The following is a 288,358-nucleotide window of genomic DNA, read 5'->3' on the forward strand; positions in this document are numbered from 1 at the left end:
TTTTTGGAAATGACTGAATTATTCTTTTTTTTTTTTTTTAACTCTAAAATAAAATCAGCCCCAGGCAGGCACCTGGTATGGAAAATTTCAGCGTGCGTAGTCACAGCCTGGCCAGGGAGAAAGGGGTGCTGTGCGAGGCGAGCGGCAAGCTGCCGTCCTCACCGGCAGCGCTACCGCTCCCCGCCTGGCAGCTCACTGCTGTCCCGCACGGAGGCCGCCGGGCCTGGAGCCGCTCCGTGAGGGCAGCTGGCAGAGCCCGGCCGGCGCGGCCCGTCAGACGGCTGAGGCGAGGCCGGGCAGCCCGCCACGCGCCTCCGCGTGGGACCGCGCGCCCCCCCCCACCAAGCACCGCTCCAGCTATTCCCCCACCCCCGCACCAGGGGTGGGCCGCGCCGGGCGCTGTCTCTGCCCTCTATTGGCTGGCGGCGCTGCCCATCGCGCACGGGGGGCGGGGGGGAGGGAGCCGGCGCGCCGAGTCTGGGCTCAGCCCCCCCTCCCGCCCCCCGGCGCGGAGGTAGAAGTCGTGGCCGCCCCGGCCTGACGGAACCGGCGTCTCCCGCCTCCGCCAGCTGAGTACGGTTCCCGGCGCGCCGTCCGCCTCCCGTTCCGCGCCTCTCTCCCGGCCGTTCTCGGCGGGGCAGCGATGGAAGAGGAACGGGCGGGCGAGCAGATGAGACCGTTGCTCACCACGGTAACGCCGCGGGTGGGGAGCGCTGTGGTGTGTGGTAGTGGGGCGCACAAAGAGCCGCCGTAGGGCAGCGCCGCTGGCGCCGTGCTTGGGGGCCACTCCGTTTCCCCTTTGTCGGGGTGCGGCGAGACCCTCCTCGGACTCCCCACCCGGCGGCGGCGGCAGGACGCGGAAGCGCCGCTTGTACCTGAGCGCCGGGGGCTCCGTCGCCCCTCGCGCAGGTGTGCCCGCGTACCGGCCTTGTGAGCGCGGCCGTGTACCCCCTGTACCCTCGTGGGGTGGTGGCGCGGCTGGAGCCGGAGCCTTTGTTCCGCTGCTGCCTTCGGGCGCCGCGGGCTCAGCGACTGCGCCTACCCCGGCCCCCCCTTCCTTTGTGATCTCCCCGCTGGGCTTGTGCTGGCGGCGGTGGGCGGTGAGGCCGCCCCTGGCCTCGCCTTTCTCCCTGCCCGCGGCCCCGCTCGCTGACGAGTTCCTGGGCGAGGGAGAGCTGCGCACACATGGCAAGCGGCGAGCTTCCCCTCGGCCTCGTGGTCCGCCACCGCGCAGCCCGGCCCGGTGGCGGATGCGGTTCCCCGGCGGGTTTCTAGCCTTGGTGGGGGGACATGGGCAAAAGTATGGAGTTTGGGTTCATTTCCTTCTCTGGCCGGTGGCTCAGTAAAGCAGACATGTGTTGCCTTACTTCCTGTGCTACTGAAAAATACATGTGGCTCCACAGTTGTAATTTCCCCTCCCTTCAGATGACTCAAGGTCTGGATTTTGTTAATGAGCCTCTGAGCCCTTGCTCTGTTATTCGCCCTCAGGGCCTTTTCCAGAAAGGTGTCACACAGCGACTTGTTTTCAGTGCCTGAAGAGGAGGGATGTGTGGTTTTTGACACAAAGAGTACTGTGATAGACAAATAACGCTGAAAACATGTGAGTTTTCATCATCTTTCTGCTGCTTTTCAAGGAGAGACTTGAGTCACAGTTGATAAAATTGGCAGTGTAATGAAGTGTTAGCTTCCTGTGACATCAGTATGTTTAATGTGACTTTAGTGTGACTTTCCTTTGTTATAACAGGAGTGTTGGTAATCATAGGGGTTCATGAATTTTGCAGATTCCTTGGATTAGTACAATCCTTGTATGTTTGCTTTGAAAATTAACATATATGCTCACCTCTAAAAGTTTTGCAGGTCTGTTCTGGGCCTGTTCTTCACCTTCTTGTCCCTTTCCAAAAAAGGCACATTCCCAACTCGTGTTGGCTTGTTCAAGATTAATTACTGATAAGGGCAGACTGATAGGTTTAAGTCATGTTAAATCTATCCTGCCTCTCTGTAGGAGGTATCTCTTAGCAGGCAGGACAATACTTCCATCTAGTAAAGAGATGCTAGGCTGTATGGGGCAAGTTTCAAAAGCTTTGGGCTTCAAGTGTGGGGGGTTGAAGTGAAAGATGCTAATGGTTACCCTGAGTTTAATCCAAATGAAAAGAGGACTGCAGACTTCATGAAGGTTAATGCGCCCTGAGCACATTAGCCAGGCCTGGCAGGAGTCATTTAGGTTCTTTTGTAACAGAAATTAACTAGTGGCTTTTGGGACAGATGCATGAGCTGTTGTACTACTAAACAGTCATTTCTAGCATAGGTGTTTTGAACAGAGGTGCTCAGTGGAGTGGTCTAAGTTGGTTTCCTTGCAACAGCAACACCTAGTCACCTTGGTGGCAGAGTGTTTTCAGGAGGTTACTGCAGCCAAAACAAAGCTGAAAAGTGAGAGAGTAGAAGGATTGGTAGGAACGAGAAAAAAGGAATTTCTAGGGAAAACGCATGAAGTAAGTAGCTTGAAGAAAGGACAGAACATGCTGATTACATAGTATATAAAGGCTTAAAGGAAGGACAGGCAATTACATAGTATAGCAGTATGGGATTTGTTGTGGTTTTTGTGTGCGAGAGGTATAATTTTATGTACATGAGAGATACTTAATCCAAAATATGAGTATTTTTGGCAATTCAGTTTAACTTAATTTTTCTAATCCTGTGCTTCTTGTAGTACAGACCATCTTCCTGCTAGCAGAGCTTGCTGGAACTGCTTACTTGTGCATAGTTTTTTCATAAATAAAAATCTCAGTAAGATGGAAGAACTTCATAGGAAGTGTATATTAAATCTGAAAAGTGCCATGGTTTAAAAATATAGAAGTGTGATCAAACAAAGAACCTCATAACATTTCCTTTTCTTCCTTCCTCCAATATTGGTAATATCAGGTGATTCCATGTTTATGTATTACTATATGTAGTATATTAGATATATGCAATAAGCAACCTCTGGTGCTTCTTGTGTGGAAGAGCACCCCAGTCAGTTTCTCCCCCTCCTCCCCTGGTTTATTTAATCAAAAGCATAAACTTGCTTATTTTGTATTTTAGGTCCGGTCTTAAAGAAGAGAATCCTCATGTGTTTAGGACATTGGTATTTTGAGGAGATTATTTGGTGGCAATGTATACATCAAAGTCGGAAGGGGGATGTGAAACAAATGGCTGATAAAGTTATTACAACCAGAGAGCAACCAATGATCAGAACACTTGGGATGAGTAGAAAACATAATAGGAAAAAAGAGATAACTGCATAAATCCATGTTTCTTTGATACCTTATATACTGTGAGCTGTTCTACACCTCAGCTTAGAAAAGATACCTTATTATTATTATTGGAAAAGTTTCACTGAAGGATAACAAGATATGAATTAGTTCTTAGATGAGAAATAACTGAACAGGCTAGGACTTGTCAGTCGTGTAGAGATGATGGGACAGTGATATGGTAAGGCTTTATAAAGCTCCTGTGGAGAGAGCAAGTGAAGATGGATGAGGAGGCACATGGTCAAATCAGTTGGGCTCTAGGTTTGAAATGAAAGGGGTTGGTTCTTCACTTGGTGTATAGAATTCATACATATACTTGCTGTACAATGTGTACACAAGTTTTTTGTTGATTGAAGGGGAGGATGAACAAGCATTGGAGGATGGATACACTGAGGTTAGTAAATTATGAGCAACAGCCTCAGGATGTCTGAGTTGAAAATAGCTGGAGGTTGTGAATGAAGGAGGAGCTGTTTGCTTGTCTGTTTTTCCTTTTTCCTCAACAGCTACTTTCAGTCTTTTTTTTTGGTTTAATATGAGTGGAACATACTAGTATGTTGCTTTCTATACAGTGGTGAGTTTCACAGGTACAGTGAAGGTAGTTAAAATGCTTGATACTGTGATACCAGTGATATTGGTTCTAGCTTCTTGTTTTTGTTATTATGGTATTCACTACTGGGTAGTTTTGTGGGTTTCTTTGCAACCCCTGTAAGTAGCATTTAGAGGAACATATATTGCAGTCCTGTCTCCAGATGTTTTACAGGTAATATTTTCAAAATACTTTGTAATCCTAAAAAAAAAAAAAAAGTAGATGAAAACTTTTAGTATTTGATATTACTTCATTTATATCATAAAATGTTCACAAGGCTGTAGACCATGGAGTATGGCTGACTAATAGGTTTATGTTTCTTTGTGTATTCTTTTTCTTTCAATGAAATAAATCTGGTTTTATCACTATTCTATTGCAGATGGTGACAGAACTGAAAGTGGCTTTTGTTTGTGAAGGGCTTATTTCCAGGCTTCTCCTTCTGGCTTTCCTAATCAAAGCACTAAAGTGATGTAGTCTGCCATATCTCACTGAAGAGGGCATTAGTGTCCCTGTGCTTTTTCTGAAGTGGATACATGGTTGGCTACCACTTCTGTTTTTTTAACAGCTGTTCAAGCACTTTATCAGATGGATTTTATACTACCCTGTTCAACAGTGGTTGTGTTTCAATGACAACTTTGGGCTTCGTTTGAAGACTCAGGTTCAGCCCATTTTACCAACGCATTATTGCCTCAGTGTCATCTGCCCATTCCTTTATACTGATGCATCTTTTTATGCAACAGTGCAGTGTCTAGTACTCCAGCTTTTCAAATACATAACAAGACCCATGAAGGCTTGTAGGAGTATAAGGTAACAGAAGTCAGAGACACTTGAATTACAAAAATATACAAAAATTGATGGGAAATATCCAAATTAGCAGAAGCTGCTGGTATTTACAACTTCAGTGGTTTAATATGCCAAACTACAAAGTGCTTTTTTTTTTTTTTTTAAGAAAATCTGTTTTTCATTAATGGATTTCAGGGGAGAGACAGGTGTTTGGTGGCAGCTAGACTGTTTTGGTCTAGTTACTGCATTTCAAATAGCTTAGTAACTTTGTCTAGCTAACTTAGGTGGTTATTGAAACAATTCCATTTAGAATAGGTTGTAAGTCTTGGTTTACCTTGGTGACACTTCATATATAAGAATGTAAGTAGCATCAGTACAGAGTTTTACAGAACTGACTGTTAATATCTTTCCACATATCTTGGATGACTTACTGTTTTAGAAAGTAAATAATGGGAAGTGTTCTTTTGTGTGGTTACTGGCCGCCTTATTTGACATGTAGCTTTTGTGATGGTAAGTCAGATGACAGGTCCCCGAGGAATATTATGCTGGTTACATGTAAATTTTTCATATTAACATAGTAAGCTCCAACAGGTGTTTTCCCTTTATGCCTGGACAAGGGTAACTGAGGATATGTTTGTACTGCAAATTGAGGACTCTGCAGGAAACTGTCCTCCCCCACAAGAGTGTGGCATCTGGCTGAACACATGGCTCTCCACAATTTAAAGCAATATAGTCACACTGATGTGGCACTGCCCTAGCTAAATAGCCCTGAAGAGAGAGAATTTTACTAGCTTGGCAGCCTTGCAGACTTGAATCTATGACTTTTGAGAGACAAGCTGCTTTTCTGTATGGTGCTGTTTGGGTAGGGTGCACACCTACAACTTGCACCATGCAGTGGGCCGTGAGCAGTGTCTGATCACCTCTTGGTTGAAGTACTATAAGCTGCTATTGAGTGTATGTGCTGTCAGTCTTCCTGATTTCTTAAAAAGTTACCATGGCTGTCAAAAAACTTGTGTTACCTGAGAACTTTTATTAGGCTTCATTGCAGTAGTTTTATTTGCTGTCCAAAATAAACAATAGGGTGTACTAAGTTGAATAGTCGTTGCCTTATATCCATGTGACTGATCTGCTTCTGTAGGTGAAGCATGGTGAAATATCACTGTGATTGTTGTTGGCTTTTGAATATTGATAACCTTTACACAAGGATATCTGTTATGCAACATTTTTAGTGTACTAAGTAAATAGAACTGCTTTGTAAATAGTGATTGATAAAATAGAGTATAACTGGAATATACTTGAACTTAGGTAGAGAAGTTCTCCAAAGAATACTGCTGTGCTTTTCGGTTGGCATATTCTGGAATAATAAAGTTTAGGGACATGTCAAGTTTTTGGCTGAAATTCAGATAGCTGTCTAGCTAATGTTTTGAAATAGTGATACAAATAGTGAGATTCAGATGAGGTGTTTGTTTGTAAGTAAGCAGGTGGAGAAGAGCTCCACAAACTGCTTAACCCTGTATATCTCTGAATGTCCAAATGCAAAAGTGAGACTGATTCTTCTACTGATGATCTTGCAGTGCTCTTAAATACGTGTTTCTAAACTTACTTTTTCACAGTTGGCAGTAAGTGAAAATATTACATTATTTTTAATTTGCCTTTAGAAAGTCCTGGCATCTTGGAAATTCCTTTTTGTGTTGCTGAGAATAAACATCAGTTACGCAAGTATCTCAAATCTACCTTGCCAGCATACTCAGTGGTTGTTAGAAGGGATTTTCTGTAAGAGTCTTAGTTTGTGCTTTGCACCCTGAGAGTTCCTTGTTTCCCTGGGAGTTAACTTTGCTGCAGCAGAGACAGTGTCATAGCAAAGTGTATTTTAACCAGTAGATGGGGCCGTTTTAGTTCCATAGCAGCACGCCTATTTACATAAGTTTTGAAAACTTTGTTCCTTGAATTTTTTCAGTCATTTTGTCTTTAGAGTATGACTAAGAGTTATAGTTTCTTTATCTGCAGGGAAGACTAAATGTTTTATTCTTCCAATAACGGTGCCAGGATTGCACAGTAGGAAGGCTATTCCATTTTCACAAATGTGCAAAAAAGAGTGAATCCTTGTGCTTTATGGGAATTGCAGTTATTCCTGTAAATTGTCCAATGTCAGGTGAGTCTGTACACCATGTGTTGCCTGACGTAATGTTTTGGAATCTGTAGTGTTGTATATGACAGTCTGGATGCTCCTGTGACTTCTGCCCAGGAAAGACTCTAACTCAGATACTGGTTTTCCTGCTCCAGGGCCTTAAACTAAATTGTCTCAAAGCTATGTAATGGAATAGTTGTCCTATTTGGGTATACTTGCACAAGTTGTCTCACTTCAATGCTAGAATGTTTCATAACCTTGAAACACCTCTGGCTTGTTAATTCTGGCAAGTCCTATTTTAGCAGAAGTATTTGCAATGCTGTACTTGTATCATCTTGTATCCTCCTTCAGCATCCACTTTTCTAAAAGGTAGATGTATGTTTTTCTTAGAGTTTGACTGTTTCCCCCCTGCATTTGTAGTAAGTAACATTCCTGATAGATCTTGCCTTTCCCCCACACTCTTTCAGGTCTTCATCACTGAAAATTATTCTTGGCGAACACAATGTCAACTTGAAGACTAGGACCTTATTCAGATTTTTATTTTGAACTCTTTCAGTAGATGGCACTTTTTGAGGTATAGGTGTATGCTGCCTTCTTTCCCATATTCCTGCTGTGAGAGATACTGAAATTTCTTGTGACTCATTTTTTGCTGAGATATATCTATATATATGTGTATATATATTTTGTTCTATTTTTATTTTGTGTTTACTGAGTCTCTTTGGGAGCTTAAATTTCTACAAATTATATAGAATGAGTTCTAATACTTTTCATAGACATAGTTTTGCTGGAAGGCATTTAGATTGTTTTGTTGGCAGTAAGGTTAAGTCAGTGTCCTGAAATACTAAAATATTTTTAAACTTAAAAACAGACTTGAAGTTGTTTTTTTTTTAACTAAAAGAGAGTCTTCAGTAAAAGTTTCCAGATCAGTCACCTGTTGTCAAACTGTTGCCTCTGTTTTAACAGTTTCTGGAGTCTGTCTCCAAACAAAGTGGAGCTTCCTGTGAATGAGGGATGTGGGCGGAGGCTGCAGGGAGGAATTATAGGGCAGTGTCCTCCATTGTCCCACCACCTTATGTATGTTGGAATTCTGCCATTTGACCACCTACTCTGCCTTCTGCTACTGTTTTCTGTTTTTTCTACAGTACAGCTATGCAACTGAGGATCTGTTAGCTGAGGGCTGCTTTTAGCTGGGGAGAAATGAGGATTCACATGAAAATTTAAGTCCCGTTCTTCCCCCCCCCGCAGTTATTTTCCCCTATGGGGGTATGTGTGTATTAAGAGTGTATATGTGGACAGCACGTCTTGGAAAAGTTATGCTTTTATAAAGTTAAGAATTAAGATATTTTAATTTTTACCCCCTGCTCATAGTTGCTCTAGGCTGATTCCTCTGCTTTTTCCATGACTAGTGTCTGATAAATATATGCTGGTTGTGTCTTGCCTGGGATCTATTATAGGATGAAGAAAAAGACAGCAAAGTGATTGTAAATACATAGGTTATGGCAAGGGTGGTGGTATCTCTTATTCTTTGCTAGGAAAAGCGAAGAATTTACTTCAACAAAAAGTGCGACTTCTGAATCCCATGACTGTTTGTTTCTGTATCAAAGTATAATCAGAACACTAGATAGTCTCTAATCAGGCTGTCCTGTTTGTATGTATTTGTTACCAAAGAGCAGAAAGAGGTTAAAGCATACCTGTGTTCATAGAGATGTTGTAACAGAATCTCATTTAGTGTCCATTTCTGGAAGTGATTGCTTCTAAGGGGAAAAATTCTGTTGTCATGTCAAGAGATTCAGGCTGCTGTGTTCTGGATCTTGGAAGTCATACCAAGCAGAAGCATGTGTGCTTTCTTTTAGACAGGGTTATGAGTAAGCTAGTACAACTGGTAAGGTAAAATCATGTTTCTTGCTAACCGATCAGACTTCAAGTTCACATGTAGAAGCTCCGATTCTTAAGATTTTGCTTTTATGTTTGTAAGAAAAGTGTGTGTACCAGATGCTATGTACATAATGCCCTTTTATACAAAGATCTGTTTTCTGTTTCTGTTGTATAACTTCAGTTTTGGAGGAAAAAAAATAATGTTTTCTTCTTTTTATACTGCCCTCCACATCCATTGTTTGTTTCAAGTACAGTGGAACTTTGGCTTATCTAAGTCCGCCCCTGCATGATTAGATAATGTCTGTATATTCCTCCCACTCCTGCTTCCACATTCCATGTACTCTATTTTGCATTTGAGCTCAGTTGCAGGTTCCCTTTTTCATGCTGGTCCATTACCAGGCCTGCTTGAATTCCTGCATGTAGGAATAGTCCCTCTTGTGCTTTGAGGAGGCTGTCCTTGAAGATCAGGCAGCGCTCGCAAGCTTTTTCCTTCACCTCCATGGTCTTCCAGGAGATTCTACCAAGAAGATTTCTGAAAAACCTGAAACCTGCTCTCCTGAAGTGCCATGTCTTAGCTGTATGTACTTTGTCTTGCACTGTACACTGTACTATTTGTCTCACTTCTCTCTGGACTCTATACTCCATAATGTCATGGTTGCTGTGGTCGAGGCTGGTCTTGACTTCCACATCTCTGTCTGGCTCTTCCTTGTTTGTGAGCAATAGGTTCAGCAGAGCATATGTTCCAAGCAGAGCAGTATTGTAACCAGCCCTTTGCTCAGATTGGAACCCACACTCCTTAACTTTCCAGTCTGGCTTTTCTCAGGAGCCTGTACCCATCTTTTGCAGCACTCCAACCATGGGAGTTGTCCTGCTGTTACTCTGCAACTCCTGTGAGGCTGTAGCTCTGCAGCAGTGCATGGACTACGTCCTCCTGTTGTGCTTGTGTGCAAGATCTTGAGATGCCCCCAGCCATGCCTCTTTCACAAGGGAAGTGTAGGAGCCTTCTGTCACATGTTCCCCATGTCTTCACTTCTCTTAAGTGTGACAACCCTTCTCCACCATGCCTAGTTTAAAGTGTTTTAACAAGCTTAATGTGCTCAGTGACAAAAGATACTCTTGCCATGCTTTGTTAGGTGGATCCTTGTTCATGAAAGAGGTTCCCATGGTCGTAGCATTAAAGTCTCTGCTAATAACCTCATATTGACCCTCTGGATGCATCTACCCTGAGCCTTTTGGTTCTAACTGGAGAGGTGGAAATGCCACCTGGGCCTCTTCACCCTTGCTTATAGTGCTCGGTAGTCACTCTTGATTTGCTCAGTCATTGCTTTTTAGAAGTGTCACTGGTGTCCACGTGATTAAGCAGGAAAGTGCAACAGTTTGAGGACTGGATGAGCCTCAGTCTTCCCAAAACATTATTCAGAAAGCAGCGGACTTCCCAGGACCTCCTGTTTATCTTTCCTGTTGTGCAGTGTGTTCATCCCCTCCTCACTTGGACATTTAGCCCTTCAGAGAAGGCCACTGCTGTCAGCAGCACCAGGAAGGAGCTGCTGGTGCTTCTTGCAGTCCAGCACCTGGATAGTGACATCCTCCCTGTGCAGTTCTTGGACTTGAGATCCTCGATGTGTGAGGGACTGTTTTGGCTGGTGTTGGAGACTTCACACTGTAACATATCGCATAAGTTAGAACTGTGTTTTGGGGCCATTTGTAGCTTTGTTGTGTGAACAGCTGTGAGATCTGTTAGCTGCCTCTGTTGGCTGAGCCCTGGGAGATGTGCAGTGCCCATTTATTTTTATGTTGTTAAACCTTGCCATCTAGTTCTGTTTGCAGCACAGATTTAAAGTACACCGGTTGATGTGAACTTTGTTCTACTCACGGTTGTTTCTGATAGGCGCATCTTGTCAATATTATTTTAACAACTCCAGTATTGTAAACTTGCTTGTAAAGACTGCTGTTTTTGCAAGGCAGCTATTAATTACTAATAATTATTAATGTTTTTAGTTGGCTAATGCTGCTGTGTTGGCTGATGATGTTCCATGATTTCCTGTCTCCTCAGCTAGGAGGGACCAAATGCAACAAATAGTGATGTTCACATTTTACCGGGTCACGTACATCTCTTTCCCTTAGCTTGAAGTACTTAATGAGGTATTAAATGTTGTTATGTAGAGGGGAGACAGTTCTGCCATATTGGAGATGCTTCAGTTGAAAAGCCTGAATTTTCATCTCTTTTTCTCTCTGATATCTCTAAACATAATTTTTTTGCAGGTGGAAACACTGCAGCTGTAGTCTGTGTTGTAGGAATTACTTTCTTCACTTCTGTATCCTTTATAAAGGGGTTTTAACTGAAAAATGACGCTAGTGCTTACTAGTGCTAGATAAAACTCAATATCTTCTTTTCTAGTTGCTTCCCAGAAGGAACACTTAACAGAAGGAATCTTTCTGTGGGTTCTCTGACTAGCTTGTGAAGTCAAAGGACTGACTGCAAATTCTTTAATTAGCATTCTAGTCAATAAGGTGAGATTGTTTAGGCTACTGCTACATTTATTGCTTCTTTGTTTCTATTAAAAAAAAAACCCAAAACAAACAAGCTATTGGAAAGATTGTATTTAAACTGCAACTTGTTTTGGGCTAGTGATTATTTTTTTTTTTTTCCCCTTTGGGTGGTACAGCACTATTGTGAGGATATACTATTAAGTAAGCACATGCATTTCTTTAACACGTCAAACATATTTCCAGACAGATGCCGTGTACAAAAAAGGAAATAAGAAATCCTTATTGAACAGCCACAGTTGGTGTTACTGTTGGAGTTAAATTCTTCATTTTGTATGGCTACACCCTACCAGCCATGCCTTTTAAAACTGTTTATATAAAAACAAAGAGCATCTGATAATTATTATAGCTTATTTGAGGAAGTGATAAAACCCAAGAGCAGCAGAGATCCTTTCCTTTTTCAGCTTGGTTTTTATTAACGTTGTGCTTGCCTGCCATTGAGAGATCTCAAAAAGGAAATTAAGGAGGCATACACTTGTGTAAGATTTGGTTGAATTTCACATAGATAATGATAGGATGGAGAGACATGTTCAGCTTACAAATTAACTGTACAAACCCAGTTACTGTACAGTTAAAATTTTAGACTTTGAATACCAGGACATTTATTAAAGCTTTTCTGACTGTTTTTTTTGTGGAAATTTTTGGGTTTTAAAAACTACTGATGTATGCCAATCAAAAAAGGAATAACATCAACCAGGTGTTTTTTGTTGTATGCATCAGTGTTGCCATCCATTACCTGCCTTAACTAATGATGCTGTATAAAATGCTTGCAGTTACTTCAGATTTTTTTAGAAGCATAACCAGAGCTTATTTTCAATATGTTTTGAAATGTACTTAGCTACATTGACTTTGCTTGCTTTTCCTGGAATGTGTAATTGTATGTGATTCTGTGTATGGTAAGGATATATAATCTTGGGTCTTGTTTTATACCCAGATGGTCTAGGTAGAGCTTCAGCTGAGAAAGTTTAGTTTATTGAGAAGTTGAGAGTATTTTTCTTTAAAGTCAATAGAATGAACATTTCTTTTTAAACTAAGTAAAATCATATCTTCAAGCCTTAAGAACAGTGGACACAAAAAATGATTAAATATCTGATTCCCCCAAAAAGAGAACAAATTAAATAGGGGTAGGATGCTAGGTGGTTGTTTTTTTTTTTGGTTTGTTTGTTTGTTTGTTTTTAATGACACAGCTGTTCACAAACGATTTTGTTCGACATGATTAAATGTACTTAAATTATGGTCTGTTTATAGACAAATTCCACTTGTTTATAACTTGTATAGTGCAGATGTACTTGGTACATAGCTAGCTCATGTATAGTTAAGGAAGAAGATGGCTGTATTCTACTGAGTGAAGACATAGTGTTAATCTGAGGCTTTTAATTCTTGAGCATGATTAAGTTGCCTTTGCTGTAAAGACACAAATGAAGGGCAAAATATAAATAGGGAACTGGAGAAATTTGATATGCTAAAGGCCAAAGAATATACCTGCTACTTGCATTCTGTGCTTTGAGTGGACAGAACCTTTTGAAAAGACAGGCAAACAAGAGCACTTAGTGCACTTTTCTCATTGGTGATGGGGCTGACTTGGTGTAACTGATTGGGTATGTGGGATTTTAGCCAATCCTAATACAGCAAATAACTTGGGAAATGCTGCTTTTTTAAGTAAGGTGACTAATTTCTCTGTGACATTCAGTGGTTTCTTGTATGACTGTATATTTACTCTGTTTGCATATATGGTAGCCAAGGCTGTCTGTGTGATGATTATTAACTTCTGGATTCTGGAGGCAATGTAAAAGTGAGAATTTGCATGTTAAAACAGCAGTTCACAAACCATATATATTTTTCCAGATCAGATTCCATATGCTTCAGTGTGTACAAGGGATGTGTGCTTAACTGCTGGAGCACATAGAATCATAGAATCGTTAGGGTTGGAAAGGACCTTAAGATCATCTAGTTCCAACCCCCCTGCCGTGGGCAGGGACACCTTGCGCTAAATCATATCACCCAAGGCCTCGTCCAACCTGGCCTTGAACACTGCCAGGGTTGGAGCATTCACAACCTCCCTGGGCCACCCATTCCAGTGCCTTACCACCCTAACAGGAAAGAATTTCCTTCTTATATCCAAGCTAAACTTCCCCTGTTTAAGTTTTAACCTGTTACCCCTTGTCCTGTCACTACAGTCTCTAATGAAGAGTCCCTCTCCAGCATCCCTATAGCCCCCCTTCAGATACTGGAAGGCTGCTATGAGGTCTCCATGCTCTCAGGGCTGCTCTGAATCTTTTCTCTGCCCAACCTGTAGCTGTGCCTGGGATTGCTCCGACCCAGGTGTAGGACCTTGCACTTGGCATGGTTAAACTTCATGTGAGGTGGGCTGATGCTAACCTCAAGTGTGTCAAAGTCTCTCTGGATGGCATTCCTTCCCTCCAGCATATCAACCGAACCACACAGCTTGGTGTCATCGGCAAACTTGCTGAGGGCGCACTCAATCCCACTGTCCATGTCAGCGACAAAGATGTTGAACAAGACTGGTCCTAACACCGATCCCTGAAGGACACCACTTGTTACTGGTCTCCAGCCGGACATTGAGCCATTGACCACAACTCTTTGTGTGCGGCCATCCATCCAGATCTTTATCCACCGAGTGGTCCATCCATCAAATTGATGTCTCTCTAATTTAGAGACAAGGATGTCGTGTGGGACAGTGTCGAACGCTTTGCACAAGTCCAGGTAGATGACATCAGCTGCTCTACCCCGTCCATCAGCTCTGTAGCCCCATCATAGAAGGCCACCAAATTGGTCAGGCAGGATTTCCCCTTAGTGAAGCCATGCTGGCTGTCACCAGGCACCTTGTTGTTTTTCATGTGCCTTAGCATGCCTTCCAGGAGAATCTGCTCCAAGATTTTGCCAGGCACAGAGGTGAGACTGACTGGTCTGTAATTCCCGGGGTCATCCATTTTCCCCTTCTTGAAAATGGGGGTTATATCTCCCTTTTTCTAGTCATCGGGAACTTCACCTGACTGCTGTGATTAATCAACATACATCAACACTGTTGCCATGTTCCTTTAGGGAAGGGATAGGGGAGTAGGTCTATGCTTTAAAAACTGTATTGTGGATTAATGCATTCACAAATAATTAACTTCAGTTTCTTGACAAAAGGTTTGTTTTCCTTTGGCTGTCTTTAGGAGAAATCTGTAGGGCTTGATGACCACTGGTTAGGTAATTGAGCTTCAAGCAGCCGTGGCTGTAGTCTTCTCTGTTGCTCTAAGTGGTTGCTGCAGAATACTTTTGAGTTGAAATTACCACAGGTGCATACTTCGAGTAAAGTCACAAGTGTCCCCCTCCAGGTACTGGGGGAGGTTGTAGCCAAAAGGTGATCTTGTTGGCATTGAAGGAAACAAGATAAATACGTGTTTATTTTCAGAAATTGCTTCTGGGGAATGGTAGCAGTGTCTCCAAACAGAGGGTTCAGTTTCTTTTAGAGTTTGCAGAGGTGGCAAAAGCTGGGGAGAGCCCTGGAGAATGGCAGTGTGTAGGTGCCAGGGCTGGGAATAATTCTGCGGAAGCTGTTAAGAGCCCAAGGGGATTGCAGCTGGGCAAGGCAATGGAGCTGAGTACTTGTGGAAGTGACAGGGTATCTGTATGCAAGCTTGTTTCTGGAAATGGAAGTGTACAACATGCTTGAGTTTCTACTTAAGGGTAAAGAATACATACCTCAAAGATGGCATGTTGGCTTCTGTGTTGTGACTCACATTACTGCTATTTCTTGCCAAGCTCACAGGATCAGTTCTAAGTTTGTGGTGATACATGACACGACTGTAAACAGTTTAATGTATTATGGCAACATTATGATATGAAAAACCTGTTTCTTGCTTCAGTTGTCTGATAGTATAAAACAGGCTTCTGGGCAAAGAAAGAAAATTTCCCTTCCTGTCTCTGAGAATTACTGAAAAATAAATCCACATGCCGTGAATGGGTACAATATGCTGTACAATTTAATGATACCTTAATGGCTCTTTATTGGTGCATGGATTGTTCATTTGTATGTGTGTATTTATCTTTAAGATGTACTAAATTTGAATGGAAGAAGGTGTGGTTACTGAAAAGTAAAGAATAGGCATGATCTCAATTTTGAGAACTGGTCTCCTGTAAAGCTCTGTATCAAAATAATTTTGTGTTGTGCAAGTCAAATATTTCACTAACAGGTAATTGATAAACATATTTTAATTCTTCCAGTTTTCCTGAAATGAAGAATAGTATGGGAAAGAGGAGAATAATCTGGGAACTACTTTCAACTTCCTAATGCTCATATGAGAATCATTGATAAGCCAATCAAGAAATTGGCTTGTTGTGAGGAGTATTGCAAAGCAAAGGTGGTGTCCTTCTGTAAGCTATGTTGCCAAGGTAATTTTTGAGAATACAACGGGAAATTCATGTGTTATAGCAAGCAACAGAAGTAAGTTTTATGTATGCCTTGGCAAGGCTGCTGTTCTTCCCCTTCCCCACTTTTTTTGTCTGTTTCCAACTTTGTCATAAAAGTATCCAGTGCTTTTCTTTTATCCTTAACAGGATAGCAGATGGCCTTGAAGGCATTGGGTTGTCATTGGATACCCTGTCCTGTGTGGGCAGTGAGTTTGTATTCCTGTGATGGGGAAGGGTTCTCGTGGGAAGTCTCCTATAAAAAAAGCATGGTTTGTGACTCTGAGAAATCGGCATGCTTTCTCCACATATCTGCAGAGATTGATAGTGGCTTGTACTGTTGCATTGGAGAGAAGTTTCTCTTGGTGGCTGTAGACAAGTGCCCTTCTGTTAAAGTGAGAAAGAGAGCATTTGCAACTCTACAATACTGCTGTGTTTCATATACTGCTTCATATATAACTAAGCACCAAGTTCCTTCCAAGTAGGATAATGTCACCTTTCCTTATGTTACTGTGCTAGTATAGTATCTCTTTGGCATGAATAGCTAAGGTCCAGGTAAAGCACATTCCTTGTTCCTTCTGATGAATGCAGTTTCAAATCGTGGCTTCTCTTTAACAGCTAGTCTTAAAACCCACAACAGCTTTTCCAGTGTATTAATTCTAGGCAGATAGTAATGAAAACTGAACTGTAAATGATGACCTGGATGTGACTGGTGTTTTTGAAGTATGATTCTCCCTGCATTGTGCTATGTGTGCTATAGAAAGGGCTGTTAAACCCCTGAGGTCCCAAGAAACCAGCTTTATTAAAGTACCAGAAATCAAAGAATTTACAAAAATAATCCTATTTTCTCTTTGATATACCTAGTGATTGTGTTTTGAGCCAGTGATGTCCTAATTTTTCATCACCTGTGGACAAAAGTGTCAGAAGAAGTTATATGCTTTGTATTCTATCTGATAATAAGGTCACTAATCCTATATCAATCCAAGTCATAGAAAATCCAAACGAGAAAACTAACTCTATGTTGGAAGTGAAACAAAAAGTGTAAATAAGTTCACACAGTGTTAAAGGAGCAAACATCTTGCAGCTAATGATGAAAGTCTTTGTAGATGAGATAGCTGGTCTTTAAATGTCCTCAGCTGGTTGTGTGTGTTAACGTGTTAAACTTACAAGCAAGCAGTTTGCCAGAAGTCTTATTAATGGGAATAATGGTTTACATCAAAGTTGTTCAGAATCTAAATGTAATGAAACAGCCAGAATTGCTTGCTTTAAACTGAATAATTGATGTGGTCCTGTCGTGGCATTCTAAGATTCCACTTGAGCACAAGCAAGTCTTTTTGTCATAGAAAGTGCCACTCAGCCTACAGCTACAGCACAACGGACAAGTCTAGGATTGAGCCCAGGGCAATTTGTCTTCCCTTGGATCTGAGGGCTCAGTGAGGTTTCTGGTTTTAAATACTTTCTGGTGCTTCTTTTTTTTTTTTCTTTTTTTTTTGAGTGTCTGGTTGTTACTACAGTAGGAAGCATCTGTAATACAAGGCCTGCTCATGATGTGTTTGTAAAGATGTGGTTCCTTACTGTCAGAGAGTTTGTTTGTTTGTTTGGGAGAGTTATGTTCATAGCTTCTTAGATCATATATTGTCCTGTTATGAACAGCAACTCCTTCAGTGGCTTCTTAATTTAGAATAGGTAGAGTTTTCCTCTGTAATTTCATGAATTTCTAATAAAAGCAACTTCAGCAGAAGTTTTTTTGTGGTTTTATTGCTTTTTGTTCATAAAATCATTGTGAAGAGGATAGTGTTTGCAAAATTTTTGAGTCAATACTTCAGGATTAATGTTAAATGTTAAGGATATTCCAGCTCAGCAATGTTGGCACTGATGTCTACATGAGAATCACAGTCATAGAATCATTCAGTTTGGAAAAGACCTTGAAGATTGAGTCTAACGATAAATTATTTTGCTTTCTATTAATATGCATTATTTGATTTTGATATTGGTAAGATTAGTAAAAAAGACTTGACTCAAGTTAGTTTGCCACACCTGGAAGATACATGATTATCTATCTGAAAGTTTTTTTTTTTGGGGGGGGGGAGGAGAGTGAGGGAGGGGAGAGGATAAAGTTTAGCTGTGGAATGTAATGCTGCTTTAAAGTGTCAATAGGTACACAGAGCTGTTAAGAAAATTATTATTTAAAGAAAAGGGGTGAGTTTCAGGAAACCGCGGATGAACTCTGTCTTCCACCACCCTCTTCCTTCATCTGTCTTCTCACAAAGAGATGGGCTGTCAATGCTACTAATGACATCTTTCAAACCTGCATGCCTGTCTTTGTCTCTTCAGTTCTTCTAAAGTTTTTACAAATGTGGGATTACCTTGCAAATTCAAAGCAAGACCCAGAGCAGAAGTGAATCCTGATGACACAGTGGTTCCAGAAGTTTGAACTGTGGTATAATTGTGCAATGTGTTCATGATGATACTGTGAATGTAAGTTATGATGCATGTTTGTGAATGTAAGTTGCTAATAATATTACATTGTTACAAAAAACCACAGTTACGTTATGGAATTAGTCAAAAGTGGAAATAAGCTTCAAATACACAGAATAAACTTCAGGCTGCTTTCATTGTTGCATTTCCTAAACATTAAGTGTATATGCATTGCAGTCTTTTCAGCAACTTTTTGTTTAACATCCTTCTACAGGGGATTGCTACTCGAGTCTGCAGCTTTATAATTTTCTTCAGTAGAAAAGGCTGAAAGAACCATAAGAATATAGGGAATGATGGTAGTGCTCTGTACTATTGTACAATAGCTTCCTTTCTGAGGTCATCAAAATTTCATGTTTTTTCCCGTTGTGGTGCGTGTAAGACTAAATTTAATGTGTTTAAGCATCATGAGCTCAGTGGTCTGAAGAAAGTTATCTTCCCCTCATACATCTGATTAAGTTGTCCGTGAGTGCAAACTTGGGGTTAATAACAGCATCAGCAAATACAAGTGGTTTCTGAAGTGAACGGTTTTCAGGTTCCCCCTAGTGTCCTGGTATGAATGCTGTAATTTTAAACTAAGTGGTTCAGTCTCCCTTTAAAGGGAGAGCTTCCTTTTGGCACAGTTTCTCTGTCCCAGTGACAAAAGGATGTGTTACCCTTTCTTTGAGTCCCTGTCAATGCACAGGGGCCTCAGACAACAAAAATAGTTTTCAGTAGACAGTTGGCCTGGTTATAAATATTTTAAAATGGCCATTTATTTGTTTCTTTATGCTTGAATGATTTTGCTTTATGTTTTTTCCTACTTCTGCTAGTGTTGATTTAATAACAATGGAAACTGATTCAAATTTTGAAGACAGATCTTTTGGAAACCTCGTTTTTTGGGGAAGTCTGTAAAAGGTTGTTAAAATCAGATATGTAATTATTATTTCTAGTTAATTACATTTCAATCAAAAGCTCTGAAATTGATGTTAAGATAGCCAAAAGCTATGATGTCATCTTCCCCTAAATAGAAGACTTTAGTAAAATTTCAACAAAAAAGTATGATTTTCTACTGAAGTTGAGAGCCTTATTGTTTTTCAGATACAATCTTGTTGGATGACGTTAGCATGTAGTATAAGCCAGTTTGACTCCGTTCTGTATTTAGGATGTTTTAACAGGGTGCTGTTTGGTGACACTTTTCCAGACTGGTTTACAGGTTAATTTTTTTTTTTTTTTCTTTTCTTCCTTCTTCCTGTAGAGTCAGAAATGTGAGAATAATAGCAAATAATTTGGTGGACAGGTTAATTTCTTTGTGTGTGCCCTGACTTAATTGAAGTAACATTTGGAAAAAGGGATGGATATGCTTATAATATACATATGATCTAGGCAAATGAAAGTTTTAACATTAGAAACATGGGGAGTTTCCTAGAGGGACAAGTGCATTCAAGTTTTTCCTATTTAAATATTTCTTTACATTTTGCTTTTATCTGTAGACGGAAAAGCTTCAATATTACAGTTCTTGACTGTTGTTTCTGACGTATCTTGTATTTCATTTTTCAAATTCTTTCTTGTATCAGCTTGAGGTAGAAAACAGTCTTTTGGGATCATGGACTGAGGAAAGCTTGGTTTGCTTGCCAAAGCCTTCTAGTGAAAGTGTTCTTCACCTCAGAAATAAAACGGTCAAGATTTTTAAATTTCCATTAATACATATGTAATTAAGATATCCCATTGCAGATATAATAACATGTCCCCAGGGCTGTAAGCTGTAGTTGTTCCTATTTTATATGTCACAGTAAAAGCAAATGTTGAATTCTGTGTAAATGGCTGTGTAACGTTTGTTAGCATTAGAAAGACCTACTTACTCTGGAGGCTCTGTTTCTAAATCACTGGAAATGTCATGCAGTTTTATTCCCCTTATTGTCTATTTTCCCTTGTCTGATGTTTGTAGAAAACTCAATTGGCTGCCAGATTCAGTTGCCATTGATTAGATCAACTCCTGCATTTTTTTCCCCAGTATTTAAAGGTTCCCTACTAGTTAGAAAATCCTGAATTACAAATGATAACATGAAATTCTTGCAGGCGTCGGATGTAGTGTATTGAATTCATATTGCTGGAAGGTCTTCTGCTTAGGTCTCCAGTCTAGATGATGTATTTTATATGTTTGTCTTAATGTTTGGTTTAGTGTGTATTTGACTTAGTATTTTAGTTTTCCATCTGTTAATGGGATCAGTTGTGTTTGTGAGGGCATCTTAAAGCTTTTGAATCTTCTTTTCAAGTTAAGGCAGAGAATGCAGGAGGAGAGTTTGTATCTAGGGGCATGACTTGATGCTTCGAAGCCAGCTGGTGAAAATTGCTATACTTGCATCTCAAGGAGCATAGATCTGGTGTAATCTTACTCTGCAAGTTCAAATTTGCCTTACAAGAAAGTCGTGGCAGCAGAATTTTTATGCAAGGCTAGATAATTTTCTGTCTTCCATAAGTTAATATGAAAGGCAAAAGCCCATCTAAATTCCTAGTTGTGCATACTCTAATTTCACTTAAAATCAGTCTTTCCTTGAGCTTGTACTTGTGCTGTTGGAAGGCATTGTACAGCTTAAGCTGAATGGAACTGTGGTCTGACTGTGACTGTGTCCCTTCAGTGAGCCATCTGAAGGATCTTGCGCTGGCTTCTGGAAGTTTGAAGTTGACAGGTTTTTGTCTAGCAACGTCTTCCCTTATAAAGGCTATTTCAGCCTTTAAAGATACTCTGTTTTGCTTCAGAATGGAAGAATTTCGGCAAGTAAGTGCATGTCTTAAGATATGGCTTCACGCTGAGGCTGAGCTGGATTGAGTAGTTCCTGGTCTCTGAAGGGGATGTGTCATTCTTCCTTTGTCTTGTTTCCTTTCCCGTAAACTGATTCAACTTGTGAAGCTGGCAAAAAAAAAACAACCAACAACAACAAAGAAACCCCAAACAAACCTCACAAAAACACCTGGTGAACCAAAACAAAACAGTCATTTGGAAAACCAACCCTGACATCTGAATTAAATATTTACTCTATGACCGGGGAAACATCAGATCTAATGTAAGGCAGGAATGTTATAATGTCTAGTCGAACTATTGTGAGAAGAAGAGAAAGTGGTATGTGCATGGTATCTCTCCATTCTCCAAGCAGTTATCCTAAAGCTGAGATTCCAATTGCAGTGGTCATGAGCAGACTCGGAGTTTTACTTCCTTTTCTCTTTGCTTCCTGAGGATCTGCTGTCAGGGAAAGCAAGCCTTTCCTCCACTTATACTTCAAATAATGTCATTACATACCAGATAAAATTATCTGCCCCGTATTATGCTGCTTCATATCTGGACTCACCAGCTGTTCACTTCTGTGCCATGTATTATTCTAGGAGATGAATGTTTAATATTTCTACAAGTGATTGTAGAGCATTTAAGTATGCCCTTGGTTAGGTGGCCATAATAGTCTTGAAACAGCCCTGGTTTATAGTTCTTCTGAACATGCAAGGTGATCCAAGACTTTTGTAGGATAAAAAATTAGAATATCTCTCAAAAATGGTGCCAAAATGCCTAGAGATGAATTTAGGTAAAGGCAAGCAATAGAGATCTGTTGTAGAGCAGCTTTGAATTTAGAGAGCATCCTCATTCTTTTGCCAAAAAACCTACCTCAAAACCCAACAGCAAAACCCCCCCCCGATCCCCTAGCCTAACTCAATGCCATTTGCATGGTGACCTCATGTTTATGACTGTTACAGTAAAATTCTTGGTAGTCTTCCTTTTGAATGCAGTGAATTTCTTAAATCTGTCTCTACTGAGGAATGTTTTAGAGTCCAGAAATAAGTACTCTAAAAATTTCACATTTTTCAGTATGTCCAGATCAGAACTGCAGGGTAATTAATGAAGTAGCCTGTACAATAGAGTACATAGTAATCTTGCTGTTGATGACAATTCAGATTATAAATATCACTGGTATCCTCTCTAGAGAGTAAGTATGCAGCTCAGAATGATGTATAATTGTGTAACATCAGGAGGGCTCGAAGTAGAGATCTGCCTCATGCTTGCTGACGGTGTCTCTGTGGCTTGTGACAGCTGTCCTGCAATGTGCTGAGAAACTTTGCTTACTACTGGAGCAACACACCAGAGAATATTTGCACAGAACACATCTATCTTTTGTTTTTTTTTTTTCTTCTTCCTCTTCCCCCTCCCTCTTTTCTTCTTTCTTTATTTTTTTTTTTGTCTGGAAACACTCAGCTGCAATTGTATGTCCCAATACAAAGTGAGGCAAGCTGAAGTAGCCCATGCAGATGTACCTCTTGGGAGCTAGCTGTTATGCGGAGATTGTATCTGTAAAATACTTGTAGGCAGTCAAACTCTTGATTTTTATGGATGTGTTTAATTCATTAAATGATGAACCACTGCCTGTGAAGGTTTCTGTGTTCCTTTGCTAAGGAAATAACATCTGGCCACATCTGGAGTACTGTGTCCAGTTCTAGGCTCTTCAGTACAAGAAAGACAAGTTGCTACTGGGGAGGGTCCAGCAGACAAGGATGATCAGGGGTCTGAAGCATCTCTCTTACGAGGAGAGGCTGCAGGAGCTGGGCCTGTTTGGTCTGGAGAAGAGCAGACCGAGAGGCGATCTCATTAATGTATGTAAATATCTCAAAGGTGGGTGCCAGACTCTTCAGTGGTGCCCAGTGACAGGATGAGGAGCAGTGGCCGTAAACTAAAACAGAAGTTTTGCCTCAACATGAGGAAGAAATTCTCTGCGCTGAGGGTGACAGAGCCCTGGAACAGGCTGCCCAGGGGGGTTGTGGAGTCTCCCTCTCTAGAGACATTCAACACCCACCTGGACACATTCCTGTGTAACCTGCTCTGGGTGGCCCTGCCTTGGCAGAGGGGTAGGACTAAATGATCTCCAGACTTCAATTCTAACCTTAATGATTCTGTGATGTCCTTAGAGGACTGGCTCAGATTTGTGTGTAATAGAACACCTGTAGGAAGTGGCTCTTCTTAATATGAGTCAGTAGGTTCCCATTTAAAAAGCTGAACAAGACCATCTGTAGTGGTGTCTGTCATACTAACAGACAGCTTGTCATACAACTTGCTCCGACATGCTGCCCTATAATATTGCTTCCCCTCCTGACTTTCCCGTGACCTGGCTCCCTCCTCCCCTCTCCAAAATAAAGTCTCTTTTAGCAGTGTTGTCTTACTGTCTCATGGGTATTTCTTGGGTTTTATGCTCTTTTTTAAAGTGAGGTGCTTCGAGTTTGATGCTCTCCTTTCAGATACATGATGAAACATGGTAGTGAGCTGGATTGGATTTTTTGAGCTACAGCATTAGAAAAGATCATCATGTTCATTTTGTATAATTTGTTCATTCAAGGAAGGGTTAAGTTTAGATTATGGATGTAGCTCGAACACCCTCCTAACCCATCTCCCAGGATTTTAATTACCAGTACAAATCTCATGCCAGATCTACCAATTTACAGGGCTAGATGTGAGGGAATGTCAGTTGTCCTGCGTTTAGCAGCAGCAGTCTAGCTACTGCTACTAGCAGTTTAGCTGCTGCTAAACCCAGGACATCAGTATGGCCTCTTTGCAAGCAAACGAGTGCTCAGTTTCCTTCTGCTGTCTGTCTAGGTTTGATAGCTCTGGTCTTAAGCTCATGGTAAATCCTGTTGAGAGCATGGTTCTGCTCACTGTAGCCACTTAAGGAGAAATGTACTTGTGTTCTGCCATCTCAGAATAGCAGATTAAACACAGCTCTGCCTGCTGGAGACTCTGCAGACCCTGCAGGAAGGCAGTTTTCTGCCATACTTCATGATAGACTTGGATTGTAATAGCACTCTCATTTGTGGCTCAAAAAATATATGCAGCTTGTTGGTGTCTTAAGGCTGGTGTTGCTGTAAGATGTGATGGGGGATATTTTTACAGATTGATCTCGAAACTAGTCATAACAAGTGCTGTGAAAACTACTCTTCTAATCCATTGTTAACATTTCTGCATTCTTCCCCATGGTTAACAGAGGTTTCGGAATTAGTTCAATTTAGTTGTTTTTGAGGGAATTTTTAATGGAAGCCTGTATTGCATACAAGGAAATCATGGACTTTATATTGCTTCTGTGAAAAGATTAAAAGTTCTGCAAAGAGCAAACAGCTCAGATGAAATCCTTCTTTTCTGTCTGGAGAATATATACATATTTTTTGGACCTGTCTTTCAAAGAAAGTACTTTTATAACCAGAGGTAAGCTCAGAAAAGTGGAACTGGAAGAGGTATAAAGGTGAAAATTAAGAAGGCATGATTGATGGAAAAAGTTTATGTTTCATAGTAGCTACTTATATTTCTGTTTCTTCTTAAAACCCCTGAAAATCCTTTATAAACTTCATAAGGATGCTTTTGCAGCATGAAGCATATGGTTGAAATACTGCTGCAGTACAAATAGTTTTGCTCCAAGTTCTCAGTGTTGTCACTGAACATGTTCAAGAATGTGATAATTTTGAATATATTTGCCTACAGTTTGTTTTAGAATATTTGCGTAGCTAAGCATGTTGAGGCAGTTACAGTTTGAAGTTGTTGTGGTGTTCTTCATCTAATGTGAAGCATTTGCCTGATATTTATTCTTTAATTCTTGGGTAAGAGCAGACACTTATCCACAAAGTATTTTGGTGTGGGACTTAAAAGACAAAAGCTTCCATCTGTTTGAAAAACAACTTGTTTAGATTTTAAATATTGGGTTTTATAGCTTGGCTTTACATGGGCGTGTTCTTTGCTTTCTATTTTTTTTTCTTTAAATGAATAAAGCTTCCATGCTTACAATGAAAAACCTGTGGGTTTTTTATTTGGTTGACTACAGACTAGAAAGAGGTTTCAGTAAATCGCTTCAGAGCGGTTTATTAAGTTTCTAAACCAAGTAAATATTCTTTCCAAAATGTACCAAAATAAAATAAGCAAAGGTGTGATTCTCAGCCTCCCCCTCACACCCTGCATCCCCTCCAATACCAAAGGAATAGGCAGCCCTGCTTCCCTTTTCACCACCCTGCCTGCCTCAAGCTAAACAAACCAAATTCTAGATGCTGAAGTACTTCTAGTGCAGATTTAGACGAAGGACAACTGCATTCAAGTGTGGGAGAGCCAGCACAACACAATTCAGCATAGGTGTTTGGGTATTCATCTGAGTAGCTGAAGAACTGTATGAGGAAAAGAATAGGTTTGGTTTAGCATGCTCAGTTGAGAAGAGGGCACTGAGATAGGATTTCTGATACAGTTTAACTGTTCTTCCTGTGTGAGTCAGTTTACTGTCATTTATGGAAAGCAACAGAGAGGCCTTCAATAGTTTGGAAGTGAAAAGATTCACAGGCGTGTAAGAGTGAAAGTCTGTTTTCAGAATGGGAACAAACTACTTTTAAATTCTTATCGGCACCGGCTGAGAATACTTGTATTACACTTGGAGAATTTTCTAAACTGAGAGAGGCAGTGATGGGAGCTCAGTGTAGTCTTCCGATTTCTGAACTGCTAGGTGGTAAATACCATCTTTACAGTGCATTTCTTTGGCTGGTGGTGCTTATCTTGAGTTTGTGACCAGGATGTTACTTGCCTTGTTGGCTGGGGTGGCACCAGTCCAGCTTTGTTACTTCTTGGATGATGAGAACTCTAGTATGACTGAAAGAATGAAAAAGATCAAGGAAGGAAGGCAGTGTCATGTCATGAAGGTTAAGTTACGCATAATGCCTTAAAGAACCATGTTTTCTATGTGTTATTTGATGGGAGAAGGAGGTTAGGGTAAGTCAGTGATGAAGAAAAGCTCTGAATCTGATCTGCTAGAGTGGAGGTTGCGTTGCATTTTTGTAAGGCTGGCTTAAGGAAAGAAATATAGCTACTCGTATTGTGCCTGAAACAGGGAGTAATCATACTCTGGAAGGAGACATGTAATGAATTTTAGCTAACAGCGTGCCATTTTTTATCTCAACAGCAGGGGGGAAGAGGATTTTTAGGAAGCTCTGATTTATTTTGATAAACAAGAAGGTACGGCTTTTGTAGGGAGAAAAAGAAAAAAACCAACACCAAAACCAAAATTGCTTTGGAATGAGTGTTCAGTGAAAGGTCAATAATACAGCTGTAAACCAACTTAGCAGATATTTGACATCTGGGTTGTTCTGTTCTGGGACCCAAAGTGCAAATGTGCTTTCATTTTGTAGTGCTAATGAAGTCTTGGATCAGAGCAAAAATTATGACCTTGGAGCTCTTCTTAGCTGCTGTTGATGCAGAAAGTGTTGTGTGGAGCTCTGTTTCACTCCTTTTTTGGAATTGTCAGAGCTGCAATTGAAAGCTTGCTGTCTTGCCCATTCTGCTTTTGAACGACCCTGAGGTAGCTGCAGTCTGTGCCCTGGGAGATGAGACTCACAAGGGAGCGATTGGCTGTGGGGCTGGGGAGCAATTTCCTGGAGTGCATCTGTGTCAAGCAGAGTGAGCTAAGGCAGTCATGTATGCGCAGTCTCTGATCTCATGGGAGGTTCATTACGGGGCCTTGTACAAGGACATACTCCGCTTCTGCACATCAGCATGGAAGAAGCTCATCCAGGGAAGAAAATGCAACCTGTACGTAGACAGCAGCTATATAACTTGATAATGGTTTGAATGTGCTTTTCTGCAAGTGGTATGTAGCAGCTGTATCTCAGAATGGTGTGCTACCTTAGACTCAGTGGTTGTGGGAAGAAATCTTTGAAAGATTTGGGGATAGAAATAATACTTGAAGTAGAGATTTCTGTATTAGGGAAGATATTTTCTGCATCGCAAGAATTGCTTAATCATAGTAACTGGCTTAATTCAGAAAGGAAGTGTGCTTTTACAGTTGTGAGAGTATAATAGTAGATTTGCAGCATGTTTCAGTGTTTGCTGCTGTTGTGCTGCTGTTGTTCTTTTCCTCTGATGTGTGTGTGGTTTTTTGTTGTCTGCTCTGCTTTCCCCTATTTTGAGTCATCTTTTCTTAATTTAAAGGTTATTAAATGTGGCTTTCAGTAATTTTGTGCAGGTACAGCAGAGAATTTTCTGGTAAAGATTCTTGAAATAGCATATTCATTGTTCCTTCTGACAAAAATGAACTTGATGAGCTATGTAACTGAGATAAAATGATCACAGAGGCAGTGTTTTCTTCAAACGTCAGTAGCATAGCTGCAAAACTATGGGGATTTGTATAGTGAAGGAGTGAACTTTGGTGTCAGCGTTACAAGCTGTTTAGCTCTTGTACAGGCTAGTCTTTATCGCTGCTGTTTAACTGCAGTGCAGTGTGTAAGAGGGATTACTACTTTAGAGTTCCTTGGAAACTAAAATCTATTGGATGGAATTTTCCTATGCTATAGAGTTTTGAAGACCTCTAGATTGGATTATATGAATTTTTTAAGATGACCACTTAATTTTTCTATTATCTTGTGTGAATGTAAGAAGTAAGAGTTTCATTTAGACATGTTAAAATACATGTGAATGCAGTGGTCTTGTTTGTTAGGGTCTCTGTAATGCAGTGATCAGTTTTTGATTTTCATTGTGCTCTGGACACAGAACCCATTGGTCACGCCTAGAAGACTAGGCAAAAGTCCGAGGTGACTAGTTATAAAGATTCCTCTACTGCTTTTCTATCTGTAATTCTAGAAATCAAAGTGAATGGAGCTATGAATTTGTTGAATGAAATTTAGTCTGTGAGGCAGTGATAAAATGCAACTTCGTAAAATGACTACTATAATGTTAGATATGGAACCTGATCTCATGTGTCAGATTGATGAGATTATTTGCTAAATTTATGCAGGTGGTAGATTTTCTGGCTTGCCAAACACTCAGATTGAATTCAGACAGGCTTCTAATTTTAAACAAATATTCTCTTGCATTTTAGTAATGCCTTAATATAAATCAAGGTATTCCTTTTTCTCGTGTCTGTTCTAATTCATTGTTTTTGGACAGATTTCTACGGTGTGCTGTAGTTGGCAGCCAGTCACTAGTGTGACCACTCTATTGTTAGTGTTTATGCTTCCTCCTCTTCCTGACTTTTTTTCCCAATTTTATTTTGTGTTCTGATTAACACAAGCACTTTGTGTGTACTGACCAAGGACTAGTGTCCGAGTTGTATGGAACATGGGTTAACTTGCAGGTTTTGGTGCTCACTGAGACAGTGGCCTGCTAGAACCACTGAAATAAAGTTTTTTATAAATATTAGATATTCAACTGTGCAATAAACAAAATGTGAACGTGTTTAGAACTACTTTTTTCCCCAAATTCTGGTATGGTGTTTTTTGTGTGTGTGGGCATTTTTTCTTTCTTTTTTTTTTTTTTTTTAAAGTAACACACATACGTGTCTGTCTTCACTGTCCTCCACATACAGTTTTGGAAAAGTAAAAGTAAAATACAACTTCCGGACAGTCCTATGGAAGTCTGTGTTGTCTATTGGACATACTTGTCCAAGCAAGGTTTGTATAGCTCTTCTGGCTTTTTGGTTTGGTGTGTTTTTTTTTTTTGTTGTTGTTTTTGTTTGGTAAGTCTTCTAGAAGCAGATTGGTCAGATGTATTTAGTAGGGTAAGTTGAGCAGTTAATTAGAGGATTAGTAGGCTAGAAAAACTTCTCTAAGTATTCCAAGCCTCTTTGATTACAACTATGGTGTTGCTGAAATCTAAGCATCAAACCTTCCTGTGAGGATCTGAGTATTGCTTTGATTAGGAGGAGTCTTCATTTACATGTGAGGATAGTTGTATAAATTAGTAATTGTATAACCACAGATGAGATTCACATGAAGGGGGGTGGTGACACCAAAACCTGTGAGCTGTACTACAGTCTGCTGCAGTGTGTGACCAGTACCCACTACTATGATAGCAGGGGGAAAAAGCTGCTGTTCCTGCGCAAATGAAACCATAGCAAACACAAAGGGGAACCCATCAATATAGTATGCTTCCTAGTTTAAACCTGGCGAGTGTTCTGGTTGTGAATTATTAATAATTTTCATCCATATATATTTAGAGGCAAAGCTATCTAAAATTTGTATGCTGACGAAATGAGATGGTGCCCATTTATATTTGGTACATTTTTCCTTGGCTGTTAGGTTGATTGCTTGATTTAGAACTGGTAGTGTTTCATAACTTTGGCAACTTACGAAGATACAGTATTGCTGTGTAGACCAGTACTGTGCTCAAAGAATTTACTTCAAATGCATTTGTAGGATTGCTTGTGCAGTTCAGCTGAAGACTGTTCAATACCCTGAACAATCATAGAATGGTTTGGATTGAGAGGGACCTTGAAGATCATGTAGTTCCAATACCCTCGCTTACTACTGTTTAGAAAGAACTGTTGTGTTTTGTTGTTTTTTTTTTTTCTTGTATCCTGGCTGTCCTTCCAGGAGGCAGCAACTGGAGATGCCTGCCCTCTTGCCCACCATAGGCTCATCTTACCTCCGGTTTAAAAGCAGAATCAGTCTGACAGAGAAGTAAAACAATATATTTAGAACTCACCAAGCGCTGCTATTGGCCATTCCTGCAGGTGAACCACGTGAAAAAGCACTTCCCAGTTTACTCACTCTTAGCTAAGTGTACTGAGTGCTCTGTATGGATATCAGTGGGTGTCATAGAGTGTAGACTTAGTGCTAATAATTGCCAGAGGTAGAATGATAACCGTTGAATTCTGCATAGAGTGTGACAGATGGCATTAATAAATACATTCATTTTCTGGTGTCTTTTCTTATGACTTCCAGGGCTGCTGTGTCACTGGTGGACTTGCAGTCCTACAAAATTAGGAGATTAACACTGGTCTTGCCTGAGATTTTTTTTTTAATTTTTATTTTTTTCATTAGATTATTGATGCCTATTAGCTTGCAGTTCTGAGAGACTGAATGGAAAAGAGGCTGTGTCTGCATTCTGTAAATCAGGGATATATTGTTTCCTGACTACATGGAGTATTGTGTGCTTGGAATAGTAATGCAGGTTTCTGAAACAAGCCTCGTGGGAAATGCTGTTGTGAAAATGAAACATGAATGACCCTACTGGTTCTTAATTAATCTGAACAATGTATTTCAGTAGCTGTGTGAGAATATAAATGGGTTTGTATCTATCTATAAAAAAAGATTAGTTTTAAAATATTTGTACATAAATACAAAACACTACCCCCCACCCCCTTGTTTAGGTTTGGTTGGTTGTGGGTTTCTTTCTCCTTTCGTTCCCGTCCCCCCCCCCGCCCCCCATCTACTTGAATAAGTGCTGCAGTGAAGGTTCTTTGTAGCATGAAAGTAGTAATGTAATGTTTTTTAGGGGGGATGGTGGTTTTTTTTTTTTTTGTTTGTGTCTTCTTTGTGCTCTGCTTGTTTACTCCCATGAACACTAGGGCTATCTCTTCTGGTGCTGCAGGTAGTGCCCAACTCTGTTGGGGAAGAACTTGGATCTGAGGGGATGTAAATGTGGCATACAAACATTGACTTAGCTAAATAATGGCTTTAAATGTTGAGTTAAAATTATTCTCAACATAATTACTGTATTCTACTTAGATTTCAGAGGTTTCTGGTTAACTATATCAGCCGTTTGTATGATCACTATCATTAGAATGAATTGATTGAGTTGCATTTCAAGTACCTTAAACATTTGTTGCTTGCAAGTTGTATCTCTTGAAAGTGTTTTTTCAGTAATGCTTTTTGGCAGTGTGCCCATCTGAAGTCTGGCATATGTATGTGACTGCGTAAGATTAGTTGAGTTGCGTGGTGAGAAGAGCTTGTACAGATGACAGTGGAAAGTTCCCTTTAAATTTAGTATTCTCTGCGTCATATTTGTGCCAGTCCACTAGGAGGTAACTAAGACGTGGTGCTGGAGGTGTTCTTGCAAACTTGAGTGCTTTCCTTAATGATGCATGCAGTTTAGGACTGACCTTTTTCCTAAATACTACTTATAAAAACATACAACTGTAATAGTGTGAGGTGTCCCTGCCCATGGCAGGGGGGTTGGAACTAGATGATCTTGAGGTCCTTTCCAACCCTAACTGTTCTATGATTCTATGAGTCTAATATTTTAGGTACAGAAACTGTATTATGCTAAGTGAAGACAAATACTTGAGAAGGTAAATAAAGCATAAACAATTTTTGAATACTTGTTTGTCTGCAATAAAAAGGGCATTACTCTTTTTCTCCTGGACTAAGACATTTGAAAATGGGAGGTAGCAAGAGGAGCTCTGATGGGATTCTGCTAGAGCAAAGAGTATTTGAAAGTCTTGTCTGGTCTGCAACAGTTGAAAAGGTGTTTTCATTTTCATGCAGGGCAAAGTCAGAAGGCTGATAAGACATGCTGTAGTATATGTAGGTACCTCTGGCTGAACAGGAGGGTTTTACTGGAAGGTTGTTTCTACACTATGTTTGTGAGTATCCACAAATCTGGTGTTAAGAAAAAGTATACTTGGTGTATTTTAATACAGTGTTCTAGGATGACGTTATTTATTTATTTATTTTTAATTTCCTTGAAGTACTCTGGATTTATTTTTATAAATTACCATCTCATTGTGGGAAAGCAAACCAAAGGCGAAGGTTTAATCTCTCCCTGGGGCACCTTGGTAGCTGCTTGTGTTGTTTTTTTCCCTACTTCATTGTTCTGTCTCTTGACTGAAAGGTTACATTACGTTCCAAGTTAGTAATTTTATTTTGCCTCGTCTTCATCTGCTGCTTTTTGGGCATCTGTGGGATTATTGTACATCTAATTTCACATGAAATGGATGGTAATCAGCAGAGGAGTGTTTGCTCTAGGATGAATTCATTCTCTCTGCCTACAAAATGGAAGTTGATGAGTTTTAAACAATCCCATCTCTTTTTGTTTGTGTATGTAAAGATTCAGAAAGAAGAGATAACTAGAGTGGGAATGTGTTTTGATTCAGCAGCTGTGAATTCGACAGTTTTTTTTCTCTCACTTCTGTTCCTTAAAGTGGCATGGTAGTTCTATAATTACTGGGAACCAATGCCCTACAGACTTTATTTTTAGCAAGGAAAAAGTTGTAGCTTGGAATTAGTTTTATAGAGCATTTGAAAATTTTAGGGTTGTTTTTTTTTTTTTTAATGTCTAACTGGTGCCAGAAGTATCTTATAGTGGCATTAGCTATTGGCCTCACAAACAGCTGTGTTAAAATGATGCTTTGTGCTTTTCTAAACAAAGGCTGAAAGACTTTTTCTTCATGTATGATATTCGTGGTTGCTAATGGTTTATTCTTGGAGAAGTCTTTGCATACGTTGAGTACTTTGAGATAGTGATAGAACAGTTTGCAAGGGCATGCATACCTTTCTGTAATCTAATCTCAAAAGACATGTTACTTTCACATGATGTGGGTTTGAAGGCTGCTTCTATATGTGTAAGGTTGGCAAAGTACCGCTGTTACTGAAGCAAAGGGCGACAAATATTAATAACATGGTATAAGGCATACAGCAAGTAACAGTTTCAAGATGTAATTGAGAGATAAAAGTATTTTCTTGCATGTGTGTATGTCATTTTCTACCAGTATGTGGTAGTTTGTATAATCTGGGGAGAAACTTTGTTACTGCTTGAAGCCTGTATTTGGAAAGCTTCCAGGTGTCCTAGAAGGAGATTGGGGAAGTTAGGTGCAGGATATTTCATCAATCTGGCTGTAACTATGGAACTAATTGTGGAAGAGGTTTTAATAGCAGTTTTTGTAATATTAGAGGGTTTTATCCCTCATAAGACATTTAAAATGAAAATTTGTAGTACTTCACCTATTTTCATTTGGGTTTTTTTTTTTATTTTTCTGGGAACATGCAGGATCTGTGTGTATATCTCTTTCTGTGAACTGGAGTGTAGCATGGTCACATAACTTTCCCCCTCATCTCAGTGACACAGAAATAGAAAGTAGGTGAGTGTGTGGTGGTGTTATGGCCTCACCAACGCAGTTAAATGTTTTGCTGAACTTATTTCAAACAAAAGATTGTTATCTGAGGCTTTTTAATAGTGCTCCTTGGAGATCTCTTTTTGCTATTGGGTTTATGCATGTGAAAAATATGTTTCCCAAGCTGTGCTGGAAAATCCATCTTCAGTAAAGATAAGAGCTAAGACTTACTTTGTAACTGTTTTTGATAACCATGCCAAAGATAGGGAAAGAGAGAGAGCAGATAGAGGCTAGATACATTATGAAGGCATCTTCTAGAGGGCTTTTTGGGGTGTAGGAGCCAAGAATGTACCCCCTGCCCCCACCTTCCACCTTATTACTGTGACGCTTTGAGAATTTCTGCCACTTCTTCATTAATAGATCCATCATTTGTATTCATTGTATTCACTAATTTGTTATTCTTCAAATAGATTCATTAATTGTAAGGTTTTGGCGGATTTGCCCTTCAGGTGCAGCTTTGGTTTAATCACCTGAATTATTTGATTGAAGCTGTCTGGAGTGTGCAGGAGTTCTAATTTTTCTAACATTCATGCAAGACTCCCCTTTCTGCTGTGTAACACCTTTCTTGAAAACACCATTCTTAGGGACACAGCTCAGAATCACCTTTTATTTAGAGGTTTATTTGGCTGTCTGCCACTGTTGTATCTTGCCTATTTACATAGGACTGCTGTTTTTATTTTTTTATGTGGTCTAACTGCTTTTATCTTTTTATTAACTGATATAGTTTTTTTATGTGCCATTTTTCATCTTCATATTCTTTAACATACTTTCCTCAGTATTCAAACAAAGATAAGAATTTTCTTTGTGTATGTGCACACAATACAGTATAATAAATACCTATTTTATTAAGACCATTTTTTTAACTTGTAGCTGTTATACACATATGTTGTTTCTCATCCTTGTCACTTCCCTGTGAGATGACCAACTTGTTCTATATATAAAGTATTGCATTATTGAATGATTCAAAGATCAAAGTTTAGGTGAATGTCAACACTATTGGGGGTCCCAGTCCCTATAAGATTCCTGATTTAGGCTTTTCTTTTTAACTTACAAAAACCACTGGCACAGATCCTGTGTTGATCAATGTAAATGTACCAGTGGACTGCTGCCAGAAGTGGTGATCAAACAGATTTATTTGTGGTGCATCCTAACTGTCATGTGGCCTCAAGAAAAGTCATTTTGGTGGACTGAGCTAATGGAAAACTGATTCCTGCAGAAAGCAGGGACAATATTCTTCAGCAGTGACACAGTTAGAGTAAAGCATTACCTGTAGTGTAACTACAGTATAGTCCTTTTGGAGAGCCTCCAGCCTTCTGCCAGGAGGCTGTAATTTGTGAGCTGTTACAAGTGGACTGTATTCTAAAGAATGCAGACATTTGAAGAAAGGCAACTTCAGTGTAGTTCCGATGTCAGTTCTGAGATGGATTTATGAGATTACTATTGCTCAGTTATTTTAAGGCATATTTTTTTCAAGAGTGAGCAAAAGACAGTGTTTAAAGGTCTGCTTTAGCAGTGTGCTAAGTGTGATTAGAGGACTGTGCTTTTGTGTTATGAGTGGCATGGTTTCAGTAGTAATGGAATCTGAACAAATCATCTTGCAATTGATGTTTTCTAACTTTGTGCATTAAAAATATGGTTTAATAGGTGTGTGGTTAACAAGGTGTCTGTTGAAACCTGAGTGAAACAAATTTTTTGGTCTTAAAACTGTTGGTGTAGGGGAGGCCCCCAAGTGAAGTTACACAACTCTTTTGCCACCCCTTTGTATAACCTTTGGTTCACCAAAGCTGCTTATTTGTGCTGGAAAATCTCACACCCTAATTGTCCCCATGTTAACTTATGGAACTTTTGATTTGCTGGGTATTTTATTGAAGTAGATTCACTGATGTTGAACATAAACCTAAAAGAATCACATTCTTGAAATGTATGTTGTGATCCAAGATATGATATCATTATCACTGCAAAAGACAATTGCATGGAATCTATTGATTATTCTATTTTTCCTTCAATTCAGGGTAATGTTTTCTTCAGGAATTGGATTGATAGATTTGCAGTAGCATTTTCTTTCTCAATTGCTAAGAGATGAAAGCGTGTTGTTTTAGAAAACTTTTTGACAAATAGCTTCAGGACTGCAGAATATATTTAGGTATTAAGAAAAAATTAGTTCTGTTTAGTTTTAACTTAAACTTGCATTTGTTTCTTCAGGGTCACGATGAAGAAGCTGTTGTGGATATGGGCAAAATCAGCTCTACTATCAATACAAACTTTGAGAAAGAAGAACTAGAGAGTAAGTTTGACAGTTTTCTGTTTGTTTTCCTTACTGCTAAAAGGAATTGGAATTTTACAGCCAAGATGAAATTCTAGGAATAAATCACTGGTGGGCCCTTTTTATGGTGTGCCCTGTTTCCCTGTTTTTGTCTCTGTGCATGTTAATAAATACTCACTGCTATTCAAATATCACAAAAAAAAACCAAACCAAACACCAAAACAACCCCCAAAAAACCTTAAACAATTAAAAATGCATGAAACTTCTCAAGGAAAGCTTGCTTCTGAGATTGTAGGTTTGAAAAAATGATTGCTGTCAGTGAGTGATCTCCCAGCATGAATGATGTCAAGTTCTGCAGAATCAAAACTTGGGAAACGGGGGTCATAAGGGAGATGTTTATTTTGTTTTCTGCAAATTAAGTGTCATTCTGAGTGTGGTTACGCACTTTAAATACCAAGTGTCTGAACTGCTAGCAGTGCTTCTAGTCCCATAGTAAACTATGCAGTCTGCAGTCAGCTAAAGCATTATGGAACCCTGTTAGTCTTTGTTATCTTGACTCAGGATCCTGCATTTAGCAACAAAAATAGCATTAAGCTAGTTTCATGTCACAAAATCCAAAATTAGATACTTCATGTAGGATACTGAGTTGAAAAGGAAATAGATTGGGGTGAAGATTCATGGATGCCAGAGGAAAAAGCTACGGAGATCCAGTATTAAAAATCTTGTTTATTCACCTTTCACATAGCATGTTCTGGAGCCTAATTAACATTTGCAAAATGCTAGACGATTATCAGTAGATTCAGTATTTCCTGACACCCTACTGCTTCCGAACACTGGAGGGCCATTATAGCACCAATTTCTAGCTGAGAAAAGTTGATTTAGGTTGCTGTCACATCTTCTTATTACACTTTGTTGTGATTGAAGTTGTTTGTTGCTGTTGTAGTCATATTCTTGAATTGTTCCCTTCAGCCTGTTACTGTTTGCTGTGTTTTACTGATACTTTTGTTTGTCTTGACTATATGTACCCTAAGCCTGGTTAAGTATCTTAAGCCAGCAGATAGCGTAACGGTCCTAACACAGGAGAATAGTAAGAAAGATCTCAGCAGCTGAGCACCCCAAATCTATTTGCCACACAGATGGATGTGTACCAGTGCTGAGCAGAGGAAGGAAATGTGAATGTGAGCCTGAGAGGTACAGTGGTGGAGCCTGCAGCAATGCCAGTTTAGATAGGGTTGAGCTGTGGTGAAACCACTGCTGTGTCTGTTTCTAGAGTTAAATCTTCAGTGCATATTTAAGCTGTCTTCCTCCTTCATTCCTTCTCTTGCTTTTGTCTGGGAGAACCCAGAAAAAGAATGTGTGTGGTATGCAGGAAGGCAGGGGTTAAGGGGAAGCAGGCATTCAGCTTGAGTAGTGTGCCATGCAGCAGCATGAACAGCTGTAATACCTCAGATACCAAGAATGACATGGGAACTTCCAGCCCGAGCACTTCCCCAGGCTCTTCTGTAGCATGTTTGCAGGAGTGCTTCAGCTAATACAACACTGTACTTGCATAAGATTCTGGATGGGAAGGCAGGGGGTTCAGGCTGCTAGGGGCAGTTTAAACATTTGTATTGCTGACTATGGCAAATACCTATCTTAAGGTGAAACTGAGACTAATGTTTCATGAACAACTGAATCAACAGCTGTTGCAAGGAGGAGATGAGATTTTGCTGTCTTTACCTTGTTCTTAGCCATGCGGCCTTATGTTTCCTCTGGCCACCTCTCTTTGATGTGACCCAGACAGGGGTTATAGAGAGGTTAAATAATAAGTTATCTAACAAGAAAAATGTATTTCAGTAGGTTTATTGCATATTGGCTTCAGATAGGCTCATATTTTTACCCGTAAGTGCAAATTATTTTTGGTGATGACTTTTTAGTATCTTACATATTTGTAAGAAAATAGTTCCTTTTTTTTTTTTTTCCTTAATGGTAGAGAGGGGAAGGGAGGGATGGCATGTATTTTGACTTTGTCAGTGGAAACTGTTCCAACGTAAGAACAAGAGGTCTTTCCTGTGCAGAAGAGAAAGGTATGTAAGTAGTTCTTTATGACTCTTGGTTATCTTCACTGGGTTTCACCAGAAGAGATTCTTTAGATTCAGGTTGTTCTAAAGGATAAATTCATGTGAATTTACAGCTGTTTGTTGATGAGATCATTATTTATAAAGTAGATAAGTGGGAATTTGGGGTATTGTTTTTAATTAAAGTCTTACAAAGGGAGAATTGGAATTGTTGTCTTCAAGCAGTAAGAAACCTCTGGATAGTGTTAGTTTTCATTACTAACTTGTGCATGTTGTCTTGTAGGCTTAGGAGGACCTGTAGTCAAGCATTGGGTATTGTAAGTATGTTAAGAACCGAAGCTGTTTCAGTCCAGTCTTCCAACTAGTTTTTCTCATGACTTAAAAAGGAGTTCAAGGAGTTTGGAACCTTTCCAGAAGTGTGTGTTGCTTTATTTTCAAGGAGAGGCAGCTCTGTTATGATGAGAGGCATCCTTCCACATGGCAGGGGGGTTGGAACTAGATGGTTTTAAGGTCCTGTCCAGCCCTAACCATTCTGCGATTCTATGGGAAGCACCAAATCTTTAAGAACCAGAATGGACAGATGATACTTAACTCTTTAAAGCCTGTACAAACTAATGTTAATTGGTTTGATGCTGTAGAAGGCATAATTTTGCTACTAATACTATAGCAATTTTTTCTTGGTGGTGTTAGTATCTGGCTGCTTTCTGGAATTTTTATGATGAAATATTAATGGAAAGAAGGCCAGATGCTAAAGGGGAAAATAGGTTTTGGAGCCAGGGGTCTCAAGTTCTGCATTCTATTTATAGTGGCTGGGAAAGTGTGATGCAGATTGGGAGCAACAGTGTTTTGGTTTGAAAGGTTAGGCACAGGCTACTTATTTCATAACTCTCTTCCTCTAAGAGAGATGGATGGAGATGGTAATCTGCAGTTGTGGGCAGACTGCTTGTATACTAAAGAAAGGTACTGCTCTTTACTGAAGCTCCAAGACCTTACTTTGAAATAGCAAATGTCAGTTTACAGAAGGGCTAGAGAAGGGAATAACATCTTAAAATAACAGTTTTAAGAGTACCTAATGTTCTTAACTTGATGCCAGACTCTGAGATGCAATGAATGAGATTAATAACAAAGGTAGGAGTTGGAAGTAAGGCAAGAATATTAATGGCAGAAGTGTTTCATGCCATCTTATAAAAGGCATTTAGTGTTAAGAACCATGTTTACGAAAAGCTCTCTTAAATCAGAGTTGATGTTTGGCTTTATATTACCATATTCCCAAGATCTGTTGTTTTAAATATGTAGCTAATTTTCCACCTTGTTTTAAGGATGTGTTTACTAGATGCAGTTAAAAGTAAAAAGGTTATATTTTGTTACTCTTAGCAGACCAGTTACACACTTAGCAGAGATAAGGATTTTACACTTAACAGAAGTCTTGTTCCAGAAACAATCTGAGGTCAGTTTTCTATGGCATAAATCCAAGAACCAGTTTTCAAGAATTAAGATGATTTATTAGTAGCTACTTGACTCTCACACTATCGTGTTGCAGGTGTATGTAGTGTTTACATTTCAAGTGACCCTACGATACCTTGATGGTTAGAGCCTTATATTTCCTTTAAGAAAACAGTAGTGCACTTCAATTGATCTTAGTTGATAAGGACAGGTAATTAATTTGTTTTGTTTTTTTTTTTAACCTCTAGAAGTGGAAATTGTATGTCTAAGTGGAAAACCTACTTTGCAAGTGTTCTGCAATTTAATGTGTCATGAGTAGTATGAAATTGTTTCAGTATTATGAAAGCTTCGGAGAACTAAGAAAACTTACATGTTGACTTGTGGTAGAATGTACTGCTAAGACTTTCAGTTTTGAGGTGCCAGATTTAGTATTCTACCCTTTAAATGCATCTAAATTGTAACTGTTCAAAACTCCATGAATAGTTCCTATAAATCTTGTAAGAAAATGTTGTACAGGAGCAGGTGAACACAAGTAATGCAACAGGACATTACAGCTGCTGGCACTTGAAGACTGTGCTTAGTATTTATGTTCTGTCATAGACTGTACTAATTTAGACAGTGCAGAACAGGTTTCTTATCGTTATCAAACTACAGAATGAATATTTGAACCTTTAAGAGACCCCCTTAATGGTCTAGAAAAGAGCCATGTTTAGCAGAGAAAAGAATATTGAAATGCTATTTCTTGTTAAGTTGTATTTTTTATGTGGTCAAAAAAGTTGAAAAATATGTGCAGCTGCTTCTGAAAGCAAAGATAATTTGGGATGGTCATTAATGATTCTTGCAGACCACCTTTAATCCAGTGAATTGGAAAGATCATCTTGCCTGCTTCTCAGTTTGAGTTGAATTGAGAGCCAGCAAACCCGTATCTGTTAAGATACAGTAGAGTTAGGTATATGAGGCATGCTCCAAGTCATGTGCAACTTGAACAAAATGTTCACTTGCACTAGTTGTGGTGGTAGCTGGTGTAGGATAAATTGTTTTGCCCTTATCATTCAGAAATAAATGTTACCTCTGGTCAGTCCTTCTCTAGAAGTCACAAAAACAGAGGATGTGTTCCTTGTATGATTTGTAATGCAGTCTCGATTAAGTGTTTGGAATTAGGCTTGCACTGCTGCACCTTCATCACGTGTTGAAAATTTAGTCATTGTTTTTTGCTATGGGAGTCCTGCATTATACAGTTCACAGGTAAAATTCCTTAGGACTTTGTATCCTATTAATTTAACACAGTTTTCACCTAATCATTAGGGTTGGAAGGGTCTTTTGGAGATCATCTAGTCCAACCCCCCAAACTCAATAGGGCACCCCAGTGTCTAGACACAATTTTCAGTGTTGATGTGTTGTATGTTTTGGAGGCAGGGGGTTATTTCTGATTTCTAGAACATTCTTTTTGGAAGTTGCTTCTGATTTTGCCCAACACAGTACTTCAAAAGTACTATAATTTTTTTAACTTTTATTTGCATGTTAAATTACTTGCATATCACTGGAAGGACATACTATAAGCTCCTGACAAGTGAAGCTTAATAGAAGTTACTTGAAATAAGAGACTTTTAAACATTTTTACGTTATGAGATGGTAACCTAACAGTAGCCGAGTATAAAAAACATAGACTAGTGCACCCCAAAATTCGTATTCTTTAGCTAGATAATAATTGTATAAGCTTTAAAAAAATAGCAGTTTTGATAATAGTGTTCCCCTCATCTTTGAGGGGAATTACTTCTTCTTATTGAAACAGATCTTAGCAAGTGTCCTTGAGACACTTGATTATTTCTTATTTGGGGAACAGTCCCAACAGCTAAAAAGCCCTTCTGCACCCCAGTTGATGAATGGCTGTTGACAGGATGTTTTAGCATGCTAAAGAAGATAATAGCCAACTTCACAATCTTTGACTGAGTTGGGACTGAGTAGTATTCTTCATACTGAAACTAAGTCAACAGTTTTGTATCTATTGTAACTAATTATTTAGAATAACAATAGTATCACTATTTTTATTTTTGCTTTAAAGACAGTGTATGTATGTTATATAAATCATTGTGGTGTGATTTTTCTGTTCTGCTCTAAGGAAAATATTCTCGGAGAAGAAAGCTTTTGTCCTAGCTTTCCCCCCCCCTTTATTATTTTGAAATGTAACGTTTCTGTTCTGACATCATCAGGAATTTTATAAAAAGGTAACTAACTGCAGTTTTATAACCTGAAACATACATAAAACTGTTAGGTAGTATGATCATAAAACTGAAGGCTTAATTGGAAGACCAAGATCATATTAAAACAGCTTATATTCACTTTTACGGCATTCATTTCTTAGAAAATAATTTTACTGTTTCTTAGATGTTTTGTGTGAGAGAAGTTCGTAAAATAAGCTGTTTATTTTGAAATACTTGGTTTGTCTCGCACAAAGAGCTTTTGTATGAGTATTAAATTGTACATTTGATTGCAGTTGAATTGGGCTAATAAATTGCATAGAGCTTACTTTTATGTGTGCAAGTATTTTCTGTAATGTAATGGAACCTAATCCCAAGGCATGACATGATGAGAGATTTCAAATGCTTCCTACTAGGGTAACGTATCTGGGGATGTGAGTTAGAAGCTATTTGAATAGCTGCTTCCCCCCCCCCCGCCATTTTGTGGTCTTCAGGAACAGATTAGGATCTCCACGGATACTCAGTTGTTTTTTTTTTTCCTACTGGAAAGCTCCATGCTGGATGAGATAGATGATGACATTAAATGAATAAAAAACTTTATAATAAAATAAGTGATTTATCTTCAAATTATTATTTGAAGATTTTTGAAAAAGTGGTAGTTATTGCCACTATGTTTTTTGTCTTCAGCAGTCTATTTGTAACTTATGGAGATGATGGAATTGGACTCTTTCTGGAGGTGCACAGTGAAAAGGCAAAAGGGCACCACATAGAAAATAGAATATTAGAATTGCTGCTTGGATATTAAGATATTTGTTTCATGTACTGTGGTGTTATATGTTGAAATAGGTTGCCCAGAGAGGCTAAAGAGTATCTGTCCTTACAGATACTCAGAGCTTGGTTGGTTGTCATCCTGACCAACCTGATCAAAAAGATGGCTTCAGCTTTGAAGTTTGCTATACTTTGAGCAAGATCAGGCCAGAAAGCCCACCTTCAGATGTCCCTTACAACTGTAGTTAATATATGATCTCTGCCTTTCAAATTTCTAACAGGATTTGAGAATTCATGTACATATTGGTTTTCTTTGCGCTCTTTTGTTAACATGGGAAGAATGGTCTTCTGTGAAGCTTTAAAGGTGTCCAGCTAATAAAATGATGATTGGAAAAATGAAAGTTCTGTGTGGAATTGTATTTAGAGGGTTGCCACATCACAGCAGTTTTCAGATACATGGTTTTGATCTCTCTCAGACTTTAGAAGTCTTCTATTACTGTTTTCTTAGGGGCCTTGGGGATAAATCAGGGATCTTAGAACATTTTCTATTCTGCCTTTTTTATAGGACTTGATATGAACTGACTTTTGGAGTAAGACCAACCATGTGATAGAGCATGCTCCTAGCATTAAAATTTGTTTCATACTGGTAAGGCCCTTAAGTAGTAAATACTCTTGGTGGATTTGAACAGCTAAGCTTGGATAAAGTCATGTTAGATTAAAATGAACAACTATCTCTTGAGATTTGTATTACTAAATTTAGTATCAGGCTGTTTACGAATTCTGTTAGTTATTGGTTTAAAGTAATTCTGTAACAAGCTTTGCTAGAGAGTGGTATTGTGGCACAGATTTTCGTGTGAATAAAGCTTTGAAGGTCATATAATTTCAAGCTTTTAGAAACTTTATTCAAGTGAAAGGTTCTGTTCTTTTTCAGAACACTAATGCTAGTAATATGAATTCCAGGCTTTTTAGAGTTAACTTGTTCTCTGTTGCTCTTGTATTACTTGCCTTTCTGGCTTTCTGTGGCCAGGGTGAAGGGCTGTAAGGTGTCAGTTTTCTTGCCAAGTTCATTGGGAATCAGAGGGTGGGAAAAAAATTCCTTGGTTTTTGTTTTGTTTTGATTTTCCTTGTAAATTGTGTTTGTAAGTAAACATTATCTGCATCTGCGAGCATTAATAAATGCCTTGTCTGAAAAATGAAACTTACGGGAACACACGCCTACTCAATACAGCTGTCTTTATTCTTAGAGGGCTTTTCAGTACTTTGCTTTGTGTAATTAGAATGAAGATTAAGCTTGTCCCAACTTTTATTATGCGGTTTTGCCCTGCCTTTCCTAGTTGCATATATCTGAGATGTTTGTGGGTAATCATGGTAGTATACTGAACAGCAGTAGGTTTGGATTTTGTATGTAGTAGTGGAGATATCTGTTTATGCATGTCCATGGTGCCAAAAAAGAGGTCTTTTTCTTAGGGAACAGCTGATGCCCTCATAAGTTGTTTGCAATAGCCAAACTTTTCTGGGTTACTCTTGTGTACTGACACGCCCTATGCTTGCTCTGACAAAGAAAACAAAAATAATAATTCCGCAGCTCTTTTTCATCATCAAGTTGTTTTTTTGAAGTTATTCTGGTATTATTACATTGGATTGTGATCATTTTACTTAATAACAGCTGAAAATCATCGTGTTTGTCAGCACTTTACATTAGACCCAAAATACAGTTGCAGATATAGCAGTCTGGTCACTTTGCATATACAGAAGTGATTGGGGGAAGGTATTCTTGGTTCACATTTGCTTGCAAGACAGTGTCTACCTGAGGAAATAGCTATTCACAGGTTCACTTCTGGGCAGCATGGGCACAGAAGGGTAGGATAACCTGTCTTTGTCCTGGGGTAGTGAGAAGGCACTTACTTTCAAGTTTCCTTCTAGAGCTGAAAGTAATACCGAATGTTATGGACTGGCTGCCCAGGCTGAGGGCTAAGTTGGAAGAACCTACTAAGTTAAGTGTGCCTTGGAGTAGCTGGGAGACATCTGGACATAGTAACAGCTGAGAGGCCAGAGCATTTTGGGTAGGAAAGCAATTTGCTATGGTCACAGGTTGTCTGAAAACATATTTGTTCTGTTGCTAATTTCAGCTCTGTTTTCCTTAGCTTTTTTCCTTCTGTTTGCAACATACCTGTTCCTCCCCAAAATTTTCTACTTAAAATAATGTTCAGTCAGACTGCTGTTTTGCTAAAGGACATAAACTTCTTGTTTCCTTGTTCCACCTCTCCTCCATGCGGCAACATGGTCCTTGAATATGAAGATGATTACACAATTACAAGGGCTAATTTTTACAATAACAGGATGAATTGCTTAAGGTGGAGGCCCTTGAGAAAAAGATTGTATGGGATTTTTATTTGTTCTGCAGTACAGAAAGCAATGTGGGATTTTCGTCTTAATTTATGGGAACAGCCAAGAGACTGAAATACGGAAGTCCGTCTGATTTTTCAGGATGTAAAACATTGAACAATTTCAGAAACTCCTGAAATTTTCTAGAAGGTAATTGTCTGCAAGTTTTTCGTGTGATGATCAAAACATACACTTAAAACAGTCTTAATAAGACTATTTTAAGGAGTCTGATAATATAAAATTCTAGAAATACATTTGAGTTTCTCTTGGGAAGAAAAGAGTTCCTGCAAAAAATAAAACACTTTGACAAATAAAACTGTGTATGTATAACTATATATACAAGTTTAATACTTGGTAATTCAGTATGTAAAACAAAAATCCTAACAGGGATGATAACATTTGCAGTGAGTGGTGGGTCACTCGGTTGCACCCGGCAGCTTTGAGTGGGCTGTGGTGAGTAATGCATTGAATATTTTAACCTAGTGCTTTTGCTTTCCCTATACATAAGATTATTTTATCATGATGACATCAGTAATGTGACCATTGTTAATGGTGCCAGCTAGTCATATTATGTATCAAGTGCACTGATTTATGTTTAGGTGTCACTTTTGTGCTGCTTTTCCAGGAATTGCATTGTGCATAGTAACTGCAGAGGGTGAAGGTCAGGCTGCCTTGGCAGGGGGTGCATTGTGTTGTCAGAAGAATCTCACAGAAGAAAAGTCTCTGCCTATGAAAAGCACTGATGAATGCTTCAGCAAATTGATATCTTTTCCACTCTTACATGCAAAGTGATAGCTTTTAAATGACCTAATTTTTCATATTTGGTCATAGTGCCAATCATCTCTAATTAAAAACTAGTGTTGGAAGTCTGTCAAGAATCAGCTGTTTGTAATTTGAAAAAGAATCTTGACCAAATTAATGAAATGTTGAACTTACTCATGCATTATGATGATCCAGAGGAGGGCCACAAAATTGATCAGAGGGGTGGAGAGCTGTTCTCTCCATCTCTCTACAGTGAGAGAGCTGTTCTCCAGGTTGTTCAGCCTGGAGAAGACTCCAGGGACACCTTATTGCTGCCTTCCAGTATTTAAGGGGCCTATAAGAATGATGGGGAAAGACTTTTTTGCAGGGTCTGTTGTGACAGGACAAGGGGCGATGGCATTAGGCTAAAAGAGGGGAGATGCAGACTGGATGTGGGGAAAAAATTCTTTGCAGTGAGGATGATAAAATACTGGAACAGGTTGCCCAAAGAGGTGGTGGATGCATCGTCCCTGGAGACATTCAAGGCTAGGCTGGATGTGGTTCTGGGCCACCTGGTCTAGTTGGAGATGCCCATGCTCATTGCAGAGGGGTTGGACTAGGTGACCTTTCATGTTCTCTTCCAGCCCAAACAATTCTGCAATTCTGTGATTATTACTGAAATTTGCTTTTTGTGTATCTTGGGGTTTAGAGATTGTTTTACTGGAAAAAAGTTTCTCCGACAGACTTTTACGGTAACGGACATATTACCACCTCTTTTTTTCTTTAAGGCTCTGTAATCACCTGGTTTTTTTTTTTTCAGTATCATTAATCTAATGTATGTGGTGTGCAGTCACAAGTTCTGGAGCCCCAGGACTTGTCTTCTGTAAATCTGCTGAATTTGCATCTCTCTAAGAGCTGGAAACCCACTTCCTTTTCCTCTTTTTTTTTAATGTCAGTTTTCTGTGATAACTCTTCTACAGTATGAAACAAAGTATTTAGTGTTAACTCCAGGCTTATAGTTAATATGTCTCTTCCTGAGATTGTTTGTTTAAAAGGGAGTTGAAAAGGTTATTGTATGTCCTAACTCCGTTACAGGAAACATGGTAGTAATATGTCCATAACAGTCTGCTGATGGATTTCTTTTACTAAGTTGTTGATGCATTGCCTTAATGTAAAAGGTCAAAGAAAACCCAAGATGTTCAAAGTATACATTTCAAATAGTAGTATGTATTAATTTGAGAATGTGCTCCCTAAATTTATTAAAAAATTCTAGAATAGAATAGAAACCCCCTGCCCCCCCCCCCCCCCGACCTTCTCTATAAGTTATTTGATATTTTGGCATACGTTTCCAAGTACAAGTTCCTTTTAAGCTCCCAAACTAATACTAAACAGTTTAGTTGAACATCAGGTTCACCTAGGTGTGCCCTATGCTGCTTCAAGAAATACTGGCACTTCATTCAAGCAGAGAGAATTCCTTGCAGACTCTAAATAGTGGGTAATTTCTTAATGAAGTTCATAAACTGAACGAGGAGGTTACATCTTGCCATTATAAGGGCTATCCTGGTATGAATCCATTCAAACAAGGGGGGTATTATGTGATTTCTCTACAGTGCTCTGGTGTTTATCAGGTAGTTTCTTTCGGTGTTACAGGTCAAGCTTGTGTTTCTATATTACTAGTTTCACAACTAAATTCTTAAATTGAGCCATGTTTTTATTCAGTTTATTGGGGATGAGTATAGCACCAGTTCCTTGGCACTGGGGTAAAACAGAAAGGAAATGATAATATTGGTTCACTAAAGGTAATTTTGCCAAGTGCTTTTGGGTTTCGTTTTTGGCAAACTCTTTCTTTTTTACTGAATTTTGGCAGGAGGTGTTTTTTTGTTTAATTGCTTCCTTTTAAACTTTCTTGAAAAGGCCACAGAGCTGTGTATATTGGAGTTCACGTCCCATTTGGAAAGCAGGGCCGTCGACGGCACAGACATCGTGGGCACAGGCATCACAAAAGAAAAAAAGAAAAAGAAACTGATAGAGAGGATGGCAGAGAATCTCCATCGTATGGTAAAAAATCTGTTGTGTCAGTTCTTCATGTCTTCTGAAAATGATGCTGTAGTAGCTACTCTGTGCTTAAATGGTGTCTGTTTTTGCTGTTTCTTATTCTCACTAAAGTTAATGTCCTTGTGTGTACAATCAGGCAAGGATTTTATGGTTGTGTTTTATCTAATTCATAAGTTGTTGGACTTGTTCCAGCTGTCTGCATAAATGTTCATCAGCCTGTACTGATTAGGTTAGACTAGAGCTTCATAATACTCATCTGTAGCATAAAAATGTGTTTAAATTAGACATCTTTATTCAGATTATGTAGTCTTGTATTATTCTTCCTCTGTCACTCAAGATTTTTGAAAGTATGAATATAGCTGCAAAGCAGCATTTGCCATAGTAATTTGATTAGTGAGCTATTAAAATATTTATTTCAGTCTTCTTATTGTTCTGTCTGCTAAGTTTTAGTTTTCGACACCACCCCCCAGCCCACCCCTAATCCTCAAGATATGACAATTTTATCATATTCTCTGAAATCAAATTATTTGGCAGTACTCTTAGTAGTTTTTCTTCAGGACCTCAAATCGTCTTTGAATCCTAGAGTGGAGAATGGGAGAGTTATAGTACAATGTTCCATCAAATGTGGAGCTTCAAATGCAGACACCATGCTGTTCACTGTCACTTTTCTATGACTAGAGCCATGTTCTTCATAGAATAGTTAGGGTTGGAAAGGACTGTAAGATCATCTAGTTCCAATTCCCCTGCCATGGGTAGGGGCGCCTCACACTAAACCATGCCACCGTTCAGATACTGGAAGGCTGCTATGAGGTCTCCATGCAGCCTTCTCTTCTCCAGGCTGAACAGCCCCAACTTTCTCAGCCCGTCTTTGTATGGGAGGTGCTCCAGTCCCCTGATCATCCTCATGGCCCTCCTCTGGACTTGTTCCAACAGTTCCATGTCCTTTTTATGTTGAGGACACCAGAACTGCACACAATACTCCAGGTGAGGTCTCACGAGAGCAGAGTAGAGGGGCAGGATCACCTCCTTTGACCTGCTGGTCACGCTCCTTTTGATGCAGCCCAGGATACGGTTGGCTTTCTGGACTGTGAGCGCACACTACCGGCTCATGTTAATTTTCTCATCGACCAACATCCCCAAGTCCTTCTCCGCAGGTCATGGGATCAGTTTGCCTGAAACTAAGGAGTTTTCAAATCTGAATGCTTTGACAAGTCTGCTTTCACCATTCGTCTACAGTTCTTATTTTTTTGTCCATCTTCAAAACTTCCCCTCCCAAATACAAATTGTTATCATTTGATCTTATGTTTGTAGGAACAATCAGCTGTAGAACTTAATTGATAATGAATGTTGTTTGTATTGAAGAACTCATTTCAGAACTGAATCTCCTCCCTTTAGTTAGCGTCTACAGCACAGTGGTTTCATTTATTCTGTTCTCAAAGTGAAAACAAGATTTCTAGCACTTCAGTATATTAAAGTTTTCACTTTTAACGAATTTTGCTGTTGATGTTTATTTTCATATTGTTAATCTATAGGAGGTGTAAAAGTACTTATGTTACATAAACACAATTTTCCAGATGTTTTCAGAAACAATGAAAAATTTTAAAAGGGCCTCCTTTTAAAGAGTTATCCACATTTCTTTTGTTCCTATTCCATCTTGAAGACAATATCACACTACATATTTCTAACTGAGAGCAGGAGATTTAACTGTTAAATGGTGTTTCTTGCATAATAGAAGTATGACTTCATTTAATTGTTCAGTTTCTCCTTTTCTTCAAGACACGCCATCCCAACGAGTGCAGTTTATCTTGGGTACTGAAGATGATGATGAACACATTCCCCATGATCTCTTCACTGAAATGGATGAACTTTGCTTCAGGGATGGAGAAGAATATGAATGGAAAGAAACTGCTAGGTATGCTAGATGTAGATTGTTTCAAAGTATATCTATCTTTTCCTGGTTTTTATTTAAAGAGCTGCAAACTAGGTCTAGGTTTGAACTCTAAGAGCTGTCTCAATTTATGCTTAGCAAAACAAAACTATCATTCTTGTTCTCCAACTCTGGAAGGAGTATGGTTTCAGTATGGTTTCCCAAGAGATCCTCAGTCTTATGGGTGCTGTGTTGACTTTCCTGAAACTGATCATGCCAGGCACTGTGAAAGGTACAATTGTGTTCAGGTATAAATACAGGTATTCAGCCATGGAGCACAGTATCTGCAATCTCAGAAAGCTATTTGCTCTATTATTGCTGATATATTAGAACTGGGTATTTCCGTACGTTCTTGGGTAGTATTTGATTAATTTTTTGTATGAACATTACAGCCACAATTATTTTTTGCTTCTATTGGTCAAGTAGCTTCCTTCTACATACATGTATTAGTAAGTTTTTCTGCATTCAGTACTTCTCATTACTGTATTGCATGGTGACTTTTGCAGAAGTTCAATTTATATAGTACCTGTGAGTCAGGATCAGTATCAATTTACAGTTACACATATTAGTATTACCTAGCTCTTTGGTGCCTAACATAGCACCCTCGGAGGCTTAAGCATGGTATTGTGTTGTTTCAGACAGCTTTCCTAAAATACCAAAGAAATTGAGGTATGGAAATTAAGTAATAAAGGCACAAGCCCACACTGTTCACAGGAACTTGTGAATAAAAGGTATTGTTCAAACCAAAAGAAACAAAATGGGCAAAATCTGAAACAGTGCGGTTAAAAAGCCTGATAAGATATTGTGGCTGTCAGTCATTTGGGACGTCTTAAAATATGAAAGCTGGTAGGAGCTGATGGGATTTTCTGTTCCTTGTCATATGGAGCCACAGGGAAGAGTGGGATTGATTGCCAAATTGTGGGTCTTCCAGGAGAAATACAAATATGTGTATGTGTTTCAGGTGGCTGAAATTTGAAGAGGATGTTGAAGATGGTGGTGATAGATGGAGCAAACCTTATGTAGCAACTCTGTCTCTGCACAGTCTCTTTGAACTGCGAAGCTGTATTCTGAATGGGACGGTCATGTTGGACATGAGAGCAAGCACATTAGATGAGATAGCAGGTTGAAGCAACACTTTTTACAACTTTATTCCTAAATTTTAATCTATAACTTGATATGTTTTTACAGTGTCTTTATATGTTCTTGAAAATCCTGTATTGAAGAAACAGGTATGTGCATGCTTACTGCAGTTTTCTTCATCTGGTCCTACAAATTTTACTCACAAGGAACTACACTGCATGAGTAGGACCTCCTTTGTTACATAGTTTGGGATGAGGCCCAGAATTTCTCTGTATGTTCTACTTCCTGAATGTGTTTTTTCATCTGTGTTTCTACAGATGAAATGTAAATATCTGCTAGAGTATTTTAGGACTTATTTGAGCACTTTAGTACCGAAATTATTGATCATAATTTGGGTGATGTTAACTTGATGCCTTTAGTGCAGTTGACTGTTGCACATCTGGGTTTTGTTTGGTTTTCCATCTTTTTAAGGTGAGCAGAAATAAATTTTGTATGTGTTGTTTGATCTACTATGTTGGGTGTCCTCACTAGTCAATACATGGTCATTTTGGATATTATAAAATCAGATTTGAAGACTTTTTAATATAAATAAAAATTGGCACAGACACAAATACAATCTGCTTAGCCTGTGGGTGTTTAAACTAGTTTCTCATAATTTTCATGGTATCTTTTGCTGCAGGTACCACACAGTGGAATGCCTTCTTGGGAATCACACTAGGCTTAGGGCTGACCAACATGTATGTGAAGGACAGGGTGTTTTGGCATTAAAAACTCTGGCAGTGCTTGAAATGTTTTCTTGTTTTATCTTGAAGTCTTTGAAATTCACTCAGGATATTTATATTCCCTTCCTATTTTCCTGACTTTAGTGAGCAAGAGTGTTCAATACATGCTTTTAAAAAGTAATGTTTTGGTTTAATTAATTTCTTAAATTAATAAAAATGACAACAAAAAAGGCAGCTATAAAATCATCCAAACATGCAAGCTTTCTTTTCTACTGTGAGCATATTGCTTTCCCTTCTGAAACCTGATGTTTGACAGCTGAGTAGTTAGTTTTGATGATGTTAGTAGCTTTTGTTTCACACTACTTTTGAAGCATGTGAATCCCATGATATTTGGTAGAGAGCTTCAAGAACATAATGCATCTGAAGATGATGGAGGAGTTAAGCAGTTCATCTCATTCTTTAATAGCTTTCACTTTTATATAGTTGTATACTTTCAAAATAGGGAACACCAGGTTAGGACTGTCTTAAGTATGTTCTTCATTGTGTTTCTGTCTCTGTGTGTTCATTTTCTAGTGAAGGGTTGTTTAATACACAGATGTGTTTTTTGGAAAAGGAGTCACTGTTGAAAGTTGAAATAAATGACAGTGGACTATAAAATAAGTAACTTATTTCTTAAAATGATGCTACTAGCAAATTTTGTCTTGGATCTGCATGTTGTGCTTTCCTTAACCTCACATTTGCTTGTTTAGTGAAATCTTTGAAAATTTCCTGTGGATTCTTGAAGATGACTTTGCTAAAGAAAATACTTTTTAAATAGATTGCTTTTTTTTTTTTAAATTTTAATTATTATTTGATGTAACTGCACTGCTTGAATGTAGTGGACAAGTGATTTGATAATTTTTGCTGTTATTATACAGATATGGTTTTGGACAACATGATTGCCTCTGGCCAGCTGGATGAATCCATAAGGGAAAACGTGAGACAGGCTCTTCTGAAGAGGCACCATCATCAGAATGAGAAAAAGTTCAGCAATCGGATTCCCCTGGTTCGGTCTTTTGCAGATATAGGCAAGAAACATTCTGACCCTCACTTGCTTGAAAGAAATGGTGAGAGAAGTTGTAGCATCCAGTTTGTTCTAACGTGTTAAATAATGTTCGCAATGGGAGATGAAGGAAAACTCAAGCTGGTAATAGCAGATAAGTGTTTCCTTCTTGATAAGCAAGGAACTAATGATAACAGTGTGTGCTATATGTAGCTGTGCTTGATGTTTCCATATATTTTTGACTTTACTCAAACACTCTACTCCTGCCTGTATACATAGCATGCATTAGCGTTTTGAAGTATAGGAATAGACCTGCATTGGTCCTAACGTTTTTTAGGATATGCTCAAATAAAATGTGTAATGTTCGAGGTATTTCAGCATCCTGGCATAGCTTTATGTTTATCAGATGGATTCTACTTGCTTATTCAGTTTTTATACTAGGGATTTGTTGTTGTGTCATGAGTTCAGTGATGCTGACAGTTACTGTGTTTTAATTCAGTGTTAATATGACTAGAAAAAGTTCACTGTGCTAATGGTGGAGAAACTACTTTTATCTGGAACACTGTTTTTTACCTTGTATTCTAGAGAGGGTTTAATGGGGAAGGAAGGAATCTAAAACCTAGGAAGCTATTAGCAACTTTTTTGTAGGCTGTACCATGTCTTTTATGCAACCAGTTCCTGAAAATATGCTGGAATATTAAAATATTTACTCTAGATATCCAGTTGCAAAGTCCAAGTAGCAATATATACTGCAGAAAAGCATACTTTATTCTTGTATTTCTTATGGCTGCTATTTCCATTTCTGTCCTTTGTTTTCTTTTTGCTGTGCATTGACATGCATACTATTTCAATGGAATTTTTTAGTCTAGTGAAAACTTAGTACAAATTTCATGAATCATTCCTTGAAGTGAGATTCCTGTCTTGAAAGATGCCTAACTGCTTACATGTTCCATTTAGTTAAGTGCTTGTTGGGAGGGACTTGTCATTTTGGTACCTAGTTGGAGTATGCTGCAGCAGAAGTCCCAGCTTGTTGATACTTTGTTAGCTAGTGCATGTATGATGCATGCATAAATATTTCCAGGATAGTTTTAGAATTATTTTTTCTAGAATGAAAATACAACTAATTTATATAAGAACATAGTTCCTTCTATAACTTCCAACTTCCCTGTTTTCTTCAGCAAACATGAAAATTTCACATAGAAACTTGTTTTTACCTATCCTTGAATACCTGTATCCCCAACTGTAATGCTCAGAATTTTGTATTCAAGGGCTGTTGCTTGTCAGTTCCTTTTCATGTGTCACTTCCATTTTCCAGTGTATTTTATTCCTAATAATGTTCCCACAAGAGAATATGGGATAGATGCTCAAATAAGAAGCCAGTATAACATGATTAATTCTTTGCCAGCATGTACCAGTTTACTTTTTCTTTGTAATCCTATGGTTAAACTGGTAAACCAAACCAGTTTGGTTTGCATATGTGCATAATACCTTTTAGGGCCCTTATTACACCTGTGTGTTAGGATAGCTCATTTTCATGATTCATCACAGATACCCTGGCAGAAGTCTAGTTATTAATGTAGTGATTAATGTGGATAAAATCAACCAGTTTGCTCTGTTGGTTCTCTTGTCTTTACTGTGCTGCAGTTTTAATAGTTGATCTTTGAGGTTTTTGTTTATAATTTAAATCAAGTTTGTATCTGTAGGATCTGCTCTTCCATTGTCGGAGGGGGAGGAAATGTATGTGGCTTTTACCTAGGCATACTTTCCATGCCTCTTCCTTGTAAATTATTATAGGATTGTTCAACGTATTGATCTCTGTAGTGCCTAGTATAAATGTGAGACTACATGTGTCTAGTTTGCTGTTCCCTTGCTTGATGGTGTGGTATGTGAAAACAGCATGTTTTTGATTTCAGGGATTGTAGGAGAAGTAATCAGTACTCTTCTTGAGGAGCCTGCCATCCCAGGAAAAGTATTTGTGGTTTTGTGAGAGGAATGGTATCGCTAAACCTTCTAATGGAAATACTGATATGAGGATAAACATTCTTTTCCTGTTTAATGAAGAACTGAAATCCATTGCAAACTTAAATCTGAGGGCAACATGACAAGACTATGTTCTCTTTATATGAAATTAGTGGGACAGTGAAAGTGGATAGGGCAAGAAAAGTAACAGTGAATTTTGGATCATGATATTATACAGTTTGGGAACTTTGGTAAGTCACAGCAAGAAGAAATGCAGAAGGGATAATGCATTTCCTCATGCCCTCTTCAAAAATATTTATTGGGACTACAGCTGACTAGAAAACTTCTTATTAAACCCAGACTTTTCTTGGAAGACAGTTGCATTTAACATGGTTAGATATGTTTGATCGTGTTCATTTTGAAATACCTCAATTTTAAAAATAAGTGTTTGTATATAATGGGTACAGTTAACTGAAGTCTTGTAGTGTTTTGGCTGATAATGATTTTTTTTTTTAATGTAGTTTTTGGATGGCATTAAAGGTAGCTGCTGTGCAATGTGGAATAAGAAATCCCTCCAGGAAAATTTAAGAGTCAGTTTTAAGAGATACAGTTTTCTTTTTTTTTTTAATTATATTAACAAATAATACTGACTTTAAGATAATATCTTCTCCCACATATCTTTGCCGTTCTAATTAGTACTTATCAGTAATTCCTGACTTTCTGGTTGTGTGAAATCAGATTTGCTTTTTTCTCTTGTCTTACTTGCATGAGTATGGCACTTTTTGCCCATAAACCCTGCAATTTATTGTGTAAATTGTTAATGCATATTTGTGTCTGTGTTGTTTTCTAGTGTAGCCCTGTTCTAAGCCTCATGGTGTTTCATTTGTTTTATCTTGGGGGAAGGCCTTTCAGCCTCCCGCCACTCTTTGCGAACAGGTCTCTCTGCCTCAAATATTTCCCTGAGAGGAGAAAACCGTTTGTCAGTTCTTCTCAATTACCTTCTTCCTTCTTCGAGAGCTGGAACCCCGTCAGCCTCAAGGTGTACAACCCCTATAACTACCCCTCAAAACACACCACCCTCCAGTCCTACCTGCAGCCACCTGCCAACCACAAGTGCCCAGCCAAGTCCACTGCAGGGCAAGGAATTGCTGGTGTCACCTGCCAGTGATGATATTCCTTCAGTAGTAATCCACCCACCTGAGGAGGACTTAGAAGTGCAGGAATGCCATGAAAAGAAGACAAAGGAAAATACTGACAAAACACCAGGCAACTATTACAATTTAAGCTGTCCGTGTGTGATGCTGTCTGCATCTGGATCACTTGCATTGTGATGTTTTTGGCACATAACTTTGGCACAAAGGAATATGTGATAACTGTTACTTTTGCTGCATGTTTTATTTATTCTCAGTTGTTTCTATTTCCTTGTTTGGCATTTTTAACTTTTTAGCTTTTAACAAAAGCCAGCAGAAAAAAGAACATGTTTAATTAACCTTCATTTGTCTAATTTAAAAAGGAATAATGTTTTTAAAATGTAACATATAAGCAAAATGTCAAAAATGGTGGCCTTTTCCTTTCACTCACCTACAGTCATGTCAGGTTTTGCTTTGCTGGGTTTTTTTGTCAGTGGTTGAGTTAGTATTTTAAACCAGTGTTTGATATCCTGAGATAGCTACAGCCGAAGATGTAGTGAAGTATTAGAGATGAATATGAAAAGAATTAGGGAAGGTAAAATTATCAGTGATGTTCCTAGCTTATTTGTATCATGAAGTCTTTAAGCAGTTGTTTTGCTTTTGTTCTGTTAAAAACAAGGGCCACTAAAAACAGTGGCAGTTTATGATGAAATTGGCCAGTTCAGTTCATCTAAAACTGTTTTCAGATAGCTATACATTAGTATAGCTCTGCTTCAGTATCTGGCACTTGATCATTATTTTGTTGTGTTAGATATGCAAAATAGGGTAAGGTAGGTAAGAGTTTATAATTGTAGGTTTGTAGATCAGAGCTCAGCAATTTATTAATTTTTTGCCTTGCAAAGCTATTGTTCTTTGCATGTTAAAAGGCACCTGGATGTATAGCTAAGTTGAAAGAAAGGATGGATAGTTCTGACAGCTTCTTTAGTAGTTTTTAGTAAATATTTAGTAACGTCTGCATTCTGCATGCATACTGCTATGCTTGCTTTACTTCTGCAAAATTATCACCTATTTGGAGACTTCAGGATTCTTCTAGATAGATAATGGTTTTAAGATCATTTCTTTTGGCCTTTAAGCTCCTCCTGGGGGTGGAGAGGCTTAGGGTGTGGGGTGTTTTTTTTGAGTTTCCTTCCTCACTTGTTTAAGAGCACACTTACATCTAGCAGTGAAAATACGCTGACAGAGAAAAGGTTGTGGTTATCTCTCTTCACATTTTGCAACTGAATCGCTGAGAAGGAAAGAGCAAGCTAAGTTGTAGGCTGTCATATTGAGTTGGAGTAGGGGTCTATCTTTACTTAAATTCAGAAAAGCAAACAGAAGGCTCTTTTCTCCCATTTCTTTATGGGAAAATACAAGAATTAAGATTGTTCTCTCTCATGGGTGATCTTGCAAAGGTAATAAAAAACCAGAACTGAAAGAGCTGTAATTACTCACCCAGTTCTTACTTTTCTACTCATCTGACAGGAATTACAGCATGCCAGACCCAAGGTTTTTAGAACCCAAGAGAAGGCAAACAAATGAAGATCAAATACTTTATGCCCTAACATACCACTAATAGAGCTTTTTGATGCCACTAATATACCACCAGTAGAGCTTATTGATACCACTAATAGAGCTTTCCACCAGAATCTCCAAGTCATGTTCAAATTGCTTTTGTGCCTTTATGCTTCTCATAAAGGAAGAATCTGAAGGGATGATTTCCCAGTTAATCCATAAATGAAAGTCTTCTCAGAGAAGGATGAACACCAATAATGATGGAATATGTTTTTGTTTTCTGAGGGATTTTCCCCCCTTTTTTAATTCAAGAAGTCATCTGAACACAGAGACACATTTTCTGTAGACTTGCCTTGAAGACATTCTCAGGCTATGACTTTGTGGCTGCAATTGGACTAATCTCCTGATTATTACTTCCTGGCCCTGCTGGCTGCATTATTTCTGATACAGACCAGGATGCTGTTGGCCTTCTTGGCTGCCTGGACACAAGCTGGCTCATGTTCAGCCAGCCTTCAGTCAGCACACCCAGGTCCTTTTCTGCCAGGCAGTTTTCCAGCCACTCTTCCCCAAGCCATTGGTCCATTCCGCTATAAGTTACGGTTTGTATTCCCTCTCTAGTAATTCAGAATATTGCAATCTGAATACTTTTCCACATCTGTATAATTAAGTTTGCCTCCTGTGAGCATTAGGAATCTTGTTAATTTTCTAATAGGTGGCTTTCTTCTGTGTAGCATTCATCTATCTTTGACCTTGTGCTATTGAGACTTTATTTTTGGTCTTTATAAATAGATGGAAGGTTACTGAACTTAATGTGAATTACTGTAAAAGGAGGGAAGAGGGGAATACTTTCAGTCTACCGCTTTTCATCAACCAGTCATCAGTTCGTAACAGGTCCACCAGGCAAAGGGTTCTGTTAATGATATTGTTCTTATTTTGTCATCAGCTGAAGAGCAGCTTTTGTTTTCCCATCTTTGAAACTGTTGATAATGAATTCCATAGGTAGAGCTAGGAAGAGAGAGAGCTGTGTCACAGCTAAAGGTGAACACTCTTAATTCACCAGTATCATTAAGCTTTCTTAATGTCTGAACAGTGGCAAAGTGTCCTGTTTTAAGAAGTCTTTTGGTTCATTGATGAATGTACATTAAAACTGAGTAAGATAATATTTAGAACAGCTTTGCTTTTACAATAATATACTGAAAATAGTAATTTAGAAAGATGTACATATTTGCCTTCTAAGAGCAATTTTAATATTTTCCCATTAAGGCTCATTGGAATTTAGTTTTAATAATTGATTTTTATTTCTGTAAATACAAATATAGTGTGAGTTTGTATTTGCAAGTTTTGTGTTTCATAAACTTTCACTATACAAACACAATTATGTTGGAATAATCCTGCTTAGGTGTTGAACTGCTCTTATTTCCCCGATGTATTTATTTTTACCTGAAGTAGAGATGTGAGGCAAATGTCTGTATTATTCTTGCTTTCTTTTTCCAGTAGATAATGTCCATTAGATTTTTGTGATCACAGTAGTAAACTAAGTGTAGTTGGCTAAAGAAATGAATATGACCTTTAGTGAAGGTGTAGTTTTCAGTACTTTAACTTGAGTGATCTTAGGGTGTTTTAATCCAAACTTAAAGACTTGATCAGCTGTTATCTTTCTAAGGAGACAGGTGGTATATCTGCCCAGCTAACAATGTCAAGAAGAGAACTGTGTATTTTTAACTATCCCATTGGTGGCTTTGGAAAAACGAGATGAATTTCTTCTCTGTCTTTGGTCTAGAAAAATTACTAGGTAGACTTCCTTTTAGCGGTAGCCTTTGAGGTTTTTATCTACTGAACTGGAAAGGAGAAGGAAAGAAGTTGTTCTGTTAGTGAGAGATTTCAGTAAATGTATTTCACAATTAGAGGTGATAATATCAGACTGATATACATAATAAAACAGTATCATATGGAAATGCTTGATCAGGTCTGTAAAACTTAGTAGTCTTCTCATGTGAGCAGAGCAGTCTGTCCAACTGCAAGACCAGCAGAAGGAAAGCTATTTACATGTGGTTTAAAATCAGACAGGTGTTCCTGTATTGGTGCCAAAACTTGTGAATCTTGACTGTGACTGGTTGGAGAAATTTTGAAGGCAAACTTTTTAGAAGAATTGGTATCGCAGAAATAGATTAGTTTACGCTAATGCGTAGAATCCTTATTTTCTGTTCTCCTCTTTGGTTGTTTCTCCACATTTTGTTCTAATCTCTGCTTGCTCTTGCTCTCAGAGCATTTGTGTAAAGGGCAAAATGATGCATTATTGTTCATCTTTCATCAGTTACCTTTATTGTTATGAGGGGGGGGAAAACGTGAAAGAAGTTTGTGTGTATCCACTTTCATATTATGCTCTTCTGCAACAACTGCTTAATATTTCTGTTCTATTTCTGGTCCTACAAATACATCTTAACATCAACTCTTATGCACTTAAAAGACTGAACAGCTGATTTTGTAGGTGGTTGATTGCTGTTAGTCATTCTTGTGAATAACGCATACATCTTGGAGCAGAAGGGTAGAATTGTGACTGCTTTGTTTTCCCTAGCTTACCTAATGTTGTATTTCTAGGGTTAGCTAATTACTTGTGCGTGTTAGGATTCACAAACAAAATTACAGCTTACTAACTTCATTTGGTTTTTGCTTCAGGAAAAGCTACCCACACCACTTACATCCCTATGAACTGTAAGAATGAAAATTAATGGTAAAAGCTTGGGCCTGCATGTTTCTTTGATATGATGGCTCTTTGAATGAGGGTGTTTTTTTTGTTTGTTTGTTTTTTTTGTTGTTTTTTTTAACTAAATTTGGGGATCAAATAAAGTTAATTTGGTTATCATTTGAAATGCTAAAAAAGTCAAATTACTAAATTATAAACACGGATGCAATTAGCTATGCAGTAGTACTTAAGATAGAGCAATAGCCAACAGGTAGCCAAGTGAGGACTTCAGTTTTATCTTGGGTGGTGCTTGGCCTAAATACAAACTTTCTGCATGTAATACAATGTTGAGACTTTTACTCTTTGTCCAATGTGGTTTTGAAAGCATGTTAAAGCATGATTTTATCACCGTATGTGAAAGGTCTAGTGTAGACAAGCAAGGCCAAATGCACTTCTAGTGCATGTTAAACTGAACAAGTAAAAGCTCTATAGTGCAAAAGATGGGATTTGGGCTTGGTTATGCATGCCTAGACCAGCTTTTAAATGGTAGTTGGGAAGGGATAGCCGTGGGACAATATGGTATTCAGGTGTACAAACACCTGGGTTACTTGCCTTTTGCACCCTTAATGAGCCGGGAATTCACTGTTGCTAATAGCATGGCAAGCTATATAAAACAGTTTTGTCTTGAAGCAGGTGTCAAAAGGAAGCTGTATGTTTAATAGTTTCATTGCACGTGCCTCTTCAGCTTATGTGTTAAGAGACACCATTTCATATAATAACATCTGGTCAGGTCAATACTTGGAGCTTTGGTCTGTAGATGGGAATTGTGGTTTGTAAGCAGTCTCTCCTTCATGTAGTACACAATTTATTTGTGCAAGTTAGTTAACTACTAGGCTATTGTTCCTTGTAATTGTAGTCTGGCTTGCCAAGGCTTTTACATTTGAAATAATTGCTATAGAGAAGACTAGGGAGCAGAGGTGTTGCTTTTTGTGTTTGAGGACTTATAAATATAGCAAAGATGCTGTCTGCTACTTACTAGAGCAGTTATGATTAAAATGTCAAAACTTGTTATTTTTTTCTGCACTTTAAGTAGCTCTAATTTACTGGTGACTGTTCTGCAAATGGCCATCATTTGGGCAATACTTATGTTTTTTAATGTTGTCATTATTTTGACAACACAGTGACTTGTTAATGTTGCATTTATGATACTAATGTAGGGCACCCTTACTGAATAATTTGCACATTTGCTTTAAGCAAGCTGCCACATTGAGTGTTGGTAGTGTCGCATACTTGGTTCAGTTCGTACACCATTTTGAACTTAACCCTTTTGTTTTGGTTTAGGGCTGTTAGCATCTCCACAATCAGCACCTGGAAATTTAGACACTGGAAAAACCGGAGAGGTTAAAGGTACCGGGGCAGGAGGAAGCAGAGAAAATAGCACAGTTGATTTTAGTAAGGTAAGTAACCTTAATGTTTAGCAGAAAATAACTATGTAACAAAAAATGTGGTTGTAACTTCCCTCTTATTTACAACTAAGAAACATATAGGTACACGTGTAGGAATGTACGCAAGACGTATGTACTTAGCTGTAATTTGTATGTACAAGTGCCACAATACCGTGTAGGCTAAATGCGTCAAATGTATTTGAAAGCCCTCCCAGTGGGACTGAACTTTGTTTCCTTTGATCTTTTCATTATTATGGTAACTTCAAGAGTGCAGTTGCTGTACTTTCTCATGAAGAGGGAGGTATTTTCAGATTTGCTATAAAGACTCATAAAACCAGTATTATAGATAGTGTTGTAACGTTTTCCCTAGCACAGACTTTCTGGATTTTTTGTAAAGAGGGCTTTGAAAGGAAATTTGTTTTGTATGTTTTATGAGTTTGCTGTAGAAAAGTTATTATTGTGCATCTTAATCATTAGGAGCCTACAATACAACTTTCTGAAGGAAATCTTGTGTCATACTGTAAATCCTTTGTATTTCTTTCCTAAATTTAAATTTTCTGGACAAGTTCCATCTGTGAAACTAAGAAAATTGGTCAATTATGCTTAAGGAAAGCTAACTTACACTGTAGTTCAGATCTAATCATGGCAGGGGCCATATATTCCTGTCACAGTTTTTGTTTTTTCTTGGCGTGTCCTTCTGTACACCTGCCTTGTCTCCTGTTGCGCAGGAGTCAGCCTCCTGGCACTGTAGTTGTGGCACACTTGGTGTGGGACTCAAGAGGCCACCTGTGAGTTCTCTAGATAGCCATGTAACTGGTGCTTGTGTGTATGTGAACAGAGTTCATGTGCTGTACCATTTTCTGATGCTCTTCTGTAATTACAGAAACAAATGTCAGTATTTTCAGCCATCGTATTTTTGACAGATGAAGACAAACATACAGATTATATTTCAAAATTATGACCTATTTGAAATATACAGCTGTGAAACAACTACTTGCATTCTAGAAACTATGTGTAATTACATGAACTCTCCTTAGTTAATTTTGTGCATAGATTTTATTATATCCCATCACAGAATGTTTGTTCTGATAAGTAATATTAGAAAGGTGGTTTTGCAGTTTGGAGTCTTCTAGAATATGGTAGGTAGTAGTAATTCTAACTTCTAGAAAATAGTTTATTAGTTGGCTGCCTGACATTTTCTGCATATGTTTGTCTTTTCTGTACTGTGGGATATATAATTTGCCTTTGTAGCATAGATGTCTAGTAAATATTGATAAACTTACGTAAGGGAATAAACACTTGTTTCATCTTTGCATGAATAGGTTGATATGAACTTCATGAGGAAAATACCTGCAGGAGCAGAAGCGTCAAATGTATTAGTGGGAGAAGTAGACTTTCTAGAAAGACCTATTATTGCTTTTGTGAGGCTCTCCCCAGCTGTGCTTCTCTCAGGTCTCACAGAAGTTCCAGTTCCTACACGGTAAATAACTGCTTAGAAGGTCTGGCTTTACTTACACAAGATAATAATAATATTTAAGATCTCAAAAAGTTATACCTTTTTATACCTACTGTATTAAGCTCAAGAAATGTAAACTTTTGTTTAACATGATGTCAGTCATTTGGTGCCAAATTTAAAGGAATAAGATTCACTATAAAGTCTCTGGATGCTTCAAATGCATATAATGATTCTGTCTTAAACAAGTGCAGAAGCTGAAACTGGTAGTTGACCTGGAGTAAAAGCAGTGAATTCTCCAAGCTTGTGTTGCCATTTTAAATATCGCATGAAGATTGTGGAAAGAGTCCACAAAGTCTGAAAGTCTGTCTAATTTGAAACTATGCTCATTGTATAGAAATACTCTGTATATGAATAACCTCAGTGGTGGAAAAACTTAGTTTTTTCAATTACATGCCCAAATCTATGTGGCTAACACTGGGGTAACCAGTCTTCAGCTAATACATTGAATTGTTTTTCAGTCTGCAATATTCTATCCTTCCTGATGCACCCACCCTCATCCCCCTGATATCATGGGTCTCACAGTATACTGTGTGTAAATTACCACAGTTCATCAAACATGAAAATGCAGGTCCCATGATAAAGATGGCAGGCTGTTTTGTCACTCATCATAGAGGGCACTTCATTTTCTGTGCACATTGATGTATTTGTCTATTCTGTGGTGTTTGGCATAAATTTGTCCATTTATGTGTTTTGGTGGTTGTCTTTTTAATATTTTAAAATTATCAAAGTGCTTGCTTGGTAATTTTCAATTTATACACTCTTACTGAAAAGCAAAAATAATCTTAGCAATGTTCTATAAATAGGAGAATATTTGGGGACTAGTTGCTCATAAAGTTTCTTGGGAAGTTCCAGAATTTCTGCATACGGATTATTGTATTAATGTAGCTAAAATTATCCTGTCCTGAATTTTTCAGAATGGTTTAGACTTGCAGATTTGGAATAGCATATTTGATTCTAAAGACGCGGTTTCAGTAGGACAGTTACCTTGCAAAGGAAAGATAACTGAGCTTTTTGTACTATATGGGGAAAGAAGGCACTACTTTTTAAAAGTATGTTGTTTGTACTTAAAAATTTTATTTTCATGGAGTATAGGAAGAAGGTAATGAAGACAATTATGGAGGTTTGGTGCTTTGTATCTGTTTAAATATATAAGATACTAATCCTGTTTGGTGGTGTAATAACTGTTACTCTGATTGGAAATGGAGACTGTTAACATAAGGTGTGACCCACACCCAGATTGAATTCCCTCCCTAAAATGTCACTTTTACCTCCTTAGGTATTCAGAATACAGACTGTCTTCCACTGATACAGGACCAGGATATGTCCATATGAGTATGCCCAGTGTGTTCCTTGAAATATATCAATGTATCTGTTGTGTGACGAGCCCAGTCACAGCAAGTAGGAGGGGTTTAACTCCCATGAAAGTGATAATTGATCATCAGAGAGGCTAGAGCAGGTCATAAAGCTCCTGGGCCCTCACTAAAAAAGTCTTTGCCAGTGGGAATGTCAGAAGTGCTTATAACTTGGAGGAAATATCCATTAAGCTCTAGTCTGTGGATTTCTACTACATATCAGGCATTATAAGAACTTGAAAAATCAGGCTTAATCAGGAAGCTTTTGTAGTAATTTTGGTTCAGGATTCGAGTTCCTTCCATTTGAGGCCAACCTTTTCTTAGTCTTGCAGCAGTCAAGATCTGAAATGGTGAAGAGGATTTTTACTTCACTACTAAATTTTCTTTAAGCATTAGTTTGAAAAACCCCTCTGAGCATATTCAGTTGAGTCAGCTGTATTCTTGATTGCTCTCTCCACAGGTTTTTGTTTTTGTTGCTGGGACCAGCAGGAAAAGCTCCACAGTACCATGAAATCGGAAGATCAATAGCAACACTTATGACAGATGATGTGAGTGATATTTTAAACACTTGTGATTAAAGAAGTCCATAATAATGTGCTTACCAACTGTTTTTAATTAAAATATTCTGGAGTGCAGGGTTAAAATCACCCCACTCCCACAAACTGGTTGAGTAAGTTTATAGTTTTCCATTTATTTCTTGTGTTAGTGAAGTAGGTAATGGTAAATTAATTCTTTCTCTTATCTTTCTTGAAGGAATCCTAAATGTATTTCTGAAAAAAAATTGTAGCTTTGGTGTATAGATTTCCTGTGTGTCTTAAATTAGGAAATTGAACTATTAAATGGAACTGAGCCTGATATGAATCTCTCATGTTTCAAAAAGGACACAGCAAACTGCCCAAGTGTTCTGGACAGTAAGTTTAAGAATGTGATTGAGTCATCAGAGATCTCTTTTGAATCAAAGTGATGTCAAATAATTAGGATTTTACTAGGCATCTGAAGTCATATGCTTAGCCCTGCTGAATGGTTTTGAAGAGCCCCGGGGCAGTTTGGACTTTCAAATACTAATGTTATCTTATTGAGCAAAATTAGAATGTTTTAATTCTGACTTCCCATTGAGCACCACCTACTGACTTGCTGATAATTATTAGGGCTATCAAGCAGAAATTCTAAGGTTTCTTTACTCTAGAACAGTTTAAAGTTGGAAATGTAAACCAGAAATGGGTCATTTTACAGTTGGCTTCTAGTCTGTTAGTACAGTACTTGTACAGTGTGAGAACTGCATATTAAAAGCTTTAGTTGCCACTTCTAATTTTTAAGGTAGCTCTTAATGCAAAAGTATGCAACTAAAGTAAAAGCCTAACTTTTGAGGACCTTTAAAAATATTCCATGCCTTTTAAAAAATAGTGAAGTGTTCCTTGTAATCGCATCCTCTTTCAAAAAAATCAATCCACCACCACTGTTTTGTAATTTCTTCTTGTAGGTTTTCCATGATGTTGCCTATAAAGCGAAAGACCGAAATGATTTGTTGTCAGGAATTGATGAATTTTTAGACCAAGTGACAGTCCTGCCTCCAGGAGAATGGGATCCATCTATACGAATTGAGCCACCAAAAAGCGTTCCTTCCCAGGTAATACTATAAAAACATGCACGTAAATTGTGTACTGAATGTATACTTCAGTAGAGCATCAGGAGAGTCCCCACATTTGGGATTGTCAATTTAAGTAAAAAAAAAATCCAAAAGTGCATTGTCAATTTAAGTAACAAACAAAACAATCAAGCAAAAAAAGTTTTTTTCCTTCTGTACTTTTAAGTAAGTTGTATTTACTATATTTCCTTTCATAATGCTGAAATGAGTTTCTGTGAGATCTAGAAGAACTGGTCAGAAGTTGTACCTTTAGTGCGTGCTATAAATTTGATTATTAATCAAAAAATGATCAGCAAGAATATTGTAATTCTTCTAAAAACTTTTATTTGCATACAGCATTTATTGAAATGTAATGTGTATTGGCTAGCATATAATGTTCACAGAATATTTATGAATTAGATTAAAAACTGGATCATATTGCTCAGTTGTGGCACAAGCTTAGAATTAGAGCCAGGGCAAAGCTGGACCTTCGAGGGACTCAGATTTCTTCCCTTTCTTCTTCACAACTGAGAGGAATTGCTGCTGCCAGGATCAAAAGTGCTCTTGATTCAAAAGGTTGACATTGGTGTTGAATCCAGTGGTGATTTAGGGGTGTGGGTGGAATGGAACGGGTGACAGGAGCACAGTCTGTTCATGAATAGCCTGGAGCTACCACTTAACTTGTTTCCAAAGTAAGCAGGCCTCAGGGCTTTTTGCAAGGCAAGCTGGACTGAGAAATTTATGAGGAGCTTGTGAGCAGCTTGCTCAATAGGGGAATGACTTCTCATTTATACTGGAATGACTTCTTACTCGCACTTCAGCTAAACACTGTGTGTCAAAAAGTGAGGTCAGTTTCTGTTGGAAGCTAGAGGCCTCTGCTCTGGAAATGATTGAGGTGGGGGGAAAAGAAACATAAAATTTCTAGGCAATCATGGTTGAGCCTCTACTGTGTTTTGAAAAGGTAGCCTTTTTTTCATCATGTTTCAGGGACATATTTCTTGTAGAAAGAGGGAAGATATGGTTGTGCAAGGTACTACTAGTAAGAGCTTTTGGGGAGTTTTTGTACAGTTCTAGTCATCTGTACTCAAGATGACTTTGGCAAATGGAGGATTGCTGATGAGCTGGGAACATGATAAAGGTTCGGGAGGTGTGAAGTCTCTGCATGCCGTCTTTGAATTATACTTCTTAGTGTAAAGGCACTCTGAAAGTATGATATTTTTCTTTTCCTTTTCCCCCACCTTTACCGCCCACAGGAGAAAAGGAAGGCACCTAAATTTCCAAATGGATCTACTCCTACAGGAGAGACTCTCAAAGAAGAAGGCCATCATGCTGGACCTGAACTTGAGAGAACTGGAAGGTGTGTTCACTTTCTTAAATACTAGCTACTATAAAGAAATAAAAGTAATAAACCTTCACAGTTTTTAATGGTGACATTTGAACATAAGAATAATGGTGTGTCAGAGCGCATCCTTTTTCCTTTTCAAGTGTTGAATTCTTGCCTATAAATGCCAATCCACTTAAAGCATTTTCAAGCCTGTGGCAATGTTTCTCAACACATTTGCGAAGGATTTCGTATAAGATGCTGCCTAATCTAACTAACTGACTTTAGGAGTTTGATTTTTATAATTGTCAGGAATAAGCAATTATCATAATTGTAGCAGGAATATACAGTTTTCAGTATTGGGCTAGGTACTAAAAATTTCAATTTAAATCTGCTTTATTAAACATGTATGAAATGGAACATTCAGGGATATAAAGGGGAAAGAAAATACTTTGGTATTGGTTATGTTTTGGATTTGGTCAGGTTTCTTTTAGATCTAAACTAAAATTGAAGGAATTTCTTTCAGTTGACTTGCATTGTTATTCCCAGTTAGTTCTGAAATACTTGCAAAAAAGTCCAACATTGGAAATATCTGGTTAAGATTAAACCTTAATATCTCATGTATGAGAGAGTATGGATAAAATCAACTGAGAAATTCTGAAAAATATGTACAATGATGTCATCCCCAAAATAATGAACTTCCAAATGAAATGCATCTTTCTCATACCTTTGCAAGAAGGACTTTACAACATTTGTGTTGATTTTTACTATTTTGGCCTTGTTATACTTACTTTCTGCTGTTTTGCAGACAGTATGTGGAGCTGAGAGATTAATTTCTGCCCACAGTTATTGTTAGATGAGACTCTTGTTTTTCTTAGGAATGGAATATTAAATTATTTTTTTCTAATTCAAAATAAAATCTTTTTTTTTTTGTAGGTGCAAATTATACCTAATATTTTGGAGTCTTGTAAATTTTTTGGAAACTGACAAAAGCTTTTTTATTTCTTGCGAGTAATTTACTCATTTGAACTGACATGTTTGATTTTTATATTTCCGTTTTAGCATATCTCTATACTCCAGGTGAAAACACTATTAACAATAGTAGACCTAAATTTATTTATGGATCTAACCATATGCATGTAGAGAATTTGAATCAGCTTACTGGAGCAGTAATATTGAAATATGTCAATGCAGTGGTCTTGGTTGAGGCTTAGCCCATTTGTTCTGTTCCTTCTTTTGAATGTTGCAAGACAGATTTGACTTAAAGCATTATTTAGGTAAAAGCACTTGCAAAGATATTTTTTCAGTATCTAGCCCATATACAAAAATACCTAGCCAGCATTTAAAAATGTGGATAACCTGCTTGATTATGTTTGGAATACTACTGAAATGGAATAGATACGATTCTCATTTACTTTTTAAACTGTTATGAATTAATCTGGATTATGAAATAGCTAATTTGTGCTGGAAGTAGGCACTGGCAGTCATGTGTAGCCCATAGTTTTGAACTAGCTAGAATCCTCTAGTGTACAGTTTGACGAGTTTCATCTCACCTATTTAGGCTTTTTGGTGGTTTGATACTTGACATCCAAAGGAAAGCACCTTTTTTCTTGAGTGACTTCAAGGATGCATTAAGCCTGCAGTGCCTGGCCTCGATTCTTTTCCTATACTGTGCCTGTATGTCTCCTGTAATCACTTTTGGAGGGCTCCTGGGAGAAGCTACACAAGGCAGAATAGTGAGTACAAAGAATGGTAGTGGCCAGGCTTTTAGACCTTCAGAGGCAAGTCACTGTGTGCATTTGTCTCATTTATTTATACTTGTATTTGAAGAATTTACCCACAGCACTTGATTAGCCTGCCCCAAAGCAGATCTTCCCCAAAAGGTAATTGCTGTGGAAAATGTGGGGAACCCATGTGAACAGGAGAAGATGCACAGTGGAGGTAAAAAAATGTTTATCCTGCCTTATTGGATGAATGGCTTTCATTAATTGAGAAAAAGGCTTGCATTGCCTTCTTTTTGGCTACGTAAAATAATGAATAGCAGTAAAGGTGCACCATCCCACTAGGCCTACTTTAGGCAAAGTCAGAAGCTCAAGGTGGATAGTCAAGAACATGTACTGGCCTTGAGTAGTAGGCCTATGAGGATGATAATGCCTGCAGCGTATGGGTAGCAGTCAATTGTGTATTTAAGTAATGGATAGGATATGCATATGCTTTCACTAGTGGTATGTTGTTAACTATAAAGTGGCTAAGGTTTATGAGCAGAAAATACTCTTCATTTTAAAAGACTTGAATATAAACCATACATGTACAAAGTTTTGGTAGTGTTAATGTTGGGCAGTAGATAACTTTGGTTTTGGGGGCGGGGAAAGAATACTTAAAATCACCAGTGTCAGTAACTTAGTATTTTTGTCGATTGGCTTGTGAGTTAACTAGTCTGAAGTGTATTTTCTGTTTGTAAATCCGTCATGAAGAAACAAGGCTCTGTCGTCTTGGGGGAAGTAAAGATGTATTTAGACATGTCCTTTACAAATTTTAAGTTTCTGGTTAAGCTTATGGGCCCATAGAAATCATTTTGATACTTAGATCAAGTTCTTTAAGCTTGTATTATATTAAAATTTAGTTAACTGTTATATCTCTTTCAAGTAGTGCTGTTGACTCAGATTTTTTGTTTATTGATGTAGCACTTCAAGCTGATAGCAAATGCCAAAATAAATTATCTCATTCTGTGTGCTGTTTTTGACACTGGAAATGTAGGAATGGCTATCAAAATGTTGATGTAACTTTTGAGTGTGCGTTATGTATAATTATGAACATATGCTCCTTTTAAAGCTTGATTCTTAAACACCTTCTTTCTTTTAGCTATCTGGAATTGTTTGCGGGTTTGTTGCTGCCTTCAGATACTTGGTGTGCATCATTGAATATAAAATTTAGTTACTGCACACACATGTTCAAGCACAGTAGCTGACACTGTAAGGTACACAGTTTGTCTTTGAAACCTTCCCTCACATTCTCAGAGGTCATCACCTCCACAGTACTGTCCCTGCCACCCTGATCGAGAACCCCAAGGTTAATGCATTGACTGACCAAATGCACTAATTCTCAGGTAGTAAAACAAGAGACTGTGATTATATATATGTTGTTTTTCCTAATGTAATTAACAAAGGACTTATATTTTCATTTCTGATAGCCCCAGTACAGCAAACTGTTTTGCCCAGTTCTAGGTCTTCCCTGATTTGGAGCTTAACTTTGCATAAATACTGTTTTCTTAGGCTTATGTAATTGTAAAATAGTAAACACTTAAAAATTCCCCCAGGAGCCCTTTAATCTGTAATCTGTGACTTCTCATAATTAGTGTATTTAACTATTTTCAAGTAATTTGCATATCATTTTAGCATCTAAAAAGTCCTGCCCCTCTGTTTTGAGGTGCAGCATAACTTCTTTTTAGCAGAAAAGTGTTAAAACACCTAAATCGTGAGCTGAAGTAAGTATCTTACTTCAGTGAAAAGAAATGCATTACCAGGAGGGACATTGTTTTACTGCTCATCTATTTTTGGTGTCATGTATGCATAAACTGGTATTGTTATGTAGCTTCCCCTGCACCTCCACCTGTCAAGTTTCTTTCTTTTGTAATGCTTGGTTGACTGATGCAGGTTTTTAGTAAGGTATGTTGCAATATATTTGTCTGTTTTCTTTTCAGAGACAGATTATTCTTTCTGTAAACTACATGTTGAGTAACTTTTATTTTCTTATTTTGTGGTAATTGTTGGTATGTTTTTCCTCTGTAGCTGGCACGACTAGTAACTTGTTCTCATGGTTTTGGATGGCTTTATGTTTCTCAGGGACTGAAGTTTGCAAAATCTTTTTTCCATGGTATTGTAACTGCAAAACTGCGTTGTTATTTTTGTCTCAAACATCAATATTAATTGCAATGTTTTTACACCTTGTTTCTAAGTTAATGCATCTTAAAACTGTGTTTGTGCAGATGTGATGCTAAATGATAACCTGAAAGGCAGCATAGTTACAGCAGTTTCTTTTCCCCCAAACAGAGTGCAATAGAGTCTCTCTTTGGAGCCTCATTAACTGGGATTGCCTATTCTCTCTTTGCTGGGCAACCTCTTACTATTTTGGGGAGCACCGGACCAGTTCTAGTATTTGAAAAAATATTATTTAAATTTTGCAGGTAAGTGATGTTTGTATTCTCTTGATGTACTTTCTAACTTGCTAGCCTGTTACAGTAGCTTTAATTGAAAACAGGTGTGTGCTAAAAGTGTACGTCCATGAAGATACAAATGCAGTGTCAAGAGACTGAGAGATGGATGGGGTTTGGCCAAGCTGTGAGGCACTGGTGAGCCTTGATGAGAAAATCAGTGATAAGTAGTGGCTAGGACTTAAATAAAAGTTACGTTCTGATTGTGTTGAGATGCTGGCTTTGGTTCTGCAGGGGTAAACAGGGGTTGATCTGCCTTCTAGGAGAAAACATCTAAGTAATTCTAGAAAGATCATTCCCATGATGCTTCTCAAGCTAGGTATTTGCACCCTCAATCCTAGAAACACACTGCAATGTTGCTTTGATTTGGTGGAAGAGGAGACAGAAAAGTTTCTGCTTCCTTCAGATCTAATGTTAAGGATGAGGAAAGTACCTCTTGAGCTTGGCCTTAGTATCTGTTTTCAAATAGAATATAAGTGACTTTTGGCTCAGTTAATTCTTCTGTTTCTGTCTTCACACAGGGATTATGATCTTTCCTACCTCTCCCTGCGAACTAGCATTGGTCTGTGGACTGCATTTTTATGCATAGTGCTTGTAGCCACAGATGCCAGCAGCCTTGTGTGTTACATCACTCGATTTACTGAGGAAGCTTTTGCAGCACTTATATGCATCATATTTATTTATGAGGCATTGGAAAAGCTTTTTCATTTGGGAGAACTGTATGCCTTCAATATGCACAATGACTTGAGTAAACTGACTTTATATTCGTAAGTACCAAGTTTCTGTCTGTTAGTAAAATATGTAATGAAAATGTTTGTAGCACAGAGACATACCATTTACTAAACTGCAATGTGTGCCTGTCCTAGGAAGGGGAGGAGGAATGCTGGGGGTGGTATGGGCATGGGAAACCTCAGAAAAATTCTATTCTGGATGCTGCGGATTGAATTTTCTCTGTTAGCTCTGGGTGGTTGGAAGGGATAAGGGGCTGTGACACTGCCCGCTTTAATTGTACCTTTATTAAAGGTCAGTCTGGAGATTAGATCAGAACAGGAGTTCTGCCTTTCCACTTCTAGAAATCGTGATAGTTTACCTGACCTGGGTGAGGATTAATTCCAGGTAGCTGAGGCATGGATAGGTTCTGCAACTTTCACATTCTGTACACAAGCTGTATAAGTTACTCTGTTGCAACTACCTCATAGCAATTGCTGCTTTCCAATCTTCTCCTGTTTCTTTTTGCTGTTACTTTAGGATCCAGTTAGGAAGGAAAGTATATTTGTAGAATCATAGAGTGTAGGTTTGAAGGCATGTTAAAGACAATTTAGTTCCAAACCTCCCCATGAACATTTAGTGCTTTTTCCTTCTTTATCTTCGCACCATCAGGATGCAGGCTTGCCCTTCTATGGTTCTTTGTTTTTTTGGTATCTTGACAAATCTCATAGAAAGAGGAGACTTACTTCTTGCTTACTCTGTTTCTCTTCTACATAAATGTTTATGTGTTAACCTTACGGTTTGGTGTACTTAAATAGCTTTGATTTAATTGGATGTTTTCAAATAACCTTCAGTATGTTATATGGTTTTGGTTGGTTTATTTGGTTGTTGTTTTTTTTTTTAACTGATATGTACGTCTGTCAACCTGCCTGACAGAAAGGACCCTGCAGTCCAAATTTGCAAACCACTGCAGTAGGGAGGGGCACTTTTAGTTGTACAAAAACTTACTGAAAAATGCATGTATGTAGTTGCTTTAAATCTGAACAGTTTATGTATTTCTATCTTCAGTTAGCCCACTACATACTCAAGAAGGGTGACTTACTTCATGGTGAACAGTTTTGTCATGTGTAGATCAGAAATCATGCCAAATGCAAGATAAATGGCTAACTACCAACATTTTAGAAAAGAATCAGAAACTTCTAGTACCTAATGACTTGTCTAGTTTGAAAAGGAGTTGCTGAAACTGAGTCATCTGCACCAATTTCTAAAATGGAATGGATTTTTAACTTAATCTTTTATTCACAATATGTAGAAGTCTGCATATATTATCTATTTAATTTTATTATCGGATGTCGTTCTATATAGAAACTGGCAGAACAGCCAGATAATTACGTCACTGTCTTGCCTGCTTCTAAATCTTTAAAATACATAGTTTGGATTTTTTGCCTAATCTGTTAAACCTCCTGAGCAGTTGCCTCTTTGATTCTTCTTTTCCCACGCACCCCCAATAATCCTAATTCATGCCATGTAAGGAGGAGCCTTATACTCTGCTGCTTTCATAAAGCTTGGGGTAAACTGTGTTTTAAGCTTTTCAGGATGTTTGAAATCACTGCACATCACTGCACTTTGGCACATATGGCTTAAAAGCATATACATTAATTTTTAATTCCCTTCAGATGTGTGTGTGCTGCTCCTGAGAATCCCAGCAATGAAACTTTGCGGGTATGGAGGAATATGAATAAGTCTGTGGAAAGTATAGCATGGAATAATCTTACAGTTCCTGTGAGTATCTAAAAGCTGTGTGTGTATGTATAAAACTAAATACACAGTACCACTCTTGATTATTTTTTTCTTCATCTTTCATCAAGAAATATTTGAACCTGCACTGTTGTCTTTAAACCTATGGTTTTGAAATCTTTTATTCCTCCCATAATGTTTTAAACAGTCATTGTAGTTGCTCGGATCAGTGAGTGCATGGCAGTAAATGCTAAATATCATAAAACGCAGTAGTATCATGAAATGTCTGATTGAGGTAACCACTTGAATTCTAAGAGACAGAACAGTCTTCTTTGTGAATGTTGATGAGATAAATAAATAAGAAATTGCCTCCCTCAATTTCCTGGAAAGGGTGAACAAATATTTTTAAGAAGAACTGAAGATGGAATCTGCAGTTAAAATGTGGTAGCAAACACTTTTCATTTGTTAAACATTGGTATGAAACTAAAATAGAATCAAATAAACTACCTAAATAATGATTGGAAGAAAATAATTACCTGGGAACTTAAAACAGATGAACTGTTTGAAGGCATAGACTTGAAAGCATTTTGTGTTATGTTTCATAACTCTGTGTGCCTAATTTGGCCATCTTAGGATATCTAAAATGGCAGTAGATAGCCATGTATGTGCTGTCCGTGTGTCTGAGCCTAGACATTCATACTGGAAGTAGGCATTTTGCACAGCACAAATACTGTGAAAAATCTCAGTGCATTGCTTGAGGCATAGCTGCAGTGTTTTCTATGTACGACCAGTGGCTCCTGCTTTACTATAATCACATAGGATGGCGGTTTTGAACTTAGTTTTTATATATTTTTTATATTTATTATGTATTTTATATACCTTTTCATTCTCTTAAACGTCTTTAGTCTTCCCAGAGATACATAACTGATCCAAAATTTGGTGCTTATAATCAAAGTACATTGTTAACAGGATGAATTTTTGTCTTCAGTTAAATTGTCAATAAATTAACCTGTTCTATAGACCAGGTTGTGGTAGTGCTGCTTACTGAATTTATTGTTGTTTCCTCATAGTCTGTGTGTCTACTTTAATTCTTTACTTTGCATTTCAGTAAGCCTTTTTGATAGGAATCATCTGACTTTGCTTTCTTTTTTATTCGTATTACTTATGATGCTTTTCTACTTTTTCTTCTTACAGTTGGATAAAGCTCATTTTATTAGAGTCCGTTTTTTTTTCCTTAACTGTACTGGGACAGAACAGTCAAGAATAAAGACGGGAGAAACTAAGGAGATCTTTTTTCATGTTCACTGGCTTGAAAGTTGCTGTCAATAGTCTGCTTTTCTTGGGCTTTGTCCTCAGTCTATATTTATACATTCAGTTATGTTATGCTCTGAGAAATAGAAATGAGGGTGCATATAAAGAAGCTGTTTCCATTCTGGTATCTTCCAGCATATTTTGTCGTCCTGAAATAATCTGTGATAATCAGTGTGGCTCTTCTGCAACAGACAGCACACATTTTTGGCATTTCAGGCAGATGAAGGAAAGAACTCCCCTGTTTGTGATTGTAGAAATTCTCGAATGTGTTTTATATCAAAAACTGCAAGTTAGCTTGAATGTACTAAATGAATGAAATACAGGAATTTAAGAAGTTTTTCTCTTTACAGGAATGTTTAGAATTGCATGGTGTGTTTCATGGATCAGCTTGTGGGCGTCACGGACCATATATTCCAGATGTTCTCTTCTGGTCTGTCATATTATTCTTTACAACATTTTTCCTCTCCTCTTTCCTTAAGCAATTCAAGACCAAACGCTATTTCCCAACTAAGGTAATTCTGATTAGACTATTTTTATCTTGTGATAAAAAATTAGTATAACTTAGAGGAGTTGAATTTTCTATTTAGCCTCAGAAATTTGTATGCGAGATTTCTTTTAAGACAAAAGAACCCCAACCCAAAACAAATAATCCAAACTTTAAACAAGAAAATTAACTGATTATTCCAAAAAGGAAGACATTAGAGGAAAGAAATTGGCCACAGAAGTTTCGGTGCTTATTCTCTAAATGTTATAAACATTAGAAGATCTAAAGCAGTCTGTTTCCCTGTATTGTTGGGTACTGCCCAGGTACCATTTGGAGAGATAATACTGCTGCTAGGTTTTCTTCATCTAGCTGTACAGAACAATTTATTGTTTTCCCCAAACTGTTGACATATGAAGGGTTCTGAGTAGTTCCTCAGGCGATTGCTATTTCTAATAGAGGCTAATATAATGATTATCCCTGGAGTGATTTACACAGCTTATTTCTGCTAGCCAGAATAAAGTGGTTAGATACTTTGTAAACCTCAGCCCATTCCTACAATGTGCTCCTAATGTTTAGTAAAGTCACCTCTGATAACCTTGCAAATTATCCCTCTCCTGTCATCAAATGTATGAATTGATTTGGAACAATTCAGTGCTGTGACTGAATCAAGCTACAAGACACTAGCTGTGATGGCCCAGCATCCTAGTAGGGTTGAAGGGACAGGAAGATGAGGAAGGAATTATTTTAAGTAATTCACTTCTTGCAGTAGGTCACTTTTAAATGAGGTAGTGGGATGAACAGTTGTAGAGAATACTTGCCTTCTGCAGCTTCATGCTGTTCTGGCAGGCAGCTTAAATTTCAAAATAAAAAGAGAAAGTATATTTCATGTTCAGTGGTGTAGTATAATATCAATAGACTTCACTTTTCACAGGGGAGAAAATTGTCTTTCTGTACACACAAATTACAATGATAAAAAAGCAAGAGTTAACACAAGTTGTTTCTTTATAGGTGCGTTCTACCATCAGTGACTTTGCAGTATTTCTGACCATAGTAATAATGGTTTTGATTGACTATCTCGTAGGAGTACCTTCTCCTAAGCTTCACGTTCCAGAGAAATTTGAAGTAAGAAATACAACCTTTTAAACTTAACTTTTTAAATGCTTGTGGTTTTGTGGACAGTAGAACAGTAGAATTGTGTGGGAACAGAAATTTATCTTCTTTACTTACAAATTAGTTGATAAAGTAATTTCTCTTTTCTGTTCTGGATGTATGTCTCATCTGACAGAATAGACTATGCTTTATATTATAATATCACTAAAACGGAAGCATTCTTTTGTGCGAACATGCAAAAATGAAGGAGTGGAATGGATCCCATTCCATATAGGTTTAATATTCACACATTACGGCTAAATCAGTCTTTTGGTTAAAGCTGTTGGAAAAAAATCTAATATTTAAAAGACTCTTGATTTGTTCATTTGTTGATTTGCAGCTGTTTGCAGCAATAAAATCTGCATTTTATTTTAGTAATTTCTTGTTGTGGATCTTTTTTAAGCCCACCCTAAAAGACCGAGGATGGTTCATGGATCCTCTTGGAAGCAATCCTTGGTGGACGCTTTTGATAGCTGCTGTTCCTGCATTACTCTGTACTATTCTCATTTTCATGGATCAACAAATAACAGCTGTCATTATAAACAGGAAAGAGCATAAGCTGAAGGTAAAAGTGATTTTCACAAAGCTCAAGTGTTGTGTAAGTCAAGTTTATTTTAAATCAGATTCACTCTGCAATTCTGTGAAATGTTGCGAACAGCTACTACATAAGTGGATATATTAACTAACAAAGAACAAATATTATTTTGTGGACACCCTCAAAGTATTTAACTTTTTTAGTAATCATTTGTTTACCAGCTGAGTTATAAATATTGTATCATAAATGGAAAGTTTATAAAATTATTTGTTTGCTTAATTTCACAGAAAGGCTGTGGCTATCATCTTGATCTGCTCATGGTTGGTGTTATGTTGGGGGTATGTTCTATCATGGGCTTACCGTGGTTTGTTGCTGCAACTGTCCTGTCTATAAGTCATGTTAACAGCCTGAAAGTTGAATCTGAATGCTCAGCACCAGGAGAGCAACCAAAGTTTTTGGGAATCCGGGAGCAGCGAGTGACAGGATTGATGATTTTTGTCCTGATGGGGTTGTCAGTGTTCATGACCTCGGTGTTAAAGGTAAAAGACAGTTGTCCCAAAATATTTTCTTTGTGCTTTTGATTTTGATATTTAGCATTTCATAATGTTACAAAGTTTTATGATCTTAATTAAAGCATACCTGGACTCATTCTCAATTTGCTTTTTTAACAGTAGATGTTAATTGAATAAAAACAGTGGGGGGTCATGTAAGAAAATGAAAGCTGAGCAAGCTAGAAATGTAGTGAGTAGTGAAGAGAGGTACCTTCTTCCGTATTACCTGATTTTCTTGCCAACTATTCTTTAGTTTCTTTAGTTCCTTAAAATAGTTATCCTGTAGTTTTCAAAGCAGAAGTGTTTATAGCAGAAGAAACAAACTCATCTAGTTTAAAAAAGTGATCAGCAGAAATTACATTGTTCACTTCTCATTCTTCAGCTTATTAAACTTCCTTTGATGTTTGAAGTGTCAAGATTATCTTATTCATTGCCATGGTGTAATAGATTTTTCCGGTTGTATTGTGGTCTCAGTTTACACTTTTTCTCTTAATTTATATCTACAGTGCCCTTCCAAAGACTTCATTGGAACAAAAGCAGTCAGTTCAGTTGGCTTTTTGCTCAGATTTGAGTAAAATCCATTTAACTTCTGCTTAGCTGTTTCAAAGCCAGTAGTTAAAAGAAGAAATGAAAAAAAAAAACCCACACCTTTTTGTTGCCAAAATAGTAGCTATTGCATAACTGCGTCTACCTTTAAAGAATTTTGTAAAACTCTGTTCAAAGACAGATCACAAGTCGTTCGCAAAAAGGTAGCTTCTAATGACTATTTAAGTTTAGGTAATGGGAAGATGGAGACACAGCTATAGTTTAATAAGAGCTACATATGAATTCTGAATAGTTGACCATTGGTATGCTTTAAAGTATGTAAAGGTCTGAAAACAAAAAGGCATAGCAGTTATAAGCTGCTCAATGATGCATATGTTTTTTTCTATAAAGAAAGTCTCAGCTTTTATAGAATTCACTTACTTAAAATACAAATTCAGAAGTAACCTGGTCAGTGTCTTTCACTAATATGGACTGCTGTGTTATGCCATGTTAATTCCACAAGTAACTGTGGATGTTTTTTCCTTCCCAGTTTATTCCAATGCCAGTTTTGTATGGTGTCTTTCTTTACATGGGAGTATCTTCATTAAAAGGCATTCAGGTAAAGTCTGATTTTAATGAGTGATTTGCTTTTATTTAGCACTAAATGACACATTGCTTTTTGTGAACAACAATTAAATCAGCCCATATTGTCGGAATAACATTTTGGATAATTTACTGTCATGTTCAGCTGTTTGTTCCTACAGTGTTGTTCCTTCACTTCTCACTTCTTTTGAATTTATTCTTTCAGTAGTGTAGCTGAGCAACAAATTTTCTGAAATAATGTGAAATTTTATAGTGGTAATGGCAGGGGAAGAAACACAACAGAACACAATGGCACCGATACCCACCCACTTGAATGAGTGTTTTATTTGGGATTAATTTACGTTTCTAGGGTCCCCTAAACATGTTTATTTCCTTCCGGAGGGGAAGAAAATAATTAACTGAAGGATGATTTTATTCTTCAATGCAGTTTTTTGACCGTATAAAACTGTTTGGGATGCCTGCCAAACATCAGCCTGACCTGATTTATCTACGTTATGTGCCACTCTGGAAAGTCCATATCTTTACAGTTGTTCAGCTCACTTGTCTAGTTCTGTTGTGGGTGATTAAAGCCTCTGCAGCTGCTGTTGTTTTCCCTATGATGGTAAGTTTTTCTGTTTTACAAGTTAATTGTTTTACAAGAGTATGTGCATCATCCAGGATCTCTTCAAAATGTATTTGCTACTTTGAGAAAGAAGGGAGTGGGAAGGAAACAAAAGAACCTGTAATACAAGTTTTGTTCACTTTTGAAACATAAGGACTTTTCATTTCCTCATAATAAACAATGCAGTTGTGAATAGGTACTGAAGGTGGAAATTATTTAACTTCGTGGTAAGATAAAAGTAGTCCAATCAAAAAGGGCTTCAGTTAAAAATTCTGAATGTACTGAAAGTGTGTATGCATTTTTGTTCACTTAAATAGTGTAATATAAATGATTCCATTATGGTTCCCTTAAGGTTCTAGCTTTAGTGTTTGTTCGCAAGCTCATGGATTTATGTTTCACCAAAAGAGAGCTTAGCTGGCTTGATGATCTTATGCCAGAAAGTAAAAAGAAGAAAGAAGATGACAAAAAGAAAAAGGAGAAAGAAGTAAGTATGAAAACAATCAAACTAAGCATGTGTAAGTTGCTAGGAAATACTCAGTGAGACTTAAGAACTTTAAGTGGCCTGAGCATATGACCTTATATACCAAATACATACTTTGAAACTTTAACTAATGAGATTTAATGCTTGAGGAACTATTACTGGCAATTAAGTTGAACAGTCAGTTTCAATGATGCTCTTATGAACTATGACTCTTATTTGTGATTTAAATTAGCAAGCGAAGGCGAAAGAAGCAGTTTTTAGCACAAAATGTTGTTTACTTTGTCTTTCATCAGGTTAAAAGAAAAGGGAGAGGGAGAGAAAAGCAGTGGATTACGGATCTTTGCTAACATTAGTCACAGAACTCTTCATCATATTAGGGACATCTTGCTCATATATGTTTGCAGAGCTGTAGTTAAAATCAACTGCTAGTTATGAATACTATAGTAATACCGCTTGTATAACTTTTCCATAGAAGCCTCACTTAACTGTACACCATCTAAGTGAATTTCTCACAAAACTCATAACACCCTTCTTTCCCACTTCCCATCTTCCCTACCTGGATAAAACACTTCTAAGAAGAAAAACCTTAAACTGTATCTTCTGCATTCAACCTCAGGACCTATGGGGAAATGGCCTTTACCCCTATGGGAATGAACTTCAGTATGAGATACTACTTTGATTTCTGCTTCTTAAGTAATCTTTATACATTTTTTTACTTGGAATTTACAGGAAGCAGAGAGAATGCTTCAGACAGGGGACAATGAAAGTGTACATCTTGCATATGGAGCAGCGAACTTGGATTTTCCTGTAAAAAAACTAAAATACAGGTATAATAAAAATGTTGGTCTTTTAAGAGTTTTGTATCATATGCTGTAATCGCTTTATAGTAAATTGATTGTATATGAGTTGGATTTTTTTTTTTCCTAAGCTTCTAGCTCAGCCGTGATTAGGAAGTATAAAGGTTTATCTTATGGTGCAGTAGTACATTTTTGTGTTGCATTGTTCTTTCAAACTGCATCTTAATTGTAAATTTACATGACCATCTTGAACAGATCAGATGACTCAATTTCGACCAGCTGTACTCAAGTCGAAGAAGCTTCCTTGGTCAGTTTTTGTGGAATACTTGTGTGTTGCTGTGCATGAAATACTGAGTATTAAGCAACTAATAGCATCAGTTGAGCCACGTGTTTACCAGCCACTGGGATTTTTCAGAAAGTCTTAAGTGTGCAGTTCTTTGATGGTTTATTTAAATGAGGGCTGAAGTCTGTAATTTCTGTGATATAAAAAAGCCCCACCTTTACAGGCAGCTGTTTTTAGTTAAAGAGGTCATTTTCTGAAAGTAAATGTGAGGACAGGGTTACTGGTTTGCTTCCAGAAATAGAAATGCTGGAATTTCATTGATGGCAAGTTCCTTCAGCACACAGATGTACATACCTACCTTACTGCTTTATGGGGTGGTCTGTAACAGACGCCTACCAGGATATCTGCTTGGTTGGCCTTCCCCCGATCTTCACCCACATTCAACCTTCTCACTTACAACACTGAACTGCAGGTAGTTGATGCACTCCCTGACATACAGTGCATCCCCACAACCTCTCTTTCCTTGCCTGTCCCTTCTGAAGAGCCTGTAGCCATCCACTGCAGCACTCCACTCATGTGAATCAGCTTAGTTGTCACATATTCTACAGCAGTTCAACACAGCCAGAAGATGTGACAGATAGCTTGCCAGCTTTTTTTGCCTCTCTAATACTAAGGGTTCCTAGGTTGAAAATATGCTTTCCTACAGATCTAGAGTACTATCAGTTCTACCTTGATCCAAGTTGGGAACAAGCGGATTTTTTGATTTAGATACACATTCCTGCCAAGTGCTTTTGTTTACTCTAGGAGTAGGCTTAATCAGACTTTAGCAACTCAAATGAAAATGATAAATGCTAAAGCTTTTGAGCTGCTAATTGCTCTCTCTGTAGTGCGTGTATTTGCTATATATTTCACTGTCTTGCATCTTGTGGGGATTCCTTTAGGAAAAAATGGCTTTGAAACATTTCTGTGCAGTTTCAAGAACTCTTACAGATACCCTCGTGTACATTCTGAAGTTTAAATATGGAACAAACCAGAAAACATATCTACAGACAACATCTAAGTTCACTGTACACATAAATGTGTGGAGGGCAAAGGGAGAAATAGCTTTTGAAAGCTTACCATATGTGAAGGTCAACTTCTGTAGGGCTTGGGGGTTAGTGGCAAAAAACCCTTGAAAAATAATAAGGCAGTGCAGGGAAAAAAGAAAACCAACTTGAAATTTGTCTAGATATTTGGGGTTAATTTTTACTAGTTTGAAATCTCAACTGAGTCACCAGTTTCAAAATGTTAACATCTGCTTCTTTGCCCTTGATTATTTTCTGAGAGCAACTTAAAAAGATTCTGATTTATAAAAGCAGAATAGTGTGCTTAAGTTCATTTTTTCTGAGCATGTTAACTATTTTTCTGAAGTTACTTCATTTCTAAATCATCTGTGCTTCAAGTATTCTCAGTCTTAGTGATACCTATGTGAAAAACTGTTTCAAGATACTCTGTGATTAAGGCAGTGCTAGTGAGTTAACTTTTCACATTTTTCTTCAAATGCATTTGTAATACATGAACTCAACTTGTGGCTGTGTAAATATTGAAAGAAGGCACAATTGATGTAAATTATGAGTGCTAGTAAGTATAATGCTGTTGCAAGGTATGGAATACTAACGAGAAAGTATGTTTGTTCTTTAGCACTGATCCCTCAATTGTAAACATATCAGATGAAATGGCCAAAACTGCACAGTGGAAGGCTCTTGCCATGAGTACTGAGAGTGCCAAAGTAACCAGAGCTAACCTGAGGTAGCTATAATTACTCACGGGTTTTCTAACTATGGTCTTCTGTTTAGCAGCTAATAGCTGTACTTGTATTTCTTGAAATGTGTCTCCAAAAAAATGAGCATTTGTGGTTTGTAAGTCTGCATTGACTTATTACTTTTGAGGAACTTGAATTTATTTTTTGCTCTTTACTCTGAAGTGAAACAATTTCTATAACAAATTCCAAGTATTTTATTAAATGTATTATTACAATTTTAAAGTTACTCTATGTGCTTAATACAACTGTATGCTACTCTAAATGGCATAGGGTTTCTAAAGGTTTTACTAGAGTGTACCTGAGCATGGGAATTGTTTGATCTTGAACATAAAAAATACCAGTGGGAAAAAAAGGTAAGTCCAGAACTTCCAATGTTGCTTTATGCCACCTGTTTTTTGTGAGTGGGTTGGTTGTTTGGCTTATTTTTCCCCAGTCACTGTCTGGCTGATTTGTCAAGGGGAACAAAGCAAATCCTGAATATTTGTGGAATATCTGCAGCTTCCTCAAAGGCTTGTAGTTTATAGGGGCTGGTGTCTCTGGACTGTTTCATCACAATGCATCTATTGCTTATTAGTTTTTATGTAGGAAAAAGGGGAGAATGGCCCCCCTTGACTCTGAAAAATAAGCTTATGCAATCCTTTCATGCATCTTTTCTTGGTTGATCCCTTTCAGCCAAGTCTGTCAAAAGAAGACAGGTTTCAGAGATATGAAATTGGCAAGTTTTGTGGAAAATTACATCTCGGTGGGAGAGTTGGTTTTAAGGGAGTGTTCATACGTAATTGAGCTATCGGGTACCATTGAGCTTGCGTCATGGAAACAGCAGTAGTGACTGGTCATTTAGTCACTTGTATACCATCTGTTTATTCATCTCATGCGTTGCTCCAACTTCATTTTGCCCAGCAGTAGGTCACCCAAAGGTAAAGAAGAAAACAAGGAGAGAACTTGGAGGTATTGTAATAGGGAAAGCTGAGGAGACTCAGTGCAGACACCATTTTTCAGTGAGTCTTCAGCTTATATGGTTTAAACATTTAAAATGTTTAAATACATGCCTTAAGCATTTTTAGAGCCAGAGTACTACAGAAAATAGACTGTCAGGAAGAGAGGTAGCAGAAGCATTAGATAACAGGATGTGTGTCATTATACCCGTTTTTTTAAGAAACCCTTGACTCTTGTTCCTGAGTAGGTTAAGTAAGTACAGAATTACATGCAGTACTAGCGAGTTAGGCTTCTGACCTGTCTGCAGTATTTTCTGATCTACTCAGTATGCCATCTGTTCTTTTATATTTTGCTGTAAGACACATCCCTTTGATTCCATCCCATGCTCACCTTGAGATTAGTATGGTAAAAATTGTATCTTGGGAAGGAACTTGCTAAAACTACAAACAGAGAATAAAAACCACTGGTGCTAAAAACCAGCTCTTTCAAGAGGCAATCTGATACTGCATGAATCTGGAAAATATTAAGGCACCAGGACTTCCCTGAGCCTTAACTCAATTGGTTTCTGTTCTGAGGCATTTGCAACCCTTTCTTGTATAGTGGGTGCTGGAGAAATCTAGGGATGTTGTCACTGCTCAGTCTGAAGCAATTCCCAGTAATTTTTTCATCTCAGTTCTTTTAAGGTTAATTTGAGTAACAGTCTTCATCTGATAATAAGGATAGATGCTTATTGCTATAGTAAAAATGGTTCTTTAGGTACTGCTGTCTTCAGATATATAGGTTTCAAATAAGATGTAGTTTGAAGCAGGTGGTGTCTTTTGGAATCCTAGACAACCCATTGTGGGGGTTGGTGTTATTTCTTAAAAATCTTACCTTTTTTATAAAAGTACATATTTTAGATCTTTTTTGTCTTAAAATGATCCAGATTGCTTTTTCTTATTCCCTCCACCATCTCTAATATTTTACAGCCTCTGTGGTGTCCAGGTACGCTTACTAAGGAATTTTTTCTTAGGTATTTTATTAAGGTACATTTTGTAAGAAATCACAGAATTTTTCTTCTTGCATTAATTTCTAACACATTTTTTTTTTTTCCTTAAAGAGGAGGTGCATGCATGTGTCATCTCTTCTAAAATTCATGCCTAGAGAATCTTCTCTCTTCCTCTGGTCCAGTTTCTCTTCTACTGTCCTCTAACTACCTCAGGATGTTCCTTTCTATCCTTGGATAAGCCAATCTCAGTGGCTGTGCCCCTAAAGAGTGTCAGTGCTTCAGGTGACAGCCAGCCCATTGTCATTAGGGTCTTCCCCTTGAACAGACACTCATGCAGATTTCTGACTGTTATTACAAGTGTGGTTTCCCATTTTGAAAAGACTGTAATGTTTTCCTAGTCTTGTATTGTGAATAGAATTGCTTCCCTGCCCAGTAATTAAGCAATATTAATAAGAATGCCTGTTATGTATTTTTGAGTATTTTTAACTAGACGGTTTTGTTTGGTTTATTTTTAAGAAGTTTTGCAAACCACTTTCAAATCACTAGAATCTGTCAAAGCAGTGAGGCTGGAAATGGGTATCTAGATGAGATATTGGTGTTTTCTCTCTAAGCTTGTACTGTTCTGTGAATAGTATTTAACCGTTACTAGAATGCAATAGAAACGCATTGTCATCAAACTATCCTTACGTAAATACTTTTCAGTGTTCATTGTGAGGTATAAAATATTTGAAAGCTAATGTTTACTGGTGAACCAAACCTTACCTTTTCCTCTTTGCTTTCAAACAGCCCTGAAAAAACAGGAAGTGTGAAAATAAATGTGGAAGATTCACCTGTTGTGAAATACGTGGATGCTGAAACATCTTTATAGAAGTGAACCAAGGGGAATTGCGTATATTTGTGTGTGTATATATGTAGCTGTAGGATATTATACTGTGGAAGTGTGATTTCCAGTTTAAGGAGCGTCATATATTTAATTCTGCCATTGTTTAGGGCACTGTAGATATGCTTGCATAATGAGAAGGTTTTCCTACAAGTAAGTGGTAATCACACTTCAGCTATTTATTTTACTGGAAATTTTATTTTCATTTTTAAATAGGAAGATTGTAATTGATGCGTATTCTTTTCAATAATCAATATGTGCATAGAAGTTAAATCAGCTTTTGCTGATGATTACTGGTCCACATTGCTTAAAATTTTGCAATACCTCTGTTTGTAATGTGTGCTACAGAAGTTTGTTCTCCATGCAGGCAGTTACTGCTTTTTTTGCAGGGTATCCTTTTTTTTTGTGATTTCATAGAACAAATATTAATGTGCTGTTGACAAGAACTACTGTGTTTTACGTCTCTACTACATGCTAGTGTTTTCTGGATTCTGTCTCTCCTGTTTTACAGAAGTGGCCTAGAGCCCTAAGTCAGGTTAGTTAAGCCTTAAGATAGATATAGATAGATACAGATATAGATACATATATATATATATATATATAATAATACCCTCTTCCACTACTTTTTTTCTTCCTTTTAAATTCACTCTTGATTTCTCATTATTATCCAGTAGCAGAATGAGTGCAGTAATTTTATTTACAGTCCCAAGTCAGTATTTATCATTCTGGATGCTCCATGTTTACATGATACAGACGGCAATTTGGTCTCTAGGAAGTTACACAGGCTTATTTCTCTTCGAGTCTTTTGTTCCTGTTGGTACTTATTTTTTCTGTAACAGTTTGATTTACTCAGCTCCAAGACTGAAAACTTGGAGTATTTCATGTCCTCATCAAATAGATTTCTTAATTTTTAATTTTATTGTGTATTTTACTAAATTACGTGTAGTTTAATTCTGTAATAAGTTTATGATCAGTATTATTTTGTGGATTAGAAATTGCTTGTGGTATTTGTGTGTACAGTTCTGATCTTCTCCATTGTAAAGGGCATATATGATAGCACACCAACTTATTTTTTAAACATTTTATTTATTTTAATTAGTATAAACTTTTATCATGTAAGATGGAAAAGTAAATATTCATTTATTAAAGTAAATGGGATTGAGGGCTCACTGATAAAGATGCAGTTGTACTTGCATTTTCAGTTTCTAGTGTTCAGCATTATAATAATTGAAATAATGAGAATTTTATGTATAAACAAAAATCTTGATCAATTACCTGTGCAGTTTCCATTATTAATAGTTTTTTGCCTTACCCTTTAGGTTTTTTGCTTTAGTTTTTGAAATTATTTCTTTTACATTCTGAATTGCCACATAGTGGCTTTAATTCGAATCTGTGCTCATTTAAAATGAAGATACTGTTTGCTTAATTCTGCTTTTTGCAGAGTTGGGAATTTTATCGTGGGCCACATGATAAAATTCTCAACAACTGAAAAAAGAGCTGATTCCGGAGGAGGGCAGAGTTCATTTGAAAATGCCACTTGAGGTGGAAGACAATTGGATTTTACAAAAACAATCAAAATAAGTAGAAACATTTAAAGATAGCATTTAAGTTACACAGACTGGTACCATTCCCTTTCAGTGTAATATAATTAAGGTTTTTCTTTTTGACTTTTCCTTTTTTTATTTGGTTGAATTCTGAGAGGACAGTTTAAAGAAAGTAAATTATAGTGTTCAGCAATATGAATAATGGTATCCAGACTGTCATAACAAAGGCTCAGGTCAGTGGCAAAGCAAGTGAGGTCTGCATTACCAATTTCACCAGTCCTGTGTAAGGATCTGTATAGATGTTCCTTCATTCTTAGATGATAGCATAGCTTGTGCCTTAGCTTGAGTATATGTGCTTTCAGAAAACACCCATGTTTTCCCTCTATTAAAACTGAGATTCAGTGAAACTAGCAGATGGTTTCGCAAAACTTTCTGCATTATTTAAAAACAAACCAAACACCAACCAACCCAAACCCAAACAAACAAAACTCAAAATAAATAAATATCCCAAAAAACAAACAAAACAAATGCAACAAAACAAACCACATCTGCAGGTCAGTTGTTGACTACTGAGTAGCTTTTGCTGCATCAAAGAGGGAAGATACTTTGGGCAATTTATGTAGTGCTGTCCACAACACATTACTTTTGTTCTAGTCCTTCCAGTACTGTTTTACACTTCATGTACACAGTCCTGTAACAATTTATAAATACCCCAAAAATGACTGTAAGCCTCTGATTTTTCCATGTCTGGAATCAGGGTTCCTTGGTGCTGCACACGTTGTATCTGGCTTCTGCTTCAGAAGGGTTACGTGCTCGTCAATATTACAGGAAGTAGATATTTTTCTAGGAACGCTGAATAGAAAAAAAAATAATAAAAAAACAAAACAAAACAAACAAAAAAACCAAGCCAAAGCCCTACAAGTCTAATCACAGTATTTATTTAATTTTAATTGTGTAGATATTTTTTTTATCAGTGCCAGAAATGCCATGACTTGCAAAGCAGTTTACAGTGACCTTTAGTTCTGCTGTTCTTGGTCAGTAGTATGTTACAGTTGCACTTTTCCCCCTGTATAAATAGGAGAAGATCTGGTGTGAAGTGCATAAAACCCCGCTGATAATTTATGATTGACTCGCTGCTCGTTTTACACCTTCTCTGCTTTAAAATCACACATAGTATTAAACAGCTAAGGATGTAGTTTAAGTAATGTTTGTTTTGCCTTAATAGATGCAAAAGAGCAGTGATAATTGCTGTGCACTGATTGTTTTTTCATATGGGTTAAGCCCTGTATAAACTATGCCAATATATTTCCACTCCAACTGTCAGAGGAAAATAAACAGCCCTGCACTTTCTTTAGATGCCTTGATTTCCTGGAATGGAGCATAGTGCTACTGTGTGTCTGGCTGCAGAGCCTCCTCAGGAAGTCCCTCTTTTTCGCTCTCCTTTGTTTTTTTTGTCTTTTCCTTTTTCTAATTTATTTATAAATATGAATGTTTACATAAAGTGTAGGTCTTAACCTTGACCACTCCATTTAAATTATCATCTAAAATATTTCACTTAAAATGCAGTCTCATGTTTAAATTATATTCTACAGAACTCATTTGTAGTATTTTCATATGTATTACAGTGACACACTTTTCATTCTGTTTACATATTCCCAAGTTAATTACACTTTCTCCTAGATTAATTTTGCAGCTACAACACAATATCTTCTATGATTGTTCAGTGAAATGTTCCAAATTGCCAAGTTTGTCATCATAAAGCCTGTTAGGGTAGAGTTTGGTGCCCCACTGGGGGTTTTTCTTTGTCTTGGATATTTTTTGCTACATTTAATGGAAATTCTCCTGTAAGTTCTTGCTTCTCCGTCTTTACATGGTCACTTCCTAATCTGTGCCCTTTGCAAAGGCAGGTTCGAAAGGCTGTAAGTTGGGTCTGTAACAAATAGGTGTTGTGTCGCAGAGCCTGCACCATTCTAAAGGGTTCTCTTGTACATACATTCTGTGCAGCGTGAGATGAGCGGTTCATGACTTTCAGTTCACCAGTGTAGTCTGTTAGATGAGCACCACCATGACCTTAGTTTTCCTTTTGCTTTATATGATTAGTAATGTTTTAATTACTCATCTAGGTCAAATAATCATCAAGTACAGTACCAGTGTGTGAAATAACTTTGTGTATATCAACAGTAATTTATTGTACAGCAAATTTTAAGACTTAGAGGCACAAGGCTTTGAGTCAGCATAAAAGTAGTGCTATAAATAAACCAAATTGTTTAATGATTTTGAGTTGATTTTATTTTGTATCATTTCGTGAAAACTCATTGGGCTTTGTAGCTGGCATTGAAGTTAACCTAGACACTTTCATATTGAATTTAGTAACTGTTGATGTTTATTTGGAATAATGAGTTTGAAAATCAGTACTTTTCTAAATGATTTTAGTGGCAGGACACATCCTTTATACTATTTTTCTTTCTAGTGTTGCTGATTCTCCTGAGCAAAGGTGTCTTCCAGGGTTCGGCATCTGTAGCTGAGCCACATCTTTGATTTTAATACTGGTTATTTGAAATGTGATTACATACTGTACGGTTCGAAGTTTTTATGACTGCTTTTCTAATTACAGTGATGTTTTCTTACTTCACAACAAAACCCAAAGCAGATGAAAACATCTCTCTGAACGCAGAATCGACATTACGTTTATACAGGAAAAACGCAGCTCTCAGACGTGTCTTCAATGTGAAAGATCCAGCTTTTGTTGTTTTCATTACTGCTAGAATAAAATTATCTTTTGTAATGTTTCACAAAGTCGGTAAAAGCAATAAAAATCTACTGGACTTTATGTAGGCTGTGTCTGGTTTTGTTTTAGGTAGGTTATGTGCTAGGTGGGTGCTGCGGGGAGCAGTACGGGAAGCGGCCCCTGCGAGTAGAGCTGCGGCTGTTCTCGTCCGTTCTTATGGCAACGGCTGCCGCTATCGCTAGGATACGGCGTCGCTGTAGAACACGGCGGCATGCGATTGGCCGACGAGGCCATCTCTTCGAAGAACACGGGCTGCGATTGGCCCGCGGGGCGCGGTTTAGCTCCGGCGGTCGGAGCTGTGCCCCAGCCAGGCGAGGAGCAGGGCGAGCCGAGTGAGTGGGACGGGAGAGGGATCGGGGGGCTCTGGGAGGGGCCCGCAGCACCTCGCTGCCCTCGCGGCAGATAAACCCACCGCGGGAGGGGAAGGGAGGGAGAAGGAGGTGGCAAGGTCAGGCTGCTGTCTTTTCATCGTGTCACTGCCTTGTCGCGTAGTTTCCGCGTAGTCACGTACTCCGGCCCTGGTAAGGTTTCAGAGTCGGTGTTAAAGAAGTCAAAGCATAACGTAAGCGTGCACGTTGGTATAAAACACTTCGTGGAACCCAAGTGCTGAGTCAGGCCTGCTTAGTCACGGATAAGGTGTGATAACTCCAGGGGATCTCTGTGCTTCTAAATGATGCCCTGTTGGTACAGTGTGCCACCTGCCAAGAGTGCATCTCAGCCCGGATCTTGCCCAGCAAACTGGGAGTAGTGCCTCTAAAATAAGGGTTGCTTTGTCCCCATCTCTCCCCCACACCTAGTGACATCTTCCCCAGCCCTGCACCTTTGCCAGCTCTGAGCCTTCAGTATTAAACAGCCCCTTTTGATTTCCAGAGGCTCTAAGCCATAGGGGTACAATTCCCTAGAAAGGTCTGCTTGGTGGCAAGGGCAGAAAGGATGGATTTCACATAGCTATGTATTATGGTTAAGTTGCCACAGAGCTGCTCAGTAGACCTCAGAAATCCCTTTTTTTTTTTCTCTTCCCTACATCTGTGATCTGCAGGTTAACGGTTAATTTGGGCAAATTAAAAGTTGTTTAGGCAGATAAAAGTTATGGTCTGGAAAATAGCCTAGAGACTTATATTGCATGGCTCCAGGAATCTGGGAATGGGCCTGGCCATTTGTGGCTCCTCAGGAACTGGGGTGGTGTAGAGGGAAAACAAAATAAGCCCCAAACCAACAGTGACTTGAGTATTTTAATTTGTTAGGAAAACAGAAATCTTCTGTTGGACCCTTGTTAATCCTGAGAGAATATTCAAGGAACTTGTCTCAAATTTAATTTTCTTCAGTAAATTTGTGCATGTGGAAGATTTCAATTGTAGCAAACATGTAGATTTCCATAGTGATTCAGTCAATAAAATGAGTAAGAAATATTCGTCAAACATTGTATGGGTTCCTCAGTAGAATTTCCTAGACATGGGCTGTCATCAGTTCTGGCTGCTGTGCTCTCTGGGAACAAGAGGGGAAATGGTCCAGGGTTCCCTTTGCTTTCATCAGACTGGAGAAGGAAAAATACCTTTTGGGAACTTTTCATCATCTCTGATGCTTCTTCTGCCATCATTTTGAGAGTATTTGAAATGCATTTCTATTTTGATGATAGTATACTGATAATATAATGGAGTGAATTTTCATCTAACTTCACTCCCAGCTTATGGTATTAGATACATTCCTTTCTAGCAACAGCATCAAAAGTCTGATTATAGCCAAGATCTAGCATATCTACTGCTTCTTTATCCACTTTAAGCCAGTTAACCTTCTATGTATAATTATGTAGTGGAACTCAGGCACTGGAGGGATTAAGAGAGGAATTCAAGGGTAAAACAAGCAACTAGTTGGCTTACAAATGTCCATATCCAGTAGTTTTTGCTAATAAAGATTATAAAGGCTGTAAGACATCTTTTTGTTTACGGGAGTTTCAAACCATTACACTATAGTTTGTGGTGGTAGATTTACCCTCCAACATATCTTCCTGCTTTCATTTATTTGGGGTTTTTTGTTTTCCACCTTCTGAAGCTTTATGTGCTTGTGTCATCTAAGACAGACACTAGACTGGGCCACAGATCAAGTCTGTGGTGGTAATTCCTTTGTCTCCTGTTTCTCATCATAGGAATTCTTTCATTTCTGACAGGGTTCTTGGAGCATTTCTTGTCCTGTCCTGCATACCAGCACTATCAGAATGCATCTTTCTTTCTATTTAATTGAATTAACATAACTAATTAAATGAAATTATCCTCAGTTAAGATGAATTAGTTAATATTACTCTCATTTCATTGTTTTAAATGGAACTGAATAAGAGTTTATGATGTAAAGACATTTTCCTTTCACTGTGTTTCTTTTCTTTTAAAGATTTGTCTGATCTCAATCATTTTCTGGCACAACCTAAGTGAAATGTGAGTGTTGTTTGGTTTGTTTCTTATACATTACTCATGGCTGGTTTAATAGCTGGGGGAGAATTATGAGGATAGTTAATAGCCTGGCTCCGTGGAAATTTCTGCTGGCACAAGTAAAGAAGAAACACAGGGCTGGGAAGTTATTCAGTGATTTCAAGTAAGTCAAATAACTGTGGGAATAGGTAAGGAAATATTTAATGTCTGGTTTCTGTCAGGTTTATGGCTGATACAGGGAAAACAGGGGGTTGTTTCCTTTTGTCTGCCCCTCATTGGGGTGTGGTGCTAATACATGTACCTGATTTAATGACTGGCTACTGATGAAAGGGTTTTCTGCTCTTCTTCCTCTTATTTACAGCGGTGCATTCCTGCTCCTTGCCTTGTCAGCAGACATACGCATTAGGCCACACTAAAGTGATCTCAATTTGTAGAAAACTGACTCTACAAAGGGAGGCATGTTGTTTTCTGCCTAAGTTGGCTGAGGTTTGGGTCAAATCAGCTGAAGAACTGGCAGGTAGTGCCTGAGGATGGTAAGGGAAAGGGGAAAGGATCTGTCATTTTCACCAGCAACTGCCTGTTGATAGATAGGTTTATCTCTGTAATAAAGCTGAAGGGCAAAATACTAAGGTGCATGGATAAATGCTTCTTTCTGCTTATTGTCCCTGCCCTTGTACAGTAGAACTACTTGGGGACAAGCTGTAAAGTAATCAGGATTAAAGTAGGAGAGATTATTTGTAACCTGAATCAGGTTTCCCAATCCAGTGTGCTGTGCCCCTGTGGTGACGCTGTGCTGACAGACCAAAGAGGTTGTGCATATTCCACCTGTGGCCAGGGCTGCCCTCTCTGTTGAAGTTCTTCCTGAGATGTGCTGGCTTAGGAGCTTCTAGGAAATGGAAAGGTAGCCTCAGGATAAGTCTTCAGAGCAGGGTGAGGACTGCATCCTTGTGTCAACTGCATCCCTTCATCCTCAGATAGCATGAAGAGAATTTGCCTCGGTGTTTGTCAGGTTCAATTGTGTACAGGGACATTTGGATCTGTAATGACAAAGAACCTTTACAATATTAGCCTTTTACTCTGTTTCATCTTTACCAAGATACTGCAAAGAGCAAAAGCTTTAGACTTGTGGCCCTAAAACAAGGTTGGCCTATAGCTGTAAGATGTTGTAAATAATCACAAAGACCTAACAGTTTTGGATTAAACTGTAGCCAGACTGGGAATCCTGCTGTTTAGTGGTTTAGAGGTTTCACCCAAGGATTATTTGTTTGTTCTTTTTAAATTTGATGCTGAAAATTTTTAGACTTAACTGTATTTGCTCATTGTTTTGTATGTGATCTTCATGATTCTTTAATTGGCTGAAATCTGTTCTTTATACACATGAGCAAGTTGATAATTTGTGAGTTTCACAATATTTTTTAGTGTGCAAATGTGAAGTGATTGCATTGTGTCACGCGTCAGTAATATGCCAAATAGTTTGGGTTAGTAAGGGAGAGGATATGAAATACACATATCACTAAAACAATACATGGATTTTCTTAGTCTTGGATTCTTAAACATGCTTAGCAATGTACATGGCTTCTCTTTCACTGCTTTTGAAGCAAAGGAAATAATTTAATATCTTTTGCTTTAATCTGAACTGACCTGCAGAACCTTGTTTATATTAATTCCCTGGTGATAACTGGTACAACAGAAGTGTTCTGAGGTGTTTTTTAATAACCCTGTTATTGGGGGTGCATGGAGAAGAGAGGAGGAATTTCTTGGGAATCATTCTCTGTGGAGGGACTGCTGGTAGGATAAAGTAGTTCAGTAGAACAGAAATGGATAATCAGGGCTTACAGGCCACTTACCAGGGTGAGTCAACGCTGTGCATGAATTCATACTGTTAACAGTTTAATTCTGGGTAGTCCTGTGTCTGAGATAAGAACCTGTAATTGTGCAAATAACTTGATATTCAGTTGGGAAACAGCAGCTTCTGGTACTTTACTATGCTTTTGTTTTCTGCCAGGTTTTGTTCTTTTTTGCCTTTATGAGGAAAAGGAATAAAAATCACTAGCAGAGGAATTCCACACTGCACAAAGAGAAAAGGAAGCTATCGTATTTCATATAGAAAATCCTAGTAAAGTCACACCAAAGGGAACATTCATATGGTCCATATTTAGCCAATAGTAAGATGGATAGAAAGGATCTGTCAGTGGTATTTTATCACAAAATAATCACAAATTATATCTAGTTTTTTAAACTGGAGGTGCTCTACCAATATGTTGCAGCTGTATGCAGTTCTCTGGGAGAATTCTTCAGCCCCAGACTGCTCCTGACCATCCTTTTTTTCACTCAGAGCAGGATCTGCATCAATACACTTGCTTTTGTGAAAGCAAGAAATTTCTCTTGACTATCTTCTTTCTATGTCTTTCTGTTTCTTTCTAGGCCTTTATAAGATTTTCAGTGAACAAATGTTTTATACTATGCAAACAACCATCTGTGGCTTTTGGTGGGAAGTCAGACCTACAATTAAATGTTTGTCTGCAGTGGATCTGCTATGCAATAATGATCCTGATGAGGCTGGGCCATACAGCTCTGCTCATATGTGGAAATAAGCTGTGTGTCCCACTGCAGGAATAGCTGGGCACTGTTGGTATAAGGCATTCACTTGAAAATCAGAAGGCCCAGATTCCAAATGACTGAAAATTTATGTGATTCTTTGATAGACCACATGATGTATTAATCTCTTTTGTTTTTACCCTCCATCTGTTTTGTTTATTTAGATGATAAAACTATTCAGCCTGTAAGCACTGCTGTAGCATAAATAGCCAATCCACAGTGAGAAATAATGGTACTAAGATGGAAGAAGAGGAAGCATCCTTATAAAGAATGCATACAGTAAAAAGAAAGCCAGTATTATCTACTTATTTTTGGGGACACCAAGGTTTCTGTTTGATAGCTTAATTATTTTCTTGTAAATATCTGGAATTCTAAAGGATATCCTCACGTAATGGCCAAGGGTTCATGTTAAGAAAATGATAAAGCTGTTTTTTTCTTAAAGTTATATCAGTCCATTCTGTAAATAAAACATGTTGCTTTTGCTGCAACGCTGCAATGATACAATTCCATCTCCTTTTTTTTTTTTTTTAAGGAAATGAGTTCTTAGCCACGTGATGGTAATAGTGATACACAATGCCTGATCAGGACAAAAAGCTGAAGACCACATTAAAAGCAGCAGAGAAAAAACCTCATGGGATCTCTGTGAGGTATAGTATCTGACATCTTACTTTGAACTTCAGCAGGACCCAAGTGGAATTCACACTAGCTGCCAAAGCAGAATGCTTAATTTGAAATGCACTATAAACATGACAACTGTTACTCTGGTCACAAAGTTTGTTTACGCATTTGTTGATTTAAGGCATTCTGGAGAAGCTCTAAATTCTTCTGTATGTAAAATGGGGCCACTAGGCAACACCAGAAAACTTTCTTTTCTGTCAGTAGCATTGCTGCTCATTAACTTTCTTTACACTTACAGAAGTACTTTTATGTGGCTATTAACACATGTATTTATGCTATTGTATTTCTAGGGATTATTCTGATCTTAAAAGACTTCAGTCTCTCTTAAATGTGCAGTTAAGGAACCAACAGGTATTTTCTAATAACTATTATTAAATGCTGTAGAACTGTATAATTAAAAGTAATGTTTTGTGGCAGATCCATAAGATACTGTTATTGTGTTCTATTGTGATTAAACATATTGACAAAATCTTGTGTAGTGGATGTCTTTCTTTTTGTTGTGTTTTTTTTTTCCTCCAAGTTACTGCTTCTCTGTTGGACAAATCCCATTAAAAAGTGTGAAAGAAAGAAACTGACCTGCAGTCCATCCTACTCTGCTATAGTTTTTATTTTAACAGAAAAAAATTGCTTTGTTCTGAATCTTGAGCAGATTTTATCCAGCTATTATTACATATAGTCAAGTAGCCTAACAGATTAGTTTTCTTCCATGCCCTTCCACAATGTCATGAGAAGGTAGGCTGAGATGTGTTAGTTACAACGTGATGAAGACTGGTAAAGAATGTAAAATAAGATCAACATTTTAACAATAAACAGTTTATCTTTGGAGAAAAACACTCCAGCTAAAAACCTTTGGCATAAATGTCAATGCATGAAACTTATAGGACACAGTAAAGTCTCCTTCACCTCAGCTCACATAGTGAATCTTGTATTTGCCATTTGAAGCAGAGAAAACCAATGCATGATGATGGGTGAGAGTCTTTGGTATACCAGAACATTTTCTCCCTTTCTAATCTGTAAAAGGTATGACAAGGTGACTTAGGAATTCAGCCATGTGAGACAGGAGTTATGTACTCCCTTCTTGGATAGAGGCATGGAATTGCTTCTTGGCAGAAAGCTGAAATGCTTGAGTTCTACAGCACTTTCTTAAAAAGAATATGAAGGCTATGCAATTGTAGAAGTAGGACAGGTAAGGAACACAGATAATGAGTATGTGTTGCAGATTCTATTGAGCTTTACTATTATAAATTTTAAAAGACACTTGTTCACATGTTATATATCTCCATGTTCTTGTTTTCTAGCTTTGCTCGTCAGTTTTTTACCACATGAATTTTATTTTGCGGGGGGTGGTGGGATGTATTTTATTATGTCAAGTAATAGGTCCAAAGTTCAAGTCAGAGCTTGAGAAAAGGTACTTTTGCTTGATAACATTCTTATAAAACTTAAAAAGCAGTGTTTGCCTCATGAGCAATATCCCTTTCATCCTTAGCTTCCAGCTATACATTTCGAAAACGGTCGAACCAGTGTGACAAGAGCTTGGCAAAATGTTAAAATCAGTGAACAAAAACCCCATGGTCAATGGCAAGCATCAACAGAAGCTGTTCAGCTTGAAAACTTTAGGTAAAAAAAAAAAAAAGCTAATATGATGGCACTTGTTATTTCTGAACATCTTCATGTGTCTAAAGCTTGTTGCTGTGTTGAAGGCCGTTATACTTAGGTATGTTACTTCTACTTTCATGTTAACCCACTATCTGAGATATGAATTGCATATATTTAACTTTCTAAAGTTAACTGTGGATGTTCCTGCCTTTGTCAGCTTTGGACACATGCTCCTGCTTGGCAGATTGTACTGTTGAGAGCTAGTATAGTAATTTTTTTAAAAATAATGGTTTCCTTACTTGGAAAGCTTGTATTATACCATTATAATAGTCCCAAATTATGCACGAGATAGAATATTCTTTCATACTGTTAATATCTTGAAATCTGAAATGGTTTATTCTTTAGGAACTTCTGATATAACATTCCTAACGTTGCTAATGTCAAGTTTTGGCAATCTACAATCATCTTGTGGCAAGATAATCAGCAATTCAGCATTTTTTCCTCTTTTAAATCCTCATTAGTGTGACCTACAAGAATGAGAGGAATTTTAGCAAACATCCCAGCCATAAGCTGTTTCAAGAGATCTTTACATCTTTGGTGAAGAACCGACTTACCTGCAGGTCAGTATATTGAAAACATTGTTATACAAGGAGAGTCACTCTTTCTTGCAAAATTCAGATAAGTTTATGCTACTGTTTATTTTTGTGTTTGTGCATATAACAGGATTAGAAAGGGAAAACCCTTTCTTAGGTATTCTCATTTGAGCAAGAAAAAAGTGAAGAACTTAAAAAAATAGTGGGGACAGGAAAAGGTATTTTCTCGCAAAAAAAAAAAACAACCAAACAAGAAACCCAGAATTTCTTTTCCTATGCACCAGTGTGTTGTATTTTTCCTTTTTAAGCCCAAGCACACCTAAAAAACATCCCAAGTGGCACAGAAGCTTAAAGAAGAAATCCTGGAGCATTTAAAGGTATTAAAGTGTAACTGCCAGAATTTACAGAACCACCTAAAAAAACCTAAACCAAACCACATAGTTTGCTTAGACCCTTTTTCAGAACTAACTAGGGAACTACAGATCTCATCTTTGATTATCTAAATAGCAGTGAGTTTAAGCAACTTGTAAATCTGGTACCTCTTCTTTGCAACTGAACTTTATCATCTCAGTACCCTCTAAGGGGATGTCTGTGGCTCAGCTTAATTTGCAAAAAACCTAAGAATTCACATTTTATCCTCCCAAGTTCTATTTATACATTGTGGCATACCTAGCTCATATTTTGGTTTTTATTTTCTTTGACACTTGCTGTTGATGATGGTGATACAGCAAAACCAACCTCTTGTATTACAAATCAAAGCATCCGGGTAAAATCAGTGAAACAAATACATATTAGTAGGCACATAAAACCCATAAGGTAAGTGCAGTTACTAAGGTGATTTAGTTGCCTTTTGTAAATACTTTATTGTGATGATGTCCTTTCTTTGGAGATACTGCCATTGTATTGCGTCAGAGCCTTTGAAATTGTCACCTTATTTGCATGACATACTTCTGCTGGCATAAAAGATGTTGGTTGGGGGGGCAAGAAAATCACACCCGCTTACTGGCATTGATGTGTCAGCAGAAGTCCTGATTGGAGTTAAGAAAGCTGTGATCAGCTCATTTTAAGTAATTTGGATAAGGAATATAACTAAGCAGGCAGAAAAAATCCTGATGACATATGCTTTACATACACTGTATGTATCTAGTAATGTGTACTGTAAATGTAACTGTAGCAGAAGAGACTCACAAATAACCATGCTCGGAGGATTACTGTCCCTGCTTGGAAATGTGACAGATGCATTGCTCTGTTAAAGAAACTAACTTCTGTCAAGAGTCAAAGCTTTTTGAAAGAATAAATTTGTAGAACCACTGTGGTAATGATCTTCAGGCCACTTTAAAATCTGACTTACAAATTTTCCATACAGGTTGCTGTTTTCTTTCTGTGAAAGTTTTGCACCATTCTAAAGTGGCCAAGTAAGGAACCATACAAAAATGAAAAAAAACAGTATTATTTTGGGCAGCATATCGGCATAGAAGGGCTGATATTTTGTTAGCGTGTATTTGTAAAACATTTATTTTTATCAAAATATTTTTAGCTATTGGCATTGCTCCCAATTACAAATGATAAAAATGGAAGAGAACTGCCACATCGCATAGACTTCTTCCAGTCCTTGGAAGCTCGCCCAGATACTACAGATTCTGTCCTCTTAGTTAAAACAACAACAGAAACAGCACCACCGAGATGTCCAATTTTATGTTTATTTTAAATAGGAAAATGGGGCTATACATCTTCAAGAGACAATGGAAGTAGTGGTTCTGTTACTGGTATTTTATGCAGGTTTACTGCCCCTGGATGCTTTGTGCAAATCTGAGTTGTGTTTTCTGCCAAGGCTTGTGCTGAGGAGTTGTGTGGAGAAATATAAAGGAGGAAGTTTTATTTGGAAGCATAATACCATACCAAGGGCATTTGAACTAAATAAATTATTCCAAGGACTAATAGTATTAATTTGTAATTGCCCAGGATAGATTACAATAATTAAATAAAATATTTCAAATCTCGCTATTTTTATTTCTGTAGCACCCATATTTTTATGTATGTGTATTTTGTGCACTGAAGTTTGATATGTGGTTTCTTGGTGATTTTGTCTTTTTGGGCTTTGGTCCAAAGACTTAAAGTAAGTTTATATCAAAGCATGATCAGTTTGTGCATGTACTTTCCTGCATTAGGTCAGTGACAATAAATGATGGCCTGGCAATGGTCATATAATGAAATAAGTTTATTTAAAGCTGTTACTATGTTTTAATAGAAGTGGTATTAAAGGTTCTATAGTACAGTATGTTGTACTATACTATAGTACAACTGTTGTAAGTCACTTACCTTCTAGTCAATTCCTGAAATCAAAGTGTTTTTTTGACATGTTTTAACACTTAAAATGCATTTGGTTTACGTGTGGAATATTTCTTTTACAGGGAATGGGTTAATCAAGCTTCGTCCGTCCATTTTCTTAGAGTATTAATCTGTCTGAGATTATTAATAAGGGATCCATGCTATCAGGTCAGTATACCAAAATACTGTTTCTTGCTTGGATAAAAGAATGCACATAAGCATCATGCATATGACTTGTGTTGTTGCATGTGTATAAAAATGTATGTTCTTATACACATGTACCTATATTCCTATATGTGAGGAAGTGATTTGCAAACAAACAGATTACAAGAGTGAATTTGCACTGTTACTGAATAGCTTGCTCAAGTTCTTATATTCCTTATGTAGGGCCTGTTGTTGATAACCTTAACAAAGAACCTGTAAATCTCTATAACAGATGGCTTGGTCATTGCTTTGAGCCTTAAACCCTGTGCTTGACTTTAACATGTAGATATGTAAAATTCCCATAATATAATAAGTTAAGAAAACTGAAAGCTGCCTATTCCTCCTAGCTGCCTGATGTTCTTAACTAAAACCAAATAGCTTTCAATTTTATTCTGGCTATTATAGTCACTATTCATAGGACTAAGCCTCAGACATCTGTTAAGATATTTGTGTATTTTTTTCTATGTGTTCCAAAGTTTATACTGTTTTTCCAGTTTTAAAACCTTTAAAACTTAACTTCTGTGTTTTTATTTATCTACTTACTCTAAAATATTCTGAACTCTGAAGGTGCTACATATCTCCAGAATTCATTGACTTCAAGCACTGGAATTAAGGTTTCGCAACATTCATAACAAGCAGAGCATTTATGTTCTAGTGTTCTTTCATTCTAGTGTTTTCTTTATTTTTGCCTTTTTTTAATAATTTAAAAAAATTTTTTTTTTTTTTTTCTTTTTTATTAGGAAATGCTCCACAGCTTGGGTGCTATTGAAAATCTAGCTCAGGTAGAGTTCCTCATGGTACTTTTGTCTGATATGTTGCATGTCAGATCATTACAGTGTACATAAATTCTTGGTTTATGGAAAGAAGTGAGTCCATTCCTCTGCATGTAATCAGTTGATGTGGGGGTTTTCTTTTCACTAGTGTACAAAGAAACTGTCCTTATAATATAGCAGTATTAACCCAGGTCTTTTAGTTAAGAGACTTAAATCCCTCCTGAAGTGGGAGGAGAATTAGAAAAATCAGCACAATTGTTTCAATCAGGAGAAAAGAAGGATGAGTAAAGTCACCTTGAACTGTAGCAAATGATTTTTCAAAAGTAAAAGTGTAGTAATATAATGTTGAAACAGGTTTAAATTTGGGGGCTACAGCACTTTTGCATTACGAATCATGATTGTTACTGCTCTGTGTTAATACTGCTTTGCTTCTTGGTTTCTAATACTTATCAGTGCCAAGTTAGCAGTGAGATTTGACATACCATGAATATCTTTGAAATTCTTTGGAGTTCTCTTTCTAGAAAAAAATTATTTGCTATAATCTTTATAACAAATGTGTCACTCTAGAATGTAGTCATCATTCATCAATATTTATGAAGCCACCTGTATTTCAGAGAGCCCATAGTGCATTTTCAGCCCTTTGGTCAGATAGTCACCTGTTTGAAACATCCCTAAAGTTGCAGGAGTTAAAGGTTACTATTTTGTAATGGATATGGTTCCCACAGGAACTGCTTGGCATTTCCAATGTTGCATGTCATTAATGGTTAGCCGTACTTTTTGAGGAGCTTGCAGACTGCAAAATGCAGCAGCCTGCTGAGACATGGCAACATCTGTAAGTGTCATCCCCAGCAGCACGAACCCAAATTGTGTAATTTATAATCATTTTTACTATGCATGTGTTGCTGGCATAGAGAATTTAAAAAGACATGAGGTGCAATTTTTATGATTTCTGAACTTGTAGGGAACTTAGTCTATTCTATGCAGCATTAAAACTTTTTTTTTTTTTTTTTTTTACTTTTTGGGCAGTTTCAGATAAAAAAAGCTGTTCTCATTTTAAAGTGTTTTAGGATGTTTTAGTAGAAAATGCGAGTTATTACTACCAGTATTACTTTGGATACTAGTATCCAGCTCCTGAGCTTTCTTTCTAAATTATGTGCTGCTGCTGTAGCTCTTGCCTCTCTGTACCATTTACTTGGAACTGTGGCAATTTCCCCAGTGTGCTGGAAATTTCAAAATGCCACCATATGTAAGACCAATACATAAGTGATGCTGAGAATTACATAATGATTGTGTGCACTAACAAACATGACATACTTGGGGTAATTCTCATTTCCTGGAAAATATGTCTGACCAGGAAGTTCTTAGGGTTATTAAAAAAGATTGACCACCATTTCCCACCAGTTAGCTATGTTCAAAATAGCTGTTAGCTGTTCCAAACAGTGCCCAACAGTAGATGCTAAGGGAAAAGTTTGAGAGCAGAAACATGAACTGATAATTCGCCAGAAAACTCTTACCAACCTGTAGCAGCTTGCAAAGAAGGGAATTTGGCTCCAGAAGTAGGGTCATTGTATTCGATAGTCTTCAGTAGATCTCCCTATTGTGGAATTTTACACTTGCTATTTGAATTCTCATGCTTCTGTGATCTCTACTGTTCCCTGACAAGTTTTACAGCGAAGTATGCAAGATGTTTCAGGTTTACCTTTCTTTTTGTGAAACTGATGCACCACCTACAGGCTATTTCCGTGGATTACACTCCAGGTTTATGAATTCTTTGTTTTTTTCCCCCCTTACTCGTAGTATATGGAAACAGTAGCAAATGGCTATCTTGATTACGGAGAAGAGCAGCATAATGTAGACAAGTTGGTCAACATGACATGTAAGTGTTAAATTATAAGGAGGCTTAAAAGGTTTAAAATACTTGAGATGGTCACTACGTAGAATGTTATTAGATTTACTGTAGACATCATCAAACGAGTGAAAACTGAAATTGCTGTGGAAAAGCACATCTTGGTTTTATACATAAGAAGTATTTCTTTAAGAAATTACTGCCTTTTTATGCACTGAAATAACAGTAAAATGAGCTGGTCATGGTTCAAAGAATTTATGCAGTGTTTTACTTTATTATCTGATTGGTAAAATGAAAAATATTAAGTGGTAAAACTTCAATTGATGTGACTTCCTTTGTTCCATAGACATTTTCCAAAAGCTTGCTGCTGTTAACAGTCAAAGAGAATGGGTTATAGCAAGCAGAGCACATAAAGTAAGTGTTTCATAAAATTCTAATTATAACAAATTAACTACATAACTGAGTGACTAATGCTTTTCAGACTTGATCTAGGTGAGAGTAAATTTCTTACCTTGTCAAGCTTGTAAAGTAAGATAATCTCAGTTCTATGTTTTACAGAAATATGAGTAGTAATAGTTTCTTGTATGTAAGCTAATTGCCCTGATGTGTGGTTATTGGTTGCTTGAGATAAATATGTCACAAACGTTTGGACTAAACTCCTTCATATAAAAATTAGTACTCATATTTACACTGTCCTGGCTACACGTTACTATGATACAAATAGTTTTATATATTTTAAAAATATAAATACATTTTTATTTTTACATAGATTTCTGCTATGATTTTTCAATTATGAAGTGTTCTGTGTCCAAATGGAATAGTGACAGCCTAGGCATCCCTACACATTACTCTCGGTCTAAGGATCTATACTTAATCATTGCTGATTTGTGGCCAAACTAAGAAACAATAGAGATGAGGATCAGCTAACTAGTGCTTTGTGATTCCGTTATTCTCCAGTAAAACATTGGCAGTTGTGATCAGATAGTACCACAGAACATATTTTTAGAGAATCTAAACAAATATGAAGTTTACTTTGATATGAACCATTGACAGAATATAATGCAGAACCTTAAATTACATACAATATTGTTTAAATATAAGCTAAAAATCAACTTTTTGCTTCAGAAGGCCTTAATTTAGAGTTCCATAGTGTTTTACACAGGAAGAAATTTTTACAATGGCATATTAAGTTGGACAGATGCTTTAGCAGTCAAGAGAGATACTAATTGCATTTGAGAATAAACATCCTTGCTTGTCCTAAGACTGGGTGTATTCCAAGAGTTTAAATGTATATTAAAGTCTACTTTATATGTTCCTAAGATTTTTAGTATATTGTGCAACAATTTGGTATCTTAATTTGACTTTTCAATAAATAGTTATTTGTGTGCTTGAGTCGTAAAAGAAAATAATGTAATTTATTTATCTTGATTCATGTTTCATTTTCCAGACCTTGGTAAATTTGTTATCTGCCAGAGACAACAATGTGCTTTTAGGTGCCCTCCTTGCTCTGACTAGTCTAGCAGAAAGGTAGGTTCAACTCAGTGCTGTAGTTCACAATAAGCATTTTGATGTTATCTCTTGAACAATAGTGAAACTGCTGTTTCTGAGGAAGACTTCTTTTTTTTTTTTTTTTTTCCTTCCAAAATGTGGCCTTGTTCTGTGGAGATCTATGACAAGTGCTTAATTTTGTACTAATGTAATAAAAACTAAAGAGAAGTCCTTGCAGCAAATTTCTTGCTCATGTGGAAGACTTTTAAAAGGCTGGAGTCATAGAACCTCTGTTTTCAATCCCTGTGCAGGATTCTGGAATTCTTACTGACTTCCTGAATATAAAAATCTTTTATGCTGACCTTAATACAACAGTGCCTCAGAATAACCAGCAAGAATATTGTTCAATGTAGTAAATAATGAATGCATACACTCAAATCTGTGTATACGTATCCTCTCTTCACTAATGGTTGTTCTTAAATAAAGAGTAGGATTTTTTTTTTCCTGGTGTGGAGGGAAAAAAGTAAAAGGAAAATACAGCATCTTTCATCCTTAACATTTTTATAGAAGAAAAGTTACTGCTTCTGCATTATTGTGCTGCTGACTTCCAGATTTCTACAACAATTTTATCTTTTAAATGAAAAATTATAAGGAAAATTACAAAATTAAAGAGCATACATACAATTCCTTGAGATCAGTAGGAATTTATTTATGAGATTTCACTGGATTTTCTCATTTCCTAAATTTCTTTCATTCTACTACAGTTCATTTTTTTTTTTTTGAGTTTAATTTAAATGATGTTATACATTAATTTTTAACTTTCATTCAGCTTTCTTCAAAGAATTAAATGTGTTATATTTGAACTAGGCAGGAAAGTGTTTGGAGTATATTATAAATATTTATGTAAATTTGGTTGATTTAAAAGATTTCTAGTAAGAAACAAATGAAATGAACATTTGTGTCTTTAGTTTTATGCATTCACACTTACTTTTTTGTATTGGGAAAATTGGATATTGTTGCACAGTCACTCTTGACACAGCATATATTTATGCCTTTAAATATTTGTGTGTACAATATGATATTATTACTTGAGAAAAAAATAACTGATCAAATGTATAAGGAGGGATGCTAAAAAGCAATGTGTTTTTTTTTAAATACAATTTCATTTCATATAAATGCCAGGAATAATCACTTTGTAGTCCAGAATGTAGGGAGAAGATAAGTGAGCTCAGCATTGTTGAGAATTTGCTGGTGATACTGCGTGAATACGATTTGCTTTCTAAAAGGTGAGACTTCGCTTGTGGATTAATTGTTTTAAATTTATTTTAACTTTTTCATTTAGGAACATGTTTATTTATAGGAATTATTTAATGTGCCACTTTAATATACTCAAGGTAAAGTTCTGACGTGTGTATTTTGAATCAGGTACTGATACAGCAAAATCTTTTCTAGTAGTTTTGTTACAAGCTGTGTCCCCTCTCTTCAATGATGGCCTACAGTGCAGTGCAAATAATTTGTTGTGTTACCATAAAGTGATAGCAGGTGCTTTGGAGTGGTCACATCTCCTTTTTGCTCCTGGCAGACCTAAGCGATTAGATGGAAATCACACTGAATTCTGACAGCTCCTGGGATGCCCCATATAAACTAGTAAAAAAATTGCAAGACAAATAGCTGTTGCAGTTTATGGCAGAGGCTGGGTCAGACCCCACATCCCTTTAGTCAGAAAATCATAAAGGTTCCTTCAGTTCTTTAGGTAAGACTGCAAGCTGAGCATAGTGTATCTGCATTTCAGTAAGAAACCAAAAGACCCTCAGATTTGATAATACGTCATTTATATATCACATTTAAAACTATTTCTTAAATTTCTGCTTAATCATTTCACACATGTAAATTATTTTACATATGACTAAAGAGAAAGGAATTGAACATAGCAAAAGATTTTATTTAGTTTCTGAGTATGAAATTCTTTAGATTAATGTAAAACGAAAGTTTGCTATAGATTTGGAATTTGAATGTAAACAGGAAATGGATGAAGTTCAATGCTACTTAAGAATAATCTTTAATATGTGAATCTGAATTGTTATGTTTCATCAAACACATGCAGCTTTATTTGCTTCAACTGGAAGTGGAAATCTCTAACCCTATTTCTATGCAAAGTTCACCTTAATTGGGGTGAAGTTAATGAAAATCTTGTATAAAATTTTGAAATGATATATCCAATCCCCTTTCTAAACCTAGTATTCAAAACATACTAGAGAAGAATCACAATTATCTGTGGAATTATTCTAATTCCGTAGACAGACTTTACAAGTCAATGCCATCAGTGCTCCTGGTAGCATTAATGCCATTAAGAAGGTGGTACCTCAGATGACTGCAGTCCACCTGGCCACCTCCCATCCTGGCTGTGTATGCTTGGCTGCCTATGCTGATAGCCAAACTCAGTGTAAATATAAATTTATCCCTCCTGAAAGTTGACCTTCTTTTTTATTTTTACAGTGTTTTTACAGTTTACTGTGACTTTAAGCACTTTTCCTTAACTCCTTTGCTTTTTATTATTGTTATTATGGGAGGTCTCTGTTCTTTCTTCAACATTTGCTGTGGGTTTTTTTCCCCTTTGCTAACTGACAATATGAAGTAATGATGGAGTTATTGTTAAAAGTGCTTGATGATTTCTTTTTTTTTAGGCTTACAGCAGAGTTGTTACGTCTCCTCTGTGCAGAGTCACAGGTGAAAGAGCAAATAAGAATGTATGAGGGAGTTCCAGTCTTGCTCAGTTTACTCCATTCTGATCATATCAAACTTCTATGGAGTATAGTTTGGATTCTGGTACAGGTTTGTGAGGATCCTGAGACTAGTGTGGAAATCCGGATTTGGGGTGGAATCAAACAGCTCCTTCATATTTTACAGGGGTAGGTTTTCAGTCCTCAGCATTGTGGCAATTGTATGAGACAGTTTAATATTTTACGATATATTTGACCAAGTGCTGTTTTATCAAGTAGCATCTTTGTGTTGCTCAGCTGTATGTGATGTCTGCAGAAACTATGAAGCTATTTATAACATAATGAATAATTAGTGTTTTTTTTCAGCTATGCGTATTTCATTGTTATCTAAAATGGTTTTAATGTTTTCACTGTATAAACAATGAGTAATGATAAATGTCATTACTGCCTAATTAGATTTCCTATTAATCAGACACCTATTTCATGTGCTAGAATAGTGCATATAATTGATGAATGTGGTAAAGGAACTTTATGTTTAAAGGCTTGTTTGATTTTTCAAAGTGTATTAGCTATTTTAGTGGAAAACCTCTAAATCTTTAGAACTTCAGAAACAGTTAACAAAGGTATGTCAAGTCTTTTTTTTACACTGCAATTTGTTTTGATTTTTTTCTTTCAGGGACAGAAATCTTGTTTCTGATTGCTCTTCAGTTGGAAGTCTATCCAGTGCGAATGCAGCACGGAGAATACAATATTTTCATTTGTCAAATGATTTGAGTCCTGATGAGATGCAAGAAAATACTTTCTCCCTTCAAGCAGGTAGGTTTATATGGCCTAAACCTCTTTCATGTGTGCACAAAGGTATTATAAATATTTCAAATTTGAAATGGTAAGATTTGATACCTGCTTTAGGGAGCAGGAGCACCAAGTCAGCTGTGTTTATTTCCAAATGTGCAATGCCAGCACATGTTTTCAAAAAGCACACTTTTTCTAGAAAGAAGTAAAGGATGAAGTACTAATTACATAAAGATTTCTTTCACCTGTAAAAATATCTCAAACATATATATATGTTTTCAATTCTGTAGCCTGAGATAATTTTTATTTCATCATATTTTTGCCTCTATTTAAATTTACTATGTGTCATGGTTCAAAACCAGCTGGTAACTCAGCACCATGAAGCTGCTCACTCACTCCCTCCTTCTGCCTCCCTGGGCAGGGTAAAGAGAATCAAAAGTATGTAAAACCCAGCCCGACCTGAGTAGTGATCTGCCCTTCTGGGTAACTCCCCCCAGTTTATATACTGGTGATGACGTGCTGTGGTATGCAATATCCCTTTGGCTAGTTTGGGTCAGGTGTCCTGTCTCTGCTTCCTCCTGGCTTCTTGTGCCTCTCCTCACTGGCAGAGCATGAGACTGAAAAGTCCTTGGTTGAGGTAAGTGATACCGAGCAACAACTAAAACATCGGTGTGTTGAGGAGGGGAGTGAATGTGCAGCTGGTCGGGCATTTGGCCCTTAGCTAATGTTAACCCACCACACTATCTGAATGTCTGTTTGAATCTGGCCCTAAACGTTATATCTGAATTTTTATTCTAGCCTGTTGTGCAGCAATTACTGAGCTGGTGCTCAATGAGACTAACTCTTACCAGGTTGTACAGGTAAGAAGAAGTTATTCAATTAAGTAAATCATTAGAGCTTATAATTTGACTTAATTGTTTTAATTTGTTGCCATAATTTGATTAACAATATGCATTTGAAAGGTATTGGAAAATATGATTTTCTATAACTTTAGTATCTCTGTTTCTTTATACATTTGCACACAGAGACATAGGCAGAAGACATCAACATATGTATCTAGCTGGAAGAATAAACAGCCTTATTCAGACAAGGTTAATTTTGGCATCTCTTGCCATGCTCTTGCCATATTCAAAATAGGAGTAAATAAGAGTAATAATGGAATTAACTGAGAAATAAAAATTCTGAATTTCATGAAGTTTATTAAAACAAAATCTGTGGAGCTTATATTGGCACGTTGTTGTTTCACAATTTGTCTTTTCCTCAGAGTATTTATTTCTGCCATAGCTTCTGCACTCTATCCCCAGGGTTGTGTTTCTAAACCTCATTTAAAATGTAATATTTAAATCAGCTAGAACCTATGGTTCTGCAAACTATTCTGAAAATCCTTGGTGTGTATTCCAGACATAGACAAAGACACACATATATAGGACATTAATATCAGTTCATAGCTGTAGCCAGCTCTCATACTTTAAATGTTGGTGATCAAAGCCTTCAAGTTAGCTTATAACCCAGTTAGAAGTATTCCTAGGGGAATCAAGAGAACAAAAAGCCTTATATATGACCAGGAAAGAAGTTCATATATATCAAAACTGTTGGTTCAGAGGAAAGGAATGGAAGTAAGTCTGGGGAAAATAAAAGGAAGTGTTTTCTGTATATCTTTAGCACTACAATTGCCAATAACCATACTCATTTAGACTTATTTAAACTGGGTAACTTTTGAAAATAATATAACTCCTGGAGGACTTGGGAAGTAAAAAGCTGGTTTTAATACAGTTTTTCTGCATTGCTGTAGCAGTGCATGACAATGGTGGTGTCAGTAAATGTCTTACAAATTGATGTGACAATATGCAGGCTGGAAAAATGTGTTCCAAGCTCAACTTCTCCCACTTATCCTGTTAAAAGACAATGATCTCCCCATTTGTCAAAACACCAGTCAGCGCGCTCCTTTCAGGTCAGGACATAGCTTCAAGCATGTTCATCTCAACTGGAGTTCCACCCTACAACAGTCTCTTTAATTTTAATCCTACTTCTTTCTCTGTGATAATGAAACTTTGAGAGTTCCATGATGAGTGAGATGAAGGAACTCAGGTTAAAAGCAGATAGATGAGGAAGATTTGCACCTCTTTCAGTTATGTGCTGAAAAAGTCAACCAATATGACCTCTAAAGGTTTATCTCATACAGTGGCAAAGTTAGCTTCTGCTGTGTCTGCCCTCTACCTGTTCATCCTGTGTTCTTTTTTCAACTTACAACTTCAGGAGTAGTCTGCAGCAATTCTGGTATCAGGGCAGAATGTGTTTATGATTCAATGGCTCTACTGCACAGCCTGAAATCTTAGTTTAACTCTATCTTCATGGGTTGTTTAAGAAAGCATGTCAGGAACTGCAGCAGAGCCTCTGCAGAGCTGACACATTGTGCTGGTTCCCTTCAACTCAGCTAGAGAGAAGAGTAGTCTTCAACAAGGAGCTTGCCAAGCAACTGGGAGCAATACTATAAATCTGCCAGTGCCCATCTATCAAGCCAACACAGTGGATACATTAATGGGGAAGACACATGGTTACATGAAATTGGAAGCTGAAATACAGGGTGGTTTTCACAAAATCCTACTGAAGGTACAGACATACTCCTCAGGCTATCAGTTCTGGTGTTTCTCCAGTTTCTATTTATTGAGACTGGATTTTTGGTCTCTGGCAATTCAAAATATCCACATGGTGATGGCAGATCTATCTATTGCTGCAATTCCTTCACCTCTAGAGACACAAATATTTCTTCATGATCTGTTTGCAAGCTGTCTTTCCAGTATCAGTTTGAATGTGATGATGACTTAATTCTTATATACATTTAAATCCTTTGAGCTTATAATTTAGGTGTGCTATAGGATGTTGAGAACTTGTCAGTTGGTATTAGCTTCTGATTTATCTGAAGTAACATTGTTTTTCCTTTGTGTGCTATGTATACATACTGACTTTTTTCTGTTTATAGGCAAATGGAATATATACAATAGCAAAGCTGATTTTGCCAAAGAAAGAAAGAAATGCTGAAAACGCGAATTTATTACAGGTAGCTCCCTGTATCCAATTATCATTGCATATTGAAAGCCCCAAACAGTCCCTGAGATTTTTCTTTTATTATTCTAAATTTATTTGAAAGTGCAGTAAAAAAAATAATCTTACTTAAAGGGTGGAAAAAATCCCAACAAAACAAAACCTGGAATAACAAATGTCCCAGGTTAAATAGTGACTCAATTTCTGGTGCTGCGTTCTGATCTACTTTGTTTCTGGCACTTCATATAGTGTAAAGGAAAATGAGTATTTTCCTTGTGATAGCCTTCCCACCATTTTTTCAGGCTGTACAGCATCAGAATTTCTTTTTAGTGTCTTGGTCTTCATTGAAAATCACTGTAGGTTTGACACTATACTAATATCTATTTCTTTCTGAAGAATCTTGCTGTTAAATAAAATACATGAAAACATCACATGAAGTAGAGCAAATTTAAATGTAGGATAAATACAGAGCTAATAAGTATGAGAATGGTTTTTGGGATTGCATAGCAATACCTTCATAAATGTACTGGTTTGTGTCAACTTAGGCTAAAGGTTATCAGTGGTAATTATCTGATAGCTCTTTTCCACCACCTGTGAAATTATGTTGGTGTCTAAGCTGTAGGAAAGTAGTGGTCTAGGGTTCCAGGTTGAGCACAACTGATGCTGCTCCAGTTGCCCTTCTCTGGGCAAGTGTGAGGTCCTTAGCACAGATGAATGCAGTCAGGTCCCTGTTTCTCACCTGCTCTTTGTTCAGGTGTAGCCCTAAACTAACAGGGCTAAATAGCTACTCACCTATTTTATCAGGTAGACATACCTGGATTGCAAGAAAAGGCATTTCCACAAACAGAAAAATAACTCATTGTAGTGACATCTTTCTCTTTCCAGTTCTAGATTAGGGTTGGAGTGCAGGTTCAGTGCAGCAGGTACCTTTCTTCTGCAGTGAGGTTTGATAGTGCATTTCAGTTAAATCAGCTTAAGGATGAGATGAATAAAAATCTCCTTAGATGCTAAGTGAAACTAACATGGAGTCTAATAAACTGGAGCATATGCTCATTACAGTTGCCTCATACAACTGCAAGGAGCTTAATTGTGCCTGCCGTGGTTTAGATTCCAACAGGATGTGTGGGAATTAAATCACAAAAGATAATAAGCAACTGTAGTTGTCTTAAATATTAAGCTGCGTGAATTAATAGTGGACTCAAAGGTCACATATGAAAACAAAATCTGTTTCAGGCAAACAATAGGAAATGTATTTTTTCACAAAAGCTTGTTCAGATTCTCACCCTGTTATCTGTATTGCCTTAATCATTGTTACTGCTGTGCAGTACAGCTGCAGCTATTGGAATACTCTTTTTTGAATTTCATAGGTATTTTTCTTAGAATTCTTGCAGTGCCAGTGTGGTTTCTTTACTGCTCCACTGTTTGTGTTTTCAATGATTAAATTTTCAGCTTCTTTCTGCCATAATTCCTTAGTGATCTTACTTCACTATTTTAAGGGTAACTGTGATATCAGTCATTTGTCCTGCATATGTACCATATATAAAAATCCTTATGCCTTAACTGAAGCAAATTAACAAATGTTAATTATAAATCTAGTACACACACAGTACTAGAATGTTAACACCATATACAGAATGTTAATTATAAATCATACGCTACTAGTGTGAGAAAGATGAATATTAATCACTGTTTAAAATATCAATTTCATTTTTAATTTTTTTATCATTTCCCTTCACTGATGGGCTTTCTACAGTAAGATCTATGTGTAGTCTCTAAAATGAAAGACTTTCAGGGTAGCAGCTATGGCCCAGATAGTCTGGTTTATTTTGTACAGCTAAGTTGTGGATGTGAGGCTCAGTGGAATGTTAGACATCATAACATCCCAGTCTTCTCTTGTGATGGGGGAATATACTTTGGATTAAAAAAGAAACATTGCCTGTAAAAGAGACAGCTTTGTAGCAGCATTAACATACATTCCTTTTCTGTAAAATTTTAGGTATCTGGCTTCCTTCATCAGTAGCATTTGGACTTTATTTCCTTCATCTAATGCATTTTCTACATATTGAATTTTTTTTTTTTTTTTTTAACATGGGGATTAATTCTGCAGTTAGCACTAAGACACGGTTACCGTTGCTAAATAGGGGTTATCACACTGGACTGTAGCAGTGTTTTAGTCACTGATGCAATAAAGTAATTCTAAACTATACTAGAGGCATTTACTATTTGCATTGTTTCAGGTATCAATACCTTATTTCACTTTGGCTTACTTTATACCAACATCTTTGTTTGGTCAGCCATACATGTGCCATACTCTTGACTCTTGGTAAACAGGGTTAAAGATGAGTTGTGTAAAAGCATACTTACTTTACAAATAAAAAAAGATGACTAAGGCTTAAATGTTCCTCAGCCTGTTCTATAGCTTTAGTCACCCACTTTTTTCTCCCCTCCCCCCCCCCCCCCCCCCCTTTTTTTTTTTTTCCTGCTAAATGGCTCTGCCTACTTTTAAATTACAGGAAAAACTTAATACATTTTTACTCTCTTCATTATCAGGTTAGTATCATAATCTGTCTAGTCATTTAAGTACAAAGTTTACCACCATGTGACATCAAGAGGAATCCTTGACATTTATCAATGGCTTTTCCAATTATGTATAAATTTCTCATTAATTGAAGTATTTTCCTGCTGTAGTGTTACGCTTTCAGAGCCCTGAGATTTCTCTTCAGTATGGAAAGAAATCGGCATATCTTTAAAAGGTATGTTAACAAAATGTTTTGTGAAGCTCCTTTTAAGATAATTGTTTGAAAGTTGTAAATCCAATCAGAAAGACAAGTTTTTAAAATGTTATTTATTTTCAACCAGAAGAAATAGTAGAAATAGGGCAAATTCTGTCCTGCACAGAGTTTCAGTTCACCATTCCTGCATTTTATCAGTGAAAGCTACAAGATATAGATGCTCAGTGAGGGGACTTCTATTGTATGCATACCCGAGAACCTAGCTCTTTAGGGGTTCCTATGCATTACAAGAAGGAACTCAGAAAAACTGACAGCAAGTATAACATAATATACTAGAAAAAAAAAAACAAAACAACACAAAAATTACTGGAAACTTGGGAGTTGGATTGACTTTAAAAAGGCTTACATTTGTTTGGACATCTGGCATACAAATATCCAAACAATGGAGACTGAAGTCTGACTTTTGATAGGTCCTTTAACTTCTGTGTATGTAATCATAGAATCACAAAATGTTTTGGTTTGGAAGGGCAGAGACACCTTCCACTGGACCTGGTTGCTCTGCATAGGTAACCATAACCTTCAAACTTTTTTTTCCTTAGAATACCATCATTCCTATGTAATGTTAGAGGATTAATATCTGGATAGATCAGTAAAAATAAAGTGCATTATTTATCACGTTCTAAAGTAAGTTGAAATAATAAACACTGAAAAGTCTATGCTATACATTAATAGCCACTATACACTGTTTCTAAAGTAAATTAAAATGTAAATCTTTGTAGACTTTTCCCTACTGACTTGTTTGAAAACTTCATTGATATTGGACATTATGTGCGTGATATCAGTGCTTATGAAGAGTTGGTATCAAAGCTAAATTTATTAAAGGTAAGTAAAAACCTCTGTAAAAAGCTATATTCTTTGCACTTTCTTAGCACAAGAAAGGCATGACATTCTTCTATTTATTTACTTGTAATTTAATTTGTAACCAGGAAGATGAATTCAAGCAAATTGCTGAAAGTATTGAGAGCATGAATCAGAATAAGGCACCTACAAAACATATAGGCAATTATGCAGTTTTAGAGCACCTTGGCCGTGGAGCTTTTGGAAGCGTATATAAGGTAAACTTATCTTTTGGTATTAATTTACAGGTTTGAGGGGAGGAGTGGGTCTAATACTTCTTTTAGGCAATACTGTTGTTCTGGTTTCAGCTGGGATAGAGTTAATTTTCTTTCCAGAAGCTGGTGCAGAGCTGTGTTTTGGCTTTAGTCTGGGAGCAATGCTGATAACGCACTGATGTTTTAGTTGCTGCCCAGTCGCACTTACCCCAATCATGGACTTTTCAGTCTCATGTTCTGCCAGTGAGGAGGGGCACAAGAAGCCAGGAGGAAGCAGAGACAGGACACCTGACCCAAACTAGCCAAAGGGGTATTCCATATCACAGCACGTTATGCCTGGTATATAAACTGGGGGGAGTTACCCGAAAGGAACAGACCACTTCTCGGGTTGGGCTGGGTGTCTGTCAGCAGGTGGTGAGAAATTGTTTCATGCATCACTGATGTTTACTTCTTTTTTCTTCTCCTTTCCCCTCTTAGTTTTATATTCTCTCTCCTTGTTATTTCTCTTATCATTATTATTATTAATAGCATTATGTTCTACCTTAGTTACTGGACTGTCCTTTTCTCAACCTGTGGGGTTTACACTCTTTCGATTCTCCTCTCCATCCTGGCTGGAGGGGAGAAGTAGGGGGTGAGCAAATGGCTGCATGGTGCTTTGTTACTGGCTGGGCTTAAGCCGTGACAGCCATCCTTTGAATTTCAGTAGGGGAATGCAGATGCAAAGATGCCTTTGTGGATCTGCTGTTAGTATTTGCTGTAATTTTTTTTTGCCCCCTCTTGTATTTGTAAGATTGACCAATGTATCTCTTAGGTTTCTTACTTTCTCTTAATTCCTTTCTACAAACAGAATTTCTGTCTATTGCAGAGGTAAATAATCTGTGTAAAATTATAGAAATTCAAGCATGTTTTATCTGAAAGGCAATACTGGCCACAGATAATGTTACCTCAAACACAAAATGTACTGCTTACCTGTACTGTAGGACTCAGTTCATATAGCTAATCACATCATGTACAGAAAAAGCCAGGATTGTAACTTTTGTGAGTCAGGTTTGGCCTCTAATAACTGATCTGGTAGCCATAATAATATCCTTTCTATCTCCACCCTATATTAACTTTACAAGGGTTTTGATTTTTTCACAGGTTAGAAAGTGTAATGGACAAAATCTCCTAGCAATGAAGGAAGTCAATTTACACAGTCCAGCATTTGGAAAGGACAAAAAAACCAGAGACAGCAGTGTAAAGAACATTGTCTCTGAATTAACCATCATCAAAGAGCAGGTATGTCTCATGAACTCTAGTTTCATGTGTGAGCATTGTTGTTAGCATTATTAACTGTGAATTCTTATATGAAAAGCTGCCTGGCAGAAAAGACCCTGGGGGTGTTGTCTGACCATTGGCTGACTCAGCTTGTGCCCAGGCAGCCAAGGCAGCCAACAGCATCCTGGTCTGTATCAGCAATAGCGTGGCAGCAGGGCCAGGGCAGTGATCATCCCCCTGTACTGGGCACTATTGAGGCCGCACCTCAAATCCTGTGTTGAGTTCTGGGCCTCTCATTGCAAGAAAGACATTGAGGTGCTGAAGAGAGTCCAGAGAAGGGCAATGGAGCTGGTGAAGGGCCTGGAGCACAAGTGTGATGAGGAATAGCTGAGGCAACTACGGGTGTTTAATCTGGAGAAAGGAAGGCTCAGGGGAGACTGTTTCGCTCCCTACAACTGCCTGAAAGGAGGTTGTAGTGAGGTGGGTGTTGATCTCTTCTCCCAAGTAAGAAGCGACAGGACAAGAGGTAACAGCCTCAAGTTGTGCCAGGAAGGGCTCAGGTTGGATATTAGGAAATATTTCTTCACCAAAAGGACTGTCAAGCACTTGAACAGTGCCCAAGAAAGTTGAGTCACCATCCCTAGAGGTATTTAAGAGACCTGTAGGTGTGGTGCTCAGGGACATATTTTAGTGGGACTTGTCAGTGCTAGGTTAATGGTTGGACTTGATGATCTTAAAAGGTCTTTTCCAACATAGTTGATTCTATGATTCTATATTGCAGTGCTTCCAGCTGCTGTTACTATTTTTGTCTGACCACTGCAATATTGGCCCCTTTTACCTGAATGCTGTCAATTTGAAAACCTTCTTACTGCAGCATTAGCAGCAGAACAGATGCCTGTTAGTAAAGATTCTTACTTCCTGTGTTGGTGGTATTTGAACTTTTCAGGGATTCTTTAAATTAAGATTGTGATAGAAAACGGATGAGTCTTTGTTCCATTTAATAAATTCTGGGGCTTAAAATACAAGGAGAAGATGGGATTTTTTGTAATTGAAAATTAAACCCCCAGAGTGATCATTAGTGTTCTTAGGCTAAGAAAACCAATACTTTGATGCAGGTGTCATTGCAAACTCAAACTTCATTTACTCTTTCAATTATTAAGGGAAGAGTGGATAGGAATCATGCTGTATTTTCCTCCTGGTTGTTCTTGTAATGTGCAATGCTTCTCTGTTTGGGATAATAATGAAGGTTTACTGCACTGCAGTTCATAGAAAAGTTTCTGGAATCCTTCATTCCAGTATGCAGCTAACCATTATGAATACTGTGCCATCAGTTTAATCATTCTAAACATCTACATTTCTTTCCTCATTGTAGCTTTATCATCCAAATGTTGTACGGTACTATAGAACGTTCTTGGAAAGTAAGTATAAATGCAGAGAATTACCACAGTATACATAATGAAGAAATAGAAATATAAAATGAAAACGCAACTTGAAAGGAATGTGTCAAATTTCAGCAATAAATGATAAAACTTTCTTCAAGAACTGCTACAGTTCAGACAGGCTTATATTCCTTTAAAACTGAAAAAGTTATGAGACATTACTAGTAAAACTAGATGCAATATAAACATGTAGAAAGCATCATTCTCATCTGATAAAGATCCAAAATTTACACCTGGACTGCTATGTAGGGAGAAAAGCTATAGTGACTAGTTGAATGATATAGATTGCTCAGATTCTTTTGTATAAAGACTTAGCTACATACATGTGCCCACTGAGTGATTTTCATGGAGTGAATTCCTTATAGTTGCTGTGATATAAACTGAGGGAAAAAAAAGAATAACAAGGAATAGAACTGTGATTAAATATATTTGCACAAGTTCTTTTTTAAAAGTAAAAAGAGCTTTTAAAATATATTTAAACCTCAAATATTCTATTGTCAAATGCCTTCTCTATAAATATAATCTATTAATTCATTTTCTTTTATGTAGATGACAAGTTGTACATAGTCATGGAGCTCATAGAGGGAGTGCCATTGGGAGAGCATTTTCACTCTTTGAAAGAAAAGCAACAACACTTTACAGAAGACAGAATATGGCGTATATTTATCCAAGTAAGTGCCTCCATTCTTTTTGTTATCAGGACTTTTTTGCATGAAATTAGTAGCACCATTTATATTTGTTAGGCTAATAACTGACAAAACAATGTTTATTATATCAGGCACTAATATCAGATTTTAATTTAATTTAATGTGCCTTTATCTAGGTTGTAGTTAAGAATATTAATGAGGCCCTTTCTGTTTGTTTTTAAGCTTTGTCTAGCTCTTCGTTATTTGCATAAAGAGAAAAGGATTGTTCATCGAGATCTCACTCCAAACAATGTCATGCTGGGGGATAAAGACAAAGTTACAATTAGTAAGTAGAGCTATTTACTTAAAGAGAATTTCCCGTGATGTGTGTGAGTAGAATTTCTTCACTGAAACTCTCAGAGGTTTTCAGATTTCCAGGCATTGGTCGCCATACTTGGAAGCCAGTAAATTATTGCATTATTATACTGTTGTATAATTGCTAATGAAAATTTTGTGATCATTGTCACCAGGTGTCATCAGCCACAACTATATTTATTACAGACGTGTGTCAAATAAGACAGAGATGATTTAGCCCTAAAAAAATAGACTATAGTTATGCTTCAAGGCCTGTTTTTATTTAAATCATCAAGAATATCTAGATAATCAACTTCAGATAACAAGTCCTAGTGAACATACTAAAATATAACAACCATCTGTTCTATTCTAGTTGTACCATGAAATTGTTTAACATCCATCAGTTGTTCCCAGTGATCAGCTGCAATAAGGTGCTATTTGTCTAAGCTTGTGGTCGTGAATATTCTTGATGTATGCTTCTAGAACCTCCACAGTGTGGAGGAAGGACCCTAGGCAGGTCTCAGGATAGGCTTTGAAAGCAGTATATGTGTGAACAGTACAAAATATGACAAAGTTTTACTCTTTGAGTGAAACAATGCAACTTGGTACACACAGCAAGCCCTACAGCCACTTCAGATACTATAGTTTTTAAAGTTCTCAAAGCACTACTGCATGCTTTCTTACTGCTCATGACACAGAACTAAATAAACAGTTTGAATACTGCTGAATTGTCGTGAGAAGTCTTTATGCAGAAATCAATCTCTATTCTTTAAAAATAACAGGGAAGTATAGTCATATACACACACCCAACCAAAAAGCCATTGGCTAAAATAGGCAAATATATTTAGCAACTGTTGTCTTATTGTAAGTATTTATAGCTGATGATACACATACAAATTCATTTGTTATTAAACCGTATGTGCTAAAAACCTCTGATTCTTAGTGATAACACAGTTTTGAAAGTAGGTCATTTAATGGAGCACTTGTCCCTGAGTAATAGGATATTATTTAAAGGAAAATATCAAATTTTGTATGTGTATCATATTTTGTATTTTGTATCAACAAACTGCCACTGAGGGGCACTCTTGTCCTGATTTAACACCTTAACATTGTCTCTGGTCCGGTCTATGTGTAAAGACGTGTAAATGTACTTTCAAATGTAAGCTCAAAATAGCCAATGAAAAGCATTTATATTTCTGTCAAAGATTTACAGAAGTTGATGAAACTGGAAGAACTGAAGCTTATTTTGATAATTTTGACAGTGATAGATTTAAAACTGTTGCAATATTTAAACAGTTTATTTAGTACTTTATTTATTACCAGCATACATTGATAATTATATTCCACAGTATTTGAGAATTTCAGATGGTTCTAGATGAAAGTTAATATAAAATGTAAGATGATGCTGGAAGCGTATGCTCAAATATTGAGAAATCTTAAGTCTGCCTCTGCAGTGAGTTTAGCCTGTCAGCTTTTATAAAAGGAGAAGGTCTGCTCTAAAATATACTCAGAACTGTAGGTCTGTGTTTGCAAGCTTCACAGTCATTCTAAAGAGAGACCAACTTCAATTTTCTGGTCTTTCAGTTTCAGTACTGTCCAAAAATTGTCTTGATCTAATTGGAGTAATAGGACTATTTATGAAATAGTGTTGTGCAGCTGTGTAATTAAAATATGGCCTCTGATGGTCCGAATTATTTTGCTTTATAGCAGAAGCTTGTATATCTTATAATACTGCTCTTCTTTTTTCTTTCCTCAAGCCGTGCTTCTGGAAATGGTAACTCTTGTTAATCTTTTGCTATGAAAATCTGCAGGCTGAATAATATAACAAAGGCAGCTTATTGCTCTGTAACAAACATTCTTCAAATGTTTTATTTAGAGAGGTGCCTTAGTTTTAGACTCTCATTGTAGATTTTGATTAAAAAAATAAAATGAGCAATCGACTGGAGCAAAGTGCTTCTATAGGTTAAGGTTCATTCCGTTCTGTGTATGGCTTTGCAGCGGCCCCAAAAATGAACTGCTTTAAGAAATTTCTGGGACTCACAGGTAGGCATTTCTCACTGTGTAAGAACTGGGCCACTCACATTCCAAATCTCGTGAAGACCTCATACATTTTCTGAGTTTATATTGGTTGAAAAGGAAAGGAGTGCACAATGTAGGAGACATTCCCACCTTGCTGTCAGCACAGAAAAAAATAAACCTGCTGAAGGATGATGGTTATTTGTTCTGAATTCATGGAGAGATGTTCTACACATGGCTTCTGTAGAACAATTCCAGCAGAACTTGGTAGGCAGGGACCTATGGTGAAAGGTAGCTGAAAACTAGTATTCATATAGGCAAAAAGCCTGCAGCTGGCTTGGCACAATGTAAGATTAAGCTATGAGGGGCCTTTTCTAGTGGTAGTCTCTGATATAATCTTTATAGGTTTGACTGAAGAAAAAATATATGAGGTAATAGTGGGAAGAATTTTTGTATCTGTATAGTCACACTGTTACTTTCTTTTTCTTATGTATTGTGTGTGATCAGATGCTATCCTTATCCAGGTTTTTGATTATGGTTTTGTTTTTAAAAGTAGGCAAGACGCAAGTGGAAGTCCTAAGCCCAGCAGGTACTTTGTTCTACTGTGAAGATTGTATAACTTCCTTTGCATTTCCCATGACATCTTTTAAACCTGCCAATTACATCTGAATTATCCCAATCTTTTTCAGGCTCTTTTAAGCTGTGTGTTGTTGCAAATGGAAACAGACATTTACAATCTGATCCTAGCCAAGCCAGTGGTGATACAAGATCTCTTTCTAGCTGCAGAGAACTTTAAGCATGCTGTTGTTATGTGTTCTCTGGAACCCTACTCATCTGTTCTGTTTCATCTCTGACATAAATTTGATAGGAAGTGGGCCATAACAACCATCCCTTATGTTGGTACAGCATTTAATCGTAATTGGTTGAGCTACAAAAGCTGTGAAAACATAAGTATTAAATCACCTAACCTGCAATTTTGTAAAACTTGTCATTCTAAATTGGTAGAAACGTGTTACAAAACTGTACATCTCTGGTCAGGCTAAATGTCTGATTTATCATTTCTGACACACGCACACACACACACACAAAATAGTATTTTAGGCACAGCCTGAAGGAAAGTTGTTTTGTTTAGGGTTTCAGAGATTCATTGAATCCATACTATCTGTGGCTGTCAGTTTAATCTGACCAGCCTTTTCATAGTAGACATTGAGAAGTTACAGTTTTCTGAACTGGAAATGCACATGTACTTTCATCATAACTGTATTTTACTGCAGATGAATTTTGTTTCTAGTACAGCATTATTTCTGTCTAGAGCTCCATAGCTGCATCTTTTTGTTGGACAGAACAGCAGAGTGTAGATAACCACTTTTCCTCAGTGTCATCTAGCTGCGACAAAATTTAAATCTTTAGGGCCGTGTGGAATCACTCTGACACCTTTCAGCTCTAATATCAAGGAGAATTGTGAAGGGTTCCATACGCTCTTTTGGATGGCTTGCTCTGTTTAATATTTATAATTGTAATGATAGAACAGTAGCAAAGAGGATATGTATGGAACCGAAACCCAGGACTGTGTAGAAGCGGAATAATAGTTTTGAGAAAACTCAGCTCTCTGATCATAGCCAGCAAGCATGAAGTGTCAGAATGGTGAAGTGAATGAGACTTGGAAAGTTCAAGGAGTTGTTGGGTGCTTGAAGAAAGCTACCTGTTAACTTTGTAACTGAGAATACTTGTTTGCTGGGTACACTTTTTAAAAGACCTATTGGCTCTTGATTCTGTGCCATGGCCAAAGAAGCAGTGGCCATGAGGTAAAGTTTAACTAGTGTCTATTGTGTGTTAGTCACTAATTTCCTGAGTCACTTGGATCAGTGTTATTTTTTTTTTTTTTTACAGATTATATGGCTCATCTAACTCTTTTTCATTATGAGAATTGCTATCCAAGGAAATGCTTCTAGTACTTAATTTTCAAAGCTTCCATAATAGGCTCAGTGGAATTTTCCACTTGTTTACATTCACATTGTAAATCAATCATTCTGGACTCTATTGGTGGATTAATAGCACAATTGCATTTCTACAAATCTCAGTTCTAGATGTGGATCTATTCAGAAGTTGCTAGTTCTTAGTGCAGAAGTTACAAGCTTCACAAAACTGACAGATAGTAGACTGAGTTTACAAAGCACTGATATTAGCACACAGAAAGGAGTATGGTAGAATAGCTACATGGTGCATTTGCGAATGATAAGAAATTAATTCTGTTCCCATTCTATTAATGGAAAAGAATAGGATAAGTATGTCCTACTGTTGGTGAAATTGTAAATTATCTTGATCTTAGGATATGCTTTTATAGAAAAAAAGATTAAAGTTCTATTTTAATCTTTCAGATCACTGTAACTTAGTAAGTTGCTGACAAACTTCCTTGATTACGGTTGCAAACTTGTGGAAGAGAAGCAAAATGATTTTTTCTTACTATGAGCCTATCAGGGTAAAAGGAAAATCTGTTCAGTTGGGACACCAAAAATCTGATCTGAGTAGGTCTGAAGTTCATGTGTGTGGTGAATTTGATATTCCACTCAGGCTCCTTTATTGCTTTGATTTTGGTATTCATGTGCACATTTGATGTTAGGAAAAAATAATGGCATTTTCAAACAGGGCTGAAATATAAATTGAGGGAATGAGATCAGTGCTGTTAAGATGCAGTACCTGTAAAATCTCTTGGTTTTACTGTAGAAGATCAACCTACTAGGTGAAATCTTTGGGAAATAAAATGGCAAATGAAAAAACAGATTGTGTCAAAAAAGAGAAAAAAATCTATTGCAGGTACCTAAAATACTCATTTTAAGAAACTGCAAAGATTTAGAAGGTTTTTGTGATTCAGAGATGAAAGTTGAATATATCATTCTGTAGCAGGTTAGGATACTAGTCAATTCAGCCTACATTATTTTCATACTTCTTTCTTCCCTTCATGCTCTCTCCCCTGGCATGTAATGTTTTCTGAAATAATTGTACTTCATTATCACTTACCCTGAACAAATTGTATGTAAGTGTGAAAACGAGTGAAGAAGGGTGTTTCAGAATCTAGAGGATTATAACTTCACCAGTTAGTGCAATTTTTTAATTCCTATTTGAGGATCATCTTGCAGGATTGTTTGACTATTTTTTGATGAATTAAAAAAAAAACAACCAAGCAAAAAAACTAACAACAACAACAACAACATTCAAATCAAACCCCCAAATGTTTGGTTTTCTAGGTTCCTGATATACAGAGGAAAAAACCCTCAAGGCTTAATGTTTACAATCACAGTGCAAAATCTAGTCAAATATAATAATGCTGTAGGAGATATGACTATTAGTAATGAATTACTGTCAAAATTGCATGTCTAGTCATAGATTATAAAGATCCCTGTAATGATGAAAGTTTGTTAGTTTTTTGTTGTCTTTGAACAGACTTAAAAATGGTGGATACATCTTTCCATTGCTGCTATTAAAGTGCCAAGACTGCTTCCACATGGTTTTATTTCATCTGTGCTACAAAATAAGCAGTGTTTGTTATTTTTGTTTGTCTGCTTGGCTTTTTTTTTTTTTTTTTGGTTCCCAAAGGAGTGATTTTGACTTTTCAGGAAGGTGGGACGATCTAACAGTCAAAATGGGGGTGTTTGTTATTTTGGGGGGATGAGGGAGTTGCCTTCTTAATGCCAGTTTTATTCCTGCATTGCAAGAATAGAGAGGGTGACAAGTGGTAGACAATTCAATGATTTTAGGACTGCAGTATCTGGTCTTGGACTAGATAAAAGCAGTGTGAAGCTAGCCTAGAAAAAGGGCTGAGCTAGACTCATCAAGATACAAGTGCCAGATGAGCTGGTTTCCTTTCCAAAAACAGTTCAAGAGAGGGGTAGGACTCATCTTTTTTATGGCAGTTACTAGCACATCTTTCTCATAGAATCTTGCTCTGGATCACTAGAATGGGTTTATAATTTTCTCTTTGAATGAACTGATTCAGCATGTATTTCTGCATCCTGATGTTGTCAGCAGCTAGGTGGCTCTCCCTTTGTGTTATCTCTTTGCTTTTACCAGCCTTTCTTTTGGTTTATCTCATTTACTGGTTTACAAAGCTTTTACTGGCCTTCTGAGTATGATTCTCTAAGGGCTTTTCCATTTTTCTCTGGCCACCTTAATTCTACTGATATTTATCATGATTTGTCAGCATTGATATAGTTCCTTCCAGTAAGTACTCACAATACTTCTGTTATTTGGTAGATTGCTTTCTTTTCTGTGAGAATGGAAGCAGCAGGAAAATATTTGGCAGCTGTAAGTTTTGTATTTCATTCTGAAACTGGTGAAATTCGTGTCCAGATGCATCTGTATTCACACAGATATGTGTGAATTGATAAGGTCTAGTTTCTGAAGAAGGGCCCTTTCCTGTACTTAAGAGCTATGCCTTAATGCAAAAGGTACCACTGGATGAATTAACTGTAGTAAACTGAGATGGTTCAGGAAGAATATTTTCTTTAACAAGTAGGATTTTGAATTTCAGAAGTGACCAATCAGGTCATGACATAAGAATCACTAGATCAGCTCTAAGGTTTATGTAGGTCTCTCTCTGTACTAAAAGCTGACACTTGGGTAAAGTTCACAAAAAGCTGAGCAAGTATTGAGTTTTCTTTCTCTCACAATTCAATTCCAGCTTCTAAAAGACATAGTGGTATGGTGTGAAGCTATTTCAGGAAATTGCCTAATATGAATTGCCACCATGGGTCCTCATCAATCAAGCTTCAGTTCACAACTGAAACAGCGCATACCAGTTAATAGGGATCATCTTTATATTTGGTTACATTTTCATTTAATAATATGGAATGCAGGTCTCTTGCAGTTCTTAGAAATGATTTCTTTTATTTGTTTGCTATTGTAGCAGTTTCTGGCATCAAATGCCAAATAAAGAATCCTGGAGTATTAAAAGTTGTAGAGCAATTTATAAGATGGAGACAGATGCCTAAATAAGTTAAAAAAAGAAATTTAATTAGCAAGATATAGTTCCTTTTCATTCAATTCTGTATTATGGGCTTGAAAAGGCTTAGGAAAAATCATTTATGTTTATAGAATCATAGAATGCTAACGGTTGGAAAGGACCTTAAGATCATCTAGTTCCAGCCCTCCTGCGATAGGCAGGGACACCTCCTACTAGACCATATTGCTCAAGGTCCTGCCCAATCTGGCCTTGAACAAAGGCCTTCCTGCTAAAGAAAAGTATCTCAGAGGTGTAATTTGTCTAAAATTGCATACCTTTTTACTATGGAACAAACTCTGACTTATAAATATGCAGGGATTAAAGACTATGCTGTGGAACACAACTGGCCCAACAGCATGTAGAAGGGATTTTAACTGAGAACGAAGCCAAAACAAGACACTGGGATCAGTAGTTTGATGTGAAGCTGATTGTCCCGTGCTTTGCATTTGTTAGCTCTGGCAGTGTCAGTTGTATTTAAGAGCTTCTTGCTCTTAGCAAGATGGCTTAGCAGAATTTGGAAAAAAAGTTATTGCCTGTGAAATGTTCTTTTCCCCTCCATTTCTGAGAATCGGAGCCTAAAAGACAGACAATATATTTAACCCCTTTGGCTGATCTTGCCCTTGCTTTCTTTTTTTCCAGGTAATCATTAATGTTGTATTAAAATAGACTACTTCCAGGAACAAGATGTCCAGCTTTCCTCTTTTGTTTCCTAAATCTTTCAAGTACCAGGAACTTAATTTATTGATTGATGTAATGTCTTAATACCCTTTCTTCATAGGCTATTATGTGAAGGATTATGAAAAAGGGAATGTAGAATGATTCACCCCTATTAACTCAAGGAAGTATCAACATTGTAAAAACCTCTGGTCCTTTGGGGCTTAATATTTCCTGGAGTGAAATGTCTTAACTCAAAGACAACAGGGAGGCTTCTCAGGGATCCTGTTGATTTAGCATTCTTTCTACCTACATCTTCCAGGCACTGCAGAGCTAGTTCTTCTTTGAACATTTTGTTAAAAAAAATGACCTGTGGCCTGGGTATCTACATTTGGCTTTCTTATCAAAGTCCCTTTCTGAATAAGAGATCTTCTCCTCTTCAGACCCTGAGGCTCCCACTGAGCAAGAGCAAACAGAAACTATTTTTTCTTACCTATGTTTCCTCTGCTCTGCAGCTTTTTTTTTTTTTATGAATACAAACATTTTGAACTAAAATTTTTGTGAACTATTTCACTGCATGAACAATTGGAATGAGGATGGGCTGTGGGCTCTGTCCAAGTAGAACAGGACCCTTAAAATATTTTAAACAATATTATTTACCACACAAATCTTCCTACTTCCAAAGTAGTATTACAATGCAAGATTTATTAACAGACTTTAACAAGCACAATGATTTCCTCTTACTCTCTGTGCAATGTATCTTAGCTGCATTGTTGCATTGAGGCAGCCGTAGAGTACTGAATTGAAAAAAATGAACTGTTTGCAGGGAATTAAGATTAAAAATATAATCCCTAACGATTGTGTGTGGCAGTTTTGTGAAAGACTACCTGCTAATTACACAAAATGTGCTTATATTAACATAATTACATAATCTTCGAAATCTGCAGCTTTTGTCACAAGGTAAGGCTACAATTCACCATTATTTCTTTCCAGAAGCAATCTTTGAGCATGAACTGTTCAGGTATTAGACCTTCGCCAAACTCCTTTGAAAGTCTGTCCTTCCTAGCTGTTGTAATTTGAAGGAAAGCAAAATCATTACTAACTTCATTACATAATTTTTTCCATTAACTTGGTCTCTAGATCACTGCTTATTAGATATTTAAAATTGTCATGCTGTTTATTGGAATATATCAATGGAAACCTGAAACTGGTCATATAGTTTGAATTACAATTGATCAGAGGTGTGTTTATAATATCTTTAAAGCTCGTAGGCCTGGTTCAAACAGAAGCTGTTGATTAATATTTTGATAGGAAGACAGTATGGTGCAGTGCTGCAAATTGTAAAAGATGATACAAAAACACCAAACCTCCCTTCCACCCTCTCCCAACTTTTCAGGTGTTGTGGATGAGCACCAATTGTCATGCAGAGAGGGTGGTTATTGATATCTGAATCTTTTTTATTTATTGTAGCTGACTTTGGTCTTGCAAAGCAAAAGCAAGAAAATGGGAAACTTGCATCTGTAGTGGGAACCATTCTGTACTCATGGTAAGTACACCTGCATACAACATCCAGTCCAGTGACATCCATCTTAATGGTTACTTTTTTGAGCAGGCAGACAAGTTTCAGTCGAGTAAGGAGTAAGGTGCAAGCTGCCCACCCACAGCTACTATGCAGTAAGTAGTTGGTTGCCTACCTGTTTTTCTGTTGCCTATGGTGGTTACTGTGGGTTAACTTGGTGCAAAACTGAAGTAACTGTGGTTGTGTAGTAACTCATTCATCCATCTTTACACTTAAAGAAATGTGTTTTCAAGTTCTAAAAAGATATATGTAAACAATAGAAATTAATTTTAAAGGCTTTTAATGTAATTGTGGCTTCAATGTTCAGCTACATTTTATGTGTAGACAGTTTACCTTCTGAACTATTTGTTAATGGATTTGTTTTGTATCAGTAGGCATTTGGTTTTAGTAAATGAACTGAAAAAAATATTTTCTGCAGTTTGAAATTTTCAATGGTGGAAAAGCACGACACACATTGTTTGAAATTTAAGCTTAGTAAATACATAAATGACTGCTCTAAACCTTTGCCTTAGACAATACATTATTCAGTCTGCTGAATGAGATGCAGTTTCCTTTGGCATCCCATCTGCAAGCAAGCCAAAGCGAGGAACCATTTTGTGAAAAATTGCTGTACTGATATAGCTACCTAGGTTCCTAGATTACTACTGCCTTGTGTTTTGTTTTCTCAAGAGCATGGAATACAAAGCATTTCCTATCCAAACGTTCTCAATATGTAAACAGTTTACACAATTGAGAGTATTATATGCATATCAGGTTCTCTCAAAAGTAATTGTGGTCAGGTCAGAGTATGGATTTTTGTGTTGCATGATGGATAAATAGCAAACATGCCTGTTAATTGAGGTTATGGTATTGTGAACAAAAGGGAGCAAATGTAATCTGGGTAAAAATCCAAATTGTGGCAAGCGCAAGCTCAGTATTCAACTAATAGAAGTTGATGTGTTCTGGCCCTGCCATTTGAGCTGAAAGTTTCTGTTAATTGAAATGCTAACATCAGAAATCAATTAAGGAGTTGCTAATCTGGATCTCTCCATTTGCAAAATTAAAACTTTGCCAACCCTACCCTAACTACTGCTTTATTAAGGAAATATGTTTGCAATATGTTCAGCTGAAGCTTTGCAGATCCAAATATTCCTTGTTCCTGCATGGGTTTGCTCCAGATTCTTTTAACGCCTTTTTATGTACAGCTGCTGTTCTCTCTCTTCAGGGTCACTCTGTTGCTTCTACTCAGTGTGAGCTTGCTTAAGGTTAGAAGTTGGTTTCCTTCTTTTAGTGACTTTCTGGTTCTCTTGTTCCCACTACTATAAATTGCCACTTCTAGCTCCTGTAAATAAAGTGAAATTTATTTGGCATAGGGAATAGAAAAAGAAAACTACAATGAATGACACATAAACAAACCAAGAATGTTGCACAGCATGGAGGGTATAATTTTGTTTCCTGTTTTCATCAGAATTTTTAATTTACAAAATACACACTAATAAGCAGAAAAACCTGTTAGAATGTTATATCCTAAGTAAAAACTGGAAATGCTTTCATCCTAAATTTCTTGTAAGACCACTGCACTGGCTGAGGCACTGACAGTATGTTTCTCAGCAGTTTACAGGCATTTTTGATGTCAGTCTTCTTCAATCTTCTTTTCTGCTGTGGTGACCACATGTGATGGCCACATACTTTCAAGATTGCTTGGCCTATGTGGCTGTAATAAGTAGTTAAAAGTTCCAACCTACTGGGGGAGCTACTGATGGCTCCTCTGAATTCAAAGAGAGAGTCAAGAACTCAGGTATTCTGCAGTCAAATGTAATTCATGTTGCCACTTTTGAGATTGCTACTTGTAATTTCCTAGTGACAGAATGATAACGTCTGACAATCCCTAGAAATCATGAAATCATAAAATGGCTTCAAGAGTGAGTCCTTGTAATGTATATTACACCTTGAAGACTAATGCTTATGCTGCTTTTTAGTGAGAAAAAGTAAGTTGCTTGGGAGGCTGACTCAACTGGGATGCTGCAGTCAAAATACTCCTGAAGCATAGCACGGTGATATGTTTGAAGCATAGCATAGTGTGTATCAGCAGATTGCACTGCTGATCACTGTGCTATCAGCAGAGTGATAGTTTGGGTGGTTAAGTGTAGCAAAAGTTTGGTGTAGCTAGTTATGTGCTATGGTTTTCAGCTCCTCTGAAATAATTGATTTGTTTTGTTTAGTCACATTCGGGCAGAGAAGCTGTTGACAAGAAGTTATTGTGCTCCTTTGAACAACTGTTATGGGTGAACTGTCTGCGAATTAGATTAGTCTTTAGAAGTGTCAATTTCCAAACCTGCCACTGATGTCTGTGGGTCTTCTCACATTTTGTAGGAAATTTTTATTAGATAGTAATGTTCTGTAGATTGAAATACTCTTTTAATTATTATTGTCTTGGTTTTATCTTTGTTCATACCACATTTATTATCATTTATACCCTGTGTTTGTGTATTGAAGTTCATATCAGACCTAAGACTTGGCACTTCTTTTTCTACCTCTTTGTCCAATTATTTGGATGTAAGCATGAGGAGAAAATACTACTTGCATGTTTTAGTCTCTCAGTAAGTGGCCTTTTGGGACACTACTTGTCAGTTCTGTTCCACAAGCAAAATCATGGAAGCAGTGATCCTTGCCTGTCTGCAGTCAGAAAAGAGAACAAGAGTACTTTACTGATGTTTTTGTTTTTAAAATGTATGCTTGAGTATTATCTAAAATGACAGGCTAAAGCATTAAAGTTTCCACAGTCATAATAATTTAAGAATGTTAAAAAGGCTTTGCAAGCTGCTGAATGCACTGGATGCTATCCTTCAGGGTACTTGGCTAGTACTGTGTGTGACAGTGGGCTTTTTGATATAGAAACCTGCTCAAGGAGTGAGGTGAACTGTGTGACAGTGGGCTTTTTGATATAGAAACCTGCTCAAGGAGTGAGGTGAACTGATTGAGAATTTTAACACAAGTCATGAAGCATATAGACAAGTCAGAGGCTATACACTTGATCAGTGCTTGTACTGATTGATTTAAGTGACTGGATGATTTAAGTGGATGTGAAGGGCTATAAAATAATCAAAATATTGGTAATGCATGTTTACCAAGAGCAGCAATATTCCTGCATTAAAAAAAAAGGGGAAGAGAAAGAGCTGTGTCATTTTAGAGTGGCAAGAAATAGCTTTCTTCTGAATAGACAGGTCAATAGTTCCGGGTAGTTTGAGAAGGAACCCACCCTTCCTGGAGCAGACAATATAGTCTATACATATCACTGTATGCATCAAACATGTTTGTATTTGGGGTTGAATGAATAAATTTGCTAATGCAATTTTTTTAAAACTGTGTCACCATAAAATACTATCAGACACTGTTTTGTGTTTAGAAAGGGGCTTATATGAGTATGCTTTGTAATTGTGATAGTTTTTAATTCTACTTCATACTCGATTTCATCCTACTATCATACTAATTAAATTCTTTTCAATCGGTTATGTTGTTGAATTAAAAAAACCAGCAATGTGTATGTTTAGAATATCAAATGTATTAAATGGATGCGTTTATACTTAATACATTACAAATTGAAGAAAAGACTGCTTTAGGGAATTGGTAATGAATTCTGAAGTCTTTTTGTAGCTAATAAGTCACCAGAAACAATCTGCTCCAAGTCAGTGGTGGCAGTATTTATTATCCTGCTGTCTCAAAGGCCTTCTCAGAAGAAACACTGCAAATTGTACATGGTTATAGAGAATTATGTTTCCTTTCACATATATCTGCCATTTATTTGTTTCACAAAAGGGATTATAACTTATGAAGGGGACATTCTGTCTACAGATCAAGAGATTGTTCAGCCTGGAGAAGAGAGACTCTGGGGAGATCTTACTGCAGCATTTCAGTTCCTAAAAGGGGCTTATAAGTAAGTCAGGGAGAGATTTTTTATCAGGACCTGTTACGACAGGATGAGGGATGACGGTTTTAATATAAAACAGGGCAGATTCAGGCTGGATGGGAAGAGAACATTCTTTACAATGAGGGTGGTAAAATACTGGCAGAGGTTGCCCAGAGTGGTGGTGGATGCGCCATCCCTGGTGACATTTAAGGCCAGGTTGGATGTGGTTCTGGGCAACCTGATCTAGTTGATTGTCGTGGTTTAAACCCAGTCAGGTAACTTGTTCACTTACTCTCCCCCTTCTTTCCCTCCCCCTACTCCCGGAGGGATGGAGAGGAGAATCGAAAAGAATGCAACTCCCACAGGTTGAGATAAGAGCAGTTTAGTAACTAAGGTATAACACAGATCACTACTGCTACCGCCAAGAAGAACAATGATAAAGGAAATAACAAGGGAAGAGAATACAACACCTCACCACCAGCCGATCGATAACTCGCCCCCCCAAGCCCGACCAAGCACCCCATGCCTCCTCCAACCCTGCAGTCTCGCAGCCCTTCCAGCTAACTCCCCGTTACCTCCTGGGCATGATGTGCTGTGGTATGGAATACCCCTTAGGCTAGCTTGGGTCAGGTGTCCTGTCTCTGCTTCCTCCTGGCTTCCCCTCCTCCCTGGCAGAGGATGAGGCTCACAAAGTCCTTGACCAAACCAAAACATCATTGTTATCAGTTCTGTTCCCAAGCCGAAAATCAAAACACTGCACTGCACCAGCTACCAAGAAAGAGAAAAAATGACTGCTACTGCTGAACCCAGGACATTATCCACCCCTTATTCCATACCATTCACGTCATGCTCAGATCCCACATTTTCAATATACCATCACTCTTATCTAAGTGCATGGACCAGTCCCTATAAAGCTGCTGCGTCCATCTGGTCCATGATGTCAGGCTCCATCTCTTGTAACAGTCTTCCAGAGCAGGAGAGACTGTGTGCAGTGTTCACACTCGTCAATAATCTGGGCAATAGTGTCCATTGCCAAGTCCACCCCTCGATCATGAGTCCATCTCTGTGTTGCATCTCTGCCCTGGTGGCCTGAAGTGCCATGGGCCCACCAGGCTCAAAATAATTCACTGTCCCCTTCAGCAGTTTCTGCAGCTTGTTGCTGGGGACTCTGTACAGCTGCCTGCCATCTCCGATGCTTCCAAAGCACTGGAGGGGCCCAGTGGACTAGATACTTGCCCATACTGTCCCACACACCCTGCCACTCATGACTGTCCAGCCTTGGGGAAAACCTCTTGGTCCCCCTATATTGTCGTCTAACCCCAGACAAGACCCAAACCTGACTCTGCTTAACTGTTGAGATCAGACAAAATGGTTGTGGGTAGCACACAGTCTGTGTGTGTGCCAACATGCTGATCCCCATCACGATCAGCAGGCAGGTCCCAAGGATACCCAAAGGCCATTCAAAACCTTCAGAACTCTCAGTTGATGCTGCTGTGCTTGTCACTGGGGCTGGTGTAGCTGCTGTGCTTGCCGGCTCTCCCACCACCAGCTTCTCTTTTCCTGAGTTCAGATCTCCCTCCTCTGCCTTGGTGGGAAATGCTGCGTGGTCTCCTGCATCCTCCTGGGGCTCGGCGGGCGGCTTCCGGGGAATGCTCTCGGCCGTCGTGGGGCTGGGCTCCTCCGCGGGGCTCGGCTCCTCCGCGGGGCTCGGCTCCTCCGCCGGGCTCGGCTCCTCCGCCGGGCTCGGCTCCTCCGCCGGCTTCTCCCGCTGCTCGGCAGCCGCCTCCTTCTGCTCCTCGACCGCCCCGACCTCCTCCACCGGCAGCCGTCCCCTCGCGGCCTCCGGCCCCGCTCCCGCCGCCGCTTGGTCCCCGGGGCCGCTCTCCTGAGCCGCTTCAGCAGCCGCCGGCTCCCGAGGCCGCTCCCCCTCGGCTCCCCGCAGCCTCACGAAGATGGAGAGTAGGGTGAGTGCCAGGCCGGTGAAGAGCAGCCGGACGGGCAGGTACAAGTCCACGGCCACGTCCGTCCCGCCCTGCTGCTGGAGCCCGCCCGTATTACAAGTCATGGCCATAAAGCACAGTGAGACAAGAACCTTAGCCCAAGCCCCACACTTGATAAACACTAACACAGCAAATACCGGCTCTAAGTAATGTACTGCATTCTGAAACTGTGTGATCAACAAGAACAACTCTGAGAGCCAATAAATCAGCATTGTGACGAGTGACTATTAATCCGGTCAGATCTGTTGTTATCTCAACCCTTCGTGCCCCACGTTGGGCGCCAAAAAGAACTGTCGTGGTTTAAACCCAGTCAGGCAACTCGTTCACTCACACCCCCCCCCACCTTCTTTCCCTCCCCCTACTCCCGGAGGGACGGAGAGGAGAATCGAAAAGAATGCAACTCCCACGGGTTGAGATAAGAACAGTTTAGTAACTAAGGTATAACACAGATCACTGCTGCTACCACCAATAATAACAATGGTAAAGGAAATAACAAGGGAAGAGAATACAGCACCTCACCACCAACCAACTGATAACTCGCCCCCCCCCAGCCCGACCGATACCTCCTCCAACCCTGAAGTCTCGCAGCCCTCCTGGCTAACTCTCAGTTACCTCCTGGGCATGACGTGCTGTGGTATGGAATACCTCTTTGGTCAGTTTGGGTCAGGTGTCCTGTCTCTGCTTCCTCCCAGCTTCAACTCCTCCCTGGCAGAGCATGAGGCTCACAAAGTCCTTGGCCAAACCAAAACATCATTGTTATCAGCGCTGTTCCCGAGCTGAAAGTCAAAACACTGCACTGCACCAGCTACCAAGGAGGAGAAAAATGACTGCTACTGCTGAACCCAATACATTGATCTAATTGAAGATGTCCCCCACCTCATTGTGGGTGAGGGGGTGGACTAGATGACCTTTAAGGTCCCTTCCAGCTCAAACTATTCTATGATTCTATGACATAAATAAAAGTTAGCCGTGTAATGGTTACAATAACTGCCTCAGGTATCATTAAGAAGTAGGTGAGGTGAAAATGCCCCATGATTTCAGACAAATGTATGTATCTGCTTTTGCTACCTATTCTGCTGAAGAAAGCTCTTTTTCTGAGCTACTGCTCAATGTCTGGGCTCTCCATAATTTCAGCTGAACAAGCAAGGGTCAATGATTTTATGACAAGAGGTAGTACAGTATTATACTGGAATGCATCAGTGAATTAATTGTATGATATCAACTGCAGATGAGTAGTCTTGTCTATTTTTACAAAAATAAAGATGCCCTAAATTGGGAGATGCAGGAGTGTGTTGCAAATGTAATTTGTTGGTAGGTTTAGTTGATTGCTATTTACAAATCAACATGTATAGTGTTATCTTTCTACTTCCTACCTCAAGGGGAGTTAATAAAAGCCTTGGTTTGTTCCTGAAAGGAATTCTAGAGGGAGTTTAGAGAAGAATACTGCGGAATGAAATGTTTTTCTCATCACAGGATCATGGGATAATTCAGTTTAGGTCACTTGTCCTGTTTTGTTTCTGGCCTGTTTCTCAGGGGAGCCTATTACTGTGGCTAGGGAGTGAGCTGAATAGTATGAGGTGATATTGCAAACCTCTTCCTTCCTTCTCTTTAGTCTGCTCAGCTTCCTATCTAGCCTTACTTTTTCAGCTGATGTTTGTAAGTCATCAAGTAATCGATTCTTTGTGTAATATTAAAATATATAGCAAGTTATGCCTAGATTATTCTGTTATGACCCTGTGCACATATTTCATCTACTGACTTTCACGAAGGCTTTTGCAGGCTTTATTTAGATTTGGGAATTTAGAATTGTGTGTAAAAGACAACAATGAAATCACCATCTCATTCAGGTAACATTTTCAGCTTAGTTAATTATCTTGTATATTAGGTTTCAGCAAATCCAAATGCTTAAAAAGTCATCTAATTCATCTCTTACTGTGAGAAACAAATTACTGTCAGAAACAAGTCTCTGTGTGGCTGGTATTCATCTTGCTTATATGCAGTCATACAAAAGCTAGGAATCTAATTCAAGTTAAGCAGCAAGATGATGACTGAAAGCAAGGATAAAAATAGGCAGCTCAGTGATGAATTTCATCTTCTTAAACAGCTGTTTTAGAATGAGATAAATCAACAGCTTGATGTGCCTGTCTCTCTTCATTTGCTACAGAGGGATCTAGAGCACTAGCTTAGCATACATCTAACTTATAGGAGTTTGAAGTTGGGTGAAATTAACACCTTATATGAAATCAGTTATTAATGATTTAGTTTTATTTTAGAGTTGTAGAATGGGATTTGTTACTGCTTGCAGTCATCTTTTTGCAGATAGTCATTTTTCTATGTCTCCCTTTCAGTTTTAAATATTCATGTGATTAGATAAGCTTGGTTATTTGGATAAAGGCACTGAACAAAGTTCATTTTAAAAGGCATATAGCTCAGTAAACAAAATCCTTTACCATATTTTAAGTGTTCAGATTTTTTGTTCCATAAGTAAGAAGGAAAAACCTTTTTATTTTCTTGTTTGTACAGCTACAGACTTCTGTATCTTCTAGGAAATTGCAGTTATAATTCACTGGAAATTATCACTGGTTTGAAGGAATCAATTCTTCGAAGCAGCTGTCAGATGTATGAGTAGCTTTTTGAGTATTAGTGTTTCAATTTTTAAGTATATGGGTAGCACTTTGCCACAACTCACAGATAGAATTTATCTACAGTGTTTCTGTTGAAAGTCACAATCTGACAATCTGCTAGATATTTTCTATGAATAAGAACATCAGATGTGCGGACCATGTGAAGCTTCCTTTTAATCATATAAATCAAAAATCACATTGAAGGGAAGTTTCATTTTTTAAGTTTCAGAATCTGGCTTATACTTCCTCTGGTTGTTTTACACTTCATTCCAGGATGTGCTTAAAGGATTAATAGGTGTAAATTAGAACTTTAATGTTTTCTTCTGTTAAAGCTTCCCAGAAGCTCCTTATGTAATACTGGAGCACTAAAGTGCATATTTATGATACTTTGGTTTGTCCTTATCATTTACTCAGAGATGTGTATGTGAATCTTGAAAATTCAGAAGCATAAAAAAGTTGAAACACTACGCACATTTTGAGCTTAATTAGATAATTATATTTTCATTGCAGTGTGAAAGGTGGCACTTTGTGACATTCTTCAGTAATAATAAGACAACTGAAGGAAGAAGCAGCTCGCTATAAATGTCACCTTTTTTAATAGAACTCACAAGGCTTTTAACATTGTCCTTGGAACAAGTTTTTTAAAAAGTGAAGGCCTAGAAACATGTAGTAGTTTTACACACTGACTCCTAGCAAGTTTTTTTTCCAGATCAACAGATACTGTGTGTAGACAAGAAGGCCAAATTCAAACTGAATTGTATATTTATGAGACATTTCCCAATGTGCCTATGCACTGTACCCTTGATGAGAGGAAAAAACATTACAAATAGAAGCTTAACTTTAAAGTTCATAAAACCCCATGAAACTCCAACAATTGCAGTTTGCCTGTAAAGAATACTTCAATATTGATAACCTTGGCCCTTGAATTATGTTGAGAGTTCTCCCAGTTTTTGTTTCCAGTGTAAGTCAAGAGTACTGTACACTGTAAGTGCTCCTTAATTGCTGTATTTCTGGAGTGATGTATTCACAGAATATCCTACTGGCTGCAAAGTTCTAGAGACCCAAAATGTGTGAATGGTACTGTGTAAATATTTATACACACATACATAAAAATAGATACACACGGACATGCACACACATAAACGTAAAAATCAGTGAGAATATTCATACTTGTAGAGACATTAAGTCATTTTAGAGAGCATAAAATAGTTCTTTTCAAGCTTTTTTTTTTAGTTTAATTTTTCTACATTGTCAAAGTAAGCATAGATTCATTTATCCAACTAGCAACACCGTTTCTGGCATAACTATATTTGAACATATTGTCACATTGATGTCTTCTACACTTTCAAGTATATACAGCCCTCTATGTTATGAGAACTTTTGGCAGCTTTTTTATTTTACCTGCTGCCAGTGATAGTTAAGTAGAAGACTTTGAAACTGCCCAGCGGTGTCCCAGAAAGTATGCAACTGCCATATTTACGCAGAGGTGCCTTTTTGCTACTGCTTTCTGAGATTCAAAAATAACTTATTTTCACTGGTGCTGAAGGTTCACATGTGTAAAAGCTGTGAAAACACAAAGCTGTCACAAAAAAACCCAAAAATAAACCAGACAAAAAAATCCCCTTCAACAACCAACCGATGATGAAAAAAACAACCAAACCCTCCAAAAAAACCATCCCCAAACCAAAAGAAACATTATCAGATAAATACATGAATCTTTTCTAACTGCCAGAGACGTACACCCTTGCAGAAAAAGTAAACAGTTCAAAGATGGGAGAACACATAGTAGTTGAATGTACCTTACTAATTGTCATCTTCTGAATATGAACACAGAATTCCTCACAGTAAAATTCTCCTGCTCTTTTCAGCAGTTTTTAATGTAGTTTTTATGCTTAGAAAAAAGAACCAAGAAGATATATGCTGAAATTTTTTATTTATTTTCTCAGTGCAGCTTGATTTTGAAAGATGTGACTTAAGTTTTTCTCACTTAGAAAAGGTAAAGGAAAAGGTTTCTTGAGCATTATGAACTAAGAGTAAAGCTGAAAGTTGTGTTTCATTGGAAGCTGTTTTTATATTTATAAAGCTGCCAGTTGTATTTAGTATCTCTCTTCCCTAGAAAAAGCCTCCCAGATTTTTGCCAGTACCAGTTGTTTTTAGGGCTGTGATAGAAACCCTGTCAATGAAATTTTTTAAGGGAAAAAAATCCCTAAAGTGAAAAAAGTCTCCCAAAACAGCCAAACCACTCCTGGGCCAACAGAAGCATTTTCATAAGCATATGATGATGAACTAGATTGGAGATCTGACCTGGCTGAAAAATAATTTAGGTTGTTTCTCAGATACATCAGGTCTTTGATCTGACTCATAATGTGGCTGTAGAGGTGTCGTGGTTTAAACCTAGCCAGACAGCTCATTCACTCACTCCCCCCCCTTCCTACCTCTTTCTTTCCTTCACACTCCCCCCCCCCCCCCCTTCCCCCTCCCACAATGGGGAGGAGAATCGAAAGAATGTAACTCCCATGGGTTGAGATAAGGACAGTCCAGTAACTAAGGTATAACACAAATCACTGCTGCTACCACCAATAGTAATAATGATAAGGGAAATAACAAGGGAAGAGAATATGATACCACCTGCCAAAATGAGTCCGACCCAGAAGACCCCATGTCCTTCCGAGTAACTCCCCATTACCACCCCAGGCATGACGTGCTGTGGTATGGAATACCTCTTTGGTCAGTTTGGGTCAGGTGTCCTGTCTCTGCTTCCTCCCGGCTTCCCCTCCCCCCTGGCAGAGCATGAGGTGCACAAAGTCCTTGGTCAGGGTAAACATTACTGAGCCACAACTGAAAACACCGGTGTTATCAGCACTGTTCCCAGGCTGAAAGTCAAAAACACAGCACTGCACCAGCTACCAAGAAGGAGAAAAATTGACTGCTAGTGCTGAACCCAGGACAAGAGGTACTTGAGCTGGCACAGCAGAGCAGACAGTAATGTATGACTGGGAGAAACAGGACCAAAACAACATCTTGACTTACAATAGTTTTCAAATATACAGCCTAAACAGCTTGCCACATGTGAGCCACTTTTGGCCTTCACAGTTTTGTGTGTGTCCTGAGTCCTGGGGAAAAAAGTAGTTATGAGTGACTCTTTGCACTTAGGGATTAAGAAGATGACTTTGTGCTCTGAACATCCTTATCCTTTGGATATTTGATGATTTAGTGATGAAGATTTTTGCTTGTTTTTATTTAATAGAACAATAGGAATAAAAAAACAATAGAGTAAACATTTTAAAAAATGTCATTTGCTTTGTATTAGTATGTGACATGGGTGTATTAAAAAAGAATTACTGTCAGTTTTTCATGTGTTCATGAGGAGATGTGTTCTGGAACTCTCTTGTTACACTGCTAAAGGCCACAAATTACTTGACATCTCTAGGCAATCGTGTATAATGTTAGCACACATAAAAGCTTAAAGCTTTGTAAATTGAAATACAAATTAGTTGTTGAATGTTAATTGGATGTCCGTATCTTTATTTTCAAAACTCCAGAATGTGGAGCATGACATGTCTGCTTCTGCTTTAGACAGAGAGACACTGAATATGTGCTGAAAGAAAGCAATAAGTCAGGGAGTTCTCTAAACTGTTGATCCACAGCAGTGTAGCTGAGAGCTACACTGGTTTATTATTGGGATATTGTTTTTGCACGTTTCTCCGTGCTCATTAATATTTCAGATTGAGATAGACTACACAGCTTTACTACTATTTGCACTGAAAAGTGTCCTTCCACATCAATCTAGGCTTGTTCTTTTAATAAAGATTTTAATAAAAACATAAGGAAAGTATTACAATACAGTGTGCTGTATCCTACATTTATTAATAGCCTGTCACTGACCTCAGATTGGTTTTGCCTCTCTATAGACTAAACTATATGAATGCAGAGGAACTTCCTGGGCAAAGACAGGCAATGCTTGGACTAGAAAATGAAAATGTTGAGATTTCACTGATGAGAAAGCAATTATACACATGAAAGTTACCTCTTCTAGCTGTCTTCACCCATTTTAAAATTACATTCCCATCCGCTGGCAAGAGGATTTATTGCGCCAAAAGATTGTAAACTGAATGTAGTAAATGTCTTCCCTACCCTCATATATTTTAAAAAATGGGGAATGATTAATTTTACTCTGTGTCAGCAGAGGTTTAGGATGCCTGAAAGGTGTTTTCTGTAAAAAAGAAATCATATATACATGATTTATATATATATAAATATAAAATTCACGAAAATATTTAGCATAGTTTGTAATGAGAAAAATGTATGCAACATAGAAGACAATATAATAATTTATTATAGAATTACTTGGCAATACATTTCAAAATAGAAAACCACGAAGGCAAAATTTTAACTAGTGATTGAAAAATCATGTTCTAGATTCATCATTCAAAGGACAGACAGAATATCCCCAAAGGCTTGTGTTGAATTCTTTTTGTAGGTGAGAAATGCAAATAGTTTCAGCAATTTTCACAGCAATTTATTCAAACTGTCAGTTTTGTGGCTCCTCTTTCTTCTTCCATTGCTTGTAGTAGTAATTATGAAGCTAAAATATTGAATGTGTATCTGTAGCTTACAGCAAACTCTCCAGAAGAGAAGAATTGTGACAAGCAGCAACTGTTTCTTTTTCTTTTTCACTCTTTTTACTCCTTGGAATGATGCTAATGGTGAGCATCTTCTTCTATTTTATCCCCCCTTTCCCCCTCCCTTATTTTGCCCTCTTCATTCTGTGATTCAGAGAACTGACTATGGGGTAGATCTGTGTATTATCATACTGGTATCCAAACACTCACAAATTATCCTGCAATAGTTTTAGTAAAATGAAAATGGGCCACCTGGTTCACAGAAACATAGAAATGGTGCCCAAAAGCAAGCATACCCTTGATTTTTTTATTCTTTGAACTGAAATTGGTGGTCTTGGCACTTTTCTGAGAAAATGGACATTCATCGATACAGGAGAGATTTTAACTTGATGTAAGACAGGGTTTTTTTCATCATTATAACAGTCAAATTTAGAACAGGCTGCCTGGAGAGGTTGTGTAGACTTTATCTGTGAAGGTGTTCAAGACACTACTGTATAAATTCCTAGTTATCCTGGCCCAGTGAATGGCAGTCTCATTTTCACAGTGAATCGGGTAGTTACAGGTACAAAGATTATGTCAATCTCTTCCTTGACATTGCTTTGATGAGTTCTGCCAGCAACTAAAAAGGTTATTAGAAGCAACTCTTATTTTATAGATATCAACAAAGATAAAAAAGATATGGTAGACAAATCTGAAGAGCTAGAGAGACTCTTATAGTATTTGGGACCAAAAAACTGCCCAAAACCCAACCAAACAAAAGGTTTGTTAGTATTTGTCAAACTTGTCTACCATCTCTCCTACTGTCTTGTCTCCAACAGTGGCAGGGAACGAAGAATGCAATGAGCGTATTTGATACTTTGCTAGCCTTTATTTTCAGCTTGGGTTGCTTCCTGATCTACACATGATTTCTAGGTTTGAGTGTTTGTATAACCACCACCAACTGCAGCAATCTCCATCAAACTTTAAATAACTAATTGGAGGTATGATAAAGACTAAAAGCAGTAACTCTGTCATTGTTGAAATCTTCTATAGTGGTTTATGCTGCTTATTTATTCACTCTTTCATTATAGCCATTGCCTCTTCTGGGAATCAATCTTGAAGAAAAACTCATAATTAATCCATAACAGTCTAGTTGAAATCACGTCTTATTTGGAAATACTCCTCATTACTGCAGGTATGAGGAGAAGCTGGTACTCTGACATATACTAGCTTGTTCTTTCACCCCTCAGAAGCATTTGGTTTAACAGTGAACACTGTACCAAGACAACTCTGAATGGCTTCTTGAAGTTCTGTGCAGCTTGGGAAATCTTCACTGATTTTGTCCCATGTGCAGTCAGCCAGATAGTACTGACACTTTTTTAGAAGCTTTAGAAGCTCTAAGAAATTGATGCTTAAACCATGACACATTTGAGAGAAATATATTTTGGCTGATGAGAAAATGAACATGAGCCATCAGTGTGCACTCGCAGTCCAGAAAGCCAACCGTATCCTGGGCTGCATCAAAAGGAGCGTGACCAGCAGGTCGAAGGAGGTGATCCTGCCCCTCTACTCTGCTCTCGTGAGACCTCACCTGGAGTATTGTGTGCAGTTCTGGTGTCCTCAACATAAAAAGGACATGGAACTGTTGGAACAAGTCCAGAGAAGGGCCACGAGGATGATCAGGGGAGTGGAGCACCTCCCGTATGAAGATAGGCTGAGAAAGTTGGGGCTGTTCAGCCTGGAGAAGAGAAGGCTGCGTGGAGACCTCATAGCAGCCTTCCAGTATCTGAAGGGGTCTATAGGGATGCTGGGGAGGGACTCTTCATTAGGGATTGTAGTGACAGGACAAGGGGTAACAGGTTAAAACTTAAACAGGGGAAGTTTAGATTGGATATAAGGAGGAAATTCTTTCCTGTTAGGGTGATGAGGCACTGGAATGGGTTGCCCAGGGAGGTTGTGAATGCTCCATCCCTGGCGGTGTTCAAGGCCAGGTTGGACAAAGCCTTGGGTGGCGTGGTTTAGTGTTAGGTGTCCCTGCCCATGGCAGGGGTGTTGGAACTAGATGATCTTAAGGTCCTTTCCAACCCTAACTATTCTATGATTCTATATGAGAGAAATATAGTCTTGCTTTTGCTATGCACATGTTTTTAGCAAGGGACTCTCCTACAGTTAACATAATGCTGCTGAAGTAAGCTTTTTCCACTTGAATATCTAATTTGGAAATGAGCCGTGATTTATAAACATAGAGGAAAACTGTAGTGATTATCTTGAATATATTAGAATTTAGTGACTAATTACATAAGTATCTGTTTCCTCTTTTAATATTCAAGACTGTGAATTTTATAGAGTATGTATCTCTGGAGTATATACTGCAGCTTCATAGCAGTATGATCAGCCCTTGGAAAAATGGAAATGAAATTTTTTATCATCAGCCGTGAATGTTTCTCCCTTTATGTATCTTATTTTGACACGATGCATTTCATGATGTGGACGTCTGTTTGCTAAAAATTTAATTAGTGTCACTGTCCTATTTCAGACAATCGAGATCTTTTCATCTAAGAATTAAAGGAGGAATCCTGCCTTTACAAATAAACAAAAAAAATGTCATACCAATGCTAACCCTTGAATTAATTTTCAATTAATTATGGCTGAAACCAATTTTGTAGGGTTTTTATGGAATAAAATTCAGAGTCTGGTTCTACTCATTCTTTCTGGTCTTGACCAGACAGTGACAGTTTATACACAGTTGTCAACTGAATTAGGTAAACCATATGTACTCCCACCACCCTCCTGTTTGTGGGTGGCAGTGAATAGGAACAGAACTGGGTACTTTCTCTGCTTGGCATTCCTCAACAGTGTGGATCCAAAAGATGCAGCTCAACTGCAGAACTGTTTTACTAGTCAACAAGTACTCTACGCCTCCCACACTTCTATCTAGCATATGGTGAGGCAAGCCTGTAGAACATGGTGAGGGATTTCACTACATCTCTTGAAAGTAAATAAATAATATTTGAAAATTCTACTTAATTCTATTTAAATTCTATTTATTAATTCCATTTAAAAAATTTAAAATACAGAATTAACTATCCATGAAAGCATATCTCTATAAAACTTTCATGGTCACCTTAGACAAATATTACTTCAGTAATTTAAAGTACTTCTTAAACATGAGACAGTCTTCATTTAAGGTATGGGTCAAAATAATGCTCTGAATGTCAGAGACTTCTGACTAAACACAAGACCAAGTAGTGCTCTGCTGCAAGTCCTTTTGATTTTTTTTAAAGTATTAGATAGGCATTTAGAACAAGAAGTCTTTCAGCATGATAAGCAGACCAAATGACTTAATAAATTTGCAGCTATTATGCTTTTGTGCGAAACCATACTAAAACTACAACCCTGTCAGTGCAGTGGAGTCTGCTTTGTACTGAGTCACAGCTGAAATTACTGCTACCTTCCATTTATTTTAAATGGATCTTTACAATGGATTTTTTTATCATCATTCAGCTGGCTGTTGAGAGTCCACATGGCATCCTCACAGGGAATGTATTACAGTAGTTTTAAGAGGATGCAAATGATATAATGAGTAAAATTTGTTTACTCACATTATTAGCAAAATGATATTGATTAACATTTTATATTTATAGGAATCTTATTCAATTTTTTCTATATTTATATATATATATATAAATATTCCTATTTATAGGAATCTGTCCAAACCTGAATTGCATGAGGATCTAATCCATTTTATTGGACTACATCATTGTAAGCAAGTTCTGAATGCTGCAGTTTATTTGATTCCATTAAGTCCAAAGGCATTCGAACATGAAATGAATGGAAAAGACAAGTAAACAAAATATAAACCACTAGTATTTGTAGGAACAACTGTGGTAGAAGTGGAAAAGCTATTAATGATACTTCTACTTAAAGAATTTGTTTGGTAAAGTAAAAAATGCATCCTCTTCAATGTAATTGTGTGTACTCTGAAAATATGTTGTAGTGATCAACTAAATATTGGGTAGGGTGGTTTTGGTTTTTTGTTTTTAAATAAGCCTACTTCTAGGTGAATCAGTTAAACACTTGTGTGCTGCACTGCTTTTGACTTAGCCCTGAAGTTGTAAAGAGTGAGCTGTATGGAGAGAAGGCTGACGTCTGGGCTGCAGGATGCATCCTTTATCAGATGGCAACTCTGAACCCCCCATTTTACAGCACCAATATGCTCTCCTTGGCAACTAAGGTATTCAGATTTGGCAGATCATCCTACCAGTTATTTTTGCATGTGTTCACTAGATCCCTGAGAATTTATGTTTGAAGTTATATATGCATAAACTGCTCTCTGGTCTGATGCGTGAATGAGCACAAGCATTTATCATTGTATGAATTGCTATTTTGCAATTCTAATTGCAAAAATTGCTTGGAAATATTAATGTATTATTACCTCTCAGACTATCATACTTTTATCATTGTATTTGGTGATAGGAGCTTTAGATACATAAAATTTATTGATGTGCTATAATATTGGATTTTCTATGGCATTGTGCATTACACCATAGGATGTGATCATAAATAAAATTAGTGTTTGTTTTAATGTTTCCCTTATTCACGTATTGTAGCCCTTTATTCTACAGTTATTATGTACGTTAATGTGGATACCTGATTAGAAGTTACATGCTGCATTAGAAGATGTGTTCTAAGCTGTTTTGTAAATTAGAGCTGACGATGTAATGCCCATCAGGTTGTTTCAAGGAACAATACTTATGGGATCTTCAGATGAACAGTGGAATATTTTACTTCAACTAACTGTAGATTATTTATCTTGCAGATAGTAGGAGCTGTGTATGAACCTGTACCAGAAGGACTGTACTCAGAAAAAGTGTCATTTATCATAAATAGGTAATTACTTATCTAGTTTTAATTCGACATCCTGTCAAAAAGGTGTTTTGTTCTGTATGTTTCCACTGGTGGTAATGTGTCAGTTTTCTGACTTCAGCAACTGCCTGTATTTGTCTCTGAATATTAAATATCTTCTGATTTAAAAGAAAAATTGAAGTATCTCTTTACCCTGCTAATACAATATGTGATACAGTTGCATACATGCAGGGGGAAAACTCTTGCCTGTATAGTCAGCATATTTATCCAGCCAGCAAAGATTTTATACTGGGTACTGAAGTTTCATGATACCAGTGCTGTGGTTAATTCCCTACACATAAATCTCTGAAAAACACAGTATTTTGAGTCATTTTCAAGTGCACTTTACAGTCAAGGTAGTAATCCTGTGTCCAACAACAGCCTGTTGCAATAAATTATCACAATGATCATTTTGTGTGTTTATTTGACTGGTGGAAATATGTTTCCCAGTACTTTTTAATCTTATTAGCAGGACAGCAGATATAAGAAAGCACAAGATAATGCAGGAATGGAGGTAATGCAGGTAATGGAGGAAAAGATGAGCCTGTATTTATTCTACTCATCACATATTTCTCTTAGCTATGATTACATCTTCCTGGTGATAATATAATGTGTAAGCCAAAGTATAGAGAGTGAATTGATGCACTTCTGAAATTTAGTTCCTTTGATTTTTCCATTTTAGAAAAACACAAAAATGCTTTTTCTTTCTCACTCTGATATTGAATTCCATCTCTAAAAACCACTTTACTGTACAAGACTGTGAAGTTTTTATACTGTGTTTTATTGTACAAAAAGGCTTTTATTATTTAAAGACCTTGAGGATGAAGGTCAACAATAGAGAGGATAGGCGCTAATAGAACTAACATTTATGTTTAAGAGGTCCTGTAATGAATTTTAATATTTTAAATACTTTCAGATACTTGTAGTTAGAATTTATCAGGCTAGTCAGGTAGGGCTGCTGTTTGGGAAATCCATCCTGACTCTTCTGAGTCGCTTTCTTGTTCTTTGTGTGCTTGGAAATTACTTCCAGGGGAATTTGCTCTATTATTTCCCAGGGACTGAGGTGAAGCTGACTGGCTAGAATCTGCCTGCATAATTCTTCTTGCTCTTCTTGGATATGCATGTGATATTAATCTTTTTCCACTCTATGAGAACCTTCCTCTGATCCTTTCAGACATGACAGATAGTGGCATTGACTAGTTGCAACAGCACCCTCATGCTCATCTCATGTGATCCCATGGGCTTCTGTATGTTCAATTGGCTTAAATGCTTTCTCGCTGTATTTTCCATCGCGTGGTAATGCTTCGTGCTCATGGACTCTGTGATTAGGTAGGCTCAGAGACCTGGGAACACTTAAGGCCAAAGTTTCCTAATGGAAAAGGAAGGAAAAAAGGGATTGAGTATCCCAGTCTTTTCCATGTCCTTTTTCATTAGCTTGCATAGTGGGTCCCCATTTTCCTTAGCCTTTCTTTTCTTGTCAGTGTAATTACAGAAGGCTTTTCTTCTGCCTTCCACATTCATTGCTAGTTTCAGCTGCAGCTGAGCTCTGGCTTTCTTAGGTCCACCTCTCAGGTAATACCTGCATATTCTTCCTGTGTAGATCATCCCTGTTTCCTACACACAGGATTGGGCTGTTCTGGTGCTTTGAGATATCCTGGAAGATCAGCTCTCCCAAGCTTTCCCTTTACTTTCCAAAGCAGTCTTCAGTGACATTCTACCATGAAGATCCATGAACAGGCTGAATTCTGCTCTCCTGAAGTCCTGCATCATAGCCATACAACCTGTTTTTCTCACTTCTCCCAGGATTTTTAATTCCAGTTCAAACCAGTTTGATGGCTGCTGTAGCTGAGGCTGTCCTGCCTGGTTCTTCCTTGTTTGTGAGCAACAAGTCTGGCAGAGTGCCTTTGCTAGCTAGCTTCTGAATCTGCTGCACCAAGAAATTGTCATTGACATATTCCAGAAGTGTCCTGGTTACTGCACTCGGCCATTTTATATCAGGGTAGTTAATAAGCCCCAATGAATATAAGTGCCTGTATGAAGTTTTCTCTGCCTGTCCAGCAAAGGATTCATTGACCTCGTCTTCTCTGGATGATTCTACATCATCCAAACAATCTCCCACACTGTCACCACAATGTTTCTCTGGTCCTCTTGTCCTTACCCAGGAGATCCTGACTCCAAGCAGCCAGTCTCTAGACTGCAAGTTGCGTCCACCCTGACTTGAACCTTTGCCCCTGCCTGGAAGAATCAAGAAGAACCCCAGCTCAGTCCTTCTGCCCTTCATTCTTGACTACAGCACTTTGTAGTAATGAATTCTCCTGTAAATCTTCCTGACAACACACTCATCTCCTTCACAGCTGCTTTGTCCAGTGGTGCAGCGCCTTGACCAGAGCACAGTCCCTACAAAGGAGTCCTCTTCCCCCCAGCCTGGGAAGAGGCATCACCCACACCTGAGTGTGCCTGAGTGCACAGCAGCAGCCCCTCAGCAGTTCTGTCTGGGTTGGTGATAAGGATAATTGTCCCAGCTGATGCCAGATGCTGTACTCTGTGGTGTATCAACACCAAGGCTGAGCAGTGTTGAACTGTCCCCTCCAGGCTTGAGCAGAGTGCTAGCCAGTATTGTTTGTTAAATACCAGTGGAGGAATGCAGTGGTAGTAAGCAGTTTTTTAGGAAGAAGTAATTAGCTTTCTTTAAAGAATGTTCTTTCATCCATAGATGCTTGACTCCGGATGCAGAGGCACGTCCAGACATAGTGGAAGTTAGCTCACTGCTGTCTGATGTGATGATGAAATACCTGGATGTTTTATCCACCTCTCACCTGATGTTAGAGAAGAAACTGGATCGGGAGAGGAGACGAACTCAGAGGTACTTCATGGAGGCTAATCAAAATGCAGAAACCTATCACCATCAGCTTTCCATTTTAGCTCAAGTAAGTACATATGTTAGGCTTTAATTTTTTCTTATCATTGTTTACCATATCTGAGAAAATAAGGTACAATAAACCAGAAAATAGATCAAAATTAAAAGACTCATCCTTTTAGAACATTTTTCCGTGCAGGCTCTTTGATTTGTTTTAACAAGGCATTGATTCATTTTTTGTGGACATGCTTATGAAGCAAAAAATAACAGTATCTTGAAAACTGATATAATTCCATGTTGAAAAATGGCATCATTATGGGGGTATTTGCAGTTTTGATAGTATCCCATAACATTTAATTATTACTGCACACTTGTGAATGGATTGTGAATAGGAGAAGATGCATTTGGACAGGGTGGAACAAATGGATAATCTTGTGTATGATCCACAAACAATGACCTCTAGGAAAATAAATCTTACGCAAATAAAATTTTTAATTACAGACAGCTAAATGAAGAACAGTGGTGCTGTAAGGTTTTTGCTCAATGCTTTCTTACTGTCTAATGCAGTTCTGCAGAGCTACTTAAAATTCTTCCATTTTCTTCAGGCTGTGTTTTAAGCGCTCTTCATGAAGGACATCAGTATTTTGCATAATGAACTAAAAAAATTAATGGGCAATGTTTTTGTGTAGTAAAAGCTCACTGTGAGAATTATTGTTATGGTAATTGTGAAGCAAATTTGCACAGCTGCTGTTGTCTGTTTGGCTATTGTATCTCTCTTGAATTCATCAGGGCTCAGAAGTTTGCTCTGAAGGACCTTTGTGTAGGAAAAAGGTTTTCAGTAACACCTGGTTCAAAACTCATGGATTTGGTTTTTTTTTTAATGTATTCTTTGTCTTCACCTTCCTGGACCAGAATAAGACTTGTAGAAAATGTTTTGATTTTTTTTTCAGTAGTTTTTTGACCTTTCAGCTCAAGATCATTATTTGTATTATGCCATTTTTTTCCAATTAAAGCTATGCCAAAAACTTCCAGGAAAACCTTAACAAGGCACTATCATTTGAAATGCAAGAGTTACTGAGATGCAAGGAAAAAGCAGAATAGGGTATCGGGGGCAAGACTTATGAGGAGTGGCTGAGGTCACTTGGGTTGTTCAGGTTGGAGAAGACAAGGCTGAGGGGTGACATTATGACAGTCTACACCTGCCTATACAGGGGAAGGTGCTGATCTCCTCTCTCTAGTGACTTGCAATAGGACACGAAGGAATGAAATGGAGCTGAATCAGGGAAAGTTCAGATGGCACATTAGGAAAAGACTCTTCACTGAGAGGGTCACTGGAACAGGCTGCCCAGGGAAGTGGTTTTGTCATCAAGCCTGTCAGAGTTCAGGGAGCATCTGGAGCATGCTCTTAGTCATATGGTTCAGTTTCAGCTTTAGTCCTGCAAGGGGCAAGGAGCAGAGAGTTGGACTTGATGATCCTTATGGGTCCCTTCCAACTTGACATATCCTACAATTTATAACTTAAATCAGTATAAGCAATTATTTTCCATGGGTTTTTGAGTTCTTTTACCCTACACATTTGGAGGATTGTTGTATGACATTATTTTTTCACATCTTGATATAGTCATTCTCTTGATGTGATGAAATTTGAAAAAAAAGCAAAAACCAACTGTGGATGGAAAGCTGCTTGATTTGGGATTTCAATGCAGTTATTCTGTCTTCAAGAGAAGAGTGCCCTATCCATGCACTTGTAAGGGATAACAGAACTAATAGTTTTACATTGAAGTTAGAGTACTAGTGTGGGATCGAGTGTGCTGTCAGCAAGGTTGCAGACGTTATGAAGCTGAGTGGTGCAGTTGGCACACCCGAGGGATGGGATGCCATCCAGAGGGACTTGGGCAGGCTCGAGGAGTGAGCCCATGTGAATCTCATGAGGTTCAACAATACAGGCTGGGGGATGAAGAGATTGAGAGCAGCTCTGAAGAGAAGGACTTGGGGATACTGGCGGATGAAAGATTGGACATGAGCTGGCAATGTGGGCTTGCAGTGCAGAAGGCCAATTGTATCTTGGGCTGCATCCAGAGGAGCGTGGCCAGCAAGTCAAGGGAAGTCAGTCTGCCCCCCTCTATGCTGCTGTGGTGAGATTGCGCCTGGAGTCCTCAGTACAGGGAAGACATGGACCTGTTGGAGAGAGTCCAGAGGAGGGCCACAGACATGATCAGAGGGATGGAGCACCTTTCCTATGAGGAAAGGCTGAGAGAGCTAGGGTCACTCAGCCTGGAGAAGACTTTGGGGAGACCTTATTGCGTCCTTTCAGTTCTTGAAAGGGGCCTATAAGAAAGATGGGGAGAGACTTTTTATCAGGGCCTGTTGCAATAGGACAAGGGGTTGTGGTTTTAAACTAAAAGAAGAGAGATTCAGGCTGAATGCGAGGAAAATTTTCTTTACAATGAGGGTGGTAAAATACTGGAATAGGTACCCAGAGAGGTGGTGGATGCGCTATTCCTTGGAGACATTCAAGGCCAGGCTGGATGTGGTTCTGGACGCCTAGATGAAGATGTCTAGTTGAAGATGTCTTTGCTCATTGCAGGAGGGATGGACTAGATGACCTTTGAAGGTCCCTTGCAACCCAAACTATTCTATGATTCTTCTTCTGTTCTGTATGAATACTTGGAAAATACACCCATCTACAAAAGGAGAAGGAAATACATGTGTATTTTGGGAGATAATGGCTAATCTTCTCAAGGAAGGAATACTGTAATTCTAGTTCCACTTCAATGAACCTGATTCTGGATCTGACAAAGATTCAAACCACTGTAGAAGCTGAGGGGAGTATAGCTTGGTAATGAGAAGTGGGAAAACTTACCATGTGTCCTTGCTGTAAATAAAACAGAATAGATCAGTCTAGAATCTTTTGAGTTTCAGAGGAGTGCTACAGGGCTTAGAAACAGAAGGAGCCTTGTTGTTTCTCTGTCCCTGATATTGTGGGAAAATTTTATGAAGTTGGAGGATTTCTACAAAGAGGGTAATTATTCCTGAAAAGCTAGACTTTCAAAATAATAAAAATGAAAAAAAAAAACAATAAGAAAGTATTCTGAATAAAAGAACTAGGAAGAATTTCAAGCAGTTGGTCCTGAAATGAAAGATTTGTGAGGTATGGACAATCTAATTCATCTTAGTCAAGGCCACAGCTATTCTACAGCCAAGTAATTTGTCATTTTTCCATGGTGTCAGAGAATTCAGTGTTTCAGTCAGATAGTTCAGTATTTTGTTGAAGCCAGCTACCATATACTTTGCTTTCTCTCTACTAAAATGTACTTATGGCCTCCTTTTTCATCCCAGTTGTGTCATATTGTGAATGTTCCTGAAATAAAAAGTGTACTCTCTGTCCTGGTTTATGGAACTAAGCAACAAAGATCTTTTGGAGCCAGAATTCAATCTGTTTTATAAGTAGTCTAAGGCCACTATGGAAGCTGGTAAGTAGGCAATTGAAAGGCAGGTCAGTAGATAATGCTGGAGAAAGTTAGTTACCTTGGCTGGCCAGTACAGCATAAAAAGTTGAGTTTTTGTGTTGCAAGCCAAATCTGGGTCTCAAAGCAGCAGCTGATGTAACTAATAATGAAAGTATCTTTCTGATCTTTTCCTTTGAAGAGATGAGAGGGTAGCCAAATAATTTGATTGCTTTTTTGCAGTATATAGGTTTGAAAAATGTAGACATTATTTTGGCTTTTTGCAAAAAGCTGAAAGCAAGTCACTTTTATTACTTTGGAAATATGTGTTTGATTACAGGCATCGTCCATTATTGTTTCATTTACTGTATATAACCTGAGGTGGTTTTAACTTAGTAATAATGCTTAGAAGCCCTTCATAAGCCACTATCCTCACTGTTTGACATATAGATAGAATAATTTCTTTCTCATTGCCAGACTTTTTAATGTAAAATATCAATATACCTAAAACAATACAGTATGATGAATATTGAGATCTGTCTTATATTTTGAATATGGGAGAGAAAACTGCAAGCTCCATAATCGGAATCTGTTAGCTAAAAATATATAACAAAATATGAGCCATTTGTACCTCCCTCTACTCTGAGAATATATTAAAATTAGACAGACATGATAGACTACCTGGCTGATCAGAGTAACTTCTCTTTCTCAATTTCTGAAGTTCTGATCTGTGCATATGGCACACATTTCATCACATTCTTTCTCTGTACCAGTTTTTGCAGTCGTGTTCTTTAGAAATCCAATCTTATCCTAATTTTTATTAATAATGTCACTAGAATACACATTTTATTTTTAAATGCATACATTCAAATGAAATTCAAAATTATGCAGAGTAATGGGAGACTAAGACACTTAGATAACGGAAAAGTGGGTATAACTTTTGTTTCTGAGTGTAGTGTGATTTATGGAATGGCTCCATGTTCAGTGTTTGTCAGGGCTAATAGGGTGTCAGAAGTCACTATCAGTGTTTGGTCTGAGCTTGTCCATTTAGGTCACCATTAGCTGACTGCTTTGCCCTAATCTTCAGGTGCACAAGAATGCTTATTAGCAAGATTCTTTTCCGAATTTTTCTGTTTTCACACTTGAACTGGTAAGTCTTCCCCTAACCCAGCATGCAGAAGAGCATGGCATGTAGACCCAAGTGAGTGATCTTCCATCTAGATAGGACTTTTAGCTGCAGGCCAACACTCATCCTCCCAGACCTAGATCTGCAGGCAGCAAGGTATTTTTTTTTCTGGTGGACTAGGATGCTACTGCTAGAAGATAGACTCTGATAATGTCTTTCAGGCAGCTTGGTTACAGCCTATGCTAACAAGCCTGCCTGGCTCTTTCTTACAGAAGCAGTTCAACTATTTATTGGTTGGAAATAATGAAAGAAACAGTATAGCTGTTTTCTGACAGGACTACGTCTGAGGTTCAGCCTGGAGAAAGAGGCTCAGAGGAGACCTTATTGGTCTCTTACAACTACCTGAGCTAAACAAGAGACCAATATCTGTATTTCCAAAGACACTTTTACTCAGTCATAAGGAAAGATGAATTCTGGAAAAAAATTTTACTTGGTTCATAGTTTGAACATCTTTTCCACAGGAACCCTTTTCCCCTTAGGTTTCCTTTTGAACTGTGTTTTTCTAATGCTAGAAAGCAGAGTTTATTTCCACAAAGCTGGCAAAAAACCTGACAAATGGGGAAACCGTGTCTAATTATTGTGAAAATGTGAACATAAACTGGATCAACTGATGAAGCCTCAAGGAAGATTTGTAAAATACTGGACTCTAGAATCAGGTGTAGGTATGAGCACAGTTCAAATGAATATGTATCAACCTAATTCATGTTTCAATGTTTGTGATGTTTTGAACATTTCACTGTTTCACACATTTCTTCAAAACATAAGTATCTGTCTTTCTGCTTATCTGAAAGATGTCTCTCTGAGACTTTGAGACATATGGAAATGGTTGTTTCAGTGTGTTGGAGAATACTTTCTCCAAGCTTTTCTCACAAAATTATGGTTTTAAATGCCTATGTAGGTTATGGTCCCACTGCAATGCTGAGCAGAAGTGGCATTGAACTTACATCCCAGTCTCCTCCAAACAGGATACTTTTGTTCTTCTAAATGAGTCAGGTGTCCTGAGAAACAACAGTATATAATCTCACTTTGGAAATTATTAGCTATTGTCAAGGTAGGGCAAAATATATCACAGTAAATTTATTTGTTACTCTCAGATAAGTAATGAAATACTATAGTTCTTTGTGTTCAGATATTATGTAAAAGGACCAGATTTTATGTATAGACATGTTACAGCTTTACAGTTTATGTAACTGCTTTAAGACTGTAGGGTACATTGCACTGATCTCTGAACAGATTCTGTAACAGGTCTGATGAATATTTTTATCATGATGTCTACAGAATTTAGTTCATGCATTTCAAACTGGCTTCCTTTCTTCATGTGGCAGCTTGCTGCTGACACCAACTGGTAACAGCAGTCTTTTTGATCTCCCCCCCGCCCCCCCCAGCTTCATCTGATTTACAAGTTGTCAACAGTTGATCTTTTCATGCAAGGTTCAGGATTGGCAATGTGGAAAGGGGATTTAAGTATGAAATGTCCATGCAGTTTGACCCTTCTCTCTCTCTATTTTCTTTGATATAGAACAGATGAATTAGTTCTCTTCACTAATTGTGCATCGACTGTTGAGGGTACAACTAGTGTGCTCACATGCCATGACTAGACTGCTTTCTCTAAGTGAGCTTGAGAGTCATACTTAGTGGTTGCCATGCTGTGCTATACTGCAGTCACTGGTATTGTTGCATCTTGAACATAAGCTTGGTTCAGTACTTGAGTATAAAATGATCCTTTCTTACCTGAATTTAAAGAGAAAAGCTTAACAAGCCACCTCTTTCAAGTTAAGTTATAGTTCTGGGAACAGAGCAAAAGACGTGGAAGCAATTTAAGCAGACCATTAAGCAGGCAGTGATACAGTCAGTGCTCAGGGGTGCAACTAGGTTTCTGAAGGAGGAAGGATTTCTAATGTGTCCCAATAAAGTCAAAATACTTCATAGGAAAAACTTTGGAAGTACATTGTCTTAGATACAGGACAAATTGTCTTTGATACACTTGTTAAGGATAGAAGTATTTAGGACTGTATTATTTCCTGAAATTACTTTAGCCTTAAACATACTAATTTGTCTAATCTATTTATGTAATTTAGCTCTTGTTCTCCTTTATTGCATTTTGCTCTGACAAGACTAAAAAGGAACATGAATTTATTTATGCACAACAGAAATAATATAAGAAGACTTGGAACAATATGTAAAGAGACCATAAAGACAGTCTGCCTTCAAAATAGGTTGCATTAAAATTGAAGTAATAATAGGGATGAAGGATCTCTATTTTTTCCAGAAAAGCTATAAATACTGACAGCAGCAGAGGCAGAATTTTATACTCAGTAATGAACCCATGCTACAGATAAGATTCAGCACTTAAATATTACAGACAATTTTTATTCCATGTTTTGATTTTCTTACCTCTGCTTTGGTAATGCCAGTCCACCATTTGGTCAGTTCAGAGTTGGGGGATCTTTTTGGCATCACATCATATCAAGTGCACTTCATATTTTATTACCATCTTGGTATTTGTGCAGGTTTTGCACTTTCCAGAACTGGTCTACTGTTTATTATCTAAGCCGGAAGAGAGTAAACCTCCCATTGCTTGTATCTGGGAACCTACTATCTTTGTCCAGACTTTTTATTTTTTTTGTGTTGTTCACTATTTCTTTCTGGTCTGTCATTTGTTTCATATTTTTTTCTACTTTCAGTGATTGTTATGAGAAAACCGCTCTCAAGAACAAATATGCTTTTTATGTAAAGGCTAGAAAGAATTTGTTTAGATTAAGACTTTGAAAGTTTTGCTTTAAATTTAGAATTGGTGGCTGAATCAGATAACATGTAGTCCTGGACTAGCAGCTGAGTGGGAACAAAAACTGCAGTTATACAAGTGAAACTTTCATTTGCAGGTTTTCTAATAAGTGCTGGATAAGGACAGTATGTAACATTATTTCCTTCTTTCTTGTCAGAAAAATTATGAGAAGTTGAGTCTTCATAGCAGCAGCAATGGAGCCCCTCATTGCAGCAAAAGTGAACTTTCAGAAAACACTGATCTCCCAGTTGAAAGATGTCAGTCTGCACATGCAAAAGATGAGGAAAGAACATATGAAGAAATCCTGGTAGAGGGTCACAGCACTTCAGAGAACTCAGAGAAAGGTAGTCGATAGCAAAAGGAACATCACAAGTACTATTATCCTGGTTGGAGCTGTGTTAAAAGATTCTTTGCTTTCATTTTTATGTGCAGATATGTTCACTAAACTAGATGATGAGCTGGACATACTGAAAAACTTAAGCAGCTCCAGTTCAAGTCATGTGAAAAAGTCTGCAATTGGTAAGATTCCTTAAGAATGAAGCATTCACTACTTTCTAACAAAAAAGTAGTTGTTTATTCCAAAATATTAGGATATTTCATCATTTAATACAAGATCACTATCTGTTGTCAGTCCTAAGGAAAGAAAAATAAAGTGACTGTGGTTGCCTCTGTGACAACCATTTGATTATAACACATTTGGCATCACATGGTCTTTGCGTAGCTTATCCCCATATTTTGCAGTAATGGCTGTGAAAACTGGAATATCATTGGGCAACTTGACAAAGAAGGTGTTTTTAAATATGAAGCATAAGATAATTAGTGTTGATAAGAAACAGAAGGGTATGAAAACTTTTGTCTCTAACAATAATGCTGTGCATATGGATAAATGGATTGTGTGACTAGAGGCTGTAAAAAGGAAAATTGAAAGAGGTAAGCTTTAGTTGTCTAAGTGAATTGACTGAATGGAATTGAAGGAATGCTTAATGCTTAGATTCAAATTAGGAGGGGATTATGTGACAAAACACCTTGTTAATTCTGCCTGTAGTTATTTATGATAATCAGATAGGAAAGCACTAGCTGTCTTTGGTGTTATATTAAGTGAAAAGATTTTGGATTTTATTATAAATATATATATATATAAAAGAGATCTAAAACATCTTTAATTATCAAATCATTTATTTTCTCTGCACTAATACCTATAGATTTCAATTAAAGCCAGTTATTTTAAGTAAAAGGATTTTTGATTTTATTTTAAATATAGATTTATATCTGAAAAGGAGATTTGAAAAAGATCGATAAAAAAACTGAGCAAAATTTGAGCTTTCTATTCATCCCATGAAGTGCTGGCAGAATATCTGTGATTTAAACTGTACTTTTAAAAGGGGAAATGTATTCAGTTTTCTGAAGATTAACAAATGTCATTGTTGCAAGGACCTAGGCTACAAAAAAATTAGAATAACATTACTTTATCTGTTTGTAGTCTATTTGGTAGCTGAATTTCCTTTAGATTTTGGCACAGGTACTGGTTTTAATTAAAATTTCTAGCCATTAGTGCAGGGAAAATAATTTTGATTTGATAATTTTACCTAAATCCATTAATACGATTTGCCTGCCATGCTAAAGACCAGAGGACCTGTGGCTAACCAGCCCTGAGTTTATTATCAGTTTTCTTTAAAAAGTAAGTGCCTTTTCTTTGTTACTTTCTAGTGCTAAGAGAGTAACGAGATGGTTACATGGTACAGGGAAACCTAGTCTGACTGTGGGATGGGGCTGCGTAGAAAGAACCCCTTGAGGAAAAGCAGCCTGTGGAGGCAATGTTCTATTTGGGTGTTAATACTGAAGAATAACATATTGTGCATCTCCTAGAAATGTAATTCTTTGTGGGCTAGTTCAACATTGTACACAGACATTAGAAATCTTTGTGTAGTTTGTAACTTGCCGCACCCAAAGTGTTATTGTTAATGATTTCTTTGTTGTTACTTTTTTTTTTTTGGTTAAGATTTGGACATCAACAAAACATCAACTTTTTCTAATATTTAAATACTTTTTTACCATGTTTCCATTGATTTAATGAAATATTTTAAGTGAAAATATCCTGTCAGCTCCTATTAATCCCAGTAACTTTCATCAGCATTTCTACAAGTCATTGTCTATCTTCATTCCAGCGTAGAGTTAAATTGTTATATAGATAGTTCAGGAATGCTTTTTTTTCAGAAAAATAACTCTTTAGTTATACATTCTGAGATCACCTGTAGTTTCTACTTAATGTTGAAGTGTTGTAGATCAGTTGTGATTAATGCTGGCAGATTTTTCTTCTTTTCAGGTAAAAAGAAAAGATAGCTTTAAAAAAATATTCAGGATACTTGGGTATTGCTTGGGCTACGCTCCATTCATTGCTAAAATGGGGCTAACTGAATTATCAGCCATGGTTTTATCAAGCATGTCAGCATTACAGGGGAAAATGAGACTTTGATCTAGCTGACTTGGAAACTGCTAGCATGAAAATGTGAGTTTCAGTTTTGGGTTTCTTGATCATGGTCTTGAAAGTGTTTGTCTAATTATGCTGCCATCACATCACTTACAGAGAAAATATGATCTGCAAATGTAGAAAAATATCACTCTAATTAAAATTGGGGTGCTATTCTGTAAAAAGGTGCGATACGCTGAGTTCTTCAGTGGTGCAGAAGCTGGTATGCATGCGAGTGACACTGTAATAGTGGTTAGCTATTTTCATATTCCACTAATTGTCATAATATTTTTAGTAATTTTACATACCCTGTGTTTTTCAATTTTGTTTTAAGAAAAGGATTATCGTTCTTGTTCTAGACAATGTAGTTCTGCAAGATCAGCATCTTTAACAATTCTAAAGATTGCTACCTGCAGAGTATGTAGGTTCTGGGATAGTTGTTCATGGCACTTATTCTGCGCATTTCAGAAGTGTAGAGGCAGTAGTGAGAGATACAGGTTTTTTTTTTCCCCTGAAGTCCTTATAATTTGAAATGATAAAGATCGATGGAGGATAGGGACATATTGACTCAAAAAGTGATGGGACTATAACAGTTTATTGATTGCTTTTTTTCTTTTTCTTATTTTGAAATTTAGAAGGCTCCCAATTTTACTTTAGCTTTGTCAAATTGAAGAGATTTCTGTTTGGTTTTGATTTACAACTGTACCTGCATTTCTGCTGGTAAAACCAAATAGAAGGAAAATATGTGGTATTTTTTAATGTATAACAGTCCAGTAAAGCCAGTGTGTCAGTTGAATGTGAAAGAATTTAAAAGTTTACTCTGTGTCTGGGAATATTTTTTTGAAAATATTTTTGCTTTCCTTGAATCATTTACACGGCATTCAGGACAATGCCCAAAATATATTGAAAGACTAGTTGTGTGTAAAAAATGCTCTTATCCCTAGGGTTTTATATACTTCCCCTCTCACCTTCCTCACGATAAGAAGGTGAACATATATTTGGACCACTCAGAACTGCTCAGCTCCTAGCTTGTCATGAGGCTAAGAATTCTCAATGCACAGTCCTGTAGTTGTGCTGTATCTCACTTTTTCTGTTACTTCATAATTTAATATACATTTCCAGTATTTGGAGGAATTTCAGAACTTCAGGGGAAGTTTAGATTGGATAGAAGGAGGAAATTCTTTCCTGTGCGGGTGGTGAGGCACTGGAATGGGTTGCCCAGGGAAGTTGTGAATGCTCCATCCCTGGCCAGGTTGTGTTCAAGGCCAGGTTGGACAAAGCCTTGGGTGAGATGGTTTAGTGTGAGATGTCCCTGCCCGTGGCAGGGGGGTTGGAACTAGATGATCTTAAGGTCCTTTCCAACCCTAACTATTCTATGATTCTATCTAACTTTCAACCAGTAAGCAAAGCTGTCGAGATTCAGGACTCCTTTCCTTGCAGAAATTTCTGCAATGCGGTAGCATTCAGACTTTACCATGTAAGAAAGAGAGCACATGTAAGAGACCTGTCAGAAGAATATTCCAGTGATGTGTCTCCAGAAGGGTCTCCTATATCTCTTCAAACTTTAAATTAAAGAATGACTTGTTTACATACGTGCCAGAACGTGAGTTTTGTGTAATCTCAAAGCATTCAAAAATATCCAGCTGAATAACCAGGATTTCTGGAATAAGGATACTCTCAATGATTTGGCTCTGATTTCAGGTTATCATTTAGTTCCAAATTTAACTATTTTTTAGGATAACATTTCCTATATTTGAGGATACATATTTCCTACTATGGAATAATATGAAATATTTCCTATGGAAATTTCCTACATATTTCCTACCATAGTACTATGGTAGGAAATAAATACCCATTTAATAATGTCACTTGCTGACTGGAGCTGGTAATTTCATTCAAAACTTGGACTTAATTGCAAGCAGTTACCTTATATCGCAAGTTCTGTGACTACACAGCCTTTTTTTAATTCAGAAGAGTTGTATTTTTTGACATATTTTATGATTTGAGAAGCTATTTCTTCTTTACATTAGACATTTAGATAGATTGGTAAGACATAGAATCATAGAATAGTTAGAGTTGGAAAGAACTTTAAGATCATCTAGTTCCAACCCTCAATTTAGAGGTGTTAGAGGGAAGTCTTAGAGGTAAAATTATCTCACATCTGCTATATATATATATGTCATGGTTTAACTAACTGGCAACTAAGTACTGCACAGCCACTTGCTTAGTGCACCTTCCCCCTACCCCGTGTTATCGAGGAGGAGAACCAGAAAAAGGTAAAGTTAAGAACAGGTTTAGTTAAGAACAGTTTAACAACTGTTATAGTAGCATATAATAGTAATATAGTAGTATATAGTAGTAATAATAATAGTGATGAAAAGGGAAATAACAGAGAGAGAGAGAGGAATAAAACTCAAGAAAAACGACTGATGGCACTATAGTTGCTCATCACCCACTGACTGATACCCCGCCTGACCTGAGCAGTGATTAATTCCTCCTGGCCAGATCCACACAGTTTTTATATTAAGCATGATCTTCTACGTTACGGAATACCCCTTTGGGTTGTTTGGGTCAGGTGTCCTGTCTCTGCTTTGTCCTGGCTTCTTATGCCCCTCCTCACTGGCAGAGCATGAAACTGAAAAGTCCTTGATCAGGTTAAGTGCTATTCAGTGACAACTAAAACATCCATGTATTATCAACATTATTCCCATACTAAATCCAAAACATAGCACTGTAATAGCTATTAGGAAGAAAATTAACTCTATGCTGGCCAAGACCAGGACAAAATGGTTCTTTAGGTTATGAGGGGAAAGCTTAGGATATTTGTTGAAAATAATTATTGCATCAAGAAACCTATAATTTGTGCAATGGGCCGCCTGTGAAAAATTTTGGAGATCTTACAGTGCTTTGTAGGCTTATTTTCCCCAAACTGACTTTGTCTAGGATTGATATTTCTCTTGAGACCTCAGGCTAATGGCACCCACCTTGGAGATATATGCAATAATGAGATCCCCCTCAGTCTTCTCTTCTCTAGACTAAACAGACCCAGCTCCCACAATCTCTCCTCATAAAAGAGACACTCCAGACCCCTAATCATCTTTGTATTTTCCTAACTTAGGCATGTAAATCAGAAAATACTGCATCTCTGCCATGTACATGAATGATGAATAGATTCTTTGGTGTGAAATATCATGCACTTGTAAATACACTTACGAGATGGCAGATTAGCAAGTCAAATGTGGTGAGTCATCAAACTCATCAAGAAAATTTAGATATGGCCCCTTGACTGACAGAGACACCATTTATTTGAAACAGCCAAAGGTACAGTATTTCAAAACCAAGTTTGTATATGAATACTTGGAAAGGGAAGTTGTTTAAATACTAGCAAACAGCTGTATTCAGACTTGACTTTCTGGCCAAGTGGCTTCTGTTTCAGATTTTCTCGCATATATTCCCATAATATTTTATAGTCTTTTTTATAGCAGAATGTCTGAGGTTGGAACTCAAAATCCTTACCCCAAGCAACGTTATTCAGGTTCAGTGAGAGCTTCTACTTTTGTATTTGTATTACTGTGCATCCTAAGCAGGTAAAATATCTATTCCTTAAATAGGCACAATCATATTTTTTCATTTCCAAAGGCCTCCAATATTAAAGTTATTTGAAGTGTCCTTGCTTCTGTAAGGGCCTAGTTTATTTGCTATTATCTAAATCAACCACTCTTACCAAACCTTCTAGGTTAGCTAACTGCTACAGAGTTTTAAAATCTCTTTTGCTAAGCAAAGCATTAGCACAGAATAAAATACTGTTTCTTTTTCTTTCATTCTCTCCGTCTGTGTGCCTTCTTTTCAGGAAGACAGATTTGGTCTAAAGATGCATCATTTCTTTTGGTTTTAAAGTGAATCTTGTGTGACAGATGCAAGCCTCCTTCAGGATTTTTCAGGATCTCAAAGAAGCAGAAAAAAATAGAGGGGCAATATTGCAGAACATGGCAGAAAGTATGAACACACACACACACAAAAAAAAAAGATTTAAGATTCTCAGAGATGTGTCTGCTCTCTGAAAGTCCTCTACTGTTGGTCTAGAACTAATATAACTGCTGTAACAGGACCAACAATGGGAAAACAAGTGTAAGTTAAGTTTAGCATAAAATCTTTTTTTTCCTAGCTAGTGTTTGAGTGATTAGATGCCTCTGTTCTTGTTTATGGTAATGCATGTGATGTTAGTAGCATGGAAAAAAACATTTCAGGTAGACAAAGGTGCAGGCATTACATTAAAATGCATTATTTGTATGGGAAAACTGTTGTAGAATTTTCTAATTTAGTACACAGACCTTCTGTTATCTGAAATATCTTTTGATTTAAACATCATACACTTATTGTTCATTTAAAATGAGATGCCATTTATAGGAGAGATATTTGACCAGTAACTGGCCAAACCCCTGTCTTCAAGGTTTTAAAATCAGCAGGATTATTTAAGAAGTAAGATATTGCATTTCTAGTAGTTTGAATAGTTAACTAGCAGAATGGTGGCAATAAAACTCTGGTACCACAAGGTTTAGACATCCCACCAAAGGTCTTCTGAGAAAGTGAGTAAATATTCTAGCGTTTTATCCAGACTAGAGGCAATATTGTGGCTGTACAGTGGTAGCAGTATTTGTAGTAATTTAATGCAAATCCAGATACATCTTCTGTGGATATCTAGCCAGAGTGTGTTGTTAGTTTCTGTGAAATTCTGAAAGTATTTGTTAAAATACTATGTGGGGAGATTTTAGTTATGATGCAAGCAAATCTTTGATACATCAAAGAGCAATTCCATACACAAATGGGGGCTTGGAATTTGCTTAGCACTGCATTTTAAAAGTAATTTTGACACCATGTCTGGGAAATAGAATATATTAACATGTATATATATATTTCTTTTAAGGCAGAGATATTATTTATGCATTTGTTTCAGGTATAATGAAACAAAGTTTTAGTGCTTCAGAAAGACAACCTCAGATTAGGTAGGTACAATTTATGATTTTAATATAGATTATATGATTTACCATTGTTATGATCAATTCCAGTCATTTCACAGTGTAACAGTTGTGTGATTGAATTGGTGAAATATTTCCTTATTATCATTACAATTTCATTTTACCTCAGCCTATGACACTCAATCTACCTCAAGACAGTGTTACAGTTACTCACAGAAGCTTTATGTGAGTAGTTTAAGGGCTGACATTAAACTGATAAATAGTTTTAAAAATGGACCTTGCTACATCAGCTTAAACTGGTATTAGTTGGTTAGCTATATTCTGGGTTTGCATTTTTTAGCAGATGGGTTTTCTTATAGAGAAATGTGTTTGTACATTGGATAGCATACAGTCGTATCTCATCGCTTTGAACTCCTCTAGATCTTCTGTGTAAATGTAGGTAACCACTGTTTGAATTCTGGGGTTCTAATTTCTTTCAAAAAGGAAAGAAACTGAAACAGAATATGGCATGGCCTTCTCCATTCTCCTTCCGGAGGTCCTTCCTTTTTCATCTGTTATTCAGAAATGCATCAAATGCATTCTTGACGAACCATCATTTTTTTCTGATCTCCATGTTACCACTCTTATTCATAGACACTGTTCTTTGTTTCTTTATTTCTGCTTTTCTGAAATGGAAAAAACAAACCAAAGTCACTCTTTCCTCCTGAACATTTTTTAGTTTTTACCTTTAACTTAACTAGGTTAAAGTGTTCATAATAACAGCATTGATTCCTCTCCCCTGTTTTTCCACAAACCCTAATTCAACCTTCATTTAAAGAATATTACTGTAGGAACCCTCACTGAGCTGTAATAAGCTGTTTAATGACCTCTTCCAAGTTATAGTTCCTTTATTTTCTTAATCTGCTGTTTAGCACTGGTGCTGTTTTTATCTTCTTAAAATCATGCTTTTTCTGACTTTTCTGAGTCTAACCTTTTCCATTTCTCCCACAGTCTTTTGAAACTATTTTTAAGGACCATTCAGAAGGACACTAATTTATCTGTTCATCTAATTTCCTCTGAATGTTACATGTGGGTCTATCACTGATTCTTTTGTCTTTTCTGGTGCATGTTGTCTTTGCATGTACAAATATGTCTACATAGTCATCTATCTGCAAAAATGTTGCAAATAATGAGCTTAGGTGTATACACCAGATGTATTTCCTTCTGTCTATACAAAATTTTTGCTCATCTCTGTAAGATCTTTTCATGGCCATGTGGCCACGCAGTTGATTACATAACTAAAAGGAATGTCATAATTGCGTGTATCTGAACTCTTACCCGTTAGCTCAGGTTTTGATCATTCCTGAAAACAACATCCATTCTCTTGAAGTTCTCACATTCAGAATAAATCTCACTGTTCTGCCTGGCACATTCAAGATACAACCTTTCCTACAAATATACACTGCTAAAAATCTTGCTTGGGTTCATAAGGCTATAATGCAAACATCTTTCCTGGTTTTGATACACACATTCTAGTCACTCAAATGTCCATTGAGAACACTGATGCAAGGAACATTTTTGCAGCCTTGCCTTCAACCCTACTGCCTTCTGTGTGTGTCCTTTTACTGGTTGTGCTTTTCCTATTACTTCAAGTACCATACTTTACTTTTGCCTTCAGAGTTTTGCTTAGCATAGCACCATCCAGTTTGTTGCTTATCACTCACTAGCTTTCCAGCTTTAGTCCTGCTGCAGTCAATAATGGTGGTCTCTTGACGCTTCACAGTTGAAGCAAGCACATTTTATTTTTATTCCATCTCTGCCCCTCACATGAACATCAGCAAAACTATTTCCTTCTCTTTCTTCGTAACTATTCCTTGGAACTAGTTTCCCATACTGCCTAAAAATACATACAAATCCTTGACATGCTGGGGCTATTGAGGCTGTCATCCATCAGGACACGATACTGATTCTTTCAGTTCTATCTGTCTATATCCACTTCTCAGCTGTTGAAATCTGCAGGCTGGGACAATGTTTGTGTAGAGTATAGAACAGAAGCTAGTATTAAAACATGTGGACCTATATTTCAGACACTGAGGTATTGCTGCCCTGATGATGTAATATTATTTCCCCCCCCACACACACTCTATTAGTACTGTATGCATTATTGCTCCTGTTTTTATCTACTAGACAATAATAACTTTTTTTTTTATGTTTTCCAGCCATAAAATAGTTTAACTTAAATGTCCTTAAACATGTACAAATGCAAATTAATTTTATGTTAATTTTCAGGATTATTGAGTTGTAAATATTGAAATCCTGTCTTCTGTTTTTGTACTTTGCAGCTAAAAAATCTGAGCAGGAAAAGGAATGGGGTCTAATTTTTATTTAGTAGAAGTCATGCTATTTTGGACACATAGAGTAGAGTAGTCTTTATGAGTCTTAAAAACGCACAGTAAAAAACTAATGAATTTGGACAGATGTCCCTTAGAGGAAACGTGAGGAGGAGTCAGGGAATACTGGTATTTCCTCTACAGTCACTGATGCCAAACACAATTAAAACTACTTTTTTTAATTATTTTTTTTTTTTAAATAATACTAGAGATGATACTGAAGGTCGGGGATCAAAACTGCAACCAGGTAATTTTGTGCTTGCAAAAAAATCAAATTTTAACTTAAATTAAACCTACTGGTTTCCATGTTTTCAACCTTATTCTCCTGTTGTCTACAGAGTGTCTCCTCGTTTATTTCTTCAACTATACTGCCTATTGACCTGCTCTTGAGTATGCCTTTGCTCACGTGCAGGAGTCACACTAAGAAAATAGAGGATTTGCTCATGACAGGGTAGCAGTACCATGGTCTTCCAGTTGTAGTTCTTTGCAATATGAAAAATTACATTTGAAAATGCTGGAAAAGGATATAATTACATTTCATATACAAATATGTTATCTGAAATATCCTTAAGGATTTTTTGAAAAGTATGAACTCCAATAGTAAATCAGTAAAACCACATTTTATTGGTCATTATCCTGGCTAAATTTCTGTGGAATACAATGGGAATTTCTGTTATGAAAGGAATATCTCAGAATACAGAGAAATCCCCGTGTATTTATACATCATTACTGATGAAACAAATTTTCCATTTGAGGTAATTCTCTTTTTTTATGGAGGAGTTTCACATGCTGTAAGCTGCTAAACTGCGATTTCAGAATGCATATTCTCTGGATTAAATAATATTTGAAAGAAAAATATTTCAAGCAGCTGAAGTATTGATGTTCAAAAAGAAAGTACTTATGGTGTATACTAACTTCCATTTTATAGCCTTTTGATATAGAAATTATTATATGAATTTAATTATGCACTACACATCAATATTTGCTGTCCACTTTCAGCTGTTTTCAGTGCTGTTTTCTGAAGAGTGCCATTATAATACTCACACAATTTAAATTCACTATCCAGCTTTAAAATACCAGATCTGCAGACAAACATCTTAGCCTTTGTTAATATTTTCAGTCCTGTGGGTAATCTGATCAATCAATCAATCACCCTTGTGTCAGTAATGGGTAAAACTGTTAAAAGTTTTGATCAAGTCCTCAGCAGCCTATTCACACACACATGCCCTCATTCTGCAAATAATGCTATACTTTCGTATTTAAGAAAATATATGATTATTGAGTGGTCTGGAACTCCTAAGTTCCTAGCTGAACATTCGGTCAATAGCTGTCTTTGAAGCACATAGACACTACAAGTAGACATTACATCTGGAACTCCTAGATTGGTAAGTCCAATTGCTGCTATCATATAAGAAAAGAGAGAAAGCCTATACAGTGAATAACAGGGAAATCCATATTATGTTCTAGTTGGTCCTTTTGTTTGCTGATATAGTTCTAAACATATTTTTATTCAGAAAAAAAAAAGAAAAAGGCACTCATTTGTACACATTTGTTTTGTAATACAAGCTATTGACAGCAAAAGAGAAGACAAATACCATAGAACAGGGAGCAGTAAAAAAAGGTAATATCCCAAGGAAGGAAAGTTTTCATCAGTATCCTAACAAAAACTGAAGGTTCCTAGGTTGTAACAGCAAGACCATAGTATTTATTTTGGGATTAAATATAGCAGTGTTGAAACATTTGCTGGAGAGGTGAAAATGAGGCAAAAGCTAAATCAAAATCGTAGAATCATAGAGTCATAGAATAGTTAGGGTTGGAAAGGACCTTAAGATCATCTAGCTCCAACCCCCCTGCCATGGGCAGGGACACCCCACACTAAACCATGCCACCCAAGGCTTCGTCCAGCCTGGCCTTGAACACCGCCAGGGATGGAGCATTCACAACTTCCCTGGGCAACCCATTCCAGTACCTTACCACCTTCACAGGAAAGAATTTCCTCCTTATATCCAATCTAAACTTCCCCTGTTTAAGTCTGAACCTGTTACTCCTTGTCCTGTCACTACAGTCCCTAATGAAGAGTCCCTCCCCAGCAACCCTATAGCCTCCCTTCAGATACTGGAAGGCTGCTATGAGGTCTCCATGCAGCCTTCTCTTCTCCAGGCTGAAGAGCCCCAACTTTCTCAGCCTGTCTTCATCCGCGAGGTGCTCCAGTCCCCTGATCATCCTTGTGGCCCTCCTCTGGACTTGTTCCAACAGTTCCATGTCCTTTTTATGTTGAGGACATCAGAACTGCACACTCCAGGTGAAGTCTCACGAGAGCAGAGTAGAGGGGCAGGATCACCTCCTTCGACCTGCTGGTCACGCTCCTTTTGATGCAGCCCAGGATACGGTTGGCTTTCTGGACTGCGAGTGCACACTGAAGCTGGCTCATGTTCATTTTCTCATCAACCAACACCCCGAAGTCCTTCTCCGCAGGGCTGCTCTGAATCTCTTCTCTGCCCAACCTGTAGCTGTGCCTGGGATTGCTCCGAGCCAGGTGTAGGATCTTGCATTTGGCATGGTTAAACTTCATGAGGTTGGCATCAGCCCACCTCAGAAGTGTTTCAAGGTCCCTCTGGATGGCATTCCTTCCCTCCAGCGTATCAACCGAACCACACAGCTTGGTGTCATCGGCAAACTTGCTGAGGGCGCACTCAATCCCACTGTCCATGTCAGCGACAAAGATGTTGAACAAGACCGGTCCCAACACCGATCCCTGAGGACACCACTCGTTACTGGTCTCCAGCTGGACGTTGAGCCATTGACCACAACTCTTTGTGTGCGGCCATCCAGCCAGTTTTTTATCTACCAAGTGGTCCATCCATCAAATTGATATCTCTCCAATTTAGAGACAAGGATGTTGTGTGGGACAGTGTTGAACGCTTTGCACAAGTCCAGGTAGATGATGTCAACTGCTCTACCCCTGTCCATCAGTTCTGTAGCCCCATCATAGAAGGCCACCAAATTGGTCAGGCAGGATTTCCCCTTAGTGAAGCCATGCTGGCTGTCACCAAGCACCTTGTTGATTTTCATGTGCCTTAGCATGCCTTCCAGGAGAATCTGCTCCAAGATTTTTCCAGGCACAGAGGTGAGACTGACTGCTCAGTAATTCCCCGGGTCATTCTTTTTCCCCTTCTTGAAAATGGGGGTTATATTTCCCTTTTTCCAGTCATCAGGACCTTCACCTGACTGCCATGATTTTTCAAATATGATGGCCAGTGGCTTAGCAACTTCATTTGCCAGCTCCTTCAGGACCCGCGGGTAGATTTCATCAGGTCCCATGGACTTGTGTATGCTCAGGTTTTTAAGATGGTCTTGAACCAGATCCTCTCCTACAGTTGGCCTAAAGTCTTCGTTCTCACAGTCCCTGTGTCTGCCTTCTAAGACTTGGGTGGTGTGGTCAGAGCATTTGCCAGTGAAGACTGAGGCAAAGAAGTCATTAAGAACCTCAGCCTTCTCCAAATCCAGGGTAGCCAGTTCTCCTGATTGATAGCTTCCAGAGGGTGCCTACATTGTCCCTAGTCTGTCTTTTATTTGCTACGTACCTATAGAATCCCTTCCTGTTATTCTTAACATCCCTAGCCAAGTTTAATTCTAACTGGGCCTTGGCTTTCCTAACCTGGTCCCTAGCTTCTCAGACAACATCCCTGTATTCTTCCCAGGCTTGGTCTTGCTTCCACCTTTTATAAGCCTGTTTTTTCCTTCAAATTTTCCTCAGCAGCTCCTTATCCATCCAAGGGGGTCTCCTGGCCCTCCTGCTGCACTCCCTTCTAGCTGGGATGCAACACTCCTGAGCTTGTAGCAGGTGATCCTTGAATATCAACCAACAGTCTTGGGCCCCCCTGCCCTCTAGGGCTATATCCCATGGAACCTTACTAAGCAGGTTCCTGAAGAGGCCAAAGTCTGCTCTCTTGAAGTCCAGGGCAGTGAGCTTGCTGCACGCTCTTCTCACTGTCCTGAAGATCTCAAATTTGAGCATCTCCTGATCACTGCATCCAAGGCTGCCCTGGAGAGTCACATTTCCAACAAGCCCTTCCCTGTTGGTGAGCACGAGGTCAAGCATGGCGCCTCTCCTTGTCGGCACCTCTATTACTTGCAGAAGGAAGTTGTCTTCCACACAATCGAGGAACCTCATGGATTGCTTGCGCCGGGCCGTACTGTCCTTCCAACAGATGTCAGGGTGGTTGAAGTCACCCATGAGTACAAGGGCCTGTGCGCGTGAGGCTTTTCCTATCTGTCTATGGAGTGCTTCATCCGCAGGTTCTTCTTCATCAGGTGGTCTGTAACAGATCCCCACAGTAATGTCTCCCATGGCTGTTTTCCCTTTAACCTTCACTCACAAACTCTCTGTTAACTGCTCACCTGTCCCCAGACAGAGTTCCATACTCTCCAGCCTATCCCTAACATAAAGGGCAACTCCCCCTCCCCGCCTGCCGGGCCTGTCTTTTCTAAAGAGCCTGTAACCTTCCATTCCAACACTCCAGTCATAGGAGCCATCCCACCATGTTTCTGTGATGCCTATTATATCATACCCCTGTAGACGTGCACACACCTCTAATTCCTCTTGTTTGTTCCCCATGCTACGGGCATTTGCATAGAGGCATCTGAGCCGAGCTCCAACTGAAGATGGCTCATTGGCTGGAGAGGCTGGGATATCTCTACATTGCTCCAAGCATTTATTATAGGTGCTGGCAACTCACTGGGTGTGTTGGGGTGGAATGATGCCCCCGTCCCCCAGCACATCTAGTTTAAAGCCTCCTCGACCAGCCTGGCAAGCCTCCTACCAAAACTGCTCTTCCCCTTCTTTTAGACCAGCTCCACCAGCCCCCACTAGACCTGGCCTACAAACTTGGGTCCCATGTTCAAGACACCCAAACCCCTGACTATGACACCACCCTTTTAACCATTTATTAACCTGGCCAATCCTCCTAGCTTTTTTTAGGTCCTCCCCTGTATCCTGGAGAATTGAAGAAAAGAGTTTCTCCTTCCCATGGTCAGATACATTCCAACCCCCACACTGGAGAACTGAAGAAAAGACTATCTGAGCTCCAGAGCCCCTAACCACCTCTCCCAGAGCTCTGTAGTCTTTCTTTATGTTCCCCAGGCTACTACTATCTGTATCACCAGCACCCACATGGATCACTAGAAGCGGGTAATAGTCCGTGGGACTTACTAGAGCAGGCAGCCTCTCTGCCACATCCCTGATCCGTGGCCCTGGTAGGCAACACACCTCCCTTGAGGCCGGGTCTGGCCGGCAGACGAGTGCTTCTGTCCCTTTTGAAGTAGAGTCCCCTACTACTATGACCCGCTGCTTTTTCCTGGCAGCACCAGTAGAGATCTTCTTTACCAGGGCATCAGCCAGCTGTTTCTGGCTCGAGTGCGTTTCCTCATTAGCCTCCTGCAGGACAGCAAAGCAGTTCTGCGTGGGGACAACAGATTTAGGAGGAAGCCCCTTGCTTTTAATTGTCCTTTTCCTCCTTTTTTTTGTTGGCTTTTTTTTTTTTTTTTGGTCACTATTTCCCAGCTTCCCGGGTCAACGGCCTCCTTCTTTCCTCCATGAGCTAGAGGGGAAGCTCGAGGCCCCTGCACAGTTTGGGCCAGGAGCAAGCAGTGCTGCTTCCTCTCAGCTTCCCTGACATCTCGCAGCCTATTAACAGCATCCCGCAGCTCAACCCCTGCTGCAGGAGGACCTCCACCAGGGCGCACCGAGAGCAGCCCTGCCCATTGTGCCCCCTCCCCTCACCAGACCAGTGCAGGCACTCTCTACACCCCGAGCTCTGCACTGCAGCCTCCCCTCTCATCTCCTCTGTCTGGGTGCCTACGCTGCCACCGCCGGGGCATCCAGAGCAGAGCAGAGCAGAGCTCCCACACCGGGCCTTGGTCATACGACGAGCGCTCGCCTGCCCTCGCAAACTGCGTCGACCTACACTCCCGATCGCTCGCGCTCCCTGGGGCAGGTTTTCACCCAGTCAGGGCTGGTGCCGCTGCTCCTGGCTCCGCTCCCTGTGAGTCAGCTGCTCGCTCTCGTCAGCTGAGCTGCCGGCTCCTGGGCAGGGCCTGGCGAGGCCTTGTGGCTCACTCGGTGGGAGGCTCTTGTCGCTCTGAGTTGGGGCTCCTGGACGCTGATCTCCCCTGCTCCGGTGTTGAAGTCGTCCTCTCTCGGGCTAGTTCTTCCTGTGGCATATATCTTAGATTATTGCAGCATGATTATCACTGTTGTCATGAGCAGAAAGACCAATGTAAATTCTTCCTTAAGTGACTCAGAGTAAATGCAAGACTTCTCTTCGTCTTGCTGATTATTGAGAGGAAACTCAGAAATAGCAATAATGTCATTATCTTCCTGATTCAACCATAAATCTGTGTCTCTGAGATAAAGGATGAGATGTTTTATATCTATTTTCTGTGGGAGCACAGCTTAGGTCTGGTTGGACCCTAGACACTTCAGTTTGTTACTGTCCCTCTTATTGTTAAAATAGCCAGCACAGAAATTCAGCAGGAAAAAACTTGTAATAGCTCAGTTGTGGGCTAATTAATTTTGGTATTTGGATTTCATCTCTCTCTCAGTAGAATTTTCATTCTCGATACCAGATCACTTTGCAAAGGAAAAAAAAAAAAAGTTTGTGTGTGTAAATACATATAATAAGACTCATAATACCTCAAGGTATTTCTGTATGAGAAAATTTTAGAATATGGATCTAAATTAGCCTCTGAAGTGTAGTTTAGAGGTAACTTTATTTAAGACAGATACAGGGATGCTGGCTGAAGTTCAATACTTGGACCTGAGTTCTTTGATTAGCTGCCAGATCTAATACTCAACTTGGAAGAACAATTTTGTTTACTTATGTTCTTTACTGATGCACTGTTTTATAGTGGCAGTCTACTGCTAAGCTTTTATTTAATCTCTGAGTCTGACAGTGTGTATGACTTAAATGCACAAGATTAAAAATCATAAATAACGATGGATTTACCACATAAAAATTCAAAAATCTGACTTAGTTTTGGCTCTACACTCTTTCTCAGCAGGCAAAGCATGATCGAGGAACACTAGGTAAATAATAATCAAGCTGGTCTGCTTGTTTTAATTGTTATATTTAAAATCTGCATGATATTTTGCAAATCTACACAGTTTGTAAAATATGTAATGTTTACTTCTGTATCCTAATTCCATTAAATTACCTAAAGCCTTATCAGCAGTGTTTGTCTATTTGTTCTCATGTCTGGAATTAAAATTATTACATGGAACACAAATTATTTTTTTTTTTTTCTTTTTAGTTCAATAAGTTAGTTCATAATGTTCTTTATTTAACAAAATATGGTCAACATTTTGGGTATAACATCTACAAATCAGTACCGAGTTTATTGTGCTTTGTAAGTTTTAAGCAATGCTCACTCATTCAAGTTGTCAAGTGAATTAGATTTTGCTTTTTATCAAGCTGCCTTTGGGTACTCTTTTCCAAATGTCTCATTGCATATGGCTGGAAACAAATCACATGGAATTTGATATTATTAGCTTGTATATTAGGGCAGTTCCACTTCAGAAAAAGAAGACAGTCTGTTAATCACAAATCTACGTACTACAAGAAAAAAAATGTACCTACAACAGGAAAGTATATCTGTCTCAAAATCTGGACAACCAAGACCATATCCGATTTAATGTCAGTTTGTAATGAGACAAGGGGTTCTCTGAATCAGTAATAAGTCCCAGACAATAGTTCAGTTTGGGAAGTAAACTTTCACTTTTAGCTTTTTTTCTTTTTCTATTCTTGATCCCAAGAGCCAAATATTTTTACATATTTGATTGATAGATTTTTTAATCTGATTTTAACCCAAAGTGAATGAAAAACTTAAAATTCTTGTTTAAAATTTATTTTGCTAGAGGAAAAGCATAGCTTCTATTCATGCATAAGTTCTTCACAGTCTTTTATACATGAAAAGCATAAATTATGTACATGGATTTGCTTGGCAGAGGTTAGTCTAGCTTTACCGAAGTGCAGCTTTACGGAAACAGGTTTACACCTACTCACTATTTTTAGTTCAGCATTATTGCTCCTTGCCATGATAAATAGCTCACACTTATCTAAATAAATTATCAACAATTATCTAATAAAAATTACATGAGGAAGCCTAAATGTCTGAAGTACTGCCATATTCTTAATTCTAAAGTAATAGTTCTCATTTTAATTCCAAACTGACTCTGTTCTTTACTTCAGAGTTTGTACTACAAAATGTAGTGTCATTGCCATTGGGTATAATGGATGCTTTTTAGCAAAGGTCACATTTGGATACCCGATTAAATAGTCAAGCACTAAAATAAAAGCCTGTGTGTGCATTGTGAATTTGTGTATATGTATCTATTATGTGTGTTGTTAGGTAATAGCTAAAGGAATTTTTCAAATACAATGTGATAAGAAAGGCTTTTTGAGTATCTAAGAAGAAAATATTATAAGTAACTTCTAGCAAAATTATTTTCTCAAACCATCGATTCTTTTTTAGTGTGGATCTCCATGATCATTTCTTAGTGATTAGTTAGTTAATAGTCAATTTTCTAGTCTGTCTAGTGTACAAGTCTACTTAAAATATTAATGCTTATAGAAATGATGTGGAGGTATATTCAGAAGCACAGTGGTTTTTGAGATAACAAAATATTTAATTTCTAAATTTGTTTAGTCTTTTAACAAAATATTTAATTTCTAAATTTGATTAGTCTTTTTTTTTTCTTCAGACAGACCAACTTTATATCCCATATAATATGGTGGAGGGGGGAGAGGAGAGTGGGATAAAATTTTCATTATGTACAATGTTTATGTGCATAGCTCATAATTACATGCTTATGTACATGGGAATTTCATCTTTGTTTATATATTCTGGTTTGCACAACCCCCTTTTGTGGTGTGCTTAACATCCTAACTAGCTTTTAATTTAAAAGTTTCAAAATGTCACTTTATATTTACAGGTCAGCAGTACTATTTATAGATCAAGTAGTGCTAGGACAAGGGTTAATGGCTTTGAACTAAAAGATTAGGTTAGATTAGATATTAGAAAATATTCTTCCCTGTGAGGCTGGTGAGGTGCTGGCACAGGTTGCCCAGAGAAGGTGTGGCTGCCCCATCCCTGGCAGTGTTCGAGGCCAAGCTGGGAAACCTTGTTTAGTTTGAGGTGTCCCTGCCCATGGCAGAGTGTTGGAACTGGATGACCTTTTATGTCACTTCCAACCCAAACCATTCCATGATTCTGTGATTTTTATGGGATTTACAAGAAAAATCATATGCAGTCTGTAATAGAGGGCAACTGTCTATTCTATTCCTTCATAGGGAGAGGAATTTTTACAGTATTATTATTTGCTTAGCAAATATATTCTTTTATTCTAAAAATGAAAAATGACATTAAAAGTTTTATGATGGTGTCATTTTGATCATGGAGTAATCTGCGACATGGAAACAAATGATTTTCTGGTGTAAAGAAGACTCAAGAGATTCATAGGCTCTTGCATATTTTCTTAAGGTTTCTTTCAAAAATATGCTCTTGCTAGATATTGGAAACAAAAACTAGGTTTGATAGAGCAACACACATCACTATATATCACTGTATTGTGTGCAGTTCTGGTGTCCTCAACATAAAAAGGACATGGAACTGTTGGAACAAGTCCAGAGGAGGGCCACAAGGATGATCAGGGGACTGGAGCACCTCCCGGATGACGATAGGCTGAGAAAGTTGGGTCTGTTCAGCCTGGAGAAGAGAAGGCTGCGTGGAGACCTCATAGCAGCCTTCCAGTATCTGAAGGGGGCCTATAGGGTTGCTGGGGAGGGACTCTTCATTAGGGGCTGTAGTGACAGGACAAGGGGTAACGGGTTAAAACTTAAACAGAGGAAGTTTAGGTTGGATATAAGGAGGAAATTCTTTCCTGTGAGGGTGGTGAGGTACTGGAATGGGCTGCCCAGGGAGGTTGTGAATGCTCCATCCCTGGTGGTGTTCAAGGTCAGGTTGGACGAAGTCTTGGGTGGCATGGTTTAGTGTTAGGTGTCCCTGCCCGTGGCAGGGGGGTTGGAACTTGATGATCTTAAGGTCCTTTCCAACCCTAACGATTCTATGATTCTATGGGAGCATGGAAATACATTTTTCTAAATTTTTCCTCAGATGGTCCACACTAGACATTTTCTTGTAATTCTTGGGGTAAAATTAAAATAAATTTCATAATATCAAAATATAAAAAAATAAATATGATGTGGTTTAGTCTGTGTAAAAAGAAACCCCAGTTAAAATAAGAAAATTCTGTTTATCATATCTTTAATTTTTTTAATAAATGTATGAAAACTTTTATGATTAGTGAAGTACACTAGTACTTCTTTTCTCTTAGAGTAACTTAGAAATGAGTCAGGGAAAGGGATTTTCTTTTGAAACATTATCAATTACATTGTCTAATCTTTCAAGTTTTTAGATTATCCTTTTCTTTGTTCACAACATTATTGGAAAAACCAGTCATGCATTAAAACTTATTATTTACATCTACAGGTTTTAAATAGTGTACACTATTAATATATTAAGGAAATTAAATGAGCTGTCTTCCTGCTTTTACTGTTGTCATCTACAGCATCAGCAAGAATTGCTGTATCACAGAGGAAGGTGCGTCAGATCAGTGACCCTGTTCAGCAGATTCTTATTCAGCTGCACAAAATCATCTTCATCAGTCAAGTATGCATTACTATTGCTTCTGACATTCTATACTTTTTAGTTATTTGCTGTTGTCAAAATAATGGTACTGCAAAGTGCTGCTAATTTAGTCACTGTTCTGTAAAAACAACAGAACTTGACATTTTTGCAGATGGCAGGATGCTTTAAAAATATATCATTTAAATAAAGACTAACCTTGAATATTAGTATGTGGAGGATGGCAATAATTGAGTCATATGAAAATCATTGGCTCACCTCAGAAAAAAATGGATTGTACAAGTAAATTATTTTTACAGCGTTCTGTCATGCCAACGATATGAATATTTTAAGTGACTTAGCACCATATACTGACATGCAGAATACATAAAATGCTTTCCTCTATACCAATAATTTCTAAATAGCTTCTAAGTCATATTTTTATTATCAATAAACAGTGGTAATTTCTTGTGATTTCTAGTGCAATAGTTCAAATCCTGAATATATTACTTGCAAAATTTGCTATCATTAAATACGCATCTTTTTGTTTTCCAAAATTAAGTGTTTCTATTTGGGAAGTGATGTTTCACACAGGAGAAAAACCCCTCAGGGGTTTTCAAACTGCTGAGCCAATTTTGTTTTTGTTTAGAACAGAACAGCGTAAACAGAACTCCGGAGCGTTTTACATGTCTTTTTTTTTTTTAACTGACGAGCTTGTCAAAACAAGTAATATGGGAATAGAGAAAACAATTGCTGTTTAAAATAACTGGAAATTATCTCCTTCCCCTGCTAACAGAACTTAGACAATTCTGTCTTTACATGCTGTTAGGGGTGTGTTCAAAATTCTCATTAGTGAACCTATCCTTTCTGTTGAAGATGGTTTTCTCAAGTGGCCTACTAATTAATGCAAATTATCGTAATGTGGATGAGAATAACTGAGAATGAACAGCAACTCAAAGACTCACTCAGAATTGACCATTGAAGCAGTAGTAACAACTTTGATGCTTTTGGTGTCAGATGCAGTTGGTTTTGGAAGGGAAAGGCAGAGGAGTCAGGATCCATACTGTACTTGTTCACCATGTACTATGTTCTTCTCTTGTACTTGTTTATGTTCTAAGCTAGAATATTTTTTATAATACATAGCTGTTTTCTAAAGCTCTGTTACGTATTTCAGCTGACAATTCTAAACTGAAGTTTACAAGGGAGGGTTCTTTTCCTGTTCTTGCCTAGTTCTTGGCTGACAGCAGCCTTCCCAATTCAGTTTCCATGGGAACAAGAGTCAGAGTGATCTCTGGAAAACAATGTAAGAGAAAGCTTTTAAAAAAGCAAAAAAGCATTATGTAAATCCTTGGCTTTAAAAAAAAAAAATTATTTTTATTTTAACTAATCTGACATCTGATTTCATTAAAACAAAAGCTGAAATTGGTCACTAATGCCTGAGGCAACTCTGAGTTTCTCAAGCAGTGGACTTGTTCTTTACCACTTTTGCTTCAGTATAGCTCAGTTTGCCCATAGTACATCAATTTCACAGAGTCCATTGCAGTGGCTTGTAGTCTACAGAGTATCTCACAGGCCTTTCCTAAGGCATCATTTTTGTCACTCATTTATAGGCTAAGGAACATTCATCATCTGATTTAATACATATGTGTAAGGCCTTATATGTGTGAAAAGAGAGGACAAAACCTTGTGTGCAACCAGCTGTCTGATTACGTCTTTTATGCTTAGGATGTAACCTTAATCTCTGATTTGTCAGAGCAAATCGAGACTCCTGTGTGGCAAATATAGCTGTTCTAGATTTATAACTGGCTAACAGCAGTGATTCGTTCCAGTGGAAAAAAATCTTTATAATATCTTCTGTGATAGTATTTGAATGTGCATCCTTAGTGGTCAAACCTTTCCTTAGTAATTGAAAAGCTTCCTGAATTCAGTGGAGTGACACTTTGTGAATTTACATCAATGATGTGGTTATAAAGTGTATACTAAATGGTAGAAAGTTCTACAAACACTGTCTGCAGCTATAAGCAACTATACAGAAACGGCATAGGAGAGCCTTCTGAAATGCTCTTCCAAAGTACATGCCATAGAATTGTTATCAGAGTGAGTTGATGTCACTGTAGTGATCAGCAGTTGAAGCTTTACATTTACTGTTGGAGCATAAATATGGTTTTAAAAGAGCAAAGGAAGAGATCTCTTTTGAATTCTCTATTGAAGACTCTAAAATACAAAGTATGATTTGTGCTTTTCTTTTGTAAAAAATACGAAAAGATGTGTTCTTTTTCAACCAAGGGAAAAAAAAAAGACAAAACCCCACAGGAGAAAAAAATATACAAAATCAGTTTTGCTTTATAAACAAGTGAAATGTAAATTACCTCCTACGGGTAGCTTCTAGCAAAAGAGACAGTCTGAATTGTGTTAATATGTACATAAGGACCTTAAAAGAGCCTGTTGAAGCTGTTCTGCACACGTTGAATGAAAGTCTGAGCTGCTTGAAGTTCCATTAATTTCAGCTGGAGTCACTCATTATAGTCAACATGAAATCTGATCTAATGTTTCATGACCTTCATCTGTAGGAAGATGTCTCAGATACTAGCACTTTGCTCAGGGAGACAAATGTAGTATTACCTCTCTTCAACTTGTTATAATGTTTTTTACTCCCAAGGCTAGAGGGACTGAGTTACAAGATATGCCAAACCTAATAGAATGGGCAAACTAAGGAGTGCTATTATAATACGCCCATAAATCAAGTCTTGTGCTGTTGTTTATCACCATGCTATTAAATATCAATTTTTTTTTTTTTGTGCTACTCTTTTTTTTTTCCAGTAATGGTCCTGCTGATTATGTCATCTTTATGTCAGGTATAACTAAACAGTGAAAACACCTGTTTCTTTGTTTCATACAGCTTCCTCCAGCTTTGCAATGCAACTTGAAAAGAAGAATCATTGAAAGATTCAAGAAGTCCCTCTTCAGTCAGCAGAGCAATCCTGGTAATCTGAAATCAGAAATGAAAAAGGTGTAGTACACCAGTTACTACCTGTGGTCAACTTTGTCTCTTCTTCTATTTGAATTAAGCTATTGATATTAATGTCCCAGCGTGTGAGATTCCATTTTTAAAGGAGGTATTTGGAATATTCCCTATCTATCCTTTATTTGGAAAATACGAGAGCTTAAGTAAAATGTTTCTACAGATTGGTTTAAAGTTTGTGTCTTATCATTAGAACATTTTTTGTAAATGGAAAGGACCTACTAGCTGCTAATATGCAAAACCAGACTTCATCTCATCGGAGCTTAAAAAGAGAAGAGGAAAGAAAATGGTTTTGTGGCAAAGGCCAAAAGAGATTTTGCAAGTTCTTCCTAATTTTTTATTAGTTTCTGTTTCGGAATGTATTCCTACTCAAAACATGAATTTTAAGAAAGCACTGTCCCAGAGTGTCTTGAATATAGCATACCTTGTCCTCTTGTTGCATAGTGTGTCAGCACCAGTTTAGTGTCATCTATTCAAAAGTAGTGCAGATTTGCAAGAATGGCATGACTGAAGAACCATGCCTGAATGTTTTCCAATGAAATGCTGGATGCTTTCAGCAGAGAAAGAGCTAACAAAAATATTAGAATTTCTGAATGATCCTTCAAAATCTCCCGAGAAGACTGTAGTCATCAGAGGATATGAAAATGACATCCTTGGCATCTATGTCCTGTGAAGCTAAGATACTTCAGTTTTGAATTGATGACAAAACAGTTATTAGATATGTTACTCTATCTAAAATATGATGATAAAGATGATCTCTTATCACTCACATAATGCCCCTGTGTAATCTGATTGTCACCCACTTACACTGAATTGTGAAATTGTCAGTGCTTGCTACATGACGGACTGACCCCAAATGCTAAATCCTTCCTGTACTTTTGTAATAATTAAGCTCCATGGAAAGTGGCTATTTAGTGTTTATGTTGGTTTACATTGATAGTACATTTGAAAGGTTGTTAAAGATGCCTCTCTCTGAGCCACTGGTTTCATGCCAGTTTGCTGTCCTGTAAATTAAGCTGGGATTTACATTAAACAATTTCTGTATTTCAGCCATAACATTAAATCTCAGGAAATCTTTGCTAATTGTGTATTAAATTGATGTTTTCAGGAGAGGATGCCCAAAAATTTGGTAAGAAACAGGAAGTGTTTATTATAAAATTAACGTATTTTTCAAATGCCCAGAAATGCATTTATGTATGCCCTATTTATTTATAAATGTTATTAACTGTAAAATTGCATTGCCTTCAAAACTATTGAGGTTAAACCTGAAGAAAAGGGAAGAAATAGACTGTTTAAAAAGTAATTGGTAGTAAGCTGAAGGTGTTTGAAATGCTGAATGCAATTCTGGGCATTTTTGCCTTGAAGAAAATACTTATAGAAACTATTAATAGAAAGCAGCAACAAAAAGTGCAGTTAGAAAGATGGAGAATTGATAAGCATCAGTGAATAACTGGTATATATTTTACCAAAATCACCACCATAAATATGTTTGGTAACAGTGATATCATTGGGAGGTAATAGGAAGAATCTAAATAGAGAAAAGAATTAAGTAGAACTGTTCCGGGAGGTGTTGTTATGAGGTTGTGTAATTTCTGCAAATAAAATTTTAAAGTAATGGGTTTTTAACTTTGCTGAATTAGAAAACTTAACTAGAATTACAGGCAAAAGATTCCTCCACTGATTGGTGGTTGGATAAAGGTCTTCCAACAACAGATACTCTTCTGTTTCTGTAATTGTAAAAGTGTTAACATACTGCAGGAATGCAAAACTGGAATTTCTCTCCTGCCCACAAAGATATTTTCATGTCAGAGTTGTTATCAGTGGATATTTTCAAAACTAGATGTTTTTAAGTTTAATGTCAGATTTCTTGTTTACATAATCCAGTAGCTGAACTGACTTTTGGGTTTCAAAAGTGTGGGATCCCTCTAAAGGGCATGATACCATGTGAATATGTACTGGGTTCAATTTCACTTGAAGCCCTGGTTTTGAAAACTGGAGTTCTCAGCTGTTTCTCTCCTGAGTTCAATGGAATACACTTACTTGTTTATCTTTATGCAAATACATAGTTTATGACATTTTATTCAGATAAAGAATTCAGTGCTTTATATTAGGCGCAGATTGGCAGCTTGCAATGTTAAGCCAGTATTTCTGGGGAGAAGGTAGGACATTTGTAATTGTGTTCACCACTGTTTCATTAATCAGAAAGTACTGAAATCTCATTTGACTTCTGATTGCATTGGAAAGGCTGAATTGCCTCATTAAAGTCTGATTTTTTTTTTGACAAACAGGAAGGGTGGAGATTTCAGGTATCCTTTTTTTTATTATTATTATTTATTATTATTTTTTTTTAACCTTTCGCCAGCTGCTACAAGGTTCTCCTGAACTGATTGAGCCTAACTTCTTCACAGCAGATTGGCACATGTTACTTCCCTCTTCAGGTGGAAATGAATTGCTTCCAGATGATAGAAGAGGTAAAGAAAGCATCAAAACCTCTATAGTGGCATATATACGTCTAATAGAGTGTATGGTATCAAAGCAGAAAGAATTGCTACTCTAAGATCTGTCTTTCTGTCTTTGAAGACAGTAAAGTTATGTTAATTATCCCGATTTTCAGTATCGGAGGTTTTTGGTTGGTTGGTTTTTGTGTTGTTTAATTCCTGGTAAGTTATGTAGTTCACAACTGATGGAACATTTTCCCAATGTGAAAGAGTATACTTTGGAATTACAAAGACATATCAAAGATGAAATAACACATGGTTCATCCATGAAAATCAGTAGAAATGTTTCTAAAAGTGAAAATGTTATACTTAGAATTTACCTGTCCTTGCACATGATTTTTAAACAAACTCTATTTAAAACCTATGTTGTCCTTCTGTCATGTTTGCAATCAAGCCCTGAAGTCTGCAGGAGGGAAATGATACGTGCTATACCACATCTATATAATGGAAAGTATGTATATTTATACTTTAGAAAATAAATAGTATCGAATATACTTTAGACTAATGATGCTTAGTGTGACAAATCATGAACTCCATCTTGAGTCAAACATACCATCACTGGCATCATCCATGATGGGGAATCACAATTCCTAGTTCAGAGGTTTTTTTTTTTATTTATGTTTAATCATATACTTCTTTGCACAATGGACATAAGGGAAATGTGCAGCCAGTGTTTTGGTATTTGTGCCATTTCCATTTGTATAAATGCAGGAAAAGCTATATCACAATCTACAGACTAGAGGACATAGTAACATTACAAACAGTGGTGCCAGAAAGAAGGGTGGGAAACTTGCATTTTGCTGGTCTTTGTGTTGAAACTAGCATATCAGTTTCACAGCTGATATGAGTCCCTAACTATCACTTAAAATACGAGTTTTATTTTATTTCCAGAGACAATAATGCAATGTGTTCAGGTGCTCAGTGTCTTACACTTTTGAATCTCTTACCCTGCAAAGAATACTTTTATCCTCACAAATTGCTGCTGGTTCTGTGCCCTTTCCATTATAAATGGTAAGTGTAGAAGAATAAGAAACTTGCATTGCTGTGTTCTGCTTCATTAAGTATTTACGATATTTTCCACGAGTCAGAACTCTTTCATAATGTGATAGTATTGTGTGCCTCAAATGTTTACATCATGCCACAAGATGCAGGGGTCATTGTGGTCAGTGGAATAAGCTGCTGCTGATCGAACATCTCACTTGTCATGATCATTATAATGGAATTGCTAAGAAACTAATAAAGGAGCATAAGCCCCCCAATTCAGCAGTATAGCATTTTATTTTATTTTATTTCTTTTATTTTTAGGTATTGGTGTTTCTGATGTAGCAGAAGGGATGACATACGAACAGTTGCAGGTAAGCTGTAGATACAGCTATGTGTATTAATTTATTACTTTTAATAAAGACAGCATACTGAAATTAATTTCTTTTATCTTGCAGACTCTAATTGAAGAGGTTCTAGAGGAAAGTGGTTATTACAATTTCTCTAACAGGTGAGTCTGTTCAATTTACAAATATAATGTTAATTATGATGTGCTAAAACCAAATGTGTCATCTACCTGTTTGCATGATGGCGATTTCACCTTAAACTTAGTTCAATACATGGTTTATTGTAACACATAAGTGTATGGACATACTAGCTAATTTAGGCATAGGGTTTTTGTCACATCTGTTTTCTTCACTCAGATGATAGCAGTACAACTTTGGCAGCTATTTCCTTACGTTTCCCATAAACCATCCAGGAAATGGTATATCTTTATTGCAGGAAACCTTTGAGGAACACAAGAAAATATATGTCCACAACAGTAGCTTAGGATTTCTCATTCTTTTTACCTGATAGTATTTATTGTCTCAGATATTCTTTAGAGCAAAAAATTTCACTGCTTCCATTAAGTAAGTCTGTTCCTTGTCTTTGCAGTAATCAGCATTTTAAAGCCTGGGAGAGTGCAATTAGGTTTTCTAAAACAAATAAGCAAACATACACCACCCTCCCATCCCCCCACTACAGATATTAAGAAGTTTTAAGAATTTATAGTTCCTGGTGCCTTAGTGGCATTTTTTAGTTATTTATTCTCTTTACAGACTTTTCGGTATGGATTGACTCTAGCTTGATTAGTTTCAAATATTACCCTGAATATTTTTATTTATTTTATTACCCTGAATATTTTTATTTATTATATATAATATTTTTATTCCTTCTCAAAATTGGAATTCCAGCTTACAAGTGTCTTGCTGCCGTCTGTAAGTATTAAAAAATCATGATTAACCACTCCCACAATAAAATAATAATTCACTCTTTAAACCTTCAGGGTATACTTGAATCATGTTTACAAATCACTTTTGCAGTTGTGAGGTCTAACAGATTTGTTTATAAGTGTTTTCAAGTATTTTAAATTTTCATCCTAATCAGAAGCTCCCAAGATTTGGTGCTGTAGAAGAAATATCGCACAATTTATGAGAAAAAAAAAAAAATAAGAAAAAGCTCTCACTTTTAACATCAAGACCTAGCAAGTCTTATTATAAGTGTATAAATGTATTGTAGTTGTATAGGCATTTATCTCACAGACAGGCAAAAAGCATCTTACTGCAGTTAACTGTAATGAATCAGGTGTATGCTGAATATGGACTTGAGTATTTTACACAAACTACTATGAAAATAAGATTTTTATTAATGGAAATCATAGAGTCAGAGTATCTCAAGTTGAAGTGACCCAATAAGGACCATCGAGTCTGACTCCCTGCTCCTCGCAGAGGTACCTAAAACTAAACCATCTGACTAAGACTGTCATCTAGATGCTCCTTGAACTCTGATGAGCTTGGTGGAGTGACTACTCGCCTGCAGAGCCTGTTCCAGTGACCGACCACCCTCTCAGGAGATGGTCTTCAGAACTTTTTCCTAATGTCCAATCTGAACTTCCCCTAGTTCAGCTTCATTCCATTTCCTCCTGTCCTATGTAAATGTTATTGCTGAAATACAAAGACTGCTCAAAGATTGCAGACAAATATGCTAGTACTTTAACATGTAGCATAGGAATGCCATGTAGCACAGAAAAGCACAAGACCAACAGCAGTAAAATAACTAACATTCTGCTTTTACTGATTTATTTAGGACTACTTATTTTTCTGCTGTGCTGGTATTCCCTGCAGAGTAGTTGTTTTGTAGAGCCTTAAGTTATTTTCCTGCATTTTTTAAAATTTATTTTAGAGGAGACGTAAGAGAATGCTCTTTATAGCTACACGGGATGACAGTGTGTTCTTCTGCGATAAGGTGTTCTTCTCTATGCTATGTTTGTCCTGCAGAAGGGAACAGAAGAAAGCAGCAAGCAGGACATTCCCACTCATACAGTCTGGAGAAAGCCAGTGGATAGTTAGCATCCTTTTTCATAATAGTGGATGCACTACATATTTGATTTTCCCAGGAGCATAGGAACATTGAAATTCACATTGTGTTTCCTGAGTCATGCAACTTCTTCAGCAGTGCTGTTATCCACAGTCAGTGCTGATTTGTGCTTTATTCATGAGCCTTGTAGCAAAGTGTCCTGGGTTCAGCAGTAGCAGTCATTTTTCTCCTGTGTTCCAGTGCTGTGTTTTTGACTTTCAGCCTGGGAACAACACTGATAACACCGATGTTTTTAGTTGCTAAGTCATGTTTACTCTGACCAAGGACTTTGTAAGTCTCATGCTCTGCCACGGAGGAGGGGAAGCTGGGAGGAAGCAGAAACAGGACACCTGACCCAAACTAGCCAAAGAGGTATTCCATACCACAGCATGTCATGCCCGGTATATAAACTGAGGGCAGTTACCCTGAAGGGCTAGGTCACTGCTCAGTCAGGCTGGGTATCGGTTGGCAGGTGGTGAGCGGTTGTATTCACTTGTTATTTCCCTTACCATCATTATTATTATTGGTGGTAGTAGCAGTGATTTGTGTTATACCTTAGTTACTGGACTGTTCTTATCTCAACTTGGGGGAGTTGCATTCTTTTGATTCTCCTCCCCATCCCCCTAGGAGCCAGGGGAGGAAGAAGTGGGCCGGGGGAGTGAGCGAGCAGCTGCGTGGTTCTGAGTTACTAGCTGGGCTTAAATTGTGACAAAGACAAAACTGATTTTAGAGTGGGTGAGAAGAATGGAGTGAAATCTCCTTATAGGTACGAATCTCCTTAGAAGTTTAAAAGTGTGTTGACTAGATTTGATTTTTCTTTTTCTTCTTGCTCAGAATTGTTAATATGTGCACATAACAACTGTTGCTGTAGACTTTCACCCACTCAACTGCACGTATGTCACTACTCTAGCATGTTCTGGCTTTAGCTGGCAGATACAAAACAGCCATACTGCAACCTAGTTGGTGGTCTGTCACCAGCAACTTGATTTTTCACTATACTTTGAATCCTATTACCTGCCATGATGCATAACTATCTGTGTTCCTCTGTCACTATTACATTGCTTCTATTCTAGACAAGGACCTATTCCCAAATAACTTACTATTTTCCTTTTTCTTCCAGAAAATTGACAGACCATGCTTCGGCCTTGGCTGTCAAAAACTTGCCTATTTCCAGAGGACTTGCCATTTTTGCTATGATATGCTTTGCTTAAGGCCATTCAGAGCTTTTAGAACTTAAGTAATTTTACTTCTTTTCTTTTTCTTTTTTTTGCTTCTCACTCTCTCCAAATAGCTAAACAGTCCAGTTTTGACAGCTGTCCAGTACTGAATGATTCGTTTGGCTGGCAGACATGCTTCATTAGGTTTTGCCTCAAACTATCCAAACAGCTTAAGCAAGCTAGAAGGCCAAATCACTCTCAAGCTGCGCTGCAAGTCACTTATCAGTGTCCACCATTTTCTGGTTTTATTCCACCAAACAGAATTTGGTTTGCAGCCCTCAGAGCAACATTCTATCATTCATTCTTGCCTAAAACTGTTTTGAGCCTTGCTCTACTTCCTTTCCTTTTTACACAGTGAAGCATTTCAGAAGCATTTGCAACTGCAAATTTTCCAGCAGAAACTCTGCATCCTGTAGTTTTCCTGGCATCCCCTTATAAACGTGTTCAGAGAAAAGCTTTAGAAAAAAGTACTAGGAGCAGTGGATAGCTGTATGTTGTTTGCTTTAACAACATATAGGGCAATACACCTATTTTTAAATTTTCTTATTTTAAAAAGCTTTCAGTTTAGGTTGAATTTTTTCAGTTTCAAAGATAGGAAGTTGTAAAAATGAGGCATGTGTGAGTCTTTCACAGTGGAATCAGAATGATGGTGTTTCTAGCAGGAAACAAGTTGCCTTCCTGTCTGTGCATAATAAGTTTCTAGCTCTTCTAATAGAACTACGGAAAAAAAAAAAGCAAACTGAGTCTTCAAAGGCTCAAAAGTCCTGAGAATGCACAAACTTAATTTGTGAAGATGCAAGTTTTTAAAGGTGTTTCTTCATTTTAGTACCGCATTCTTCATAATTTCCAATTAAGTTGACTTAAGAGTATCAGTTCCATATGTTGTACGGCTACAGGATGAATCTGTTTTGAAGAAAGAATTCCATAGCTGCTAGGCAATGACATGGGATGTATGCTATTGCTAAAAGCACTGTTAAATGCATCATAAACAGCTAGATAATGTATAGCATAATAATGCAATCTGGTACCTCTTTGTGTAGCACACTTCATAGAGAAAACATTCTGAAAACATTTCTTGTTCATTTTCTATTTTGGGGAATTTGTGTGCATTGTCTTTCCTTCCCATTGCTGTTGCCCTTGCTGTGCAAGGAATACGAGATGGGAAACCAAACCTTAAATGAGGTGATGACATGAAAATTGTCGTAGGATGAATAAACTGTAAAAAGGGTTAAAAATGATTCAAGCAACTCATTTGGGTGCTGAAACATGAATCCTTTAGAAACCGAGACAGCTTCATGAGAAAAATGTCATGCTGCTTTTTTCCTTCCCCATCTTCATTATAGTAGTAATTAATACCTCAATTCCAGTAATTTCATGGGCATTAATGACCAGCTGAGGATAATGACCCTCAGCTTTATCTTGAATAAGCAACTTATGCCCATTTATCACTAATCTCCTAAAATTATTCAGCAGTCCAATTGTATTACTTATTTACACAGAAATTTGGTAAACATGCATAAAAATACCTCTGTAATGTTTCAGAGTTATTCTGTTCACATCCATTGTGCCACTCTTTCTTTTTTTATTTTTTCTCCTTCTGGTTTAATATTACACTGCACAAAAGGCAAGATCCTTGATTTTGAGCCTATTTATAAATAGGACAATGGATACTGTTTTCAAATGTTCATCAGGGTTTTATATTGAAGTAGACATGTAATATCAAAATTGATGCAGAAATCTATTTTTAATAAATTGTATTAAGAGACTTGATCCAAGTAGAAACTCAGTTGCATCAAAAAACATTAGTTCTAAATAAACAAAAATAACAATGGTCAGAGACAGGAGTTATGTTCAGCTGAGTGCTGTAGCTCTGTCATGGTTTAGCCCCAGTAGGCAGCTCAGCACAGCACAGCTACTTGCTCACTCCCCTGCAGTGGGATGGAGAAGAGAATCAGAAGGATGAAAAGTGGCTTGAGATGAAGACAGTTTTATAAGTAAAGCAAAAGCTGCACACAGAAGCAGGGCAAAGCAAGGAATTCATTTGCTACTTCCCATCAGCAAGTAAATGCTTAGCCAATTCCAGGAAAGCAGGGCTCCATCACACTTGTTGCTTTGGAAGATAAATGCCATCATTCCAAATATCCCCCTTGCCACCCTTCCTTCTTCCCACAGCTTTTATTGCTGTCCTACAGTATGGAATACGCTTTTAGTCAGTTGGAGTCAGCTGTCCCCGCTGTGTCCCCTTCCAGCTTCCTGTACACCTCAAGCCTACTCACTGATGGGCAGTGTGAAATACAAAAAAGGCTTTGATGCTGTATAAGCACTGCTAAGCAATAACTAAAACACTGGTGTGTTATCAACACTGTTTTCATCACTAATCCAAAACACAGCACTATACAAACTACTATGAATAATTTTAACTATTTGAAATGAAAAAAATGTTGGTTTGACATTAGTTCTGTAGGAAAAAAAAATGGTTGCAATGCAAGTAATAATAGAAGGAAACAGCCTTCATAATGAAATGCATATATTAACATTTTGACACATTTTTGTAACTTTGCTCAATGCAGTCTTTTCCATTGTTACTGTGTTTTTTAGAATTAGAGAAGCAATCATTCATGTAGGTAGAGCTGTTTCATGAAGAGGAAAACTGTCAAGTCTGGCTCTAATGATAGCTATATGTTTAACTACTCAAAGAATAGCTTGAGCTATTATTTACAGAAGGACAGTATAGCTCAGGAATGATAGCAAATTCTGAATTTTGACTGTCTGGGGCAACCCTCATTTGTATTGGGTCTATGGTCAATAGGCTCATCATTTGGAAACAGGGATGCATTAATGGAGCTTTTCTATGCGCAAATTCTTACCATGTTATCCATGTATTCTTCACCATTAATACACCTCTCTAATTGTGTTACATGATTAATGGATTAAAATTTATATTTAGCTTAGTTATAATGTTTTCTACTGTTGTAGAACATACCAAACTAGACAGTAGATGAAAGTACAAAGCTCCAGTGCTCCTGGAATCTTAAGGGTTTTTTTTTGATTTAGTGATATCTAGGTGATTTAAGACACTCCTCTACTTTTTATTCCATTCTGGCACCACTTTCTGCTAATGTTAATTGGCATTTTCTGTTAATTGTTTTCTTCTTCCAGATAGTTGTCTATGTTGATTCTTACTTCTTATATCTTGCACCTAGGAAAGAAGATTGTTTTGGCCATCAATGTTTATTAAAAGACATACCAGCATTCTGTTGACTTGTAATTCTCCCCAGGGAGGTAGAAAAGTCTGCCAAAGTACTTTATTTTACTTAAACATCCATGGCTGCAAAAGCCTTCAATCTTCCCACCTGCAGTTCTGATGGCTATCAGCTGAGGATCTGTGTAGCGCTGTAAGAATGCTGCCCTATTCCCACAGATCAGCAGTCATTACATCTTTTGAGTTAGCTGTCCTTCCACTAAGAGGCTGTATTAGCCTACCTTTCCCAAGTCTTTTAAAGAAAAGAGAAAATGGAGAAGCAGCATGAACAGACTTCCTATTAATGGCACAGTGGAGTTCTAGGGAAATAATGACTTAAAATTGGGAAAAATGTATGACTTAGATACTAACGTATTAGCTGCTGTGCATGTCAAAATCATATGGCCAGGTGTGAAAAACTTATTAGCTGACTGATTTTAAGAGACTTACAGGAATGTTCTGGTCACTTCAGGGATGGCCAGTAATCTCATGACACAGAGAAAGGATGTGCATTTTCCTGATCTTACAATTCCATGAAAAAACTTTTCCCACTTTCGCTAGTAAGTCAGTCTTTTCTCTTTTAGGCATTTTTTCCTGTAAATCAGAATGATAGGGGCTGTAGCCAAAATTGTTTGTCCCTCTAGCAGTTAGTCAGCATCAAGATGGCTAGATTTGGCTAACATCAGACCTGCTAGATATTAGGACTTAGGTGTAGAACCTGGCTGTACTTCATGACATTGCCTTGTGCAGAACAGAGAAGTGATCCAGAGATCCATCTGGTGCAAGTACCAAAATAATCTGTGATAGGACTGTCATTGATGCAGATCCTCTCCCCTCAGCTGATGATTCCCTTCAGCGATGAGGTACGTGGAAAGGTGCATTTCACCTCTTGTTGGAAAAAATGAAGGAGCATCTGACCTGAATTTTGGCTTACTGGTAGGTATTGAGTCATTGGCACAGTTCAGTGATGAATACAGAAAATTAAGTGGTCTGCTGACAGTGGAAATGCCTGAGGTCCACACTGTCTGCAGAAAAAGTGCATGTTTATGAAGCTGTCTGTCAGCATTTGGACTGTGAGAATGACTGTTTTCAACAATAGGCAGATGGCTCTGATCCCTTGCAGAGATCACATGCTCTGATCTCAGACATTCTTATATGAGCTTCACATCTTTTGAGTAGAAGCATCTGTCATCACAGACTTGTTTGGCTGAGATAAGATGGGTTTCCTTTTGCAGTTCTAATGCAGGTCTTCCTACCAGTTTGAAGTAAAGACTTTGAGACTGACTTCTGTGTGTCTGAGATGTCTGCTTGACAGAGTACTTGTATAGAGCATAGATGAAGTCTGTCAAATAATACCACATAAGAAGGAACATTCCTACTCACAGTGGTTCAGAAAGCTCACTGTAGTCTGGAATAATTCTTGTGTTGTCAGACCAGTATCTTATACAGCTGCTGTAAACTAAACACTTTGAGTTGAAGTAAAGAGGAATTTTTCCTTATTTTGTTTGAGCCTTCAATGGTTTGGTCCAGCTAAGGCAGTTTAACCGAGAAGAATATAATAACTTTCTATGTCACAGCAAGATGCTGTTAAAAGGAATTTTGGGAACTCTTAAGCTAAGTGAAACACAATTTGACAGTTATTGAAGAAATTGAAGACATGACTGGCCTCAGTGTTCAGAAATTGGGGCCACACAAAGGGTTTCCATGGAGAGAGTCATTGACAGGCTTGAGGACTGTATGTTGTGTACTCTGTTGAATATCATAAAGTTTAGCAGGCCAAATGTAAGGTCCTGCACCTGCATCAGTGCAGTCTCCCACTGCAGTCAGTCTATATCACATACACACTGAGGGATAAAGGGATTGAGAGCAGCACTTCCAGAAAAGACTAGGTGATACTGGTGTGTGAAAAATCAGACATGAGCAAGCAATGTAGAGGCCAGCACTTGTAGCCTGGGCTGCATCAAAAAAAGTGTGACCAGCAGTTCAAAGGAGGTGATTCTCCCACTCTACTCTGCTCTCATGAGATCTCACCTAGAGTACTGCATCCACATCTGGATTCCAGAAACTACAAGAAAGACGTGAATCAATTAGAATGGGTCCAAAGGAAGGCTGCAGAAAATGATCAGAGGGCTGGATCATGTCTGCTATGAAGAAAGGCTGAGAGAGTTGGACTTGTTCAACCTAGAGAACAGAAGGTTCAAGGGAGATCTTATTGCAGCCTTTTAGTACTTAAAGGGGGCTTATAAGAAAGATGGAAGAGATATTTTTTGCCAGGGTACAGCACAAGTGACAGCACAAGCGGCAATAGTTTTAAACTTAAAGTGGTTAGATTGGACATAAGGAACAAGTTTTTTACTATGAGAGTGGTAAAATACTGAAACAGGTTTTCCTGAGAAGTTGTAGATGCCCTTTTCTGGCAGTGTTCAAGGCCAGGTTGGATGGGGTTTTGAGTAACCTGGTCTAGTGGAAAGCGTCCTTGCCTGTGGCAGGAGGATTGGACTAGATGATGATTAAAGGTCCTTTCCAACCTAAACTATTCTATGATTCAATTTTTTGCACAGGTACAGTGCCCCATTAAGGATTATGTTGTCGACATATATGGGGCTGAATGATAGTTTGCTGTCAGCCTTCAGCCTATTTTGATTGACTGGTTCCACATGTGTTGAAGTGTGTATGCAAAACTATAAATTATTTTTCATATTTTTCCTTTCCTTATTACTGGAATACTTTAATGTCTGTCAGTACTTCAGTAATCAAAATAACACTGTGCTTCCTGAAGGACTATGGGTATAAAGGAATGTTTGAAAGGGCTTTGGATATCTGGCTTGTACATATCATATACATGTAGCTAGGGAAAATTTTGGTAAAGGTCTGGCTCTTGGAATGGAGACTGTGGAGTTTTGAGACAAAAAATAAACACCTGTTTTACTTTCTCATAGCACTGATTATGAAAAGAAGTCTTTACATCATATTTTCACAGAATAGTCATAACAATGAAGTACGACTTGATTATGAGAAAATGTTCACAAGCTGACAGAAGCATCTCCAATCACTTTCTGCGCTACTTTTCTTGCAGGCTAGAAAGGAATTAGGGTGAAAGAAGTGATGTTAAAGACGGAAGTAGTTCTTCATAGTGCTATGTCTCTGGATGTACATCAGCTACATAAGTTAAAGCTGACCCACAAATACATTATGTTGCATTCAGGCCTCATTGACCAGCTGTGGGAGATCTTTGCTGCTCTAATTCTATTTGTGTGCAATGCAAACTAGTCCATAAATCTTGTGCCAGAGGATCATTAGACAAATTCCCTGTGTGTATCGTGAATGATAAAATTTCACCCAGAGATTTCTGCATCAAACTCTGTTGTAAACCCTGATGTAAAACATTTCTTTTGATAGACTTCTGAGTTTCCTTGGCTTCTACATCATCCTTGTATGCCAGCTTTCTGCTGATAGCACAAAGATTGATTCCATACCTGGTGAATGTGAATAGCGGGGAATTCTTACTTCCAACACATACTAACTGTGGATTTCTTCCCATCTCCCCATCTCCCCCCTTCCATCCCTACACCCTCCCCCTTGCAGGTATCTCTATTATTCAAGGGGAACAAAGAACTATCAAGCAAAAGAAGAAAACTTGTAATTCTGGACAGAAGGTTCAGAACCATTCCTAGTGAAATCAACCTGCCTGTACTTCACCTGAGGCTATCTGATTACCAAAGGGACAAGTTTGGCTCATTAAATAGCATCCAGATGGAATACCAGTGTTGGACAGCTTCAAGGGACCTTGAGTGATATTTCAGGATGATATTCTTAACTTTTGATCTGTTTACAATATAAGCACTTTACAGGGAACATTGGGAAGGTTTATACTATAGGAGAAAAACTCAGTTCCCAACAGTACATATCTTCTATTTTTGTTAATATTTTAAAAGAATTGTTGCATAGTCAGGTTTTCTGGAATGATAGTTGAAAGCCTGTAAACTTATTTATATCCATGTATGTCTTATGTGGGAAGAAAAAGAGCTTTGTAATATGGCCAGACAGAAAATATCTGCAGGTTCACTGTACCAGAATTAGATTAAAAAACTTCATCACAATTTTAATATTTAGAAGGAATTTCTCTCTATTTGGATAGTAACAAATTCTAATGCTGATGTTCCATGTTAATAGTCATTGTTTATATCCAGCATAGCTTCTAAAATTCTTGTTATTTCAAAACCAGCTAGTTTTACTGCTATTTCAAAATGTCTGTATTACATGTCTATCTTTAGGCATATATTGTGTAGATTGGTGTATATAAAATATGTACATTTATATACATCTATATATACGCATTCATTTAGTATTTAACAGACTAAATAAATAAAATAGATGCTTTGTTGCTAGTCAAAGCTGTAGTACTTAAAAGCATTTCCGGAATTTCATAATTTATCAAATGTTGATAAAGACATCTCACTGCAGTAGCAGTGAAGCTATTTTTTTGCCTACAGTTTAGTAAGGAATACTTATTAAGTACAAAGGATTTTCTCTACAGTTGATACTTTGGCAGTCATAACTGTTGAAAACAACCAGAATGCACTTGGTGATATAGCTCTCCTCTGTAGAAAATTATTAACATTATGTTCATCCATGATTACTCATAAGTAAGTTGGTACAAATGTATGTTGTGTGCTCTGGCACACCTCTGGCAAAGGTCTGTTTTGTTTTGTTTTGTTTTTCCAGTGTTTTTTTTTGTCACTATAAGTAGCTATAAGTAACTGCATTAATTTCCTAACAATTCAGTTGTATTGTTTCAAGATTTCAGGTGTGACTTCAACATCCTAAATTGTGAAGCACTGAAAAAGGGCCCAGTGGGCAGTGTAAAAAACTAAAAATCAAAAATATATCCTCTTTTCACATATGTGTAATTTAAAAAGTCATCAGGTGCTGTCTCTGCTTCTATACAATGGTACAGTAGTGATAGCAAAGGTCTGTTAAGGGTCAAGACATGATTTCTAAGGTACTACCTGCAGGTAGCTACAGTTTCCACCATAAATCACCATAGATGATGCATCTTCCTGCAGCGTTACTGCTAAAAATCAATTCCTATACTAGTTCAGAGACATTTGCTTTGTTAGAACAGAGAAAGGGAATGCAGTATAGTTAAATCTATAGGATTATAAAGTAATTCCATGCTGTATATGGCTGCCAGTGGAATTGATTACACTGATATTTTATTCAAAAAGACTTTATTTAAATTAAACCTTGACATGTTTGTTCTACTCAAATTGCATATGAATTCTCATAATCATTTTCCGTTAAAGTAATGAAAAAACAATCTACACGTAAAGTAAACTATTTTAATATCTTTTTTTTCAGAAATGTCTTATAATTCTGAATTGTCAGAGTGTATTAGGTGCCTTAGAAATAATTTGGACCTTGTTTCAAGTGTGTTTTGAAGTATCATTGTTTATATTTTGTCTGTATCTGTTTAATGTTCATTCGTACTTGATAGCATTAATTTTGTTGAGAAATAGAGTATAATTAATTATTCCTATGTGTTTCTCTTGATGTATTTTTAGTGCTGTTAACTTTAAAGCAGATTTTGTGCTTGAACAACTGTGAAAAGTGGAATACTAGCTAGTGTCTGGCACAGGAGGGCATACTTTTCTCCAGTAACTACAAGCTGAGGGGTGGGTGAGTGGCATGTACACCACCAAGGCAAATCAAAGCAGAAAGTTAAGAGATAATTTCTGTTTCTTTCCTGGTGTTCACTAGTATGCTTTTAGGTTTTTTTCCTTTCTCTGGCTGCAACGGAACTGACATGTTGACTGTTGTAGGAAAGAGATGACGTACTTTTGATGTAGGGCAATTAACTGCCTCAGAGAATTCATTATCTAAGTTGTTAAACAATTTATAGCATTAGTACATAGATGTTCTTCACTAAGATCTGCATCCATAGTGTTTCGCACAGTATGAAAAGGAACATGAGCTAGTTCTGTCATGTATAATGTCTGTATGGTTAAATTCTGTATAGACACTATAAAGAAACAATATTTAGGGAAACACAGAAACAAAAAATAAGTTGCCCAATATCATTCAGCAAATCATCAGCAAACTGGAGAACGAGACCTACATCTCCTGAATTCTGGTCCAGTGCATAAATCATATCCTTTAAGGTGTGTATCTTTTTTTTCTCGTATGCTTGTATTCTTTAATGTAACCTGTGCAAGTATCAGAGAAATGGGCGTAGCTGTACTTATTATATAGCTAATTAAAAAGGACTCTGCAAAGTGTGGTACTAACAATGTTGAAACACTGTACTGAACTGCAGCTAACTTTTGATTATTTGCAGTTGCAAGTACTTTCTCAGGAGTGTGCACCCTGTGTGTATTCTGTAGCCTGATTTACATATGTTTTGCTCTGTCTGAATCATTTCCCAGTCTCCTGTCATATCCCCAAATAATCCAATGTTGACATTGAATCAAATTATTAGTTTTATTCCATAAGGGAATTCCTATTTACAGTCACAGAATAATGTATTTAATGAATCTTACTTTTAGTCATTATAGCTATAGTAGTCTTATTGGCTGATTATTGGTATTTCATATCAAGAAATTTGACAATTAGTTCATGAACTTACATAATTACATTAATTAAGAAAGGCCAACAACATTCCTTGCTAAAAATGAAAAAAGCATCAAGCATTGACTTCCCAAACTGAAGAGTATACACAGTTTTAGCATGTATGAATTCTGTCTTGCTTTTAGGGAGAACTGGCAATTCTGATTGCATTTCAGATGCGAAAATAGGAAAGCGCTTGAGAATGTTTGGGTTTGACTGTATGAATTCACCATGATTTGAATTTACAAACTTCTCAACAGAAAGTTTAATTGTTCAATTTGTCTTGTTAGACAACAGCAATTTGAAAGAAAGGTCCTCTAATTCATTTTGTTTCTTGACCTGCAGGAAGCTAAATCATGTCAAAGCTCTCTGTTCAACTCTGCTCAACAGGAGATGGTGAGAACTGTGATAAGAAAACTAGTAATTTTAAAATATTTGACATTTAAGTCCTCAAATTTCCTACCAAACTATAAACTTACATCTATTTAGGTTTTCTTTCCACATTTGAACTGATTGTTCTTTGTCATATTTTGACCTACGTTTATAATTTCCACCAGTCAGGATATGTTCCCTGAATTAAGCTGTAACTACAGTTCTTCCGTTTTGCTTAAAATTTAGACTTAGAGGAGCTTCTGTCTTTTATCTGCCTCCATCTCTATTGGTGCAATGTAAGCAAACATGGATAGCATTTAGCCATAACAATGGCAGTTAGCCATTAACAATGGCATCAGTAATCTGCCACATTCAAAATCTTGTTTACAAAGAGGAAGCACACATTTTCATATATATATGTGTGTGTCTAATATATCCATGATTTTTGAAATTAATCTAGTTCAAGAGTCATTACTAGTCTAGATCTGTTGCAGAAAAAAAAAGTTCCTTCTCTCTTGTGTCATTTTTATACATTTGCTGATACACTTTACACCTTTGCCATTACTTCATTGGTCTGCAGCTCCATGATATACCTGAATTTATAATGTATGGTGCATTTTACATGTATTGGATACTGCTCCTTTGTTCTCTTAGCTACCTCTAAACCCAGCTTTGTCTGCATTTTGTTATTGATCATGGTTGAGTTATTTATAGTCACTAGTGCTAAGTGTGTGTCTCATCTCTATCCTCCCTTACCTGTACCCCTACATACCACATTCTGTGTCTCCACTTCTTAAAAGCCTCTACTATAGCACCAGGCTGATACCTCTTCATCCTACATTATGTTAGTCATAAGTACTCATAAGCAGACTAACTGCTTTTTCCTATTTATATAAAACTATGGTTGTACAAAGATAAACAAAAGCAAAGTAAATTAGAGGTACACAACAGGTCAGTTAGAGTAATTGCAAACACGGCTACACCAAGCAAAACAAAGATATATTCAGACAGAGCACAGCTGACAAGCCTCAGGCCTAAAGCGTTGCAAATTCAGTGCAAAGCTTATGGCCTGCTGTTGGCAATGGTACTGCTGTATCACAGAGCTACATGGTTACAGCTTTCAGAACTTTCAAAAATGCACTGACTCTTGCTCCTATAGCCCATGTGCTGTTCTTAATGCACTCAGAAGGTACAAGTATCAACACAGTGGCAGTATTGCCATGTGTCTGAAAAGAAGGAAGACCTTGTTACTGAAGTGTGGTCACTCTAGTCTGGCTAATGTATGATCAGCAATATTCATTTGAAGAGAGGGAATGTTTCAGAGCTTGCCAAAATGGTTAATTGCAGTTGCTGAGTGTCTGACCACATGGCAGTACAAGTGGTCAGATAGCTGAATTTCAGAGCAGAGAACAGTGCCACAGAAGGATAAAAAGCTGAAAACTGGAGATCCAGCACACAAGACAGAAAATGAGTCTCTCTGCTAAAGATGTGGTCTGAATACCAAGGACTCGCTGCCCATGCATCTGGTGCACATTACTGCAGTGCTGATGGATGGGAGGAGAGCACTGGGTTTGTGAACTGAGCAGAACATGTTCATAAACTGAGGTGTTCCAGCAGTCTGTAAATGTCTTAGGTCCTTGATAGAGGGTCCCATGAAGAGTAATTTGACTATTATATTGATTGTAAGTACTGAAAAGATCATGTTGACTATGAGGGTATACTATTGGAGAATGGTAGGTCAGATAATTTGGTCTGTGAGCCTACTTATTATTTTCTCATCTTTTCTACCTAATCCTTAGACAACATAGGGAAGGAGTTGTCCCGCAAACTACCTTCCTGAGTTTCTTCCTATGTGTAATATATATACATTCTGCAAATGCATACATAAATTAATTGAAACAATGCAATTACTGAAACAATGTTTGTTAACTTAGAAGAGTTTTTAAAACTATGTTTTAATTAGCAGTATCTGGACTCAAAGGTTTACATTCCTTTAGCTTGATCACAATGATTAATTCTTTACCTTTTCTCAGACAGGTCATAATACAATGGAATTACACAACATGATAAATGCTGGAAGAGCATGTCAGTTTGATGTAGTGAGTCTGATGCTCTGGCCCACAGCCAGTGACTCAGCATATGCCTGAAGGATTTAGTATTTAATATCTGTTGTGATTCATTTGTAGTCCAAATGCAGCTAATGAAAATAAACTGGAGACAGCAGTGTGCCAAGCAGAAAGCAGGACTGACCAATTTTTCACCTCTTAGCAGTGTTAGTATGAATGATCCTCTTCTGAAGACTTGTAGGAGCCAGCAGCAGCACAGTAAACCCCAGAGACTTTTTTAAAACTCTACAACATAATCTGTTAGTTTTAAATTATGTTGTGCTGAATAGATCATATCTGCAATTAGGTTTACATTGCAGAGAGAAGGCAAATAAATGAGGGAGGTGTAGCACTCTGTAACCGCAGACGGCTATTTTTAAAGACGTCTTCAGAGAGTTTAAATTAATGTTGGTCTATTTGTCATCCTTTCTTTGAGACAGGCATTTCCCATGCTCCTTTACGTATGGTTTGAATACCCTATCTGAATAAGAAAGCATGGCAGTCAATTAGAACTTTGCCTTGAGTAACCTGCCCACTGTCTTTAAGAAAGATTAAATGATGATGCACTAATGGTGATTTTTTAAAACTGAAAAATAATTATAGAATGGATGGAAATAGATGTTCCTGAGATGGAGCGATGGACAATGAAAAATGCTGTGTTCAGGTTAATCAACAATGAACTTATTTCTCATAGCCCTGTTCTCAGTAAGAAGTGACTGCTGACACATGCTAGTGGAAATGGGTGAGTACAAACTTTTTTTACCAATAGGAAACTCACTTATTGTTCAGACTGAACTAGGTGAAACTGAGTCTAATTGACAGAGCAGAATTGTGGAAAACTTATTAAAAAGGTCTGGAAATGCAAAGCACAGCAGTTGTAATTAAGTGTTGTTCTGCTGAAATAACTATACATTGTGGGGCGTTTTGAGTATCTGATCAGGCTTCTCTCTAAGTTTCATTTGTTGAGACGTGAAACTTCCCATACACAACAAATCTTCCTGTAAGTATTTCCAAGAATGAGACTCCATTAGTCTCTTTCATAAATTTTCTAAACCCCATGGCTTTTGCTCTGGTGCATCTAGCACTGGGATCAAAAAATTTCTACAGGGGAGGAATCCTTTCAGCTTCTTCTTACCAGTTTAACATAAGAAAAAATGCAATATGGCTGCAATATAGAGTTAGAGCAGTGAGTGAACACCCAGCACACTGAGACTCTGCTGGTGGGTACTCAGGGGAAATGTACTTTGTTGAAACTATCAGTGTAAAGGCATTCTGGAAGTTGATTGTGCTCTTTTCCAGGATGCTGGAAAGGTTTCAATCAATCAGGAGTTTTCTTAGAGTTATTAGTAGTGTTAAAAATTAATCTCCATATGAACCTATGATGAAAGGAATAGTAACAGACTAAGGGGAAGGTTTTCTTCAAACTATTGATTGTCTTAACTTAGTATAGGGAACAGGTATGTTCTTGATCTTGCTACTCTTGTGGTTAAACTATAACCCAGAATAGAATAGGTAACTGAAACACATTGTTTAAAATCAGGGACCCTTTTCCCTCAAGAAGATGAATGCCTGACAGGAACCTGTTTCAGCTAGTCTCTAAAAGACTTGAGGTTGCCAGCTGGGGAAACTGTGCCAAAGGTGAAATGTATACAGCAAGGAAGACTTCTTACTTCATCCAGAAGACCACGGCCCAAGACCACCAGATGGCAGTGCACAGGTGCAGTGGGGAGGGGAATGATATTAATAAGTTCTTGGAACTAATTGTAATAATCTCCTCCTATGCTTGTGAAATCTGATGAATATGTATGTTTGTGTGTAATAAATAACCAGCTTGTTGAGCTCTCAGTGTGCGAGTTAGGAGGAGCAATCCCCCTCACACCCAGCACTGCAATAAACATACCTGCTTTATAACTCCTTGTGATTTATGATGTTCTGTTCCGTAAATCACCCAAGCTATGCCCAACCATTTTGGTATCCAAGCTTCAATTCTAATTTTAGATTGAATCTTAACCTACCCTTTTATCACCTTCTGTTTCAAGTACTTCATGTATTCCTGATTTGTTTTTCTTAGCCTATGAAGAGAAGGTAGCATACTTACGCGTAGAGGAGAGAATAATTTCCTCAGGCTATTTTCCAAGATTTGTTTTTTTTGTTTTGTATGTTTCTCTGTAGCTGCACCGTTCTTTTGCACACCTCAGAAAGATCCAGAGGATGTTCTTAGTTCTTCAGCCACACATATCTGGCAACAAGCTGTATCTTTTGTTTAATGAAGAGGGGTTACCCATCTGTCATGGTTTAAACCCAGTCAGGCAACTCATTCACTCACTTCCCCCCTTCTTGCCCTCCCCCTACTCCCAGAGGGGTGGAGAGGAGAATCAAAAAGAATGCAACTCCCACGAGTTGAGATAAGAACAGTTTAGTAACTAAGGTATAACACAAATCACTGCTGCTACCACCAATAATAATAATGGTAAAGGAAATAACAAGGGAAGAGAATACATCACCTCACCACCCACCGACTGATAACTCGCCCCCCCTTGCCCAACCGAGCACCGATCGATGCCTCATCCAACACCGCAGTCCTCTAGCCCTTCCGGGTAACTCCCAGTTACATCCCACACATGACGTGCTGTGGTATGGAATACCTCCTTGGCTAGCTTGGGTCAGGTGTCCTGTCTCTGCTTCCTCCCGGCTTCCCCTCCTCCCTGGCAGAGCATGAGGCTCACAAAGTCCTTGGCCAGACTAAAACATTTGAGCAGTAACTAAAAACATCGGTGCTATCAGCACCGTTTCCAGGCTGAAAGTCAAAAACACAGCGCTGCACCAGCTACCAGGAAGGAGAAAAAATGACAGCTACTGCTGAACCCAGGACACCATCTTTTTTGAATGTGTGCTTGTTTCCCCTCTATGGCCTCATTCCTATTTATGAAGACTGAACATTGTGCATGTTCACTGTTTACTGCTTCTGAGGCACAAGCCAAATGAATCTTATTTAAATAAACTTAAAAAAAATGTTGAAAGGCATACAGAAATGTTTAACCATAATCTGTAAAAGGAAATGCAGTGAATTTTGGACTGAATTTCTGTATTCATCACAGTAGCACATACTGCTTTATTTCCCTAAGGCAAATGACATATTTCCTCTTCACTAAAATGTATTAATTGCTTGACAGTAATTATTCTACATGTTTGATTCATTACTGAGTAAAATAATATTAAGGCTTAAATATCCTTAATGTTAAGGACTAACATCCTGTAGCTTTGAATCATTTGTGTGTTTGCAAAAAGCCTTCAGATTTGTTGTTATTTCATATTTGACAAAGTTTTTGCTTTTTTTTTTTTCATTCAGTTTTAGGCAGGGAGAAGATTATTACTATGTGTCAATGGGGTGAAGTAGATGGGGGAAGAGGGAAGAAGACTAGGACTCACAATAAATGTTTTGGAATTTCATGATTACGTTTGGGAGTTCTGTTTAGATGAGACAAGAGAACTGTATTTTTGTAACATATGGGAGAATTTAATAGTAATTTGCATTCCTATCCATTTAAGACTCTGAAGTGCTTCATAAACACTAATGAACTAAACCTCTTAGAACCCAAACAAGGTAAAGATTAAGATCCTCATCTAACAGATGCAAAAGCTATATAAGGAGACAAAGGTGCTAGCAGTAGCCTAGCTCATTTACCCATGGACAAGACCTCTTGTGGAAATGAAACATACCATGGATGAAAACAGCAAGTTCTTGAGAATTTGGTGTGGACCTATTTCACTCCAAGCTGTAAGATCAAGGTCTCTTGGTTCTTTGGCTTGTACTTCAGCAATTACATCCTCTTCTCTCAAAATGGTGATCTTGCATCTAAGAATATGTGTTTGCTTGTTTGAAAAAAGCTTTCCTATGTGTTTCTGAAGAAGAGGAAAAATCTAGTTTCTGCAAGCTTGACTCACTTTCCAGTCCTGTTACTCACACCACAGTTACTCAGAAAATGAAGTGATATAAAACTGTGTTTTGCCATCATTCCCAGCTGTAGTTGATGCAGCTGTTTGCACGGGTACCCTAGTACTTCCACTAGCAAACTGAAAATAAAAGGACAAAAACTAGAGTGGTGGATAGGGGTGCGCAGATGAAGCTTTGCAGAAAAGGAGCTGGGTGTCCTGGTGACACCAAACTGAACATGCACCAGCAATGTGCCCTTGCCACAAAGAAAGCGAATGGCATTCTGGGCTACATTGTGAGGAGTTTTGACAGGTGGTCAAAGGAGGTGATCCTTCCCCTCTGTTCTACACTGTTGAGGCCACACCTGAAGTATTGTGTGGAGTTGTGGGTTCGGCCACACCTGAAGTATTGTGTGGAGTTGTGGGTTCCCCAGTACGAGAGAGACATGGACATACTGGATAGAATCCAACCAAGGGCCATGAAGATGATAAAAGGACAGGAGAATCTCTCTGATGATGAGAGGCTGATACAGGTGGGACTGTTCAACCTAGAGAAGAGAAGGATGAGAGGGCAACCTTATCAATGTTTATAAATACTCAAAGCGAGGGTGCAAAGAAGATGGAGCCAGGCTCTTTTCAGTGGTGCCCAGTGGCAGGATAAGAGGTAACAGGCACAAACTGAAATGCAGGATTTTTGCTCTGAACATCAGGAATCACTTTTTTTACTGTGAGGGTGATGGAGCACTGGCACAGATTGCGCAGGGCAGATGTGGACTCTTCATCCTTGGAGCTACTCATAAACAGTCTGGACATGGTCAACCAGCTCTAGGTGGCCCTGATTGAGCAGAGCAGTTGAACAAGACACACTCTAGAGGTCCTATCCAATATAAACCATTTTGTAGTTCTATGAATTTCCTTTATGATCTTACAGCTGCTCTGCAAAACCCAGAAGTTTAGAACTGGTCTACGAAACTCAGTTTTTAATAACTGCTGTGGATGTCAGCATTTCCATTTATAATCACTGAGTGTTCTATATACAATAGTCATGAGTGAATATGAACCAACCCTGAAGGCCAATATTTTGACAACTTTTTGATTGCGAAAATGTTAACTGCTCCTCTGTGATAGTCTTCCTAGATGGTACTGATTAAACATGGAATGACTTTCTCAGTTATTCAATGGTAGAGGGGAAATAATGCAATGCACCATTGAAACAAATAGATAACATTTATATGAATCATGAAATATGCTATTTAAATAGGACTGCCTTGCAGTATTCATTAAATTTGGCTTTTGTTTTCTTTCGCTTATTATATCATAGAAATCTTTCTGCAAAGGCCATTCGTATTGTGAGAAAAAAAAATACCAAAAATAAAGAATTCTGGCATAATCTAATCTTTTATTGCTGATAATGTATTCTTACAAAACTGAAATTAGCCTGCAAATAAAAGGGCATGGAACTGGTAGCATTTCGGAGGACTGAGAGAGAAAGGTTGCCCATAACCTGCTAAATCAGTGCTTTTCTTCTACTCAACTTTCTTTATTAGATATGGGAAGTATGGCAAAGTAAGATGTATCTCTATATAGGAGTCAATATTTTCAATGTATTAATAATAGCTGTTGTATTTATACTGTATTGCTTTCATGACTGCATTGGTTTTCTTTCTTATTACTTATTATTACTTTTTTTCTTATTATTTCTTATTTCTTTCTTTCTTAGACTCTCAGAGGTGGTATTAGGGGCATTGGAAACATTCAGCTCTAGTGATCCTGTAGAAATGTGCTCTCTGCAGTGACTGCTGGAATGCTCACAAAGTGCAGACTTCCTGGCTTCCAACTGAGCTGCTTGGAAGATATCACCCATTGGTGCAGAGCACTCCCTGACTCTTTTTCTCGATAATTTTATCAGTCTCCATGTATACTGGGGATCACAAGTTAGAAAATTAATATCAGGTATTTTTTCATTCTTATCATTCAGTGAAATTTTACATGATGCATGAAACAGGCAAGTAAAATCTGATCTCTGTAGTTTCAATCTCTTATCTTGGAAGTTCACAGGTCTTGCAGTATACTGCCTTTCTCACACACCCACACCTTTGCCTCCTCATTTGGCTGTACTTTGTCTACTCAAGCTCATTCTACCATCATTAATTTCAGATCTGTGTAGTTAAAATCTGTGTAATTCTTCCGTTTGGGATGTTGTATATTTGTTCACTTCTTACCTACAGTGTATATGTTGCTGATTCAAAAATGCATATTTTATTCTCTGTCAGATGGAAAGCTGCAGGTGCTCCAAAGTGCCATCAGATGCACTCAAAAGCTGGCTGGCAGTTATACTAAAATGTCAGAGCTTTCATTCAGAGAATTAGGGATATAAGTTTTCTTAGCACACAGCGAGGCATGAAATCTTATTTATGCCCTCTAAAAATGTAAGTTAGGTATACAAATACTAACCCTTTGATTGTTTTGGGTTTTATTTTAGTTGCTTATACTGACAGTAGTGTCTTTTTAAGTGTTGTTTTTCTACAAATTTCTGTCCCTCGGGTGCAAATGTAATAATGTCTTTTAAACACATTTAGAGTTTTGTTTTTCCTTTTTGGTTCTGGACAGTGTCATTTGCTTCCTGACTCTTAGACCTTTTATTTAATATGCATTAGCCTGAAACATTTAGTGACAAATGTTTTGAACATGAATTTTAATATATTTCAGAGACTTAATAAGTATTAATAGAGCAATAATACCTACAGTAGCAGGCACAAACTGGATTTGCAGCTTTACAGCTTGTAAATTACAGCCAATGTACTGAGGGCAAACACCATTAAGAGAACATAATTTGAACATTAATGAGATTGTGTTTGCAATCAGGACATCTGCCAAAACCATATCTGAAGATCCTCTAGCATAGTCCTTTTGCAGCATGCATTTATACAATGCCTGATATCTTCATCTGTCTAATTAAGGATTTTGAAGTACAGCCAGAAGGATAATTACTACAGGAATACCAGATACAAATACAACTTAAGCAGAGGTAAAGTTTCTAAAATGTGGTCTGCCGGCAGCACTGGATGTAGAACTCTATGTACTTGAGATCTTGGAGGAATTCCCGTCCAATATGGGCCTCACAGAGGATCAAGAGAACTGGCAGTTGCTTTGCTAATCTGTTTTCAATCTCTACCTGAAACTACATTGACTTGAGTAAATCACCTAGATAAGAAGATTTAAACTCAGTGTTGCTTCAAGAAGAAAGATCTTCCTAGCTGGAGCTTGCGTGTGGCTGAAAATCAGAAGGGAGAATCAGTTGCATTTTATACCTAGGGTTTCTGGTAGTTTGTCTATTTTCAGATTTCCATTATGTGAAGGAATATAAACTTCCCAAGTCTTTCTCCAAGCACTGAATGAACAGTTGTCATCTTCCCAACCCTATTAACGTTCCCAAACACTTAAAAACTCCAAGCACAGGACTTCGTTCCATGTTGATAAAGAATTTTGAATAATAATTCTGATAAGAAGGGGTGAAGCTTGAAATGCAAGGTTATCTGTCTGCATTGGATACCATGCCCAAAAAGTGAAAGAGAAAAGTCAGATGCAGTGGACATCTTTTGCACAGCAATAATTTTATATGCCTTCAGTCCTTAGTTTGTCTGATACAGCTACCAAGAAGGTGCTGCTTCACATCAGTTCTGATGATAGATTTTGGTATATATCAGTGGGGAACAATTTCTTTGAACTCAAGAGAAATTACTTCATGGAAGCTGGACATACCAGATCATTAACAGATCATGGAGGGTAGATGACAGACACTACATACAAAATCTGTTCTTGAAACAGTGGCTGAGAATAGAAAATCCGTCTACCTCTGCAGGTCACAGATGACTTTAGGTTTTGGTTTTCTTGGCATACAGCTAAAATTCTGGAATTTGCTCTCTATTCACACACTAATAATTTACATTTCATATATTTGAATCCTGCCTGTGGTAATGTAACATTTTTTCTTCCTTTCTGCAGTAGTTTTTAGGCACCTCCAACTATTCTGTATTTTGTTTCTATTGTTCTCTAACAGTATCTGTTGTAGTGAGCTTGTACATCATTTTCACCAAATGTGGGCTGGCTGCTCAGATCTCTCACAAAGGCTCCACAACAGAGTGAAAACCACTTGCTCTGTAAGGCTTTCTCACAAACCAGATCTTTCCAGCCTTGAGGACTAAAGAGCTCGTCTCTTTCCAAGTTGTGTTATATTGATAGACTTCACCATTTCCAAGGAGCTTTCCCCTTTTTTGGCAACGATGCTTTTAAAACCAGTTTTATACATTCACACTACACTAAAGAGCCAGCCAGGGCCTCTTGGCCCAAAGTGTGCATTCCTTCATATTTTACTTTATCAACAATATGGGAGCAATTAGATGACCAGTTGCCAATTATACTACCACTTGCAGCACAGTAGGCTTAAAGACTGGTAGAAGGGAAGAGGAGAGGAAGTGTCACAGTGTTATTTCAGTGTCAGAGTGTTTCCTCTAGATGTTCTGCTATATTTTACCTTTGGGCTTTGTTTCAGGCTCCCAGTAGTTTCATGCTATTCAAGCTATTCATCAAGCCTATTTTAAAAGCTTATATAGAAATCATGGCAGCTTATTGGAGTGTGAACCTGTCACTCCAGCTATTCTACAGCTCTGTCTGGTTTACAGAGAAAGGATCATTATGCTGTACACACACCATGGCTGGAGCTGAAATGACAGTGGTGCATTGAAGCTGAATGTTCGATTTAGAAGTGACAAAAGAAGGATTTTCTGTTGTTAAGACAGCATGAAAAAAAAAAAAGAATTCCTGTCCTCAAGGGTGGTGGACAAAGAGCATCATATTTGTTTTTACCTACCACAGCAGGAGCTACCCAAGAAAATCAGAAGCCTGAACAGCAGACATGAATGTCCTTTTGTAAGGCCTCTTCTGCCTCCAGTCACAGTGAATCTTCACTCCTGTTCTTCACTTATCACCCACTATTCCTTCCTCGTATGCTGGAAGGACCAGTATCTCTTCAGAAAAAAATGTGCCTTCCATCACTTTGAGGCTTTGTAGCCCTTTCAGATTCTTCGATGTTAATATTCGTACGTGAAGCTAACTCATGTGGTACATTAGGTGATTATTGATTAAATTAGAGTGATCTGAGAGAAAAAAAATAATTAGATGCTAAGGAAACATTCTTAAAGGAAGTATTTTAAATGGCTCAACATCTTCAAACTGCTGCTGAGCTTAGCTGGAAAACTAATTTGGAGTTTCATTTCTTTCTGTTCCAGGAATGGCACTGATTTGGCAGTCACGCAGTAACATTAGTGATTTAAGGAACTTACACCTTGCTTTATGAATGGAATTCAATCCATCCTTAAGGTCAATAGGCAATTACTGGAATGGACAGCCATGTACTTCTGAACTCTGTATACATTATATAGGGAGCATTATGGAGAGATGGCAAACTCAGAAGGAAATCCTAATGGAGGAACTGCATGATAAACTTTATCTAAGCACATAGGCCACAAAATGCAGGAGGAGACATTAGTAATATCTGTTTTACGTTAAGAAGCCGTATGGTCAGGGAATGCCGGGGAACTGACTATTACTGAAGCACTCATACTGAAAGTGTTGAAGTCCAGTAAAGAGGTGCCTAAAATTAAGAGAATTTTCTGAAAGCAGCGATGGCAAATGGCCATGACTATTATACAGGTAAGTTTTTGAATGTGGTAGCAAAAAAGCAAACTCTTGAAAACCTGGAATAAAATGAAAGAGTTTAATCATAAATTTCTGAAGGATCTGTTCTGAAGGATCTCAGCAGTTGATGTCCACCCAAAATTTTAGAAAATTTATATTCTTGGTTAATATAAAATGATATAAAATGTTAGCTAGTTTAGATGCTGTCCTAGTTTTGATAATCTTGTTTGTATGTGCAAAGAACAGAATAAACCTCAAGACGACTATAATTGATGACAACACTTTGTTGTTCTTTTATTTTTTAACTTACTATGCAAACTTCTTTATTCTCACTGCCATCCAGCAGGTTCCATTGCAGGTTTTTATATCTCTCTGTGCAGATCTTCTCTGGATCCTTCTCTTTTTCTTCCTGTTTATTCCCACAGGAAGAATTATGGCATCTTCTTAATAGCAGAAGTGTTGGATTGAGAAGGAACTATCTCCCTAACATGCCTCTAGATTGTTTTTCTTTAGTAATTTGCTCTCTGAATTGTAGATTCATTAGTGAATGCTTGTCACTTAAAAAAAAACAGAGTAAGAGAAGAAAAGCTTCAACAGGGTGGTAAAATAGAAGCATCTGTAGTTTGTTTTCTTTAACACGTGAAGCCATTTATTAAGCCATTTCATGTGATGTTTAATCAGTGTTTAAGTTATTTTTTGGAATTTCGTACTGCTTGTTTTAAATAAGGGCTATTTTGGAAGAACACTGCTGGATTACTTACATGTGTAGAAACTCGCTAATGCAAAATAGCAGCCCCTGACCTCTTTCAGTTTAAAGTATCTGGAAAGTAATGACTTTGATGATAGCCATGTATGTAAAAACAATGAGATACAATTATACCCTGTAGTGCGTGGTGCAGGACATATTTTCCCTTTTTACTTTCTCTAGAACAATAAGATCATTATAATACTAGAATATAAGTCCGGGAAGGATTTTGGGACTGATTATTTTGCCACAAGGTAGGACCAGACAGACCTGTTCATACACAATCATCTGTGAGAAGTTAACCAATTATTGGTTTGATTTTTTTCAAGTTTTGCAGGTGAGCCTTTTATCAGTCTCTAAAGAAGCAAAAAACTCAGTTTTCCTGGCACAGATAAATGACAACCAGATAGACCTGCTACCTGTAATAATTTGCATTCACTTTCTTGTTCTAGCTGAACTGGTGTTGGTAATTCACTGACTAATGGTAATTCACTCAACAGAGAGGAGTTAAGCTCTGTTCTCACTCAGAAGTTAGAAAGATTCAGACTGCTGCCATCTGGGGTTACTGAGTTGCTGATGATGACAGTTGGGCAGGGAGTAACTTGATGAAATATAACAAGGGAAAGTGTAGAGTCCTGCATCTGGGCAGGAACAACCCCAGGTTCCAGTATAGGTTGGGGAATGACCTGTTAGAGAGCAGTGTTCGACAGGATGACCATGAGGACTCGAGAGAGAGGTCCTCCTTCCCCTCTACTCTGCCCTGGTGAGACCGCATCTGCCATCTGGGGTCCCTTATGAGGAAAGACTGAGGGAGCTGGGTCTCTATAGTTTGGAGAAGAGGAGACTGAGGGGTGACCTTATCAGTGTCTATAAATATATAAAGGGGGAGTGTCACGAGGACGGAGCCAGGCTCTACTCAGTGGCAAACAATGATGATGAGTGTTGATGTATAATACCCACAATTATTCTGAACTCTGTCAAAACCCCTGCGGTGGTAATGTGACTGAGAAATGCTCTTACATTAGGACTTGAGATTCTCTCCAGGTACCCTAGCCCACTATTTCACAATTGTTAGCATTAGGAAGTTTTTCATGTTGTCTAAGCTGAGCTTTCCCACTTTAAAGTCCAATCTGAATTCCTTATTTACCCTTCCTTTCTCTACAGATAGATAGTTATTTTTCTCTTTGCAAAAACTTTTCATAGTCTTGAAATCTATTTCTATGTTCTTCCCAGTCATCTTAAGGCTGAGAGGTTTGATTCAAATTTTCTTAGAATACACTCTCTGAGAATATTAATGCATTTAAAGTCTTCCTTTTAACTGGAGTTTTGCCATTGGTTTCGTACCTCACTGCCCAGTTGTTGCATTTTGGATATTAGTGAGCCCTTGAAATTGAGTTTAACATTAAACAGTTGTTCAAGAAAAAATAAATCCCTGTCTTCTTACACGTCCATATAGAGATTGTCATGTATGAGGTAGAGACCTAAGTATCTGATAACGTAATTAAAAATCAGGAGAAAGTTAGTGACCATAGTCTTCAACTTCTGAAGTAATCTTAGTCTGTCTGTTTCACTCACTGTACAGGGTAAATCTTGTTTTCAGGGTGGTAATCTGCTGCATTGTCATGATGAGTCAACCATACACACTGTGTTGTACCTAACTGGTGAATTGTCTCTTGTTCTTTGCAGATTATCTCTACGAAGTCTGACACATGGTTATTTTTTAGTTTCACAAGCATCATTTCAGCACATTTGCCAGTAAGCATGGGTCCATGACTTTAGATAATGCTGCTGTGTTGTAATTACAATGGTTAGAGCAATATATTCGTTGTCATTGCACTTGTTCTGCTACACTCAGAAACTGTTCTGGATTGCTCTCAAACTATAATGATAATTCTAGAATCTTATAAACAAGGTTTAATGTTTCATTAAGGTAAAAATTGTTTAACTATTTGTGCATTAATTCTAACACAGAATAATGGCTTAGTATAAAAAAAAAAAGTGTTGATGCTGTTTTTGTTTTGTAGTAAATTGGTACATAGTTCTCAAGCAGCTCCTGCAGCTATGGAACCTGTTTAGCTGATGAACTGTTGGATACAAATCATCTTTAAATTGATTAGGTCATGGCCATTTGAGAGAAAAGGCGCTTTAACAAATGACCAGTGGTCTCTGCAATCCAGGAATGTGAATGAAGATCAAAGCTCAGGAAACCAAAGGCATATGAAAAGCAAGATGAAATGCAATGTGCCATGTTAAATGTTTGAAAACTCATATGCCAAATGATTATTAATGAAATAATAAGATCAGAGCTAGAATTCATCAGATGAGCAGTTTTGAGTAGTCATGAGAAAATATCTTGCTGTCACAAGGTTAAACTAGAGCTACGGTTAATACAGGAAGGGGTCTACAGGTTTAAACACTGACGAGACAAGAAGTTGAACAAAGGTATACTAAAAATATATGAAACCCTTTGCATTTAGTTGAGAAAACATACTGAAAACTAGCTGAGCAACAAGAACTGGAAAATCATTAGATATTACAGGGAATAGCACAGGCCAGAGAACAGGTTGTCAGCTCAAGAGCTTGAGATAAATGATAGGTGAGAAATGGAGAAATCAATCAGAAAAAAGAGAACAATAAGCTAAGGAAGAGTAAATGTGAATGTAGCAGAAAGTGGTGACATGAAGCATGGCATGGGATTGTGAACTGTTGAAGCTGTTCATATATAATCATAGAATCATAGGATACCTAGGTACTTTCCTTGGCACTACATAATCCACTGTTGTTCCTTCCCACAGGCCAAGCAGTCAGAATTTTACTGTCCTCTCCCCTGACCGGAGTTCCTGTTGCATCCAAGTTTCCCACACTGGCTTGCAGACTTTTAGCCTGTGCCTGTATACTCTTAGCATAATATACATGGGCAGAAAAGCTTGTAGTAGTGTGTTTTTCACCTAAGAGTTTAACATAGCAGGAATATTTTGCTGTCTGCCCAATTTGAGATGAGAGGCAACAATGGAGATATCATCCTTTGACTTGACTGCATCAATTGCTCCTATAATAATTGTTTGATTACATCTTTGTTGTCTTCCAGATCAGTTGCCAATTAGGTGAATGCAGTTTACCAGGAAGATGGAAACATACAGAAAGAGAATAGACAGAAAGATCAGAAAATCTTTGGGAAAGCAGTAGAAGATTGCAACAACTGAGGTCTGTCAGCTGACAGTACAGAGTCAAGCCAGGCAGGCAAGCTCAAGTTCAGGGTACATCTTAGCACAAATTAATTGATCTTTCATGGCTGCTTTAGTGAAGCTTCCATTAAAGCTTTGGCAATAGCTCAAAGTAAGTCTGTGTTGAAGAGATATTGCTGCAACTGGAACAAATAATCCTTACGCAACAACTAAATCAGTGCTTCAGCAAAGAGTGCATGTTTTTCATGTGTGTGTCCAAGAAACAAGGGAGAAGTCTCTCATCTTCTGCACACCCAGGAAGAACATTCAGGATGTCTGTGCTGTGTTGCATGTATTGAATTTTACTTGCAGTGCTGTCTCCGAAGGCCCCTTCACAGCAAAACCACTCATAATCAGTTCAGAATTGTTTCCCTGAAAACATAACCTCTGAACCTGCAGGTTTTGTTTGCCAGGAGCCACTCAGTGCATGCACAGTTGAAATCTCTCTGACACATGGTTTGTGCTTTTTCCACTGTGCTTCAGACAAGCATTTTCTTGCATTGTGAGTCCTGTGCATTAGAGATAAGCCCAGTCTCACACTCCTGAACAAGCCTGAAAAGACATTTTTTCCAGCAGGAAAAAAAGGATGATTCCAAGTTGTAATCAAGATTGCATCTCAGTCTGGAACCCTTAACCTATCTTTATTTTATATGCACTGACCCCCACAATAGCCGTAAAGGATTATATTTCTTCAGGACAAATAAGACTCAATGGTTCATTTGCCTTGTGTTTCTTTTAAGAGGCCCTGTCCATAACAGGCTTTTTCAGTTTTGCGCACAACAAAGCTTCACTTGCAGGTATGGCCCTGTCAACTGCTGTCAGAGCATCACTGCCACTTGTCAATGCCTCTGATGCTTTGTTTCTAATTATTTTGTTGTGAACTGGTTACTGAACTGCTGCTGCTGCTGCCAAGAGATCTGTGCTTGTGAAACTGGTGATATAGAGAGATGTGTGTCACTTGTGCAGTGGAAAAACATCAAGTCTAGCAGGCCAGGAGTGATCATAGTGCTTAAATGAGGTGTGACAACCATGTAGTTAATGGCTGTGGGTCTGTGCTCTGGCCGGCAGGGTCAAGGAGCTCTGAAGTATGCAAGTATTTTTCCACCTGCAAAAGCAAACATCTGTAAGTGCAAAGCAGTCTTTATACTGCCTTGGGACTCAAGACACTTGAGTTTTGTTTCTTTCTCTGCTGTTTCAATAATATTATGAACATAAAGCAATATCATTAATGTAGTTTGATTAGCGTTCCATGTGTGCACATAGCATCGAGTTGCCAAGACTTAGAAGTAAAATTTTATGACAACTAACTGGTTTTCATTTTAGAAATCCAAAGAACTAATACTGAAATTAATCATAGCATACCCTTTCAACTTTGGTAAAACTCAATATTAATTAGGTTTCATAAGCAAAAGGATGTGGTAAGGCATTGTTAATTGGATACAGGATCTTTACTCTCGCATCTGAAAGTCAGTATTGCTTACAGATTAGTGAGGTGGTTTCTGTGAGTTGAATCTGGTAATATCATTGCAGTGTCTCTGGCAATATCTGGAGTGGATACATTCTGCAGTTCACTCCACAAAGTCTCCCTGATTCATAATCAGAGTCTGGCATGAAAAGAATCAGGACATAAGGTGAGATGATGCACCCAGCTGCGCAGCAGAGCAACTGGAGTGCTGAATGTCAGAAACACTTGCAGAGGTCCAGAGGTTAGCTCTTGATTGTACACAGTCACCACCTTCAAATTAGCTCAAGAGGGCTAAGAATGCTTGCAAAGTTGTGACATCTTCACTGCTGATTAGAGTATGTAGAGCCCTGGGGAGATGGGAACTTCTCACAAATCTTTGCAGTTCTTCCGTGGGTGAAAGGAGGTTCCCTTGGGTATCAGCTTAACAGCTTCTGTAGACATTCATTCAGTCTGAGAAATAACCAAGAACAGGATGTACAAAGGTAGCGAAGAAGGGTAAAATAAGGTTCTTGTCAGAGAATATATTCTTTTTACTATTTTGAATTCTACAGGTATTGTTACTTCAGCTGTCACCACAGTATCTAAAGAGCTTCCAGTAATATGTTAATGTGTGAGAACAGTCTCAGTCAGGAGTAGCTTTTTCCTTCATTCATACTCTTCTCAACATGAGAAATGAGTATATATTTCTGAAAGGAAAAAGAAGGAAATGCAGTTTGTGTAAAATATGCACCTCTTTTTGTTTTTCTTTTAATTATATCTACATATATGTATAGATATCTCCACGTGTTATATATCCCATATATATTGCATGTTAATATGATATATATATCTCTTGCCTTTTTGGAGGCAATGATGAAGAGATTTAAGGTAGTGATCAAATGCAATGGAAAATTTAATAGAAACTTAAATTTTAGAAGAGCATGTAGCGACAGGACAAGGGGGAATGTCTGCAGAGAAGGCTTTTGACACTGTCTCCCCTAACATCCTTAAGACAAAATGATGAAGTATGGGCTGGGTAACTGTACAGTGAGGTGGATTGAAAACTTGCAGAACCAATGGGCATCTGTGGCACAAAGTCCAGCTGGAGTCTGGTCACTGGTGGACTATCCTAGGAGTCAATACTAGGTCCGGTACTGTTTAAAACTTTATTAAGGACCTGAAGGATGTGACAAAGTACAATCTCAGTAAATTTGCAGAGGACAGACCAGATGGATGCATTGCTGTTCAGAAGAATTTCAACAGGCTGCAGAAATGGACTGACAGGAAGCCCACAAAGTCCTGCATCTGCATATGGATAACCCCATACACCAATTGTCTGAAAAGCAACTTTGCAAAAAAGGACTTAGGGCTCCTGGTGAATACCAAATTGAATATGAGCCAGCAGTGTGCCCTTGCGTCAAAGGAAGCCAACAGTAGCCTGAGCTGCATAAGAAGGAGTTTTGCAAGCAGGTGAAGGGAGGTGATTCTTTCCCTATACTCAGTACTGGTGAGATGCAACTCCAGTGACAGGTCCAGCTGTCGGCTCCCCAGTAAAAGAAAGACATGGACATACTGAGCCAAGTCTAGAAAAGGGTCATAAATATGATTAAATGGCTGGAGCATCTCTGCTACAAGCAAAGGCTGAGAAAGCTGAGACTGCTCAGGCTGAAGAAGAGAAGGCTCAAGGGGATTTTTGTCTATATGCAGGAACACTGGGTCCGAGGGCAGGAGGGAGGAGGGCAGGACAGTAAGAAAGAGCCAGATTTTCTCAGCGGTGACAGGAAAAAGACACAAGAGACAATGGGCACAAATTAAAATGTAGGAAATTTCACTTAAACCTAAGGGAAAAAAAATATCTTTACAGTTAACTGAAGACCGGAACAGGTTGCCAAGAGAAGTTATGTAGTCTTATGCTTGGAGGCAGTCAAAACTCAGCTAGAGAACATCCTGTGCAACCTGTTCTAGTTGACTGTACTTTGAGCATGGGGTTGACCTAGATAATGTCTGTAGGTGGTCCCTTCCACCTCAACCATTCTGTGATCCTGCCAATCAGTACGTGAACTCAGCTATGCCAGGTGTTAAAGTTTGAAAATCCTATAGAACAGCATCTTGCTATTCAGTGTCAGTGATTTTTTTTTTCTGTGAGGTTAACTCATACATTTTTAACCTTTGGAGTTGTCACTAAAAACTAAGTATAGATGTTCTTTCATGATTAGGCTTGGCAACTTAGAAATGGTTTCTTTTCTTCAAGGATAAATAAAGATGCAAACTTACCAACTGAGACTTCTTAACTGTGGGAAATGCCTGTACATATGATAACTTTTCAGTTGTGAGACCCACTAAATGCCTGAACTAGGATCTTTAGACCCCGATGAGTGTATGTAAAGAAAAAAAAAGCCCTCATAGTACTCATGCACAATGCAGCTACAAATGGGCTATGACGCTGTTGGAAATGGATCTTGGTATCAGCTGTTGGCAGTTCTCCTAAAACATCTACTCCATGTTCCTGGGTTCCTCTGAATAGTATAGAGGATGGAATTGAAACTGCCCCTAGATGGCTGTATCAGTCATACTAAATGCATGTCTGATGAGTCTATATCAGAAAGGGTGTAGCAAGAAGAATTGGAGTTTGGAGGACTTGAAGCAGGAAGAAAAGGGACACAAACACCTTCCCTTCTCTATTTCTTTTCAGCTCCTGCATTTCTAGCTGTGGGTCATCATCAAGAACCCATCCAAAGCTTCCTAAGCACAGCGGTGCTGAACACAGCAACAGTTTCCCCCTTCTCTTCATTCTGTAGCTGAGCAGACCCAGATATTACCATCTGTACTCATCCCACATGTTCCAGCCATTGTTGGACACAACAGGTAAAATTATCAATTGAGAGCAACTGTCTGACTGTTGAATAGTTTTCCTGCAAAGTGGGACTGAATGCGCTAGGAATTGCTAGCCTGGAAAAGTGGTGATAGAAAGGGGAATGTAAAGGGTAATAAAATAATTTCTGTGCTGGAGATGGTGGATTGGAAGCAGTTACTTCTGGCTGCTCATAAAAGGAAGCACTGGGGGACATTCACTGAATTCCTTCTTTCCCACTTTCCTTCCTGCCCCAAAAGAAAGAAAAACAGAGCTAGGAATTTATTCCTGTAGTGAAGTTGTGGCTGTTACTGCCACAGGAATGTAACAGTGGTGAGAAGTAAAGCAGACTCTAAAAGAGCTGAGGCATGGGGCTGGAGGAACAGCTGGCTTTCAGTCTTGATGATCTGGATTATGCCAGTGACAGAGAAAAATCTCCAGCACAGATTTTAGGAAGCAGCCCATGGAAAGCTCACCTCTAAGCATCCAGTCCAGTCTACTTTTTGAGAGAAGAAACAGGACTGCATGGTCCCTTGGCTTACCCCTGTTAAACTATGCTTGGGTTCTCCACCAGCATAGTGTAGCAGACCTCAGAACCTGTCCTCTTATGAGCTGAATTTCCGAGAAGATAGATAAATTCCATTCTTAATTATGCATTTTGGCAGTATGAGCACAATTTCTATCAAATCCAACATGGATCAACACTTGTCCATGAGGGGATATTTTAAAACCTTTTAATGCAATTAGAATTGCATTAAGGCTGTAAAATCCATTGCCGGGACATAGTAGCTAATTTCTGAGTGAGTTTTCAAAGATGAGGCAGGCTCAGGTTTATCTCCAAATAACTCAACTTTAGTCTTTGTTATTCTTCATCAAGCTGTTGCAGGTATTTTCCTTATTGAAAATAAAGCAAAGTGGTTCTATTCCTTTTGTGTGAAGAATAAGTAAGTTTTAAAATATTATTTTCCAAAGGTGTGCTGTACTTTTTGAGTACTGGTCTGTGATCTGTCCCAGGGGCAGCTTCCTTTTCTGCTCTCTCAACCAGTCTCAATGCAGAGTTTGTGCAGGAGCCCAGCACAACAGGGACATGGACCTGCTTGATCAAGCCCAGAGGAGGCCATGAAGATCATCTGAGGGCTGGAGCACCCCTGCTATGGGGACAAGGTTAGACAGTTGGGCTTGTTCAGCCTGGAAAAGGTTCTGGGGTGACTTTACAACAGTCTTCCAATACCCAAAGGGGACCTACAAGAAACCTGGAGAGAGACTTTTTAGAAGAGCGTGTAGTGACAGGACAAGGGGGAATGGCTTTAAGCTGACAAAGGGGAGATTTAGGTTAGACTTTAGGAAAAAATTCTTCCCTGTGAGGGTGGTGAGGCGCTGGCACAGGTTGTTGAAAGAAGCTGCGGCTGCCCCATCCCTGGCAGTGTTCAAGGTCAGGGTGGATGGGCCCTTGAGCAACTTGGTCTAGGGTAAGGTGTCCCTGCCTCTGGCAGGCGGGATGTAACTATATGAGCTTTAAGGTCCCTTCCAAAACTAACCATTTATGATTCTATATACTGCAAAACTCCTGGTTTCTACTCCAACTCTGGATGCCTCTTGCTCCACAATTACTGCCCTTTGTTATTCCTTTGGAATGGCAGAAACTCAAAGCTTCCCTGACCCAGTCACCTCTGCATTCCAGTTGGTGAATAGGTGACGTAAGTTCTTTGTAGTGGAGAGGTTCTCCCTGACATGGCACAGAGTTCACTGGCTAATGTGATGACAACTTGACTGCCACATACATATCTGACATCTGGGCTGCTTAGAGAGTCCTGTTCCCCGACATTCACTTATAATCCTGTGCTGCTCCCTCTCTTGTGTCCACAAAACTGATTGCATAGCTGGCTGAAAAGCAGTTTTAGGCTGGATCTTTTCCCTACCATTGTTCTCTGGCAGGCTTGCTGACAGTGGTGTCAGCAGCATAGGGATGTGACAGGGCAGCCCCAGTGGGGAAGGGCTGTTCAGCCAACAGTGCTGCTGGAGATACAGGTTGGCCTAGCCCTTAATAAATAGCACTAACAATAGAAATATTAAATTAGTATTAATAGGAATAATAATAGTAATATTAAACAGGAAGAAAAGAGAGCATTGTCTCTACACAGACCACTAGGAGAGATGGAAGGTCTTTGGGCAGAAAGAAAAGTGTCACTGGAAGTTTGAGGTGTGCATGCAGTATATTGATACACTTGGTAAGAAACAGAGAATTTGAAAGTGTGGAACAAGAAAGACCTACACTGTCAATTGGATTTTGTAGTTCCTTCAAAACCAGGAATGGGGTTCAGTCAGCCCACATTTACCGTTTCCCCTAAGTAGCTGATTGCTTCAGTACCCAGCCAGAGTAAGCTACATGCATGTGAATGTTTGCAGCAGCTGTATTAATTTCCAGACTGTGTCAGGATTAAATGAGTAAAGATGTGTCACACTGAAATACATGCATAAAGCGACATGGCACTGTGGGACAGAGAGGAGTGTTGCTTCTTACGTAGTCAAGAAGTTGCTAACAGGCCAGCCAAATACAGCAAATGGTGACTGGTACCTTAAAGTAACATTTCCTTCACTTCCTTAGTTTTTATCCTTTTCTTGTTATCTGTTGAGTAAGACAGAAATAAATAAATTTGATGGGTATCCATAAGGAGGGTGGAATACTGACGGATCTGGAGAATCTCAAAAAGGAGACTGGCTGAAAAAAAAAACATTAAGATTAGCATACTTTAAGAGGAATATGATTTGAAATGAGTCAGGGGTGCAAATAATCAGCCTTTCAGATGTGATCTGAGTAGACTTCTCTTTAATTACTTCACCTTTGTCTTTTATAAGCATTTGAAACTGAGTTGTTTATCTTATAGATTGGAAATAAATAGTTCTCCATGCATTTTGTTTTAACCTGCTTTGACCCGAAGGTAAGGCAATTGATTAACATAAGACATTTCTCACCCATGGTTGCAATGCATCTTACAGACAAAGTTCTGAGATGCCTGAAGAAACACCCAGCTCCCTTACGCAGCACTCTAGGGTCAGGTACCTCCTAGCAATTAGGGTAGGTCAGCGCAGGACTGCCTGAGCCTGTTGAAGGGCTGGCACTGGAAACTTCAGAGCTGCGAGAAGTGTCATAAGAAGGTTTCCATGCGTGCAGCAAGTCAGCAGAGAGCACATCTGAGTCCCTTCTTTGAGAAACATGAAACTGTGTTGTATCAGCACATCACAGGTGCCAATCCCACTGCTCTGGCAGTGGAATGCCAGTGCGGAGCAGTGCCAGGAAATTTCTTCTTTCTAGTTGATGTGGGTGAAAGTGGAGGTAATGCTGTACAGCAGAGCAGAGCTAGCAGCCAAAATGAGTCGGAGCAGTCAGTTTTAGACTACTAGGATAGGCAAGAGTGCTTAGTTCTGCCTTCCCTAATGCCTTCCATTGCTGACTTAATGTTTTCAGCATCTGATAAAGTACAAAGAGGTTATTTCTCACTCTTGCACACTGGGCCATTTTAAGAGGAAGCTGTTATTGCTGGCACATATTTGCAGTTTGCAGTTTTGCTGTCCCAGATGTCTGGAAGGTAGGAGTGGATGCGTTCATCTTCTGCCAATAACATCCCCATTGGGCAGGCAAGAAGACAGATTTTGCTGAGAGGGCACTGAGAAGAAACAAAGAGCATTTCTGAGTGCTAGGAGAGAACTTTGCAAAGTGTTAAACACAGTGTCTCAGGAAGTGGGTTTTGGAGGTGTTGGCAGTGTGTGCTGCTACAGCTGCTGAAAGAGTCCTTGTGTAGCTGAAGTTTCAGAAAGTTGCCTCAGGATTTGAGCTAATAATAGAAAATGCTCCCAGATGATAGTCATGGCAGAAACCTGGTTTCCATCTGCCCTGCTGTATCTATAAATTAGGCCATTATCCTTCTATTCACAATTTCCTCCTGCCATTTGTAAGTGGCACAGAATGACAGGGTCTAATGTAATATGATATGGAAAGTTTTGAAGTAGATTTAAATTTAAAATGGAAAATGAAATGATGACCTCTCTGTAAGAGCTGATGTAATAGAAAAAATTTATTCCTCTTGCCTAATGAATTTACTGGGAAATATATTGCCAGTTATGCTCTGCTCTCTCTGCTAAAAGTCACCAAATAATAGTCGTAGTAATTTAAAGAGCTACCATTGCAAGGCAGATGGGAAGAAAGGAGTGGAAATACAAAGGCACCTGGGAGGCTGGCAGATGCATTAAAAAGTGGAAGTAAAGAGAAAAATGGCTGTTACTGACAAAGATAGACAGACTGAATACTAGAGAAAACATGTTTCAAATATCGTCTTTACATAGGTAACTCACCAGAGGTTCCTGGCAGGTGTTTCATGCCCAAAGTTAGCATTTCATTGACATAGGAAAGGCAGAAAGGTATTTGAGACTCTAGTATTCTGTCGTCAGGATCCTACACATCAAAACCTTGGGAAAATGAGCTTGGATCTTGCTTTGTTTCTTTTCAAACAGTGTTTCTGAATTATGTGCATGTCTCAGCAAGATGAGATGAAACAGACTTTTTGTCCCAGAAATAATTCCTGCAGTCCCTCAAGAGCACTGAATGAGCTTTTCCTGGAGAGTAATCTGCATGCTGTCTTGGAAAATAGAATTATCTCCCGTAGCTGGCATTCTGCAACCCAGTGAACAGAGTTTATGTGAAGTATATAAATGGGGGGAGAATGGAGTGCATGTTCTGCTCTGCGTTGCCCTTCTGTTGCGCTACCTCTCCATTAGAACTCTGTCATTAATCTCACAGGAGTTCTACTGGTGAACGACAAGTTTCTGAAGCAAGACAATGCATATCAGATCCTATCAGATCCCATTATGAAGTTGCTGTAGCTTGAAAATGAAGCAATCCTTAATGTAATAAGTACCAATGTGGTATTCAGTAAAATAAAGAAGTCTTTTGCCTTTAACCTTCAGCTAAAATTAGCATCCTGGGACTACTGTATGAATGTAGCTTTTGTATACAAGCAGCGAAGGACTTTCACTCAACCTTCTGAAAGTTTCAAGGTCCTTACTTCTATAAAGAAAGCTGTGATCCTTTAATGATTGTGATACTTCCTTGGAAATGGTCTGACCTTTTCCCAAAATTTATGAATCCCCCATCCCTGGCAGTGTTCAAGGCCAGGTTGGACGAGGCCTTAAGCAACCTGGTCTAGTGAAAGGTGTCCCTACCCACGGCACAGGGGTTGGAACTAGATGATCTTAAGGTCCTTTCCAACTCAAACTGTTCTATGATTCTGTGATTCTACTGCATGATTTTTTTTTAATATTTTTTTTTATTAAAGCTTATTCATCTCAATCCATTTCATTTCTTGGGATCCAAATGTGTTTGACAACTGTCTGCCGTTGTAGGAGGTAAGCTTTAACCTTAATGGGTTTGGAATTCTTTTGTGTAGTACTTGGTGTGACAGGTACACCCGCCCTGACCAAAGCCCTGACAAGGACCTGACTAAAGCCCGTGGAAACTTCCCCCCATAGACAAGATCCCAGGAGAGCTTCCCGGTGCACAGCTCTTGTCCCACCACACCACATGATGGTGGTTGGCAGATGCAGGGGCAGGAAGTTGGGTCCTGAGCCCATAAGCATTATGCAACCATGTTGACCACAGCTCAGGTTCAACCAGGGTATGAAAGGAGCCCCTTGGGCAGCCATTTAGAGTCAGTCCCCCTGGAGCAGCGCGTCTGCAACCAGGAACTCTCCTCTTAGTTCAGGACATGTCCAAGGGAACTCCTCAAGGTTGAGCCCTCCTGTCTTAGGTGAGTGAGCGCACGTTTTGGATCACTGACCGCAAAGTTTCTGAATCAGCAGTGATGAATCCTTGTGACACCCCGGATCTGTAGTTAATGTTGGTGGAGCTTTAATGGAGTTTGAACCATAAATTGTTTAGCCTCAGTTTAGCAGTTCCGTGACACTTGGGAAATACAAAGTTTGTTCTATTACAGTGTGCCGACATGCAGAAAAAACAGTTCACTTGCTTTGGTCTTTCAGGAGGTCTCAGGTTGAATAATTCACCTCAAAACCAGCACTCAGATTGGTTTTCAAAGACTCCATTTTCAAACATTTCATGAATTTATTTATTTCTGCTTTATTCATTCCAGCTCTGAGTGGCAGCCTTGTGTGGATGAAAAACACTAGAATTTGACAAAGGCTCTGTTTTCTGAGTCATGAACAGCTTGGCAGCATTACCAGTATCACTAGTATCTCCCATTTCTGTAAAGAACTTGTTTCCAGGGAAAGTGTCTGATAAAGCAAACACACAAAGATATGTGAAAGTGGATGCAAGACCCTAGAAATACCACATTGACACAGAAGAGCATTGTGCAGAAAATCCAGGTCAAGGGTGGGAAACTTAATATAGTTATATCAGTATGTGACAGCACTTGGGCTAATAGACTACACCACTGAGCAAGTTTCTGCAGAAGTGTAGGAGCAGCACAGCTTTCATCTGCTTCCTTTTCTAATCCTGGAAGTGGATCCCTCAAAGACCTCCAAGCAGCATTTTATGCAGATGGGTGGAACTGCCCCACATCACAACACTGGAGAGAGGGTTGCTTCTACAAAGGTGTGGGCTAAGTGGGAACTTGCAGATATGTATGCCATGGTGTTTCCTGGGTTCATAGCTCCCAGCTGCTTTTGCTTCTAAGGCTTCATGTTAAGAAGGAAAGATATGAACAGACTGACTTTCAGAAATGCTAACAAATTGTTCCCATTAACTTCAATGGAATTAGTCCTGAAAAGAAGCAGATGTTTACTTGTGCCTTCTAGATGTTTGCAGTCCCTATATGTTCCTTACTTCAGAGACGTGCCAAGTGTGATTAATTATGTAGGATGTTACAGACCAGGATGCAGTAGAAGCAGCATGTGTATGTATGTCAAATTGCTAATAACAACCTTGCCTACACTTCATATTGAAACAGTTCCAAGATGTGTCAGAAAGAAAACGTATATAGTAACTGACAGAGAAGAAAACAATGTGAAAATTAAGCAGTCATCATTACAGCTTGCTTCTAAAAAGCAAAATGAGATTACTGTGAGACTAGCTAATGAGTTGAGACTCATGAGTTTGAACTAATATCTAACTTAATTGGATTCTTCCAGAGCCCTCTCAGTCTGCAGATGAAAGAAGGGAAATAGCTTACATTTCAGTATGGCAATGCAAACAGGTGAGACACTGATGAGAGACCTCTCAGTTTGAAAAAAGAAGATGGACCCAAATGTATACAACATCTCTTCAGAGTTATCCCAGTAAGGTAGACTTATTGCAAGATTTCCAGATGATTTAAAGTGTCATGTTCTAGTTGACTGGATCTTGGAGTTTTTTAGCTGTTTCAACTCAAATTATTTCTGGTAATTACTTGGTCAACTGTTGTAGCTAAGGAGACATTAATCCAGAAGTTTCTGGATAGTCTGTTTCTATGCTCACTAAGAAATACAAGATGTTTTCCTGCTTCTCTCCTGTAGATCTTTCTATCACCTGCCATCTTCCTCAGCCACTTCTAGAAACTGCAAAATTAGGAATGACAAAACACGCAGAAATGAATCATAGGTAGAAGTGACAGCTCATAGAATCATAGAATCATAGAATAGTTAGGGTTGGAAAGGACCTTAAGATCATATAGTTCCAACCCCCCTGCCGTGGTCAGGAACACCTAACACTAAATCATATCACCCAAGGCCTCGTCCAACCTGGCCTTGAACACTGCCAGGGATGGAGCATTCACAACCTCCCTGGGCAACCCATTCCAGTACCTCACCACCCTCACAGGAAAGAATTTCCTCCTTATATCCAATCTAAACTTCCCTGTTTAAGTTTTAACCCGTTACCCCTTGTCCTATCACTACAGTCTCTAATGAAGAGTCCTTCTCCAGCATCCATACAGGCCCCCTTCAGATACTGGAAGGCTGCTATGAGGTCTCCATGCAGCCTTCTCTCCTCCAGGCTGAACAGCCCCAACTTCCTCAGCCTGTCTTCATACGGGAGGTGCTCCAGTCCCCTGCTCATCCTCGTGGCCCTTCTCTGCACTTGTTCCAACAGTTCCATGTCCTTTTTATGTTGAGGACACCAGAACTGCACACAATACTCCAGGTGAGGTCTCACGAGAGCAGCGTAGAGGGGCAGGATCACCTCCTTCGACCTGCTGGTCACGCTCCTTTTGATGCAGCCCAGGATACGGTTGGCTTTCTGGGCTGCAAGCGCATACTGCCGGCCAAATATCAAATATCAGAAATATCAAAATGTGCTGTAGGTGGGACTTGATTTAAAATGGAGCATTTTAAAAGTGCAGGAATTCTTTGGGGAAGAAAAAAAAAAAGTGATGTGTAGTTAAGTGAAAATCTAAAGGCTCTGAAAATCCTAGTGAGAAAAGAAATGGCAAAAAATCAACACAGCCAAGTGAACACAGCAGAGACCTGTGCAACTAAGCTGCCAGATGTGTTAGAATTTGCTGATCCAATTTGCTTCTGAGCATTGGCTTCTGTTTAAATTGGACCTGTCCAGGTGTCTGGTTATTTCTACTTCTTTAAATAAGGATCAATTACTTTGATTCACACTTGCCTCCACTTTACAGGTTTAGGTGAATTTGATGACTTAGCATTCATAGTGAAAGACAGAATGATGTTTCGTTTGTATTGTTGCAACAGCTAATGGTATTTCAGCTGCTTTAAATATAATTTTACAGGGTTAACTTCTCATTCTTAATAACAAAAATGTTTTGTTCTTTTCCTTGCCTGCAATTAAAGTGATGTTTGTGGGCCAAAGTGATCTGATATACTGTGAACATTGAGTCTACTATGACTATTGAATCTGCTACAGTATCAAGGCCTGTCTGAATGTCTAACTGACTCTTTAAAAGTAAACATGGAATTACAGGAACTACTTATGTATGTCCACAGTGCAGCTGGCATTCAAAGTATCCTTCCAGGGCATGCAGTACAACAATTGCATTTATTTCTCTGTAGGACACACTTTCAGACTTCAATCTGCTGAAAAGACAAGTTTTAATTCTTTCCTGTAATAAAGCAAGGCTTCATTTGTATCTTACAGGTGTTCAGACTTTAGTCTTTTGCATAGATCTAGACCAAAACCAGCCTTTTTTTGTTTGCTTCATAAAAGAAATGCTTCATAAGAGAGAGTTCCTGCCCCAAAGAGTTTGTGGTTTGCATGCAGGCCCAGGGATTGATGAAGGATGCTGCTAACAAATAAGGAGGACGCACAACATAACGGCGAGATGGCTGTGGGTTCTGGCATACAGAGTAGCCTTGGACATCTACATTTCTGGGGTGAAACTACAATAGAAAAACCCCCAAACTCCTTGGAAATAAAGATGCTTCTGCACACACACACACGCTTTCATGATCCTGGGACAGTGGTAAGCTATGCCTCCTATCTTTATTTATGTTATGCCAGACAGTACATCCAATTTAAGATCTCTGAGACTTAAACAAATGTTCTGCTTGTCACCTTGGTACCATCCAGCCAAAGTATTGTGGAAAAGTGGGGAAGGAGGTTTTTAAGTCTGGAAAAATTGATAGAAATCTTTATCTAGATTTCAGAGAAAGAGCTTTATCTCTGTGGCATAATTCTTGACCTTGAAATTTAATGCTCTCCTGTGCTGGGCTAGGCACACAGACTCTCTAAAAGTAAATTATTCAGCACCAGCTCAAGAAATGGACACTTTGCCCGTGCTTTCTACCGAAAGCCCATGCCTCACTGTTGTGGTTTAAACTCAATCAGGCAACTCGTTCACTCACTCCCCCCCCCCATTCTTTCCTTCCCCCTACTCCCAGAAGGACGGAGAGGAGAATCAAAAGAATGCAACTCCCACAGGTTGAAATAAGAACAGTTTAGTAACTAAGGTATAACAGAGATCACTGCTGCTACCACCAATAATAACAATGATAAAGGAAATAACAAGGGAAGAGAATACAACACCTCACCACCAGCTGACCGATAACTCTCCCACCCCCAGCCCGACCAAGCTCTGCCCGACACCTCCTCCAACCCTGCAGTCTCCCAGCCCTTCCGGGTAACTCTCAGTTACCTCCTGGGCATGACGTGCTGTGGTATGGAATACCTCTTTGGTCAGTTTGGGTCAGGTGTCCTGTCTCTGCTTCCTCCCGGCTTCCCCTCCTCCCTGGCAGAGCATGAGGCTCACAAAGTCCTTGGCCAAACCAAAACATCCTTGTTATCAGCTCTGTTCCTGAGCTGAAAGTCAAAACACTGCACTGCACCAGCTACCAGGAAGGAGAAAAATGACTGCTACTGCTGAACCCAGGACACTCACACAATGACACCCATATGGCTCAGGCAGGATAAGATCCCTTCAAGGAATTAAACACTGTCTCAACAATGCTTCCTCTCATTTTACCCCAAAACTGTTGATGGGGTGGCAGGCTGCCAAAGTTGTCTTAAATTTCAGCCATTCCTTTATAAGTGGTAAACAGAGATAGGATTAGACTGAAACCCTGTCCTACTTTTCTCAGCTGTAGAGATGAGGATCATCTATCTATGCATTCCCTTTGTGCAAGTGCCACCACAGGCAACTGCTCAGAAATCTTGGAAGCACTAAATCTGCATGTGAACAAGACCATATGAAAGAAATGAAGAAAGAACTGAACATAGATAATGAAAAATACAGAGACTATCAATAACATATGATGAAGAAGCTAAATGACCACCTGAAAGCTATAGCCTTCAGTTTGTCTCTGTTCAGGGATATGAAGCCTACAGTACTCATACTTCTCTTTGTCACAGTCCTCACAGACAGGATTGAGAGAGGGGTCACTGGGTGGATTCTCCTCCAACTTCTGTGAGGCTGATGCCTGCTGATGCCCTTGCGCATCAAGCTGTGCTGACAAGGCTTTACCACCTCCTTCCTCCTAGCAATTTTCAGCTTTTGCAGGTCTGGGGGAAAGAAACTCTCTGTAGGGTCTGCATAATGCCTATATAGTTCTCTCTTTAAACCCTGCACACGCCCCAGGAACAGTCAGTCTTGGAGAGATTTCAAATTTAAATACAACTTCAAGCAAAACTCATCAGGCAAATAAGAGCTACCACGCTATCTCTTTTTTCCTTCCCTTTGTCCTGCTTTCCTCTGTCATTATTCATAAGACAATCCAATGCAAAACTTGAGAGAAAATACATCCTATGCGTGTTTGACCTGAAATAAGCTTGTTAAGTTTTAACTGTGTAATTCCCCTTTGGTCACCTCACTTTCTCTTGTGATGGCATGTGCAAAACAGGAAGTTCAATAAAGATTATGGTGATAAGGATACCACAGGCTTTGTGTGTAGAAGGTTGTAAAGAGATTAGCATTAGTGACTGTATGTATAATGCACACACAGGTGCATACATGTAAGTATGGGTATTCCTCTAAAGCAAATCCTTGAAATCTGTCCTCCCTCTGTAAAATATTGTAACTCACATTTTCTGCAGGCTCTTTGTGAAGGGAAAGGTGTTACCATTAATTCTGTTTGAATGTCAGAGCTTTTTCTCATGGGAAACAACCCTCTCCTTCCAATTTTCCTGCAGTATTTCACTGTCTGAAGCTAGGGAGGGATTTTCATGCTGAGATGTGACAAGATCAGGTCTGCTGTGGTTGCATGCTGATGACTGGCATTTCCCCCTCTCCCCTAAGGCGGGCTTGTGCATGACTTCTTTAGAAACTCTTACTGAGTGAATGAAGGGAAAGCAGAGCTCATGCTGTCTCACCTCAGCACAGCCTGAGCGCAGGTTAAGAAATGGGATTGTAACAGAAGGAGGCAACTATCTCCTGGCAGATTTCCAGTTCTGTTCTAGTATTTAAAGGGTGGCTACAAAGAAGATGGAGACTCCTCTTTTACAAGGAATCACCTGGAAAAGACATGGGGTAATGGGCACAAGTCACTCATGGAGAGATCCCGATTGGACACTAGAGGAAAACTTTTCGCAATGAAAACAATCAGCCACTGGAATAATCTCCTCAGGGAAGTGGTAGAATTCCCAACATTGGACACTCAAAATTTGGTTAATCAGGGTGCTGGGACACCTAGTCATGCGTTCCCAAGAAAGGCAGGACCAGATAATCCTTTAGGTCCCTTCCAACCTGGTATTCTATGATTCTATGATTCATATTTTAAAGACTATCTATTCAATGGGTTATTTGACTGAACTTTCTGGCTGTTTGTTCAATCATGCTGGCTGTCATTTTGTCTGTGTTTTCACTAAGAAAAAACTGTGACAGATTATCTAAGAGACTCAGCCCTTCTTCCTTTTCAGAAGCTGGTGCAGTGTATATCCTTTCCTGGCAGTGCTGCCTTCCACAGGTAGTGCAAATGTATGTGCTTTCAGAGCTTTATCGAAAGTTGCCAGCTGTGTTGCTGTAGGATAATTTTTTGCAAGCAATGCTTCAAATATCCACATCTCCAAAAGCAGGGACTTAGGAAAAACACTGTGTGAGTGGATAAGCAGCATTGACTCTCTCAGTCTTGCCTGTCTTTACTAAAATGGTCTCTGAAGTCATTTATTTCCAAAAAGTGCACGATTGTAATTAAGAAAGAAGAATGAGCTGTTAATCAAACCCCATCTATTTGCTCTAACAGCTCAGATGCACCTGGGGCAGAGATTGCCATATATGATACATCCACATTAATCAGCACATGGGCAGGCTTTTCTTCTCATGGTTGTCTTTATCATTAAAAATTAGTATTGTTCTTGCACAGACAGCTTAGGCCCAAGCAGAGTCTGGATGCCTCAGTTGTCCACTACATCCTCAGTTATAGTCAGTGCTAAAGAGGAAAGGTACTTAGGGTGACTCTGAAAACTGGCTATGCTGGGCACTTTTTTGCCCTTTTACTGGACCTGATAATATAAAATAGAAATGCCAGTGACTGATGCAGTGAAACAACTGTTGTATAAAGGATACTAGCCACTGAAGTTCAGAGGTTAATAGCAAGTACCACATCAGATTCACTTGGGATTCAAAAATGCAATGTACTTTATGAAGTTGCTGTTAAGATACTTTCTTCCTTTTCTTGAGTGTCCCAGATTCACAGAACACATCCAAGAACATGTGTCTACACAATGTTGCTTCAAGGCATGGTTATGGTATGAAATGACAATTGCAACTCTAGACAGTTGTACGTCCTGATGTATGTTTGAAGTGGTAGACCAACCAGGCCTTTCAGGCATATAAGTGAATGCAATTCTGTCGACTTCAGGGTTTTATAAGGTCGCACGGTTTCAGCAGCAACCTGTGCTATATCTCACATTCTGTTTAGGTCTCATCGCAGATTAGCACCAGCTGAGGACTTAGAAAAGCAAACATTAAAGGCAAACAGCAGTAGTGTTACAGAAGCCTCTCAAAATGAGGTAAGGATAGACTCAAAGATCAGTGAGAAGTATTGTTTCCTTGGGCATTTTATGCCCTTATGCCCCTAACCTCACCTTCAAAAGCTACAGCCAGCTCTCAATCATAATGAAATATTTCTGTGTATAGGGATACCTATGGTAGACATCAAGGCAGTATAATCTTGCAGATAGAAAATATTTGCAGCACAGAACAGAAGTAAATTTGCCAGAGATTGTTAACAGAGACCTCTTTCAGTGTAAATGAAGATAACAGTTAAAGAAAACATGAACGACTGGAAAATGACTATCGTAGGTAAAAATACTCCAGTTTTATGTTAGGTGAGCTGAAACTAGTGATTCAAGAGTTGTTTCATGGACAAGGCTGTTATTACAAAGTTGGCAATTTCTATGGGAAGGGCAGGCAGAAAACTAAAGATAGGAAATTTTAATACACGACTGCACACCTATCAGAAATCTAGGAAATGCATTTTCCAGGAATCCCAGTCCCATCACCACTGAATTTTCCATACGTTATTAGAACATTTCCCTAAGAAAAGCATTCCAGATCTCTGTAGGAGAAAATGGTCAAGGTTTAATAGCTGAGAGATATGTGCTCAGAAGCCTCAATACACCACTGCTGATATGGCATAAACACTAACATTCCTTCAGCAAAAATTGACTTCTCGTTCAAGTCATGGAAGTCCTGTAGGTTTAATCAGATTCATTTTCTCTGACCTACCATGCTAATGCACATACACCCCACACACACCCTATTGCCCTTGAATTACTCTTAAAAAATGAAGATCTTCCTCATTCTGAATTTCTTACAGGAAGACTGTAAGCTCTTTGAAGAAATGAGACATCGTATTTAAACAAGGAGTTTACCTGAGACCCCGATTTTGTTTCAGAAGAAATGGTTATAAGTAGTTTTATCTCTCTTAGAGACTGGCTTCAGAGCCATAGCTCCAACCCATCTCAGGTGGCCTCAGTGATTTCCGGGATATATCTTCTTAATAGCATCTGACAGAGTGTTATTGAACACGAGTAAGAGTATTGGAATCTGGATCTGTATGAAGGTGAGAATTTTGATTCAAAGACCTTGAAGAAAGGATTAGGCTTTTCAGAGTCCTTTTCTGTGTTATCACTGGTAAAGGCACTGTGTAAAGGAAAGCCTGTACAGAGAAGGTCATTTGTTATCTTTAGTTGTCAGGGGTGGCTGTGCTTTAAATGTTGGCTGCAGTGTTCGGGAGACAAAGTGCCATGAGGTCAGGACTACCAGCACTGAGGTAGCCCACCCAGTTACCTCCACCAGCATCTGGTGTCTGGCTACAAAAACATGGTTATTCCCTTGAAACAGAGAAGTTAGCGGGCATAGCAGTAACTACATGCTGTGATGGTGGGCCCCAAGGGCATAATCTTTCCCTGTTACAACCTAACTGCAGCCCTAGATAGCTCACAGCTAAAAGCAGGGTACACAGGAACAGAGCTGCCTGGAATGTCAGGGTGTCATATACGGTCTTCACAAAAGCAAATGCAAATGGCTTTTCTTAAACTAGAAGTACTTAGAAACCAACATTTTTTTTAAGACTGAGATATCTCCTCTCAATTTAGGCTGAGTCTGCATAGAATCAGGGGGCGATGCATTTAGCTTATGCAGGGGGTTAAATTTGTGTACTGGCACTGGTTTGGTTCTGTGTCTTTGGTTCTGTGTTTGGTTCAGGTGCTTCCATAGCTCCTTTTGCCTCCGACCCAAGGGAAACAGAAGATGCTGCACAGTGGGTGTACTGAGGAGCAGTGAGGGTTGCCTGTACTTCCCTGGAGTTCCCTCCACATGCCAGCTGATTTGTCCCTGGGTCACCAGAGCCAATCTTCATGACTTCCAAGCCTCACAAAGAATTTTACTCCTCTTTGCTTTCTAGTAAATGAGAACACTTGGATCAGTTCATACTGTTCCTTCAAGCTTCTTTATTTCACTGTCTCTATGGAGACAGTGTGTAGTGTCTCCATAAGTGTCTATAGACATTTTCCTGTCAGCTTTCAGCTCCGTGCTGCTTCTAGCTTTGTAAGTTGCATAGACAGAATGTACTAAAAGCATCAGAACAAATCCCTGGAATGTACATGCAGACATTCCTTAGGCATTTGCATGAGACTAATTCTATAATTTATCAAGCTGAGCCCTGAGAGAGCATCTTCTCTCTCCAAACAAGAGAAAACTAGTGTGAGCTAATACTTTTTTACTCAAGAGAGAATAGTGGCTACTGGTGCATGACTTGCCTAAGCAAGCTTTCAGCATCAAGCTAAAACATAACAGTTAAGGTAAGGCTTAATAACAGTAATAGCACATTACACTGAATTGATCTCATAATGGTCTGTGAGTCCCATCAACCTGTAGCTAGTTTAATGTCTTAACATTGGGCTGTGCTCTGGACTGTACTGAAGTGTGTTTGCACTGTGGCAACTCCATATAATTTAAGAAAAATCTGTTTGGGATGTAACGTTATCTTAGGAAAAAAAAACCTTTCGTGCTGTAAATATTTAATAGTGGAAGGAGTGGTGAAAAATAGCAGGAAATTACAGGAAGATTTGTGCTAAACCTAAAGGCTAAAAGTCAGAGAGAGATTTTAGAGAACTGGGAAAATCACAATGAGAAATGTCAGTAAGTTTGTCTAAGGCTGAGACCCATCTCCCTGCTTTCAGCCACCTGAGAGGTACACAGTCTCAAATGCTCCAGCACTCTGGTCCATGGGCAAAATGTGTCTTCAACTCCCATCTCAAGACAGAATGAGCTGTTAGAGGTGTTTATGTTCCAGGTGGACTGTGGAGGAAGGCTAGGCCACTAGGTTGGGGGGCTAAAGTTAGCAGAGATGAACTCCAGATCTAGCCTAGTCTTGAGCAAGGCTTTTAGGGTTCAGTTTTCAAAGAAGCAGCCATGCAATTCCATATGTGGCAGTATGTGTGTGACATGCCACTGGCTTGAAGGTACATTTTTGCTCTTGCATTTAATGCAAGTACTCAATTATCCTCTGTGAAGATTTTGCAAAGCTCTGTTGTTCACTTTATTTTTCCCTGATTCCAGGTTTGTTGTCTTGGGGAGCCTGGGGGGGGGTGTGTGTGTGTGTGTCAAAAGTCAGCAATTATGCATGCAAACACCTGAATTCTACTCGGTGAACTGCATGCTTTTGTGACTGAAAACTGTCTCTTTTGCTTTAATTTCAGAGTCCCACTTTTCTTCATTATATAAAACATGATACCTGAGTCGTAGGTGTGTTGCAAGAAAACAGCTTGGATAATTCTATCAAATCTGGTTTTATCTTAAGTGTCTCTGTCATATTTCAACGCTGTCTATTTAATGCAGTTTTAGTATTGGTTCATGTTTTGGATTACTATCAAGTGCACTTCTGACTTAAGGATTTCAGTGTTTCAGCCCAGAGGCCACTTTTTACTACAGAACATTGATCTGAATTAATAAGTGATGCAGGTGGAAAATAGTTCTGAAAGGAAGGGCTCTTTAGTAACTGAAAAGGCTCACTCCGCAGATCAGAGATTAGTTTTAACTATTCAAGCTAGAGAGATGTATGCCTACAATCACATATGATTTCATAGCTAATATTACACATACTGTTGTGTAAAAATTCCTATTTGTCTTTGGATTTGCTCATCTCTTTTACTGAGTCATTCCATAAAGGCATCCAGTTTGTAGATTTTAGCAAAAGAAGCTTGCAGTTCTGGTTGAAAAACAGAAAGTATCTTTGAGGTTTCAGTGTTGCAATCTATTAGATTTCCTGATGTTTGCCCTAATCATCTTTGTCATGAAAAGCAGAGTTTAAGAGTACATGCATTAATTTCTCATAAACATGCTGTGGTTTAAATGTGGCTATATTACAAAATTAGTTAGGCAGTTTGTTAAGAATGTATTTTCTTCCTGTATTTTATAGTTTTATCTCGACTTTCATTCTCTATATCACAACACAAGTCTTTCTCACTGGTATGAAAATTTGGTGATTACTTCCAAGCTTAGAGCTTGAGGCATATAAGGGAGTAGCAATTAGCAAACACACAGGCAGTCTTCTGTAAGGATGCTCTTTGGCCGTGAGACCTGCCAGGGCAGTTTTCTATAGTTTCTGGTTACTTCCCATTCCCAGGAGGCCAGTGGGAGCCCAGACCTCAGCGTAATCATGAAGACTATGGGGGGCTTCTTGTTGCCTTGGCCATTGCCCTGGCAGTATGTGGGACAATGTTAATGAGGAGATAATGGTTACCTTATTCCCCTTCTCACATCACTTCTCAAGAGATCAAGTCTGAAAATCAGTATTTGGTTGTGTCCTTTGTGTATATAAAGAGGTCCACGAAAATGGACCAAAGAGCTCAGACTAGCCTATAGGAAATAAAAAGCAGAGGAACATAAGCTTCTCTGTGGCAATGAAGAAAATTAAAATGGTTTTCTGGTAGTAATGCTCTTTCTATGTTATAAATAAAATACTTTGGTTTTCCTTACTTGCTGCCTTCCATTATAAAATTATGAACTATTAATAGACTTTTGTGGCTCTCTACATATTCCTAAAAGCATAACAGGCGTTTTCTCCCTTTTGTCTCCTAGGAAGAAGACTCTAAGTATAACGTCATCAGGTACTTTGATCTAAGGATTAGTGATGAATGCTTCTTACTGTGACAGATAGAAACAGCTAGATGTCTGCTAATGCACTTCCAGATACTCCCAAAGAGAGGCTGTGGAGACACTCTCCAGATTTGCTCTCAGAAGGTAATGACCTGATAGTAAAAGAAAACTAAATTATACTGATAGAAATATATTGTCACTGTGTCTATATTCCAAATCAGCTACTGGATAGCTATTTCAATTTTGTTGTGTGATAGGTAATGAAGGATTGACTTCTAACATTCATTATAACATGGCATTGTAGTTATGACTGAGAAAATACTCTCATGCTAAGACCTTCTATTCAGTGGCATAAAACTTTCTGGCAAAATTACCCTTTGGGCTGAAATTACTTATACTTATTCTTCTCCCAGAAGTAATTTGGTCTTTCAAAAGTATTGCAATGCTCTTTGGTGTGGTGAGAAGAAATACATTAAAAAAAGAAAAGAACAGGAAAAGAAATTACTTTGTTACAAAATGTGATTCTTTGATTGTTGAGAACTGGCTAACAGTTGCAACTTCAGACTTGCTGGGTTTCATACCAGAAAAGCACAGGTGATTGCTCTGTGTTTGGAAGCTTCATTGGTTAGAAATATTAGCGCAATCCTGCCAATTCTATTTGCCTTTTCAAGGCAACTGTCAGTCATTCTGCAAAAATGTGTTCAGGGTATCTGTGAGTGTGTGTGCTTGTGCAGGCAATTGGCTATTTGGTGTTCATAGAGGACTGTACGGCTAACAATGTATTTTGTATATGTAAATATATGTCTACTGTCATGTAAATGCACACTCTAGCACACACTATTTGTGACTTTTTGGAATTCCATTTGAAAATTTGGCCCATGGTATTTATTCTTTTGCTTCTTTCCCTTTTCCTTCCAATGGGTTATAATGAAAGGGAACTTAAATTCAGCATTGGGCAGCAAGAACTGAAAGTTGATTGTGATATGAATTGTCTTGCCTGTGCAAATCTTAGAAAAAGAAAGCAACATGCAAAATGAGTTTTCAAGTACACAGTTAAAGATGTAAGTAAACCAGTGAAATTGGGTAGGCAAAGCATTTATAAAATGAAGATTTTTTCAATTATTATTTTCACATTACAGTGGTACTGAAAGAACGTTCAAATGTAGCATATGAGGAGAAGTAGCTTCAGTAGCTTCAGTTCAGTTATTCATGCCTCTTGATGGAAGCATGAATAAAATATTTGGTTGTTCTATCTCTTGGTTTTACAAAGTCACAGATGTCACTGTAGGAGTTGTGCCAGGAACAGCAGTAGTGTCAGTGAAATGTTTCCTCATGACACAATAAGAAGCTACTAATCCAGTAGGGTGAGCAGGTGAGAGAAGAGTATGTGGGAAATCATTGGATTGCCTTTCTTGGCTGACTGAAACATTGAATTTTGAATCATATAGTATGTCTCTTGTTTACAAGGAGAGACTTGGAGAAATTTTCAGAATCAAGTCTAGCAGTACAGCTTGCCAGGCTTTCGAGTCTATGCATGTCCCTCCATTCTACTGCAGCTGGCAATAGTGCACCATAATGGCAATCACCCAGAAACCTGATATTCTGCTCTGGTAATTTTATACCAAATCTCAATTATCAACTAATCTCCCCTCTATTCAATGCCCACAAGGAAGTTTTTTCTACAGGCTGGATCACATATAGAATAAAGGGAAACGGTGTCACCTGCAACTCTATCATACTGAACACAGAAACCATAAGGAGAGCTGATCTCCATATTTTTAGCTCATAACTTTCAAACCTAGTGTAATATTTGGGAGTTTTAGAGCTCTCTTTGGCTATATACATGAAAAGGGGGAAGGTCAATTGTGGTTCCCCAAAATTTCCCTTCAGTTCAAGGCCGACATGTTTTCAACTATGATGGTGATAGTCTATGATCAGAAGGAATTTTTCTAGGAATCCTACTACAGACTAGATAGATTAGTAAGTCAATAGAAACTGGGAAAATTGATTTTAAAGAAGTCCCTGTGATTTTATGGAGGAAGAGAAATTAAATGGTGCATCACAACTAACCAGTGCTCACTAGTGACAGCTGTCACCCAAAGGACAGGAAATAAAGCTATAGGTAAGAAAAATTCATGTAGCTAGAAGAGAGAGAAGGGAGTCAGAAATAGCAGTAGGATGTAAGACACACACTGCAAAACCCACCTAAGATGCACCAAAACCTGAAGAAAGGAATCTGTGAATTTCCCTTTAGCCAGTCTCCCTCAATGGAGACCGAGGCTCACACCTAATCTTTTTGGCCTTCATTTCAATATGCATCAGATATTTTGGCAGGGCCTGCACCTCAACTTAACAGAGCCCTGAAAGGCACAATGGCAAATAAGGAGGCCATCATATGAATATATTAAAGCACTTCATTGTATCACTGATCCTTATTGTTCAATGAGAGCTGGGTTTATATCTCCTGAATACTTTGAGGTTTATCATTTTACAATGGAACTGCCAATCAGAGCCCAACTTCGGCACCCAATGCCTAAGATTATAAGACTGTTTTTCCTCTAAGGGCCGATCCTTTCAGTCTGTGCTGTAGTACTTGGAGAACACAGCTGTAAAGCATAAAGACTTGATTAATCTCAAATCTAGGCATTGTCCAGTTGCCTGAAATAACCGCTGGTATCTCAAAAGAGAATAGAAACATTTGGGTGGGGGATAAAAAATCTCTTACACTTCTTTTATGATGGAAATTCTTCAGGAAAATAAACCTTTTTCATTTTAATGACCAATGTTTGAAAGGTAGAGAAGTCTACAAAGAAAGTATGCTTTCTCTTCCTCCATCCTCTGCCTCCAGTGCAAAGCATGTCCTATACTGCTGGTTATCAGCAGTACAGAGAGCTTAAAAATGCAGTGAAATTTATAAAAAACTGCAAAATCCACTTTTAAAGCTATCACTCTGGCCAGAGTTTGCACTTTTGTGCCTTGCTTTAATGACAGCTTTCCTCAGCAATGGGTGATCTTAAAGGAGACCTAGAAAAATTTATATTCCATATTGCCACTTACTATGTTCTGGCCTCCTTATGAAAGCGATGTCTCACTCCTCCACTGTTGCTCCAACAGTGTAAAACCTACTGTCAGCCTTTTCTAGCTCTGAAATACCAAGGCTCACTGAAATGAATGTTTTTCACTGAACCCTGAAACATTAGCTAGATAACCTCTTTCAGCCAATGCACGAGGGAAGGAGCAGCTGGGCTAGCAAATTAGCTGTGACAGACTCTGCAAGAATACGTTTAGCCTATCTTCTCCCCACATGCCCAGATTTGCACATTTCTCTGTGTTATGAGATGAAGTAAAACACCCTTAAATTCCCATTACAGAATGCTCTTGCTGATGCCTAAAGTACTTAGATGACTTTCTGACATGCATTTCTTTGCTCCAATGTTTTCCATACTTAATGTCTATTCTCAGAAATATCCCATTAACATTCTCTTTGCTGTAAATGCCCCTAACGACTTCAGCATCCTCTCAAATGGTCTTTGAACTCAGAGAGTCATAAAATAAGAACACCAACAAGGTGGGTCTGGACGATTTTTCTTTTCAGGCCTGACCTCTACATTCTGGCACTGGGAGAGCTGGAACAAGGTTTATGTTAATAAGAGTAGAAAAGAGCGCTGCTCACCATTTGGAGTCTGCTAAAAAGGACGAAATGGTTCAGCCAACTCTGGGAATACTTGTCTGGTTCAGGGACAAGGAGGACTGGGCTGTGCAATGTGCAATGATACGAGGGTCACCTGCTGCCAGATTTGCTAGAGAGACTTGGAACAACAAAGAGATCACCTGAGGCAGGAGGGTTTTTATTTTGTTCAGACTTCTGTGTTTGAAATTTACAGATTTTGCATTGGAATATTTATCTAGTTGATGCAGGACACGGTGTCCTATAAAAATTGTACTTATGGGAATATGCACTTGTTTGTCTCTCCCTACAGTGATTTTTGAATCAGGTATATGATATCACCCAAATATCTGAGAGAGACAAGTGTCTGGAACACAGTAAGGGAGGAAGACCAAGAACCTTTTGGCAAATACCCTTCTGCCCTTACACTGTCCCAGCTCCAGACAAAATTTCAGCCAAATCTTGTACTGTTTTCTAAAGCAGTATCAGTGACATCAACCTGCAGAAACTTCAATACCAGAGTTCAGTAAACTACATCTTTTCTACAGATACTCAAGCCCAAAGTAACGCAAGGGAAGTAAAGGTTTTTCTCTCCTTTTTTCCCCTTTGCAGTATCATCCACAGCGAGGCACATCCTGCCTGTCCTGTCATGGGGATGGGAAAGAGGTTGTATATGCTAAAGGCTCCCAAGACCATCATGATGACCACTTATGATTTACTCTCTGCCACTCTGATTCTGGTGTGAGAAGTGTATTGTAGGTATAGCCCTCCCCAAGGGCAGAGCCTCACTGCGTGCACTTACTATAGACATCCAGCTTTGTGTGGGGATGATGCCAATAAATAGTTTGTCACCACATCAATCTGGCACAAGTAAGCAAGAAACCCAGGACTGCAAGAGGTTACTTTTTTTTCTCCTTTTTCCCCCAGGTGAAATTCTGCTTAACACAGTCCAGGCTACAGCGAAGGCAGTGCTCTGCAATGTATGATAGGTTATTTTTGCCTTGCAGTGCACTCCCGACATAACAGCAGTATTTGAAGACAAAGGCCATGAAGCAGTAAAATATGCCAGATTTGAGTATTTGACCAAGATGCTAATAAAGCTGGCAGTGATGGTAGCAACACATGCCAGTGAGCTCACATAGCAAATGCATGCAGATGCCCTTTTTCATAATGAAATTATCTTTTTTCTTTTAATGAAAAAGGGGGGGAAGGTTTTTGGCTTTTCAAGCCACTAACATTGGATTTATCAGCATGCCACTCATATTTTTGTGTGGGAAGGACTGCCATCACTTCCCTTTCCACTGTTAAAATTAAGTCTGGTCACTAGGGGCATTTACAGCAAAGAGAATGTTAATGGGATATTTCTGAGAATAGGCATTAAGTATGAAAAACACTGGAGGAAAGAAATGTATGTCTAAAAGTCATCTGAAAGTATCTTAGGCAACAGTAAGAGCATTCTGTAACAGGAAGCCAGTGAGATGCACAGTTCTGCAGAAGGAGCTGTGAAATTCAGTCATCTACTCATTCTGAACACTTAGTATTAGCTTCCATTTCCAGCATAAGGAACACTTATTCCTTAGCTTTTTCAACAAAGATGTTCTATGTCCCATCAACCCATCTATAATGCAGCCTTAAAGCTGTGGTCATCTCATTCAGATCGCAGAAAGAAAACAGCTTTTTCCTGCCTCAAATAATAATATAGTAAGAGAGACACTGCATGATAAGAACTGTCTTGTGTTACAGAAGTGAAGCCCAGAACTAATCAGCCACTAACTTGATTTACTGAGATTAGAATCAGGTCAGAAAGAAAAGAAATGTAAACTGTGTCTGAAATTGGTATTTGATATGTTTTTACATTACAGTATTACTATAAAAGCAAGTTAGCCAAGACACACACTTGCCTACAAAAGGAGGTCATTTGCCTATGAAGCTTTGCTGCTGTCTGCAAGCTGTTTTACAATGTAGGCTGAAGGAATTGTGGAAATCTGGTGTCCGTCCTGCACGTGCCCTCAAACAGACCAGTGAAGTAGATTTGCATGTAGAGATCTAATACAAAAAGCCTCAAAACCTCACCCTCGAGAATAAAGCACAAGCAGATTATCAGTTTCTTGTCATTTCCCTTTGCATTCCCCCCCCCCCCCCCTCAAGTTATCCTAATCAGAGTTAATACATTCTACCTTATATCTATGTTGACACAGGAACCACGTGGTGTTTCTGAGGAGCAGATGTGCTAGGTAACCTTGAATGTGATAAATGTGACGTAGACTGTAGAAATGAACATGGATGTCCTAATGAGGCAGTTGCCTTGTGGAACACAGGCAGGTCTGTGTAATTGGGAAAGCTGGGCAAGTGCAACCGTAATTATTGGAAACACTTAGCTGCAAATCTCAGGAGACAATCTGATTTTCAACAGCAGATGATTTGAGGTAGCTAAGTATCGGATACTCAGCATTGCACACTGGGCCTTTTCTGAGTTCAGCTGTTATGGCTTAAACTTAAATACACTGTTAATGTAGCCAAGTTTTTCTCACAGCTATATAAAAAAGTGAATTCTTCCAAACTTCACTGCTTCAGCTTTTGCCTTCTTTAGTCTAAAAACCCCTCACTGGGAGTGGTGGATAGGGAAAGGTATATATTCAGGCATTATAACTGAATGCTAAATCATTAGTAAAGCTGACCACAGTTTATAGCTGATGTGGACTGTAATTCCACCCATTCATCCATAAACCTAGTAATAAACTGTATTACACCGATTTCATGATGTTTCTTTCTAAACAGTGAACACTGCTGTGTTGCTGGAAGGTACCAATTGAAGCAGGAGCTGTAGACATTGCTCCAGAAATAAACTGTGAAACACCTCCAACACTCTCTCTCATGACATCCCTTCTTGTGGGCGTTCACTAGGATCCTTGGCAGAATCTGGCACCTTTTTCTCCTCCAGGTAAGGATCAGACTCTGAAATGTTTGGTTTGTTGCCTCAGTTAAATAGCATAGGCTGAGAAGCAGAAGGGCAAATATAGATGAAGAAGTTATCATTGATGAACCATTAAGGTCATGAGGTTGCGTGACCAACAGTCCTAGGAGCCTGGTTTGTGAAGAAATTTTGTGGTTGTATACATAGAAGCAAACTAAATATTTGCCATTTTCAGTAGGCAGGGATTACAGCAAAAAAGGCAGTGTCTCTCTGGAGAGTCCCCACCTCTTCTTGCAGAATAATTGTGGAAGAGCACCAATTAGATGCTGCAAATGTTGTTTATTGCCAGTTTTTCCCAAAGTAATCTGGCACTGATGTATGCCACCCAAAGGACACTGCTGTTTTCCATTTGATTTCAGCATAGCTTTCTGTATTATATTCATTTCGCTTTCCACAGACACTATTTCATGTAATTTTTCTACTCTGCCTCTTCTTCCTGATATATATCTCCTGTCTAGATATCTTAGCTAAGGCCCATTCTCCTTATTACTGATCTTAGCACTGTATGACAGTATGACAATTTTATGCATACACATTTTCATATGATTTGCTTCTCTTTCTTGTCCACAATTATGAGCTGTCATTAAAGTTCGAGAAATGGTTATGTACTGTTACGATTTCACACTGTCAGGTAATCTAAATGGAATATGGGAAAGGGAAGAAAATAAAGGATCAGAAAACTAGTGTGAAAGAAAACTGGGAAATGGATGAAGTACTGAGAGAGTATAAAGAACAGGAAAATGTAGCTCCTGTCTTATAATTTCAGTGTATTCTCTGGTATATGGAAGCTTTGACAGTTTTCTAGTCACAGTTTAAACAACTGTATTTGGAAAAGGGAAAGTAAGTGTCCTGTAAAATCTGGCAGAGTTCTTTCTAGATAATCATCAGATCATAATATATGCAAAATCAGCTACAGCCTTGCCATAGGATGGACATGGGTGCACATTTAATGGTAGCTCAGCCATACATACTAGCTTCCCATACAGTAGCTGTAACAATATATCACAGCTTTGTCACTATAATGTAATATATACTGAACATCACTGTTACACATGCAGGATTTCTAATTCCATTTTGCTTGCATGGAAAACTAAAAAGCCATAGATATATGGTATAATATTGCCTATCACAGCCTACACTGCTATTTTAAAGTTCTTGCCAGTCAGTTCATGACACTTCTCCGTTAAGAGAGAAAGAAGCCGAGAGAAAGAAGCCCAGCAGTCTTTCCATCCTGAGACAAATATTAGAGACAGGTGTATTTATAAACTGTGTCTTGATAAACTGCAGTGTTTGGTAGAGACATATTTCTTTCCATGGCCTCCAAAGTCAACATAGTTGATTAGTTTAGCCTAGACCTGTTACAGGCATTACAGTTACTGTAGTTGAGAAGAATGCTACTCACCAAAAATGTGAAATAGAACATGAAGAAGCACTAGGCAAGCACCAGGAAGGATGACTTGCAGACCCAGTGTCAGGCTTAGGATGCAGGTGCCCAGCATCTTGCATTGCTAATCAATTCTATTTGCAGGAAAAGAGTTTGTTCATATGTGACAGGAGGTCTGCTAAGAACCTTGTCCATCAAAAAATGAATGGGACTGAAATGTCTGATGGGTATCATCACAGCCGTAGCATCCGCCAGCAATGGATTTATGACAACAGGTCTAATTGTTTTTAGTAAGAGAGAGAAATCTTCCTCATAAATAAGCCTCTAAATTGGTTTATTCTGGTTGTTACCAGAATTGATTTGTTTACCATACATTTGTTTGCAAATTCTGTACCAACAGGGGGAAAGACATGTAGAAAGGGGCTCTGCCTAAGAAAGCAAAGGGTAATAAAGTCAAGAGAAGTAAGGCATGTCATCTCTGTCATATAGCTACTGCTCCTGAAACCTCTTTTTCTGTAAATGAGTTAGCTAGTCTTTGCTATGGAACCTAGTTCACTGAGACCATTCTCTGCCCCACACTGGGTTCTCACAGGATTTTATGGAGAACAGAAAGAGACACAGTTCTATGTCTACGGCATGGTATAAAAAGGAATTTAAATGTCTGTTGTTATGTAAATCTAGATTTTAACAGGGTGGCGAGCTTTCTTTTTCTTGTTATAGTGCCCAGTCCTTTTCTATGCCATCAGCTGGGAAAAACATCACAACCATCATTAAAAACAGACATGAGATTCCTGTCATTCAAATGTATACATGTATTGGTCTAAAACTCACACATTCTAGGGCTGATTGTGACCATGATTTTGTTTCTGCTGGGGAATATGCATCAAGCATCCTAACATCTGGGGATACGAGGGAGACATTCAGCACTAGATCTTTAAAAAGTTGCATAAAGAGGGAGGTTTCTGCTGTGGACGAGTAAAAGGAACTTAGGAAAGATAGTACACTGATGTGTCTTGAGAATTCTCCAGGCAACTACAAACGTGTGCGGCTCAAAAAATGTGTATTTTATTTTCTCAGGGAATGCGCTGTAAAAGCAGATATTCCTCTTGATATTTGTCTCCTATCTCTAGAAGTGAAAGTGGAAAAACCTAAAGAATAAGAGAAGTGGGAAAAATTGGTAATACAGTTAGCTAAAACTGTATGAGGATATCCTGTAAAAGGAGGTTTTGCCTGACCCCAAAATGTATTGCATATATTCATATAGGCAGATTGCTATCAGAGGTAAGTCATAAATACCATTGCTAAATAAGCGTGAAATGGAGTCATAGGATATTACTAGTCTACGACATTCTTACATGAAAAATATGAGGAAATCAAAACAGAAAAATGAGGAAGGAGCCAAAGAAATTTTTATTTTTCTTTCACATGCAGGTTTAATCAGCCTATTATATAATTCTGCATCAGAAGGAAAATCTATAAGCTAACAGCCTTCTTTATCTTTCATAACTGATCAAATAAGGCACTGCCTAATAGCAAGAAGTTTCGAAGAAATTTTAATAACATCAGGTTATTGAACCAGTGAAATACAGCAACTGAACCAGTGAAATACAACAACATCACAGACTTCTTGCAGGATGTTCAATTAATTTTGCATTATTGTTGACTCAAAGAGGGCAGGTGCTGGCTTTATCTTTCATAAAGGAAAAGCACAGAGCCAGATCCCAACAGATACTGAGCATCCATGGCATGTCACCAGGCCAGCCCTTTTTTTTAATCTATAATTTGTGTAGCATTCCCCAGATCTGTTCATTAGGTTTTTACCTTTTTTCTAGAGGGCTCTGAGTAGTGGCCTTTTAGCTTATGTTATGGTTTACCTGTTTTCCATCACAGTTTGGAAGAAGTAGTAACTGGCCCAGGAGACCAGAACAGATGAATATGGATCTTAAGGCTTAGAGCGTCAATGTTTAACACAGAGCTGGGCTAAGGAGTGTTTTCTTTAATAGCAATGGAAAGGTGGAATGAGTTCCTGTTTCTGCTACTGCCCTTCAGAACAAGCAGATGAAGGTATTCAGGTAGCGTGTCCAGGCTGACGGGAAATGGGTTACAGTAACTGTGTCTAAAAAGCTAATGATGATAAACTGAAATCTGAAATATTATGTACCGTGAAATGGAAGAGATCTGTCTTGACTTCAGTTGTGGTGTGTAAGAAGGAAATCCATCTTGCAAGTTGGCCAGCTGGTTTGGTTTTTTCTTGAATCAAACCAGTTGGGATCATGTAAATAAACATGTTGCTCATTCTTATGCTGTTCATATGCTTTGGACATAGCTATTTTTAATTTTCCAACTAAGGATTTAATGTGGCAGTTTGATCAGTTTTTAAACTTTTGGTCTCCTCTGCCAGTTGTATTGATTGTTATTTATTAGTTCAATATGTTTTAGTGTCCAGGTGATAATTGAATGGCAAATCTACTCTGCAGCTGTAGAGTTATCACTATATCAATAAGAAAACCAATTTCAATTTTGTCTGAATCATAAGTTTTCAAAGAAGTGAAATAATTTAAGTGGAAGAGCTCATTAGCACTGAAATCACAGTGATCTGTAACCCACTGAAGTCTAACAGGGCCAAGACTTTGGCTAGAAGATATGAAGTTCTGTTTTCCAAAGCTGGCCAAGTCTGCTGGTGACCTAAAGCTGTGTATTGATTTCTAGGAAGATTTTTGGGCTGAGCAAATCATGGTTTCTCCTTGACCAGAGCCCAGTTTTATGACTGTCATGTTTTGTCCATATTGTTACCAACGTGTCATGAGTCTAGTACATCAATCCACATCCTTCAACTGCGCTGCTTCCCATCTGTCTTTCTCTGTGGCTTCTCTCATCCCTGTTTATGTCATAGTCAAGCCAGTCCTGCAAACACAGGAAGAAAAATATCAATGACCATCAACTGTGAGGTAGGCACTAAAAAATGTCAGACCAGATGCTCCATCCCCAATTCTTTCCCTGTAGCTTCAGCTTGCTTTTCAAAATGAAAAGAAAAAGTGAGGTTGTATGTCTCTGAATGTTATATACCCCAAGTACTTTCACACAGAGAGAAACAAATTGTAACCTAGAGCTGGCTGATTGCATGTAAAGTATTCTATAGCAAAATGCATGTCTTTCAGTGTAAAGGAAGGCATAGATTTTGCAACATACGAAAAACACCAGCCACAGGAATATCCCTACAGCCTTTAAGGCATATTTTAAACCAATGATAGCTTAGGAATTCAAAATAAGATTAATATCAAAAGCCAAGTCACACAAGACTCATATTTTAAACAGTTTTCTGTATGCCCTCTCACAGTGTCAGTGGCTTAATTAAGTTTGGCCTTAAATTCTTTCAGCCAAAAAAAAATAAGTGATGGAATTGAACTGGCATGCCAGTGATTTAGAAGTGGTTTGTACCCAGTCAAGGGCAAGGCCCTCATTGTTAAAATCAGTACCAAAGCAGAGGTTTTACATTATTTTGAAGCCTAAGAAAGAGAGGAAAATATACCCCCTTTTCTGGAAACTCTATTCTATGAGTTCTCAGATTCTCGTATCCTCAGAGTCCATCAAAATTTGTTCAATGAGTTCTTATCACTTGTATGAGCTGCCTCAGAATTGCTATATAAATTGTGCTGTCTGTCCCACAGTAAAGGCAGTGACTCCTCAAGGGAGAGTAAAATTTATTCCTTATAAGACATCTGATTAAATAGTGCCTCCAATCAATCAATAGGGAAATGCCTGATCAGTGTAGTGCAGCCAAGTTTTAATCCATGTCTATTTGTTGATGGCAGGGGAACCTTCTGGGGGATAATAGAGAATAATGATATATTATTTCTGTGTTAGAGAATTCTCTTCTATAAATTAAGCTGAGGCTGCTCCCAACTTTTGTGCTTGGTCAGAAACATAGATTAAGGGTATGATCAGATGCGTAGGATGAACAGGCCTTGATCTGACATCTGAAAAACAGTGTGACATTTACCATTTTTACAGTATGCTAAATCCCAAACTGAACGGATTTGGACACTTCATAGCTGTAGGTGCAATGGCTTACCTGAAACAGAAACATTGCTAAGATATCACTCTTTTTATCTTCCTAATTTCCACTCATTAGACACATAACACAGGACAGAAAAAAAACTGATTATGGCAAATCAACTTTTCCAGATAGTGGTAAATAATATTGATTTCTAAAGATAAATTTCTTCACATGTTATCGCAGGTGCTTACCATAATATGTGCCATGTCTCCAGTGCTTAGGACTAAAGAGATTCAACTATTTCTTCATTGAAGTATATGCCTTAAAATCCTAATTGATCACGGAAGGCAAGAGATGAAATGGGGAATACAGGGACATCTGAACAACATGCTGAAAAATGGAGGGCTTAAAGGGCTTGTAATTTTATTTTAAAATATAGTGATCATCAGATGTCAGTGGGTGTTTGTGCATATGGAATGCGGCATAGCAAGTGTGCATTGCACAACTGACAGTGAAAAGATTTCTATTCCCCAGAGGCTGTCAGACTAGTCTATGGGTGCTCTCTGTTCTGGCAACTGTAAAATGAGAGCTGTATTCAGGTCTCTATCAGTTCAGATGCACTATAGAGCTATCTTTCACCAAGCACTTCTTGCAGTACTTAAACTTTCAGAAGTTGCCTGACCATGCACTGAACTATGCTTCTGTTCTATTTCATTTTAAATGCAAGCTTCCTTTTGCAAGCTTCCTTTTGCAGTTTATCTATTATACCTGTATTTGTGTGAGCTTCTATTTTTGACATGTCCACACCAGATTGTTTTTAGCAAGCCTGTCTCTTTAGCTGCCTATTCTAGACATTAAATTTTCAACGATACTGCTAGCAGAACATATGTTCAGTTGTTGCGGTTTTATTGTGTTTCCTTACATAATTTTACAGCAGAAGATTGTCTTAGATTTGGTCTTTTAGTTTAATTTGGTAAGAGCTTGACTACACGTTTTCATTTTCATTTTACTTCTTTTCCTAAGTTAATTAACAGTATTCTCTTAGCTATACCTAGTGAAAGGGATAAGCATGCCTACTAGCCAATGCAGCTGAGGTTATAAAGGAGCTTCTTAGTGTCTTAATTATAGCAAAGAAGAGGGCTGGGGCCAGGACTGATTTATGGACTAGTGCATCATGTACTCCACCTAATGTAAATCACTGAATGAATGGTAGTCTGAAACAATGGTAATCTATTGAGGTTAAAAATTGGCAGTACTTTTCCATATTTTCTTTTCATTCCAACAAAACTCTGAGGCAGGAGGGAGCAGGCTATTTTTTGTTAATATGCCTTTTCTCATTTTAGGGAAAAAGAGAACCTTCTAACAGCAGTACAAGGATAATCCTCATTAAGGCATTATTAACAAGGCATATTATTAGAACTGTTAAAGCCATTGCCCTTGATTATAAATGAGTAAATTGGTTAATGAGAACAGTAGTTAATTGGGGGTATTATTGCCAAACAGGGAAATTATATGAAAGTTAAATACATCACTGGTTCTTCTATACAATTAAAGATCTAGGAGGAAAGAAATTAAGGAGGAGAGCATGAGAAAGTAACAGTCATAAAGTAGAAGTACATTTTGGAAAGTGTATCGCAAGAGTCTATTAAATAAACCTGAATAAAAGTCAACGGTGCATACTTACTCTGTTGAAACTCATCTGAAAACTTCTTGCAAGACTATAGATGGAAAATAAACTCCAGCACTCTGCTGAAATGTTGTGTAATCACAGGGCCATCTGGTAGGGATAAAATTTGCCCCCTGCATTTGTCTTAAGATCCAGGCCTCACATTTGTCCTTCCTTAGGCTTTTCCTTGCACATGTTTTTATCCACAGCAATAACTATGATTGTTCTGAGTAGCTCTTTTACAAGGCTTAGATTTTGTCTGCCTTTTGCAGGTTTAATTGTACTTCCTTTCCCAGTTAGCTCTGCCTGCCTGCCAAAAACTTCTTGTGAGGGAAAACAATGCACATATGCAAGACACAAGTGCTTGGGTCTAAATCTGGTCCCAGATTGGATAACCCCCCAGGAAGACATTGCTGGATTGGGCTCAAGTTTGAAGCAGCATTTCTTCTATAAAACCTCATTTGAAAAACACCTCATTTTGTTTAGGGAGCATTTTATCCAATTTGAAACCAAATGTGTGTGAAGTGTATGCTTATTTATGCTTCTGTAATGCATTTCAAGGAGATTCTGCAAAGCCCTTGCAAATGCTGTACCCCTGAACAGGCCTTTGTGTAGTCTGTGCTGCCTCTTGTTTCCAGTTTTGGATCCTGAGTATTCAATCCCCAGTACATCCCCGGTACTGAGTTGAATGTGTTGAAGGATGTCAAAGGCAAAAAGAAGTTCATCTATAAATACGTAAGTGGCAAAAGGAAGACTAAGAAAAATGTTCTGCTGCTGAATGAGACAAGGGGCCCTTGCCACAGAGGATTAGGAAACAGGATGAAGTATGGAATGCTCTCTTCACCTCAGTCTTTGCTAGTAAAAGCAACCTTCAGAAACCTGTGTCTTGGGTAGTTTGTCAGCCAGCTGCCTCCAGCTTGCATACAGGCAGGGTTAACCCTGGAGATGAAGTGACAGGAGGGTACAGCACTGGCTGCAGGCTCTCCACTTGTATTAGTACCCATTTAAAGAAAGAAATGCACAATTCAAGGCCTTCCTGAGCTACATTTGCAAATGTCTTGTTAGTAGCCTGTGGAATATTTAAGAGTATAAGGTGTACGGCTAGCGTTAAATCAGAAGTATTAGGTTTGGCTCAGAGCTGGCCACTTGAGAGCACAGTTGCTATTAACTGCAATTATCAATTGCCTATGGGGTGAACTGCCTAGGGCACAGGCTGTAATTTATAGTGGCATGTGCAGTGGACTGCTTGGTTTCCAGATGAAATTGTTACAAAAAAACAGATGGAGTGATTACATCCCACGCACTCTAATTCTTCTTGGAAGTCCTAATCAAGTATTTTCACTTCCAGCTTTTCCCTTTATAAAAAAAACCCAAAACATACATATATATATATATACATATATATATATATATATATATATATATATATGCTGTGGAGAGATCTTGGGGAAAGGAGAAGGAGCTATATGGCTCCCAAGTGACACCTTAGGAGTGGCTAGTTTTTGTTGTACATTGGCAAAACTTATACTGAATCTATAAAGGATTGAGGCTATCTTCAGTTTGAGAGCTGCTTTGGAAACCTGAAGGGGTAGCAGGAGTCACTGGAAAGGGAAGGGCAGGAGGTCTGTACCCAACAGTGTTTTTCATTCTGTTGCAGAAAGCAAATCCACAGCATGCTGCCAATTTCCTGTCATTTGTTTGATGGTGGTGACATACCGTGTAGCACCAAGCTGAGCATTCCGTAGATCTACTGCATAAAAAATGTGTGGGAAGATGATGATACATGTCTTATAACAAAACAACACATAAGGGCTGTGCATCACTGAAACCTCTTTCTATCTCTTCATTTTTTAGTATTACCCTGACGAAGAGTTTGTGTCTGTCATCCTAAAGCTACAAAACAATTTGGTTCTTATGCAAGATAATAAAAAATTATGGCAAAACCACAATGTGTGGAAAAATTAAATATCAGGTCATAGCTCTGAGAAAAGCATGAGGTGGATTATCCACAGATAAACTGCCATGAATACTGTTTAGCAGGGGCATCTCTTCTTTTCTCTGATCTCATTTATCAGAGATTGTTCTGATGAAATGTGTTTCATTTCATATCTCACTTTAGAAAAGCAGTCAATCAATACTTGCTCTTCCATTTTCCCACATTGCCATGAGTTAATGTAATGTTCTTTATCCTGCTGGATGTAGCAACAAAAATCCTAGAGCTGTTGCTCTCCTCCTAACCTCTCCTTCATGGTCGCCACAAGAGGTTGTGGTGTTTTCCTCTGCCCAGGTGGGCTACTGTTTCCTTCTAATCCTTCATAGCCATTTCCTTTCCAGCTTAAGCAGCTCTCAGCTTTTCAACACTATAGCCTTTTTTTTCCTCAGTTGCTTCAGCTACAGCCAGGCTATTTTGAGGGGAGAGAAAGAATGTGAGAATAAAGGGTGTCCTTTAGGCCTCAATGCTACTGAGGGGAGGTTAAAATACTAACATAAAGCAAAGAATTCAGTTTTGACCAGGTACTTCAATAGCTTCTTTCACTGCAGTTTCGAAATGCCTCACAACTGTCTTTGAATTTATTCTTATTGGGCTACAGTCAGCTTCATAAGTCACTGTTACTAAGTCCACACCCCCTGTAAAAACATGGAGAAATATTAATAGCCCAGATCATCCCCCAAAGGTTTACAATGAAATAGAGAAGTTGGCTCAAGTCAGTCACCAGCCAGTGTTCTAACACAAGACCTTTTTCCCAGCTCTGCTGGTGTTTGCCTGGTGAGGCTCTGCTTTTTCCTAAGGAGGGTATGCACGCTGAAAGGCTGGGGGTTCACCCTTTTATGCTGGGTCCCTTGTAAAATTCGTCTTGGAGTGAGATATATTGTCAGGATATTTTGAACATCTTTGAACAGCTAGCACCCAAGCTGTGCACACAGGGGAATCCATCACATATTTCCTGAGACATGAAAGAGAATCTTGACTCCAGAGCTGCTAGAAATAGGCAATGTGTCAGCCAGAGAAGGAATATTCTGCATAAAATTTACTCTGAATCAAGTTACATCAGAACAGAGCCAAGATCAGACTCCTTCCCGAGATAAATAACAGAGAAACTAGCTAAAGGCTAGCTGAAGGCTCCCATAATTGAAGCTAATATGCTAATTGTAGCAAAGTGTGGACTCCAGCCAGGACATAAAGCTGTGTTGCAGCACTGGTAGATGATCTCTTAGCATTAATGGGTACAGAGTGATCTCTTTCCTTACAGCCCCTGTTTATATCTTATCTGTGACACCATAAGATGCTGCTGTCTCACTCAGGGGTGCTAAAATCTGCTATAGTGACAGCTGTTATGGATGGGAACTACCCAATGAGTTGCAATAGGATATTACCCCTCCATCCTTAGACTCATTTTAGAAGATACAACTATTTCTTTGATTTTCTTCAAAGATAGCAAACGGCAACACTTTGAATTGGTGAGACAATATAGACCATGAGCCAGCAATACACAGAGATGGTACAGGGTGTCCCAAAACTTGCATGAGATCAGCCTGAGAAGAACCAAGGAGCCAAAAGGACCCTGGAACAGACAGCAGTAATACCGGTGAGCATGGCAATCCTTTGTTGGAGGTAAGATGTCACGTGGCACCATTAATGAATAATGTTTTATAACATCGCCATTTGCTTCAAAGTCTCCATCCTTTCCTGATGAATGATGACCTATCTATAGTTAATCGCTACTCCAATGGCAGTGTGACATCCTGGAGCACTGACCCTTTGGAAAGTAAATCCTAGTTATATAGACTTCTGCTGCACATATCCTCAGCGCTGAGGCTCCCATGGCACACCCAATTTCACTCTTGGCAAGGAACTCCAGACAAAGTTCAGGATGTAGTTTCATGTCTCTCTGAAGACTCAAATCTGCCTGACTGGGTTTTTCTGCAACCTTGACTGAGTACATCTCCTTTACTAGACCTGTAGTTGCTGATTTTGCTTAGCATGAGGTTGGTCATTTCCATTCACAAGAGCTCTGTAACAATTCCCATTAGCAACTATCTGCTCACACTAGCAGAGCAGCTATTTTATGCTGATACTGCTATGTCAGGTACTTGAACATATAAATAGAATCATACTTCATAAATGTGGCAGTATCACATGGTTGAATGCATGGAAGTGCTGAAGTGGGAAAAATTTATCCTGCAATTAAGTGTGCTTTAGCATTACATTTAATGAAGTGGTAGGCCTGGCTAAATCCAAGAATGAAGCATTTGTGGCAAACTTGTGAAAAGAAGAAACCAGGACTGGCTGAAAAGACTGTATAAATCTTTTCCACTGCTATAGAACCAGTGCCACAAATTCACACAATTTACTGAAGCATCACTCCAATTGTGGCTAAATATTCCTCTGCAAGAGGAATTCATCTGCAAGAGGAGATGATATTGCTGATACAAGTGCTATCAGGTAAAGAATCCTCACTGGGGGGGCACACATCTGAGGTTGATTAGATAAACAGAGAAGTAATGAATAGCTTAATAGAAGAGAATGTAAGAATAGAAGAGAGAATGAGCAAAGGCAGGTGAGGGTGAGGAGAGTGGGGCAGGAGCCCACAGGACTTTTAAAGCCTGAGAAAGGGCGGGCTGATGGAGGCTCAGAGGCTGAGGGCTGGTGGGGCTGGATGGAGGGGAGTGGAGTGGCACCAGGGCTTGTCACAGGGTCCATGGCCAGCAGCACCAACAGCACCTCTCTCAGAGGTAAATTAACACTACAGCAAATAGGCCCTGAAGGACAGTCACAGACTTCCACAAGTACTATACCACTCTGTTCACATGCTTATGGACCCCCACCATCACGACACAACACCAGTACGAGCTTTGGTTCTCATAAACTGTGACCAGAAAAATATGAAAAGGTTTTTGTAAGAATAGGAGAATCCCTCTGGTGGTCCAGAAAATTTCCAATAGCCCATTTGTGGGCTGCACTGCACAGACAACTATGGGCAGAACCTAGTAATACTGCTATCTTTCACATAAACATTTTCACTTACGTGGGAAATCAAATCTCTCAAACAGAATGGTCAGTTGCTTTCTGGATGGGGGTTTCCACTGCAAAAGCATCTTCTACTGGATCAAGATGGGAACAATACAAGACATAAATAAATGATATTTTTCCTTTCTGTTTTAATTTTCCTTATCTTCTCCATAGTCCAGATGCCACAGTGGGCTATGCCTCTGTGCTGTGGTGGAGACTGAAATTAGTGTTTCTATGTGCAAGAAGATGTACCTCAAGAAAGTAGAAGCAGTATTTATTTTCTCATACACACAGACACATATATGACAATGACGTATTTCATGCTAAAAGACTGATTTCACATTCCTGCACCATAGTATCATATTCTATAGTTGTTGTAGACAGATTATGCCAATGAAACTCTGGAGGCAAAAATAAATTTATGTCATTCTTGCACAGTATCTCATCATAGAGATAATAGCAAGAACACTGTTTCTTGAAATCCTAATGAATGCACCATTTTTTAGATATAGCTTGATTTCATGCTGTCTTGAAAGAGTGATTGACTTTGATTTTTGAAACCCTGAACATGGCATAAGCAGTGCAAAGCAGTCTTTCACACTGGTAAAATATTATTCCTTGGAAACTTTTATTTATATTTAATCTTCTGCTTCATGCCTCCACTGATGCTGAAAATCATTAGTAAGTGCTGTTTTGATGTGTTACTTCATGCAGTGAATTACTGAAGTCACCAGCAACAAACAGAATGAAGGCCAGTCTGCCTGAGGACCTGTATAACTTATCTATGTGTAACTTAGTTTGCTAGCAGGCTGTAGATTTACATTCTGAGTCTGTTCCAGTGTCAGTTGAAGCCAATGACAGTCCACACTGACTTCAAGGAGTTTTAGAGGAGACCCCAATTCTTGGATATGATGACACAAATGTAAAAGATTTATGGGTTGGGTTTTTTTTTTGGTGGAAATGATGGATGCAAGACAGTAGAACAGATTACTATCTAGTCAATGAGTGTTTCAGTGAATGAGGGCTTCCTAGCTGTGAAGCTGGAGCAGTCACACATGGTGGCCAAGGGAGATAAAGGGAGAATTGTCTCTTTTGGCCAGATTTTGTGATTGTTTTTCCCTTTGTAATAGGATCTATTTTTTTACCTGGTTATAAAAGTTTAAAACTCTAACTTAAATTTACTAGGATTTACATCCACTAAGAATCTGGACCAGATATTTGGACCTTTCTGAAAAGCAGTAAAATAGAGTATATCAAAAAGCCCTGCAATGGTCCTGGTTAACTGCAAGCTATTTTTCCTGATTTATAATGCACAGCAGGGCCATCGGTTCTACCAGTTCTCCAGGGTCCCAAACTCCTTATTCTACCATTTAAAAGCACCTGGAAGATGACATTAGTGATTCACTTGCTTCCAGCCAGCAGATTCTTGCCCTGATACACAGATTTGTGTTGCTGATTGTCTTAGCACCTGTGAGAGTCAGGTGTGACAATAGGTCTCCTGCCTCTCCAAAAAACACTCATGGCATTAAAGAAAATGAAAAACAATGTACTATACATGATTTATCTGTGGCATTATTTCTTTCTTGCTAGTCATTTTGTTCTTGCTTTGGGTTTCCTTTCTCTGGGTCCTAACCAACCCACCAAATCCATAATCATCAAAACCAGTCTGAACATGTGGATTTGTATGGTTGTCCTGACCCAAGATCACAGTATCACTGACTAGGTTCTTGTTAAATAAAAGATCATACAAATGCTCTGTAATCTCATGGCATCCCTTGGCAAAGATTTCAACTTGTCAGGTACCTGCTGCAGGAAGGAACATTTCCTTTCTTGTTCTGAATCTGTCTCCCATCAGCTCAATTTGAAACCCCACAGTTCTCCTAGTGGAAAAGACAGTTTACAGTTGCATCCTATTTACCATTCCCATTTCAATCATGATTTGTAAAGATCATTTCCACATCAAAATAATTTTTCCAAACTGAAAAGTCATAGCCTGCTCAATTGTTTCTTATATAGAAGATATTTCCCATGTCAGATTATCATTCTTGCTTTTTAGAGGATCTTTCCTAATTCTAATGTAAATTTTCTTTCGCAAAGGGAATAAACCGGCATATTTTTCAAGCTGTGGGCAAACCATGGATTCATAGAGTTGTACAATAACATTGTCTATTCCACTCTCTATCTTTCTTACTAATGTTAGCTTCTTTTTTTTTCTTTTACTTTTTTTTCCCCTGACTGCTACTGAGCAACACACTGATAATATTCATGCAACAATCTCACTTCTAAATATTACTTCAGGGCTCAGAGCCCATCTTTTAAGATGAGACATCAGAACTACTTTTGTCCAGTGCTCATCACTTTACATTTATCTGTACTGAAAGCTATCAGCTGCTGTGATCTACTCAGGCACTCCGTTTGGTAAGTTCTGCACTCCTTCACAGTCAGTTAATTTATGAATATGCTAGCCAGAACAGGGTCCTGTGCACAGTACTGTACACCTTCACTGGTATCTGCCTGCCATTGTGGTTGTTCACGCCTATTCTCTGGTTTCTTACGGTTTTAGAAGTGCTAAGGAAATTAAATGTGAGGAAATTTGCAGAAGGCCGTTTGGAAGTACAGATACACTGCATCAGCCAGATCACCCTTATTCAGCTCCTTGTTAACTTCTTCAAATAACTTCATAGAGCCTGCAAGGTAAAGCCATCCTCTTTAAAAAAAACAATAAGTGGACTCTTCCTTAATAAATCAGACTTATCCAGGTGTCTATTATTTGCAATATAAATATGTTATTGATGCCAAGGGAAGGTATCAGGATTCCATACTGGATTTCCATAGTTCTCCCTGAAACTACTTTTTTAGTTAGTATCTAATATATATACCTTCAAGTCCTCAGGTGAGCAGGACAGTTTTAAGCACACTATGCACCAATTTTAGTAATCAAATTATTTCATTGTGAAGCAATTCCAGAGAAAGGAGGGATGCGTTAGCTACACTGGAGAAATTCTTGGGTCTAGATCCAGGCTCAGCTGCACAATTCAAGTATTTGTCATGATAAATTGCCAAAAGCAAGCTATGCCAGAGTGCATTCATGGGACAATGTTAGACAGCCAGTGTGATACAGACACTCTTTCAAAGACTGTGGAAACACTGATTGTTTTCTTTCGTGATTTTTGCATGAGTGGTTTTTGTAAGATTCAGATACTCATTTACCAGTTCAGAACAGCCTAACGTTCCCTTAAAAGTACAAGCAATGTTAGAAAAGTTCTGGAAGAAATTCAGCCTGTTCCTGTTTCCCTAGGATTCTTTCAAGTTAAGTAGATTATCATGAAGTGGTATTGGCAATTGCCAAGGTAATTGCACAGGGTACAACTCTGTCCATCAGCTGAGCAGAGGTAATTAGATTGAAAACCTGAATGCATTAGTCTAATCCAATACTGTACTGAATTGTACAATCAGTTATACATCATAACATCTCAGCACTGAGTCAAATCAGTATCTGTTTTCAGCAGAAAAATCATGCAGGTTGTGCTGGGGATGTGAATAATAGGAATGCTTTTTGGAGTGTGTGTGCAGTTTGCACTGCAAGAAATGATGACAATTGGTTTCATCTGGAGTAATTACAGCTCAGTGACCAGTAGCTGTGCAATTACTCAGAGGAAATCCTCTTGAGGGAAACAGATCTCAGCTTTAAGAAGAAAACGTATCCAATATCAATTCTTTACATGTGGTAGAAAAACATTTTCTCTCCCAAAAGAAGGAAACAGCAATGAAAACAGAATAACAGACTTATTTAGCCAAGACCCACTGTGTGTGGGGGGAAAAATCTGAATCTTACAGTGTCTGTTTTGGTCACCATGGTGCTGTGAACTTCTGAAACAGATGAAAAAGAGAGGGAAGGTGGTTTTGACAAAGTGCTCTGTCATCTTCATTAGGCACCAGAGAGTGCTCAGGGAGAGCAAAGTATTATGCATTTGGTAAGGAATGCATACAGTGAATGCAATTTATGATACATTACAAAACACTGTGGAAATGTTCTATCTTGAAATTGTCTTAGAATGGTTCTGAGCTCCAGGAAGGCTATCTTAAGAAGAAAGAAGTGCTAATTCAAGAACATGTCTAGACTATGAATTCAGGACATTCCCAGAGAGGGGAAGAGGGTATTGATATTTCAGAGTGCAATTCCAGAAAATGAGGTAGTAAGGATAGGATATAAATAATTAGAGCCATATTTTATAAAGGGTTCTCTATTATCAAAGCCCCCTTGTTGCTGAAATAAGGAGCCAAGAAAGATGAGAAAAGGGAATTCTGGAACAAAAGAAAGAAATGTAGGGCCAGGTGGCATTGCCAACTCTACCCTTACAGTAAAAGACCATCTTTTATTTCATTCTTCTGTTACAGGTATAAGCCTTGAAGCCAGTCTATCAAATCTGTGCAGAACTACACTAAGGAATTAACTTTATCAGTAAAACTTTGTAGAATTCAGCCTGCAAAAAATTTGGTCTTATAACAAAACAATCATAGAATTATAGAATAGTTAGGGTTGGAAAGGACCTTAAGATCATCAAGTTCCAACCCACCTGCCATGGGCAGGGACACCTCACACTAAACCACGTCTCCCAAGGCTCTGTCCAACCTGGCCTTGAACATTGCCAGGGATGGAGCATTCACAGCCTCCCTGGGCAACCCATTCCAGTGCCTCACCACCCTAACAGGAAATAACTTCTTCCTCATATTCAACTTAAACTTCCTCTGTTTATGTTTGAACCTGTTACCCCTTGTCCTGTCACTACAGTCCCTAATGAAGAGTCCCTCCCCAGAAACCCTATAGCCTCCCTTCAAATACTGGAAAGCTGCTATGAGGTCTCCACGCAGCCTTCTCTTCTCCAGGCTGAACAGCCCCAACTTTCTCAGCCTGTCTTCATACGGGAGGTGCTCCATTTGCCAGCTCCTTCAGGACCCACAGATGGATTTCATCAGGTCCCATGGACTTGTGTATGCTCAGGTTTTTAAGACGGTCTTGAACCAGATCCTCTCCTACAGTTGGCCTAAAGTCTTCGTTCTCACAGTCCCTGTGTCTGCCTTCCAAGACTTGGGTGGTGTGGTCAGAGCATTTGCCAGTGAAGACTGAGGCAAAGAAGTCATTAAGAACCTCAAATCTATAAAACTTATAAAGCAGACACTACTTTGTTTGTTTGTTTCTCCCAAGACTGCCATGAAGTAAAATCACAGCTATAGTACAGTGTGACAACTTTTTGCTGTTTCTTCTTGAAATCCAGATGAGGATTAGTTCTCAAGAAGAAAAAAAAAGGTTCTTTTGGGAGGTGCCATTAATAGCTGTGTAAAAATTAATACTTAACACAAAGAAACATTATTGTATTTTATTGCTAGATTTTAGTACCTACTGTGTGCACAACAGGGCTGTGAAACATTCTTTAGACAGGCCTTGGAAGCTTCTAGACAGGTATCATGGCAGGGCTCATTGCCACCTTCACCGCAAACCCTCTGCCAGGCAGAGGAGTCTGACGTGGGGGGACTTGTGAATTACTGAGTCGAACTTGCCTTTGGTGAAACTTCATTTATCCCCAGGTAGCTCTGATGTGTGATTTCCATCAAACTAACAGCTTTGTGTAAAGCTTTTTGAGCTGCAGAATCTTCTGATTCTTTATACATTTTATATATGTCAACCCCCTCCAAAAAAAGTATGAGATATATTTTTGGTATAGTTGAAGTCTGTCTCGAGGATTTATTGCTATGTATTCAAGCTCTCAGTTAATAAAAAGCATTTTATCACATATATTTATTATAACTAAATAATGTTTGTTTAAAATATAATATCTAATGTCTGGCTCAGTACATAGCAGGGAGGTTAAGTCTGAGTTTAACTACCATAGCATTTTTTACTGGCTGAGCTACATCCTCATAGGGATTGTAATTTTGGCAGCGATGGCAATAGTAATTTCTTTAGTAAAGCACAACACACTCCCTAAATAGAAAGAGCTGTGCAATTTCCTGAAAAATGGAAAAATAATTTTGTAGGATTGGTAAAGATAGCAATAATTGTTACAGGGCACATGTAGTTTATGTGAAGAACCTCAGCTGCTTATGATAAGACTATCTGAAGACAGCATGAAAGTGGATCCATAATAAACACAAGTGTATCATCATTTTAAAGAACAAGTTTTTGTTGCTAAAAATGTAAGAGTGCAGAAAGTGATGAAGTGACTGCTTCAGAAGCAATGAAGTGCAGAATGCCAGGTCACATCATTGGGATAGCAATGCAGATGATGTTTTTTAAGGTCCACTTATTGTTGGCTGTTATTGGCAAGTGCGAATTTTTTTTCTTTGTTCTTTTTCTTTTTTTTTTTTTTTTTAAATGCCACCAATATCTTGATACACAGAGATATTAAAATGTTCCAGTTGTTGGTCCTGACTGCATGGGTAAGTGGATAGTCCATTAGTGTTTTGTCTGCTTGCTTAGTTAGAAAGCAACATGAGATTGCATCAGGAATATTGGACGAGATAAAAAATGTTTAACCATAAAGTAGTGCAAATTTTGACAAAAAAACACATATATTTGTAACAGACTATGCAAACACTAATCTAAGAAGATAAATTTGTCTCCACATTAATACAGCATGAAAATGAATATAATTCCATATAAACTTCTGGTCCACATGCTGCATAATACAAACAGGAAATCTGCGTATGACTCCTGATATGGCCTTGAATGTATACCATGAAAACTGAAATTCTTTTTTTCAATTTTGGCAATGCTTTCTTAAATTACAAGGCAGTTTTCTTTTCATAATTCTTGAGTGCATGGAAATATTGAGGAATTTCTCTGCAAGGTGGTTATCTCCAAAACCCTGCAAAGGAAGGAATATGAAAATATTCATCTTATATTAGAAGCTATTTTTGTGTTTTAGGCTACAGTTACTTATTTAGCCAAGATAGGGGTGATGAAAAGACATTCTGAATAACTGAAACTTCATTCTCTTCTTTCACAATGATAACTTTTACAATGTCTTAAAATTAGAATAACAAAATCTTCTAATACTTTAGTTGATGAAATACAGGTTCCCCCCACACCCCCCAAAAAAAAAAAAAAAAAAGTTTAGGAAATCCTAATCATTTTTTGCTTACAGAACAATCTGTGGTCACTTCAATGTCCTATGTGGAAACCCGTGTATTCTGGAACAGACTCACGTTCTGCCTTCCCATCATAGTTCTTTCATATCTGTGAAGTTATCTGTGAAGTTTCTTTTTTGCAATCCAACCTCAAATGTGACACTAGAAAGAATATTTTCCTTCTGTGAACTAACTTGGACATTGTACAAAAAGGGCACTGAATATTGATTCTCTTAAGGCAACGCTTCAAATAAAAGTTATTTTCAGTTGCACACAAATATTTTAATGGCCCATTGAAAAAGAAAGGGATTAACGATTATAACTACCATTTTAAATAACAAATTTAATTTTATGACAATGGAATTGTTTAAGTGAGGGCATCAAATGCACATTTAAAGATGTGACATGCTATGAAAAACAGTGTTTTCATAGATGTTCCTTATTGTTCTTTATTCTTCATGGGGTTTTCCCTGGTACGAGGACTAACTCTGTGTGTCTGTAACTTTGCATTTAAATCTGAGAACTAGCAATGCAGGATGTCAGTGAAATATCCTTCAGAGAGCCCAAGCAGCCAAGATATCGAATGTTAAGTGCTACTTAGGATCACTTTGTGTTGTCTCTGTTTATACAATCTTGCTTTCAACATTATAATCAGGAATGAAACCTTTTGTCTCACTAGAATAAACTTGTAGTGTTTTTTGCATTTAAGCTCTTCTGATGTTACAAGGGACTCGGGATATAGCTGGTAAACCTGAGTACTTGGACAACTGCATGTTGTCTAACACAGCTTTATTGTTTTTTAAAGAGACTACCACCAGCTCTCAGTGTCTCGCTTTCAGTTCCCTGCCCTCTCCATTTTCCTGATGGAACTGTGGGTGGTGACCTGCCCTGTAAGCAGGATCAGTGACATGAAGACAGTTAAAGAGAAGCCTGCAAACATGGTCTCTGCCTCTGCAGAAGGCACAGCCTTGCCTTCCAAAGCTGGACCTGCCTGCAGACACCTGGCAAGACAGAGGGCTGATGGGAGAGAGGAATTCCAGCATAGATCAGTGTCCCTGGAGCTTTGGTGGTGGAGAAAACAGCTGGCATTCACATTCCCAGCACCCTGAACTTTGCCCTGGCCATACAGAATGCTATATACCTTCGAGCTTTGAGAAGTAAATGAGAATTGCTCTGAAGCTGTATCTGTTTCATAGCCTTTACAGGGAAATCTAAGAGGCCCATGTAGGCTGTTTCAGGGAAAGCATGTTTCCACCTATCTGCTAGCCTTGAAATGCTTCCATGTTCAAAGGGAAAAGTCATGTCTTAGACCACATAAGTTGTAGGCAAAGCCATCGCAGTGAGCATATCTCTCTGCTTAAGAACTGAAAAGGCCTGGCAGGATGTAACCTTCTGTTTAATTTTTTCTGAAAGAAGGTCTGTGCTCCACGGTGGGTAGCAGCAGTCCAGGCTTCTCTTTGATAGTAGCTGGAATTATGAATTCATTTACATTATTCAATGTTAGTCTCTTTCCGTTAATACTTGTAGAGAGATGCAGTACTGGCATATTGTTCCAGGTAGCAGCACATTGTGATGGGTCAGCGAAACTCTATAAAGCAGTCAAGAAGGATTGCTAACCAGGGAACGATCTGCCAATTTTGGGGGGTGATAAATATGTTTAATTTTATAAGTAAAAGAGGTTAAAAGTGATCAAGGACCAGTGTCCCATGCAGCACTGCATAAATGCTGAACAAGCATTTGGTGCTGGACACTACAGAATGAATCCATAAGAAAAGAAACTCCTTGGTTACAGTGTAGTCATATACCAGGGAGAAAATACTGGGAGTGAATCATGCTTGTAATCTAGCAAGTAAGGGCACAGAAAAAAACATGAATGTGAAGCTAAAGAACAGCAAATTCAAGCCAGACCCAAGATGCATGTTATTCTGGTAGGAGTGATTGAAACAAACTATCAGACAAAGCGATAGATTCTCCATCTTCCAATGTCTTCCAGAGTAGGCATGCTCCCTGGACATGTGTCTTTTTGCCAACTACAAGTTACTCAAAGGACAGTTTGAAGGGCAGTTGACTTGCTGACTTTGCTGAAGATCCTCTCTGGCTTCAAACTCTCTAAACATGGTGAACTGCCACAAATCTTATAGGCAAGACACAAAACAGAAAAGATGCCACAGCTTTTCTTCCGCACCCTAAAGGAAGGAAGAGAAATAAAAAGGACCATGGTGCAAACAGAAGCCTGAGACAAGTAAGGCTCCTGTGCAGGTACGTCTAAAACAGGCTGTGGGATGGAAGTAAATAGATTATACTCTTAGGGTGCAAGGAGGACATACGAGCTTCTGTATGACGCTTTACACATGAGATCCCCTGTTAGCTTAAGTGTACATTAATTCAGATACAATATGCATAAACTAGAGCAAATCCACAAAGCTGCAGCATGAGAACAGCTGGAGTACTCCTGTAATTCCAAGAAACCCTCTCCGTATGGGATATTGGAGCTCAGAGATGAAATTAAAAACAATGCTGTAAAATGTACTGTGCAACTACAGTACAGAAGGCATGTGGCAGGTGCCTACCTGCATATAACCACTTTCCTGGCCAATTCCCTAATTTTTCAAGGTGTAAGGCTCTGACAAGCATCCTGTATGTTCACCTGGCACATAGGAAACAGCTTGGTGCTATACCACAGGGAGCAAAATGTGCCTCAATCTTAGGGGCTCAACTCTTGAATTAACCACATCTTGCAGAGTTGATAACACCACCTTCATCTAGGGGAAAATGTTGATTTCCAGCCTGCCCTTGCACCCACACAGCTCCCTGTCTGATTTGGGAAGCTGTGTTGGCAGTTTCTGGCAGGCAGTGTTTGTTATGCCTCCACAGACAAGCAGCAAAGATGGTACAGCTGAAGTGGTGGTGGCTGGTTAAATCCTTGAAACAGGAAAATGTGAAGGCCGTGTAGTGCACCTATAAGCTGGTTTTGTGTATGTCACTACAGGAAATACAGGAGAGGGTGGGGTTAGACTTAAATGACAGATTCACAAACGCCCAAGGTCTGTGCAAAGGTTTTAGACCAGCAGTAGTATTTGCTTCCAATTTTATCCCCACCCCCCACCCCCCCCTTTTTTTTTTTTTGGTATAGAGCTTTTGTAACATGCCATTTTGCTTGTACTGCTAAAATCATGTAGCCTTAATCGTTTTTTGCTAAACAGGACTCAGTGTGATCATTATCTTGTAAACGTTCAAATCTTTGCCATTTCCTTAGCATCACCATTACAATGATGCTATCAGTGGAAGAGCAGAAGCTACTCTGAGCTGTTACAGATTCATCATTAGCATAGAATCCTATTGATTCTCTGTTATCTTTTTTTCCAAAGCTGAGCTACACGGACAGCCAAGAATGTAATCGTTCAGCACCGAGTTTAAATTGAAAGTGCTATAGCTCGTTTTCAGTGCAGTTTGCCTGAAAGTAGAGTTGATAGCAGGAAATATTCACAAATATGTTTGACTCTTTAAGATTCAGTGTATTCAAGTGTTAAAAGTGATTTTTTTGCTCCATGGTAGATAGATAGGCAAGTTCTAAGTGGATTTTTACTTTGAGCATTGCCTACAGATTCATACGAGTACATCCTTCCCTGGGGATGTACATAATCTCCTTTCCCATCAAGGAGAGTGTAATTACAACAGAGTGTGGTATGACAGATGTGCGTATTGCAAGCAGACTGTCAGTGCTTTCTGAATGATAGACATTAGTTTCTTTCCTACTAAATACTGATGGAATGATCTGAGTATCTCTGCATTTTAAGTTATCATCCTGGTATCAGTTCCAAATCCTTCCAACACTCTATTTTAGCCAAGCACTGATAACTGTATGTTGTAATGTGTATGATTCTTTCTTCCATTCTCTGTCTGCCCATTTGTTCTTGCTTCCCTTCCCCTGCTCTAGTTGTGACTGGGAGCCTTTATTTGTTTTCAAATGGAAATCAGTCTAGATTTGCATTTATCAAGTATGCCATCCAATCTTTCATTTACTGTCTTTTTATGCATTACTGGGTTCTGCATTTTTTTCTGTTGAGAGAACTGTCTTGAACCTCTGCACTTTTTCAAATCACAGCTGATGGATCATTTCTCCTGAAAGTCCACTTTTTATTATTACAAAGCTGTAGCAAAATTGGAGAAGCACTCTGCCTTGCAGTACATTTTACACTTGCATGAACATACAGACTGAAGACTTTTTATTCCTAGAGGTCCCACTTCCTTGTAATTAATTTCATGATAAATAAAATGAAGGGCTATCCATTTTACCTCTGACTTGGAAACCAAAAAACCAGAAGACAACTCAAAAATTAAAGCAAATCTCCATTGAAGTTTAAAAGGCTTCTTTTTAGTGGAAGAAAAGAACAGTAAATACTGTAGCATTTTGGATCCAAATGCACATGGAGCTAGAGGAACTTGATGTCCATGTATCCTTTCAAGTCCTTCTGTCAAATCTAGTCCTGTTTTTTTTTTCCTTTTTCCCGTTAAGCAGATTTGTGTCACTATTGCAACACCCTGTTGGCATCGAAGCTGCTGAGATGCAGAAGCGTGTGCCATGCTGCTGATATGGAGGGAGGCAGCAGAGATGCAGATGGAGATGCAAGATGGACAGTCCTGGGCTCTAACACCTTCAGTTTCTGCAGCCCATGGCCCTGAGCCTGACAGTTCTCCTGTTAGTACATAACTTGGCCTTGGGAATACCAAGCAAAATCCAGCCTCTGACTCCTCATACATTGCAGTGTGCAGCTGTCAGTCCGTATGAGTCAGGACCTCACAGAAGTGAACCTAAAACCATTAACCAAACACTGGCTTCTCCCTTCCTGCTTATGCGAAAAGGCTGATTGGTTGCTTTGCAAGTACTGCCTAACCCAGAGCACAGACTGAGTCTTAGTGGGACTTTCTCCAGTGTTTCTTCCAGGCATGTTTGTGTACATTGGAAGAATACGCTAAGGACCTGCCAAGTGAAGAAGTCCCTGGTCCAGGGGGACTCTAGCCCAGTCCTCCCTCTAGCCCAGTCTCAGGCCTTCCATGATAATTGTCCTTGTAGGGAGCAATTTTGGAAAAGCTTTTGCACAAGGAGAAATACGCCACTTAATACAGCTGCTGACATCCCAATCCCAGTGCAGTAGGATCCCTCAGGAGCTCCTGCATGGCTCCAAACATGGAAATGTGGGCTAAGCCTCTAATTATTTGTTTTTACTGCAAGAATGTTCATGGGAAATGTAAATGTTATGGACTCCATCCCAGACTAAGTCACTCTCCAAACTGTCTCTCAGTATTGGTCTTAATAGCATGCAGTTCCCCATGGAATCACAGAATGGTTTAGTTTGGAAGGGACCTGAAAGCTCATCCAGTTCCAACCCCCTGCCACAGGCAGGGACACCTGCCACTAGACCGGGTTGCTCAAGGACTCCTCTTTCCCTGTGGAACACGAAACATAGGACATGCCACTCCTTCAGGGGGCAGAAATATGGTAATACAATGCCTTGCTCCAGTCAGCTGCTACAGGAGCTGAGCACATGCCTTGTTCCTAGCAGCAGCTTTGTGGGTGAGTAGGTAGGTAAGATTTGTTTGCAGGTGTATTGAAACACTGTGAACAACAGTCTTGACTGGTGAAGAAAGGCCTACATTCACAACGTAAATTAACTGGGATAAATCGCACAAGTGACTCCAATCTCCTTCAATGCAGCTGTTCACAGGAGGTGCCACCGAACCAAGAAACCAGCAGGAAGAGCAACCCAGAAAGAATGAGGTGAAAAATGATCTTTCTCAGTGGTTGCTGTTGCTATGTTGGCTGTGAAAGTGTTTAACTCAGCAGTCCGTTACAATGGAATTCATCTCAGATCTGAGCATTTTTTCCACATTTTGGGTTCATATTTACATATGTTAAGGTTAATAGACCTGACAACTCCTTCATGTTCTCACCAGGGAGCAGTCACTCATAAGCCGTAGGGGACACTGAAACAATGTTCTCCACAGAAAGTGTGCATCACAGAGCTTTACACAGTCCTCCATAGTAACAGTTCTCAGTCCCTGTTGGTGCAAATCAGCATAGTGCTGCTGAGCACTATATGCCTCAAGTAAACACCTCAGCAATGCTAATTTGCACCACCTGCAAATGTGACTGCATATTATTGCTACTTTCTTCCAGCAACCGCAGTGGTGCCTCAATAATTCCTCAATCCACTTTGTTCTTTTAGACCCTTTATTGGTGCTTCACTTTTTTCTTCTTCTTCTTTGTGTTTGTGCTATAGAGCCCCAGCTTTAAGTGCTCTATCTTGCCTTTTAGACCCCATCTGCAAAAATCAGATTTTTAAGAGCACAGGTAGAAAGGAGAGGTCAGGCAAGAGGTGCCTTTAGCCACTTGTAAGGTTGCATACCTTTAAAAAAGAAAATTATACAGGAAATTCATTCAGGAGAGAACTGAATTGAATTTTGAAGAGTAATACCTGATCTGGGGAAGTATGAATCTGCATTCCTCCCACTGGCATGAGGGCTGTCAGGGTATCTGAGGCAGGGACATTAGTGAGTCTGAGACACTATTTTTGCAGCTTTCTTCCCCTTCCCAGACTCTATGGAAAACCACACAAGCAGATTTTAAAGATTCAAGCAGACAAGTAAGACCTAAGGAGTGAGCTATTTTGAGCTGAACTGCAGTAAACAGCCGTATGCCTGCTCTTAACCTAAAATAAATGTGAACTAAAATGCAGTTGCTAAACGGAGGAATTTAAGGTAAAGTATTTTATTTGCATTTAAAACAGTAAAACAGTATGGGCAGGCCTTTTGCCTAAGCTGGCATGTGGTATCTTGTCACCGAGGGAACCAAACCCTGAGTCCACATAGGGAGTACTCTCCTTTCTTCCAGGTTCAGTACAAGGAGGCAGGAACTGAAAGCTGGTGACAGCATTTAAAAGTCTCTGCTTTGCAGACAAGTTTTCCCAAAGGTTCATCCCCAAAGCTTGCCAGGTATTTTATTAGGTAGTTTAATTGCATTCCTTTATGTTTTTGCCTTTAATGAAGTCTGGCTCAATCACTCCAGTGCTCACCTATGAAAAGATCTTCCACCCCAATACCTTGACTTCAGAGTTCTCTATAAGAAATGGCTCACAAAATTGGATGATAGCTTGACTAGTGTGCAGCAGTCAAGTTCTTGCTGTTAGCAATCTTGTAGTGAAAAGTGTGAGTCAGCCTTTGTTAGTACCTTGTATTAGCCTCTGTAACAGATACTGCTCTTTCCATGGGAGTCCCAGCAACAAATGCTGTATGTGGCCAAGTGCTAATCATAGTTCTTTATCTGCAGACAAGCTTTCCTCTCACCATGGCTATCTTGTTTCTTCAGCTCCAGCTCCACCCCAAGTATACTCTGGTGTTTTGGAAGACCAGGAGCAGAAGTGCCATGGCTTGCCACCAGTGTGCCTTTGTAATCTTACATCATATCTTGTTTGCCATGTGTTTTTTTTTTTTTCATCAGGAACTTCTAGTACACATCCTCTTTGTGAAGTTTTAATTTAGTTCTTTGTCAGACAAATCTCATATGGTGATTAATGCAGGAAGAAAGAGATTGGGTGAAAGTCAAATAAGGTCTCTAAGATTTGTCCCCAAGTGCAAATGCTAAATATAAACGCAAACAGGAAAGGTAGACTCAGGGTATGTGCCTGGTAATTCTGACTTGCATACAGCTTTCCTGCAGGGATGAATAAATTCAGAACATGTTTAGAGACAGACTGAATAGCACATAGTCCTGTTTTCAGCTGTAAGCTATTTTTTTTGCCTTCCTAGTAGCTGGTACAGTGCTGTGTTTTGGCTTTAGCCTGAGAACAACACTGATAATACACCAGTGTTTTAGTTGTTTCTCAGTAGCACTTACCTGGATCATGGACTTTTCAGTCTCATGCTCTAGCAATGAAGAGGGGCACAAGAAGCCAGGAGGAAGCAGAGACAGGACACCTGATCCAAACTAGCCGAAGGGGTGTTCCATACCACAGCACGTCATGCCCAGTATATAAACTGGGAGGAGTAACCTGTAAGGAACCGATCGCTACTTGAGTTGGGCTGGGTATCGGTCGGCCAGTGGTGAGCGGTTGTGCTGTGTAAACCTTGGGTTGTTTCTTTCTTCCCTTTTCCCTTTTTAGCTTTATATTCTCTCCCCTTGATACTTCCCTTATCATCATCATCATTAGTAGTAGTAGTAGCAGCAGTTCTGTATTATATCTTAGTTACTGGACTGTTCTTATCTCAACCCATGGAGTTTCCATTCTTTCAATTCTCTTCCCCATCCCACCTGGAGTGGGGAGTAAGGGGAGGGGTGAGCAAACGGCTGTGTGGTGCTGAGTTACTGTCTGGGTTTAAGCCACGACAAGTATAATGCTGCATTTGTCCTCAGTTTTTACCACAACTGAGAAGAGTGAAAAATTACCTCATCTGTGAAGGCTTGGAATATAATGAGTAAGAATGAGCTTCTCTGTCAGCCCTAATAGCTGTCCCTCTGAACAGATAGCTGCAGTGGGGGAAATGTCACTTGTTCTAGCAGTTACAGTGCAGCTCTAGTTAACCACAAGTTTTTCTCTGCAACTGGGGCTGGCTGGTTAGAAGTGCAGACACCTTGTACAGTACATCATTAAGCATCAGTTACAGACATATATATATAGAGAGCTATAGATGCACATAAAGAGAGGCAAGACATATAAATGCATAAAGAGGAGAAAAAGGCTGTAAAACTACAAACTGTTGTGCTCCATCATTTTAAATACATGAAGTAAAATTTAAACTAAACTTTGTGTAGACTAATGCCAAATTTGCTTAAAAAGTCTAATATATTAATATATGCATACAAAATAAAGTGCATATATGTAACATATATATTCACATATGTACCATATATATTTACAAGTTCATTCTAAGGGGCACTAAAGATGTTATGTTAAATCCCTAAACCCGTGGGTTTATTTAACCTCTAAACTTCAAGGGCAGTGGTACATGTTGTTACATACCACTAAACAAGTGACTTGTGTAATGAGTTGTTGACTTTCATCTTTAAGTACATTTCTTTTTATTGGAATGAAGCAGAATGATTATATTACTGCCTGCACTGTTAATAACTCTAAATATCCTGCCATCTACATGCTGCTGCTTGTAGGAGTCTAAGGAAAAGCTATGAAAAAAATTAGGTGAACATAGTCCTTGCTGGATTCTGTTCAGAATTTTTATTATCTTTGTACAATTCAAAACATTTTTTGCTTTGTTTTGTTAACAGGGGTGCTGGATGTCACTTGAAAATTATCAAGCTAAAATTCAGATGTCTCCTGAGCCAAAAAGACATCCAAGTTTTTCTTCAATTATGTAATGCCATGTGCATCATTTTGTATAAACAGCAAGCCTTCCTACAGCAGGCAAAACTGTCTCCCCCAGTGTGTGTTGTGTTTCCATTCAGAGCAACCTCCCATTTTAGCGATCTGCTATTAAAAGGCTACTTCAAAATCATACTTGGCACCTTTCCCTACATGGTTGCAGCAACAAGATCAAACAGAAGTGCTTTGTTTGGCAGCTATAGCCTTGCTCTTTAGCTAGACAGGGGATCAGACTCTGAACAACAGGCTGTACTGAAGGCCCACTCACTGCTTCCCTCCAGTGACAATTGTTGCTATTAATACTCTTCATCTGACTTAAAGGGCGAGAAAGCCTTTAGCCTCAGATAAGTGGTGAAAGCTCATCAATGACTGCACTGAATAAAGAAAAGTAACATTTCTCTCTCCTGCTAATGCACTGAGATTGGAAGTTATTTAGAGCTGAATATGTCTTCTTTGTACAATGTATTTTGCATTTATGCAAAATTTACTATGAGGGGACCAGTCTCTGGTTACTTAGCCCAGGCTGCTAATCTTTATCAACAATAACAGAACTAATAATAACAATTCATTGCAATGGGTGATGGTTTCCTGTAATTTGCTCATTATTTTACAGACTGTGACCAATAGGTTATAGCTTTCAAAAGCAACTGAAGATTGAGACGGTCTTGAAGGTCTTAGTTCCTGAAAATAAGATCTTTTAATGAGATTAAATTTAAGTGATTTAAGTGAAAAAATTTAAGTGATTGTAATCACAAATCAATTCTGGTCTATGCAATGGACTCCCTTTCTGTAAGTGATTAGTGAATAGTTTGTAATGGATATTCTTGTCATTTGTAGCCCAGGAGTGTGACTAGGTATCCCCTTTCTTTACTTGTGCTGTCCTGCTGGATGACTGCCATTACAGGGGCCTGTTCTCTCCATCAAATCAGATTTTCTTTTCTCACCAAGCAAACCTGTAAACAGGCATCTGCTTTCTCTGAACATTAACACAAGACGAATTTTTCTTGTGCAAATATTTATGGAAAGCCAAACCAGGGCCTGACTGAATCAAAATGTGTCTGAAGAGCTACCAAGGCATCTGAACATCCTTCTCCTGGCTTCACCTACCTCCACTGTTGAGTGATTGATTGATCTATGACAGCAAGGCCCTGTTCATGGCTGGCCTCCAGGCATTTTCTGGTACAGTGTTTATTAATGCCTTGCCAAGATGAAACATTTCTGAAACAAGATTAGCATCAGCATTTACAAGCAGAGGGTTAGCTCTAGAAATAGCTCAATCAAAAGTTGTCAGAGCAGGCAGCTATTTATGGAGAATTATTTGCAAGGGACACATACCCCCTCCCCAGTTGTGGTTAATGTTTTACTGCCAGCATCAGGTTCACTGTCCAGTCCAAACCTTAAATGAGGAAAATGCATGTTTGCTTCCTAGAGTACACCTGTTTATTTTCTTCTACCTTTCTGCCTGCAAAACTGTCTATTGATTTCTTAACCTGTATATTTCTCTTCTAATGACTAATGACTAAGCCTTAAGCTGTGCCAGTGCTGGCAAAACACTGTCTGTGTCACGCTGAAGTGGACAGAAAAGCAATTACTTTTTCTTTTAATTGAAATAATCTCCAACCATGTTTTGCTAAGCAGAGACTGCTCTTGTAACTGGCTGTGTGGAGACAAGAGAGATGGGAAGGACTGTCCTGGGAGAGCAGACACTTTGGAAGCGCACAGAATTTATTCTGAGCCCATATGTTCTTGGCCAAAGGCAATTTATGTGCCTTGGACTATCCTAAACATGAGCATGATTTTTAAATCTAGCCTTCCACCCTGGCAGGGCAAGTCCTTGGGAGATTCAACAGTCCTTTATTTTCCATTCTGAGGAAACAACAGCCAATACCTTGGCTTTCAGTATGAATATACAGCCAAGCCTTGTTAACGCAATATAGTTGATTTGCAGTGTCCTGCTGTGAGCCTAGTGGCACTGTAACCTGAACCTGTAATGTGACCAAAACTGGCTTCAGGCAGAGTGTATGTCATTAAAGGAAACACAGAGACAAAAAGCAAAACCAAAGCCCAATCCCAACCCAAAAGCAAGTAAAAAATTTCATAGGGAAAAGTGAGAAGAAAATGGTGATAATTCCTTATTCTGTTTGAAACAGGAGCTTTTGCTAAACCTTAATCTATATTCTAACTTGCCTTTCAGTACAACTGTCAGATGAATTTTGAAACCCAAGACAAAAATTGGTAGTGTAAGAAATTGCTCCCATTAAGCTATTTAGTGAGTTATCATCTAATCAAGAAATACGTTCTAAATCTGGCTTGCTTTTACTAGCTAGAGGGGTTTTTTAGAAAGATATGCTATGACAAGATATACATGCATATGCCTTGTAGCTGAGTATCAGCCAAAGAGTTAATCCTTACAGAAAATGTGCATAACAGAGACTAGATCTCATGTGATTTTCTGTTTTCCTGTTGAATAAAGTATCTGGGAACAACAAACGTAATACGTTGCTGCTAGTAGTGCTGTAGCCTGTCCCTTTGTTTAATTACTGCAATTAATCTGTCTTTGTTTGGCAACAGCTAGGTTAGGAAGAACCAGCAGAATGCTTTATTAGAGACTACTGTTTTGATGACTAAACTCACAGTATTTTCTTTGACAGCTAAAAATATTCAGCATTTTATTGCAATCCAAGTGGATGCTGTATGGTTCTTCAAAATGCAATTGTGTATTACTGAGGGAGCGGGAAAAATATTTGCTACAAAGCACTATTTTTGTAAACAGTAGAAAAATGAAATTCAGTGTGTCTAGAACATTTTGCCCTGTTCTGTCTCTAAAAATGACACAGCTGTGTTTCACATTGTATGAAGCTCTCACATAAGCATTGAATTCACTCATTGTAAATCAAGCTACATAAAGATGATGTAATAATTAGGTCTGAAACAGATGGAAGGCCTGTTTTAGATAATACACTCACTAAAATAGAATATGCTGGCTTCCTTCAATTCTATACATTTTAGCCTAAAAAGCTGTAGTTTTCATCAGATGACAGTTGCTGAAAATAATAGATTAAGCAAGATTTGCACAAAATTTCCTGAGACAGAAGCTCTTCAATTTTGCAGTGCTGCATTTTTGTTGGCATTGCTGTATATTCATAGAGCTCCATGTATAATTTCCTGGTTGTGATTCTAGGAAAACACAGTGAAGAAGTACCAATTTCATTGGAAAAAGCTTCGATTTTTCCACTGTATGTCAACGAATAGAATTTTATCCCACATAGACTGAAAGACCATGAGCTGCCTGGTTTCACCTGGGCAAAGATCAGTCAGGTGGGTCATCTGGCCTTTATCTACCCTTGGTCATGTGAAGAACAAGACCATGCGTGCATAGAAAGGAACAAGCACACTGTACAGCTGATCACAGCTGCAAAGGTAAGCCCTCTATTGCAAGTGAGGTTCCAGCATCTCTGTAAGAGGAAAAGATTCTTTCTGGTCACTTTTCAGTGCTCTTTCTTGCAAGAGCCCAAGTAAGCAAAGTTCTCTACCGTTTTCAGCTCCTCTGGCTGAAAAAATTGCTGGTGTCTCATTTGCCATAGCAGGTCCAAATGAAATCTGAACTTCATCCCTGCCAATTCTATGTGTTAAAGGTTTTACAGTGTTTATAGGGACATGCCAACATCATACAGAAGTGATTAGTGTGCTCAGACCCTAGGATCTGGATGATTTTCTTTTCAGAGTGATTTTATGCCTGACCCCTATTCCGAAAGTATTTTAAGTGGTAAGAAACCTGGGTCTTCTGACATTCTACATGTCTGTCATGCTAATGGCTAGTTGGGTTTCACACAGTTCTGCCCGCTGTGAGGTGCCTTTTAATATTTTCACATTGTGCTACTTACAGCTACCACAACACAACTCAGATCAAGACTAGCACTGGGGAAAACTGCATTTAACTGTTGCATTCGTTTGGAAAACATACCAGTGTCTGTAAAATCAATGATGTGCTGACATGTTCTAATGCACAATTTTTCATTGGCTGGTAGGGCTAAAGAAATCATTCTTTGGACCTATGATGTCAGTTTCTTTAGCTCTTTGATCCAGGGAGTTCGGACCATTGCTTAGACTTGGTACGAATGAGAGCACATTAGGGAAATTTTTAGCATTAATAACCCTCTATTTAATCTGTACAGAGTCATCCAGCTGTGACTGGGCCAGCAGTTGCTCCCTGAAGGTCCAGTTCAGCACTAAGGGTATGTACATCTGTGTTTTACCAAATAAACTTCAGCCTGTGCTTAGAAGATGTCCTCCACAGGGATGCAAGTCTAAATCACATATATACACACAGAATTACTTTATCAATGGTTAGTTCAAATCTAAGAATTTTAAAAGCGAGACATGGTGGTCTTGTTCATTTGAGGAAACATTCGGTGTCTATTTATTGTTCTGAACAAACTCCAGTAGGTTATAATTACTGTTTTCTTTTCTTCTTACTGTGGCAATCAGGAATACTGCAGAGAGAAATTGTCTGTAGTCCAAAGAGTTTACAAGCCAAGCATAAGACAACAGATAGCAGATAAATGTGATGGAGATGTCAAAGTTGTTTCAGCAGTGAAACTGATGAATAAGTGCTTTTTTTTTCTTTTGTTATATAAAAAATAAAAATAAAAAAAATCTCAGGATTGAACACAGTATTGCATCTACCCCCAAAAAGAGCTTGTTATGAGTGCCTGGAAAAGATGCAAAGGCAATGAAGAGCTGGATTTTTCACAAAGATGCTACAGATGCCCAGGCTGACATCTCTCTTACCCATTGCTCACAAATATGATTCTTCTTGTTTTGTTCTTGTTGGTAAGACTTGGGGGCTCTCAGCTTCTCCTTTTACTCTGTTGTACTCCATATCGACAGCTAAACAGCCCCTGGGACCTCGGTTCTACAGAGGCCTTTGGCCGAGAAGACTACCAGGGTGTTTGTGGCTTGCTGTTTTCTCCTTATTCTATGTAAAACTAAAGTACCTAAACAGAGGGATTCTGCAAGCCAAGTTCCTGCTCTCATTCCATGATGAAACCATTCACAAGGGAGGTGGGAAGGCATTTTATCACTCTGAGCACCTGGGCAAAGCCTCCACTATTGGCATTGCAGCCTATCAGGCCAGATCTGCAGTTAGGACACCACAAGATTCTGTGGATGCTTCTGATAGAAGAAAAACCATGAGGACACTTTTAACAACTGAGTTAAACTCAGACTGATTCTGAGATGGAAGCAAAACTAATAGAAATACATATACACGGATATACAGAGAGAATTCTTACTCCAAAGCAAGGCTCTGAGGGCCTTCATATTGGAAATAAGCATCTTGTTTGATGTAATACTGAAGTAGGAATCAACAGAAGGATTCAGAGACCTGACTGAAAGTCTTCTGCTGAAACTGCCTCCAAGGAGCAGAAGAGCAGAGACAGGCTGTGAGGCTTTGTAGTGTTGTAAGATTGGGACAAGGATGTTATTCATAAGGGGGGTTGAAATCAGATATCCGTCTCTCAAATCAGTTTTCATACATCCTATATACTACTCCACAGCATTTCTGCTACATTTCTGATGCATGATTTGTAGAAAAAAAGTGTCTTGCTTCCGGAAGCAGTCTTCTGTACTTGTTCTTCATCTGTCGGTTGTGCCGCTAACTGCAGGCCGTGTGCTCATTTAGCACACTGCAGAGATGTGTCCCTTTCTTCAGTTTACAAATTCTTCACCAAGAATGTGCTTGTTATTTGGTGTTACTGATGTTGCAGGAGCACAGTTGAGCCCTGGGTTGTTTGCCAGCAGTTTGTAATAAGCCTAGGAAGAGCAGCAACATATAATCAAATCCATTATGACTACATCAAAATTACAGTAGAGAAAGGAAATTAAACAAACAAAAGTATTGCAAAAGTACAGCTAAGAACAATGAAGATATCTGAGCAATTTGTAAACACTTATTACAACTTACATAAGGACCACTTTCCTGTTTACTCTCAAACTGGGGACTGAACAGACTTTCCTTTTAAGGCTGCCATCAGATAAGGTCAACCTCTGTTAATGCAGAATCATATGAAATAGAAAACTTGTTTCTCAGCAGCTCTCTTAGAAATACTGAATCCTTTCCTTGAGTGGCCAAACTCTTCCTTCAGTCTTGACAATTTCTGTTACTGAACGAAAAACACAATTGCAGGTAAGATGAAAAAATCCTAGAGGAGTTTATCAACCTTAGGAAAATGAAATATTTAATACAGATAAATTTCAAATTTAAAGGAAAATACTGATTACCATAGGTATATAATGGAGAACCAGTTTTAAAATGCACTAATGCAGATATGCTTATCAGTGAGGAAGGAACAGAAGGTAGAAAGAGTTAATAACTACAGACAAGCCACTAGCAGAGGGGAAGCAGAGGTACCATTCTGCAGAGACAGCAAATGGGAATGGTGTTGTATGTCAGCTCTTTTTCCCAGTTCTCCCTTATTTGACATTTGCTGTGAGAGAGCAGTTGGACAACACCACCCTTTTGTTCTGCACACCATGTATCTTGCCAAAGTGCAAACATGAATGGCATGTGCAAGCTCTGACCAGCCAGAGAAGCATCATGGTTACTGAAGGGCATGTTTTTAAGGGAATGGTCTCATGCGATGATTGTTGCGAGATTTATTGCTATAAAAACTCTGTGTTTCTCTGCCAGCATCTTTTGTGAAATTTTCATAGCAGACTTCAGATGCTGTGCAAATGATATGGTCCTCCATTCTTCTCTGCATAGTTCAGTCCTCACCAGATTTTAGCAGACAGGCTGCACTCAGTTTGCCTTTCAGAAGCCGATGGTGTTTCCCTGTCACAGCTCCAAACATGGCAAATGACTTCTTCAGAATGGTGACTCTAAATAGCTGGAAATCTTTACTTTTCCCTCAGGTTTTCCTTCATGATAATTTTGCCATTTAGGGTTAGAGAACACTAGATAGCATCAAAGCATTAAAACAGTAACTAGCTGCTGTAGGTACAGGTGAATTAAGCTTATTGAGACTGAAGAGATCAGCTCTTTTCATCAGTATATTTTCACTTAAGTAAAGCTGATGGGAAGCAGTTGCAGACCTGTCCCACTGGGGCAGACCCAGTCATACCAGGGGGCGTTTCTGTCCACTCTCCACAAGGTTTTCCGCTCTTTTGTACCCAGACAGTAAAAATTAGTTGAAAGGGAATTCTTATTATTCTTAGGCACAGCCCTGTTGATTACAGCCAACATTAGCACTCTGGGAATTAAGTCAGTGCCTTCAAAAGTTAAATCATGGGGAGGGTTGCTGGTTTTGCAGTGGTTTTCAAGGTCTGAAACACGTTTCAGGCTTCATAGAAAGAAAACCACTGAGCCTTTCTTCATACACAGAGAACGGCATGACAGTGACCTTTTTTCAGTGCGAAATGTGAGAAGCTTATGTAAGAACAGAGACACTAATTGCCTTGGAGAGAGGCTCTTGTGGTAAGCTCTGCAAGGGGAAGAGAAAGTGATTAGAGGTCCTATCAGTCAGCAGTTGGCCCCAAAGGGAGGTGCAGGACTCCTGCCTGGCCACACAAAATCTGTGGCCTTCCCCAGCCCAACACAGCAATGTAGTGAGTGCCCAATGTATGTCTGAGGCATATTTTAAGTATGAGCCTGAGCTCTATTCACCTGTTACGAAGTTTCTGGGTACAAGTCCTCTGTGCTATGCAGAGATGCAGGGACAGGATGAATAAAACCCAGGACTGTGCCATCACCTACCTCTGTGTGATCAGGATATGAGCAGCACATATATCATCACTTATCCCTTGCTTGTGACAAGCACTAGGTAGCTGATGTCTGGAAGGGTGCCTCTCCAGAAAGACCCAGCATTACAGCCTGTGGAAGCACATAGATGAGCTACAGAAATCATGATAAATGGGCAATGGAGGTGATGTGGCTTCTGCTCATGCACTAGCCTGTAGTGCTGTGCTCTGTGACTCCTTTACTGTGCATTCAGATAATGTTTGTATTCTTGAGGATGTACAAATTAGATTAAAAGTGAAGAGATAAAGCCTGCCATACAGGATGAGGCTGCTGAGGTATTTGCTCTAGGACCAACTGCTCCAAATAAGAGGCTCACAGAGCTCAGTAAGAGGGATGCAAGGGAATAAAATCCTCCCCATTTCCTCCCTCATAGAAACTTTGCTCTGCTTGAAGCTTGGCTGAAACTAGAGACTATTCAAGTGGTTTTTTGTTTTTTTTTTTCAGGGGTAAGAATATTGTGTAGCATTAAAAGAGAAACTAATGAAGCATTTTTATGAAGGAAAATAATTAGTGCTTATGTATGCTTATATATTTTGTGAATATAAACATAAGTATCCTCGTACACATATTCACATACACATACACAGACCTATATACATACTATATATAGTGCAATATGCTTGGTTTCCCCACAGCTTGCTATGGAGATCTTTTATCTATCCATGTCTTGGTATGCCCTTTCTTCCCCTTTCTCATACTGCTTCAATAAAAAGCCACAATCTAGGGAGAGATAATAATGCTTTATAAATATTTGAAATGTGAAAAGAAGGGAGAGAAAAACAGTTTTGCTTACCCAGAATTGTGAGGAATAAAATGAAGGTTCATCAGCTCTCTGTAAAGAGGAAGAGTTTCAAGTCAGGTATAAACTTTTCTCAGTGCTAAAGCAGATCAGGTTGTGAAATAAACCACCTGAAAAGATAATAAAGTCACATCAAAGAAGGGATTGTGGAGCTGGAGGCTGTGGAAATCGTGGTAGCATTAGAATGCAGCTAAGGAGTCCCATTAAAACTGGGCCAGCCACCTGACCCTGCCACCTCCACCTCGGGGTCAGTCTTTATTCATGCACAGTTTTATGAGACTTCTGGCTTATCTGCATGTAAGTAAAGCTGAAGTTATGTGAGGTGGATGATATATAAGAAACAATTAGTAACAGGCACAGGAGAAACTTAAAACTTGTAAATAACTGAACTGCTTTAAGGTGTCAATGAAGTTTTTCGAAACTAATGTCTACTGTGAACACTTAGGAGGAAATTGTTAGAAAACTCCTGTGTTTTTTAAATCAGTTAAGTGCTTTATTACAGTGTCAAACAGGAGGATAAACCTTGCAAGACTGAGCACATCTGAAATAGAGGTTTGTATTGAAGACAGTCCTAATCTGTGTGTCAGGTTGCTTCAGGCTTTTCTGGGACAGCCACCAATGTTTACATAGTTGATAAAGAGAGCATAGAAGGTGGTAATCTGCAGTTTATGGTTATTGTATGTTATGTGCATTGCCAGGTGCTATCCTTCTGCTTAGGGACGTGTTGGTATTAGTGTAGCTGGTCTCCTAAACTGGGAACTTAGCAAATCTAATGCTGGAGGTATTTCCCTCTTTGGCTTGCATTGTAGTTGCATGAACATTCATCATTACATCCAAAGAGAAGAAATTACTGGTAAGAAAATTATTTGAAAGGAGGTTCCAAACAGTTTCCTGAGAAGGAGGCTGTGCTAAAAACAAATACCTATTTATGCACATGCATAGTGTGAAGATTATCACCTCAGGATAGTATATGACACCGTTATATGATGCAGTTAATGCAGCATGCAGAATGCTGCTCCACACCTCTACATGACACTGTGGGAATTAGCCTCCCTGCCCTTATAAACTCCTCACTGTGCCGACAAGAAAGGATTTGTAAAGCAGCTGCAGGCATTAGATGAGTTGCACAACAGCCATCACCTACATACCACTGGGCTGCAGAGATTTTCTATTTTCATGTTTTTAGCTTTTCATTCCTGTAATGAAACACGTGAAAGCCCAAAGATGACTGACTTGCTACAGCCTCATTTGGGTCTTTCCTATTTATTCTACCTTATCTTAGGGTTAATATCTCTTGCTAGTGAAGAGTAGGGCAAAGTCTGTCATTAATATTGTTTACTAGAATAATGTGCTGTGCTGCTAAAGAAAACCCAAGTCACAGAATCGCCTGGAAAACAAAAAGAATACCTAACATAATTCATAGATCTCTCATCAGGCCTTACTAATTATAGTCTGTGAACTTCTGCTCAGACTCAGAAACAGTGTGCATGAATATTTAAGTGAAACAAGCATGCAATATCTTGCATGCTTCTGTGCTTAAAAGGTTTTTCTTTAAAAGCTGAAGTAAGCATATTTTCTGTGTGTGAATATGGAACAGAGCAGTACGTTGTAATTCCAGCTGAGAATCCAACCAAAGACCCCCAGTTAGGGTATTACCTGAATGAAACACCTTGTGTAATATGCTTGAGAACACTCAGCACCTGTAGCTGCAGATCTGTGCCTGCCAATTTTGCCTTTGTTTGAGGAGTAATTGAATTGTTCCCATCTTACTGGAGACAGATTTGCATGTCCAGTAAATTAGAGGGACCAGCAGGTAATTAGAGCTAAATGCTGTCATTTACAACTGTATTTATTTAACCTACAATCTTATACTTACAGCTGACTGGGCATTAGAAAGTGGGACATGGCCTCTCAAGCTGTTTAAAAACATTGGGTACATGGTGCCTGACTAGGTCTAAATTAATATAGCATTTTTTCCCATATATTTCTTACTGTCATGATTTGAACCAGCCCCTTGCATTCTCCCATTCACATTTGTCAGTGGCTGAATCACTCTCCTTATCCCCTGCTAGACTGTTACTCTGTGTCTCACATTGTCTAACTAGAACCCTTTCTTTTTTCCTCTCTGTGATTTGAAAAAAAATCTCATCTCATGTTGTTGTGCCCTGGAAAGTGAGTTTGGTTAGGAAGGCATGGGTTCTGAAGCTTGGATACTTCAGTACAAATATGCTTGTATTAAAGGTTAGACACTTGCTCTATCCACTTCTCTAGCCTGGGGTGCTGGATAGCTAATATGTGCAGTAGATAAACAGCAGCCTTAATTTTTCAAAGGTTACATTGCTTTTAGCTTATCTGTGTTATGTTGGGCATAGTGTTACTGGCATTTCATGACATCAGTGTTACCTTTACTCTGACAACAGTACAGAAATACCCATAAGCTGCAGTATGATTTAAGCTCCTTATGATGGTCATGCTTAAGGCAGCCCTGTAGAAAAAAGCAGATTTAACTTTAGTCAAAAGAGTAAAATTTATTTTGGTCTGTGACATAAATATGAGAACTCTTCCCATTCCCTTCTACCTTTTCCCAGTCATTTAGCTGTCTGAAAAACTATCCGACTACTTTCCATGTGTGATAAGTTTTTTATGTGATATTTTAGGAAATCCTTTTTGTTGAACTAAAATAAAGCAACAAAGAAAGTAGAACACCTCCTCAATTGTAAACTAGAGATTTCTTGGAGCCACCAAAAAGGATAAGGAAATTAAAAAATCCCAACATCACTAGGGAAATCGCCCCACTGGTGTAAGGATACAGCTCACTTTACATTTCAACCCTATCTATAAAGCTGATGCTTCATAGATATTATGTAGCAATATGGTACCTTTATAAAAAAAAATAAATATTTCTTTGCTTTTTGGCTGTTTTATATTGACAGAATAGCATAAGGAACGTACTGGCAGAAAGGGGAAGAAAAGAGCTCATGAACTGTCAAAGGGTAAGTGAGTCATATTATCCCTCTTGTTGAATATACAACAGTTTATTCCTTGACAAGGAACATTCATTCATTTTCTTTTCTGCATATTTTTCTTGCTGAGTGAGTGGGCAGGCTGTGATAAGGGGTACCTGATTTGACATTACATATATTTATGACCTGCAAAGCCTGATATAGAGCAGAAAGTGTGGGTGGAGTGAGAAAGACTGAGAGCTGTTTAGCAGTTGAATGTAAATCTAAAAGGCAAGAAATCGCCAGCACTAATTGTGCTGCTACTATGGATTTATGGGGTGGCCATTATGGTGTTAAAGCTTAGAAAGTGTTTTGAGGTGGAAGAGAACTATGTGTTACTATTAAAATAGCATAATGAGGTTTTAATTAGGGTAAAATTGGCTACTTCTCTGCTGAGATGGAGTAACTGTTGTAGTTGTGAACATATAAACACACTACTGAATCTGAAAGGAAAGCTATTGGTCCCTCTGACATGAAAACTTGAGAATGAGCCATAAAACAGTTTCAGTAGTTATTACACTAGAGATAACATAATACTCTTAAGTAAATGTTTTTATGTGTGCCAGTGTTGCTGTCAAAGGTAAATATACTTTAATTAATTTTAATTTGTAGTTCCTTCTGATGGAAAAGATTGTTTTCATTCGAGTGCAATTCATATGAACCAACACATTCTGAAGACACGGGTAGAAACTTGGCAATATTTCCTTCTTATATGAGCATTAAGCCAACTTTGACATTTTATACACTTTTAATTAAATCACTGTGATCTTTGCGAGCCAGTGTTTGGTCTGATCATTTTTTTTTAAGGTTGAAATTCAAAGGTAAATGTTTTTAACAAATGTGCACAAAGATGAAAAAATTAATCCCTTCAGTCCTGAGACTGCATTGTCTGTTATCTCTTTTGAGTAAAGCAGATGGTTCATATTGCAAATGATGCATGCATAGAACTTCCACAATGTGATGCAAATGAATCATTGAATCTGGCATTGTACATATGAAAAGAGGCTGATGTTAGTAGAAACTTGCTGGACAGACATCAGTAATGAACATGCTCCTTGATTATGTTTCACCACTTTTTAAAAAGCAAAGCAAGCTCAGAAAAACACCAGAGGGGAAGATGTCCTTTCAGTGACCGGCTGTTTCAAGGAGAATAAACTAACTCAGTAAGCCGGCTCCTGGTCCTGCTGCTGCTTCCCATCTTCACCTTTGTGAAGTGCATTCACTCAACATCTCTGGGCCAACCACTGTAACATGAGGGTCCCAGTTCCCCACTGTTTATCCTCTGTCTCACACATCCAAACCATGCATGATTGGCCAGACATTTTTATACAGTGATTGGCATCACCATTGCACACTGCTGTAATCCAGAAATTGGTAACATCTGAGGAGAAATAGTGTGGTGGGAACAGTATCTCCTTAGGCTATAATGACCTTCTGCATGGACTGGGTTGTATGGAATAGACCTGTGAGCTGTTATGAAAAAGCCATTACATTTCAGCAGACTTTCTCACCTCACTGTGTCCACAATAAATTATTTCCTTGAAATACATCACTAGTATAAGACAGTAAGACTCAGATCTAAATTCCTCTTCATGCTCCCAGTTTAGAAGAGGACTTGATGAAGTCCTTCCAGTCTATTCCTACAACTGCCAATATTTGTGTTTCAGTGATTGAAAGGAAATACATCTCTTAGGCTGGCAGTATGCTGACCAGATTTACATACTCTTTTCAGTGACTGACTCTTCCCAGTTTTTCCCCCTTCAGAGGATGAAAATTCAGATTTACCTCAACAAACTGATATGCAAAAAGGGGTTTTTGTGTTTCATCATGGTATTAAAAGTGCACAAGAGCATTATTTTAAAACTGAACACCGCAGTCACAGTGTCACTAGCTTCCCTTTTTTTTTTTTTGGTATATTTTATTTTACTATTAGAGATCACAGAATGTATGGTGTTGGTTTTGTGAAATAAATGCATTATTTATTCTGGTTTAAATAGGTGAGGGTGGTGAAACACTGGAACAGGTTGCCCAGAGTGGTAGTAGATGCCCCATCCCTGGAAACATTCAAGGTCAGGTTAGACAGGCTGTTGAGTAACCTGATCTAGGTGAAGGCATCCCTGGTAATTGCACGGGGAGTTGGACTAGATGACTTTTAAGAGTCCCTTCCAACCCAAACCTTTCTATGAGGTGCCTGCAAAAAGTGTGCACAGGTTGAGGACCTGTTGTGACAGGCAGTAGAACTACAAGAGAAGCTGAAGAGGCTGTGCAGTATGAGAGTGGCTGAGACTGAGATAGATATATGGCTTCACAACCATGTACCTATACTGGGTAAAGCTGGGGGACCTTGGACCCTAAGTGACCCACAAAGGGGGGCTCCAACTCAGCGTCTGCCCTCCAACATCCAGATCAGTAACAGAAGTGGTACTTCAAAGCCTTTAGATATGCACAGGGAAGGCCCACAAAGAGAACCTGCATCAGCAGGGCATGGTAGTTACCATAAAAAGAAAAGTCAAGTGCCTATAGTGGGTGACTCTGTTGAAGGGCATCTAGGCACTCATCTGCCAGCCTGACAGGCAATTACAAGAATGCTGCCTATCAAGGGCTAGGATTAGTCATGTTGCTGAGATGTTTCTGAGGCTTGCAAGGGCATGAACTACTACCCACTGCTACTTTTTCATGTGGATAAAAATGACACAGCAAGATAAAAAATAGGTAGGATCAAGGAAGACTACAGAGCCCTGGTAAGGCAGGTGAAAACATTGATGCCAAAGTCATCTCCTCATCTATCCTATCACTTAGTGAAATGGGGACAGCCAGAAGCAGATGCACAGTGAAGATCAATGACTGGCTTTGTGGCTGGTGGGCTAGTATCATCAAGAAGGTTTTGGCTTTATGACAATGGGTTGTGCTTCAGTGCTTGTAGACTGTTAGTGAGGGGTAGGCTCCATCTGTCTGGAAGGAGCAAGAGACCCTTTGGCAGCAGTCTGGACAATTTGATGAGATAGGGTTTAAACTAAAGGAGTTGGGGTGTGGAGTCCAGAGTGTCAATGTTCACATAGTTGCTTCCTCCTTGGGAGTAGATCTTGCCAACCAGTGCAGTGACAAATGTTCCTTGACAGCTTCTCAAGATGAGGATCATAGGGCTAACTTACATCGAGGGTGTTTATGGTGAATCTTACACCCCTTCTAGGGAACCTAGTTGTGCAATTACCTCTCTAAAGTGCCTGTAAACAGACACACGTAGCATGGGAAATAAACAGGATGAACTGGAAATCCATGTGTGGTCACAGGGCCATAACATTATTGCAATTACTGATACATGGTGGGATAGCTCACGTGGCTGGAATGTTGTCGTGGATAACTATGCATTTTTAGAAAGGACAGATCAGAGAGCCAAGGTTGTGGAGTTGCTCTATGTGAGAGAGCAACTGCAATGCACCGAGCTCTACCCAGGGACAGATGAACAAGTTGAGAGTTTATGGATGAGAATTAAGGGACAGGCTAATACGGGGACACTCTAGCGGGTTTGCTAGAGGCTACCTCATCAGGAGGAGGAAGTTGATGGGGCCTTCTGTGGGAAGAGAACATATATTTTTGCATGCATTTGTGTGGCTTCTGGGAATTTTTCTGCTTTTAACACTCTCTGGCAGTGCCTTGTGCTGAGTCTGCCTTTGGCGGCAGCCACTGCACTGAGGGACCATGCAGGCAGAATAAATAACAAGGCAGTGGTGAGAGGCTTTCCTTGATACAAATTGCTGTACGTTAGGAAGATAGGGCTTATTTTCTTAGCACAGAAAAGGCTCCCATAGCTACTGCTGTAAGAGACCGATCCATTGTTGTTCCTCTCTGTTCTGGGAAGGGACGGAAGAGCTTTTTGATATTCTTTGGTTTCTGCGCTATAGTCTGCCACAGCAGTTGGCATTAACGAAACCAGACCCATTCTCATCTGTTCAGAATATGGCTATTATTTCTGAATGCTGATTACTCAGGCAGACTGCAAGGCAGAGCTGTGTGAGTTTCAAAAGCAGGGCAACAAATCATTGTACTCAAGTGGCAATGACACTGAAAATGGAGGCAGGGTACAAGGAACCCACTTAAGGGACCTGGAGAAGCTGTAGCGAAAAAAAGTTGAGATTAAAGAAAGCATTTACTCAGCACTTGCTTGACCCCATCTAGAGTACTGTGTCTGCAATACAAGAAAGGCACTGATGACCCAGAGTTCGTTCAGCAGAGGGCCTTCAAGACGATCAGGGCGGGAGCACTTGCCCTGCCCTGTGAAGGGAGACTGAGGGAGAGAGGTTTCTTCCAACAGGAGATGTGGTGGCTTTGGAAGGTCTTAACAGCAGCTGTTTAATCTCTACAAGGAGATAACTGAAACAATGGAGCCAGGCTATTCATAGTGGGGCATGGCAGGTAGACAACAGACAGTCTGTCGGTTTCCAAATATGTAAGTTCCTTATATACATAAGGACACTGCAAGGTGTCCTTTCACTGCAAGGACAGTCAGGCAGCAGAGCAAGCTGCCCAGAGGGGTTGTGCAGTCTCCTTCCTGAGAGGTTTTTGAAGACCCAACTGGATAAATCCTCCAGCAGCCTGGTCTGAGTTCAAAGCTGATCTTGCTTTGAGCTGGGGCTTCGACTAGAGGTCTCCTGACCATTCCCACTCAAGTTACTCTGTGATCCTGATTATCAGCCGCGCCATCATGCTAGAGGTAATGGCAGCTCTGCACAGCTCACTACACCTCAGTCATCATCTAAAACTCACAACTTCTAACCTGAAAATGATCAAGCCACCAGGCTCTAGGATCCTGCAGTACTTTAATTTTCTTATGAGATAGGTAAACCTTGAAAAGTTGACTTCAGTGTCTTCAGTAGAGCCACAGCAGTTAAGAGCTGTAGAGCGCCTGAAACAATGCTTTGAACCCACAGGGTTTCCCTACTTGTGGCATATTAAGCCTGAAACCTCCTGCTTTGAAGGCAGAGGTCCTCTTAAGAATAGGCTGGTGCTGGATGCTGTACATGGCTTGGCTGGGCCAGCAAAGCCAAAGATTGGGGTGCTAGGAGTGGTCTGAGATTCTCTCAGACTTTGACAGAGGAAGATCTGTTAATCTTTTCACCTCTTCTGTCTTTCTGTTGTTATACAGTTATAATGGGTACCTGCTTTAAACCTCCTAATGTAGTACAGAACTAAACATAGGCAACAGTTAGTGCTGTGTAACAGTGTTAACAAGAAGGAAACAACAGATAACAGAATTTAAGCACTATGGAAAACATATGAAGGAAGGTAAAGAAATTACAGAAAAAAATGCCAAATTTAGTACAAGAAAGACTTTTTGAGCCATAGTACAAGCAAATAATGAAAGACCACTTTTACAAAGAGAAAACGGGACCATTCATAACTATAATAGAGAAAAGAAAGAAGTTGTCAGTAGATATTTCTGTTCCATACTCAGAGAAAAGCATGCGGTAAGCCGATGCCACCTTAACATTTTCCATTCCACCGGAAAGCAGGGAAGGTGCTACCATCTGTTTAAGATGAATGTTTATAAAGCATTAAACCTGGCTAACTTGCATCAAGAGATACAGCCCATTACTTCAATCCCCTGGTGATGGTACAGTAGAAAGGAAAAATGAGTTAATATAGGCAATCATCTTGCTAGCCAGACATATGTCCCCTGGAAAATAATGGAAAAACTGATTTAATTAATAAAGATGTAAATAGAGATAAAAGGTGTGACTATAATTTTATGACAGTCAATGTGATGCTATTAAAAACATAAATCTTGTCAGAACAGCCTGATATTATTGGAAATTACATGTGTGGTTGATAAACATCGGTTTGTAGACTTAAAAGATTTCTATGGTTTAATGTGTTCTGTTTGCTGCCATAGGATAATCACAGCTTTTAAAAAAAAATAGCAACTGCATGGCAAGGTTGCAAAAATGAGCAATTAGTGTCAACAAAGCCTGGATAAGATGATTTTAGAACTTGCTAAATGGCAGATTGCAAAGTTGTTGCTAACATGAAATCTCCTCTGAATGAGGCTGTTTCTAGTGGCGTCCTATGGTGGTATGTACTAGAAACAATGTTGACCAACCAATTTCATCAGTGATCTGAAAATAAACACAGCATTCCTGTTGACTTAAAACAAATCTGTGAATATCACATGTGCTGATGGAATAGAAATAATGATGAGGACATGACGACTATATGAAACGGTGATTGGGTGTATGGAGTCTAACAAAATAAAGCTTTTTAGTATGGCTGAGTTACACAAGCGTAGAATGTAGGCTGTATCTGCAGAGGTGGGGAAGCAGCAATGCTAAGAAGAGTCTCAGGGTTACCACAGTGCAGAGTCTTACTGTGATGTTCTGGCAATACAAGCAAATGTAATGCCTAGCTACATAAATACGAGATAAACAAGTAGGAGCAGGGAAGTAATTTCACTGGAACTGAAATGATGCATGAAGTTCTGCTGCTGGCATCTTGAAAAATACATTGGAAATGAAAAAAAAAATAAATATGCAGGGATGATTTAAGGCCTGAATAGTTTGGAAAATATTTTGCCCTTAGAAGGCCTGATCTATTTATTGTGAAGTAGCTGATAACAGCTGACACAGGGAAAAAGGGAAGATAGGGCACAGTGAATCCTTAATCTAGTGAGAAAAGTTTAGCAAGAAACAGGAACGGGGAGATAGCAAACTCAACTGCTGGAAGCCAGAAAAAGCTGTAGGTTTTTTTTTCAACAGTGATGTGTAAGAAATCAAAGGAAATTCCAGAGAAAGGGATGCTGAATCTGTTTCTGAAATTTCACATCTGGCAAGAAGAAAATATTTTGAGAAATATCTTTTAGGCAGCCAGAGGTCAGTTGGTGTGATAGAGAAAAAACTCCTGAAGCATTAAGTTGATTAAACAGAGAAGAGCCACTTTGAGATCCTCCCTCATATTACCCATTAGGTCTTTAGAGATGTCCAATGGATGGACTTGTGAGAGTAATTTTATGCATGTGTTTGTTTTTTGTTTAACTGCCTGTAGGGTTTACCCCCAGCTGTGCTCTAGCAGCACTGCTCATACTCATCCTTTTTGTTGCATGCTGTACAGTTACCACAGTCTTTTTCTGAAATAAGAAGAACCACATGTCTCTGACCCAAGGGTTTCCTCTGCTCAGGGAAGAACCAGCAGGAAAATATCCATCAAAAAGAAAAGCTGGAAGAAACAATTTGGAAAAGAGATATAAGTCATTTTGTTTTCTCCCTGGAAGGATCCCTCTCCATATTACTAGGACTGGCCTTATTACAGCCATCTCCAGCTGGCAGTAAAGTTATATATGTACTCAATAACAGCAAATATCAATGAAATGAGCCTTTGGAGCTACCTTTACTGTGTTTGACTCACTTTTATTGATGTAGTGGGATGCAAACTGCATTTCCAATAGCAGCAGCTGATGGACCTCAGGGCCAGCCAGGAGAGGCTGC

The 288,358-nt window shown here is 38.5% G+C and overlaps 2 protein-coding genes across 9 annotated transcripts; both read left to right on the forward strand.

The window, feature by feature from the left end:
- The first annotated feature begins 481 nt into the window (after nucleotides 1–481).
- On the forward strand, nucleotides 482–85,358 carry SLC4A7 (solute carrier family 4 member 7). Of its 8 annotated transcripts, none has more exons than XM_057424815.1 (26): nucleotides 482–691; nucleotides 35,158–35,239; nucleotides 46,725–46,868; nucleotides 48,642–48,777; nucleotides 49,754–49,914; nucleotides 51,512–51,700; nucleotides 54,499–54,861; nucleotides 60,301–60,416; nucleotides 61,727–61,884; nucleotides 63,733–63,820; nucleotides 64,753–64,899; nucleotides 66,150–66,253; nucleotides 67,779–67,953; nucleotides 70,267–70,400; nucleotides 70,949–71,194; nucleotides 72,812–72,917; nucleotides 74,534–74,695; nucleotides 75,676–75,789; nucleotides 76,220–76,381; nucleotides 76,639–76,890; nucleotides 77,978–78,046; nucleotides 78,458–78,631; nucleotides 78,984–79,115; nucleotides 79,842–79,939; nucleotides 81,873–81,980; nucleotides 84,704–85,358. In XM_057424815.1, the coding sequence occupies exons 1-26, from the start codon at nucleotides 644–646 to the stop codon at nucleotides 84,783–84,785; spliced, it is 3,750 nt and encodes a 1,249-aa protein (XP_057280798.1). In that variant the 5' UTR covers nucleotides 482–643; the 3' UTR covers nucleotides 84,786–85,358. The 8 variants fall into 8 exon arrangements, with proteins under 8 accessions (XP_057280798.1, XP_057280801.1, XP_057280799.1 ...); XM_057424818.1 differs by lacking the exons at nucleotides 482–691; nucleotides 81,873–81,980 and adding exons at nucleotides 26,437–26,657; nucleotides 80,165–80,216; XM_057424814.1 differs by lacking the exon at nucleotides 482–691 and adding an exon at nucleotides 26,442–26,657.
- A 5,467-nt stretch (nucleotides 85,359–90,825) lies between these two features.
- NEK10 (NIMA related kinase 10) lies at nucleotides 90,826–194,433 on the forward strand. The gene is made up of 36 exons (XM_057424870.1): nucleotides 90,826–91,555; nucleotides 94,680–94,794; nucleotides 95,116–95,176; nucleotides 96,312–96,442; nucleotides 96,943–97,041; nucleotides 99,426–99,510; nucleotides 100,287–100,328; nucleotides 102,117–102,195; nucleotides 102,512–102,579; nucleotides 103,613–103,692; nucleotides 104,853–104,939; nucleotides 106,338–106,562; nucleotides 107,050–107,189; nucleotides 107,964–108,025; nucleotides 110,146–110,223; nucleotides 112,896–112,960; nucleotides 113,719–113,821; nucleotides 113,926–114,054; nucleotides 115,192–115,329; nucleotides 116,681–116,726; nucleotides 117,297–117,418; nucleotides 117,617–117,719; nucleotides 126,867–126,942; nucleotides 144,191–144,320; nucleotides 144,906–144,976; nucleotides 147,705–147,918; nucleotides 155,423–155,609; nucleotides 155,698–155,784; nucleotides 162,687–162,735; nucleotides 165,287–165,324; nucleotides 175,705–175,805; nucleotides 178,660–178,770; nucleotides 181,145–181,253; nucleotides 182,586–182,635; nucleotides 182,720–182,772; nucleotides 192,702–194,433. The coding sequence occupies exons 2-36, from the start codon at nucleotides 94,721–94,723 to the stop codon at nucleotides 192,757–192,759; spliced, it is 3,351 nt and encodes a 1,116-aa protein (XP_057280853.1). The 5' UTR covers nucleotides 90,826–91,555; nucleotides 94,680–94,720; the 3' UTR covers nucleotides 192,760–194,433.
- The last annotated feature ends 93,925 nt before the right edge of the window (nucleotides 194,434–288,358 follow it).

The sequence above is a fragment of the Pezoporus wallicus genome, unplaced genomic scaffold, assembly GCF_028554395.1.
Source record: "Pezoporus wallicus isolate ANWC-B61680 ecotype Strahan unplaced genomic scaffold, APGP_CSIRO_Pwel_v1 contig_3181, whole genome shotgun sequence".
Lineage (NCBI taxonomy): Eukaryota > Metazoa > Chordata > Aves > Psittaciformes > Psittacidae > Pezoporus > Pezoporus wallicus.

What these genes read in the sequence shown, in the direction of transcription:
- NEK10 (XM_057424870.1), top strand. Translation starts at nt 94,721, where the DNA reads ATGCCTGATCAGGACAAAAAGCTGAAGACCACATTAAAAGCAGCAGAG. An exon ending in AATCGGCATATCTTTAAAAG is followed by an intron (nt 112,961 to 113,718) that starts GTATGTTAACAA and finishes AAATCTTTGTAG; the next exon opens with ACTTTTCCCTACTGACTTGT. An exon ending in CTTTTGGAAGCGTATATAAG is followed by an intron (nt 114,055 to 115,191) that starts GTAAACTTATCT and finishes ATTTTTTCACAG; the next exon opens with GTTAGAAAGTGTAATGGACA.
- SLC4A7 (XM_057424814.1), top strand. Translation starts at nt 26,565, where the DNA reads ATGGGAGGTTCATTACGGGGCCTTGTACAAGGACATACTCCGCTTCTG. An exon ending in CAGAGAATCTCCATCGTATG is followed by an intron (nt 46,869 to 48,641) that starts GTAAAAAATCTG and finishes CTTTTCTTCAAG; the next exon opens with ACACGCCATCCCAACGAGTG. An exon ending in AAAAGAAAAAGGAGAAAGAA is followed by an intron (nt 79,116 to 79,841) that starts GTAAGTATGAAA and finishes TGGAATTTACAG; the next exon opens with GAAGCAGAGAGAATGCTTCA.